This window comes from Sphaerodactylus townsendi, linkage group LG03 (assembly GCF_021028975.2).
Source record: "Sphaerodactylus townsendi isolate TG3544 linkage group LG03, MPM_Stown_v2.3, whole genome shotgun sequence".
NCBI lineage: Eukaryota > Metazoa > Chordata > Lepidosauria > Squamata > Sphaerodactylidae > Sphaerodactylus > Sphaerodactylus townsendi.
Window position 1 is genome coordinate 112,720,663 of NC_059427.1, and position 288,358 is coordinate 113,009,020.

General features: G+C 45.4%; 4 protein-coding genes and 1 long non-coding RNA gene across 7 annotated transcripts in view; 3 read left to right on the forward strand and 2 right to left on the reverse strand.

Moving 5' to 3' along the window:
• Positions 1–50,138: 50,138 nt before the first annotated feature.
• Positions 50,139–89,953, reverse strand: STX8 (syntaxin 8). 2 transcript variants are annotated; one of them, XM_048487735.1, is made up of 7 exons: positions 89,845–89,953; positions 81,426–81,525; positions 78,766–78,860; positions 78,021–78,131; positions 66,646–66,770; positions 64,567–64,659; positions 50,139–50,197 (listed from the first exon to the last, which is right to left on the reverse strand). In XM_048487735.1, the coding sequence occupies exons 1-7, from the start codon at positions 89,859–89,861 to the stop codon at positions 50,154–50,156; spliced, it is 585 nt and encodes a 194-aa protein (XP_048343692.1). In that variant the 5' UTR covers positions 89,862–89,953; the 3' UTR covers positions 50,139–50,153. The 2 variants fall into 2 exon arrangements, with proteins under 2 accessions (XP_048343692.1, XP_048343691.1); XM_048487734.1 differs by lacking the exon at positions 50,139–50,197 and adding an exon at positions 56,488–56,575.
• An 18,596-nt stretch (positions 89,954–108,549) lies between these two features.
• On the forward strand, positions 108,550–125,812 carry LOC125429337 (TBC1 domain family member 24-like). Its single transcript, XM_048490368.1, has 7 exons — positions 108,550–108,677; positions 115,072–116,107; positions 116,969–117,127; positions 119,945–120,008; positions 120,807–120,902; positions 123,148–123,409; positions 125,420–125,812. The coding sequence occupies exons 1-7, from the start codon at positions 108,635–108,637 to the stop codon at positions 125,563–125,565; spliced, it is 1,806 nt and encodes a 601-aa protein (XP_048346325.1). The 5' UTR covers positions 108,550–108,634; the 3' UTR covers positions 125,566–125,812.
• LOC125429338 lies at positions 114,978–131,338 on the reverse strand. Of its 2 annotated transcripts, XR_007243977.1 has the most exons (6): positions 131,151–131,338; positions 128,140–128,152; positions 126,940–127,038; positions 125,576–125,654; positions 119,168–119,328; positions 114,978–117,118 (listed from the first exon to the last, which is right to left on the reverse strand). It is a non-coding gene; the product is annotated as an uncharacterized LOC125429338 (long non-coding RNA). The 2 variants fall into 2 exon arrangements; XR_007243978.1 differs by lacking the exon at positions 128,140–128,152.
• Positions 131,339–131,471: 133 nt separating this feature from the next.
• Positions 131,472–180,548, forward strand: CFAP52 (cilia and flagella associated protein 52). The gene is made up of 14 exons (XM_048487313.1): positions 131,472–131,583; positions 141,114–141,313; positions 142,122–142,258; positions 143,516–143,644; positions 144,564–144,663; positions 144,934–145,050; positions 164,671–164,771; positions 165,811–165,981; positions 169,918–170,066; positions 170,569–170,714; positions 176,628–176,779; positions 178,059–178,161; positions 178,347–178,458; positions 180,043–180,548. Exons 1-14 carry the CDS (start codon positions 131,508–131,510, stop codon positions 180,216–180,218), a joined length of 1,869 nt encoding a protein of 622 aa, XP_048343270.1. The 5' UTR covers positions 131,472–131,507; the 3' UTR covers positions 180,219–180,548.
• A 32,214-nt stretch (positions 180,549–212,762) lies between these two features.
• The window catches only part of USP43 (ubiquitin specific peptidase 43), a 139,628-nt gene continuing 64,032 nt past the window's right edge, over positions 212,763–288,358 (forward strand). Inside the window, exons 1-3 of the mRNA XM_048487400.1 lie at positions 212,763–213,967; positions 239,820–239,960; positions 274,103–274,209. Coding sequence (XP_048343357.1) covers positions 213,386–213,967; positions 239,820–239,960; positions 274,103–274,209 — 830 coding nt within the window. The 5' untranslated portion in view covers positions 212,763–213,385. The remainder of the gene's footprint in view (positions 213,968–239,819; positions 239,961–274,102; positions 274,210–288,358) is intronic.

The following is a 288,358-nucleotide window of genomic DNA, read 5'->3' on the forward strand; positions in this document are numbered from 1 at the left end:
ATTTTTTCCCTTTTAAAATACAGAAAGCCCAGCCTTCACCAGTGCCTCTTCAGCCTGCTCTCATTTTGTCACTGATTTTAGACATGTCTCTGGTTTGGAAAACAGGAACAAAGGGTCTTCTTGTATGTTAGGAGCCCTCCAGAGGGTCTGCATTTCATTCCTCTCTCTCCAAGCAGTGTCTGGAGAGCTCTTTAGCCTATTTCATCTCATTAACATTTCCATGAGGGATCAAAGAATATATTAAAAAAATATCCAAGTGCAAGTCCTACTAGGGATGCAGAATACATAGATACAGTTACGAAAGTTGACCAAATTCCTTTCCCTGACCCGTTTCTTTATTGGATAATTGTCTCTTCATTTTTTCTAAAAAAAACCCCACAGCTATTATTTCAACTGAACTGCCTTCCTATAAGTCCTGTCAAAATCTCGGTAATACATTCCAATGTACATCCCCCTCCCCACCCCCCACTCAAAACCAGCAAACAATTTCTGTTTTCCAAGGTTTGCTGTGATAATGTCGCTTGCAAACAGCAACCAATTATTCCCTAGCAGTAAGTCACTAGCAGTATGAATTGCTGTAATTTTGCCCCTTTTAGCAGCTGCTCCGGGTGGGCTGAGAGGTGGCTGTGGTAATGAAGCAAGGATGAATACTAAAGAAGCACTGAGGCGTGGCCTCCTGTGGAGAAGCAGTGTTTAAGAAAAATTAAAGTACTTTCTTGCTCCAGGAAGCAAATCAATGAGATTTATGTGTCAGAATGGAAGCTTTCTACTGTATATTTGCATTCACAACCCCCAACCAGAATACGAATTTCTACGCACCTGACTAGCCTGTAAAAACTTTCACCTTATGTTTAAAAAGTTCTAACACACACACCCTCCCCCTTCCTCTCTGCAATTCTTTGCTTTCTCATTAGAAATGCCCAGCAACATCCACCAGACAAAGCCACTGCAAACAAAGTGTATGGAAAGACAGAACACAGGGGGAAAAATGAGAGAGAGAGAGATCGAGAAAAAAAGACAGACGTGCAGAGGAATTCCTTTTGCACTGATCTGTGGAATACATTAATATCCTAAAGTGTTGGCACAGACTCGAATGCTTAGACGGGTGACAATACAGGCAATGACTCTAAGTCTGGGATCTTCAAATAAACCTCCCCTGCTGTCATGGCCACCGGGAAAGAGACCGAGGGCAATATTAGCTGACCTTCATTTCGTTGTTTCACCAGACCTAACTGCTAGACCTTTGTTTGCCTGTTACTAGGAGTTCCTTGTTCAAAAATGTCAGCATTTCCTAGACAGTACAAGAGCCAGTTTATTAGGTAAATAAACTCATCCTAAAGCAAGCGCTTCTGCTTTATGCTAAGAATCCATGAGGAGCAGAGACAAGAAGCAAATCTTACCTCTAATGGAGGTCCTTCAAATGGAAAAGCTAGCAGTCCTTGGGCATATTTTAAAAGGTGTCAGTAAAAAAGACAAATGTCAAGGAACAGCAGCAGACAGGCCCCAAAAAAACTAAAACAAGGATCTTCACTGACCACTTACATCTTGGGTTATTTTCATGCAATCTGAAAACAGCAATGGGAATGAGTTCAAAGTGACATACTGATGATGAAGACCCATATTTGAGCTTTCTTCATATTGTGTATTTTTTAAAAAAATACGTAAAAGGATACTCCGCCATTATCAATTACTATGGTCCCATGGACAGACTGATATTGGACTGAAATGCTCAGAGTTGGTAATATTAATTTACTTGAAGTTGACCTTTTCCACACAGGCCAACAAACACGGGTCACCCACGGGTTTAAACTGGTGGTGGTGGCGGGGACGACTTTGCACAGTTCCCGCCTTCATCGAGTCTGACCCGCGTTATCTACTCCAACCCAGCTTAAACGAGAATCGCGTTATTTGCGATTCTTTTTAGAAAGCCTGGGTTGGAGCTGCTGCCGTGCAAACAGCTCTGCATGGAAGCCATGTTACTCAGACATGTCTCTATTGTTTACCCCCCCCCCCCGCCCCTCTCCTGCGTAGCCATGCAGGAGAGCACCAACGGGATATCAATATGGCTGGGGGTCGTCTGTGGCAGGATGCATTGCAATGCAGTGGAGAGGGTCAGGGACAGCCACAACAGATGCGCCTCTGTGCGAAAGTGAATCGCCCAGGTGCATTGGCTCCAGGGCCTCCTGCCCGGAGCTGTGCGAAGGGCCTGGGGCTGCACTGGGCTCATGTGCCCCAGCTGCACCCTGCCTTTATTGGCCCGTGCGGAAATGGCTGTTATCTTTGTCAGGCAGAGGCTGGGTGACATTTATTTCATTTTCATTTGTCCTTTCTTTCAGGATCAAAGAAGGATTCCAAGAACAACAAAACAAGATGAGTAATAAATTAGTGAAATCCACAACATGCTACCACCATAACCGTGTTGATCTAAAACATTACATCAAATGCTTTTAAAAAAATCATAGCCCCAATATTTTGAATAACAACCAAAGAACAAAGCCTAGAATATACAATCAGAGGGCAATAGGAAAACATGGAACAGAAGCAGTGTAAGCCCTCTGCCACACAAAAAGTCTCCTGAGTGAATGAGGCTGACTATGTAATTAGCTGATTCCCTCAGAGGTCTGGTTTCTACAGTTCTTCACAGGGTTTTTTTGATGGGCAGAATGATGATGATTTAATTTTGTTTAACATCACAGCTGCCAGTTCTTTAGCTGGTTGTTGCTGGCCTTTCATTACATCTTGAGCCTCACCTAGAGGCCTAGGACACTGTAATGTATCGGTGGAGTATTTGTGCGGATCCCAGAAGGGCTGCCTTCTGAATCTGACAGATGTTTTCGGAATGGTGCCCAGGCTGCCAATTACCACTGACGACCTCAACTGGTTTGTGTCATAGGTCGAATCCGCACTTGAAATTTGCACGCAGATCCAAACCTGTTCTTTGTGAAACTGTGTCCTCTTCATCGGAGTTTCTCCCTCCCCACCGCAGCGAGCACACAGCAGACACACCCGGTTGCAGAATTCTTAGCAATCCCCACTACCAGGCAAGCTTGCGTTGCCGGTCTCCCCTGATTGGCTGGTGTGCCGTGTTGGGGCGGGACCTTTTCCCCCTGCGAAAACGTGCCGTGTTGGGACGGGACCGGCAAAGGCTGCTTTTCCCAGCTCACAATGCAGTCTGAGAGGAAGCAAAAGGCTTGCTGGAACCCAGCCCGCCCTTCGCTTTCCTCCTGAACTGACCACTTGTGCTGCTGCTGCAGAGGCTGACCCAAAGGCGCACGGCACGCCTCCTTCCAGCCCACCAAAATAATCCTCTCTTGCTGCTGCTGATAGATACGTGCCCAGAGAGCCCAGGTGCCCTGGTGACTGAGGCTGTTTTTCCCAGCTCGCACTGCAGTCTGAGAGGAAGCAAAAGGCTTGCTGGAGCCCAGCCCGCCCTTTGCTTTCCTCCTGAACTCTCAACAGGTAGAGAGGGCAAACTTTGCTGACAAATCCTGCTGACTGTGCGTGCTGCAGCGAAAAGAGTGTGCTCACAAAAGCATCTCTCAGTGGACAAGATCCACTGAAAGGCAGCATCAGCGAGGTGTTTCCCCGAGGAGCAAAGGGGAGCTTAGCCCTTCCCCCTCCCCCATACCTAATATTTCGCTCCAGCTCTCTCCCTCACTTTCTACAGATCCTCCATATTAACTCCAAAGCCCAGAGAAGGATGGCTGGGGAGGCACAGCCCTCTCTGCTCTGATTCACTGGAAAGCCGTCGCGTCACTCCAACAGCGCGAAAACAAACACAGTTTCTACTCCTGTCCCTCCCCTTGCATCAGCTCAGAACTGTGCCAATGGTGTCTATTCCACTAGCAACCAGGTTCTGCCAGGACACGTGATAACGTGAAGGAGCACCAGAAACGGAAACTGACGCAGAAGCAATGGGGAGGTCGTCCAAGAAACCTGGTTAGATTGTGTTCTGAAACCTGGGTAAGAAGGTGGTGGGGATTCGACCATAGTTGCTGAATCTCAATTTTCAAATCGTAGTATTTAGTGACCTTCTCATGTTCTTTTTCAGTGACCCTACTGTCACCAGGTATTGCTATGTCGAGGATGGTCACTTTCTTGTCCTCGATCAAAGTGATGTCTGATTATTATGTGTCAACACTCTGTCTGTTTGGATTTGAAATCCCACAAGACCTTGACCATCTCATTTTCCGTGACTTTCTCTGGACAATGTTCCCACCAGTTTTTAGCTGTCCTAGGGCGATTTCGCACTCACCGTGTGAACTCAAGTTCGACCTATGTTCAACCCAAGTGCTCCCCACATCCGGTGAACTCGACATCGGTTCGTCCTGCTCTGCTCCGTTCTGCCATTAAATTTTTGACTCCACCTTTGAGATGGGGTAAACCGGCGAAGCTAGGTTGAACTCAAGCGAAGCTGACGCGAGTGGGGAATCTTCGTCGGGTCGATTCGCCTGTTCAGCCAATCACAGACTAATGTTTTGGGCATGCACAGAACAGAAGACTCCGCGAAGACTGCATTAAAAGCGTGCACTTTTTTCCCTCGCTTTGATATTAACAACACTGACGACCATGCGCTTTAGATAACGGTATAGGGGCATGATTGCACGCCATCCCTCATAGCAACGTAAACGGGCAACATTTTTCCCTTCACAGCACCATTTCGCCCAATCAATCGCACCTCATCCCTCCCTCCTTTCAGGTGGCATGTTATAAACATTTGTCATTTTGGAGGGGACGTCAATGCTATGTAGCTGTAATGTTAAAAAAATGGGAAAAAAGGGACGCACATTCGCATTCCCACCCGAACGCAGCAGCCAATCAGGCACGATGAGTGAATGACATGCCAAGGTGATCCCGCCCTCTGAACTCGGCTCCGGCAGGACAACCTTGGCTGCTGTGGGAAGTTACGATGGGATTGACATAGGTCTACTCTTTCAGCCTGATGAGTCAACCCTATGTCAATTCTCAAGTGCGAAATCACCCCTAATGTTGTAATTCTTGCCTAAATTCTAGTGGATCATTTTGGCCACTGAGTTGTGCCTCTGTTTGTATTTGATGATGATGATGATGATGATGATGATGATGATGATGATGATGATGATGATGATGATGATGATGATGATGATGATAGATTTCACAGCTGCCAGATCTTTAGCTGGTTGTTGGCATTTCATTACAATTTGAGCCTCACCCAGAGGCCTAGGAAGTTGTAATGTATCAGCATAGTATCCGTGCGGATTCCAGCAGGGCTGCCTTCTGAATTTGACAGATGTTAATTTTGCCAATTTGAAGATGTTTCAAGTGATGCCCTAGTGTTTTCAGAACAGCACCCAGAGTGCCGATTACCACTAGGTCAACCTCAGCTGGTTTGTGCCACAGACACTGAAGCTCTATTTTCAAATCGTGGTATCTAGTGACCTTCTTGTGTTCTTTTTCAATGACTCTGCTGTCACCAGGTACTGCTATGTCAATGATGGTCACTTTCTTGTCCTCGATCACAGTGATGCCTGGACACACTTTGTCCGTTTGGATTTGAACTTCCCACAGGACCATGACCTTCTCATTTTCCATTACTTTCTCTGGACAAGGTATAATCTATCAGTATCACTGCATGGGTGTAAGGCATGGTGCATTGTCATAAGCTTCCGAGTTTTTCTATCCAGTACATCCAACTCTGCCTGTGTCCAGTTGATGATTCCTGCAGTGTACCTGATGACGGGAATGGCCCAAGTGTTGATGGCCTTGATAATGTTCCTGCCGTTTAATTTAGATTTCAAAAAATTTCTGATTCTCTGGGTGTATTCTCTGCAGACCAGTCTTCACTTGCCCATGCTTGATGTTATCCAACTGTGAAATGCCCAGGTATTTATAAGCTGCCTCTTGGTTGCACTTGATGAGTTGGCCATCAGGCATTTCTATGCCATCACTCTCAGTGATCTTGCCCCTCTTTATTGCCACAGTGGCACACTTTTCCAGGCCAAACTCCAATGAAATATCTGTGCTGAATATTTGGACCATGTTCACTAGTGACTGGATTTCTGTGTCTGATTTCCCATACAGTTTCAAATCATCCATGTACAGCAAATGTGAGATTTTTCCTGAGTCTTTGCCCATTTGATATCCCAACTTTGTTTTCTTTAAAATTACTGTTAGTGAGATCATGGCAATGATAAATAGTAAAGGTGATAGTGAACCACCTTGGAAAATTCCTCGCTGAATGTTGACTGTTCCAAAGTTTTCATTTCCAGCTGTCAGTTCATTTTCCACTGTCATATCACTTTTTCAGTGAATACTCGAATATTTTTTCTGACGCCAATTGTTTCCAAGCATTTCATGATCCAACTATGGGGCAGTGAGTCAAATGCCTTCTTGTAATCAATCCAGACCATATGCAAACTCATTCTTTGATTCTTGCAGTTCTCTATTATCATTTTGTCTATCAGGAGTTAATCTTCTGTACCCCTGCTCCTTCTTTTGTTCCCTTTTTGCTCCACTGGCAAAATGCTATTTGCTTCAAAGTAGTCCATGATATTATCTGCTATTATGCTGGTGAGCAGTTTGAGCATCGTGGGTAAACATGTTATTGGCCTGTAGTTTCCAGGTGTTGTTCCTTTGGCTGGATCTTTCTGAATCTAGTATGTCTTCCCAGTTGTTAGCCATTCATCGATTTCACCATTTTGCATGGCTCCATTGAACTATCCAGTACATCCAACTCAGGGACCTATTGTCCCCCTGACCAAAGTGCAAAAGAGGATTCTGAGATGGAAAAAGAAATTAGAGAGGCCAACAAAAACAAAAATGTAGTGGTAATGGGTGATTTTAACTATCCCCATATAAACTGGAAAAATGCATGTTCAGGTCATAGTAAGGAGAGAGCATTCCTGGATACGCTAAATGACTGTGGCTTAGAGCAGATGGTTGTGGAACCAACCAGGGGAGAGGTGATCCTAGATCTAATTCTATGTGGGACCTAGGGCCTGGTGCAGGAACTCAGTGTTGTTGAGCCGATAGGGAACAGAAACCACAATACTGTCAGATTCAGTATCTCTACATGCGAACAAGTGACAACTACTAATGTAGTTACATTCGCCTTCAGAAAGGGAAATGTCTCAAAGATGAGGGGGATACTGTGCAGGAAGCTGAAAGGGAAAATCAAGAGAGTCAAAACTGTCCAAGATGCTTGGAGGTTATTTAAAAACACAGCAATAAAAGCTCAGCTGGAATGTGTTCCGCAGGTTAGGAAAGGCAGCACCCAGTCCAAAAGAAAGCCACCATGGTTAACAAGAGAGGTTAAAGAGCAAAAGAGAAGCAAGTTAGCTTTAAGGGAGGCAAAAAAAAAGATTATGAGGAACACATGGCTGCAAACATCAAGACCAGCAACAAACAGTTCTTCAAGTATATCAAAAGTAGGAAGCCAGCTAGGGAAGCGGTAGGCCCGTTAGATGACAAAGGAACAAAGGGTGTGCTAAAAGATGACAGGGAGATTGCAGAGAAGCTGAATGAATTCTTTGCATCTGTCTTCACCCAAGAGGAGGTGAGGAAAATTCCTGCACCTGAACCAAGCTTCTTAAGAGGCGAATCCGAGGAACTAGCGAAGATAGTGGTAGACAAGGAAGAAGTTCTGGCAGCCATTGATAAACTAAATGCTACCAAATCCCCTGGCCCAGATGGCATTCACCCAAGAGTTCTTAAAGAGCTCAAGCATGAAATTGCTGTTCTTCTCACTTTAATATGCAACTTATCCCTGAAATCAGGCTCTATCCCTGAAGACTGGAAGATGGCCAATGTCACACCAATCTTTAAGAAAGGATCTAGGGGGGACCCGGGAAATTACAGGCCAGTCAGTTTGACATCTGTTCTTGGTAAATTAGTAGAATCTATCATTAAAGATAAAATTATAAAATATGTAGAAAAGCAAGACCTGCTGAGAAAGAGTCAGCATGGCTTTTGCAGAGGCAAATCCTGTCTTACAAACTTACTAGAGTTCTTTGAGGGTGTAAACAGGCATGTGGATAAGGGGGAACAAGTGGACATTGTCTACTTGGATTTCCAAAAGGCTTTTGACAAAGTTCCTCACCAGAGACTATTGAGAAAACTCAGCAATCAAGGAATAAGAGGGGAAGTGCTCCTATGGATTAAAAACTGGTTGAGAAACAGGAAGCAAAGAGTGGGTGTAAATGGGAAGTTCTCACAATGGAGAGATGTAGGGAGTGGTGTCCCCCAAGGATCTGTTTTGGGACCAGTGCTCTTTAACCTATTCATAAATGACCTGGAAGTAGGGGTGGGTAGTGTGGTGGCCAAGTTTGCAGATGATACCAAATTATGTAGGGTGGTGAGAACTACAAAGGATTGCGAAGAGCTCCAAACGGACCTTGATAAATTAGGTGAGTGGGCTAAGAAATGGCAAATGCAGTTCAATGTAGCAAAATGCAAAGTGATGCACATAGGGGCAAAAAATCCAAACTTCACATACACGCTACAGGGGTCAGTGCTATCAGTCACAGACCAGGAAAGGGATTTGGGCATCTTAGTTGATAGTTCCATGGGAATGTCAACTCAATGCATGGCAGCTGTGAAAAAGGCAAACTCTATGCTGGGGATCATTAGGAAAGGAATTGATAATAAAACTGCAAAGATTGTCATGCCCTTATATAAAGCAGTGGGGCGACCGCACTTGGAGTACTGTGTCCAGTTCTGGTCGCCGCATCTCAAAAAGGATATTGAGGAGATAGAAAAAGTGCAGAGAAGGGCAACAAGGATGATTGAGGGACTGGAGCACCTTCCCTATGAGGAGAGGCTGCAGCGTTTGGGACTCTTTAGTTTGGAGAGGAGACGTCTGAGGGGGGATATGATTGAAGTCTACAAAATTATGCATGGGGTAGAAAATGTTGACAGAGAGAAATTTTTCTCTCTTTCTCACAATACTAGAACCAGGGGGCATACATTGAAAATGCTGGGGGGAAGAATTAGAACTAATAAAAGGAAACACTTCTTCACGCAGCGTGTGATTGGTGTTTGGCATATGCTGCCACAGGAGGTGGTGATGGCCACTAACCTGGATAGCTTTAAAAGGGGCTTGGACAGATTTATGGAGGAGAAGTCGATTTATGGCTACCAATCTTGATCCTCCTTGATCTGAGATTGCAAATGCCTCAACAGACCAGGTGATCGGGAGCAACAGCCGCAGAAGGCCATTGCTTTCACATCCTACATGTGAGCTCCCCAAGGCACCTGGTGGGCCACTGCGAGAAGCAGAGAGCTGGACTAGATGGACTTTGGTCTGATCCATCTGGCTTGTTCTTATGTTCTTATGTTCTAACCCTGGTACTACATTTTCCTAAAATATACTCCTAGTGGTGATGGAGATTAAGTTGGGCAGAGTGAATACAAAGAATAGCAAAACTTTATGCTATGGACACTGAGACTAACAGAGTATATAGAGTAAGTCACAAAGCTGGCTGATTAAAGTTCGTCTGTCTTAATGTCAAAAACAGATGGAAATGGGAAGAAGTGGGGTGTGATTAGCATGAGGCCTTCTGTATTTATCAAAGCAAAGCTTCTGAATCCCATCACCAGCTAGAAAATAAACAGTCCTGGCATCAAGCCAAAAGCAGAATAAAATAGAAACTTCAGTGCATATTGAAAGCATATTGTTCCCTGTACAGAAGCCAAAAAAAGGGAGTGAAGAATGGAAATTTCTGGTATGGTTTCAGAAACAAAAAACACAATGTTTGGCCCCTGTTTGCCATTTCTTGCTGAGCATGAAAGTGCCGCCTCTTCCTTCTCTTCTCTCGGAGCCTCCTCCTCCTCTTCCTCCTTTCATGATATATTTTTAAAATTCAAAATATAGAAAATGTTTCGAGCAGTGTGAAAACAAGTCTCTTGGTTTGAGCATAAATTGAAAAAATGTGACAATTCTAGGATTTCATTTGGAAGGCTGAAATCAGTGACCACATTCGGTTTTTGCGAGGAGGACTGCATTTATACTCTGTTAATGTGACGAACACTCAAAGACCAATGAACAGTATTTAACCAGCACATCCTATTTCATGGGATGATCTTGCTTTTTCAGTTGGGCTGACAGGCTGATGAGATCATTGCATAATTTGCATATTTGTTTGCTACAAAGTCTCTGAGTGTTAGTGAGGCTTTCTCCTATAGTTTTTCTGAAAGCTTATCCTTAGTCTGCTTGCTGTTGGTGCCACCGGTTTCCTCCTTCCACTGAAAGTGAAATTCTGGAAGAGAGGCCATTCTCAAGACCCTGACACAAGCAGCTGAGGGGCACTTGAATGCCCTAGTTGTCATGGGAGACAAGACTGCAACTCCTTTGGGCATTTCAAGGCCCTATACCAATATAACCCTTTTTCAGGGGTTTATTCTGAGCTATTCCCTCTGATGTCTAACTAATTACAAAGAAATGGCTGCTGTTATATTATTGCCACGGAAGATGCCCCTACTGTCAAGCCACTCCATGTATTTATGCAGTAATTTGATTCAACTGTTCTCGTGAAGTATTTGTAGACATTAACGTACTCCATTCTATAAACATGATTTTGGAATGGCTGTTGGAAAACAAGAATCATATACATAATAAGAGAAGAATGAGACTATATCATTCATCAGCAGTAAAGTTTTTGATCTTCGTTAATCTATTAAAACCAATTTTTCTCCCCCGTGGGGACCCAAACCAGCTTATGTTGTTTTCATCTCCCCCCACTTTATCCTCCCAAAAACCCTGTGAGGTAGGTTAGGCTGAGAGAGAGTGGCTGCCCCAGGGTCCCCCAGTGAGCTTCCAGGGCACAGTGGGGATTTGAACTTGGGGTTTCCCAGGTCCAAGTCCAGCAATCTAACCACTACACCACACTGGCTGGCTGTTACAAAATGTTGTGACTTAACAACGAGAAAGAAATAAGCTACCATGAGATCAGATGTGATTTTAGCGATGCCAGGAATATGACTTCTAGGAAAAAGGTTTATTTATCTAAATCTTTTACAGAAGGTGACCCAGGAAAAACTAGATGGGTCTGTGGGTTTTATCTTTTAGCCAAGTCGGCTTGTTTAAGTACATGTTTGCTGTTTTCCGTGACCAGACCTCCTCCTCAAGATTTATAACTCAGCTGTTTCAATTTGTGATGGGCTGACACTTTGGAATGCAGGTCGTCAGTCCAGATGCCAGACCTTTCTTCCTTGAAAAGAAAATGAAGGATTAGATAGTTTGCAGTGACCTTTTTTGAAGACTAAAATGCTATTTGAAGTCTTCCAGTTAATTTTAAGTTAACAGGTGACATTAAAAGGAGTGCATCCCAGTTCTAACTACTGAACTTAAAAAGAAGAGGATAAAGTTGAGAGTTGTTGTTAATACCTATATAATGCACTTTAATAATGCATTACTTGTATTATTGTGGTTGATAATAGGACAAAAGCAGCAAACATAGTGACTTCTTGCCGTTGATGTTTTGAACGTAGACGTTTTGAACATTTGAATAAAACATGCTCTAAACTTTGAATGTTGGTACCTGCAAGAGTGTTGGTACATCACAGGAAACTTGTTTTTTGAATGTGTGTGAACATTCAAAGCTGTTCTGTCAGCAGTTCCTGTATCTCCTGCTCTGAAATCTTGTGGGCCTTCAGTGGAAGCATCTTGTTAGGTATGAGTGTCTATTCTGAAAGGATGAATTTTCATGAATAAAGTCTTTACAGAATAAAGCAAGCTCGTCCTAGTTACTGCTTTGAATACGAAGATGTTTCAGTAATGCAGGATGGCTTGCCTTCAGGCACAACCAGTTGCCTAAAACAGAAAGTTATTATTGACATTCTGGATCCATGACTTTAAGCTGTATTCTCTGGAATCGATGAGGGCTAGGCAAACTAAAGTGCTTGGGATTCTGTGCTTCACTCCCATGTGGCGAGGTCTTTGTGCAACAGGATGCTGGCCTCTGAGTCTATATCAATCAGCATGTAGCTATTATAGCATCACTCAGTGCCAAGGGAGTACAGACAGAGGAGTTCACATCTGTGTCTTGCTTGACCAGCAAGTGCTTTCTAATGGTCCTTTCACTAGTGATATATTACCAGACAGGCCAGCAGCTCAGAGTCAGGGGGGAATTATTTGACTGGCTCTCTGGTCACCCACTGAAGTTTATGTATTGGCTTTGGGGCCAGCTCTTTTCACATTTCCTAAAGAGCTATTCAGCTGGCAGACAATATGATTTCATAATTGATTGATTGGCTGGCCCACTGGTTGAAAGACATCTCTGTTAACCAAGGGCTAGAATTCTACAATGAAAAATCCAAATAATGTGTTCTGAATAAAATAGGAGACTGATATTCATTTGCCTAAATTGAATTAATTATCCAAATCTGATTTGTGTGCAAAATCAGGTTTTTCAGAATGTGAATTTTGTGTGTGAGTATGCAGAGCCTTATTGTATAGTGGGGAGTAGGGCACAAAGCAAAGATAGGTTGAAGCTGTAACTATTGAACTACTGGTTCAAAACTACTGGTTTCTGACCCAGTGGCTGTGCACATGTTCATGTTTCTTCTGCCAACTTGAAGTTAAGGATTTTTTGAAAACAAGGTTTGTTATCAAATACTAGTTCATTTTTAGAATCTTGGCCCGACCCTTGATATTTACTACCTGTTGCTGCAGTTCTGCTGTTTTGCCGTTCACACCTTGGGCCAAGCATTCAAATTAATTATGTTGAATTGTTTTTTCATCAAAATGGATTTCATGTACCAGGTTTGGGGGAGTGATGCTTGAGGCAGTATAATCAAAGTTAAGGCATCCATATCCCAGTCAAGATTTAATGGGATCTGAGCGGCAGAATCCCTTTGGCTCTTTTGAATAAGCTACTCAGATTGCATTTGTTGCAGCTGCTGTATCTGTGGCAGGGTGTTTTTCTTTGCATCCAGAATGAGAGATGAATGGAGAGGAGAGCAAGCAAGCAAGAAACTAGTTACACCGAGCTGGAAAATAAATGGCTGAAGACTTATTTTGTGCCCATGACTGCTGGTCAGAGGCAGAGCTACCAGGGGGCCAGGGGGTGCGCATTGCACTGGGTGCATGTCAGGGGGTGTGGAAAATCCCCCCGTGTGGCACCCCACTCCCCCCCCCGCAGCGCCCCCTTGCCCCCACACTTACCTTACTGAATCCAGTGTCGGCTGGAGAAGCAACCTGTTTCCTTCAGGCTGAAAATGGCCTGGCGGGAACTACATATCCCAGGAGACCTTGCGAGCCCCAAGGTCTCATGGGAAGGTTAAGTCCCACCAGGCCGTTTTCAGCCTGAAGGAAACAGGCTGCATTTCCAGGCTGAAGTAAGGTGGGGGGGCAGGGGGCAGGGTGCTGCGGAGGGGGGGGGCGGAAAACACAGTGTTTGCTCGCCCAGCTATGCCTCTGCCGCTGGTTGTACTGCTTGTGCGGTTTTGGGATGCTCTTATGGGGCTGTCATATGGCCAGTTTTTCCTATTACTGCAGCATTCCCGCTCTGTGTGGTGCAGGTTTGGCATAGTTGGCAGGAGTTGGAGCATGATGGTGCCTAATTTGGCTGTTGAGGTTCCGGTTCTCAGGACAGTGAAGCTGATGCATGATGATCAACAGACACATTTACTACCATGACTTTTACCTTTGCAGGACCTATTTGTGTGCTGAGTCTTGCAAAGACTCAGTGCCTTAAGAAGGCCCTCCTCCTGTGTTTTTTTTTTGCTCATCTTACCCCATCTATTCTTGTGTCTGTGCCTCATAGATAGACTTTAGTAGTAAACAGCAATGTAGCAGGACAAGATGCATTCTGAACAGGTGGTCATCTGCCAGCTTTTTCAAATACACTTATGAGGCCTGACTTGAACTAAGCAAGTCAGTCTTACACCCTCTAATTTACCTCATTATATGCTTCATGTGTTGTCTATGCATCAAACACAGATCTCTTGAGTCTCTTTGGCGGAAGGAAATCTTCTGTATTTCTTCAGTTTAGTGACTTTAGTAGCAAAAGCTGCTCCTTTTTAGAGTTTTAACTGATGAGCTTTCTAAAATAGATGACATCTATTTAATGCCACTGACAAAGACCATCTGGAGATTTGTGCAAGGGATGCACATTGGGCAAAACTGAACTGGAAAATATCCTGAAAAAAATGGCAGATCTGCCAAAAAAAAGCAGATTTCCCAAAAATGCCACATTTTTTTTCAGCATGTTTTAGCTGCTTTGCCCCACCGCCATTTTAAAAAGATGGGAGAGCCCCTATCCCCTTCCACTTTCCCCTCTCTTACCTTCTGACCCACCTCAATCCACATGGGCTTGGAGGCGATGGTGGCACAGAGCTGAGAGCTGGGTCCAACCAAGCTGAGCCCAGTGTTGAGCCCTGCCCTGTTATTGGCCTTCCTTTGTGGGGCTGGCATGGTTTGTTTGTGGTTTTATTCAATTATTTTATCACTAAATGTTATTTTTTATTGTTCCAACGTTCTAATGTTTTTATGTTCTCTGCCTTCAAAACCTTGATCAGGTGAATAGGCAGCATATAAACATTTTAAATACACAACTACCAGTAATTAAATAATTGTAAGTAATCAAGAAGTGCAAGCTCTTTAACTGGCAAGGCAAAACAGTGATTTTTATGATGACCTGCAACATCTTCCAGTATATTATGATGTGGACTGAGCGTGTGAAGGTCTGTTATTTGTTTTTCAGTTCTAAAAATGTACAGATTAAAATATATATTAATATTTACATTGATGCAAGTGTTTTAGTGTGAAAATATTTACTTTAGTTTCTTTAGGCTATTCCTAGTGAGATCAAGAATTCGGATAAGTGGGGTCTCCTGAATCTGGTATGTTGCAAAACCCCTTTGATCAAGCAGTGTTCAGCTTAATTGAAAGACCCTTAATTCTTGCCTTCTTGAATGTACTCTCTGTGGAGAATTGCACTCCTAATTGTGCCGCTGTCTTACATCTTCATGTAAGCAGTTACATAAGAGAGAAGTTACCGGAGCATTTTCACCCTGAGTTTGGCAAAATGTGTTTTCCTAATTCTTATAAAAGCCTTTTGGATTGCTGTTGTTCCTGTTTTCATAATCCAATGCTTTGCTGTCAGACTACATCACATGTAATTTTAATCAAAGCAAACTAAAATGAATGAAGAGGATAAATTAGTGACCTTGCTTCTATATTCAAATGCTTCCAATTAAGTGAGCTGTTGTCTTATCGTAGATAACTGGCCAAGGATATTCAAAATAATACCCTGTGTAAATATAGCTATTGCCTGCATTATATCACCAAAAGTTCTCAACACATCTGGAACGAGAGCAGTTCCAGTAACATGAAAGCATCCTATTTTGGTTGGCACAGAGATGCTATGGTATATGCCAGTCAGTAATGGATTTTGGAAACAAGCTGCTCTAAAACTCTCCTGAACTATTCTCCTGGGAAATTATTCAATTAAATACAACTAAAATTAATGCTTGTGTGTTTTGTTTGAATGAAACAAAATAAGCAGCTGGAAAAGAAAATCCCTGGTGCGTGTTAGGAATAAGGGCTGCTTTTAATATTCATAGATTCTGAGCTCAATGTTGCTCCCCTTTTCTGTACAAATGATGAAGGGCAGCCCAGCCCTGATTGGGGGTGGGGGGTGCTATGGAAGCAGCGGAGGGCCTTGCCAATGCGTTTTCCCTCTCTGCTGGCAGAGGATGCAAAAACACCATCAACCCTCTGCCCCACAGATCCATGGTGGGACAAACACAGAGGTCTGGGTTGCTGTTGAGCTGTGCTGATGTCCCAAGTGGACACCACACTGGGGAGGATGGAGTGTCCTGGGGGTGGAGCTGACATTAGCCGGCTTTCACTGGTGTTCCAGCCTGGGAACAACAACCTCTGGCCCTGGAAACAGGTGCCACATGAAAGTGCAGGATAAGATTGTTTGTTCTATGGGGCAGTTTGGGAGACTGGAGGGATTTAAACTTTTTCTCCTTCCTGAACTGCCCAAAGACCCCCTGGAGTCGGCACAGTGCTGTCCCTGGCTGCCACCATATACCCCCATCTGAACTATAAGACTATCACTGGTGGCATATGGCTATTACTGTCCATTCTTTATGAATGTAGGGAAACAGAATGACTTCTGTTGCTGTGTTTAGACTATAGGGTGGTAGAACTTTGGCTCTTCCATTTGCTGAGGTGCTGGTCTTTCCATACCCAGTCATTTGTAGAATGGGATAAGGAACTTGGGTCCTGGGGTTGAGAGAAAGGAAAAAACCAAGATGATGCAACTAATTCCCTTTACCTGTCGTGTGCCCCCAGACTGTTCAATAATAAGACTCTGTATTTATATGAGTTCTTTATTATGAAACAGCATCAGCAAAAAGCATTTAAACTTCTGTTGCCAGAGCATCCTCCACTAGACCCCTCGTCATCTTCCTCCCTGTCACACAGCACCACCCTTGAACCCTGGTTCCCAGGGGAGTTGGCACCCCTCCAGTCTCACAGTCCAGAGCCAGCATGGCCTTCAGTTAAGTCAAAACAAGCCACATTTCCCAGGGCTGAACAGAGAAACAGCTACCAGGTGTCTAATGAGCTGATAAAGCACTGCCAGAATAAAATGAAACTACAGTAGACAAAAGGGAGGAGAAAAAGGGAAGTGGCCTGGCCGGGAGACATGGCAGGATCAAGCCAGAATTGGGCAGATCATGACATTGCAATTGATTCTGAAGTTAATATCAGCCGGTTTATCTCTAGTGCTGTCCTGTCTTCCCAGTAAACCATTCGAACCACCAGTGTGATGTTCACTAGCTGACCTTTCCTGCATAGTGGCATTTCTAATGGCCATTACCTCAGCTGGGAGAGTGCGAGACCTGAGGCCATTGCTTTAGCTACTCTCCTTTCATAAAATCCCACTCTGACAAGGTTGTCCTTTGCCTGAACATGGAGCACCTCCCCAAGGTGGTGGTGTTCTTCCATTTAAGTCAGGATATTGTACTCCCTATTTTTTTCCCCAGCCCTCTTCTGATGCTGAGAAATCTCTCCACTGTCTACAAGTCTGTGGTGCACTTTAGTTTTATCTAGAGAGGACTAAAGAATTTTGAGTGGACTAGGCTTTATTTATTTGTTTTGCGGGGCCATATAAGAGTCGTTCTGTTTCAGTCCAGACTCTGTTCAAGTGGATAACAAAGGCTATCTGGATGGCATACACAGTGGACAGAGTGGACTGTCCTCTCAAGTGACATGCTCCACCAGAGCACAATCCTCTGCCACTGCATTCGCTGCCCCTGTGGACATTACTGAGATTGCTGGGCAGTGACATGGTCCAGTCCATCAACATTCATCCAGCACTATGCCATTGATGTGGACTCCAGAGGCAACGCAGCTGTTGGGAGAGCAGTATTACAGAGCCTGTTTAAGGGACTTGGTAATAAACAAGTGCAGCTTGTTAATGTCCTTCAGGCCTCTGCCTTACATTCTGTGGAGTTTTCATGCAAATAATCTCACTGTGTCTTTATTAGCATGGGCTCTGTGTCAGGGACATGGTTTCTTTCACAGTCTTATTCCAGCTCCAAGGTGGTAGGTTTGGTACTCTCCCGTGTGGGAGTGCACATAAGACCATGAAGATGGAAAACAACATTGCCCTTACCTGTAACTGTTGTTCATCGAGTGGTCCTCTGTGCAGGCACACATTCCTCCCTCCTTCTCACTGTGGACTGTTCCTTCTTCACTCTCCTCTTACCTGTGAGTGTTCACTGGCCTCTCAAGCGAACTCGTTCACTGTTATGGTTGGAGAATGGAGTGGATTACTCCATCCTCTGACCTCGAGGCCATTTAGGTGGGAAAACTTCCTGTCCACTCCTCCAAGGTGGAGGGAGCATTCTGTTGCTACAGAAATGACTGAATAACAGTTTGCTAGTCTTCTACGTGGCAAGCCTGCACGTGCAGAGTCCCATGTGTGCCTTCACAGAAGACCACTTGATTTAACAATAGTTACAGGTAGCCATGGCTTCTATTTGGGGATTTTTTAAAACTCTGCTCCAGTGGTTTTTGTGTTTTAGTTTGTTCTTTATATTTTGTTTGTTCCCTCACATACTTGAGACTTTGTAGAAAGATCTCCCTTGTATGCTTATGACTCTAGCTTTTGGGTTTAAGTATCCACAGATGAAGCCATGATAAGAATTCAACATATTGATAGCATATATTTTTCTTATAGACATTTAAGAAAAACCCTAAAACACTGACTGTATCTGTGGTAATTTTATCATACCCTCAAACTGTGCATGGTGTGGTATGGATGTGGTTGTTTCAAATGTAGAAGGGATTATTTGAGAATAGATTTTTGCTCTTCTCCATGTTTGAGACTTCCCGGAATTGGATGCTATTAGCATAACTGGGGGATATAGTAAAAGCCTTGGCACTTAGTTGCTTTATTTTTCTTTTTGAGCTTTTGGATTCCAGATGGTGGACAGTCCCTAAATCCTCTCCTTACTGTACATACATTTTCTGTAATCTTTTTATCACTGGCTTGATGCGCAATGTCTGCTTTCTTCTAATAACTAAAGCATTGTGTTATTTTTGATGTGTGCAGCCTGGCACTTCGTGTGATTCATTTCCTTGGCATCCTGCTCTAGGGTGGTCTCTTGGATGGGATTGGGTTGTTTCCCAGTTTAGTTTGTCTAGTGTTAATATTGGTACAAAATAAAATGTTCTGGCCCTCGGCTTTTTAGTGTTTTTCTTAAACCTAACTCTGATGTATAGGATTATGTACTAAAAAGCCATATTTCATGACTCACTCAGTGGTATATATTATGCAGATATATATTTGATTGATTGATCTCCTTCAGGAGAAACTGGTCTTCTGCATGGTGTGCTTCTAGAATAAACTTGAGCTAGTCCTCCACTGGTGTGACCAGATGTGACAGCAGCCATAGCTAAAGTTCTTGCCTATCTAAGCACATCACACACTTCACTTATATTCAACTTATACATAAACAACATTGTTGAGAGCCTTACTGGTCGATTATTTGTTCCACCCTCTATTGGGCAGCAAAAAAATCTCAGTTATGCTATATGCAGATAACATGGCCCTAATCTTTACCCTTACTAAAATTGGTAGGTTGCTGCACCAACTAGGTGCATATTGCAAGGATGTGGCTCTTAATATTAATTATTAAATGATTAAAGTGATGGTCTTCAGGAGAAAGTCTCAAAAATGCTCTTGGAGCATTCATGGAAGTTCAGTTGGACAGTGCAGTTTCTTCAAATACTTGGGAGTCACGTTTAGAGAGGCCCCCAATTGGAATGTGCATTTGGCATCTGTAAAGTCCTCTGCATCAAGGGTAATGGGGTCTATCCTGATATTTTATTATACAAAGGGAATTTTTAAAAAATAGATCCTGTTTGAAAGATTTTTTTAAAAGTAAGGTCGTTCCTTACCTGCTATATAGGGTTGAAGTGTCGGGATGGGAGAAATGCAGCCTGTCTGAAAAAAGGGTGAAGCGCGCCTTTCGAGGGGCTACTGTGAGAGGAGAGAGAGAGAGAGAGGCTCATGGACATGGCCCTGACTGTGTCTCAGTGTGTCTCAGTGGCCCACATGCAACCCTGGACTCTGGGGGCCACCAGAGGGAAGTGGCTAATTTCCAATTTGGTGGTGGTGGGGAGACCTCCAGGAATTATAATTGACTGGCAGACTACAGAGATCTCTCCCACCCTCCAGAAAAAAATGGCTGCTTGGGAGGGTGGACTCAGTGGCCTGCCCGAACCCAGTAGTTAGGGAAGCCCCAGAATAACCCCACATCCTAGCTGAGCTCCCTCCTCCTGTCCCCAGACTTTGCCCTTCCTGGGTGCTGGGCTCAGATCTCCAGGAATGTTACAACCCTGAGTTCGCAGCCACCCAGAGGAGGGATTAACATCATGTATACGTTTCTATATGTAAAATTTTAACGTTCTGTGAACCATGGAGGAAATTACCAGCAATAGTCTTCTAGAGTCTGTTGTGGGGTGTTTTTTTTTTTCGCACAGTAGGTTTTATTGCTAGTATGTAACATAATCTTTTGGTAGACTTTGACTTGAAATGGCCCAGTAGACCCAACTATTGGCATGGTTCGCTATTCTTCCCCCAGCACGAAAGTCAAATCTGGATCCCAGATTCAACTAAGCCAGTAAAGTATCTGCGGACTTGTACATTGTGATACAATGCAAAGATGGTGAAGTGCAAAGAGTGACCATGTGAAAAGTAAACCATGCATGGCTAAGGAATCTGAGCCCTGAGGAAGGGTCAGTGTTGCCCCATGTGTCTTCAGAATTATTTTCACAGTCATTGAAGGGAGAAACAGCACCTCGTAGTGTGTTTTCCCGTTGCATAATGAGCAGAGCGCATAGATGGCTACTAAGCACAGCGTAAGCTTACCTGCACACGTGTGTGTATGAGCTTGTGAGTGAGCTTTGGCACAAAAGAAAGTCGGAGTTGTTTGTAGTTTCTAATCTAATAAAAAGAGTAGTGAACTCCATTCTGGATAGAAAGGTAGGTAGATAGGTTAAGCTATCTTGTTCTAGCTGGATGGATACGGATGCATGGAGCACCCATCCTCCCTCTAGGCATGGTGAAAGTAAGATGGAGAAGTGTGCGAGAAGAAGGGGGAAGGAAGGAAGTCCCTGAGAGTAGCAACCTAACACCAAAGAGATAGAGCCAGCATAATAAAGGTGTCAATCCCTAGGTCCCTATCTAGCCTCTGGCTAACTAGTAAAATCCCCTCTGTGGGTTGAAGCAGGAAACAGCGTAAAGTCCTTCTCTTCCAACAGTCATAAGGGCTAGCAACTAGCATTGTAAAAAGAGTGAGAGCTGACTATAAAATATTTTGCACAATTACTATACCAGCCTGGATTGTACATTAGCTATGTTCTAAGTGTCTACACTGTTTTACGAATCTAATTTTTAAAAAGTAACTTCACAGCTTCTGAATATATTGAAACTTAGAATCCGCTAAGAGGCTGAAAGTTTGGACAACTCAGATTTTTTTTACAAATGCATCCTACACTATATTATTCAATGTATGGCTTATAATTGTTCTATACCCGTGATGGCAAACCTATGACATGGGTGCCCAAGGCGGCACTCAGAGCCGTCTCTATGGGCACGCATGCCCTCAACTCCCCCTCCCCCTTCTCCCCTCGCCCAGCCAGAGGCAGCTGCCAGCAAACACGTTGGGAGTCACGCTGCACAGGCTGGCCATGCACAAGGTGCTCTGCCGGCTGGGGCTGGGCTTCAGGGAGGTCCTCTTGAGTCAATGTGATTTGCTGTAAGTACCATCTACTGCCCCACAAGTACCCCCCTCCCCCATAAAGCTTGGGTGGCTGGAGGCTGGCATGCTTTTCTTGGCGTGTAACTTTTGGGACCAAACTAAAACTTTGGGGGTAGGATTAAAAAGCAGCAGTCCGGGTGAGGGGTGAGGGGCTTCCATTGGGAGGAGTGTGTCTGCCAAGAACAGGGCAGGCGCAGTGGTGGGATTCAGGTGCTCGCCCTGATTGGAGTGAACTGTTTGTTAAGGGCCCCCCTCCCCTGGGAGAGAAAGTGATGGGGCTTTTAGGGCCTGGGAGCCCAGGGCAGGGAGGAGAGATCTTGCAAGGTCCCTAGGCTCGCGACACCAATCCCGTTCCCACAGGATCAAAGCAAAAGTACAAAAGACAAAAGGCATTTCACACCGATAAAGATTTGACTGGCAGGAAAGGGAGAGGAGCATCCTTTACCGCCCTGAGCATCCCTTCCCCACCCCCCTTGTCAGAATTAGGGCCATTCTGACAGAGGCAAATGTGGGACAGAGAGGTCCATTTCAAAATATTCTCCATGCTTTTACTTTTCTGTTCCTGTTGCATTTTGTGGGAAGTGCTGTGATGACATGTGAAGGAAAAACTGCAGATCAGATGGCTGCTCCACCAATTTAGTTTTTTCTGAAGTTATCCCACCCCTCGCACAGCATTCTTGCTTAGGATTCCCTTCCTTGACTGCTTTTTTACTTCTATTTTGTGGTGGGGGGGTTTATTGGGTTGCAAAAAGCGAAAGTTTTATTTCCCTCTCCCCCTCCCCCCCACCAGGCCCCCAGTGTGATAATAGTGTAATTATTTCAGGGAGATTATTAGCATTAAACTTCAGACCTAGTTTTGGGGAAGCAGTGTAAGTAACCCTGTTAAGCACTGTTAAACCCCACTGATTTTCATGGGAAGAAGTAAAGTGCGATCCTTTACCTGGGAGTAAGCTCGGTTGCTGGCAATGGGGCTTGCTTCTGAGTAAACACTCCTAGGGTCGTGATTCACCCATTCAAAGCGTTGCATGATTGCTTCAAAGCAAAGCCACTGACTACCACCAAGCTTACTCCCGAGTAATGCGCACCTTGGAGCCAACTGTTTTTTTAAACTAAAACCTCAGTATTCAGGTTAAATTACCGTGTTGGCACTTTGTGATAAATAAGTGCGTTTTGGGTTGCAGTTTGGGCACTCGGTCTCAAAAAGGTTCGCCATCTCTGCTCTATATATTCACAATGCAAGAATAGTAAAGCTCAAGATATTTGCCAAATCTGAATCAGGCTTTTACATAATTTAAATAAATCTGAAAATCAATTAATATGATGATGGGGGTCTCTGTAGCAGGCAGCCTGTTTTCCATCTGAACTCTGGAGGAGTTCCACCATTCTTAGGGCTCTGTGTGTGGTTCAGAAATATAACAACCTTCAGGCCTCTGGGGAGGGGGCACACAGGCAGAAACTATGATTCAGGATGGGGTGTACCAAAAAGTAAACCAAATAAATCCTCTTCCTCCTGTGGGGAGGAGAGAAGGAACACTTTACTTCCTGTAGAAAGAAAAGGTTGTTTTCTTAAACTTAAACAGTTTTCTGTTCTCATTCTTGCTCATTGCTCGTCCACAGCTCATTTCACAGAGTTTTCTTTCCCTCTCTGCCCACCTCCCCCACCTCCAAATTCTTTCCTGGTGAATTCATTTATAAAGAAGAGTGATGGAAGAGAAGGCTTGTTTATTTTCTTTTATTTCATAACATTTTGTAATGTTCCAGACTTCTGATTGGTGCTTTGCAGAGACTGCATATTTTGGGCTGAACATTAGGGACTTCCAGACTTGGCCTACCTGGAAACCTAAGTGGCACCCTGCCATGCATGAGAGCTTTCCAGAGCAAAATAGAAAGCTGCCCACCAGCATCTTTGCTTGGAGCAGAATGTAGCAGCGGCCCAGGAAATCCCCACCCCCACCCCGGCTGTAGACCACACTCCAGTGGCAAGGTCTGTACTTTTCCTATGGAACTATTGTTCTCCAAGCAGAAGTCTTGAAGCTGAAGAAAGCTTTTGAAATTCAAACATCCTAATTTTTTTCACCAGTATAATGCTAGAGGGGCAGGCAAAGTAGGTACAGCTAGGTGATAATGCCTAGGGCTTTCCACACAGTACATTTCAGGTGTTGGGTGTACTTCCATGATCTCAGTAATCTTTTCTACCCTCTTAAAAAGTGGGCTAGTATTTATTAGCCTCATATTACAAATGGCATAGCTAGAGCAGAGAGAACAGTAGCTTCCCTGTTGCTGCTTTTATGGAATATTACTGGTCTGGAAGGTTTAAAATGTGTTAGATTTGTATCTGGGCATAAAAGCAGTAATAGAAATAAAACAGTTCTTTCTAAGACAATAGCAAACCACACCTGCTTGTGTCTTGCCTTGAAAACCCTATGTAGTGGCCATAAATCAACTGTGACAGTGGCACCTTCCAACACCAAGATGACCCAGTGAATTCATGAATTTTGTTACTATGTCAGATGTAGTTGGAACAAAGTGCCTTGTGCATTTGTGTGTATGAATAAACATACATATATTCTAAAGTAGATTCTGGGCCTTGCAGTTTAACATGCACCTAAAACAATCCATGGTAAAAATACATTTCTTAAGCACTGAAGCCTCACACTTCCTATATTTTTTGTTAAATAAATGCCCAACCCTTGCTCTTGGATGGCATTGGCTTATGAGGAACCTCTTACTTGAAGAAATTGCTGATCTGTCCTACAAAGTGAGCAAATATTTTCAGATCATGGACTTCTGCCAGAATAGCAAAAGTCATGTCCCTTGCAACATGTAGTAGGAAGGTATCTCTAGAACTTAGAAGCAGAATCCACTTGGTGTTTCTGGTTCTCATTAAGCAGCAGGTTACTATGCAGAATGTTTTTTAACGAAGGCTTATTCAGTGCTGGAATATGATGAAACTGTTTTATTTCCACAGTGTCCTTGGAACTCTGTCTTTGACAACAGTGGTGTGGAATTTGGCTCACAGCCAAATGGCAAAAAAATGAAAGAACTTTGATCTGGGCAGATGATGCCATTATTCTTTATGTTCTGGCCTCCTCTTTACTCTTCAGAATGAGCTATCTAAAGGCTAATCATGCACATGGTGCTGACTGTCACTTCTCCATACATGGATGTTGTCAAGCTCATGCCTGCCTGTGTCTTTGGGCAGAGGGCTTAGCCTGAGAGGTGGAGGTGCCATTGTGATTGAAGCAGTTGCCAGATGTGCAACAGTATACCGCAGTTGCAGGACTTACAGCTGTCATGGAAACCAGATGCATATATACCCCACATACATATAATACTTGCATGCAGCCTTCACCATGGTATACAGTCAACCCTAAGTAAGGGTGGCTGGCCAACAAATAAGCTCAAGTTCTTTGTTCATGTCACTTTGCAATCAGTTTATTTTCCCCTCCCACATTCCTACCATACCAGTATTAGTTTCAAGGAACCTTATTTTCCTGTAGAAACGGCTTTGTTTACTTATTTGATGTATTTATGCTTGTCAGACAGATTGGGCTAAATGATGCATTTCTGTTGTCGCTATTAATGTTCTAGAGGGTGAGGAAGAAGTAAATAGTCACATTAGTCTACACAAAAGTCAAAAATGAAATCTATATAATACCTCTATTACATACGCAAGTGCGGTCAAATTACAACTGACCTATGGTGACCCCAGCAAGGGGCTTTCAAGGCAAGTGAGAAGCAGAGGTGGTTTGCCCACGCCTCCTCCTGCAGAGTTCTCCTTGGTGGTCTCCCATCCAATTACCAACACTTTTTAGCTTTTGAGGTCTGACAAGATCTGGCTATACCATACCATCTTCCCTCCCAATATCTCTGTTAGGACCAATCAAATCAACACAAAATGTGCAAGGTTTTGAGCTTACTAAAACTCTTCATCAGCCTAGTGGTGGCGAACCTTTGGCACTCCAGATGTTATGGACTACAATTCCCATCAGCCCCTGCCAGCATAACCAATCTAGGGGGAAAATGGCAGAGACAACCAGCCTCTCTTACCCCGATGCTTTCAGGGCTAGAAAATGGTCTGGAACTGACATTAAATGAATTAGAGGGCCACAAAACACTGTGGTGCACATTCGGCACTCCAGAACGACAACCTAGAACAAGAAACACAGAGAGAACTTGAGATGAGATTGCATGCTGGGAGAGATTTTCAGAGCGTGAACATTCTGTCTGAGGCAGTTGGGCAGTTTAACTGAAGTCTCATGCAGAGGACCACTCCCACAGGGCTGCTTCCACACGGATTGCCCAGCCTGACTGGGCTCTGAGGGTAAACCTTTGGCAAATCGTACAGGCTTGAACATTACAGGCGTCCCCCAGGCACAACAAACAAAGGTCATGTTTGACTTGGTGCCTCATTTTGTCCCACGCTGGGAGCACTTTTCAAACAATGCCTTGAGGGACAATCTGCACAGACCACCCATGAGGCTTGATTTCTTCCTAAGGGGCGGATCCCCGTGGGGGGGGTGGGGGGGGGGGGGGGTGGGGGGGGGCGGCCGGGCGGGGGGGGGGGGGGGGAGGGCGGGGGGGGGGGGGGGGGGGGGGTGGGCTGGGGGGCCGTGGGGGGGGGTGGGGGGGGGGGGGGGTGGGGGGGGGGGGGGGTGGGGGGGGGGGGGGGTGGGGGGGGGGGGGGGTGGGGGGGGGGGGGGGTGGGGGGGGGGGGGGGTGGGGGGGGGGGGGGGTGGGGGGGGGGGGGGGTGGGGGGGGGGGGGGGTGGGGGGGGGGGGGGGTGGGGGGGGGGGGGGGTGGGGGGGGGGGGGGGTGGGGGGGGGGGGGGGTGGGGGGGGGGGGGGGTGGGGGGGGGGGGGGGTGGGGGGGGGGGGGGGTGGGGGGGGGGGGGGGTGGGGGGGGGGGGGGGTGGGGGGGGGGGGGGGTGGGGGGGGGGGGGGGTGGGGGGGGGGGGGGGTGGGGGGGGGGGGGGGTGGGGGGGGGGGGGGGTGGGGGGGGGGGGGGGTGGGGGGGGGGGGGGGTGGGGGGGGGGGGGGGTGGGGGGGGGGGGGGGTGGGGGGGGGGGGGGGTGGGGGGGGGGGGGGGTGGGGGGGGGGGGGGGTGGGGGGGGGGGGGGGTGGGGGGGGGGGGGGGTGGGGGGGGGGGGGGGTGGGGGGGGGGGGGGGTGGGGGGGGGGGGGGGTGGGGGGGGGGGGGGGTGGGGGGGGGGGGGGGTGGGGGGGGGGGGGGGTGGGGGGGGGGGGGGGTGGGGGGGGGGGGGGGTGGGGGGGGGGGGGGGTGGGGGGGGGGGGGGGTGGGGGGGGGGGGGGGTGGGGGGGGGGGGGGGTGGGGGGGGGGGGGGGTGGGGGGGGGGGGGGGTGGGGGGGGGGGGGGGTGGGGGGGGGGGGGGGTGGGGGGGGGGGGGGGTGGGGGGGGGGGGGGGTGGGGGGGGGGGGGGGTGGGGGGGGGGGGGGGTGGGGGGGGGGGGGGGTGGGGGGGGGGGGGGGTGGGGGGGGGGGGGGGTGGGGGGGGGGGGGGGTGGGGGGGGGGGGGGGTGGGGGGGGGGGGGGGTGGGGGGGGGGGGGGGTGGGGGGGGGGGGGGGTGGGGGGGGGGGGGGGTGGGGGGGGGGGGGGGTGGGGGGGGGGGGGGGTGGGGGGGGGGGGGGGTGGGGGGGGGGGGGGGTGGGGGGGGGGGGGGGTGGGGGGGGGGGGGGGTGGGGGGGGGGGGGGGTGGGGGGGGGGGGGGGTGGGGGGGGGGGGGGGTGGGGGGGGGGGGGGGTGGGGGGGGGGGGGGGTGGGGGGGGGGGGGGGTGGGGGGGGGGGGGGGTGGGGGGGGGGGGGGGTGGGGGGGGGGGGGGGTGGGGGGGGGGGGGGGTGGGGGGGGGGGGGGGTGGGGGGGGGGGGGGGTGGGGGGGGGGGGGGGTGGGGGGGGGGGGGGGTGGGGGGGGGGGGGGGTGGGGGGGGGGGGGGGTGGGGGGGGGGGGGGGTGGGGGGGGGGGGGGGTGGGGGGGGGGGGGGGTGGGGGGGGGGGGGGGTGGGGGGGGGGGGGGGTGGGGGGGGGGGGGGGTGGGGGGGGGGGGGGGTGGGGGGGGGGGGGGGTGGGGGGGGGGGGGGGTGGGGGGGGGGGGGGGTGGGGGGGGGGGGGGGTGGGGGGGGGGGGGGGTGGGGGGGGGGGGGGGTGGGGGGGGGGGGGGGTGGGGGGGGGGGGGGGTGGGGGGGGGGGGGGGTGGGGGGGGGGGGGGGTGGGGGGGGGGGGGGGTGGGGGGGGGGGGGGGTGGGGGGGGGGGGGGGTGGGGGGGGGGGGGGGTGGGGGGGGGGGGGGGTGGGGGGGGGGGGGGGTGGGGGGGGGGGGGGGTGGGGGGGGGGGGGGGTGGGGGGGGGGGGGGGTGGGGGGGGGGGGGGGTGGGGGGGGGGGGGGGTGGGGGGGGGGGGGGGTGGGGGGGGGGGGGGGTGGGGGGGGGGGGGGGTGGGGGGGGGGGGGGGTGGGGGGGGGGGGGGGTGGGGGGGGGGGGGGGTGGGGGGGGGGGGGGGTGGGGGGGGGGGGGGGTGGGGGGGGGGGGGGGTGGGGGGGGGGGGGGGTGGGGGGGGGGGGGGGTGGGGGGGGGGGGGGGTGGGGGGGGGGGGGGGTGGGGGGGGGGGGGGGTGGGGGGGGGGGGGGGTGGGGGGGGGGGGGGGTGGGGGGGGGGGGGGGTGGGGGGGGGGGGGGGTGGGGGGGGGGGGGGGTGGGGGGGGGGGGGGGTGGGGGGGGGGGGGGGTGGGGGGGGGGGGGGGTGGGGGGGGGGGGGGGTGGGGGGGGGGGGGGGTGGGGGGGGGGGGGGGTGGGGGGGGGGGGGGGTGGGGGGGGGGGGGGGTGGGGGGGGGGGGGGGTGGGGGGGGGGGGGGGTGGGGGGGGGGGGGGGTGGGGGGGGGGGGGGGTGGGGGGGGGGGGGGGTGGGGGGGGGGGGGGGTGGGGGGGGGGGGGGGTGGGGGGGGGGGGGGGTGGGGGGGGGGGGGGGTGGGGGGGGGGGGGGGTGGGGGGGGGGGGGGGTGGGGGGGGGGGGGGGTGGGGGGGGGGGGGGGTGGGGGGGGGGGGGGGTGGGGGGGGGGGGGGGTGGGGGGGGGGGGGGGTGGGGGGGGGGGGGGGTGGGGGGGGGGGGGGGTGGGGGGGGGGGGGGGTGGGGGGGGGGGGGGGTGGGGGGGGGGGGGGGTGGGGGGGGGGGGGGGTGGGGGGGGGGGGGGGTGGGGGGGGGGGGGGGTGGGGGGGGGGGGGGGTGGGGGGGGGGGGGGGTGGGGGGGGGGGGGGGTGGGGGGGGGGGGGGGTGGGGGGGGGGGGGGGTGGGGGGGGGGGGGGGTGGGGGGGGGGGGGGGTGGGGGGGGGGGGGGGTGGGGGGGGGGGGGGGTGGGGGGGGGGGGGGGTGGGGGGGGGGGGGGGTGGGGGGGGGGGGGGGTGGGGGGGGGGGGGGGTGGGGGGGGGGGGGGGTGGGGGGGGGGGGGGGTGGGGGGGGGGGGGGGTGGGGGGGGGGGGGGGTGGGGGGGGGGGGGGGTGGGGGGGGGGGGGGGTGGGGGGGGGGGGGGGTGGGGGGGGGGGGGGGTGGGGGGGGGGGGGGGTGGGGGGGGGGGGGGGTGGGGGGGGGGGGGGGTGGGGGGGGGGGGGGGTGGGGGGGGGGGGGGGTGGGGGGGGGGGGGGGTGGGGGGGGGGGGGGGTGGGGGGGGGGGGGGGTGGGGGGGGGGGGGGGTGGGGGGGGGGGGGGGTGGGGGGGGGGGGGGGTGGGGGGGGGGGGGGGTGGGGGGGGGGGGGGGTGGGGGGGGGGGGGGGTGGGGGGGGGGGGGGGTGGGGGGGGGGGGGGGTGGGGGGGGGGGGGGGTGGGGGGGGGGGGGGGTGGGGGGGGGGGGGGGTGGGGGGGGGGGGGGGTGGGGGGGGGGGGGGGTGGGGGGGGGGGGGGGTGGGGGGGGGGGGGGGTGGGGGGGGGGGGGGGTGGGGGGGGGGGGGGGTGGGGGGGGGGGGGGGTGGGGGGGGGGGGGGGTGGGGGGGGGGGGGGGTGGGGGGGGGGGGGGGTGGGGGGGGGGGGGGGTGGGGGGGGGGGGGGGTGGGGGGGGGGGGGGGTGGGGGGGGGGGGGGGTGGGGGGGGGGGGGGGTGGGGGGGGGGGGGGGTGGGGGGGGGGGGGGGTGGGGGGGGGGGGGGGTGGGGGGGGGGGGGGGTGGGGGGGGGGGGGGGTGGGGGGGGGGGGGGGTGGGGGGGGGGGGGGGTGGGGGGGGGGGGGGGTGGGGGGGGGGGGGGGTGGGGGGGGGGGGGGGTGGGGGGGGGGGGGGGTGGGGGGGGGGGGGGGTGGGGGGGGGGGGGGGTGGGGGGGGGGGGGGGTGGGGGGGGGGGGGGGTGGGGGGGGGGGGGGGTGGGGGGGGGGGGGGGTGGGGGGGGGGGGGGGTGGGGGGGGGGGGGGGTGGGGGGGGGGGGGGGTGGGGGGGGGGGGGGGTGGGGGGGGGGGGGGGTGGGGGGGGGGGGGGGTGGGGGGGGGGGGGGGTGGGGGGGGGGGGGGGTGGGGGGGGGGGGGGGTGGGGGGGGGGGGGGGTGGGGGGGGGGGGGGGTGGGGGGGGGGGGGGGTGGGGGGGGGGGGGGGTGGGGGGGGGGGGGGGTGGGGGGGGGGGGGGGTGGGGGGGGGGGGGGGTGGGGGGGGGGGGGGGTGGGGGGGGGGGGGGGTGGGGGGGGGGGGGGGTGGGGGGGGGGGGGGGTGGGGGGGGGGGGGGGTGGGGGGGGGGGGGGGTGGGGGGGGGGGGGGGTGGGGGGGGGGGGGGGTGGGGGGGGGGGGGGGTGGGGGGGGGGGGGGGTGGGGGGGGGGGGGGGTGGGGGGGGGGGGGGGTGGGGGGGGGGGGGGGTGGGGGGGGGGGGGGGTGGGGGGGGGGGGGGGTGGGGGGGGGGGGGGGTGGGGGGGGGGGGGGGTGGGGGGGGGGGGGGGTGGGGGGGGGGGGGGGTGGGGGGGGGGGGGGGTGGGGGGGGGGGGGGGTGGGGGGGGGGGGGGGTGGGGGGGGGGGGGGGTGGGGGGGGGGGGGGGTGGGGGGGGGGGGGGGTGGGGGGGGGGGGGGGTGGGGGGGGGGGGGGGTGGGGGGGGGGGGGGGTGGGGGGGGGGGGGGGTGGGGGGGGGGGGGGGTGGGGGGGGGGGGGGGTGGGGGGGGGGGGGGGTGGGGGGGGGGGGGGGTGGGGGGGGGGGGGGGTGGGGGGGGGGGGGGGTGGGGGGGGGGGGGGGTGGGGGGGGGGGGGGGTGGGGGGGGGGGGGGGTGGGGGGGGGGGGGGGTGGGGGGGGGGGGGGGTGGGGGGGGGGGGGGGTGGGGGGGGGGGGGGGTGGGGGGGGGGGGGGGTGGGGGGGGGGGGGGGTGGGGGGGGGGGGGGGTGGGGGGGGGGGGGGGTGGGGGGGGGGGGGGGTGGGGGGGGGGGGGGGTGGGGGGGGGGGGGGGTGGGGGGGGGGGGGGGTGGGGGGGGGGGGGGGTGGGGGGGGGGGGGGGTGGGGGGGGGGGGGGGTGGGGGGGGGGGGGGGTGGGGGGGGGGGGGGGTGGGGGGGGGGGGGGGTGGGGGGGGGGGGGGGTGGGGGGGGGGGGGGGTGGGGGGGGGGGGGGGTGGGGGGGGGGGGGGGTGGGGGGGGGGGGGGGTGGGGGGGGGGGGGGGTGGGGGGGGGGGGGGGTGGGGGGGGGGGGGGGTGGGGGGGGGGGGGGGTGGGGGGGGGGGGGGGTGGGGGGGGGGGGGGGTGGGGGGGGGGGGGGGTGGGGGGGGGGGGGGGTGGGGGGGGGGGGGGGTGGGGGGGGGGGGGGGTGGGGGGGGGGGGGGGTGGGGGGGGGGGGGGGTGGGGGGGGGGGGGGGTGGGGGGGGGGGGGGGTGGGGGGGGGGGGGGGTGGGGGGGGGGGGGGGTGGGGGGGGGGGGGGGTGGGGGGGGGGGGGGGTGGGGGGGGGGGGGGGTGGGGGGGGGGGGGGGTGGGGGGGGGGGGGGGTGGGGGGGGGGGGGGGTGGGGGGGGGGGGGGGTGGGGGGGGGGGGGGGTGGGGGGGGGGGGGGGTGGGGGGGGGGGGGGGTGGGGGGGGGGGGGGGTGGGGGGGGGGGGGGGTGGGGGGGGGGGGGGGTGGGGGGGGGGGGGGGTGGGGGGGGGGGGGGGTGGGGGGGGGGGGGGGTGGGGGGGGGGGGGGGTGGGGGGGGGGGGGGGTGGGGGGGGGGGGGGGTGGGGGGGGGGGGGGGTGGGGGGGGGGGGGGGTGGGGGGGGGGGGGGGTGGGGGGGGGGGGGGGTGGGGGGGGGGGGGGGTGGGGGGGGGGGGGGGTGGGGGGGGGGGGGGGTGGGGGGGGGGGGGGGTGGGGGGGGGGGGGGGTGGGGGGGGGGGGGGGTGGGGGGGGGGGGGGGTGGGGGGGGGGGGGGGTGGGGGGGGGGGGGGGTGGGGGGGGGGGGGGGTGGGGGGGGGGGGGGGTGGGGGGGGGGGGGGGTGGGGGGGGGGGGGGGTGGGGGGGGGGGGGGGTGGGGGGGGGGGGGGGTGGGGGGGGGGGGGGGTGGGGGGGGGGGGGGGTGGGGGGGGGGGGGGGTGGGGGGGGGGGGGGGTGGGGGGGGGGGGGGGTGGGGGGGGGGGGGGGTGGGGGGGGGGGGGGGTGGGGGGGGGGGGGGGTGGGGGGGGGGGGGGGTGGGGGGGGGGGGGGGTGGGGGGGGGGGGGGGTGGGGGGGGGGGGGGGTGGGGGGGGGGGGGGGTGGGGGGGGGGGGGGGTGGGGGGGGGGGGGGGTGGGGGGGGGGGGGGGTGGGGGGGGGGGGGGGTGGGGGGGGGGGGGGGTGGGGGGGGGGGGGGGTGGGGGGGGGGGGGGGTGGGGGGGGGGGGGGGTGGGGGGGGGGGGGGGTGGGGGGGGGGGGGGGTGGGGGGGGGGGGGGGTGGGGGGGGGGGGGGGTGGGGGGGGGGGGGGGTGGGGGGGGGGGGGGGTGGGGGGGGGGGGGGGTGGGGGGGGGGGGGGGTGGGGGGGGGGGGGGGTGGGGGGGGGGGGGGGTGGGGGGGGGGGGGGGTGGGGGGGGGGGGGGGTGGGGGGGGGGGGGGGTGGGGGGGGGGGGGGGTGGGGGGGGGGGGGGGTGGGGGGGGGGGGGGGTGGGGGGGGGGGGGGGTGGGGGGGGGGGGGGGTGGGGGGGGGGGGGGGTGGGGGGGGGGGGGGGTGGGGGGGGGGGGGGGTGGGGGGGGGGGGGGGTGGGGGGGGGGGGGGGTGGGGGGGGGGGGGGGTGGGGGGGGGGGGGGGTGGGGGGGGGGGGGGGTGGGGGGGGGGGGGGGTGGGGGGGGGGGGGGGTGGGGGGGGGGGGGGGTGGGGGGGGGGGGGGGTGGGGGGGGGGGGGGGTGGGGGGGGGGGGGGGTGGGGGGGGGGGGGGGTGGGGGGGGGGGGGGGTGGGGGGGGGGGGGGGTGGGGGGGGGGGGGGGTGGGGGGGGGGGGGGGTGGGGGGGGGGGGGGGTGGGGGGGGGGGGGGGTGGGGGGGGGGGGGGGTGGGGGGGGGGGGGGGTGGGGGGGGGGGGGGGTGGGGGGGGGGGGGGGTGGGGGGGGGGGGGGGTGGGGGGGGGGGGGGGTGGGGGGGGGGGGGGGTGGGGGGGGGGGGGGGTGGGGGGGGGGGGGGGTGGGGGGGGGGGGGGGTGGGGGGGGGGGGGGGTGGGGGGGGGGGGGGGTGGGGGGGGGGGGGGGTGGGGGGGGGGGGGGGTGGGGGGGGGGGGGGGTGGGGGGGGGGGGGGGTGGGGGGGGGGGGGGGTGGGGGGGGGGGGGGGTGGGGGGGGGGGGGGGTGGGGGGGGGGGGGGGTGGGGGGGGGGGGGGGTGGGGGGGGGGGGGGGTGGGGGGGGGGGGGGGTGGGGGGGGGGGGGGGTGGGGGGGGGGGGGGGTGGGGGGGGGGGGGGGTGGGGGGGGGGGGGGGTGGGGGGGGGGGGGGGTGGGGGGGGGGGGGGGTGGGGGGGGGGGGGGGTGGGGGGGGGGGGGGGTGGGGGGGGGGGGGGGTGGGGGGGGGGGGGGGTGGGGGGGGGGGGGGGTGGGGGGGGGGGGGGGTGGGGGGGGGGGGGGGTGGGGGGGGGGGGGGGTGGGGGGGGGGGGGGGTGGGGGGGGGGGGGGGTGGGGGGGGGGGGGGGTGGGGGGGGGGGGGGGTGGGGGGGGGGGGGGGTGGGGGGGGGGGGGGGTGGGGGGGGGGGGGGGTGGGGGGGGGGGGGGGTGGGGGGGGGGGGGGGTGGGGGGGGGGGGGGGTGGGGGGGGGGGGGGGTGGGGGGGGGGGGGGGTGGGGGGGGGGGGGGGTGGGGGGGGGGGGGGGTGGGGGGGGGGGGGGGTGGGGGGGGGGGGGGGTGGGGGGGGGGGGGGGTGGGGGGGGGGGGGGGTGGGGGGGGGGGGGGGTGGGGGGGGGGGGGGGTGGGGGGGGGGGGGGGTGGGGGGGGGGGGGGGTGGGGGGGGGGGGGGGTGGGGGGGGGGGGGGGTGGGGGGGGGGGGGGGTGGGGGGGGGGGGGGGTGGGGGGGGGGGGGGGTGGGGGGGGGGGGGGGTGGGGGGGGGGGGGGGTGGGGGGGGGGGGGGGTGGGGGGGGGGGGGGGTGGGGGGGGGGGGGGGTGGGGGGGGGGGGGGGTGGGGGGGGGGGGGGGTGGGGGGGGGGGGGGGTGGGGGGGGGGGGGGGTGGGGGGGGGGGGGGGTGGGGGGGGGGGGGGGTGGGGGGGGGGGGGGGTGGGGGGGGGGGGGGGTGGGGGGGGGGGGGGGTGGGGGGGGGGGGGGGTGGGGGGGGGGGGGGGTGGGGGGGGGGGGGGGTGGGGGGGGGGGGGGGTGGGGGGGGGGGGGGGTGGGGGGGGGGGGGGGTGGGGGGGGGGGGGGGTGGGGGGGGGGGGGGGTGGGGGGGGGGGGGGGTGGGGGGGGGGGGGGGTGGGGGGGGGGGGGGGTGGGGGGGGGGGGGGGTGGGGGGGGGGGGGGGTGGGGGGGGGGGGGGGTGGGGGGGGGGGGGGGTGGGGGGGGGGGGGGGTGGGGGGGGGGGGGGGTGGGGGGGGGGGGGGGTGGGGGGGGGGGGGGGTGGGGGGGGGGGGGGGTGGGGGGGGGGGGGGGTGGGGGGGGGGGGGGGTGGGGGGGGGGGGGGGTGGGGGGGGGGGGGGGTGGGGGGGGGGGGGGGTGGGGGGGGGGGGGGGTGGGGGGGGGGGGGGGTGGGGGGGGGGGGGGGTGGGGGGGGGGGGGGGTGGGGGGGGGGGGGGGTGGGGGGGGGGGGGGGTGGGGGGGGGGGGGGGTGGGGGGGGGGGGGGGTGGGGGGGGGGGGGGGTGGGGGGGGGGGGGGGTGGGGGGGGGGGGGGGTGGGGGGGGGGGGGGGTGGGGGGGGGGGGGGGTGGGGGGGGGGGGGGGTGGGGGGGGGGGGGGGTGGGGGGGGGGGGGGGTGGGGGGGGGGGGGGGTGGGGGGGGGGGGGGGTGGGGGGGGGGGGGGGTGGGGGGGGGGGGGGGTGGGGGGGGGGGGGGGTGGGGGGGGGGGGGGGTGGGGGGGGGGGGGGGTGGGGGGGGGGGGGGGTGGGGGGGGGGGGGGGTGGGGGGGGGGGGGGGTGGGGGGGGGGGGGGGTGGGGGGGGGGGGGGGTGGGGGGGGGGGGGGGTGGGGGGGGGGGGGGGTGGGGGGGGGGGGGGGTGGGGGGGGGGGGGGGTGGGGGGGGGGGGGGGTGGGGGGGGGGGGGGGTGGGGGGGGGGGGGGGTGGGGGGGGGGGGGGGTGGGGGGGGGGGGGGGTGGGGGGGGGGGGGGGTGGGGGGGGGGGGGGGTGGGGGGGGGGGGGGGTGGGGGGGGGGGGGGGTGGGGGGGGGGGGGGGTGGGGGGGGGGGGGGGTGGGGGGGGGGGGGGGTGGGGGGGGGGGGGGGTGGGGGGGGGGGGGGGTGGGGGGGGGGGGGGGTGGGGGGGGGGGGGGGTGGGGGGGGGGGGGGGTGGGGGGGGGGGGGGGTGGGGGGGGGGGGGGGTGGGGGGGGGGGGGGGTGGGGGGGGGGGGGGGTGGGGGGGGGGGGGGGTGGGGGGGGGGGGGGGTGGGGGGGGGGGGGGGTGGGGGGGGGGGGGGGTGGGGGGGGGGGGGGGTGGGGGGGGGGGGGGGTGGGGGGGGGGGGGGGTGGGGGGGGGGGGGGGTGGGGGGGGGGGGGGGTGGGGGGGGGGGGGGGTGGGGGGGGGGGGGGGTGGGGGGGGGGGGGGGTGGGGGGGGGGGGGGGTGGGGGGGGGGGGGGGTGGGGGGGGGGGGGGGTGGGGGGGGGGGGGGGTGGGGGGGGGGGGGGGTGGGGGGGGGGGGGGGTGGGGGGGGGGGGGGGTGGGGGGGGGGGGGGGTGGGGGGGGGGGGGGGTGGGGGGGGGGGGGGGTGGGGGGGGGGGGGGGTGGGGGGGGGGGGGGGGGGGGGGGGGGGGGGGTGGGGGGGGGGGGGGGTGGGGGGGGGGGGGGGTGGGGGGGGGGGGGGGTGGGGTGGGGGGGGGGGGTGGGTGGGGGGGGGGGGGGTGGGGGGTGGGTGGGAGGGGGGGGGGGGTGGGGGGGGGGGGGTGGGGGGGGGGGGGGGTGGGGTGGGGGGGGGGGGGGGGGGGGGGAGGGGGGGGGGGGGGGGGGGGGTGGGGGGGCTCTGAAGATGCCAGCCACAGATGCAGGCAAAATGTCAGGATAAAATGCTACTGGAACACGGCCAGACAACCCGGAAAATCCACAACACCCTAGTGATTCCAGCCGTGAAAGCCTTTGATAACAAAATGATATACTTTTAGGATGAAAAATTCCTACCCCATCCTGTCTTGTGCAGCAGGAGCATATAATACAGACAGAATTACAGTCTTGAACCAAAGTTACAAAAATATTTTCTTCCTGGAAAATCTTAATAATCAGTTCAAACACTTAATTGATTGCTATATTTAATGCCAGTGAACACTCCTCCCAATCACAATGGTTATTATGGTTTTTTTTCACCTTGCTTTGGTTCACAGTAATAAACGTACAAAGAAGGAGAAATCTAAAATTAACAGAATAGAAGAAACTGTATAGTGTTGAGTCAAAGTGGAGTACCAGCTCTGAACATACATTCCAACAACTGTGTGTTGAGTTTCTGAATTCAACCCTCCTTGCTGTGACTTAGGTAACCAGGCTAGGCCAATATAATCAGCTCTTGAATGGGAAACCACCAAGGAAGACTTTGTGACAAAGAAGCAGGCAATGGCAAACCATCTTTGAACTTCTCATCTTGGAAATGCTATGGAGTCACCATAAATTAACTGTGACTTGATAGCATTTAAAAAGACACTCTGCCTGCCACTGTCACCTGCACCCTCCCATGTCTTTCCACACTCCTTTACAAAATACTTCACCTTTTGCAAATAAAGCAATCATAATTTGTATTGCTCTTTACTGCAGAATTTGGAGTTATGTGGAAAGGATGTTACAATTAGCCCTGGCCATAACTTCTGAGGTTAACAACAAGGAACAGAAGGGCTTGGCACCCTTGGTGTGTGTAAGCGGGGTTATTTCACCCATCAAGAATCAGGTTGTTATATCAGGGAGCCAGCACAGTGTAGTGATTAAGACTGGTGGACTCTTATCTAGACAACCAGGCTTAATTCCCCACCCCTCCACGTGAGCGGCGGACTCTTATCTGGCGAACTTATCTGGGTTTGTTTCCCTGCTCCTACACATGAAGCCTGCTGGGTGACCTTGGGCTAGTCACAGTTCTTTCAGAACTCTCTCAGCCTCATCTACCTCACAAGGTGTCTGTTGTGGGAAGAGGAAGGGAACAGGTTTGTAAGCCGTTTTGAGACTCCTTACAGAAAAGAAAAGTGGGGTTTAAATCCAAGCTCCTCCTCCTCCTCCTCTTCTTCTTCTGAGAATTCTACATTCATGTTCCACCAAGGACTGGAATAGATGCATCAGTGTGGTATGTAATGGACATACTGAAGAAGCAGCAAGATCAAAGAGCCTACACCCTTGATTCTGGCAAGTGTAAAATCAATTTCCCCATATACAGGATGCCCCTTCAATTACTTCTGTATATTTTATCTAATTAGCAAGCTTTACAATGACATCTAATTAGCAATACCATTAAAGCCTGCACAACACATTCTACAAGCAACTGAAGTGCTAACCATGAGAAAACTGGCAATTCTTGCTTCCAGAACAAGTCATACTGGGATTATTTCTCCTTCCAGTCCACACAGACCTAATTTAGTGTGGTATGAAAGATTCTTTTAAATGATCTTCTAATCGTCTTCCACATTTCACAGTACAAATCTGTTTCTAATCGTCTTCCACATTTCACAGTACAAATCACCATCAGAAAACGTATCAAAAACTTCCAGTAGAAAAACCAGGTTTATTCGAGATGAACACTGTTTTATGCGATCCAAGGCAAATCTTGTTAAATCCTTTTACAGATGCAAGTAAAAGAATGCATTTAGCAATTTTACAATGCAAGAGGCACAGGTCAACCCTCCACTTGAGAGTCCAAAGCATAATTCTTACTTGAAAATGAATGTAAAATGCTGTTTGCTGAGAAACTCACTACGTTCATATTCGGGGGGTTGGGGGTGAGGTAAAAAAGGGCAGTGGTCTTAATTCATTGAGACAGATTAATGCACCCACAACCCTATCCTCCCAATTGCATAAATGCAATTATTACTTCCCTTGATTGGCTGCCAACATGATATAAGTCTAAGAGAGGTGAACATTTTCTACTGAGACAGAACAATAAACTGGTTTCCTTGAATACAGTGGTTCAGGAATCCAGCTTCCTGACCCCAAATGTTTTACTAGTAGTGCTCCATGCAGTGGGGAACAATCCAAATGACATCTGCTGAAATGCAGGTGATTTACGATATAATTGGTTCTGCACATGTGCCAAGAGTAAAACTCCTAAACCCCACAATAATCAAGATTAATTACCGATTAACATACCAAAAGGGAACAGTGCGATACAGGTGGTACAACAAGCTCTCTCCCTTTCGCAAACTTGTGATTAAGCTAGTTCTGAGGTCATGTGGAGCCTGATGCATCTTCCAAGACACACTCCCTGGGAAAAAGGGGAAAGTGCTACTCAACCTTTTCACTGCAGATTTTAGACTTCCACAAACAAATGCTAGACGGGGTCTGGAGAAGTGGAGAGAAGAGATACATTAAAACAATAAGAACAGCACAATAGAGACTGGTCTGGACAGTGGAGACTACCAGTGTTATGCGGACACAGAATTACTGACCATTCATCCCACTTCCTGTAAAAATGAAAAAAGTGGAGTCTGCAAAGATGCTCAATTACTCCTGATTAAGTCAACCCATTTTAATTCTTCTTCCCATACAGTTGTGGTCACATTATGCAATACACAAACAGAATTTTGTAGCATCTGTAAAATCCTGGAAATGAACTTTTATCCTTCCCCCCCATATCTGTACTTATGGTTACCCTAAATGTCAAATGCCACAAATTTTGGCAAGGAAATGCTATTCCACACATTTTGCAAGAGAAAGTGTGTGAGCTTCATTTGCCTACCTATGTTCATTTTGCTAGAAATTCAATAGAAGTTCAGTGCAGAAAACAGAGTTCCCAATTTCATTACTTGTTGCATTTGTACATTTTCTAATTGGATTGAGGGAGAGTGCATAATAAAGAGAGCATTCCCTAATACAACAGAGAAGAAGGATACTGGGTTTTTCATGGACAGCGCAACGTGACCCAAGAAGTCTGTGATTAGGCTCATGGATCACATCTAGTTAGTCCCAAAAGTCAGGAGTCAGGAGGGTTCTAAAAAATTTAGAGAACTCTGTGTATACATTCCCTTTCCAGTTTCGTTTTGTGATTCTGTTTTACATATTCTTGGCTGTTCGGCTAGAAAGTTTTCCAGGGGGAGGAGCCCTCAGTGTGCCCTACCTATCCAGTGTAAGACTAGAGGCAGAGGCTTGGAAATTGCTTCCCCTTTCCCAAAAAAGCTGAAAAGCTACAGCAATGCACAGATCCCAAAGACCATCAAGGCTATTCAGACCAGATCTCTAGCCACCACAGCCTCCTGAACTTCTCTTCTGAAAGTGTTTAAGCTTCAGTACCACCTTTTAAAAAGTCACTGAGAATAGGATTTTGTTTTTACTGGTTTTGGTTTAACCATGGTCACACATTTAAGTAACATGTAAGACTTTTATTATCCTGCAGATACTCTATCTAGAATGTTTCTAGCCCCTACAAAACAATATGAACTGTTTATGTTCTTTCAATATGCCAACTAATCTCTCCTATTACTTCAGTTCAATCCCTCTCTTTCCCAGAGATAACATCACTAACAGTCAAGCACGAGAGTAAAAAGCCCAAGTTATCGCAAGCCTGCAGAGGATTTGCAATCCATCAGGAGATAAATTTGCATTAAAGCAGCAATATAGATCTTCTAGAACAGGGATACCCAACATGATGCTTGCACGACCTATGATGCCCAGTGATAATTTCTTGGTGCCCAAAGTATTTTTAGAAAGTAGGTGGGGCCAGGTGGGACTTTTACTCAGTGGAGCTTCTGATTGGCCACTGGAAATTTTATTGACTGTGTAGATTTTTTAAAATGCTGTTGAACACAGCTTCTGCCTAAAAAGTCAAAGAGTCACTATACATAACCTCACTCCCTAACATTTGTGGTCAGCTTCACCTCCTTGGGTAGCCATCATGTGTCAGAAGTCCAAAGGTGCCCACAGGTTCAAAAAAGTTGAAAACCTTTGCTCTAGAGGAAGCAATAACTGCCTTTGAAAACAATACAGTTTGGATTCTGTGCTTAATGCTGTTAGTTCCATAATTTATTCTTAAGGAACCTTCCTCCAAGTTGAAGTTACATCAGGGCTTTGTAGCTTACACAGTCCTGAAGATGTGGGCAGAAAAAGGTGTGATAAACATGAGTTTTAACAATCATCTAAACCCTATCCAACAATAGTCATCCATTTGACACTGCTTCTGTAAGATCATTCTGGCCAGGTCAATTTCAACAGAAAGCATCAGGGTCCCCTGCCTTCCAATTTCCCAGCCTTCTTTACAAGGACCTTCTAGTCTTTTTTCTTCTGAAGACATACAGAAAAATGAACAAGCAGTTTTTGTTCTGTTTGCCTGAGAAGACATGGGGGAAGAAGACCTGCAAGACAGATGCAGCAAGTTAGTTTCTCCTTATGACACAAGAAGAAGAAGGAGGAGGAGGAGGACGACGACGACGACGACGAGGAGGACGAGGAGGAGGACGAGTTTGGATTTATATCCCTCCTTTCTCTCCTGCAGGAGACTCAAAGGGGCTTACAATCTCCTTGCCCTTCCCCACTCACAACAAACACCCTGTGAGGTGGGTGGGGCTGAGAGAGCTCCAACTAGCCCAAGGTCACCCAGCTGGCATATGTGGGAGTGCACAGGCTAATCTGAATTCCCCAGATAAGCCTCCACAGCTCAAGTGGCAGAGCAGGGAATCAAATCCAGTTCCTCCAGATCAGAATGTACCTGCTCTTAACCACTACGCCACTGCTGCTCCCTTAGACAATGACACAAGACTTAATGACACATACTTGCAACTCCTTGATTTAAAGGTGGGATCCTTGATTTAAAGGTGGGATCTGGATCTGGAAAGGCTACAGATCACTAATATAAGATTATCCGGATTTGGAAACGCTACAGACCACTAACGTAAGATTATCTGGAAAGGTTGCAGATCACTAATATAAGACTATAAAAAGAGATTTGTAAATAGGGAGTCTACCTGGACATCTGGATCACCTGGACATCTGGTGACCACCTGGAAATCTGGATCTTAAAATCCGGTTACATTTTAATTTAATTGCTTCAAATAGAGTTATGATAGCTCCAAACACAACACCACCACCACCCCCAATTTCCAGACATAAGGTTTTGAGGTGTTAGTTAACCCACAGACTATGTGTGCTTGCTGCTCATGTAATGGAGATGGGAGATACCCAGCAGTAACACTTTAACTATATTTAACACTGAATATATCGTTAATATCCATTTGGTAAACACCCCACTTTTCACATTATAGCAGTCCCCTCACAAGGCTCCAAAAGCATTGCTTAGTATGACCCGGTCATCTTAACAGGTACTGGAGGAAGGTGACTGATGCAAGACCAGATAGCAAGTCTGTACCAGAAAATCCCTAACCCATAATCTATTCTATATTCACAATAAATATTCAAACCCAATACAGTGAGCACAGCAAACTGCAAAGTACTGTTAAAACAAGAAGTCAGCTAAATGCATTAGATCTAAAAGTTCCTTTCCCATGTTTTGCAAATATTATTGTTACTGTTATGAATATCTTTGATGGATTCATTCCTAACAGTACATAAAAGAGATAGGACAGATTGCAAATTTGCAACAACAAGCCTCAACCTTAATCAGTCCACGATTTGATTCCATTGTACAGACTAGGAATCAAGTTTGAGAGAGAAGTATTTATCTAAAGCCATTTATGTATGCCCTATGCGCCCTGTGGGTTTTCCCACAGTTTGTTTACACCAGTATTTTCCTGCAAAGTGTCCCTAGCCAAGCCGAGCAGCCATTTTTCCTGCCCCCGCTTCCTTGTTCTTTCCAGGCAACCTCCATTTGGGGAGGTGGTCTGCTGCTCCCCCCCCCCCACTTTAGTCTGGTGTTATTTCACTAAACCATGTCAATTTCAAAGGTCTATCACTCCAGCCCTTCTCTTTTTCCAATCCAATCCAATCCAATCCAAAAACCTTTATTAGGCATAAAACCAGAAGTACCATACATTCCAAGTACAACAACAGGATCATTGTTACACATCATGTAGAACTCAGATTAAAAATGTGGCAACTGCTTCAGAAATTTCTACATTAGGGCTGTTCAATAGCTTAGACATTTTTAGTTTGTCTGAGAAAAACATAAATTCTAGTGGTAGTAAAGTTCCCAGATCGGTTCTAATATCATTATACCTCAAACAGTAAAGCTGGATATGAGGAATTGAGTTCATAGTGTTGGGACAGTACCGACAACAATGCTCACTTTGTGGGATGTTAAGGAAACAACCTTGAAGATAGACAGAGGGGAATGAGTTGAACCTTGCTTTGGTCATGACCCATCTGCACTTATAGTTAACAAGTTGTTCTAAATATACAGCAGGGCTAGATTTCTGGGCCTTCTCTTTTTTAACATCATTTTTATTTTTACCAACTAAAGAAATACTGAAAAAAAGAATTAAGAACTGAAAGTAAGTAAACAAAACAATCATATCCATCTTCACAACTGAAAGAAGTAATTAAAATGAACGCATAAACGTATATAATAGGAGTCAAATATAATCTATATCAAAATTAAGCATAAAATGGATCTGCATTTATAATCTTATTACTAAGAACACGGTAACATTAACTGGTATGCTGGATAAAAACAACTTTAATCGTTAATCATTTAGGCAGGTTAACTCATTCCTCGCTTCTGATCATTTTGGAATGGTGGCCCAAAGAGTGGAAGAAACTGTTGTGTGAGCAGGGGGAAAGAAAACCCAAAGAAAGTTTAAAACACAGTGATCTCCTTTGTGTGACTGGGGGCGGGGAGCACTCACTATAGCAGTGATAGCGAACCTTTTCGAGACCAAGTGCCCAAATTGCAACCCAAAACCCACCTATTTATCGCAAAGTGCCAACATGGCAATTTAACCTGAACACTGAGGTTTTAGTTTAGAAAAAATGGTTGGCTCCGAGGAGTGTGTTACTCAGGAGTAAGCTTGGTGGTAGTCGGTGGCTTTGCTTTGAAGCAACAGTGCAACTCTTCAAACGGGTGAATCACGACCCTAGGAGGGTTTACTCAGAAGCATGCCTCATTGCCAGCAGCAGAGCTTACTTTCAGGTAAAAGATCGCGCTTTAGTTCTTCGCATGAAAATCAGTGGGGTTTAACAACGCTTAACAGAGTTACCTACACTGCTTCCCCAAAACTAGGTTTAATGCTAATAATCGAGCCCAGCAGCCCAGGCCAGCCTAGATGTGTGGAGGGGGGGCAACTCTGTTTGCGCATGCCCACAGAGAGGGCTCTGAGTGCCATAGGTTCGCCACCACTGCACTATAATCATCTGGAGCTTCAAAAAGCTGGAAAAATTCCTCCATGGTTGGCCTGCGTGTGCCATATGGGATTGCACAGAAACTACAAAGATGAACCCCAAGAAACCTTAACACATAATGCTCTCCTTTGCTTTCCCTGTGAAGGGAGAGAAAAAGCTGCAAGAGCGTAAATAGCCTAACACCAGGCAATTATCATCACATGGCAAGCATCCTTCAACTGATGTGTTCCTCCCCTCTCCTTTCTTCTCTTGCATGCGGAGCCAGCATAGAAGACTTCCTGGTTTGAAAGAAACTACAGTTTGTTGAGATATCCTAATTGGCCATTTTAAAAAAAATGCAACTTACAGGATTCTAAACGTTTGTAAGAAATAAATCACATGTTATAAAGGACTCCAATTCAGTTTGCCACAACAAACAGAGATTTCTTTCATGCCAGGAAGTCTTTACAAAAAAAAAAGCAAAACAAAACTGTGCTGTTATATTGTGAACCCAAAGAAAATAATAATTAGCTCCAGCTGCTCATAGATCTTTAATGGCTATTATAACAGATTTTAATAAAAATTATACACTCTTAATTTTTAATGCAGAGCAAGTTCCCTGCTACTTCATCATTTATTAGGCCTGAACAGTCCAACCCAGCATCATAGCTGCACATCTTTTAAATGACAAAAATTCACATAGATACGGTAACAAATAAGATAGCTTTACCTGGCAAATTAACATCAATTCCTAGGACCATACAAAATCACTTAAATATCATAATGGTATAACATGCTAATGATGTTTACAATATGCAGAAATAACAGGTAAGAAAGCTTGACCAACTGAATAGACAGGTACGCATTCCTGATTCTGGAACAATGTTCACTGCATGTCTAGATGCACATATAGTTCCCCGCTTCCTTAACAAAGGGGACTCTGTTGAAGATCTATATTCCTTAGTAACTTTACAGATTTAAACCACATCCTTTTAATTATGTCAATGTCACAAAACTTACTACAACAAGAATCTTTTTCTTTCTTTCATCTAAAAACATTGCTTCCATACAAAAAGAAGCAAAAGCTTTCGTAGATGAGATCATTTTATGGGACCGTTCTGCTACAACTCCCATAAGTTGTAGCAGAATGTACAGTTTAACATAATGCAGATATTTAAAACCTTTGTGCACTAGAGAATTAGAATTATACCTCACGTGCTTTGTCGCATATCTGTCCAACTTGGGGCAGTTTAAAACAAAACAGAGAGATTAAATCCATTATGCACAACAAATGTATGGATTTCATTTTATTGGGATTTTATTGATGCACAGGAGATATACAGCTATTTTAAGCACACATGAACACTTAAATTAGCCAATATAAACTACAAGATATGACAAATTATATTCCAAGCCATCAGCACAAAACCACCAGTGAAAGGCAAATAACTACTGCATTAACAGGATCTTCATTTACATTCCTAAAATTCTTCAGCACCTTCTGGAATCCAAATGGATACACAAGCCTCTAGGAGGGGATCATCTTTACTGGTTCCCTATCCTTGAACAAAGGATATACTGGTTTCTTCCAAACCTTCAGCAGATCTGACTATGACACGGGTTTTAATTTCACCCTACTAACAAGACGGCCAGAAATCAATTAGGTATAAAACACCAAACTCAGTATGTGTTCTCTATGGTGTGCCCAGCATAGCCTAGGCTAGCCTTTGGGATGCTGTAGTGTCAATGAAATCCTGAGCTGATCTGACAAGGCAGCCAAGAATGGATACCCAGCTGCCGAGAACAAATACTAAATCCAAACCCGTTTTCTGTAGGGTCAGCCTGGGCCTACCTTAGTATACCAGGTGAAGCCACAAGAGCCCTAGATCAAGGTACACTCAATAAGAACTGGCAGCCTTTAGCTTCAGGAATTCATGGAAGGAGAAACTCACAGATCAGGCCCAATATGGTCAGATTCAAACATCCTCTATTGGTCTCCAAAGTCTAATAGGTAACCTGCTTTTCCTAGCAGCCTTCAAAGGCTGGCTAGTGATGGTAAATGCTGTCTGGATATCCAAGTAAGTTAGAAGTAGATTACCTAAGTGTTAGTCCCACACCAATATTTCCATCCATCAACCACTCTCCTCTTTCTCAGTCGCAATCGAAAGGTTTTCACCAGTCAGACACAATTTCAGTTACAACCAGATTATCCAAACCTCGACAAAGGACTTGACTACTGAAATTCTGTTTTAACCTATCAGTTCTAATCATTTATGAGGGACCGCAAACATCGCACACAAAGGTAAGTGCAGCTGCATTGTGAACCCGAAAACTTACTTCAAGAGTTCTCATGTCTCTGACCTGTGGTTTGTGAATCATTTTAAGTAGGCCAACAGAATTGTGTGGAAGGACCAAAACAGTAGGGTTATAGTATTTCCACTTCTCCCAAACAGTATTTCAGCTATTCCTGAAGTGACAGGCATTAATTGGAAGCAGCTGCGTGGTGAAAATAACTACCTCTTGCAAAATGATTAATTCTTTCATAGATAATTATATATACTTAGGTGAATCATTAATTGGGGCAATTTCACATTTTTTCAAAAAAAAACTTTTGGGATGAAGCAAGTCAAGCCAGGCATTATCCAAAGAGTTGGATAAAATGCCAATCTGGTCCCGTTGTGAAGGGCAACTTTTTTTTTCAAAGGAAGGCACACTAATAATGGCAAAAAGAGACACAAAGAAAGAAATTTGATAAAAGAGAGCAGCCAGCAACTATACCGTCTATAACAGTGGTTCTCAACCTGGGGGTCGAACGACCCTTTCACAGGGGTCGCCCAAGACTCTCTGCATTAGTGTTCTCCATCTGTAAAATGGATAAATGCTAGGGTTGGGGGTCACCACAACATGAGGAACTGTATTAAAGGGTCGCGGCATTAGGAAGGTTGAGAGCCACTGGTCTAGAATTCAAATTGGTAACTATCTCCACCCAAAATTAAAATGGAAGGAAGTATTTTGAAGCATTTCAATTGTAATACTTTGAAATCCAACATTTTGCTCTTACTTCAGCACACTTTTCAAGTGCCCTGATTTTAAAAGGAGGGTGCTAACAACAATTCTCAATATGGAAGGTTTTGTTCTCACTGATGTTATTTCAGGACAGCTACACAGGAAAATGCTAAATGCTTGAACTGCTTATAGCCACTTCTGCTTGAGGTACCAAGAAGGTGCACTTTTATTTCTGTAAGGCTCAAGAGTTGTTTGTGGTTCTTTAATAAGTTCTTTAAGCTGATCTACATTTGCCTTTTCAAAACATTACAACTATATATGCTTGTTATATAAATGTACAGTACAGATGATGCTCATACAATGGAACAAAAGCCTACATTGGCTAACCTTTTCCGGAAGGCACTTATTTCTGTGGAAGAGATGCAGAATAACAGTTAGAGTGCTATGCCTGTATACTTGTTTGAGTTGGGCAACCCTAAATGTACATACTACACTCTGGTAGAACTGGCACTGTATTTTATATACAGAATATCAAAAATGCTAAAAGAATTAACTTCAAAATTGAGGGGCTTCATGACAGTGGTGTGCAGCTCCTCCTTATATGCCATGCTTGGATTCAGAAATACACTGCTTTTGTAGATGGACATGCCAAATATAAGGGGATTCTAGTTCTCCATCCACACACATCTTGAGAAGCCCTAAGAGTTTAAGCGAGCGAGTTCCTAGAAGGTTCAGTATCCTCTCCTTGCTGTGGTAAAGTCAACAGACCACTTGTAGCTCTCTTCCTCAGGTTACAAGCAGGATCCTTGGCGTATGAGTTTGGCACAGCACTTCCACAAGCCGCAATATTAATATGCTGCTTGAGATCCAGTACAAAATCAATTAATTCTTTTGTGCTGCTTTCCTGTATATGCAGCCATGTTTCCCAAACTGTAACACAAACAATTTCTAATTGACACTGGGCACTTAAGTTAAATATTTCAATTTTTCACATCCATTTTTTCCCCTTGGGAAGAAATGTTTCAGTGCTGATGACATTTTTCAAAAGGTTTACATCTCTTACTCCAGTGACTAGAACTTGAATATATGAACTAGGGAAAAGGCTCAGTCTGAGGTCTGTCATTCATATTTCACGGTCTAATAAATGAGCCCCATGCAAATGGCATGGATGGATAAACAGAATTGAAACGTCTGTTTGAAGTAATGGCACATTCTTTCCATCTTCACATGAACACACAAGAAACATCTCAATTCTAACCCCTGCTGCAGAAATGAGTCCAATTCATACCTAAACACTTGAAGTTTTGATGTCTCCTTCACAACACCTTCTACTCCCCACTTCAAATTATTTTTAGCCCCAATAACACCAATTGTTTATGTAACTGGAGAAGAGACAGGCCCTCTTCTTCCCAAGTGATTTAAAGTGCTCCAGTGCTAAAAGTAAAACAGAGAGAACAAAGACATTAAAATATTAATCATCTTGTGCAGCATCCACTGGGAGTAAGAGAAAAATGCAGTGCTTTGCAATGTGTTGGCCTCATTTCCTTGCTATTCCTTGCTATGCACAAAGAGACTCCCTTTCCTGCACATATGGAGAATACTAAAGAAAGAATTTATTTAGAGGCCATTTTTTAAATCCCCATTTATTACATTGTCCATGCCAGAGAATTGGTGCTTCTTCCAAAACTTCTGAAATGAACTTGACAAAATATATCCCTCACAGATAGTAATTTCACTACCCCACTAAAATATAACATACATGGGATGGGGTGGGGGAGAGAGAGAGAGATCACAGAAGTGACCAGGGGCATGGCCAGAGGAGGAGCCGATGCTAGGGCTTTCTGGCAGCTGGGAGGCTTGTTTGCATTTTAAGCCTTCCCACACAGTTGGAAAACCTCATTGGGAGAAGTGGGCCAGTGCAGTCATGACGCTGTGGTTGTGTGGCCAGCCTCTTGGATGGGGCTGCTCAATTACTGGATTAGAAATATATTGGTATGAAAAGCAACAGGCCCACTTGCTCAGACATCTTCACGAGGAGATAGAACCTCACAAACAAGAACAAGGTTCAAGAATATGAGATAGTAATTTTCCAAAATTACTGTCGTAGGACGCCCCCTGGAGAGCAAGGAGCCCTCAGGAAATGAGCAGAGTCCAGAAAGCTCAGAGTAGGTTGGGAACCAACAGGAGCTGAGCTCGGAGAAGCCAGGGCCCATGCAGACTCCGCAGGATGAACAACAGGCTAACCAGGTCTCACAACCCAAAGTCCCTACAGAAGCAGACCGTGAACCCATCCCTGCCCAGCTGAAGAGCCTCAGGCACATAGCAAACCTGAGACCCTGCATCAGGAGAGGCAGCAACACAGAGAGCTACTGCAGGCTAAAAGGCATCATGCTGGCTCAGAGAAGGTACCTTCTGCAGCAGGGAGAATCAGACTCCTTGCAGGAAGAAGGCTAGTTCCTGGGGAGGCCCTATATTATGGAGGATTGCAGAGTGCACCAGCCTGGACGCAACAAAGCACAAGACTGCTGTATTGCACCCTCCTCCTGTTGACTCTGTGGACTCTGATCCTTAGACCAGACCTCTTAACGCTGAACTTGCTTAACAGACTCTTGAGGTGGCTTTCTGTGACTCTTGCAAGTCAGCTCCCTGCCTCTCTCCAGACACAGCTCCATGCTGCAACCTGACACCCCGGGGCTGGAAGCCGAACTCAGGACAACTACATCCCCAACGACTAACCTACAACTCTTAGACAATGTCAGCTCCTAAAACCCAAGGAAGCTCTCAGCATCAGTTGGCACATCCATGGAAAATTAAAGACAGAGTAAGAGATCATTCAACAGCCTAAATATATATGTGATTAAGTTTCATAATGAAGAATCCACACAAAAGAGGATATAGAGAAAAAGTGGAGATCCCCAACCCCTTCAAGACCGCCTTACCCCATATGTCCCAGTTCAGCCTCTGCGTTCTGTAGAGGCAAATTTATTGGAGGTCCCCAGCCCCGCAATGATGTGGCTGGCCTCTACCCGGGCCAGGGCTCTTCCTCCAGTTGTTAGGGCCCTGCGGGACCTTGGTGTGTTCTGCAGGGCCTGTAAAACTGAGCTGTTTCACCAGGCCTTCAGGGAGGCTAGCCGCAGGTCGTCCGCCCCCTCCTGATGCCCCGTGTACCATCCGGGCATACCATCTGCAGCAATCTGCCAGTCCCCTCCCAAGGGGGTATGGAGTAGGGAGTTGGAGTTCAGGCGCCACTTTTAAAACATGGGTTTATGCGAGTTATGATGCTGCTACTGTTTTAATGGATTTTAACGCACTTTTGATTTATATTGTTACATTATGTTGCATCATAGTTTGTTGTTGGTTTTATTATTGTACACTGCCCTGAGCCCTCCGGGGGTAGGATGGTCTATTAAATTTAATAAAAAATAATAACTCCAATACACTATAATTAATCAGTCGGAAGAGGTTTTTACTTTTGTTATCACATTCCAAAAGTGAATTAATCAAGATGTCTAATACAGTAATGGCCAACCCTTTGACAAAATTTTTAAAGGAACTATTAAATTATTTTTAGGAATCACACAAGCATTATCTTTCAATATGCAGACCAGAGCGATCAAATGTCACGTGTTCTCTAGAGCCAGATGAAGTTGCATATATACATTCTTCGATTATTTACCAGTAGGTAAAAAGTTTGGCAATTATTTTCCAGAACTGATAGTTGGCCAAAGCTAGTGCTTATTATGCCAACAACCATCAAAAGTAGCTGGTAACGCTGTGTCCTGTATAACAAGGCTGACTTTTCAGATGTTTCTCAACAGTAACATTCCCCTCTTGAATCATTCCCCATGCACAGTTGGCCATGGGGCTTTTTAAGGAAATGGGAACTAGGGAGTCTTGTACTGCTGAAAATGACAGGATAATAGATTTGACAAATCAACAACTCTGGTCAATACGGCCTCCCCTCTTCCAAAGTGACCCTATAAAACAGAAGATAAATATTTTATGAGGAGTATAAAAAACAAGGAAAATGAAAAAATCTTTTTGAAAGAAAATATTTGCCACTCTCCTCCTCAAAGCATTTTATTCCAAATAACCTCCACTAATTAAGGGAAAAGATGAAGGATTATATGAGGAAGATAGGTGGTGACCAACAAATTGAGTTAGCATGAAACGGCTGTTCACTCAACACAAATATTTCTATTTCCAATAAGAATAATTAAAGGCTCTTGGATGTATACATCACCGGGAATTCTTGGTTGGACTGCAAAGACAGGACCTCTTTTCTGCTTATATTGGTTGGACGTGGACAAATTTAGCAATATTCTAGATGGCATTTCATAATAAATCATCATGAGGTTCCCCTTCAGTTTCAGCCCAAAAGTTTGACTTGCTTAATAAAAGTTAGCAATCAAATTGGTAAAATGATTTTTACTCCAGCTGATTATTAGTAACAATTAACCTAGATTCGTACACACTGACTGTGCAATGGACAATAAATAACTTGTTGGCAGAGTGCTATTACATAGTGAAGCGGCAGACTCGCTTATTAAAGGTAGTGTTAAATGTTTATATGGGAGCTACATCTCAGATAGGAAAGCTGAGAGACAGGGATAACTTTCAGCTACCTCACTAACTAGGGAAAGAAGAAGAGATGGCTTTTATACCTTACTTTTTTCTACCTTTAAGGAGTCTCAAAGCTGTCTTCCTTTTCCCTCTCCACAACAGGCACCTTGTGAGGTAGGTGGGGTTGAAAGAGTTCTGAGAGAACTGTGACTTGCCCCAGGTCACCCAGCAGACTTCATGTGGAGGAATGGAGAAACAAACCCGGTTCTCCAGATAATAAGCATTTATGCTGCACCAGAGCCGAGCTGTCTCCTCAGCACTTTCACCCCACTCTTGTGGATTGTACTGCAACATTTACACGTTTATAGTTCAGCCTTTGTATGAAACTGATCACATCTTCAGGGGTGCAAGTTGCTTATCATGCCTTCCAACTCTGATCCACCCCATGCAGTAGAGAGTTGGGTTTGTGAGAGGCATGATGACCGCATGGTGACTTGCCTGCCTGGTGCGAAGGTTGCGGATGTCACACTTCGTCTAGCTAGGCTGATAGACAGTGCTGGGGTGGAGTCAGCAGTTGTGGTCCACATTGGCACCAACGACATTGGGAAATATAGCTGGGAGGTTCTGGAAGCTAAATGTAGGCTGCTAGGTAACAGGTTGAAGTCCAGGACCTCCAAGTTGGTATTCTCAGAAATGCTACCTGTTCCACGCGCAGGGCGAGCTAGGCAAGCAGAGATCTCAATGCGTGGATGAGAAGGTGGTATAAGGCAGAGGGTTTCAGATTTGTAAGGAACTGGGGAAACCGGCCAGACCTGTACAAAAGGGACGGGCTTCATCTTAACCAAAGAGGAACCAGGCTGCTGGTGCTCAACATTAAAAAGGTGGCAGAACAGCTTTTAAACTGATCCCTGGGGGAAAGTCGACAGGAGCTGAGCTGACTTCGGTTCAGAATACAGTATCTATGGGAATGCAAACAGAGAGGGAGGTTTTTCTAAATCAACCACATACAAGTGAGGAACATAGCAATGTGCATGTGATAAGAGATAGTGTGTACAAAAGACTTGAGGGCAAAGCACATAAATCCCAGGTTAGGGACAGAGACAGGGTATACAGGTGTCTCTATGCTAATAGCAGAAGCCTTCAACCTAAAATGCGGGAGCTGGAGTACAGAATTTTGAAGGAGGACTTTGATATAGTGGGCATTACAGAGACATGGTGGAATGAGGAGAACCAGTGGGATGCTGTTCTACCAGGTTACAGGCTCTACAGGAAGGATAGGACAGGGCGCATTGGGGGTGGAGTTGCCCTTTACATAAAAGAGAGAATAGTGTCACATAAAATAGACAATGCAAGCGGAGCTGATTCCCCTACAAAACCACTGTAGATATCAATACCAGGTGTGAAGGACAGTTTAATATTAGGAATATATTATTGTCCCCCTGACCAAAGTGCAAAAGAGGATTCTGAGATGGAAAAAGAAATTAGAGAGGCCAACAAAAGCAAAAACTTAGTGGTAATGTGTGATTTTAACTATCCCCATATAAACTGGAAAAATGCATGTTCAGGTCATAGTAAGGAGAGAGCTTTCCTGGCTATGCTAAATGACTGTGGCTTAGAGCAGATGGTTGTGGAAGCAACTAGGGAAGAGGTGATCCTAGATCTAATTCTATGTGGGACCCAGGACCTGGTGCAGGAAGTCAGTGTTGTTGAGCTGATAGGAAACAGCAACCACAATGCTGTCAGATACAGATACATGCGAACAAGTGACAACTACTAATGTAGTTACATTTGCCTTCAGACAGGGAAATTTCTCAAAGATGAGGGGGATAGTGCGCAGGAAGCTGAAAGGGAAAATCAAGAGAGTCAAAACTTTTCAAGATGCTTGGAGGTTATTTAAAAACGCAGTCATAAAAGCTGAGCTGGAATGTATTCCACGGGTTAGGAAAGGCAACACCCAGCCCACAAGAAAGCCACCATGGTTAACAAGAGAGGTTGAGGAAATTATCAGAAAAAAGAAAATGTCTTTTGGAAAATGGAAGTCCAGTTTGACTGATGAAGAATATGAGAGGGAACACAAATGGTGGCAAAAGAGAAGCAAGTTAGCTGTAAGGGAGGCAAAAAAGGATTATGAGGAACGCATGGCTGCAAACATCAAGACCAGCAACAAACAGTTCTTCAAGTATATCAAAAGTAGGAAGCTAGCTAGGGAAGTGGTAGGCCCGTTAGATGACAAAGGAACAAAAGGTGTGCTAAAAGATGACAGGGAGATTGCAGAGAAGCTGAATGAATTCTTTGCATCTGTCTTCACCCAAGAGGAGGTGAGGAAAATTCCTGCACCTAAACCAAGCTTCTTAAAAGGTGAATCCGAGGAACTAGTGAAGATAGTGGTAGACAAGGAAGAAGTTCTGGCAGCCATTGATAAACTAAATGCTCAGTACTATCAGTCACAGACCAGGAAAGGGATTTGGGCGTCTTAGTTGATAGTACCATGGGAATGTCAACTCAATCCATGGCAGCTGTGAAAAAGGCAAACTTGGTGCTGGGGATAATTAGGAAAGGAATTGATAACAAAATTGAAAAGATTGTCATGCCCTTATATAAAGCAGTGGTGCGATCGCACTTGGAATACTGTGTTCAGTTCTGGTCACCACATCTCAAGAAGGATATCGAAGAGATAGAAAAAGTGCAGAGAAGGGCAACGAGGATGATTGCGGGATTGGAGCACCTTCCTTATGAGGAGAGGCTGCAGCGTTTAGGACTCTTTAGTTTGGAGAGGAGACGTCAGAGGGGGGATAAAATTATGCATGGGGTAGAAAATGTTGACGGAGAGAAAATTTTCTCTCTTTCTCACAATACTAGAACCAGGGGGCATTCGTTGAAAATGCTGGGGGAAGAATTAGGACTAATAAAAGGAAACACTTCTTCACGCAACTTGCGATTGGTGTTTGGAATATGCTGCCACAGGAGGTGGTGATGGCCACTAACCTGGATAGCTTTAAAAAGGGCTCAGACAGATTTATGGAGAAGTCGATCTTTGACTACCAATCTTGATCCTCATTGATTTGAGATTGCAAATGCCTTAGCAGACCAGGTGCTCAGGGGGAGCAGCAGGCGCAGCAGAAGGCCATAATGGCTTTAGTTCCTTGTACAGTGTTTCAAGGGAGGGAATTTTAGTTGGACCCTGTCCCTTTAAGAAATCTCACTAGAGGCAGTCTTCCTGTTATTACCCATGAAGTCAGTCAGTCAGTCTAAGGTGCCTAGGATAGTTGGAAGGCTGCAATATATGTTAGGTATAAGGTGTACAGAGATAGCATAAAGTTAAGGTGTACACAAAGTAGAATGCAGATAAAGGACACTCAAGGAACCCAGAAGAAACACAGACAAAGTGGACTTTCTTGGAAGCAGTCAAAGAAAGGACAAAAGTCTCAAGCTTCAAACTGTTCCAGTCAAACAAGTATTTTATTTTAGTCAGACCCTGGGAGGAGTTAGGGTCTCAATTCTTCTAAGCAATAAACTTTGTTTTTGAACTTGCTTGGGTGTCTCCTACTCTGTTCCACCCAAGAACAGGGAACCTTTAGATTTTTTATATGGGGGACAGAACACAAAGTATGGTTGTTCTCCAACATGTGCTATGCCAGTTTGGAGAAGCCTCAGTCTGGCTACATGAGCAAGTTCAGCAATTTTACCTCTTAATTAAATGGAGAAGGGTAAGCCCAGTGACACTCCCAATAAGATGCAATTGCCTGTGCCAAAGAAAGATAGGAAAAATACAACTAAATTGTCACTAGATGCTAATATAGTTTTATGTTCTCTGATTCTGCCAACAGTGCAAACTGAAGGGAAATATGGCAGTGGATCATCAACACTTTTAGAAATAACAGTTCTTTTTACTGGTGCAGCACTCTTCTTAAACATCCAACACGAGTAAACGTTATATCAGAAATCCCTATTGTAAGGCAGGCCAATATTATCACCTTCATATTAGAGATGAAGAAGCAGAGACTGAAAGCAGTTCATCCAAGGCCACCTAGTACATTTCTGGATGGAATGAGAACTGAAGCAGGGACCTTTCAACACGCTGCATGTATTATACTGCACTTGCTCTCATCCATAAACTTGTGTTCAATAGACCAGTGTATTAAGTTTTGTTTTGTAAAAAAAAACATTAGAATATTACAACACGTCTCCTATTAGACATTACTAAGAATTCAAAAGCAAAAGTTACTATTTACCTCAGAAAATACATTTACTACAAGCCAGCAGTTTAACCTTATGGTCCGAAACTGACAAGATTACTCAATGCAATGTAGTCCACACTACATTGCTTTTACAGTGGATTAAAATCTAAATAAAATATTCCATTAAAATTATAATTAATGCTATCTGATGTTTTTAGGCCTGACAAACATGTTCCACAAAATATCAGGGCAGCAGCTTGACAGAATCTGTTGCAAGCAAATTAATTTTCTTCCCCTTTTTTACAGTGACTTTCCTTCTGTAATTACTATTTAACAGGAACCATTCAAAAGCTTTCCTCCACTTCCAAAAACAAGTCTCTTGCTAATGTCAATAGCCACAGTTGCTATAAAAAGCATTTTGCAGGATACAGCTGAGGAATAATTATTTTTCCCTTATTGAACCTGTTTTTGGTAGGAAGAGAAGCATTCAGTACTGAGGAATTCATAGCGAAATCCAGGAGGGAGGGCTGAAGGGAGTTATGGAGGCGGTGCAGCCCTATGCTGGCAGAAATGCCCTCCCTGAGGCACTTACCCCAGCAGAGGGACAAATGTGCTGGTGGGCAGCTGCTGAGGCATCCCAGCAACACTAAGCCCCACATTAGCACCTCAGCACCCCTGTCAGCTCCACCAGCATGGCAGAAGCATTCCAGAGGCGTGGCCAGAATCATCCTGGTTTCCCCTCCAGATGTACTGCAGTCCCAGACTCCGACCTATGCCACCCTTTTGAGTGGCATGGGTCCATGGAGTCCCCTGAAGGGCTTTCTGGTGGTGGAGAGGGGTTTGGGGGTTTTTTTTTTCCTCACCGCACCACACAAAAGCCCTCTGGAGGCAGCAGTGTGGCTGGCAGCAGGGTTGCCCAATTAGAATCTTATTTTGAACTCCTATTTGCAGCTTTTATTTGAATCTGATTCAAATGTCCTTAGAATTCTTTAAAATATACTGTAAGAAATGTTTAGGTCCCCAGAAACTCAAATACAAAAGGTCGGATCCAAGCAGGTTTTTTCACTCAGGCTCACCTGATTCCCCTCTTTACATCAGCCCATCACACATGTCTTTCATCTATGCAGGTCACAGTGCACCATGTGGCCTTTCTGGTAGTCAAACAGGTCTCCTCTTCTAAATTTTCCTCCCCACCCCTCCACAACCCAAAACAGGTGGACAAACACAGGTCAGCAACATGGAAAAGTGTTCACGATTAGACTGAGCCATAAAAGACCCAGGTCCAAATCAGTCCTTGCCCTGTGTTAAGAATCACCAGATCCAAACTGTCTGATGGGCTGGATGTACTGTTGAAGAATTCCTAACAATGTGCAAGGAGGCATGAAATATTGACTCATCTCAATCTCAACGCTTATGATTGAAAATAAGATGCTGGGCAGCTTTCTTGTGAGGACCTTGAAACTGCTTCCTTCCAACTGTTTGCATGTCGCTGTTGGAGCACTTACCTAGGCAAGCACAATTGCTCTCAAGGGTAGCGTCTTCACCAAGAATCCCATCCCACTGCCAGGCCACCACCTCCAAAACCTACTCTTGTTGGCTTGCTAGCACATAACCCTGACAAAAAAAGGGCAAAATTCGAACTTTGAAATATTTCTGCTGGCATGGATGCAGCCTATCATGGCAAGTAATGTTCACACCACAAGGTCCAGTCGACCCATGGCTAAACAGACCCGGACTTTAGTCACTCTTGTCAGAACTCTCCCATTCAGAGTAGGGAGGAAGTCATTTAATAAAAAGGGGAAACCAAATGATTGCTAAAATAACAAACATTTGCAAAACAGTAATCCTGCAAACCAAGCTCAGTAGAAATTAACATATTCTAATAATATTTTAGAAGCACTGAGGCAATAGCAATAAAAACCTCTTTGGGTATAGTATTAATACTGGAAACCAATGATGTCATAAACACTGGAATATGCATTGTCCAAGTTATTTCCTATTACAGAATACATAGCACAATTTAAGAGTGTCCAACTTGAGGTTTTACTTCTTAAATATTACATGCAAACATCTTTATCGTCCTGAGTTACTGTAAGTGACAGAGTGCAACCAAATGACTCATGGCTTTTGTGGTTGCTGGATTCCAAGTACCCAAATAGTTCCAGTAATGCCTCATGGCACAAGCCTGCTCAAGGATGCAGGCTTCCCTTGTTGGCTGTGTTGCAATTGTCCAGGTTGGGGTTTGGTTACACATCCTCTTGGAAAAAGCATTAAGAGCCTTTAGAGGGGTCAAAAGCCATTTCAGTGAGATCATGAGGATGCAGCTCCCCAACTCTCCACACACAGTAAACTCTTTGCCTTTGACTTGCAAGTTATATGCAGGCACAAAAGAGGCTGACATTTGCACAATTCCTTGGGGGTAGGAGGTGGGTGGGGAGTAAACAGTTAAAACACAGAAGGCCAATTAACGAATTAATTAAGCCATACCAGATAGAAAAGAATCTCTTTCTTGCCACTTGAGACAAATCATTAGCTCCAATATGACCAGACATTTTTCCTAAGAGCTCGTGTGTATTATTAAACACCACAGACATTGTGGGAAAAATACTGTCTGCCTTTTTCTTTGATGGTCACGGTTTCATAAAAGCAGTTCAATGAACCCATCTGGCATATCCCTGGCTACCTTCAATAGCAGAAGTCTTAATTACACTAGCTACTTGTACTGGACTAGTTCTCTACTATCAGTAAGGAGTAAATATCAGAAATTGCTGCCCCAGTTGTCTCAACAACATTGTGCAACCTGGAACAAGCCTTACATGTTTCCTTGAACAATGCTGAATTTGCTTTAACAGGGAGTTAAAATCCCAAGCAAGGAAGGGGAATGAATTCCCAATAAGTGTAATCTGTTGTTTTGATGTTCACTTCCACGAGCAGAGAGAGACACAGGTAAATCAGGAAGAGGTGAAAAGAGGACACATTTGAATATTCATTCCCAGTGGGAAGGGAAAAGAGTCCGAACAGTCCAATCGCACTTAATTACAACCTAACCTGAGCCAGCACAGGTCATGCTACATAGCAACAAAGGGTGGCGTTAAAGGGGAGAAGCAGCAGACAGGATAGAGATGCTTCATCTCCATCTGTTGCTTTTGATCCTGAAACCACCACCTCACTCACTTCTCCTGGGCTCTGAAAATAAATGCAGCAAGAAGAGAAAACAGAGAGAAACAGTTTCCTGTTCTAGGTGGCAGGTAGGGAACGGTTCAACACTGTTCTCCTGCGTGCTGCTCCTCCATTTTAATGCACTCCCATCTCATCTCACCCCACTTCAAAGAGGCACAGGAATTTATTTCTCTGTTGGTCACAATAAAATCTAAGATGGTAAATAACACAGACAAGTAGAACCACCATCTTCTATCAGCCTAGAACACAAACTCAGTTGGTCAAAATTAACAAACAAGTTTGTAATGAACAGGAAAACCCAGCTGCCACTGTCAACTGGAAACATGCCCCTAGGTGAACAGGTCGTGGCTAGGAATTCTGGATTTGCACATTTTCCAGTAGCGTGAGTTTTGCCCTGTTAAATATTTGTCACCATCCCGAATATGGTCTGTTCTGCACTTAGAGAACCTTAATCAGTTATAATGTAGTTACTGTGCAGAATCAGTATTTCCAGAAGTTCTACGAACGGCTCTGTATCTTGCTTGTGTCTAATGAGAATCTTATAAATAAAAAAAGAAACAGTAAGCAGCTTATCTGCATGCTGCAAGTATGGTTCACTTTTATTTATCTCTTCCTTCATCTGAATTTGAATCATTCCCTAATTAGGTATTCCCATTTGCTGAAACTACACCCTGCATCCTTAAGAGAAGATCACTTTTGTATTGTATTTGAGAGCTGTGTAAGACCATTTATAAACTATTTGGTCAGTAGATAGAGATATCACAACCCCAATTACTTCATGTGTTCTTGACCTAAAAAGATCTAGCAAAGTTGAACTCAAATAACAGGAGTGGTAGAAGAGGAGATATATATGCTTTCCTGTAAAGCCCTGCAGTTTTGCAGTGAATAAGTGCCAATGAGACACAGCATAAAGAACTTTCCTTCCTTCCTTCCTTCCTTCCTTCCTTCCTTCCTTCCTTCCTTCCTTCCTTCCTTCCTTCCTTCCTTCCTTCCTTCCTTCCTTCCTTCCTTCCTTCCTTCCTTCCTTCCTTCCTTCCTCCTTGCTTCCTTCCTTCCTCCCTCCCTCCCTCCCCTTCCTTTCAAGGAAAGAGTATTATCATCCCAAAACAGATATGATTTTAAACTGGGATTTTGTCAGATCTAATTAACTTTTTAAAAATGTGGTTTCTAAAATTCACTTTACCAGTAAACCTTTTAAAGTGGGAGAGTAGTTTTTCTGGAGTTATCTGCAAGACTGAATACACACATCAGAAACAAAGGAACAACTGTCTTGTTTTGGGACGGAAGATTAAATCAAATCTGTACAACTGCGGGTAGGCTACAGCAACTCCAAATGAAGAAGCTGCTCAGACAAGAGGACTGTTTCAGTCCTTCTTGGTGGCAAATATAAAAGATTCTGTCTTCTTAGCAGAGATATATTCATGCAAACTTCTCCTGCAGCAGACCAGATGGACCAAATCTTTGTGCAGGTCACATAGTTGGCAGCACTTCAAAGTTCGAGTACTGGCCTACCATACAGTTAAGAAACAAAAAAATTGGAAAAGCTACAGGCTGCTCCCACAGGGTCATTTCAGCAACTGAGTAATGCAGCATGTTTTACCAACCCTATCCATCATTGTGACTCAGTTTTAAAAAAATCATTTTTTCAGAAACCTACAGACAACATTAACACAATCAAATTACAGGGCAATCCTAAATGCAGTCCAGTCCAAGGCAACTGATTTAGTTAGGCTCAGAGTAAGACTTCATAGGAGTATACCACTAGTTAAATTAAAATTAAAAGGTAAGGTAAGATATTGACAGAAGACGACTTGGGGAAGCCACATGAGAACTATCCTAAGAATAAAGCCAATTTCAACAAATAAAGTATATTTCAACAAGTACTTCTGAATTTTGGGTAGGGCATGCTTTTTGTTATCCCAAAATTTCTAGAGCCTTGCTAATATTTCAGGGTTTGGGGAGGGGGGGGGCACTGTTTTAGGTTCCAAAAATTCAAGACTGTTTTTCCCAATCACCCCTGGAGGCAGCAGAAAAGGACCAGAAGCCCCACAATTACTGAAAGTGAAAGTAGAAAATGCCAAAACAGATTGCAGCTCAGTATCGAGAAGACAACAGTAATGATTACTGAGGAATTACTCAAGTTTAAGGTTGACAATGTAGAAATTGAAACTGCTACACATTTTCTGGGTTTTTGTGTTCCATCATCAACCAAAAAGGGGACTGCAACCAAGAAATCATGAGGTGACTGGGTCTGGGCAGGGCAGCCATGAAGGAGCTAGAAAAGATCCTTAAGTGTAAGGATGCATCACTGGTTACCAAAGTCAAGATAATTTGTACCTTGGTATTCCCCATTATCATGTATCGATGTGAAAGTTGGACAGTGAAGAAAGCTGACATGAAGGAAGTTGATTCATTTGAAATGTGGGGTTGCAGGAGATTATTACAAATACCATGGACTGACAGAAAGATAAATAAGCAGGTTCTAGATCAAATCAAGTCTGAACTCTCCCTAGAAGCTACAATGATTAAACTAGGACTGTCGTACTGTCATAACATTATGGGAAGATAAGACTCACTAGAAAAGACAATAATGCTAGGAGAAGTTGAAAGCAGCAGGAAAAGAGACCCAACAGGAGACTTTCTCAAGGAAGCCACAGCCCTCAGTTTGCAAGACCTGTTAACAATAGGATGTTTTAGATGTCATTGATCCATACAGTCAGTGTAAGCCAGAAATGATTTGATGGCACTTTAATACATAGAAACCCCATCTAATGGATGATTGTCAGGTGGACAGAGGACAGGTCTACCTGCCTTTGGAAAAAATGGGAAGTAATATTCTGAGTCAATACAGCCATAGGAAATTATACCAGCATTATTTGTAATGGCAGTCAGCCTGGGCTTCCTTACACCTATCAGCTGTTAAGACGCCCTTTAGAAAATCCTATTAGAGTCCCTGTTTGGCAGGCTACCTTCCTCTTTCTGCCCTCTACCCCCCTAACCCTACATAAATTCCAAGAGGTAAGGTTTTAATTACTCCCAGAATTTCAGGAGTGTTTGGGGTCATTTTGGATATCCACAAACTGATCCAAAATGGCTAATTTTAGCTTGCGTATATCCAAGTGCACAACCATAATTGCAATGCTAAGGGGAAGGCACTGAGAAGCCAGTCACATAATAGGGACAGGTGAAGAAAAATGGAAACTGTAAAAAAATGACTTTAGGCAATGTGTGCAGGGGATGAGAAATCAGAAGGTGTTGCCAGGGTCTCCCTACTCCATGATGAAAGAAAGGGCTTCCTGATGCTTAGCCAGAAAGACAGCTAAGAATTCTTTGCTGTCCTCTGCTGCCACCTTGTGGAACACCAGAGCTGAACTTGTACTTACTAAGCAGGTGTATTTATTTACCTTGTTGGGGTCTTCTGCAAGTGACACCATGCAAACTGGCAAGATCAACAACTCTCTGTACACGTGCATGCCCTGCTGTGGTCCCCACTCTGTGGAATGGCCTGCCTGGTGAAATCAGGAAGGTTTCTGCTCTCCTACTCTGCTCTTTCTACTCTAGAGCTGTGGCTATTAACCCGCCAAGCCTTGCTATTGATGTATTTAATGTAGGGATGGGTGGAGGAAGGGGCAGTGAGGATGATGTATGAGTCTGAAATTGTGTGCATCGAGGAATGCTGCTGTAAATTTCGTTGTGCGTGCACAATGACAATAAAATGCTTATGCTTATGCTTATCCTAGAGTTTTGACAACTATGGGTAACAAAACACTTCTGGAGAGCCTTTTTACATAGGTTGTTGGGCTGTATTGTAACAAAATAGTTCCAAAAGATGTTCTGAAAAAACATAGGGACTAAGGACTCCACTACAGTATGCAGCATGTACTGCTGTGGCTGTAAGCAAGATCTTACTGTATAATTTCGGCATTGCTGAACATATGTTAATATTTCTGCTTTGTTTCATCTGTGTTTCAGATTTCCGCAATGCAAATCCTATTCTACTGTTTGTTAGACGTCCCACCCTGTTGACAATATTGACTTGTACTGTGTAAAGTGCTTTAAGTCTCTGTGACAAAGGAGACTATCAATAAGATAAACAAATAATTAAAAATTCCCCTAGAAATACATATGTAGTTTGCCCAGTAAGGCAACACAAAAACTGACATAATAAATAAAATCGCACATAATAAATATAAATAGGATTTGTCATTTCTTTTTGGCTTAAATTCAGCATAGCTGTATTTCTTCTTTCACCAACCTACAGGTTTACCAAGAAATAATGGAACAATTAACAACAATAATTGCTTAAGAATCCTCCTTTTCTCCACGAAGCCAATATGGACATCTACCTGCTCCCTTGCCTCACGCATAATGGAGTAGAACTTAGGCAGCTTTCCCCTATTTTCATGCACTCCAAAGACAGTAGCATCCAAATTGTGTTGGCTGCATGAACACGACTGACCACTGGCAGCAGGGCTACAAGCATAACAATGGCCGATTATGCACAAGGGATCCACTGCGAGATGGGGGTGAATGTCTGTCGTGGCAAGATTTCTTGTACAAACATATTTCCTCAAGCCTCGCTTTAACTTTTCATTCTCTGTGCAGCAAAAGAGAGTACGTCTAACACAATTTTAATTTGTTTCACCACCAGAACAGGACATATTTGCCAGTGAGCACAGCTTTGCCCCAGACATTTTCGCTTTGCTCACAGCCAGACTTCCCACTCCCTCAAACTGCCATCCAGCCTTCACCCTCACCTCCACCCCCACCCCACTCACACAAAAGAAACTTACTTATACGGGCTTAGCTAAAACACACCGACCTTTAAATGTTCATATCAATATATCAAGATAATAATAACAGAGTGCTTGGAAATAACAAGTGCTTGGAAAGAACAAGACTCTCTGTCCTCTGGAGATGGTGGCAGCAGCAGCAGAAGCAGTAGCAGGGTGTGTGTGTGTGTGTGTGTGAGAGAGAGAGAGAGAGAGAGAGAGAGAGTGAGTGTGTGTATGGGAGAGACTATCAGTTCTAGGACTGTCCCCTTCTTTAGCAGCCTGTGGTCCAGGGAATTGCTTTGCCTCTTTCATTTGCATGCACGGGTGTGTGTGTGGGGGATATTATTTTTGGAACAGTAATAACGATGTAAGTGTACTTTAAAGGGCTAAACCAGCAATCTTGGCAACCGGGTATAATGAAAACTATGCTATTAATGAGTGCTTGATCGGCGGAGTTAAGGGAAACATGCCCAGCAGAGTTCTCTGCAGAAAATCTCCATGGAAGGAGCGAGTGCCTGTTCACGTGATGCTGGCAGGGGATGATGGGACCTGTAGTCCATAACATCTGGAGGGCCGCGAGTTTGACACCTATGCTCTAGGATATGCCTTATGACCTGGCTAATTCCTGATCTTTGAACTAAGATTTGGGGTCAGTCATTTGTGCATGGGTAAAGGCAACTACAAGAATACACTGAAGTGCTAAACAAGTAGAGTAGAGTTGAGGATTCGAGGGCTTCACAATCACAACTGGGTGCCTAGAGGTAGCCATCATCTCTATGGAAATGCACACAGTGACAGCTGAAGAAGCCTATCTCTCATCTTCAAGAGAGTCTGCCAAATCTAAAAGGAAGAGGGGAAAGCTATGCTAAGGCAAGAGTATGTTAAAACCAGGACATCCTGTGGGATACCTCCCCTCCCCAGTAAAAATACTTCTCTGGGCCAATAATGGGAGCTGTTGAAGAACTCAAGCCCCAATGGGTGAGGGAGGATTTCTCTTCTTATTTGGGCAAGCTGTGAGATACTTCTTATTAATTTTTCCCCCTTGGGCTACCAGGGGTAGGGAACCTGCGGCTCTCCAGATGTTCAGGAACTACAATTCCCATCAGCCTCTGTCAGCATGGCCAATTGGCCATGCTGACAGAGGCTGATGGGAGTGGTCCCTGGTATCTGGAGAGTCTAGACTACCCTGGGCTATACCAAAAACATGCAACTTGTGCTATTTTTTATTCTATACCATGGTCCATGCTAGCCTAATCTCATCAGACCTCAGTATTTAGATGGAAGACCTTCAAGGAATTTCCTTGAATCCACAAGAATGAATTCTGCTAGGACAAGAACAAATTCCACTAGGTTTAAACTGGAATCGCCAACTTATTGATTTCTTGATTTAGGGAGGCTAGCTCTAACAAACTCTACATTGGAGTGCTTTATTTTTCTGCATTTTATAGTCTTTTCTGCATTTTATAGTCTTTCTCAAGAAGATTCAAGTTATCCAGTAAACACATTTCAACTGAAAAAGAACTTTTTTAAAAATAAAAAGCACTTTATTCACACATCAAACTTGATCTTTTGTAAATAACTGTGGTATGCTTCTCTTTTTGCAATGAAGTCAACATATAACATAAGATTACTTATTCCTGCGGTCCTTACCGTTCTGTTCCTCCAGTTCATTCCCAATTTCCTGCCCCATCTGTTTTTGTCGAGACAAGATTGAAGAGAGAGCATCAAGACCAGCGTCCTGCTCTGTACAGAAACACAAAGTATCAATCAATAAAAATCCCATCCTTAATACTATCCCACACAGTCTCCTGCATAGCAATAGGGCAGAAAGAATAAGCTGCATAAACTGAGCGGAAGTATGAAGGCTACATTCAAAGTGGTAAACTGTATTGATCCCAAAGATAATGGATTCCATACAGTGACAGTTTAAGAAGCTAGGGTAAATGCAGACAGTGCAGGGTAGTTTCTTTCTGAGAAACTTTAGTTAAGTCCCAAACCCTTCAGGAGCTGAAAGTACAGCTGATCCTCAGCCCTAAAAGCACTGGATTTTCTGGCCCACTCAGACATCCATAATTAAGCCTTTTGATTTTTCTAAGGAAGGTTTTACATGACTAAGAGACAAATAGGTGATGCAAGCACCAAGGAATCCAAAGAGTTTTTCAAGCTGAGTGCAAATGTAGCATTCATGGGAGAGATAATCCAACTCTTGGCAGAGGCAGCTACAAGTAAACATAGTCACAATAATTAAAAAACCCTCTTTCCTATGTCTACAAAATACCCTCTACTGAGATCTGGAGCATATGGCAATACCACACCTTTAGTCTCTCAAAAATCTCTGAAATACACTTCAGCTGCATACAGCTCTCTTTTGTACTTAGCCATTCTTGGCCACGAATGTAGGGCTGTTGCATTTTTATCCCCCAATGGTATTAGAACCACTACTTCGGATTGCATTTGCGAATGGGTAAAAATTCTTCAAAGGTACAGGAAGAAAGGGGTATGTGCTGATTGCTGTTGAAGCAAACAAAGCGACAAATTAATGACTGACTGACAGCTAAACGAAGTGTTTCACACTTGAGCCAAGCTTTCTAGAACACACATAGCCAGACAATGGCAAACCACCTCTGAATGTCTTTTGCTCTGAAAACCCTATGAGGTTGCCATGTCAGCTGCCATTTGACAACCAAAAAATGTCTCTGTAAGGTTTCTAAAGTCTGAAATAGCATAAAACATTCAAAGTGAAAGTCAGATTGTGACTTTAAGCATCATTTCAGATACAAAATGGAAAAACAAATGCTTGCAGATTATTTAGTTCCTTTGTACTTTCTACCTTTAGCAGGTTTGTTACAATCAGCAGGAAGGAAATAATGTTTGTTTCAACAAAAGGACTCCATAATCACCAGCATAAAATTAAGAGCAAGGAAAATGTGGAGCTTGGGAGATATCTGGGAGTACAGGAACAGCAGTACAGTAAGAAGAAGAAAGAAAGTGGGAAGAAAATGCACGCTGCAACAGGCCTGATCCTGCGACAGGTGCGTAGCTGTAGTGTCCTCTCACATGGACTGAATCCTGGTTCAGCCTGGTGGGCCATAAATTGTGCAAACCCACTCTGAGCTAGTAAAGATGCAGCCATCAGGACCAGGTACTTGGATAAGAAAGACTATGGTTGTTCTGAGTTAGAATGGACTACAAGACTACTAAGAATTGCACAAGGCTGTATTAGAATAACATTCCCTTGTCTGAACGCTAACATAGGCTACCCTGATTAATTCCAACAAAACATTCTGCCAGTGATCCGAAGATGCAGAAGACTGATGCTTTCAAGGGGACCTAGAGGAGTCAGACACTAAAATGCCAGTGGTACTCAGGCAGAGCTCTGTGCCTAATTACTTCAGGCTATTAAGGAATTCCACCTTGACAAGTTATTCCCCAGCTGCTGACAAACGGACCTGCAAATACCAACTGTATGAACTTAAACATGGAAACAAACATCAAGAGCTCAAACATTTTGGATAATCAGGGACAAACTATGTTGAATACAGGGAATTGATACCTCCAAGCTTTATAAATGAAGCATCACTGAATAAACAAACCCTATGATGGAAAATTTTGTTATCCAACTTGCTTTCACAGGAACATGTTATCCACTGACCAACTGTATCAGTAGGGAATTCCATGAAACCAGTGGGAGAAGACTGAAAAACCCCCAAAAAGAAACGGAGGTTTCACCTTCAATGATTCTCTGTTGCTGCTGCTGGATATCAGCGAAGCCAAGGCCCCTGGTTTCCTCAGGTTCTTCCACAAGCCATGGGTTTGTTGTGCCATGCTTGACCCTTCCTGTCATTAGGCTGGACCTAAATACATTTCAAAAGGAGGGAAACTTTTATTGTAAGAAATACATTTAAAGTGTTAAAAGTTTAGCTCACATGCGGTTTTTCACAGCATTGTGTGACACCATGCAAATGCACAGCACACCCCATGTACTTCCATGTAAAGTCTGAAGTCAGTAACACACAAGAAATTCTGAAGAGCTATCTAAAACTTCTTAACTGTCAGTGACAATCTGTATCTCTCAGAATCAGTGGCACACCTTGAAAATTGTTTTAATATTCTAGGAAGGAAGGAAGGAAGGAAGGAAGGAAGGAAGGAAGGAATGAAGGAAGGAAGGAAGGAAGGAAGGAAGGAAGGAAGGAAGGAAGGAAGGAAGGAAGGAAGGAAGGAAGGAAGGAAGGAAGGAAGGAAGGAAGGAAGGAAGGAAGGAAGGAAAGGAAGGAAGGAAGGAAGGAAGGAAGGAAGGAAGGAAGGAAGGAAGGAAGGAAGGAAGGAAGGAAGGAAGGAAGGAAGGAAGGAAGGAAGGAAGGAAGGAAATACCAAGGCGATCCAGCAGCTAAGCTGTGGAAAAACACATCCTTACAGCACTCACAAGACAAAACTGAAATAAAATAGTTCTTTTTCATCTGTGCTGGGGGCTCCGGGGGGTAGAATATAAATTTGCATATCTGAAGGAAGGTTTGTAGCATTCAGAAGGCATTTGAATATAATTACGTGTGACATTTTAGCACCAGTATACACTGAGAGCACTTTTAGGCACCAGATTCCTCAACAAATCCATAAGCTACAAAGGAAATACCACAGAAGAAGCACTTTTGTTGTTGTTGTTGTTGTTGTTGTTGTTGTTGTTGTTGTTGTTGTTGTTGTTGTTGTTGTTGTAGATTTCACAGCTGCCAGATCTTTAGCTGGTTGTTGGCCTTCATTACAATTTGAGCCTCACACAGAAGCCTAGGAAGTTGTAATGTATCGGCATCGTATTCATGCAGATCCCAGCAGGGCTGCCTTCTGAATTTGACAGATGTTAATTTTGTCAATTCGAAGATGCTTCAAGTGCTGCCCTAGTGTTTTTTATTGTTGTTGTTGTTGTTGTTGTTGTTGTTGTTGTTGTAATACAAAAACAACAAACACATTGTATCACAAACGCCAGATCACTGGTTGGTGTTGGCCTTCTATCCGCTTCGAGTTCCACCCTGGAACTTAGGAAGACGTGATATATCGGCATAAAATGTTTGCAGATCTTTCAGATACTACCAGGTTCAAATTCTGTTCTACTGTATTACTACAGACTAACATGGATATGTCACAAGTCTTCCTTGTCTTTTGAACTGACAGTGGCTATTCTGAAATGTAAACTATTTTGGGGCCCATTGCAAATAAAATGAACAATATCATCTACAGGTAATCACCAGGCATCTAAAAGGTAGACCACACCAAGCAGGTATTGTTAAAGTTCCCCATTCAGTTGATCAGCTTTCAAAAACAATATGTTGCATGACCGGCTGAAGGGAATTCCCTTTGAACATAGGTTATGTCTGTGTATTAATAATGATATGGAAACTGTGTTACACATTTTGCTTAAATGTCACTAGTATAATCTGCCTCGTGAGAAATTGATACTGCCTTGAATAAACAAAAGATCTTTATGTTCTGAACGGCTTTTGGTAAAATATCTCTTGGAGGATATAGTATTTTAATTTAACCTTAGCTGTGGCTATGGAGATATGAATTTACAGTTTTAGCTTATTTATGTAACATTTTATATTGCTCCCTTCAATTTTATACTGTATGGAAACAATTTTAGATTTTTGTTAATCAATTTTATTTCTGTTTAACTCTTTTCTAAATGAGTCTTTGTTGTTGTTGTTGACAGATGTCAAGATGTTGGTAAGATGACAGCTGGAAAACAGCAGTTGGGAGTTAGCAGCTGGAGAATTGAGAAGGAAAAGAAAATGTCTGATGGAGCAAAACTGTTTTCCAGAGTTGCTTAGAGCTCACTGAAAATAGCCAGTTCATAATCAAAGCATCCCAACTGCAGGAACAGGACCACAGTCCAAAAGTTCTACAGAAGTGAAACGTAACTTCTACCTTACTTTCTTCAGCGTTATCGTATATCATAAATGAAAGTTAATTTCATGTTTTGTTTAACCTCTCAGGGAAGCACACACACAAGATAATATCTTAATTTATACATGTATTGTACAGTAGAAAAGAGCAGGAGTCCAGTAGCACCTTAAAGACTAACAAAATTTCTGGCAGGGTACGAGCTATTTTGAGTCGCATTTTATACATATTATAGGATTTGAACAAATGGCAGCAGCGTGTGAATGGAACAAGCTGGTTTCATTTCATTTCATTTTTTCGATTTATACCCCGCCCTCCCCTGAAGGGTTCAGGGCAGCTTACCAACAGACAAATCAAACAGCATTGATCATAACATATCAAAACAACATTTCAAGACATAATAGCAAAATATCAATAACATCTTAACAACAAGAAGCAGTATAGTAAACATCTCAAGCCTGACAATTTGCTAAACCAATAACAGCAGCACTAAGAACAAATCCACACCTATCCATACTAAATCCATACAATAGTAATAAATCAACAATAGGGTGCTGTGTGGTTTCTGGGCTGTATGGCCGTGTTCTAGCAGCATTCTCTCCTGACATTTCACCTGCAACTGTGGCTGGCATCTTCAGAGCCCGGAAACCACACAGCACCCCAGTGATTCCGGCCATGAAAGCCTTCGACAATACAAAATCAACAATACATTAACAGAACATAAACATATCAAAATGGGCAATATCAAAACATTAACAATAAATCAGTATCAGCCCCAACCCCAACAACTCTGTGTGAATGAAGGTCAGTTATTAAAGGGAGTGGGCTATTTTGTCTGTTGATGCCCCTGGGTGAGAGAGAGGACCCAAGAGGGGAAATGGTCAAGGCTCTTTACATATTCTAAAAGAGACTAGAAAGATAGCAATGTGTGGTAACTGACCCACTTATGACCCAGCACCTAACAGAGAGAGAGAGAGAAATTGCTAAGGGTGGTAGGCATCCCGTATAAGTGGAGAAACTCATACAGGGCTTTTCAAAAGAAATCTTTCTAGCCTTAACCCTCTACTCTAGAATATGTAGTTGCAGCTCTCTAAACTTTCCAAGAAATAAAATATCATAATCTTACAGGAAACAACAGCTTAGTCACTTTCAAAAATGTGTTGTGGCACAAGTTCTCCCAACTAACCAATTATAAGCTTCTAACAATGGTTGTGACAAGTGACCTACTGATACCAATAATCTTTCTGACATGTCTGGTAGCTCCCTTCTCACCCAACAGAGCCTCCAGCTCCCCTCTTTCCTCCAGTCTTCCTCTGTTCCAGTTTGGTGGTGTGAAGATTAAAGCTTATCCAATTAGCCACTCGCTGCATTCTCACTTAAATCTTTGAAATCACCACAGCACAGTGGAATGTGCAGATAGCTTTTGATTACAGGAGCAGATTTAACTAATTAAAAGGCTAAGCAACGTGCCCAAACATAAAAGATGTTGGGGGGTTATAATCAAGGGTTGTGCCACTGCTTGACAAATAGCAGCTTATCTTCCCAAATGCATTGTTTCCCTGGAAATCCTTATAAAACTTCCCAACTCAGATTAGTCAACCAGATCTTACCATAAACTATGACCACACAGGCCTTTCAAACTTTCAAGCCATCAGCAGCATCAGCTATTTTTAAACAAAACCCAGGTCACCCTATACTGGGCTGTGTGATTAATCACATTTCCCCCCGAATAGATACCAACAACAGTAACGATATTTGACGTGTTTTGAGCACCTCTATTTAAATTGGCAAATATATATATATTATTAAATGAGACTAAGTTTTCCCAAAAGTGATGGTGCAAGCATTTATACACATTTATGCACAGCATTTATACACATGTATACACATTTATGCACAGCAAAAACTGCCTTGCCCATTTTCAAGTCCAGGCTATGCTGCTATGTTCACACAACAGAGTGCATTCATATTATGAAAAGTTGTGGAATGCCAGGTCTCAGAAACCAGGGGTAAAGGTTTTAAACATTCAGTGCTCTCACACTTGCAGCACAAACATTACACACCAAAAATGCCTATATACACCCACACAAAGAAAATTTGAAATAGACGAATATGAGAACTTAACGGTGCAATCTGAGAAGGACAAGAGGCTGGGCTGTCCTACCCCTGAAGGGAAAACTAGCCACTCTGATGAGCCCACAGGAGTGCTGCTCCAGCATCCTATTGCCTTCAAGATGTTGGAGGGAACACAGGAGAAGGAGGAGTGGAGTTCTGTCTCAGGGAGAGAGCAGTGACAGCTCAGGTCTGGCTCAGCGAAAAGAGAAGGCAGGTTGAAGGGTGGCTGTGCCTGGTAGTGGGGCAGATTTGTTTAGCTTTACCTCTGGGAGAAAACAAGAGTACCCAGTTGTTAGGCCTCTCTCTGGTGACAAGCAGACCTTTTACAAATTACTCTTGACTCTGGGGCAACAGCAGGCTACTGTGGGTAGAATCCTGTATGTGTGAGAGGATCCAACCTACTGGCTAGTCAACAAAAGTCTGTGCCTGAAAGCACGGTAGAAAAATCTAACTACTCTCTGAAGTCATAAGCAGCTCAATTTTTTGCCTTAGCCAGGTTTCAACTTTGTCTCCCTATAGACCTGTGCTGTTGGTTTGTTTCTTTAAATCAACCTGTAAACAAATAAAGCTTAGTTGTTTATATATAAATCCAGCCTCAGTGATCTCCATAATCTCCTCGTACAACACAAAACTTACCTCACAGCGGCAAAGCCAAAGCCTATACACTCACTACCTGTAGAATACCTGGAAACTGAGCGGGAGGTTTACATTTCAAAACAAATCCAGAGCCCAGAAATCTTAGGAGGCTGTGTGCATCCCCTCAATCGGGAAAAAAGGATTTTCGCACAATTCTACACACAGTTCCCACAGTCTAAGTCAGTGGTGGCGAACCTATGGCACGGGTGCCAGAGGTGGCACTCAGAGCCCTCTCTGTGGGCACGCGCAAACAGAGTCGCCCCCACCCCAACATCTAGGCTGGCCTGGGCCGCTGGGCTCGATTATTACCATTAAACCTAAGACCTAGTTTGGGGGAAGTAGGTAACCCTGTTAAGCGCTGTTAAACCCCACTGATTTTCATGCAAAGAATTAAAGCGCGATTCTTTACCTGGGAGTAAAGTAAAGTATTACCAACGGGTGCCTCGGTTGCTGGCAATGGGGCTTGCTTCTGAGGGTCATGATTCACCCATTGGAAGAGTTGCATGGCTGCTTCAAAGCAAAGCCACTGACTACCACCAAGCTTATTCCCAAGCAATGCACGCATCAGAGCCAACCGTTTTTTCCATACAAAAACCTCAGTATTCAGGTTAAATTGCCATGTTGGCACTTTGCGATAAATAAGTGGGTTTTAGGTTGCAATTTGGGCACTCGGTCTTGAAAAGGCCGTCACTGGTCTAAGTTCATTAAAACCAATACTTCTACAACCAGCTGAGTGCCTCACATCAACATTCAGCTGAGGACAAGCTCTGAGGCTTCAGTGGAAGATTGTTCCATAAATGTCCTGCTCACCTGGCGGGAGGGAAGTCCTGGGACACAACAGCTCTGTCAGCAAATGCTCTAGGGCTCCTGCCCAAAGTCTAAGGCCCAGTAGCACAATCCAGAATCAAAGTCCAAAAGCAGTCCAAGGTCAGACAACAAAGTTCAAAGAGACAAGCAAGTGAGGAAACTTGTAGGATTCTAAGCAGGGTTGCAGCCAAAGCTGCCTGCAAACTTATACAGGGTGTTTCCCTATAGAGGCCTCACAAGGTGAGTCAGTTTCTCTTCTCATGAGCAGTTCTGGAGCCCAGCTCTTGCAGTAATTTATCAATCTCTCCTAGCATTTTTTTTAGCAGAAGGGAGGTCACAGGTCACCAGACGTGGTACTCCTGCACCTGGTCCATGCCTCAGCCCTAGCCCTCTGCTCCTCGGGTGCTTTGGGAGACTATGGCAGGTCTCATCATGGGGGGGGGGGGTCCATGTTGGGGACTCAAGGCCTGAAATCAGTGCCACTGCTGTCTCAGGATCCCTTTGGAGAGGCACTGGAGATTCTGCCTCACTGGGAGAATCTGCCAAGGGGGAACTTGGAAACATCTGTCATCCTCCTCATCCTCCTCCAAGGACTTCTCTTCCCATGCTAACCCAGAGTGGCCTATGGCAATAAAGCATGGTGCAAACATCATAAACACACTGGTAACTCTGATCATATTTGGAAACACTGCTTCAAGAACTTCTGCCAGCTGGAGCTAGATGGGTGGTAACCCAAGAAAGAATCTTCTTGGCCATTCCATTAAAACTCAGGAACTTCCTCCCCAGGGGAATTCATCTCTCTGGCTCTGCCATTCTCTTCCAACAGTGGGTAAAGACATTGTCATCTGGCATTCTCCCAGTAATTGTTATTAAGCCTTCTTCCTGTTTCTGTGTTTATAGGTTTTGTTGAGTTGTTTAAATATTTTATATACACTTATATTTTAAATGCTGTCTTGATGTTTTAATGTTGAAATGCTTTATAGTTCACTGCCTTGGGGGCCCTATTAGGGTAAATACACAGCACGAAAATATTTTTTATATATACCCTTAGTTTCTACCAAGCATTCTGGTCTTCTGCTAGCATACAAGATTAGAGGTGAGAATTGGAGAATGGCATTTCTTAAACGCATTGAACTCAAGCCTAAATCTAATTATCCACACCCCTTTAAAACAGATAAACACAAAGCAAACTCAGGGCATCAACCAGAATATGGATCTGGGTTGGTGGTACTACCTGGTGGATCTGTGAACAAGGGACATTTTCTGGCAGACTGAAATAGCATCGACTGACTTATGTGAATCAGGAAAATAACCAGTTTCTACAAGTGACATATTATTATCAGTGATTTCCCACTTTAACTTTCCATATAACAAAAGGCCAGGTCAAATCTTTCTCATGCAAAGGAAATAATGTACCACCTCACTGCCATTACCACTAAAATCTCGCCTCAGTAACTCTTGAACTCCAGAGTAGAATAAGAAAGATTCACAAGCGAAAAGAGGCCTCAGTGTCTCAAAAACACCTATGTTTATCCGATCAGATTAAGACGCAGCAAAGGAATTACAGAAACGAAGAAGAGTTATTTTGTATACCTGTCTTTTTTCTAACTTTAAGGAGTCTCAGAATGGTTTATCATTACCTTCCCTTCCCCTCCTCCACAACAGACACCTGCTGAGGTAAGTCGGATTGAGAGAGTTTGAAGAGAACTGTGACTAGCTCAGGGTCACCCAGCAGCATCATGTGGAGCAGCGGGGAACAAACCTGGTCCCACCAAATCAGAGCCCACCACTACACCACACTGGCTGTTCAAGTAAGGCAGCAAGTAAGAAATTTCTCCATTCTTCATAGATAGTGATATCTAAGAACATAAGAACATAAGAAAGAGACTGCTGGATCAGACCAGAGTCCATCTAGTCCAGCACTCTGCTACTCACAGTGGCCCGCCAGATACCTTTGGGAGCTCACATGCAGGATGGCCTTCTGCTGCTGATGCTGATGCTCCCAAGCACCTGGTTTGCTAAGGCATTTGCAATCTCAGATCAAGGAGGATCAAGATTGGTAGCCATAGATCAGTGGTGGCGAACCTATGGCCCTCCAGATGTTCATGGACTGAAATTCCCATCAGACCCTGCCAGCATGGCCAATTGACCATGCTGGCAGGATCTGGTGGGAATTGTAGTCCTTGAACATCTGGAGGTCCATATGTTCACTATCACGGCCATAGATCGACTTCTCCTCCATAAATCTGTCCAAGCCCCTTTTAAAGCTATCCAGGTTTATTCCGATTGCTGCTTCAGGTAGCTCAGTACAGTAACATATAAAAGCATCATAAAAGCCCAACTATTCAACAGCCTTCTTACATTTAGGAAGTTTGAATGATTTTTTTACAAAGGCAGGTTGCAAGCATTTTTCTTGTTTTAACATAACCTGCCCTGACGAACTTATACGACTGATGGTTTATCAACAATACTAGCGTCAAAATCTGTACCCTAATTAAGGCTGACAATACCAGAGTGTGAACTACTTTGGTGCCACTTAAAACAATGCCCTCATCTGCATCCTAGCTCAAGTTGTCACTAAAATAAGGATTAGAAATACTAAGGCCACTGTACCACACCAAGAGAACTTACATTAAAGCACATTTCAAAGGACATCAATTTAGCCAATGGTGACCAAACATAAACAGAGATTAATTTTGAGAATGCCTTCACAATTTCTTCACACCGTGTGGACAATAAGACATGTGATCACTGATGCAAGAAGGTTAATGAAGGGGATGGCAATAGGGAACGGTTTGAAAGACTTGTGAGACTGAGGGATGCAAGTTCACAATAGATTAGTGAAGAAAAATGACATTGAAAGAAAGGAAGAGAGACAGGAATTGTCTGTCTGTTCAAATATTAAAAATAAATCAACACAAATACACTGTCACCATACACACAAACAAACATTAGGCCCACAAGCTTCATATTTCAAGGACGAAATTATCAAATTCTGCAAAGCCATAATTGGATTTAGATGAACAAGGTTTAATTTATCTTCCAGAGCATGTAATAATAACAAAGTTCAGAGTCTGAAATGTCTTTTAAAAATACAGAGAAGTATTTTTAATTAATTACAGTGAGAAGGAAAAGGAATACGACATAGATACCAATACACAAGCTGGAATAGCTGCATACGGTAGATGCACTTTGAAATAAAAGAATTACAGCATTGATATTCTTTAGTTGGCCTGAAAGAAGCCACAGATGCCATCCTTTCAATAGAGATTGCCAGCACCTTGCATCCTCCAGCCTTGCATCTGGCTTAGTGTATAGTTTTCTTTTGGTTGTAGAGAGCAAACAGAGAAGGGCAGTTTTAAGACCTTCCAATTTAAGGAATCTTGTTTCAGGTGTAGCATTTCATGTGTGTCTTCAGCCACAGAGGTATATACCTGACCACATTTGTGCCCTCTGGCGGCAAAACGTCACAATTTCCCAAACAGGAGAAGCTTCCCAAAGAAACATTTCAGTCTGGTGCATGCATGAAACAATCCCTCTGCTAAGATAATTCATCGACATGGAAGCCATTGCCTGACTGATTTTCCACGCTCAGTTAAACCAGCTGAATGCAAAACCCACCACACCGGAGCGATAGAAGGATTTGCAAGGCTCGCTAAGGGATTACAAGGCCATAAAACAATTAATGGATTAGATGCTCTTCTGCAGTTCTGCTCCTAGAAACATATTTTCTTTTCTTAAAATATCTAAGTTACATATTCTTGGTTTAACTACTTCTATCTTCTACGTAGGCAGCTAAAGAGACATCAGCAAAATCCAAAGTGACATCATATTAAAATCTCTGTTGCTTCAAATTCTTTTAGCTCAGGGCAATGTTAAAATGTAGATGACATTATTTAGCATAAATAATCATATATTGCTACAACACACAACAGTTATGTAAACATACGCACCAATTTGCCTGCCCACTGCTACACCTGCCCACTACTTCTCCCAAGATTCTATTCTGTTAGTTCTTCAACAGGGGTGGACTCAGAGCCCCTGCAAAGTGGCATCACTGTGGACCCCCTGCTTTTGCACCTTATCATCTCGCCTGCTGGAGTCCTGCTGGAGCCAAGGCAGAAGGGGCTCCCAGTTGGTCTGGGGAAGGCCATCACTCCCATTTGAAGCAGAAGAAGAGCTGGAAGAAGGCCCTCCATTTGACAATTATTATCCAGGCAACTGCCTGAGACACGACTGGTCAAAGCAGACCCAGGCTTGCTTGAAGACCAGAAAGTGCTTCTGCTCCCTCAGAAGCACTTCAGCCCCAGCAATAGAAGATGTTGCCAGGCCAACACACAGGAAGATGGCATCTTCTCCTCCATCCTACCCTGCCCCAGTTAATCAAGAACTCCCCTTGCCCTGGCTTCACTAGGGACAGTCAGGAATGGAAATCTCTAAAGCCAGTCAGCCAGCCATGCGTCTGCCCCAACCCCACTGCAGCTAGGTAGTGACACTGAAGCAAAGGGCTGCAGTTGCTGTTTTGACCAGCTGAACTGCCTATCCCCTACTGCTCTGGCAGCTGCAACTCATCATCCCTGGCCAGTGCAGCATGCCCAAAGCTGCCTCAGCTCACTAGCAATGATGGCTACTGGAAGCAGGCAGCACGGCAGGTTGAAGCAGAATGTGCAGCGCCAAGTTATGGTGCACAAGCTGGGAAGAGCTACCACCGAGCATTCCATAGAGGCAGGAAACATGAGGCTAAAGGAGCCTCTGGGGGGATTTGGAGAGATGCAGCCCTTTAGGGCAGAAGAGCACAAGGAATTTCCTTGTAGTTTTAATGGCCAGTCCATCCAGTCCTCTGATGACACAGTTTTCTTGTATTTAGACAGCTAAAAAACTCCATGTAACAAAAGTACCACCGCAGAACAGCTTCTATACTGATTCCCCTTAGTTCCTTCTGATTTCTGTTTCCATCCTTCTCATGTCCTAACAGAAGGCTGAAGAAATACAAACCCTATATATTACCCAGACCCAACAATATGTACCTGTTCCTAATTTTTTTTAATACTCACACTTCTCCTTCTACTTATCTACTTTGTTGCTTCAGAGATGGTTCTTGTGCTCATCTCTGACCCAGCTTCGCTAACTTCTTCTTCAACCAAATTATCCCGCAGGGTAGGTTAGGTTGACACAGTGTTATCCAGCTTCAAGGCTGAATGAGGATTTGGGTCTTGCTAGTTTTAGTCTTACACTCTAAACACTATATTACACTGCCTCTGAAAATGCAAACAGTAGTTACTTTTAGGCCTGTCATCATGATTGGGTTTAATGTAGCCCTTTGAGTTTTTCCCTACTGTCCGTGTACTCAACCTGGCAGGCCTGCAGTGTAAGAAGAAGTCCCAGTGACTGTACAGCTACAATAATGTATAGCATAATACGTTATAAACCCATAATACGTTATAAATCCTAGAATTCTCAGCAGTAGCCAACACTAACTAGCCCACATGCTTACAGAAACATGAAAATGACAGTCATGATGAACAGTGAAATTGGTTACATTAAGAACACTGTACATTCAAAAAGAGGGATGCTATGCACAGAAGTGCTTCAGAGATGTTTTGATGACACAACTATGCTCCCACACTGCTTATTTAAAAGCATCAATACCATACCTTATCACTTCTGGTTCCGTGTCATCATTTCTGAAAGATGCCTGAAGTCGTCCATGTCGTGTGAGAAGATCATCCAGTAAATTCTGCCGTCTATCTCCTTCGTGTTGTGTTCTACAAGAAGTAGGTTAAGGTTGATTCTCAGAAATAAACAGGAAAATATCTATAATTTACATTTTCAGCATTAAAATAAGTAATCAAGTCAGTTACAAGTGCTATAATCAGGAAGAACCCCACACACATTCACCTTTCAGCACAGCAGAGATTATGCCGAATTTAAGAGACATGAGCAAAAATACACACAATTTCTACCTCACTTTAAATATATATGTATAAACCTACCCTAACACAAATTATAGAACAAACAGCATAGTGGCAAAATGCATAGATACCCTTCAGTTCTTAGATGAGACCTGCTCTATACATGCCTGCACAAAACAATCACCTGGGCACAACTTCTAAGCTGATACCCACTTCAGGGCCTTTATGTGCAAAACTAGACCTAGTTGGATTTGCACTACCCCATTTGTACCCAACAGCTGCACCAGCCCATTTAGTTAAGCATGCTTCAGTATAGTGCTTGCATGTACAAACCTAGCACATGAAAAAGTTAAAATTACAAGTACTTTAACATTCACTGGAAATCTTAGAAGAAATAAAAAGGGACCAGTTGCTTTCTTAATATAGAACATTACAGTCAATCTTGCAACACCAGGAAGGCCAGTGAGAAAATAATTTGCAAGGATACATCTGACGTGTTGATACAGAGCGAAACAGCAGTTCCTTCAGATGATCAGTCTTTTCTTTGAGACTTGGCAGCAGTGACCGGATGACAGCATTGAGCTAAGGGAGACCATGAAGAAGAGAAATAAGTGAGAAGTTTATCAGAATTACAATAAGACCAGCCAAAAAGGAGGTAGACAGTATCTTTTCTCACAGGAAATGCTTGGTCTATACACTGGTAATTGCCTCCTGATTTCTAATACAGTTCCTGCTATTCTGTGTGGCAATACAGTGTCCTAAACATTTTTTTTTAAATGTTGGAAAAGGTGTAACCCAGGGGTCTGGAAAATCCCACTCGGATAACATTTCCCATTTCAAATAGAAAAACAAACCTAATCAAGTCTAATCAAATACCTGTAATAATATTGCAGCAACTATGCAGGCCCCAAATAGCCAGGCGGCACGCCCCAGCATGTAAAGCAGTTTGTCTTGGAATCTTTAAGCTTGTGGGGTATCTGGTGCTAAATGTACAGATCTTCTGGTTTGGGGTAAAATTTTCACACATAGCAAAGCCAAAGACCAGAAACTGTGCAAAAGATGCAAAAAAAAATCCCAATGATAGTTAGCCCTGTTCATGAGAGCTCTAAGATAATGAAGTAATGCTATCGACCCACAAGATTTTTCCCAGGCTACAATTCCTTCTGAACTAATTTCTCCTGTGTCTGCTCTATATTCTGTAACTCAGCAATATAAATGAGAAGTCTGAGTTATTGAAAGGAATGAGGATCAACAGATTACACTGAACCCCAGAGTCCCAAATGGAAAGAAAATCAGCCCCTTTTCTTGTCATATAAACATCCAAGTGCACAAAAATGGCATTAATACCTTGCAAACAAGATACTGCTCACATTGCCCCTACTTGGCCCAACAGAGGAAGCACATTTTTGCCATTAAAACTCTTCCCAGTCCCTGACAACATAACATAACTGCTTTTTTTTAACATCAGTCCATAACATGAGTTGTTATGGCAATAAATACTGCCATTGTTGGAAGCCTGTTTACACTGGATTCAAATGCTCACTTCCCACTTGCGCAGTGAGCAAATGCCTTCAAGTGCACTAGCATGAAAACATGGAAAATTTTTCTTCATAAGATCATTCATCAACTGAGCAATGTGTTTCATAACACACAACCACAATCTGTGCAGTACAGGGAAAGTGTGGGGGAGTATAAGGTGCTTCTGATACATGACTGCAATAGTTCCAGATTCCCTTTTTACATAATCAAACACTCAAAATGCTGGACACTCTTGGGGAGTGGCAGAGAGGCAAGAAGACACTTGAGAAATCATTAATCTATTCAGGAACAGTACAAGGGCAAAATAACTGAGATACAACCAACAAAGCAGTGGATGTGAAGCCAACAATCCCAATTCCTGATACCTGAGCCAGGAAGGAGCCTTACATGTCACAGAATCAGGATGCCTGCTGCTCACCGGTGTTTCCTGCAGCAAGTTGTAAATGGTAGACATTTATACTTGTTTGCATACATGCCTCAGGAAGCACCGCCCCAAGTAGATATCTCAAGGTATGTGAGGACAGATGATGAAGGACATCCATCAATCATTCACTCTGTGTGTATCTGCTAGGGTATCCACCCCATACTTAACTGCAGGGAAAATGTGAAGCAATACAAAGTCAGGAGGGCTTCTTACCTTGCCTTCTCAATTTCCCTGACAATGAGGGAAGTGAAAGTATACGTGGTTCTACAGTCTAAAACATGAACAAGGCTGCAATTAAACAGAACTGCAGCAAACAGTTTCTTCCAGCAACACTGCTTCTAAAAGTGTTGTGTCCACAGTCTTGGACAGAAGTCACTGCCTAACATCAAGAGCCACTTCTTTCCAATTATAAGCTAGGACACAGTCCACTAATAAAGTTCAAGCAGAGCTCAAAAATCCCAACTACTGCCAGCTCTGGAAACAAACAAACCTGGCTTGGGGAGACTGGGAAGTTAATTTAAAACAGAACAAAAACAAACAAAAAAAACCCCCAGCAACTTGGTATATCTTAAACGTCTACAGTATTTTTCTCAATTCTGGTTTCAAGTATAACTACTTGGACTTCAAATACACCTACCACATATCCATGAAAACAGATTTTAGAAAGAGAGTAATAGCTTTTAAGTCAGAACCTGCGGCTCTCCAGATGTTTATGGACTACAATTCCCATCAGCCCCTGCCAGACCCCTGGTAGCATATTGCCTCTCTATCAAGAAAACAATGGGTGTCAAAAAGAAAATGAACTCTTTATCCCAGAACAATTGCTCTCAAACCATCACTATTTTCTAAAATATTCTCAATTTTACTCCCCTCCATCAACACGAAGCAAAACAAAATTTTCAGCTTTTGTTATTTAGCACCATAAAATAACCAAATCACTTAAAAGGGTGAAAATCATTTATTCCCACACAATTCTAAAAACTAAAACCTCAGTATGTTGAACCACTTCAAAAATACTCAGCTTTTGGTCATCTCCAAAATGCTGGAGTCTCGTAGTTGCTACACCTGAAGCCTCTTCTGCAACCTGCAAATCTAGAAACCAAATGATACAGGCCAAGGGGATGCTCTGGCCTAATATTAAAGGTGACAGAACGTAAGGAAAGGGCAAAGATATGATTAAGTACCTTAGTTGTACTTTCACCATTCCTCTGACATCTGTTGCGTTCTTGAATTTTTTCAGCAATTTCTTGAGCAATAAGATAAGTAGAATCATACATCGACAACCTAAAACAGGCATACAAATATTTATGAATAAGATATTTTAATGCCTAATAAAGGTCTTTGAACTTTGAACTTGAATAAGATATTAATACATATACTTCTCATGTATGTTTTCAACCCAGCTAATGACAAAAACATAATTCAATCTCAATTTTTGCTACTGGTCCATAGCCACATATACAAGGCAGTATCTTTGCAGTTTTGGTGCGTAGCTCATTAGGTCATCACAGTATACAATCCTTTAAAAAATCCAAAACTTCAGTTGCCCTATAGCATAGACATTACAGCATGCAACACTGAAACTCTTCTACCTATTTCAAGATTTCTAGGATTCCACCATAACTGGTAAGCATCAAGCAGTGGGAAGGAGAAATAATATTGTCAAATATGCAGAAACACAAGAAACAAGCAACAACTTAATGTGGCTCCTATGTATGTTGTGTGTAGAAACATGTATCATCACTTCACAATGTACATGTTCCCCTCAGGGAACACCAACACCAAGTGTGATCAGCCACTCTGTAAACACAAGAAACAAGCAACAACTTAATGTGGCTCCTATGTATGTTGTGTGTAGAAACATGTATCATCACTTCACAATGTACATGTTCCCCTCAGGGAACACCAACACCAAGTGTGATCAGCCACTCTGTCCCTGAGACCAGGAATGCTAGAAACCACTGTTCCTGATCACAAGTTGAGTGCTTACCTCTGCAGTTTGTACCTGTGCCAGTGTCATATTCAAATTCTAGAGAATGCATGTATACTGAGGCCAGCATGGACGCTCTTGCTCCCTCTCTATGAGAAGTATGTTATCAGTAGTTGTGCAATCTGTAGGGGGCAATTTGTTTCTGTTAAGAGCCCAAAGGATTATCCCCCCCCCCCCTTCCATGATATGTCTGAAACAATGTGCCCATGTACAGATTGCTCACACATTTTTACTATTCAGGATGCCTCTAAGTTCTTACATGACAGAAAAATCTGACACTTTGAAAGAAAAGTGGTACAGAACATTTTCACAGGCATCCATGTTGTGCTTTCCAAATTATGTTTTGTCTGCACCACAGAAAGGGGAAAGGTGAGGAGAGAGAAGTTTTCAGTTAAAGGTACAATTGTAAGCCAGCCATCATTATATCCAATATTAAACTGGCTGTCCTTTATAGGATAATGAAAACTGTACACTTCCAGTTGCAGGCACAGAGATCTCTTCATACTTGAGAAATTCCCCAGACATGCAAAAAAAAAAAACACTTTAAAAGCCTGATGAAGACTACTTATGCTCTAGATATGTGTGAATGTTGAAAGTACCTAAGCATCAGTTGAACGGGAAAAGCTTAATAAATCTTGTAAGGGAAAACTGTTCCTGTTCCCACAGTCTCCACCCAAGCTTGTCTCTCTATCTAAGTAGCTGGCCCATGGATTATGAAAGTGAAAAGCCAAGTTATCCACACAGTCTACCGCTAATCCAGAGTAGAAATATTTCCATAGCTTTATTTTTCCACAGAAAGTTTTCAACTTCTGAAAAATATTAGAAAGTTGTATGCACAAAATGCTGGATGATGAACAGATAATGAAACAATATCAGGCAAATCAGGTGGTTCAATGTCATAAACAGTATTTTTCATGGATTATCCCTATGAAGTGAAACAGAGTGTGAGACACCTACAGCCTTATTGATGTGGAAAAAGGGAGTGGAGGCATGAAACACACAGAACTCAAATACAAAAATCAATTTACACATTAACTCGGTTGGCTGTGCAAGTCAATGGTAGACTGGGCTGCTGAAATAGCCTAGGCCAGAGGCTGTGAGTACCTTTGGAAGTCTGACAAGGGGTGATGGATGCAACCACAAAATGGCTGCTGCAAAAGGCACAGCCAACCACAAAACGTCAGGGAGTGAGGTTACATGTAACTCTAATAGTAAGTAACTCTTCAACATTATTGGGCAGAAGCCTTAACAGGATAACTTTTAAAATGAACATATTGTTTAAAAATATGTTTTGCATTACCTCCAGTCACAAAGTGAAGATCAATGTGATGTAGTGGCAGCTACTGCCAAAGTAATGTTCTTCAAAATCTGTACAGCCATTCTGATCTCCAATGACCAGTAAGAAGTCCTGTTGGGCAAGAGCCTTGCCCGCTTTCTAAAATTACTTGGACGACACCACAAAAGGTATGAGCAGGCATCATGGCACCCACAGGCACCATATTGGAGACCTCTGGTCCAGGAGGCCCAACCAACAATGGACAATAGCCAGGACCAACAGGGGCATGACAGGGAGTGCTTGGGTTGAACCTGGCCAGCAGCAGTACTAAAGCCATGCTGCCCACCAGAATCTTTTTAAATGAAAGAGCCAATCCATCCATGGTGCCACTCAAATCAAATCAAATCAAATCAAATGCAGCCAAACATATTTACAGCTACAAAATGGCAAAAATGTTTTACCAGATATTTTACCGATTTTTCTCTAGTTAATTGAATAAGATACATAATTTGGTTTCATGTCTGCTCTGGGAGTTGTTAACAGCGCCTGTTCCTAGCGTATTCTGAAATTAAATCTCCGCTGATCTGAGTAGGACTGATATGTGAGACTGCTCAAATAACCATGCTACAAGTCCACGTGTTGCTATGTATATGAGTCCCTTGTAATGTGGGAACAGTGTTGAAGCACAGCAATAGAAATTGGCATAATCATGAACCTGCAGGGCTTCAGAAGTAGTACAGCCCACCACTCATTAAAAGACAGTAGGAAACATCCACATCGCTACTGTCATTAATTGAACTTGTGTCCAAGCTTTGACGTGAACATGCTCTGACAAGTACACCAGACTAAAATAGGTAGGCTGCCTCAGGTAGCCAACATGGGGCAAAGACAATATGGAATGATGACAGATGCTTGTTTGCTTGTTCAAGTGTAAGAGATATTACTTCACTCACCTGCCCAGCCCAAGATCTCTGGTGGGCACTAGGGAAAGCAGAGTGTTGAATGCAAGCCTATCCACCTTTGCAGCCACCTCTGCAGCCTATCCACCTTGTCAGCCACTAGTCTCCTGCTGCCAATCTCCATAATAACAAACAAGACAAAAATGACCTATGGTAGTAGACAGCATTGGCAGGAGCATACAGCTTGTTGGGTCAAACTGTTGGTGGTGATGACTGTCTCAGGTTGCACATTTGCAGGCATTATGAGACAGTTGGAGGGCTCCCACTGCAGATCTCCCGCACGAGAATCTCAATTCACATCTCATTTGTTCCAAAGGTACTCCAGTAATCCGGGCCCCACTGTCACATTCTCCAACTGGAACAAATTCCTCAGTTGCAAAGAGCTCACACACAATTGTATGTAGATCCTAAAGTCCAATAAAATCTATGCATACTTAAAACATTGGACACTGTAATAAGCATTTCACCCACCTGAGATGAAGCATAAAATCAGCATGTTGTGAAACACTTAATATGCCATACCAAAGTAATTACAATATGTTTATTTACTACTGTTATCTACAATGTGTGCAAGTCTGGCTAGTAATAATTCCTGGATGATACTGGTCATAAACAGCTTATTACAACCACCAGAATTTTTATAAACAAGTGGAAACCCACAAGGACTTGCAGACTTCTCATTTCCCACTCCCCCATTATTTCTTCTTTCCCTTTCCTGAAAATCCCCATAGCCTCTTGCCTTTTCCCCTCTCTTCTTCTACAGTTGCCAACTTCCAGGTGGGGCCTGGAGATCTCATAGAATCACAACAGATCTCGCAACTACAGAGATCGGCTTCCTCTTAAGGCTGCTGCTCCTTGTTGAGAAATTCCTGGAGATTTAGGTGGAGCCTTGGGAGGGTGAAGTTTGGAAAGGGAAGTGACCTTAGCAGGGTATAATGCTGCAGAGTTGACCCTCCAAGCCACCATTTTCTCCAGAGGAACTTATCTCTGTCATCTGGAGAACATTTGTTATTCTGGGTGATCTCCAGCCCTCACCTGGGGGTTGGTAACCCTAATTCCAGCGAAGGAAATGGCTACTCTGGCTGGTGGATAATTAGGAAAGAAATTGATAATAAAACTGCAAAGATTGTCATGCCCAAGCAGTGGTGCGACCACACTTGTATTCAGTTCTGGTCGCCACATCTCAAAAAGGATATCAAAGAGATAGAAAAAGTGCAGAGAAGGGCAACAAGGATGATTGAAGGATTGGAGCACCTTCCTTATGAGGAGAGGCTGCAGCGTTTGGGATTCTTTAGTTTGGAGAGGAGATGTCTGAGGGGAGATATGATTGAAGTCTATAAAATTATGCATGGGGTAGAAAATATTGACAGAAATTTTCCCTCTTTCTCACATTGAAAATGCTGGGGGGAAGAATTAGGACTAATAAAAGCAAACATTCCTTCACGCAATGCGTGATTGGTGTTTGGAATATGCTGCCACAGGAGGTGGTGATGGCCACTAACCTGGATAGCTTTAAAAGGGGCTTGGATAAATTTATGGAGAAGTAGATGTATGGCTACCAATCTTGATCCTCCTTGATCTGAGATTGCAAATATCTTAGCAGACCAGGTGCTCAGGAGCAGCAGCAGCAGCCCATTGCTTTCACATCCTGCATGTGAGCTCCCAAAGGCATCTGTGAGTAGCAGAGTGCTGGACTAGATGGACTCTGGTCTGATCCAGCAGGCTTGTTCTTATGTGGAGTCTGTGGCACTATAACCCTGTGAGATCCCTGCCCTCCTGAATCTCAATCCTCTCCAGGAAAGACCCCACAAATCTCCAGGAATTTCCTAACCTGGAGTTGGCAAATCTATCTCCTCCCAACCCAACAGTCAACCTATCTTTATCTGCTACACTGTCTTTAAGATTTCCCTCTTGCTCCTCACCCCAGAAGCCACTGCCTCAGAAAACTGTGGCCCAGTTGTCACTGAGCTAGGTCCACTTTCCTAGTAAGCAACTCTCAATGAATGTGAGGGGGAGGCACTGCACTTCATGCTGCATCCCCTTCCCCACACTACTTCCTCTTTCCATCTCCCTGGCAATCCCCATACCCTCTCTCCTGTCCCTACCTCATTTTTGCCTTCTCAGACATTCACCAATCTAAGAACATAAGAACATAAGAACAAGCCAGCTGGAACAGACCAGAGTCCATCTAGTCCAGCTCTCTGCTACTCACAGTGGCCCACCAGGTGCCCTTGGGAGCTCACATGCAGGATGTGAAAGCAATGGCCATTTGCGGCTGTTGCTCCCGAGCACCTGGTCTGTTAAGGCATTTGCAATCTCAGATCAAAGAGGATCAAGATTGGTAGCCATAAATCGACTTCTCCTCCATAAATCTGTCCAAGCCCCTTTTAAAGCTATCCAGGGTAGTGGCCATCACCACCTCCTGTGGCATCATATTCCAAACACCAATCACACGTTGCGTGAAGAAGTGTTTCCTTTTATTAGTCCTAATTCTTCCCCCAGCATTTTCAACGAATGCCCCCTGGTTCTAGTATTGTGAGAAAGAGTGAAAAATTTCTCTCTGTCAACATTTTCTACCCCATGCATAATTTTATAGACTTCAATCATATCCCCGCTCAGCCGTCTCCTCTCCAAACTAAAGAGTCCCAAACGCTGCAGCCTCTCCTCATAGGGAAGGTGCTCCAGTCCCTCAATCATCCTCGTTGCCCTTCTCTGCACTTTTTCTATCTCCTCAATATCCTTTTTGAGATGCAGCAACCAGAACTGGACACAGTACTCGCACCACTGCTTTATATAAGGGCATGACAATCTTTGCTGTTTTATTATCAATTCCTTTCCTAATGATCCCCAGCATAGAGTTTGCAAAGATTGTCATGTCCTTGCTGGCACCGGCGGAAGACACCGCAAAAGTGAGGGGGACTGGTAACTGTGCCACGGTACCCCCGGGAACTGCTCAAGGCACCCCAGGGTACCACCCCAGGGTACCACGGAACCCTGGTTGAGAATCACTGCTCTGGTATTTAGGTAAAACTCTATGGTACAAAAAAAAATACTTCTGCCACCGAATTTTCACCTACATGCCAAGTGTCCCCATGTCACTTGTAATGTGATGATACAATTTCTGGTCTACACCAGAAGTATCATTGCTGAATTGTCAGTGATGCTGGCCTAGGGCTCCTACATGGCACATACCAATGAATTTCCTGGTATCAATTTGCTTCTTCCACAATCTACTTTTTATCTGCCTTCCATCTTTAGTTATATGGCTACCAATCTTGATCCCCCTTGATCTGAGATTGCAAATGCCTTAACAGACCACTTGCTCAGGGGCAACAGCCGCAGAAGGCAATTGATCCCAAAGGCACCTGGTGGGCCACTGCGAGTAGCAGAGAGCTGGACTAGATGGACTCTGGTCTGATCCAGCTGGCTTGTTCTTATGTTCTTATTTATTATTTATTTACTTTATTTAGACCTAACCTTTCTCCACATTGAAGACCAAAGCAGCTTACCCTGCGGGATAGAAAGTATGTGATTGGTCCAAAATTATCCAGTGAATTCCACAAGAAAATGGAACCTGGGTTTCACAGACCTTAATGTGAAGCTGTAACTGCTACACCACACTGGCTTTCATAGTGTGGCTGCTTTTGATCAGTAACTAGAAGTCAGGCGTATCTGAGTCATGGAAGCTGGATGGTATCAGCTCACTCAGAGGTTGCTGTCAGATCTAGATTGCCTACCTTCAGGAGATCCCCCCCCCCCCCAAATTACAAGTGACCTCCAGACAGCAGAGATCTGTTCCCCTGAAGAAAATGAGAGCAGGGAGGACTCTATGGCATTATATTCGACTGAAGCCTGCTCCCTCTCCAAACTTTGCCCTACTCAGGTTCCACTACAAAATCCCCAGGTATTTCTCACTCTGGAGCTGGCAACCCTAGTCAGGCCTGGCCCCAAAGAGCTTTCCCTCAAAGGTCAAAATAGTCCTTTCCCTTGCTTTTACTGACAGAACCAAGCCCTGAAATGCTGTAGTTGCCTAGCAATAGCCACTGAGGGAATCTATTGCTTAAACCTACATTTGCTCCTTTTATCATTTTGAGGATTTTAACACACACACCCCCAACGAATTGTTTTGTCTATTCCCAGTTCCAGTCACCAGATTTAAGTATCCAAAGATTTGGCTGACTTTTAGAATTTAACGTGGTACACCAACTGCCCATCATTTCACAGAAAGTCCCCAAACAAAGCCTGACTTTATTGAGCCAAATTGGTGTAGTAGTTAGAGCAGCGGATTCAGATCTTGAAGATCCAGATTTGAGCTCCACATAGAAGACCTTGGGCCAGACAGTAACTTCCAGCCAAAAGTATTCACACTTCTGTGCAGATAAAAAGAGATGATAATGTTGCACACCAATCTGGGTTTCCACATGGGGAGCAAAGTGAAGTATAAAAATTTAAATAAAACAGCCAAAGGCCAGTGGTTATTTGCAAGAACCTACTGCAAGTCTACAAATGTGAGGTGAACAGTATAATGCAAAATTACTCCTTATGATAAAGAACTTAGAAGATTTGTATTGTCGAACTTAGAAGATTGTTTTGCCAAAAATACAGTGCAATTCAGCCTGACAAGAAACGATGAGTGAACATTTGCGGGATGTGGCGATAATTTATTGAATCATTATGGACAACATAAAACTCATACTCGACTGTTCAACAGGGCATTCACAGTGCACATCCCTTTTTATTTTCAGGGTTTTAAAAAAAATTCACTTTATCCAAATGACCCAGAGTAGGATATGTGCTTAAGTAGACCCCTGTCTTCAGAAAGGCACAGTCCAATAATTTCGATACATTAACACAATCTAGTGGAAACACAACTTGTCTTTTATGCCACGAGTCTCTTGTTGTTTTCCTCTGTGCAAAGTAATATGGGGACTTTTATCCATACTCGCTGCAACAGAGAAGAAACATGGGCAGGTCCAGCTTGTACTGCAAGGTCTACACAACCATTAGATAGGATAAGAGACCGGCCTTCCTTTATACCTGATCGTGATTTACGCGGTTTTTTCTAACGGGATGAAGCCGATTATCCACCCACACTATAATGAATTCGTCTTAGGCGATTTGTGGAAAGAGTTAATTGTGGAAGGAGACGCAGGGCAGGAAAACACTCCCACCCACCCCATCACAACGAATAGCAAATATATACAGGGATGAAGAGAGGGGTGTGTGGAGCTACAGACTTAAGGCGGTCCTTTCCTTGCTCAGGCCAGCTTCCCTGCGCTCGTACTAAGATCAAAGATCACAGCCTGAGAAAGAAATACTCAGCGACCCGCCCGCGGACCTCTGGCCGGATCAGCGCAGCCCCAGCCCCACTCACTCACCAGGGGTCTGGAGCCATGGCCGCACCCGGCAACAGTTCCGGTTCAGATCACCTGACTACGGTATCCGCCGAGGCTCACACAACTGAGCGCGAACAGAAAAGACTTGAACGGTTGAAGTCAGTCCACAGTGGGGCGCGACGTCTACCTGAAGCGCGCCGGATCAGGTGAACGAGAAATGTGCATTTGCATTGCATATTCTCGCCCAGTAATCGAAAGTCCACGTGCGCGGGCTGAACAAGAAACAATTAGGGTCAAGTTTGGTGGGAGCGCGAAAACCCTCTAGTGTCCGGTTCATCTCTATCTGGGTGCAGTTTCATGGATGTGCCCGAAACAAAGATACCCACTTGTTTGTACCCAGTCCAAGGCATTGTCTTCTCTATGGCTCATTCCGCACAGTATATTTATAACGAGTTGCAATCGTTATAAATGAACTCGTTTTCCCTTTTGAGACTATGAGTATTCTTCGATGGAGAGTTCTGTGCAATAGAAAGCATGTATATATTGGCTTCACTACTACTACTATTACACCAGCTGATAGAACAGTTGCCAACCCCCTGCCAAACTGAGTTGTACCTGTAGCACTTTACATGCATTTCTGTTTAACGGCTTTTTCTAGTTGCTGCCTCTCTTGTTACGCTCATACAAGCAAGTTCTCTACCAGCATTCTATCACAACTTTGCAATTTCAAACTAACATGCTCCAGCAATAGCTAGCTTGTCTGCTGCCCCTTCTCATTACCACACTTCAAGTAGCAAGATCAAACAAGTGTGTTGTTTTTCCAGAGATTGGAAATTGATTTTTCAAAACATAAGTTAATACATGACTAAAACAAATATATAAGTCATGTTCAAGCATTTCAGGCTTATCAAGGAAACCAAGAAGAGATGAAAACATACAGTCCCCTCTCACTACACTTGGAATATATCCTAAACTTTGTATTGTCGAAGGTTTTCACGGCTGAGTTCAGCTGGTTTTGGTGGGTTTTCCGGGCTGTTTGGCCGTGGTCTGGTAGATCTTGTTCCTAACATTTCGCATGCATCTGCATCAGTAATCATAATATCAATCAACAACAACAATAAACAATATTTGAAATATCAAAACTTCATAACCAAACAGCCTAATAACAACATAGCAGCAAACAACATGATAACAAATTATAACATAAACCTAATAATATAACATCAAACAGCAAGAAATAACAATAGATTTAACATCGTAATTAACATGCATAAATTCAGATGGTGACTTTCTATTATGTTGTCAAATTACAAAATACGACCTAGGACTAAACTTCTATGTAATTAATTGCAGTGTCCGTATAGTAAGCCAAAACTAATAATTAATCTAAAACAGGACCTCATAACTCCTATACCTAACACTACCTGCAAACGACCAACAATATAACAAATTCACTATCTAATATACTAAACATTACCTAAAACAATCTAAATGCTGACATCATAACAAGAGAAAAAGCAATACAATCAAACTAAAAATTCCATGCTAACCTCCCATTATAACAACCCTAAGAACTAACTAAAGAACAATGTCCACCAACTCTGTGAATGGTCAGTTTCAGCGTTTCATCAGGGAGCTGCCGCCGCCATCGCCACCACCATACTTCTGCTGGGTACACCCAGCCTTGGCTGCCGAGTGGGGCTGCCTGGTGGAGACTTCTCCTCATTGTCCCTTGCCAACTGGGCAAGATGGATTCTCTTAGGCCCCTTCCGCACATGCAAAATAATGCATTTTCAAACCACTTTCACAACTGTTTGCAAGTGGATTTTGCCATTCCTTACAGCTTCAAAGAGCATTGAAAGCAGTTTGAAAGTGCATTATTCTGCATGTGCGGAATGAGCCTAAGTTTATGTAGTCTATGATGGCTTGTGCTAGGAGTGTAAGGAGAGTTCCTTCCACGATTCCTGAGTTTAAATGTTGCCCCCACCCCAAAGGAAGAGTTTTCTAGTTTTCCTGGCTTTATGGTTCTAGGTGTGACTTAGTTCATAGGCTTTAAGTGTGACTATTAGTAGCAAAATGTAGAGTGGTAAACCATTGTCCTGCTTCAGCTAGGGATGTTAGCATAACTGAGAACTTGAATGCTCTGTGCTTGGAGCCTGGTGGCTTTTTCCTTCGACCTTTCCCTTTCTACCAGCTATGATTTTTCAGCTGGGTTCCTGAAAAAAAGACTGTAGATTAGGGGGATGGATTCTTGGACAGAGGTTATTTCTCCACACATGGCCTTCCACACAAACTCCTTTATCTTCACACTGACACTGTAAATCAGATTAGACTGAGAATGCCTGACCAAAGGTCACCAAATGGAATTGTTGATTGATGGCTGGGCAGCGTCTCCTGTGCAAGAATAGTTGCTTTAGCTAAGGTGTGAATGGGCTTGCTACTACATGACTTGGTTTTTAAAAAGAATTCTTACTGCTGCTACATGGGATGATTCTTAGTAATTCTTAGCAGGAACTTCAACCGACGTATCTGTGTATTCGCTTCATGCATCTAAGATGGGCTTGGGTTACCAGGCTCCAGGTAGGGCCTGGAGTTCTCCTGAAATTATCTCCAGGCCACGGAGATCAGCTCCCCTGAGGAAATGGCAGCTTTACAGTACAGACTATCTCAGCATATCCCCGTTGAGCTCTCTCCCTTCCCCATAATCTGCCCTCCCCAGACCTACACCCAGATCTCTTGGAATTTCCTATGTCAGGCTTGGCAACCTAGCTCAATGAAAGCCAAGGCTCAGTAAATTCATTAGTCTATAAGTTATCTCAAGACTTGTTATCAGTATTTCCTGTCTTTGGGATGTCACAGTCCTAATCCAGATGCCACCTTGGAGGAGAGTGAAAACTCAGCAGTTTTTGCATGGACGCTCCTGAAATAATGCCATGTTTGGAACCCAAACATTTGCAAGTAAACAATCAGTTAAATTGGTTCTGGTGGGTTTTCCGGGCTGTGTGGCTGTGGTCTGGTGGATTTTGTTCCTAACGTTTCGCCTGCCTCTGTGGCTGGCATCTTCAGAGATGTATCACAGAAAAAAGTCTGTTTCACACAAAAATCTGTTTAATCAGTTAAATGATTATCTTCTCTTTACTTTTGATTTTACATAATTATTACATCCTAACAAATTTGGCAGTCATGTGCTCAGAGCCGTCGTAACGTATTCACATACTGGGCAGTTCCCCGGGGGGGGGGGGGGCATCAGCATAGGGGGCCCATGCTAATCTATGTATTTTATGACTTGCTGTCAATAAAGAAATACAGTACTATACAAAACTATAAATATTTGTCATTGGAAAATGCATATTTAGCATGTGTTTTACTAAAGATAATGAACAATATTAATGTTAATTTTTATAACAAGTATACATTGGCATTCACCTCTGATTTTATCATGGTCACCTCTGCAACCACATGTGCATGGAAGTGTACATATCTCATGTACTGCTTTGCTCAGGCACCTATAATGCTGTTAAGATGACCCTGCATGTACAAATCCTTATTCCCAGGTTATGAGACAAGGATGTTGCTTTCTTACTCAGCAGGAGTAAGAAAATAATTATTTTGCAAGTTCTGTTGTTGGGCTCAGAACCATGAAACTGGGACCAACTGATAGAGTTACCTGGTCTTTTTCTTGTCCTTTTTACAGTAGAAAATTAACAGGTGGGGCTCTTGACATGGAGATCAAGTGATGGCAGAAGGTGATGTTCTGCTAAACAAAAGGGACACTATGCAGATTGCATCAAAATTATGGAGGCTTTGAGCTGTGCTACAGTAATAATTATGAACTGAAAACTGTAACAGCAATTGTTCTGTCATTGTGAAAATGTGTGTGCGGTAAAAATCAACCTGTCAAAGGAACTGTTGTATTAATATCACTGATGCTAACCCACTCTATATGTAGATATGTTTTTTGTTTTTGAAAAAATATTCTTGATGTTATTTATTTGGCATACATATGAAGCAGCTTGTGGCACCTTGGTCAGATGCATGAAGTAAATTCTCTGTCAGAAAGATCTGTATATACAAAAAGAAGAAAGTAAATGTGAACAGGAAAACTCATAAGGAAACAAGTACAGTGATGAGTCACAACTGTTGCAAAGAAATGTCACAAAGTAGAGTTTTTAATATATTGCTTGTATTTTTTCCTTCCTCTTTCTGTGTATAACATTTTTTCTGATTTAAAGTTCATGAATCTGACTGCGAAAGCTAAAAAAAACCTTATGCTACATTAATTTCCAAGGTACCACGAGGCTCTTCTTTTGTCCTGTGTAAGGGAATGAGAAATGGCCATGGCAAAAAGCAAGAACTGATCAGTCTTCACTCAAGGAGTAGCTGAAAGGAGTTGGTTAACTTGTACCAGGTAATATCAAACAATTTGATGGGTAAGAAAAGAAGAAAGAAGAGGTGGAATTGAACTGGTAGGTGCAGAGGACAAAAAAGGCTAACCACTAGTTTGCCAACTTTTAAGCTTCTCCCTTGGACTGTCCTTTTAATATCTGGCCGTTTCCGCATGGCCACGGTGGGAGTTGGGTCGGCGTACATGACGGCGACCCAAGAAACTACTGGGACGACGGTGCCGCGCTGCGTCGTCGCCCGGTCGACCTACCTTCTCTGCAACCGTCCGGCGCATCGCCGAGGCCAGGGGACATGCCCCCCTGCCCTGCTTGACCACTCCGGCATCACAGGGCGGGGGGGCGTGTCCCCAGGCCTCGGCGACGCGCCGGACGGTCGCAGAGAAGGTAGGTCAACCAGGCACAGGGGGGAGGGATGGCGCCTTCCAGCCGCTGCCATTCGCACGGCAGTGGCTGGAAGCCGCCGTTTTCCGTAAACCTCGCTTGGGAAGTAAGGTAGGAAAACGGCGGCTTCGCACCACTCGGGAGGCGCGAGGGCAGCACGGCTGCGAAGCAGCTGCGCCCCCCATGCGAACAGCTCCCTGGGGACGGTGTTTTTTGCCGTCCCCAGGGCACTGTATTAGGCCCGTGCGGAAATGGCCTGTTTGAGCTGCCAGCAGTTCAGGTGATGCTTTTTAACTTTATACCATAAAAAGTTTCAACTGACCACTTCCACTAATTAAATTGCTGTTAAAGAGGCAGAATAAAACAAAAATCCAGTAGCACATTAAAGACTAACAATAGTTATGAGTTTCTGAGAGTCGCAGCTCACTTCTTCTGATTTGTGAAGGGAAAAGAACATTTTTCCTATCCAACTGGCAGCTTTAATTGCCACTTAAAAATTATCCCTCTCCTGTGATTGTAACAATACCCTGACTTGGAGAAATTTAGCACATAAATCTATTCTGGTTATTTTAGCGGCCAGAGATGCTACACACCTGGTGTTAAAGGGTTAACTGTTTAAGTGGACAAAGCTATAGAGAACCAAAGTGCTTAAAATGAATATTTCCGTGGCATAAGCTAAAAGGAATGACACAGATATATCTTTTTCAAGCATCACCAAAATGTCATAAAAGTATATTGTTTACAGTGCCTGACATCTTACAGAGTACCAAACAAGAAAAGATTCACACAACCACATGTTATGCATGATGACAACCATTAGCACCTTCTGGTCTGGTCAGTTAAAGTATCAGTCCTATCTTGGCTACCTTTAGCACAGAGTTTTCAACTCAGGTAAAGAACAGGCATCAAGTTGGAGAAATATAGTAGATGTAGCATACTGTGACACCGCTGAGCATTGTGATCAATAAGCATCAATGCAGGTCCATTAGCCATGGTCTCCACATAGTCTTTGTCCTTGGCACTCTCCCTCCAGAGCATCAACAAGCCTGCCTCGCCTTGATTGTATCAGACAGGCCACGTGACAATCTGTTTGAGTACAATTATTCTCCAGACTGATAACAAAACGTTAGTTATTATTAATAGGGTTTTTGGCTTCTGTCCAGCGATTGAAAGCAGTGGGTCAACCATTGAACAGTTGAAGCCCTTGCAGAAAGGGACTTTATCATCAATGTCATCTTCTGTACCTTTCAGAGGGTCCCTTCCTCCTCATGCTCACCACATACATTCACAAATGTCTCATATATATTTGATATTCATTATCATTTCTAAGGTACTCTGGGGTGTATGAAATACTTTAAACATTCTTTGCTTTATCCTCACATTTCCTGTGAGACTGAGCAGCAACCTGAGAAAAGGTTATTTGGATAGGGATCTCCCATTCACGCAGTCCAGGCGATCCACAATGACAACCCAAGCTATTTATCCACTTCTCCCGGCTTGTCCACTGGGCATACTGCTTTTCCTGAATCACAGATATATTCTTATACGTATTCATAAACAGCCTTTATTTTGAGAGACATTCGAAAGGTTGTTACGAGATACTACATGCAAGATTATTGTCCTTCTGCAAGTTTTCAGAAAAACTCTTTTCTATTTTTGGACTGTGTGTTGTTTTCATTGACTACTCAACTCATATTTTTCCTTGGCACTCACACCCTAGGATTGCAAAATAGGTGAAGATTTGCTTTTATAGTCACTGCACAATAATTCTGATTCTTTCTTGTAAAAGGTAGAGGAAGGGGTGGCTGTGTATCATTTGTTTTCCCCAGACGTTTTGCTGTTGTTGGATTGTTTGGCTGTTACTGGGGGTTTTCCCCTTTTCCTCCACCCTCCCTGACACCATTCATCTCTGGAGAAGTACTGATTACTCTGTTTTATTTGTTTAATTGCTGTGCAGTTTTTCCACATATTGCTAGGTGTTCTGTTTCTAAATTTTGTGTTTTTTTCTGATGTTTTATAGAATAATGCTTATAAAAGACAAAGAGAAAGTTAAAGAAAAGGGGCAAACAAAGGTAAAGATGTGCATACATGATGACAAATGGCTGCAATAATAAAGTGAATTTATTCCTTTTGGACTCTGGATCTTTTCCCCATGTTTGCAATAATGAAAAATATTTTATTGAATTGAAGGACAGTGAAGAAGAGAAACTTTTGCAAGATGATAGTAAACCACTGAAAGTACCTTACATACTTGAGTATAAACCAACTTTTCCAGCATATTTTTATGCTGAAAACCCCCCTCGGCTTATACTCAAGTATATGCAGTAATTCCAAGATGGCGGCCGGAACTGGGGCTGCTGTGGGTATCCGGTAAGCATGTTGCTGCTTTTTTTCTAACTCACCAGAGAGCCGTAAAAACAAACTGTAAGGACAGCCTGCATAGCATTACAAGTAGGGTGTGTGTGTGTGTGTGTGAGAAAGAGAGAGAGAGAGCGAAGAAACCAAGGCATTTCTCTCCTAGGGGTTATTGGTTATTTCCCCTGCCAGTGGGGAAAAAAGGTAGAAATTCTTTTGGTGCTGTATCAACATATTACTTCACTGCTCAGTCTCTCTTGTAGGTAGCTTAGGAAACCAGACCTTCGTAAGATCCTGGCTCACCAACTCTAGTGCAGTTCATTAGCTCAAGAATGCAAGAGAAATGTACACTGTATTTGCAGACTTTTTTAAAAAAATTATTCCTGTGCCTTTAAGCAACAGCTTGCTCTGAAGCCATTATTACATAGTCATGCTTCTCTTCTTGCCATAAAAATTTTACTGGCTAATATCTGAAAAAAAAAGTGCTGTTAAAGGCACAGAAGCATGCAAGAGTCCTTTTCTGGTTAGTTTGCAGCAGTACGTCCTGGTGAAATCTGTTTCCTCAGCATGGTAATGATGGTAGCTGAAGTATTATGTCAAGTTTCCCCTTCATCATCAGGAGTGCATCCCACCCGGTGTTCTTCTCTTCCTAGCACTATCAAGTTCAGGACATTATGGAGTGGCCAACACTCAGTGATTAACTGAGGCTAGCCACTGCAGCTGCTGTGTTCTGTCCAGTTAATGGACAGGCCTCCCCAGACTGTGCTTCCCAGGGTCCTGTTCTTGCTTTACTTTTCTGAACCCTTGCACAAATGGGGTTAAGAAGATGATGGGCTTCACAGCTCTCTTTGTACATTTGTCACGAGCAGATCATGAAACATTCATTACACTCATCTGTGTTGCTCATCTGGAGGGAATGGGGCCTCTGCATATTTCATTTCTTCCCCCATTAAAATCTCATGAAAGAGTGATCCCTTTCTTACAATTCCTTAATTATTCCTTTTATCCACCTCCATTTGGCTTGCTTTGATTCATCTGGAGAAGCAGGAGGAAACTCTTCTCCATATTGCGGCATGTCAGGAATGTGCAAGAAGGGACACTTGGAAATCCTGTTTGGCCCATTTGGTTACTGGCACTTACTTCTGAGTATATTTGCATAGACTCAATCTGCACATGTCCTGATGGTACAAAATTAGAAGAAGGTTGCAGCCACTGTGAAAGTCGAGAACAGAAATTATTTAGAGCATTTGGGGGTATAGTTTGGCAAGCAATGCCTGCCAGATAGCATTTTGATTACACACACTCCATCTAATAGCAGTTTGATCTGCAGATATTGGCAGGTTAACATTTAGCTCTGTAACGTGAAATATATCACCTTTCTAAGGACTAATAAATTGAAATTAAATTAAGAAGACATCAGAGTTGGCTGCTGAGAAGCTGATATTTGGCCTGTGTTCGGCATGGTTGTGCTTCCCTACAGACCAAGCATATGGATTGGGATCCTAGATCAGGGGTAGGGAACCTTTTACGCTCAAAGAGCCATTTGGACCCATTTTCCACGGAAAAGAAAACACATAGAGCCGCAAATACTTTTTGACATTTAAAATGAAGATAACACTGTGTATTTTGGTTATTTACCTTTACTCTTTGTATATAAAACAATTATAGTGTGTTGCTTATGAAATCCACGAAGTGCTACAGAGAAAAATATTTTTTATTTATGTAAAGAACACATTTTTAACATTTTTAACTTTTAAAAGAAAATAACTAAAAATTAACAAAAAAACACGCGACCCCCTCCCCTCCCAAACGGCGGACGGACACCCCCACACACACGGATCCCAGCCAAGAAGGCTGCCTTGCACCTGCCCTGTCCCCTGGGTGCTCTGGGGGTAAGCTTGTTTGGCTCGATGGTAACGGTGGCTTCTTGCAGTTCTTCCCCTCCATGGCGGAGCTGAGAGTTCCCCAGCTCTGCCATGGCGGGAAAAATGCTGCAGAAGCCGCCGCTGCCCATTGGGCGGGCCAAACGCCCGCCAGAGCAGCCCGGGACAGGGCAGGGAGACCAGCACTCAGGCCACCCCCTCCCTCCCTCCCAAACGGCGGATGAACACCACCACCCCCCCACGCACGATCGCAGCCATGAAGGCTGCCTTGCACCTGCCCTGCCCCCAGCTGCTCTGGGGGGCGTTTGGCCTACTCCACGGCAGCGGCGGCTTCTGCAGCCCGCCTTCCCTCCATGGCAGAGCTGAGAGTTCCCCAGCTCTGCCATGGCGGGAAAGAGCCTGCAGAAGCCGCCGCTGCCCCTCGGGTGGGCCAAACGCCCCCCAGAGCAGCCGGGGACAGGGCAGGGAGACCGGCGCCCAGGCCACCCCCTCCCTCCCTCCCTCCCTCCCAGGTCGCCCCCCCCTGCGAATGATCGCAGCCATGAAGGCTGCTTTGTACCTGCCCTGCCCCAGGCTGCTCTGGAGGGCGTTTGGCCTGCTCGACGGCGGCTTCTGCAGCCTCTTTCCCACCATGGCATGGAGGGAAGGCGGGCTGCAGAAGCCGCCGCCACCGCCATCGAGCAGGCCAAACGCCCTCCAGAGCAGCCGGGGACAGGGCAGGGAGACCGGCGCCCAGGCCACCCCCTCCCTTTCTCCCAAAGGACGGACGGACACCCGCCGGCCGCCGCTTTTTTCTCCCCCTCTTTGCAAAGGTGGGGGATTCCCCACTCTCCCCAGGAAGGGGCCGGGAGCCGCACCACAAGCTCGAAAGAGCCATTTGCGGCTCGTGAGCCGCGGGTTCCTGACCCCTGTCCTAGATGATCTTCAGTCTTCACAATGGAAATCCCTTAGCCAGGTTACCAGATGACTTGTAGAAAATGCCCAGTGCTTTTATTAAAGATTGAACTAGATCCGTGGTGGCGAACCTTTGGCACTCCAGATGTTATGGACTACAATTCCCATCAGGCCCTTCCAGCATAGCCAATTGGGAATTGTAGTCCATAACATCTGGAGTGCCAAAGGTTCGCCACCATTGAACTAGATGCTATAAGCTTCAACAGCCTATTTCCATAGCTTCTGTTAAAGAGACAAAACATGATCTGGAATTCAACTGGTAACAAGTGGCATATCACTTGTTAAGTGCTCCCTCACTGCTGTTCCAGTGAAGAGCCTCACTGCCACATTTTGGATCAGTTTTAATTTCCGGATCAGTCTCAAGGGAAGGCCAGCATAGAGTGAGCTGCAGTAATCTAGCCTGGAGGTGACTGTTGCATGGATCACTGTGGCTAGATCTGAGTGAGATAGGTAGAGGGCCAACTGCCTGGCCCGCTGGGGATGGGAAAAGGCTACCCTTGCTATGTGTGTGACCTGGACCTCCATAGACAAGGAAGACTCCAGATTCACACCCAGGCTTTTACAGATGCTGTTGGAAGAAAGGGACTTTACGCTGTTTCCTGCCTCTACCTATAGAGGGTTTTTTTTTACTAGATAGCCAGTGACTAGAAAGGGACCTAGGAATTTGTCACCTTTACTCTATCATGCTGGTCCTATCCTTTGATGTAGACTGATACTCTTAGGGACTTCCTCCCTTGCTTCCACCTCCTTCTCCATCTTACTTTCACCATGCCTAGGGAGAGGATGTGTCTCCTGCGCATCCGTCTCCATCCAGCTAGAATAGGATAGTTAGTGAACCTATCTCTCCACCTTTCTATCCAGAATGGAGTTCACTAATAAATACTTTTTTAATAGATTAGAAACTACAAACGACTGTGACTTTCTTTTGTGCCTAAGTTCGCTCTCTCTCCCAAGCTCGTCCACGTGGTTGTCCTGGTAAGCTCCGCTGTGTTTCAGCCTCTGAGCACTCTGCTCTATGTGCAAAAGGAAAACACACACCAGGTGTTGTTTCTCCCAACAGATGCAACAGGTTGTAATGCCACACAGCAAATCGTGGCAGTTGAAAATCTCCCCCTCCAACCCAACCCCAGGACCTCTGCCTTCAATGGATTCAACCTCAGCCTACTCTTTCTCAACCATCCAGATACAGCCTCCAGACACTGCCAGAGCATCTGGGGTGGCAGGAGGCTGGTTCTCCATCAACAGAAAAAGATGAGTATCATCTGCTTATTGGTGACAACTCAGCCCAGAGCTCCAACTAGGTGTGCCAGGGGCAGCATGTAGATGTTAAACAATGGTTGAATCCCCACTACCGTCTTAGCCAGGGTTCAGAACACAAACTAACCAGGTTTGAGGTTGTTTGTGTTCTGAAACCTGGCTAAGACGGTAGTGGGGATTCGACCGGGGAGGTCGTCCCTCAAACCTGGTTAGTTTGTGTTCTGAAACCTGGCTAAGACGGTAGTGGGGATTCAACCAATGCTGGGGAGAGGATAGCCCCTTGTGGCACTCTACAACCAAGTGGATGCCTCTGGGACATCCCCCCCCCCCACAATGTCACTTACTGCCACAGTCCTATCTCAGATTCAAGAAATGTAACAATCCCTAGTACCATGTGATTGGCTTGGCGGGTCTCTCCTGATTGGCTGTCATGCCGTGTTGGGGCGGGACCTTGATGAATCCTTGTTTGTCGATCAGGCAATGGGGAGTTCTTCCTGAATCCTTGATATTTTGCATGAGTATCACACGATTAATTGACCGTGTGGAATCAGCCTTAATTTTTTCTTCATCAACTGTAGTTTCTCAGTGCACCAAAAAGCCGGGTTGATGTGGGAACAAAGAGGGCATCAGGGAGCAATTGTCTCGATTGCTTCAGAGAGCCAGACATTCCAGTCCTCTACCACTTTTCTCCACTTGGGAACTTTGATATCCATAGCACAAAGTGCTTCTTACCAGTTAAAGCTGCTATGTCCCTTGTTTGAAGGAACTGACCACACCACAGTTGTCCAGGTTTCATCTGTGTCCAAATTGGCAAACTTGTGTGGTTTAGTGGTTAGAGTGTCATGCTAGGTAATGGTCAAATCGCCATTCTGCCACAAGACTTGCTTGGTGATCCTCAGCCAGTGATATACTTTCAGTTTAACATATTTCAAAGGATTGTAGGAAGGATAAAATGGATAAAAGGGGATGAATGTGTGGGGTTTTTTATTTCCTCAGAAGGAGGGTAGCATATGATCAATACTATGTGGGCCTGCTTTTGATGACTATTTAGAAACTTTAGCTGGTTCAGAATATGACAGTCAGGCTATTAATGGAAATTTTACATAATGAAGGTATCTTGATCTGGGATGCATTGAGGCATCAGCGGACAAACAGATCTCCTTCTTTGCCCCTTCTAAAGTGAAAGCAGCTAGAAGAATAATCTGTGAGGAAAGAAAAATCTTTCCTGCCCGTCAGCTACAAATCTATTTCATTGTTATAGAAAATTATGACACCAAGACTAAAATAAATCTCACTGCTCCCAGGGCTGCAGCACGCCAAATGTTTTGCTGTTGTTTCTCACAGTTGTTCAAATTCAGCTCTGAAGAAATGCTGATGCAATATTTAGCAACTGGGATTAAGAGAGATGTTGTGATCGTTTTACAAGGTTATGTGCTCCTGGGAGAACATGAGATTTAAAAAAGAAAGTGGTGTGGAGAAGGACAGTCAGCCCAACAACGGAGTAGAAATAGAAATATGGGCTTCCCTGCTCAAAGTACAATACTCTAACCACTACCCAACACTGTTTCAGAGAGATGCAGGTATGTTACAGTTTCAAAAATGGGAAGAAGCTTGATGCTTGGTGGAACACAAATGCATGTTTGATCAGTGTCCACGGTCTACTCTGTGCCAGCTCTTTCAAAGCAGGCTTATGACAGGCGTACTGGAGGGACCACTCTCTAGCCATACGCCTTGTTGTTTATGTAATGAGCTGCCATCAATCCAGTTGCCAATTTGTCTCAGGTTTGAGTATTCCCCAAATGCATGAAGTCCTTCGCTCCCTTTCCTGTGGACAGCTGAAGAGCAGCCTAGCAAAAGTGTCAAGGAGGTGTATGCGAACTGTTTTAAATACATCTCACCTCTGAATCCTATTAGATGGCATGCCTGCAGTTGTAGTGGTTGTTGACAGCACTCACTGTCTGCTTTCCCTCCACCTGAAGGGAACTCATGAGCAGCCAGAAAAGTAAGCCACAGAAGCTCTTGAGCCTGAGGAGGGGCCCCAGACGGTAAGAAGCCTAGGACATCTACCTTCTATGCCCATGTGATAAAATGCCCTGTGCTTTCCGTTGAAAGCCTTTAGTTGGTTTCCTTGACAGTCTAGGCTCAGATATCTGAAGGTCTTCTTACTTCTGAAAAAACTTCCCAGTGCCCATTCACTTGAACTAACATGAAGCTGCCTTATACTGAATCAGACCATCAAGGCCAGCCTTATCTACTCTGCGAGGTCTCAGGCAGAGGCCTTTCACATCACCTACTGACCAAATCTTTTATCTGGAGGTGCTGGGGACAGAACATGGGACCTTCTGCATGCAAAGCAGAGGGTTCTCCAATGAGCCGCAGCCTTTCTCCAAAGCGGGCCCCTCCTTAAGAGTATCAGTAGTTTTCATTTTTGTAAGCCTAACATCAAATAGAAAGAAGGATACAAATTTTCAAAATACAGTTTGAAAAATCACTAATGGGCCTATTACTCCGGGTACTCCACCCTCCCGCATCTGGCAGCTGATGAGTGGCCCATTGCTGCATTTTTGGGATACCTTCTCCAGAGATATTTCCTTGGTTCCTGCATTTAAGCACCAGTTTTGACTTTTGCTTGTGCCCATCTATTGCTGTGATTCTGCTCCCTTCCCTACACTTTTAATATTGCTTTGCAATATTATGGCAAGCAGTAGAAAAGCAGAACATAAGTGTTTATTTATTAAAACCTTTATATTGAACATCTCACAGTGACTCAAGGTGGCTTACACAACCCAAAATCAAAACAGTAAGCAAAAAATACCCACACATCAAGGCAGCAAAACAATTTAATTTAAATACCTCATAGCAATTTCAATCAGCTACACTGCAGGACAAGCAGCCCGCATGGTGTAGTTGTTAAGAGCAGTGGACTCTAATCTGGAGAGCCAAGTTTGATTCCCAACTCCCCCACATGAGTGGTGGACTCTTTCCTGGCAAACTGGATTTGTTTCCCTGCTCCTTCACATGAAGCCTGCTGGGTGACCTTGGCCTAGTCATGCCCCACCTACCTCACAAGGTGTCTGCTGTGGGGAGGGGAAGGGAAAGGAGTTTGTAAACTGCCTTGAGACTCATCGTGGTTGGGAAAGGCAGGATATAAATCCAAACGCTTTTTCATCTTCTAGAGCCACAATCAGTAGTTACTTTTAGTCGAATGGCATGTAATTAGATAGAACAGTTTTGAACACCCACCAGAAAGACAATTAAAACATCTCAGAGTCAAGGCATTCTGTTCCTGAAAGCAAGGGCCAGCTTGAGACTGCACCGTTACAGAGGCTGGTCACAGCTGCAGAAGAAATGTATTATCCATTCCAATTGGTAAGAGAAGATATATAAGGAAAGAAGATTCGTTGGCCCAAGACAGTGACTAAATATCAGGGTTGCCAGGTTGCCCCCTCCCCAACTACAGGTGAGGGTTCAGGGGTAGAAGAAGAAGGAGGAGTTTGGATTTATATTCCCCCTTTCTCTCCTGTAGGAGATTCAGATGGGCTTACAAGCTCCTTTCCCTTCCTCTCCCCACAACAAACACCCTGTGAGGTGAGCTCAGAAGAACTGTGACGAGCCCAAGGTCACCCAGCTGGCGTGTGTGGGAGTGCACAGGCTAATCAGAATTCCCCAGATAAGCCTCCACAGCTCAAGCACAGAGCAGGGAATCAAACCCGGTTCCTCCAGATTAGAATGCACCTGCTCTTAACCACTACACCACTGCTGCTCCTGGTAGGGTTGTCAGATCCGGATTCGGAAACTCCAAGTTATTTGGGGATGGAGTCTGAGAAGGCAGGGACCTCAGTGGGGTACAATGCCCCAGAACCCACACTGGAAAGCATTCATTTTCTCCTTTTTCTGTAGTCTGGTGAAAAGTGGAATTTCAGGGGATCCCCTAGTTCCACCTGGAGGCTGACACTTTACTACACAATTGAACAGAAAAGCTCAATTGATGAACCAGAAAAATCAAATGACTCTGGAGGATGTTGTCCAAAGAGTGCCATTCCTCAGGTACAGAGGGACGAACAGAACTACAACTCTCAGACTCCTCCTCAATCAGCCAGTAACATTTCCTAAAGCTCTGGGTCCGCACAGGGCTGTAATTTTCTTTGCCTGAGCCAACTCTTGAGTAAATCGGCATTGAGCCTGGCACGGGCACCAGCAGCCATAACTGAACAGACCATCCTGCCCCAGGTTGTTTGGGGGAGAGAATCCAGCTGAGGTGATGAGAGCAGGGCTGTGAAGGGAGAGGCCTCACCATGACCACCCAGAGCACTCCAGGCAAACTACCAATAATTGGCAGGAGAGAAAGAGAGAGCTAGGTGAGGCAGCCAGAAAGAGAGAATGAAAGAAACATAAAGATGAGAGAGTTGGAGTAAGAAAAGAGAAAGAGAGAGCTGGGGTCGGATGACAGAAAAAGAGTTGGGGTAGCAGGGCAGAAACAGAGAAGAGTAAGAGAACGGGTGGCAGGTTGGAGAGTGAGAGGCAGAGAAGAAGGGGGAGTACAGAGGAAAAAAGATCTAGCTTTAAATATTTAAAAATATAGAGAGAGTGATTATGGATTAATATCTAGCTTTAAATATTTGGTTTCATTGTTGTTTAACTTCTAAACTCTCAATTATTGAGAAAATACCACACCAAGTAAGGATTGTTTATTACAATAGTTTAACTATCAACTATTAAATATTAAGGAGAGACAAAGAATAATTTTCATTATTAGGTAAAGGAATACGTTATGTTAACGATAAATTTGTTATACAGGAACCAAAACACAAACTGGATGAACTGAAATCCAAAGAAACAGCTAGAGACATTGCTATATAGAACTATAATAGACAATTGAGACTGAAGGAGAAGTCCTTTCTTTCTTTTTAAGATTAATATATTGAAATTTAGACTAATGATGATATCAATCTGAACAATGAAATAACCCTCTGTTTTGTTTTTTTATATATATTTTGTAACTTCACCATCTATACTTTCTTCCTTTTCTAATCTTTCTTCTTTTAATTTTCTAACTACTTATTAGTATGGTATGTAAATGATTATGTCTATGCGGATGTTTGAACCTTGTCTTTTTGTTTTAATCAATAAAGATACATTATTTAAAAAAAGAAGAAAAAAGATGGGGTAATGGCCTCTTGAGTACTTACTTGCAGGTTCCCACTTACAAGAGTCCATTGTATTTTTTCACACAATGGGCTCCCCCCATCTGCAAAGGCACCTTGCTGGCTCTACCCCCTTTGCAAAACCATGATCTAGCTCTGCAAAGGGGATGTGTGAATATGGAGATAGTAAGGACTCTCCCCATCTTCACAGGTGCCCTGCTGCCCCTTCTTGGCAAATCTGGGATGCGTGGGTGGGGGGACAATTTCAGTATTTGTACCAGGTGCCATTTCCTGTAGATATGCCCTGTCCATATTTCTTGCCCTGAAAGGATTAGTTTTCAAGAGAGCCTGTTGTATGGGCTTTATTGCCAGCCTCTAATAAACACATATTTGCAGCTTGAGCAGCTAAAGCTGAACATTTTCTGGTCCTGCTGCTAGCCCTTTGAAGTTGGGTGTAAATTTCAATGAAATAAATGTTTTAAAGATTATCTGTAGTACCAAAGATCACTTCTGGATTGGTACAGTTTCACAAACAGGCATTTTGAATGTGCATGCTGCTAGGATTTGGTATATTTTAAATATATATATAACCCTTGACACACTTACACTACACTGTCATCCCTGCCCTAGGCCTGGAATACAAATTATACTTGCCTGGAAAGGTCACTGAAAATAACACACAGAGCCCCCATGATAATATCTAAAACTACACATTATGTGTATTGCCAACATCATGTTGTGTCTCCACATGCAAGCAAAGCACCAATAGAACAAGCCAGCAGGATGCAACAGCACGGCTTTCCCCAAAGATGTTAATGCCTGTTTTTAAAGATTCCCCTACAGAAGATTTACAAAACATGTTGGGCAGTTAAATATTTTATTGCACGTTGTTAGTGTAAGATGCTATCGCTCATGAATTTGCTGAGGGGCTTTCTAGGTAAACAGTGAATAATTTTATTCAGAACAAACAGAATGAAACAAAGAAAAGAAAAAGAAGTTGAACAAAGTCCTTCATAGCACTTGTCTTATGGGCAAACCTGCACAAAGAGCCATAAGTAAAATTTGCCTTGGAACTACCATGCTCCATATTCTGATGCCTTGGAATTATAATAAAATATGAAGTATCCTAATGAATGTTAAAAATTGCTTTTTCTGGCTTTTGGTGCCCTAGCCCTCCTATCACATCTCTGTGCACCTGCCAGTAAATTAGAAACATGGAGCAGGTATGTGGGAAAACTACAGCAATCCAATCATAAGTGGTTTTATATATTGTAGAAGAGACCGGATCCTTTTAGATAAAATGTAAGCTTTCAGATCACATAAAACATGAGATGCCATGGTTTTTAAATCTTCGTGTTTTTAATTAGGTGCATTTAAAAATTCTATGGGCTTTCTAATCTGTAATATATTAATTTTAAAAAATCTGTGTGGTTTTTAATTTGCGCATTTTTTTATTTTGTTAATTTGACTTTTATGTTTTGTGTCGTTGCTGCAGCCTAGTGTGGTACTGATAGTCACCCTAAGTTTGAGGAGGTAAGACAGGACGGAAATGTTTGAAATGAATAAATAGATAATAAATGCAGTGAATTAGAGCAACATAAAGCTCAGTTTATATTCCCAGCTCCAAGCACAATGCAATGAAATCCTTTCTGTACCTGCTTTCCTGGGTTAAACAGACTTCAAGTGATAACAGCCCGCTCAGTTCCAAAGCGGTTGCCTTGCATGAGGACATCTCATCCTGATTCTTAAGCACATGACCTGCTAACTAAGAGAACTTTTACAGCCCAAACCTACTATAGTTTATAGCAGCTTCCTGTTGTTTTCACACACATTAAATTGCATAGCTTTATCTGTTAAACCCTCGGCATTCACTGTTCACATGACTCTATTTCTGTCTTCAAGTAGAAACAAAGGATCCAGTAGGAAGCAGTTTGAGAGCCAATCTCTGTGTTTATGTTCATCAGTTCAAGGGCATGTAATTATCAGAAGGACAGAAATCAAGCTTCCCTTCCCCCAAACACTGGCACCTCCCTCTTCTACACATCTGTTTGTCTTTCTAGTACACATGGGATTCATTCTCTACTTGCAAGAGGGTATAGGTAAATAAAGTTTACCCTTGGAAAAATAAATGATCCTTTTTAATGGGCCCTGTTGATGTTTTGATCATTATCTTGCTTATTTACATCCCGCTTGTCAAAGAGGCATATGGCAGGCATGGGTGAGTGAGTAGGTGGAAGGAATGTTTTACCACTGTTTACCCAAAATAAATATCTCCTTTGGGGAGGTGCTGGCCACAAAAAAGCTTTCAGGCCCAATAAATTAGACACAGGAGCACAGCTTTGGTCAGGTCATTCAAGCAAGGACAAGGGATGCTAAAGGTTGGGCTGAATTATATCAGCCCTGCTTGGGCACAGTCGATTTGGACAAAACAGTGACACAAAGAAGAGCAAGTTCTATGATGGATGATCTAGATGCAGACATCCGAGAAGCCACACAAGGTAAGACATCTTCCAAGAGGCCACATCTACAGGGAGAAACAACTAAATAACCTAAATAACTAAAACGCCTGGCACATGAAGAGGAAAAAAGCGTACTATCATTTAAGATTTTTGTTGCTTGCAATTCCAGCAGATAACTACTGTTGCTTGCGTGCTAAGCTGGGATGCTACTTGCTTGGAATGAATGGTTACTTTAATTATAGTGGTTTGTTAGGTGATGCAGTAGATAGAAGTCTGAATTTGGCTGCAGGAGACCAAGGATCCAATCTCTTCTTGTAAGGGCTGAGAGTCATATGTTGTCAGGCAGCATATATTTGCCGCTGTATGGGAGCTACACCACGCACATTCACTCTTCCACCCACCTCATGCCTGTGCTATAAATTCCAAAAGACTATCCATGGTCAAATATCATGTATGCTTACATAGAATGTTCTGCTATAGAATAAAATCTGAATAAAATAGATGATGGGTTGCAGGTGAAAGGAGAGGAGAGGAGTAGTATCGATAAATGAACCAAAAGATCATATTGACTGGCAATTTTAATTGTCTATACCTTATTGTATCCTGTCAAAGAAAGAAACACAACACTAAAGGCTCATTCACACTCATTTCTGGCCATAAGCTAGCCCATTATAATGTTTGATGGAATAACAAGGAAGAGTTCCTCTACAGTCAGTCTAGATTTGGAAAAAAATATTCCCAGTCCTTCCTTGCAGTTGTATCACTTTCCTGTCTTATATGAAGCATGGGTGTGTTTTTTGGGGGGAGGGGGGGGTCCCATTTCTGCTTCTGTATCTGATGGCCCCTGCCACTGAGTCTACTCTCATCACCTTTTCCTGAACATAACTTCAGGGGAACACCCTGCTTGTTGCACAACTGGGGCATGTTGCCCCTGGCCTTCCAGCCAGAATGATCCCACGAATGTGCAGCTAGAAAAAGAACTCTGCAGGTCTAACTGTCCTGCACAATCTTTTCTGAAGGCGGGCAAAGACAGTAAAGGCACAACAAACAAGGGGCAAGTTATGGTGCAGCTCCCTATCCAAGTATGGTTTGGAAAAGCAAATCTAGAAGTGCACGTGCCATAGAATGTAATGGTTTGGTGAAAGTCTAAATACTCTAATCCTTAAATACAGCAGATGCTATACTATAGCCTTGGTGGTTCGGTTCCGATGAGAACAGAAAGGCGTAACACTTCTGAAGAAGTGCTCGGGAGCAGCAGCAGCAGCAGCAGGCCATTGCTCTCACATCCTGCATGTGAGCTCCCAAAGGCACCTGGTGGGCCACTGCGAGTAAGCAGAGTGCTGGACTAGATGGACTATGGTCTGATCCAGCAGGCTCTTTCTTATGTTGTGTTCTTAAGAAATAATAATTACCGATCCCAGGAATTTTTTTTAGCAATAGCACACAATTTCCTCCAGAGGGCGCGCGAATTCAACTGCTACAGTAGTTTGGAGAAACCGGCTACACGCTATTTGGCGTTTTTATTTCTTGACTTTGGAAAATGCAATCCGTCCCCTTCCCCACACTTCACAGGGGAAAAAACAGCATTAACAAGAACAGCCCCTTTAATGGGTCGACGGAAGGCGGGTGGGTTGAATGTCGCAGAGCAGGGGAACGGTGGCCTTTTTAAAATGCGACGTTCACAGGTGCCCCATGGGCAGATTTCCGCTAGAGCTTACACAGGGCTGTAAAGCTGTCAAAGACACGCAAACACACAGCGAACTACAGAGCGGTTTGGCTGTCCCTGACCCAATTTAGCCTCCCTGGATTTATGGGAAGGACTTCCTAGCTAGCCCGTCTTGCATCCCCGCGTGCCTATGCTTTGAGGATTGTTTTGATCCCGTGGGGCAGAACTACACACTGCAGTACTCTAGGTCTCCCCAGCCCCAGCCCTCTGCCTTCTTGCATTTCCATGCATCAGTTATGTCAGTCTCTAAAAACAAAAGACACGTAACACTTTTTATGAAGGCCATGTCACTAAAGCGACACACAACAGCACGTTGGCTATCAAGTTCTCCAGCACTCTTCATCCGCTTGGATGCTTAAACTAGGGTGGGAGGGTGGAGGAGGAGATAGCTCCAGCTATGATCTTAAAGCCTTGCCTTGTAAGCATTTTCTATGAAGTCCTGAGCAAATAGGTGGTTTTAAAATAGTGCTGATGCCAGGTTGTACCCTTGGCTTTCTGGGAAGAAGGGGGGGATTATGTAATTAAAAGGAGCAAAAAAAGCTTTTGGTTTTGAAGTGTGTGTGTGTGTGTGTTTTCAGTGAAATGCTTCCATTGCATGTGTCTTCTTCCCCAAAGACCAAGTGGTTGCTCTTTTGGTTGTTCTTAATAAAAGATATTACATGACTTCTGAAAAAAATGATTTGGACTTATGTAGTTACCTGCAACTTCAGTGATATCTCAGTTCACTGGTTTCCAAATTTTTGTATGATCTTGTTTTCCAAGAATTTCCAGGAACAATGTTGTTCATCTTAGTTTCTTTTAGATAAGGAAGCACATATCCTGTGGATTATGGGTTGTTCTTTTTTAAAGTAATATTTGCTCAACTGCCTGTCTCGGAAGCTAAGCAGATGCTATGACTGACATCTGCTTAGCTTCTGAGGTTTGACAAGGTTGGGCTATACAATGTACCGGTAGGCAAAATGTTAGAAAGCAAAAACTACCAGACCACAGCCACAAAGCCCCAAAAATCAACAACAGACAGTTGATTCCAACCATGAATGCCCCTGACAATACAATATTTGCTCAATTTACAAAGACATATTCTAAATTCAAAACTACTGATTTTTTCCAGATTCTTCCTATACTCCCCCTCACTTTCTGGATACCGGTACTTGTATTTTTTTTCCAGACTCCAGTGCATATTACATTTGAAGACTGGGATCAGATTCCCTGCTTTCGATTAATATTGTTAATAAAACATCCCTGATGCAGATGTTTTAAAATCACATGGAGTGGAACAAGATCATGCCCATTGGTCTTATCCGCATTGTCCATGTGTGTGTGTGAAATGCTGTCAAGTCACAGCTGACTTATGACATCCCCAGGAAGTGGCTTTCAAGGCAAATAAGAAGCAGAGGCATTTTGCCATTCCCTTCTTCTGCAGAGCCTTACTTGGTGATCTCCCTTCCAAGTACTCGCCCTGCTTAGCTTCCAGGATCAGATAAGGCTGAGCTATACCATGCTTCCCTCCTTCCCCAGTGTCCATGCATCCCATAAAACATCAATGTCAAGAGGATGTGCGTGGAAGTTCTTCACAATTGGGAATGTTGCAAAAAAGCAGGGTCCTGGTCACGTGAAAGGTTCACTGCAGATGATCAGCTGATCACTTGGAAGTCAAACTCAGAGTCACAGGATATGATCCCACAACTGTCTATGCACCTACATCAGGATGTGCTTTTAAACATCTGCACAGCTGTAGTGTTAGATCTATTCACAGTAAACACAGTAAACACAGTAAACAAGACCACCAGATTCACAACACTATCTTCAATACGGAGCAAAGCAACAACTTCCAGATGGTTTTTGCTCTTTATTTTCAGCACTGAGCCATTGCAACTGACACCCATAGATGTGCTCTGATATTTCTATTTCTGTAACATCTCTGCAGTACAAATTAATAATATAACAATGCTATAAATTGTGGGGCGACAGGTGCTAACTGAATGCTAAGTGTTAGCACAATGTAACTTGCTGCTGCTCTGTGGGATTCTGGGAAAATAGCTCAGAATTCTTATCTGCTCCAAACTTACAACAGCAAACTTGTGCTGAGCTGTTATTTCTCCCACCTGCAGCACAATGCAAAAACTGCAGTAGCATCTGATTGTCACACCCATTGTATGACAGCCTCATCCTTAACTATTCAGCCTCTATTGTACTTCAGTAATTACTTCTTTGCTATAGTGTTTTCTAAATATTCTGCAGAGAAAAATAAGACTCAGTTTCTGGTAGCCAGAATCTTTTTCTCAGAATGTGCTTTGCAATGCAGATTTGCTGTTTGGGGGGATAAAAAACTTGTCCATTCTTCTTGCTTGCAACACATAACTTGTAGAGTTAAAGTGTCGTTAAACATTCTTGGAATCCTAAACTATTTTATTCTATTACTTTTTGTTGTGGGTTTTTAAAATTATGTCATAAAGTACGTTTTACTCCCTTCCTTTCCCTACCTTTCCCAAACCAATCTTGCCACTGTGATCTATGCAACAGTGACTTCCGGATTACACCACTGAAATTCGATCTACATAGCACTACCCCTAGTCCTTTTTCTGGAAGTTCCAACTGGTCCAGAATGCAGCAGCAAGGGTTCTTATGGGGACCCCGTGGTGGGCAGACATCCAACCAGCATTCTGCTGGCTGCCCTGGCTCCAGGTGGAGTACTGGAACAGATTCAAGTTTCTTGTACCAATGTACAAAGCCCTAAATGGTCTGGGACCATGTATCTTCAAGATGTACCTTCAAGGTGCTCCAAAGATTGCTTCAAACAGTAATTTCCTGGTGGTCCCTGACCCAAAGGAAGTTCAGCTAGCGGCTAGCCTCATGGCCTTTTCGGCCCTGGCCCCAGTCTGGTAGAATGCTCTGTCCAATGATACTAAGACCCTGTGGGATCTTATGCAATTATGGAGGTCCTGTAAGACAGATTTTCCACCAGGCATACAGATGAGGCAGCTACGGTGTCTGTGTTGGGGTGCTGCTCGCTGGCTGAGTTGTTCGCCACAGCAGCAGGCCAGCTCCAGCTAGCCCACCCACAGGGAGGCCAGGGAGGGCAGGAGCTGACCTACCACCACAGCCCCTGCCCAAGCCACCCACCTGGGCCACTCACCACCTGGGCCACTCGCTAATAGAACAAATGATAGACAAATGAGAAAAAATAGACAAATAAACCAATGAGAAAGAAAAAAATCTTCTTTACTTATGTCATAACAGTTATTGGGACATTAAAAGAGACACTATGAATACTGAATATGGTCACTATGAATTCTAAGGTGTGGCAAAATTACAATGCGGTCTAAAACCATATAAGTTAATGAGTCTAGAAGGCTGTAATTCTACTTAGGACTACACTGCTGCCTTATGCTCTGTATCTGTCCCACAGAGCCAGGTATCCCTAGTAAGTAATAGTATATGTGTGTTTATTTTCCTACATGTGGCTGGCACTTAAACACTCAACCACCTTGTTATTATGAAAATAAGCTGCTTGCCTGGTTGGTTAAATGTATCATTCATGTCTTTTCACAAACCTGCCTCTGAGACACTGATAGCTTCATGCCATCAGGGAGCAAGACTTGAATTTAGTAGCTACCTTACAGATCAACCAGATTTTCGGGGTATCAGCTTTGACTCTCAGAAGCTTTTTAAAAAAACAGTCAAGTCGTAGCTGACTTAAGCAACTCTGTGGGGTTTTCAAGGCAAGAGACATTCAAAAGGGCATTGCCTATCTCTGCTTAATGACCCTGGACTTCTTTGTTGGTCTCCCAACCAATACCTAGCTACCATGACCAACCCTTGTTAGCTTCTGAGATCCTATCCAGGTCAGGGCCTCAAAAGCGTATACTCTGAAATTGTTGATGGTCTTTAAGGTGGTACTCTAGTTGAATGTCACTGTTCTACTGCAGACCAACCTTCTGACACCAGAAAGACACCCTTCCTATTCTTGCCATTAATTCTGACACCCTTCCTATTCTTGCCATTATTAATTATTCAGTGGTAAGGCTTTAACACTCTTCAAATTCTGATTTTAGAGTAGGCTGGTGTTCCCTGTTGGGGACCACGGCTCCAGGGTGATTTTTTGGGTCTGTTCTCTTACAGAACATGCACTTTGGCATAACAAGGTCCCATGGTCACAGTTTTGGGTCCTGGATACTACTTTGAATAAAGTCAAGTTTTAACTTTTAGAATTCTGCAACTATGCAAATATGTGTTTGCTTCTCATGCCTTATTAAAGGATATAAAATACTGCAATCCCACAGGAATATGCTGAGGGTCTTCTTATGTAAACAAAGTGCAACTTTATTCAGAATAAACAAAGGAACACAAAGCCACCCAGAATTCATCATAGCAACTTGCCTAGCCACTTTCCCAGAGCCAATAGTCAAACCTGGTATGGGTCTACTCCCGATTCTGATGCCCTAGACTCGCATAGGTGTCAAACTCACGGTCCTCCAGATGTTATGGACTACAGTTCCCATCATTACCCTGCCAGCATGATGATGGCAGGGGATGATGGGAACTGTAGTCCATAACATCTGGAGGGCTGTGAGTTTGACACCTGTGCCTAGAGCTATAATAAAACATGCAAGGAACTTTTAAACATTATAACATTATAAAGGATTATAGCATTATAAAGGATCAACAGAAAAATAAATCACTGAATAATATGCCTTTGTTCTATAGAAACTACCAACCCATCTATAGTCTCTTTGGAAATCCCCTCCAAGGCTGAGATGTGGGTCAACGAGTCAATCTCCTACCTGGGCACTAGTGAATTTGTAGACCACAGCAAGATTCCCAAGTTGGATGAGCTGAAAGATACTCATCAACAGTTAATTGGCAAGTCTGGTAAAGAACTAAAGAAGTTGGCAAGAGAAGGGCATTGGGCTAGAAGTCATGTCTTAAGGGCACAAGCTTACCAGCATGTTATCAAGCACATACCATGTCGGCTTATGACTCCTGATGCCTCAGTCTACAGCGATGTATCTGGCAAGCTGTTTGAACACCAAAGTGACAACTTTTACCCCTTGCCTGATTTCCTAGTAAGTAGCATCATGCCTGAATATTGCCTCACTACAGAGGGGACTACTGCTATGAAAAAGGTGCTCATCTGCATTGCCAACATGTCCCCAGAAATCACCTACTGTCCTCTGCTTCCAGCTGTGGTTGCTCTGCTGCTTCATTACAACCAAGAAGAAGCCCAATGCTTTGAGAATACCTGCCGACTCCTCTATTGCAATGCTTCCCATACCTCCTACATAGATTGCTCCTTCCTCAGTCATAAGGCCTCGTGCATGACATTTGGAGACCTAGCCAACAAGCACTGCCCAGCTGCTCACCGACTCATAGCCAGCTCAACAGACAACATTTTTGAGGTGTATTCTGAGTGGCTGGTATGGCTGTTTGACGACCTGCCATTTGATTATGTCATCCGCATATTTGATGTGTATCTTCTGGAGGGGCAGAAAGTCCTCTACCGAATTGCCCTGGCCCTGCTGAAGCAGTACCAGATCTCAGTAAGCTCTAAAGGACTGGATGTGACTGATGTCAAGGGGAGCTTGCAGGCTTTTATGTGGGACATCCATGAGCACATGACTGCGGAAAAGCTTTTAGAGAAGGCATTTGCCATCCGACTGTTCTCTCGCAAAGAAATCTGGCTCCTTCAGATGGCCAACAGGAAAGCCCTAATGGAGAAAGGAGTAACCATGGTACAGCACAGGTACCGCAGCCTAATTATCTCCTCTTTAGACATGCTACATTCCCTGCTGACAAACATTATTTCAGATAACATTCTGTCAACAGATTATGCTTCCAGTTAATACAATCAGGAAGACGGGCCTTAATATCAGTTTGCTGGTATCTGGAATCTGAATCCCGTCCTTTACCCTGAAGCCCAAGGGCATGTATGTGCCGTTGCAATAACTCAGTTTGGTTTGGTGCAGCATCAGCTCACCTGTCATAAAAGTGAGAAATCTACACACTAAATAAATGACCTGCCATAAAACAGAGGTAGCACTGGAATGATGAGTTGTCCATGGCCACAGATTATGGCTTCTCTTTTGCCTTTATCATACAAATCTGTTTCAGAAAAATAGAACAGCTAATTATTTCCTAATAGATTGTTCCAGCTATATTTGTGCCTAGTTCAAAAGCATATATGAAGCCAAGATTGCCTCATCACTTCTTGTATCTGAAGAAGTGAGTGCTAATCTTAAAAAAGTATCCAAGAATAACATTTTGTTAGTATTTAAGGTGCTGCTAGACTCCTGTTTAAGACTGCTCCTGTAATTACACAATTTAAAAATGAACAAAGGCATATGATTGTAAGGAGATAACATTGTTGTGGTTGTTTTGGTTGACAAGTTTCTTTGATTAATGGATTACAAGGTTATGCAGAATATTGCTTTATTTTGTATCTCTGTACCTAAGGATGTAAAAATTAAGGCATATAACTTTCCAAGAGTTGGTTGTTCATTCGGTTGCTAGTATGTCTTGCTCTTTGTCCCAAAAATCAGGAACTATAGAATCTTTTGCAATAATTGGAGTCTTCACCTTTGTCTTCCTTTCCTCTGTTGCACAGGCAATCATTTCACCTTACTGTGAACACCCATAATTTCACTTCTGCTATTGTCACTGCTCAGATGATGCGCATTGTGTGGTCCTGGATTCCTGAACGATTCTCTTTGTTCTCACCTGTTCTCTTATTCTCAACTTCTAAAGATGGATACAGCTTGAAAAGGTAAGGCAGTATTTGAAGAATCAGTGTCAGTCATGGCTTCATTCAGAATAGGGCTATACTGGTTTAAGTCAACTAAAGAACTGTCCCAATGTTACACAAATGAAGAGAAATTCTGAGGTTACTGTTAATAGAACTGGCCATTTGAAGAAGTTCCCAATAAATTTAGCTTCCCATATTTATAGGTTTTAAAAATCATCTCCTAACAATAGCTGGCTATCCCACATGATAAGAGTGCACATGTTTGGCTGCTTAATTACCTTATAACTTCAAATGCCACACAAAATTACCTATACTTGAAATACATAAGAAATCTTAATTCATTCTTACTCCTAAGTATCCTAACAAAGTCTATAGTGATTGCAAATTTGTCACATATATAAATATCTGCTGACCCTCAACTAATACACCCTGACTTTGACCAATTTCATTTTTTGAAGTTGGACGTTCTAACCATTCTCAGATACTTTTGCACCTTGGCCTCAACATATAATATTGATATGGGTTAGATGGCTTATAAACTACAAAAAGTAATATAATTTCTTGCTCTTTCCCACACCTATTCTCTAAACTTCTTTTAGGCATGTTTAGCTGAGAGGTCACAACACCCACCATGGTCTTTTTGGTCAAGTTCCCCCACATTCCTGCCATATCCGAGACATTCTGTTTGCCCTGCAGATGTATGTGAAATACTGTGGGATCATTGTGGATGATGGACATCCAACTTTCTATTTTTTCCCAAGGGTAATCCCGATGTTTCCACTAGTGTGCACACAGGCAGACTACTGTTTAGACATGGAGTCAGGCAGGCTTACCAATTATTCATATTACTACACTCTGGGAAAGGGTCTGTAGAAAGTGGCCAGTAACATACTACCCCACCCCTTCTTTCTCAGTGCTGCTAATCATCAGATACAGCCACAGAAGGCAGGGCAAGGAAGGGCAATGGAGAATATGGAGGTGCAGAGTCAGAAGTGTAAAACCTGCACGTGGATTCATGTCTTTAAAAGGTCTTCCACATTGCATCTGCAGTTCATATATCTTATGCTTAGAATCATAGAGTTGGAAGAGACTACAAGGGCCATCAAGTACAACCCCCTGCAATGCAGGAACACACAATCAAAGCACTCCCGACATATGCTGATCCAGCCTTTGTTTAAAAACCTCCAAAGAAGGAGACTCCACCACTCTCCGAGGCAGTGAATTTTGAGGCAGTGAATAGGCTTGCACCTGCCTACTTTGCCACTGGAAGAGATGACTCTAGTTACCTTCTGATCCATTTGTTATGTATGTGTGTATAAATTGCTGTCACATCATGGCTGATTTTTGGGACCCCAGCAAGAGGCTTTTAAGGCAAGTGATAAGTGGAGATGATTTGCTGTTGTTTTCCTCTGCAGAGTCTTCCTTGGTGGTCTTCCTTCCAAGGAGCAGCCCTGCTTAGTTTCTGAGATCTGATGAGAGTGGGCTGTACTTTTCTGCCTTCCCTCCCCCAATTCCCTATGTACTTTTTCAATTAAAAAAATAAAATAAATACCATGTGCATTGCTGACATCATTATAATAATCAAAAATAGCAGCAGCAAATAATAGTGAAAAATAATTATAATCATCAAATAATAGTGAAAACACTTCTGAGAGTGGCAGCTTGTGGCAGAAATATGAACCTCTATCCTAACCTTTCAGAAGATGCGTATTAGAATCTTGCCTATACAGCCATTGCAATATAAACACTTGGTGGTATCTAATATTTAAGAGATTCCCACATCCAGCCAAACACATCTTCACAATTACAATAATGCTGTAAGATTCTAGACCGGGGAGTCTCTGCCAAGATCCTGCATGTGCTGTTGAGATTATGCTATGTCAAGGTTTGATAGCACGATTACTTCATTCACTGAGCAAAAACTGTGGCTTCCCAAACTGATATAGCACATCTGCCTTGAACAATGAACAATGCTGGAAAGAAATGAAGTATTTTTGTGCTTTTTATAGGTTTGAATAGGCAGCATGTTCAGCATAACAATAGTTTCTATGAGAAAGTTACCGTTTGCTGTTCCTCCGTGTCTTCTAAATCCTTAAAAAGAGATAATCAGGTTGATTTTTCTGTGATGCAAGATAGCCCAAAGTGTAGAAGTATCACCAGAGTTTTCCAGAAGCCTTGTTGGCATTGCAGTATTGTTACTGTAAATGGGAGCCATCTTCTTCCTGTAATATATTTATGACTTTCAGGAGCAAGACATTTCATTTTGAAAGCCCTTCCCAAAACCCAGGCAGAACGATGCAGATCAAAGTATCACAAGACCTAGCCCAAAATCAGAAGAGCATGGGGAAAGAGAAGAGAAATGTCATCTAAAACTGAAAGAATGGACATGAGGAAAAGAAAAGAGGCACACCAAATTCTGAAGATGAGCATGAACTTATGGGCGGGTCATTATGTAGAATAATAAGCTTATTTTATGAATATCAGAAATAGCCTTTGTAGTTAGAAATATAATTTTACTTTAACTCAAAGACTGGTGTCCCAAGGAAGCAAAGTGGAGCTCGGAGTCAATAGCATGGAGATTCCTCCAGTTACATTCAACAGTCCAGAGATTCCAGAGCAAAAAATCCAAAATTAAGTTGAATAAGAGGCCATAGTATTACACTGAGATGAAACAATTCAGAAAGTCTACTGGAGACCTGGGAAGTCAGAGGAGTGAACCTCAGATGATATGGGATTCTGTCAGATTTGCGTCTTCTTGCCCCACCCCAAATTTCTTAGTATCATACTCCAATCCTCACTCCCACTCAACTCATCACATTTCTTCTTTGTTTCCTGCAGGTTTTATTACTGCTGTGAAGGTTACGAACCAACAGTACTGCTGTTAAAAACCACATTGGGGGAAGTAAGTGTTTTCTAAGTATCCCAGAGAAATATGGGTGAGGCACCACTTCTGAGATTCCAAGATGAAAAGATATCTGGAGGATGCCTCAGGCAGAGTTGCCTGTACTAAGAACAAATTCTAAACCATGAGCTCTTAGACGCTCACTCACACAGAAACCAAACACATTCATTTACTCTGATATAAACAGTCAATATTTACATACAAAACTAGCTTTGATGCATATATGGTGATGTTTACCAAATCAGAAAAGTCCATTATTAATTAACCAAGATAGAGATCCAGGAAAAAAGAAATAAAAATTATGTTGTTGTTACAAAAGAGTGGGTAGATTAATTTGCCATAAGAGAAGTGCTACTTCAGATGCCAGTTTACATTTAGAGAGCACTGGGAAAAAACCCAAAATGAACTAGAGGTTAAGGTTGTTGTGGTGGCTGTACTCAACAAGGGCTGTAGCCAGGCCCAGTTCTTAGCAAGTATACCTGAAAAATAAATTTCTGTTTGTGTTCCATCTATTGAGTAGTTTAAAGAGATCATATAAAGAACAGATTTTGCACTGTTGATTAAAATGTTTTTACATCCTTATCCTAATTATTTGTTCCAGTTCATCACATGATTATATCATGAGGTACTTTGTGACATAGTGTTGGTTTATCTTATGGAATATAGCCCCACCATCCTATTAAAGATGGGGTTTATCAAGCCTTTGTGAAATTACATTTTCTTGGCACTGTAGCTCTTTCTGATATCTACTAACCATAAATTATGAATGCTCGTATTTTCTCTCTCCCTCATATGCAGGTGTGTGGAGCATTTCTCTCCTCAGATTGGAGTGAAAGGAAAAAAAGCGGGGCAGCATCAAGGTTCTTTGGTACAGGAGAGTGTTTTGTTTTCACAGTGAGTCGAAAATTACTTAGCACCAACGAGAATCATTTGCTTTTGTATTTATCTATTTTAATCCATTTATCTGCCAAACATATGGCTATTTTTAGGGATGTGCAAATGGGGAAAAAAGCACATTCTGATTGGATCCTCTTGTTGTTTTATGAACTTGAGTTGAGTTCTTCAGTAAAGGAATTAGGGCTAGCCATATCAGGAATTCAATCCAGCACAGTCATTCCTATTGGTTTTAATGAGTGATATATTTCTACCTGTAATCACAAAGTGCACAGTCAGGAAAGCATCCCTCATTCAAAACATACTCCCTCCAAATTTCAGACAGGTAGGAAAAAGCACAGGCATTTCAGTAGTTCCATAGGCAACTGAGAAAGCAACCCTAACCAAGTCTGTACTTATAATTGCACTGTAAAATCCTCACAGGCTAATCAGGCAACAGTGGTATGAATAGCATGTGATAGCTGTTCTTTTAGGTCCCAGGATCCTCATAGAAGAAGAAGAAGAAGAAGAGTTTGGATTTATATCCCCCCTTTCTCTCTTGCAGGAGACTCAAGGGGGCTTACAATCTCCTTGCCCTTCCCCCCTCACAACAAACACCCTGTGAGGTAGGTGGGGCTGAGAGAGCTCCGAGAAGCTGTGACTAGCCCAAGGTCACCCAGCTGGCGTGTGTGGGAGTGTACAGGCTAATTTGAATTCCCCAGATAAGCCTCCACAGCTCAGGCAGCAGAGCTGGGAATCAAACCCGGTTCCTCCAGATTAGATACACGAGCTCTTAACCTCCTACGCCACTGCTGCTCCTAGGTGAGGCAAAAGATGGGAGTATGCAAGTGAAGAGTGCTAAACCCTGTTCTACCTCAAGGGTCTTGCTACACTTCTTTAGCACCTCCTTTTTTCACCCTTTTTCTTCCAGAGTGGCTGACTTTCTGTGATAGAACATGGCCAGGAGAAAAATAGGCCTCAGTGGAGAGCAGCAAAGCAAAGGGAGATGGGTAGGATTGCCAGCAGCCTGGAGAAAAACGTCTGGCCCTTTAACAGAGGCTTACTATGTGGAAATGGGCAGTTGAAGCTTGACAGGGTATGGAGGTAAATAACATGAGCTGATAAATAACATCCTATTAAACCTCTACTAAAAGGACTAGTCATTTTTTTCCCTCCAGGCAGATGGCAATTCTAGGAGATAGGGAAGTTAGCTGTATTCACACATGCATTCCATTTCTAGAGACTCTTTGGGTGGGGTTGGACAATGTCATGTGACGGGACTTGGTAGTGTCACACTGAATAGCAATGTTAATAGTAGAACTTCATATCATTAAGTAGGTATCAGATGATATTTCTGTGTAGTTATAATCACATGGCTTTTGAACAGAGGGTATTTACCTGACAAAAAGAAATTTAAAAAAAACATGGAACATACTGCTTTTGACTCAAATTTATTTCTCCCAGATACCTTTTCTAAAAATAGCGAGAGGTGGTAGGACTTGTCTGCCTGAATAATGACTGTACATTTCAACAAAGTGGTTCGCAACTAATGACTAAAACCAGCACCAGGCTGAATAAAACTGGGAATTCATTTTTCTGCTTCTGTTCCCTCCCATGGTTCTACCTACTCCTGAGCCAAATTTCCCTCAGCAAAGAAATGAGACCATTCCCAAAGCAGTGTAAATTCCTCTCCACATTCCTTTTAGCAATATGTATGTGTGTTTGTGCTCTTTTATATTTAATAAGCAACCAGATCTTTCCCCGCCCAGTCTCCACTGCTACCTGCCAGCATGGGCAAACAGACATTTTGTTTTTTTACCTGCTGGTCATTGGCTTCCTTTTCAGCAGGACAGAGCAGAGAATATAGCCTGATACGGAGCCTCTGTTTCTGTCCCCTCTGCCCTGCCTTACATTATGTGCAAGCAATGTCTTTGTCCTTGCCTAGTATGAGAAGGAGCCACCCCAGATAATGAAATTACTAATACAAACTACACCTATGTAGAATCCTTCCCAAAGTCAATAAGACAATATAAAGATGGACAGAAAGTAGAAAACACTGTGCAGAGAACTCATAATTTGGATGATCTTGTTTAGTGGAAAGAGGGCCTGAATATTATGATTGGAGGACCTCTCAAGACACACAGCTGCTGACTCATTCTCAGCCATCACAATCCCTCCTGCTTTCTACTGCCTGCAAAATTCAGTGCAGACAGGATGGATGCATTGGTAAAGAGTACACCTGACATATGTTGTCTTTATTTGAAAGGTGCACCCTGAAACGGAGCGATATGAGTGGGTGTTCATCAAAAAACCAGAACAGGCCAAAGCCATTCCTCGTTCCCCACGCCAGCGTTCTCCATCTCCCTTCTCTCCTGAAGATCGCACAACCAGCTCGAACTACCTCACCGTGCCAAAGTTAGACATGATAAAATACCGCCTCTCTCCCTTCCTGGCAGTTAGACACTTCAAGTTGCCTTCCAAAACAGCTTCGATGTTCATGTCTGGGACACAGGAAGGAATTGTCATTGGTAATTATTCTGCTGTAACGTTATATCTGCCACAGAGATGACAGTGGTACACACACTTCTGATACCCCAAACCCTATTAAGCTTAACTTCCAAGCCCGCTATTTAAGCGGCAACAAATCTCTCATTTCAATAGTATTGCCGTTACCTTTGAGGGAACTGCAACAGTGTGTGCCTTGAACCATTAGATTTGAGTCCAGTAGCACTTTTGAAGCCAACAAGAGTTTCAGGGTAAAAAGCTTTCAAGAGTCAAAGCTCCCTTCATCAGACAACTTGAGCCAGATATCCTTTGCAGTACATAGGAATACTACATATCCAACAATAATGAAACACAGATAAAGTTTATAAACAGTAGGGAAGATCAATTTAGTAAAGCATTAAGGAACAAAATTGCAAGGCAAACAAACCACAAGCACAGTTTAAACTTGTATTTTTAATTGGATGCTGCAGTTACTTTCCAGTATGATCAACCTGTGGTAGGATGGGGGTCTTTTTTCATATTAAGGTATCTATGGAAGTATTTTATCCTCTCTTTTTTTGCTATCAAGTCACAGCTGACTTCTGGTGACCCCACTGGGTTTTCAAACCAAGAGACTTTAAGACGTGGTTTGCCACTGCCTGGTATTCCACAGGCCTGGTATTCCTTGGAGGTTCCTCTTCCAATTATTAGCCAGGGTTGAGGGTGAGAGTGTGTAACTGGTCCAAGGTCACCCAGCAAACTTCCATGGGGTAAGTGGGAATATGAACCTGGGTTTCCCAGATCCTAGCCTGACACCTTAACCACTACACCATGTTGGCTCTCTTATCCCAGTTAAATATCTACAAATCTTCCACCTTTATAATAAATAAGCCCTCCTTTATAATAAATAAGCCCTCTTATCTCTTTTATGGTTTGGCCTCAAGTTACATGGAGGTACCATGCCAAGGCCAACTCTGTCCTGCCAACATTAACTTGCCTTATGAAAGCTGGACCATGACCTTCATAGACATGCCTCTTTCCCCTTCCCCTGAAAGAAACCTTCTCATGAAGAAAGGTTATGCTTATACAGAGACAGCTCAGATGGACTGAATCCTTTACCTATAAATTTTTTGTGGTGATGATAAGCCCAGTGTGTAACAAATGATAACAATACAAAGATGCCCTCTTCAAGGTCTTGGAGAAATGTCTGAAATGGAAGGGGAATGGCCCGACATTTTTATGAAGGCACTGAGTGGCAAGAATCTCTGTCTTGATAGCAGCCACTAAGCATCAAGAAAATTACCCAGACAAAGTGGTGGAATAACAGGCCTCTGACTGCTTTCATATAGCAATGTACCAACTGGCTATATTATATGCATGCAGAATGAGGAACTGGTCTAAACTAGGGTCTGGGATTGCTAGGTTCATATATAATTCAGTGGAGTTGCTCTACTGATGAGTTTTCTTAAGGTACATGCAGCCATACAGTCATATTGATGACAACAACCACAAGGAGGCAGCAGTAAATGTTAACATAAAAAAGATATAAAAGAAAAGTAAAATTCCAAATGCTTTTGTGCATGAAACTGACCTTCTCCATTTAAAAAGCTTATTCAAGATTTTCTGTTTCTCGCAAGCAACATTGAAATTTAGATCAGTGTTAGTTTTTCTCAGTGCAAGATGGTTCTTTCACCAATTCAATTATTTTAGACGAAACCATTTGGACAGTAGTTACTACTGTTGGGTGTGGTCAATTGGTTTTCTCACAAAGTAAATGTGTAGGTGATATACCAAAGATGATATATCAAAGGTGTAGGTGATATACCAAAGGTGTAGGTGATATATACCAAAGAAAATACCAAAGATGACCAAACAATTCCCCCCTCCCCCTCCGCTCTCTCCTTGTTGGATTGTGTTCAACTGCACTCAGAACTGGAGACTATGTCAGATATATAACTGTTAGAAAAAGAGATCATACAACAGTATCCAGCCATGTGTGCTATGACTAGTCTGGTGAGCAAGAATCCTTGGTAATCTATGCTGCTGTTTTCCAGGTGGTGGAGGAGGCCAGGCTCTGTTTATTGATGCTGATCTGCACCATGGGAGAACAGAGCACTGTGAAACATTCGATAACCCTCCTCTCTGCCAAGAGAACTTTCAGATACAGCTGTTAGAAGTCTGGGGGTTTCAAAATTCCTGATGATACTCACTGTGCCATGAGAAGAGATGAAATATTTTGGATCCTTATGAAGAGATACACTTCAGACTGAATGACCTCTCTGCCACTTCCTAATGAAATAAAAGACATCAGATGAAATGCTTGACCTTGAATGATAACCCCAAAAGAGGACATCTGTGGGTTTCATTTGATGCTATTATGTCCTACAGGAAATCTCTCCGGTTTGCATTCGTGCTATTATGTACATTGTCTAAATAATAAGGCAGGAATAGACGCTCCTTACAAGTTAAATAAAAAATGTTTCTTACAGCTGCTTTTTAATTTTATTTCAGTATTTTTTCTTTTCACAAACTTTGCTGGATACTCACACTAGCTCAGTGATGGTGAACCATTTTAGGCTCAGCATACAAAAAATTAGGAAAACTCCTAACTTGACTGTGCTGGGGTGTCACACCCCTCCCCCTCCCAAGCAAAAGAAAAACAATTCTTTACATATTCATTCCTTTTAAAAAATACAGTCCAATCATGTTTGGGGCTGTGTACTATATAAAAAATAAAATAATTACAAAAATGACTCAAACAGGGAGAATAGCTGTAGTCGGGTGTTGGTGAATGCTAGTGTGCACCCAAAATGTCACGGTGTGTTACCTTTGACATGCATGCCATAGGTTTGCCATCACTGCCCTAGCTGAAGCCAGTCCTTGTAAATAACATTTATTGTGGTAATTGAAAGTTTACAGTATATATCTCTTTTCCCAAACCTCCAAGGTTATGATACTCAGTGACAGAATCACCAGCATCTTTAAAATCGTCATATGCTATTAGCTCACATGCAGGATGTGAAAGCAATGGCCTTCTGCTGCTGTTGCTCCCAAGCACCTGGTCTGCTAAGGCATTGATCTGAGATTGCAAATGCCTTAGCAGACCAGGTGCTCAGGAGCAGCAGCAGCAGAAGGCCATTGCTTTCATATCCTGCAATGTGAGCTCCCAAAAGCATCTGGTGGGCCACTGAAAGTAGCAGAGTGCTGGACTAAATGGACTCTGGTCTGATCCAGCAGGCTTGCTCTTATGTTCTTAAAATAGCACATGTTCATCTTCATATAATATCTAAGTGGCTTTGAAGCATGCCTCCTTTTGCCAACAGAAAAAAAAGTTGTTAGAGTGCACAGCAGTATCATTTCCTGGGCCATGTATTTTTGTACCATTTAAAAGGAGCTGCAGTGGAAAATAAAATGTTGCATGTATAGAGTTCCTATTTTATCCACCAATACTGTTCTGCCTTCAATAGCATACCTGTACAGTTCTGCATCTGTGCTAGACACTCAGGCAGACAAGCAGGTAGTCTGTCCCTATGGTCAAAACAAAACTTTAGAATACCCTTGAGCCCCTGCTGACCTTCTCGAGAAAAAGGCAGGAGACATCTGCTGACTGGAGTTCTCTCTAGACTACATGTTTTTACCAGTTGTACAGATCCCCCAGGCACCTTATTCTTTTCTGTAAAATAAAATTAAGAAATGTCAGTAAAAGATTTGCCATTAAAAATAACATTCCTCTCCAGGGATTGTTTTTAGACCAGGGATGGGAACTGAAAAGCCAGGCTTCCCATAAAGATTATAGAAAATTGTCTTCAGTATGCAGAATTGTCAATTATTACTCTACATGCCAGTATCATTCTAGCCTGCACCAATGAATAAAAATGCTGTCTGGTATTCACTTTATCACTAGGGATGTAGTATGAATGTCACCACATGCTAGGAAGCATCATTTATATTCAAAGCAGCATGTTCATAGCTATTAAACTTAAAGCACCGAGTCTATGTAAGTTTAATAGTGTTAAGATACATGGCTCCTAATGTGTTCTGGATTTTTTTGTATTAGAACAGTGCTTCCTGAGGTAAACATAACTTTTTCACGATTGTAGCAGTTTTTCCTGTAGTTCTTTTCTCCATCTGTTGAACACAGGACACAAAACTCATCAATACATCCCAAGGTGGCATTGTCACAGATGCCATGGCAATACATAACAAAAGCTATATAGAGCAGACAACTGCAGTGATTGTGGTTAGGAGGCAGAAATATGGTGTAGACTAGCTAGAATAAAGTTCCAGTGCCATGATTAACTAGTATGAAAGGAGCAGATCTTGAAATCTAAGTGTGAGGCAATGATTTTTTGCAGATATATACCAAAATAAAGAATTGGTAAGAATAAAAAGTTTGTAACAGATGCGGCAAAACAGAGTAATGAAGTGTGACATAACTGTTGTGTTTACAGTAGTCAGAACTTAAAGCTGTAAAGAGATTTTGTTACCCATTAATCGACTAGTGCCCTATTAGGATAATTTATTGGATCCTAATGAAAACAGTGTCTAAATGGCCATATTCACTGGCTCTTCATCAGATCTGATGAAGAGAACTTGATTTCAAAAGCTTACACCTCAAAATCTTGTTGGTTTCTAAGGTACTGTTGGACTCATATTTACTTTTTCTACTGTGGACCACTTTGAAACTATCTAAATGGTTTTGTGCAGCCTTTGAATGCTTGGGACATAACTATTTCCCACACAGATATTCCCAAGTGCACAATTTCATACGCACCTATAAGATGTGACTGCCCCAGCATGTTCCAAAAATAAAGAAAAAGAAACAAATCATGAATTACAAGGAATTCATCAGGAGTAAAGTTTATAAAGATGTTTAGTTAATGCCTAGAAGTTTGCAAGTTCCAGTTCATGCTCAGGAGGACAGATGAATTATATTAGGAATAGACTAGCTGCACAATTGGCATTCCCCGACCCTTTTACTAGATTCCCCCAAGCAAAAGACACAAAAGGCAACAAAAGATCCACCTGCCCTGTGTGTACTTAGTATTATTTCGTCAAGCAGTGGGTTAATAAACATGCTGTGCTCCCCACACACACACACACAATATGTTCATTTTCAAGACAATCAAGTATCTACTTTGCCCTGGTATTAACCTAAGGGTTATTGCAGTCCATTTCTTCCATTACTCTTTCATGTAGGTCAGTAAGGAACTTTAAATGTACATGCACACTTTTGCAATCACTTCAGGGTGTGTCTGTTTACCAGCCTGTGCTACTCTGCTTTGGTAGTTAATACAGCACTGACACAGAAAGTCCCTTGGAAAGGACAGGCACCTTTTCTCCCAGGACACCCCACCCACATCATGAATATGATTTTGCACACTCCATTTGTGCATTTTGTAGTCATCTCCATCGGCCACAACGTTAATATAGCTGAAAAAATTAGCACCTGTGGTGTCCAGGGATTAGATGTGCTGAATAAATCCAGCCATTCACCTAAATCAGTCATAGCAATGTATTTAGCTTAAGGGCTAGACTGCATAGGATTAGGTAGAGGTGGGTTTCATATACAAAGCCTAAAAAGTGGGACAAATAATCCCTAAAAGGAAACGCCTGATCAGAAAAACACTTGAAAAGCATTTAAGATTGTACAAAGACAATCAACGTAGACAGAATAAAATGGAAGCAAGTTCAAATGGTGGCTGGTTTGGAAAGCTGCTCTTCCAGAGATATGCTTAAAGAGATCCCATGTTCTAGGGAGCACCAGTAGGATATGGTTGCTTAGTGGTTTGGATGCAGGTTCAAACTCCTGCTCAGTTATTAATATAAATTCAAACCTTTACTTAATCCCAAGCAAGTCACCTCAGGCTACATTGGAACATACAAAGCTCTTGAGTTTTTTTAGAGAACCACATGAAAATGTTGTATTCTGTGTATAATGTGAGCTTTTTTGGTCTCCCAGACAATAGAGAAAAGGAGTCAAATTAATCCTGTGCTTTCTCTCAAGTGCTCAGAATTGCCTTCATGGGATGGTGTGTGCACCCAAAAAATGTGCAGGCTCAAGAGCCTACAGCCATGTTTCCCTGCCTGCTGCAGTTACAAACAGAAAATAGCATCCTACCATCATTGTCTTTGTAAAATCCTAGCTGCTTACATTTCTGTTGCATCATGAGCCTGATGTGACACAATAAAATGATGCAAAACCCTGTGTGCTCATGGGTGGATAGGGAGAGTTTAGATTGCCCTAAAAGCCTTCTACTCAGAGAATGCAAAATAACAGCACCACACTGATGCTTCCTAGCAATACAGTCCTGAGCAATAACACTGTTCCTAGTACATTTACTTCCTCTGCAGCCTATAGTCTGGTTGCAATTATGATTGCTCAGTATCTTTTGTTTTTCATAAAATCTGCCAACTCCGACAAACAAAATACGGACAAAACTAACAATCTTCCACCATGTTATGGATATAAGCAATGCAAAACCATATTCTCTACAGTAAAGTTCATTTTCCCTGTCTTGCATATATGAAAGCAGAAGCAGAGAAACAGAGGCTTGCCCATTCTCAGGCACTAACACTCTAACCCATTAGCAAGCTTTAAAATGCCCGGGGCGGGATGCGGGGGTACAAACGCTGTTCAACCTCCACAAAACATATAGAGATTCTTGATGAGAAAATGTTTCTTTCATGGAAACAGGTACGCATGCCTAAAGTAGGGCATACACACCAGCATTTGCCAAAGATAGCATTATTGGCTGCCTGTCCTGCCTTCAAAAAGCAAATGCGGCAGCTTGCCTAAAAGTAGGGCAGCCCCTATCAAAAGCAGGATTCTCACCCCACTGTAGTTGGAAGGAAGACAGGTCAGCTGGAAAAAGAGAGAGAGAAGGAAAGACAGGGTAATTCTAGACATGTTAATTCATTAAAATGACTGCTTTGGTCCATGTGAAAGGAGAAGAGCCCAAAATATACTCTTGACAGTGAACCACTGAATTCAGCTAAGAGCTCTACCAAGCTCCAAGCTCCCTTTAAGTGACACTTTGGGTGAATTTGTTAGCAGTTTTTCTATAAATATTTGATCCTGACATTACTTTCAACAGAATTATTTAAAAATGACAAAAGAAGCAGTCTGAATATGATCCCCCCCCCCCCACATTTGCCCATTTGCAGCTTCAATGGTATGGCAAGATCAAAGAAGTGGCAATGGTCCCAAAAACCTGCTATGGCCCAGCGGCACTGATATTCTCTCCAGTGGCATTACACTTTCTAACCTGGTGGTTTAATCCTGCAACTTGCCTCATTAGGCACCAAAATTAAGAGCTCAGAGTCTCACATATGACAGTCCCCTTTCTTGCCAGGATGCAGTCCCTCTGGTTTTAGCTTCATATTGTCTATGTAGTGCTCACCTACCTGCTTTCTGAACTCTTCTTCTTTTTGTTACCATTAGTGTTATCACTATAGTGGAGAGCATACATACATTTTCTAGGAAGTACACACAAAGGAATCTGTGGTACCTATAGAGATTAAAACCTGATGCATCTTCAAGATGACATTTTGGATGTCTCTTATCCTACATTCTCTAATGATAATATGGAAGCCAACCACTCCTGGACTCTGTGACTTGGGAGATCTTTGCAAGCAACTTCTCTGCTAAATGTCTTACTCCATCTCAGAGCTAAGCAGCAGACAGTGTTAACTGTAACCAAGAGCTGACGTCATCATTGGTACCCAACTCCCCTTTCCCACAGAGAGGCTGACACATGAGGCTGGGTGGGACTGGGGTATTACCTTCTATCACGAAACCTCCGAACAGATAAGGCCGCTTTAGCCGTCTATTTTGTGATCTAACGCGAGGCAATCAACGCTCCTCGCTCCCTGCCCACGGCAACGTTAAGGGGGCTACCATTTTCATACAGCAATTGCTTGCTATATCCCTTCCCAAGGATGACTCTCAAGCGAATGGGCGCGCCGAGCATTTCACCACACCCCTTTCCCCCCCAGCAACGAATACGGATACTCAAGCCACGCCCCCCCTCTCTCTTCGTACGCACGCGTCGCAGTCCCTGGCCAATGGAACTCCGGAGCGGTTTCCATAGCGACCAACATACACAGCCGCGAAGTGGGGGATTAAGAGAGGAAGACGCCATGGCGACTGGAGATTCTGAATCCCCCGAGGACAACCTTAGTGGACTCCAGCTGGAGGCGATCATCGGCTTCAATGGTATCGGGCCCGTAGGCTAGGAGAAGGGCAGGAGGTGGCCGGGTTCAAATCTCCACTCAGTCAGGGAATTAACATGTGGACTGGTCAGCCTAACCTTCCTCACAGAGTTGTAAAGATGGTGATGGGAAAGGGCTGAAACCGAGATGATACTCTGAGTTCCCTAGAGAAAGAGGGAAATGTAATTGATGAATTCGGGAGGGTGTGTGTGCGCGCGCACCTGGACTTCCTGGGAAGCCTCTAAGGCTGACAGTTGTCTCTGAATGCTTGGTGTGTAAAAGCCACACTCTGCACATGCCCAATAACACACTCGTTATTATTGATAGACTATCAGTGCATTAGGTTCTGGCATCTAACCTTTCTGAGGCTTGCTTAAAGTCTAGTGGGATTTGAAATTTTGGGGTTGCTAGGATGCAAGGGTTTAGTGATGGAGGGTTAAGAAATTTCTGAGTTCTTCATAAAGGCCTCTCAAAGTGTCACTGAACCCATTCTTCTTAAGTCTATAATTTCTATTAAAGTGGGACTCAGGTTCTGTTCAGGCCTTCTTCTTCCTCTGTTGGGACTTGCAGAGCTTTGTGGAAGGTATTGGAGTCATCATCATGGAAGGCAGACCATGGAAAATGAATATCTAGGACTGGATGTTTCTATAGTGAAGTAGATGGTGACATTCTAAAGAGGAAAATGAACAAACAAATAGTTTACAAAAGTCAAATGGGTTTATGTGTTTTGACGTAAAGCATATGTGGGGACAGAGGAAAAGGTTTGAGTGTCTACACTACAGGAGAAAAGGGGGGGGGATATAAATCCAAACTCTTCTTCTTGTACACAAAGTTATTCAGTAGTTCCATTGTGAGTCAGCATTCTTCCCAAAGCCACGGTTGTTTTATTGTCAAAGAGGGTTCTGGCTAAATACATCAGAACAAATTCCTTCTGTCTCTTGCAAACCTTGAACAGAGTGGTCAGGAAATCAATATGTATATGTCAAAAAGGATCTGAGCACTGAACACTGGTCTAAGACTACAGACTAGATCAAATCCAAAATTCATTTGCCATATTTATTAAATTGCTTATGCCCCCCCTTATATCCTATAGTCCACAGGTGTCAAACTCGTGGCCCTCCAGATGTTATGGACTACAGTTCCCATCATCCCCTGCTGGCAGGGGATGATGGGAACTGTAGTCCATAACATCTGGAGGGCCATGAGTTTGACACCTATGCCTCCATAATGGCTCACAATTCTAAATTAAAATCATCCATAATATAATAAAGCTCTGTTAACACTCCCCCCTGCCCCATAATACTTGCAGCTCAAAACCCATTAAAACTCCTAGTAAATAAACAGGCATACTGTGCTTCCTAGGTACAATGCCCAGCTCACTTCCACGGGGAGCTTGTTGCACAAGATGGAAGTAACTGTTGAAATGCAATGGGTTCAAATAGATACCAAGTGAGCAATCTTCAGTGGGGGAACAACCAGAAGGTGACAACTAGAAAGCTGTAATTAGCATATAGAGACATATGGACAGTCCTAGGTTATGAAGGACTTTGAAGGTTGCAGTTAGCATCCTGAACTGAATTAAAAAACCACCTGGCAGCCAATGAAAGTCTTTTAAAATAGGCATACATGTTCCTATTGACTAGCTGCTGGCAATATTTGGGCTGCCACATTCTGAACCAGTTTACTGTTAAAATTGTATTTATTCTATTTATACCCCACCCTACACCAAAGTCCCAGGGCGGCTTACATGATGAGGTTAAAAGCCCTGTTAAAACATAAAACATTAAAAACCACCACAAAACATCCCTTAAAATAGTCAATAAAAGCATCAAAAATTCCTGCCCCTCCCACCCCCGATCCTTCAGTTGGCATCGATACAGGGGAACTCTGGAGGGTCACACATTGAAGGCCTGGGTAAAGACGAAGGTTTTAACCAGGTGCTGAGATCCATAAAGTGTCAGCGCCTGGTGAATTTTTGCAGGGAGGCTGTGGAACAGCCTGGAGCCTGCCACAGAAAAAGCCCTCCTGCGTGCCCCCTCTTGCCGGACCTCAGCAGCATAAGGGATCACCAGGAGGGCTTCCCCACTTAAGAACATAAGAACATAAGAACAAGCCAGCTGGATCAGACCAGAGTCCATCTAGTCCAGCTCTCTGCTACTCGCAGTGGCCCACCAGGTGCCTTTGGGAGCTCACCTGCAGGAGGTGAAAGCAATGGCCTTCTGCGGCTGTTGCTCCCGAGCACCTGGTCTGTTAAGACATTTGCAATCTCAGATCAAAGAGGATAAAGATTGGTAGCCATAAATCGACTTGTCCTCCATAAATCTGTCCAAGCCCCTTCTAAAGCTATCCAGGTTAGTGGCCATCACCACCTCCTGTGGCAGCATATTCCAAACACCAATCACACGTTGCGTGAAGAAGTGTTTCCTTTTATTAGTCCTAATTCTTCCCCCCAGCATTTTGAATGAATGCCCCTGGTTCTAGTATTGTGAGAAAGAGAGAAAAATTTCTCTCTGTCAACATTTTCTACCCCATGCATAATTTTATAGACTTCAATCATATCCCCCCTCAGACCTCTCCTCTCCAAACTAAAGAGTCCCAAACGCTGCAGCCTCTCCTCATAGGGAAGGTGCTCCAGTCCCTCAATTATTCTTGTTGCCCTTCTCTGCACTTTTTCTATCTCCTCAATATCCTTTTTGAGATGCGGCGACCAGAACTGGACACAGTACTCCCAAGTCGCGTGTCGGCACTCCACTTAAGCTTTATATATAAGGGCATGACAATCTTTGCAGTTTTGTATTCTCAATTCCTTTTCCTAATTATCCCCAGCATAGAGTTTGCCTTTTTTCTACAGCTGCACATGCATTGAGTTGACATTCCCATGGAACTATCAACTAAGATGCCCAAATCCCTTTCCTGGTCTGTGACTGATAGCACTGGACCCCTTTGTGAAGCCTTGTATGTGAAGTTTGGATTTTTTGCCCCTATGTGCATCAATACTTTGCATTTTGCTACCATTGAACTGCATTTGCCATTTCAGTTAGTACCCACTTCACCTAATTTATCACAGGTCCGCTTGGAGCTCTTTCAACTCCTTTGTGTTTCTCACCACCCTACCATAATTCTGGTATCATCTGCAAACTTGGCCACCACGCTTACTCCACCCCTACTTCAGGTCATTTATGAATAGGTTAAAGAGCACTGGTCCCAAAACGGATCCTTGGGGGACAATTCACTCCTACATCTCTCCATTGTGAGAACTTCCCCATTTACATACCCATTCTCTTTGCTTCCTGTTTCTCAACCAGTTTTTAATCCATAGGAGGACTTCCCCTCTTATTCCTTCTTTGGATTGCTGAATTTTTTTTCTCAATAGTCTCTTGGTGAGGAACTTTGTCAAAAGCCTTTTTTGGAAACTAAGTAGACAATGTCCACTGGTTCCCCCTTATCCACATGCCTGTTTACATTAACTCTCAAAGAACTCTAGTAAGTTTGTAAGAGACAGGATTTTGCCTCTGCAAAAAAAGCTTTCATGGTGACTCTTTCTCACCAGGTCTCTTGCTTTTGTAACATGTTTCTTTATAATTTTATCTTTAATGATAGATTCTACTAATTTTACCAGGAACAGATGTCAAACTTCGACTTCCTCGGCCTGTAATTTCCTCGGTCCCCCTCTAGATCCTTTCTTAAAGATTGGTGTGACATTGGCCATCTTCCAGTCTTCAGGGATGGAGCCTGATTTCAGGGATAAGTTGCATATTAAAGTGAGAAGATCAGCAATTTCATGCTTGAGCTCTTTAAGAACTCTTGGATGAATGCAATCTGGGCCAGGGGATTTGGTAGCATTTAGTTTATCAATGGCTGCCAGAACTTCTTCCTTGTCTACCACTATCTTTGCTAGTTCCTCGGATTCGCCTCCCAAGAAGCATGGTTCAGGTGCAGGAATTTTCCTCACCTTGACCTCACTGCACGGCTCATATGGACGTAGGTGCTCCTTTAGGTAGGTGGGACCCAAGCCATTTAGGGCTTTAAATATGATTGTCAATACCTTGAATTGGGCTCGATAGCGAATAGGGAGCCAGTGAAGTTCTTTCAAGGCAGGGGTTATAGTAACCAGCCATGTTGACCCATCAGCAGCCTAGCTGCTGCATTTTGTACCAGCTCCAGTGTTCAGACCATCTTCAAGGGAAACCCCATGTAAAGTGCATTGCAGTGATCAAGACAGGAGGCTACCAGAGCATGCAGTACTATGGCCAGGTCCCTTCTGTCCAGATAAGAGTGAAGCTGGCAAACCAGCTGGAGCGGCTAATAGGCACTCCTGGTCACCGCTGCCACCTGTAATTCCAGGGACAGTACAGAATCCAAGAGCACCCCCAGATTTCGCAACCAGTCCTTCAGAGGCAACACCGCTCCATCCAGCACCAGGTACCCTCTGATTTCCTGGACTTGGGGATCCACTAACCATAGCTCCTCCACCTTATCTGGATTCAGCCTCAGTTTGTTATTGGCTGGCCAAAAGGCCGTAATAATAATATCTATCTAGCCTCAGTTTGTTGGTCCTCATCCAGTTCAACACTGCTCCAAGGCAAGTATTCAGCACCTGGAGGGCCTCACCTGACTCAGCTGGAATTGGGTGTCAACCGCATACTGATGGCACCCAATTCCAAACCCCCTGATGACCTCTCCCAGCAGCTTCATATAGATATTAAAAAGCAGAGGGGATAGCACCGAGCCTTGGGGAACCCCACAATGAAGCTCCCAGGGCTGGGAGCAGGAACTCTCTGGAGTCTGCCCCAAAGGAAGGATGAGAACCACTGAAGAACAGTGCCCCCCAAACCCAACCCACGGAGCCGCTCCAGGAGGATACCATGGTCAATTATATCGAAAGCGGCTGAGAGGTCCAGAAGAATTAACAGGGAGGAATTCCCCCTGTTCTTCTTCCGGTAAAGGTCATCCATCAGGGCAACCAAGGCCATTTCTGTGCTGAAACCCTGCCTGAAATGGATCTAGGTAGTCAACTTCCTGCAGGCATGTCCACTATTGAGTAGCCACCACTGTCTCCAGGACCTTCCTTAAAAACTGGAAACTGGATGGTAATTGTCCAGAACTGTAGGATGCAGGGAGTGCCTCTTCAGAAGAGGGCAAACAACTGCCTCCTTAAGAGTCAACGGCATGACCCCCTCCCTTAATGAGGTGTTGGCAACACCCTGGATCCACTCAGCCAATCACCCTTGGCTTGATCGAATCAGTCAAGATGGGCACGAGTCCAGGAGGCAAGCGGTAGGCTACATCCCTGCGAGCATCCTGTCCACATCCTCAGACCACAACTGAAACTGATCCATCACAACATGACCAGGTGGCCCTCTGGACACCCCCACTGAAAACTGCTCAATGGTGGCATCCAATCCCCTGCGAATCTGGGCAACTTTGTCCCGAAAGTGCCCAGCAAAAGTGTCACAACAGATCTCCGGGGGTATCCTGGCCCCTACCCCCTGATTGGAAGATAGCAAGCCATTCACCACTTGGAACAGTTCTGTTGATTGACTACTTAAGGATGCGATGATGGAGGAAAAGAAGACTCTCTTTGCCTTCCTCACTGCCACCTGATAGCCCCAAAAATGATAGACCCAGTGTTTCGTCAGATCAACAGTGGGATTTCAACCACCTTCACTCTAGTTGTTGCCCCTCCTGTTTCATTACCTGCAAATCCCCATTGAACCAAAGTGCTAAGAAGGCTCTACAGGCTGGACAGGGATGCCCGGGAGCAAGGATGTAGGTAAGGGGGGGTTTCTCATGTTCAGACCCCCCCCCCCGAAGCTCTGCCCCCCCCCCCGTTTGTGGGTTTTTGTATTTTTAAAGTGTTTTTTCGGTTTTTGGCCTGCAGGGGGCGCAGTGTTTAGGATACCGGCACCAAAATTTCAGGCTATCGTCAGGTGACACTCCTGATGATACCAGCCAAGTTTGGTGAAGTTTGGTTCAGGGGGTCCAAAGTTATGGACCCCCAAAAGGGGTGCCCCATCCCCCATTGTTTCCAATGAGAGCTAAAAGTAGATGGGTCTACCCATTTGAGGGTCCATATCTTTGGACCCCCTGAATCAAACTTCACTAAACCTAGGTGGTATCATCAGGATAGTCTGCTGCTGATACCACCCCGGTTTGGTGAAGGTTGGTCCAGGGGGTACACAGTTATGGACTCCCAAAGCGGGAGAATCTGAGGTCCCCAGTTTAAACATTGAAAGTGATGTTGTTTCAGGGTGGGGGATAATTCACCCCAAAACAGCATCACTTTCAATATTGTTTTATCTGGGGACCTCAGATTCTCCCTTTAAGGTGGATTTAAAAGGAGACTCTGGGCTCCCTAATTTAAACACCATTGAAAGTAATGCTGTTTGGGGGTGGATTCCAGCATCACCTTGTTGAGCAGTCGCCCATGGTGCGCGCAAACCTCTGGCATTTTGCACTGAGCTCCATTTTCCATAGCTACCCCTCTGCCTGGAGGGGAGAGAGAAGGGACTGCCAGCTGCCAGCTGGGAGCTCAGCTGGTGGGGGAGGCAGGACGGGTGGGTCACGGGAGGCTGCCATCCCTTGCCTTGGAGAGCTGCTTTTATAAGCACTTAGACTGGGGGTGGGGCTTGGGGAGGCATGGTCACGCCCCCAGAGGCAGGTGCGGGCGTGGCCTAGCCCCCGAACCCCCCCCATAAAAAATCTATACTTACGTCACTGCCCAGGAGTAATCGTGTCGATGGCCTTCTTAGTTTTGCCATAGAGCCCTTCGGGGATGGGGCGGTATATTAAATAAATAAATAAAAATAGTAAAACCAGGGCCTCGACAGGAGTACCAGCCATGTTGCCTGGAAACTCCCTATGAGCTCTCAGCAATCCATCAGACTCCAATCTTCTCCAGGGGCAGGTCATTGTAATAGGACCCTCATCCCTGCGGTGGGAAGGAGCAGCCAACAGTCCAAACTTCACTAGGTAATGATCCATCCATGACAATGGGTGAGTAACCAACCCTACAATCAACAGATCAACCCCCACTTCCCCTGTTGCAAGCACCAGATCGAGAGTATGCCCTGCTATATGGGTTGGTCCAGACCCAAACTGAGATAACCCCATGGTTGCCATGGTGGCTATGAGGTCCTGAGCTCGTCTATCAGACATCCTCGGTGTAGTTGAAGTCCCCAAGAACAACAGTCCTAGGGGAGTCTATCACCTCCTCTGATGATAGACTCCACCACCCAGTTCAGGTAGGGGGGCTGCTGGGCAGCAGAGTGAACAGTACACCAGCAACAATCCCAACTTATCACCCTCGCCAAATACCAAATACAAACTCTCAACTCTGGACACAGGACGAGAGGGGCGTCTGGTGAATGTGTATGACTCCTTGTGGACTATGGCTACCCCCACTCCTAGTCTGGGCTGGTGCTGCATCTGATAGCCTTGGGGGCAAAGCTGGGTCAGTTCTAACTCCCATCCCAAGCTCCCCCACTTAGGTCTCTGTTATACAAGCCAGGTCAGCCCCCTCATCCAGAATCAAATCCTGAATGAGGGCTGACTTGTTCAGGGCCAACCTAGCATTCAAAAGCAGCAGCACAAGGCCAGTGGGCAGGACAACTGACTACCTCCCTTTGGATGCGGAGCAGAGCAGAAGAAGCAATGGCCTGAAGACATCCAGTGCGCCTTCTAAAAACCATTCCCCTCCGACCGCCAGTGCTGTAACCCCCCCTGACCATAAGCACTGGGATGGCCCCAGTCTTCCTGCCCTTTCCCTCCTCCAGGCACATCCCCCCAGATGGTCTTGCCCCCTATTAATCTTCTAGGTCCCTTACCATGCTCTTGGGAGTGGACCCTCCGCCTCTCACTCAGAGGGAGACCGATGTAAAGACCCCGTGAATGGACTCTTGCTCCAAATTGGGGGCTTCTGACCAGGATGTCCTCCCACCACACCCCAGGAGCTCTATTCCACTCCCAAGCAGGAAGATAAATATCAATAGCAGGCCCGTGAAGACAGTCCTCCTCTCAGCCAAATGCCAGCTAACCCGCAAATCCCAAAGCTAAAAAAATTAAATAACAGTATAAACCCACTAAGTCTGCCAAGCCCAGCCACATGCCCATAAATCCCACTAAATCCACATGCCCAGCTCACATGAGAAGAAGGGGCCTGCTGTCAGAATGTGCCCTCTTCTGCCATCAAAGTGCTGACCGAGGTGCAAGGACTCACACCTGACTGTGGGGAGGGGGAAGCTGTCTTCACCTTCTGATCTGTTAATGGATTTTTCTCCTTTTGCTTTCCTTTGATGCTAGCAACTGGAGCTAACTAGAAGCCACCCTGGCGCCTTCCCCAGCGGGAGGGGGTGGCAGGTGTCTGAGAACTATCACTGCACTGGCCTTGAGATGCTCAACTCCCAAACATCTTTCCATTGTATTCTTCTCACATTCCATGGGAATCAGGGAGGGGGGTTCTGGCGGGAAACTCTGAGGGAATAAAGGCAACTGTATTTTCATAGTCGGGCAGAACTGGCTTTTTGAAAGCCAGGTACTAGCTGTTATCAATAAAGACTTCTGATCCAGCATCCAGAGTCTGTTTATTGACTTCAGACTCAAGACCTGACACCTGCCCCCCAAACAGTCCCCAAATGGGCCTTATACCATCACCCTTCAGCCGCTCACCAATGCCACTGCCTTGGGCTGCTGCTGCTGCTACTGTTGAAGTAGCTGCCAGGCCCCATCCCTCTACAGGTGTTCCCACTAGGGTGGAATTCAGGAGCTGCAGGCCACAGATCACCCGGCCAGGCTTGCAGTTCTTCCAGTGACCAGTGCAGACTTCTCTGGCTGGCTGGCAGGCAGTATTGCAGGCAGGGCTGACAGGCTGGCTCTGACAGTTGCAATTTCTGGGTTGTCTTCAAGGTCAGTTGTGTGCAGAGCATGTTAGAGTGGTCCCAACTACAAGGTTATAGAAGCATAGATTAGCATGGCCAGGTTGGCTGGCTCTTGAGAACAAGGAGCGTTGATGAATCAGAGGCTGCTGATAGAAACACTCTTGAGCACCTTGCCAGTCTTCTTTTCAAACCACAAAGCTGAGTCCGTGAGCAGTCCCAAGCTGTTAACTTGCTCTACAAATGCCACCTCCATTCCATTCAAAGCAGGTGAGTCTAGTCCCTTCAAAGCATCAGCCTTCCTTACCAGCATGGCCTTTGCCATTCAACTTGTTCTGCCTGAAGGCCGCATAATGAGTAAAAAGAGAGCTTGGGAGAGAACTCAATGGGGAGGAATCATTGTGGAATGGAGATCAAAGAAAGAAGTACAAAAACTGGTATGTTTTTATGGAAGTGAGTTAATGTGGGGCAGCATGGGAGGACTCTGTGTTAAGGGGCTCTGCTCATCAGCTGACTTTATATACTGCAGATGGGCAACCAGTAAAAAATGCATTAAAAGAACTTTTGAATCCTCACAAGTATGCATGTAACTAAAGTCCAGAGCAGTTCACATTCTTTCCTCAGCAACATGATATTCTTTCCTGCCCCGTTTACTTTTCAGGGCATGTTCCATCTGGTCTCATCTGCCACCCGGATCGGGAATACCTCATCTATCCACTGGGATGTACCATTATCATCCAAGGCATAAACAATCACACTCAAAATTTCTTACATGGTCACACCAACAATGTCTCCTGTGTCACAGTTTCTTCAAGTGGATCTTATGTGGCTTCTGGTCAGATCACATTCATGGGCTTCAAGGTACACGAGGGATCCTTTTTAAAACTTTACATGCTCCTGAGTGTAACTAGGAGGACCTGAGGAAGTTTTCATCCCTGGTCTTATTGGTATAAGCTGTAAATGGTGTATCTTGAATCCATTTAGATCTTATATCTTTATACCTCTAAGCTACAATAGTAGAAAGAGCCAACAGTAGAAAGAGCCTTCTGTGGTTGGACTAATGGAAAGAACTAGGTGTTAGTTGTTTTCTCTGGTGGAAATTTTGTTTAAGCAAAAATATAAACATTCCCCTTTCAGGGTGAGATGGAAAGATAACGTAATGACAATAGATGTTTTTAAAAGTCACATAAGGGAGGCATCAGTTCTGGGTTGTTGAATTGCCTCATGGTATACAACAGGTATGTGATTCTGAGCAAATCACTTAGCACGTCTTGAGTTACTTTCATAGCAACTAACGGTACTTCTTGTACTGTGCACCAGAAGCCTGGAAGCTCTTCTAGACTTTAAAATGTGGATAACACCTAATCATTTACTTTCTTAGTTCCTCTGCCCCATCTTGGTCTATTTTTGATGCTACCATTTGTCTATGAAATGGAATGCACCTGTCAGACTAGTGAGATCTTCTGTTCAGGGAAGTGACACAATCAGCCTATTCTGTCTCAGTGAAGCTTTATATGATACAAAGGGTGGCCATACTAATAGATGGTTTTAAAAAGTATGTTTATAGCTTTTCAAATTTATTATTTTTTGGCTCTAAATATCTTTTACCTCCCAAACTTCAGTGCTGTCCTAAATTTCATTGTCATTCTGACCTTTTTTTCTGCCCCAGGCAGACATCATTTTATGGGACTACACAAAAAGAGAAATGTTGGCTCGGTTGTGTCTTCACAAAGGCAAAATTGAAAATCTTGCATTCTCTCCAAATGACCTGTACCTTGTGTCCCTGGGAGGTCAGGATGATGGAAGGTAACAGTCATTAAATTAGTGACTTCCCCTCTCCTTTCACGCCCAATGCGGAAACTGCCATTGCCCAGTTGGGTCCTGAGAGAATGAGCCGTCAGCCTTCTATTGACGTTGAGTCTTTCCAATATTAGTTGTCCTTACTTGTGTGGCTTTGATACTGGAATGATTGTATAGAAGTCTGACCCATACAGCTGAGAAAGCATTCAAAGCTAGTGGGGTGAGATAATTAATAGGATAGGAAAGATAAGGACTACATTCCAACAACACTGTGAAAGGAGGCCTGTGCAACTTATGTTCCATTGAGCTGAATTCATCTCCCACTGTGTATTGTGGCTTGCCAGATGCTTGCCAGTCTTGCTGTATGCCTGGGACTGAAAAGATGGAGATTGTCCTTTTCTTTACCTGTCCTTTAATGGTACAGCTTTATTGGCCAAAGCTTTAAGCTTAACTGGAGATTGTTAGACACTTAATAGGCCACAGTATGGATTGTATGCTGCATTCCTTCATTTATTAAAGAATGCATACCCTGCTTTGTACCTTGGAGGGACACAAAATGTCTTACAATAGACTAGAATCCAATAGTTATCAAAGGTGGTAAACATCTGGTAAGATATTATTTCTAATTTTTCCCTCCCTGAAGGGACTTAGAGGGTCACAAGTTTTGACTGAAGTGCACCCTTTGAAAAGTAGTTATGCAGTACCATAGCATGCAAAGCATATTCCCGCAAGATGCTGCATGCAGGCCTGAGTCAGCAAAGTGAATTTAAGAAAGTGAATTTAATAGGACCAGTCTTTTGCTTACAAATGAGAGAGAGAGAAAAAGATTAGCCATAAATGTGTCTGTTGGCTTGACTTTTATTAGTAGAAGCATGTAACTTCATAGTGGGACCAGTATATCCACTTGATACACCTTAATATATTTGTGCCGTTCATTTTTCCGACATGACACAGCTTCTGTCCATAACTTCTATTGTTAGCTGGCATAGATAGTCTTAGAACTGGGGTGTAGTTTGATTATAACAATTGTATTTCCATATGACATGTCAAGAGATTAATTATTTGAAATTTATTCACACCCTATCATTTTATGATATTAAGCTTTATCTTGGGAAGAACATTGTGCTGTTTCATCATGCATGTATTGTACTTCTCAGCTCATAAATGTATGTGAGCTTGAATTCAGCAAGATTTGCCTCTGAAAAAAACATACATAGATGAAAATTAAATCAGTCAATCCATGTTCTCTCCCTTTTCTGGCAGCATGGTGGTGTGGAGTGTCCTCAAGAAAGAAGCCATTTGTGGCAGTCCTGCTTCTGCTCGAAGTGCTGGGAATCCGACCACACTGGTGTATTCAAACTGCAGGGATGAGATGTTTGTTAGTGCTGGAAAGTATGACTTTTTTCTTCTGGGAAAATTCCCCATTCTGTTTTGAAAATAAACTCTTAACAGTGCAATCCTAAGGAGAGTTACTCCAGTCTAAGCCTGTTCATTTCAGTGGGCTTAGACAAGAGTAACTTTGCATAGAATTTCACTGTGAATGTCTTTTTCATTGTACACATTCTATTTATTTGAGTAGCAAAGACACTGAGTTGTTTCTCTGGCAGTGTTTCTGGGATTGTAGTGGAATAGTTTCTGATTGTCCAGCAACATTCTTTATTGGCATTTCCACACCTTTTACACCTAACAGTATGTTTAGAAAGCAGTGCATAAGAGCTGAATCCTTAAATTCTATGATTAACAAGGGGAGTTATGTACCAGGTTTCTCCTATAAAATGTACAGTGTTTACATCCAAAGGTCTGCAAAAGGCAGGGCACTGTAAGTTTGGTCTGTACTGAGCCTTTTAATAATGGAAGAAATATATTTTGTTGCAATGGTTAGTTTGTGCCTTCCTTTCATCACAATCATCAGCCTTTATGGAGAGTGAGGCAATGAATCAGACACCTATACTTTGCTTGGGACTTGTACTATCTTGAATGATTGCTACTTACATTTAGCAAATTGCAGGTGGCTTTGATGGAAAATAAGGTGGTTTTAGCATGTTTGGTGCTGAGACAGGACACATATCTGAATCTTGCTTGAATTGATCTGAAATTCCAACCAGCCTACCCCCAAACTTCTTAATGATGGGTGATGGTTAGGTTTCTAATCCACTACAGTGAATGTGTAGGAAATTGCTATATACTTCTTTTGCTATTGGTAGGCTGGAAAGAAAATAGTGAATGCTTCTTTGAATACAGTGCTATTGAAAAGATTTATTTGACATTGATCTCATTGGAAGTGATTTTGAAATATGTTGTTTGGCTACAGTGGAACTATTCGTGTATGGGAACTGGATTTACCCAACAGAAAAATCCGACCTACTGAGTGTCAAACAGGGCAGCTGAAAAGAATAGGTAATTGTGCTATGGTAAGTTGTCAACTGACCTGTCATTTACAAAATAAAGCAAGTTAAGCTCCAGGCCAAAAAGAGCAATTTGTAGCAGTGCTAGCTTTCCCAGAAAGCATAAGATTTTCATACTTGTGGTTCTTTTATATGAGATGGCATTCAGTCTTTACCCGTATCACTCAAAAGAAAAACTGCAATGAATTTCTGATGTGCTGGTTCAAAGCTATTCACTCATCACAGTGAAGGGTGTGATATATGCTCTTAACCTTTTCCCTCTTCATTTTTCCTCAGATGACAGAGGATGACAGTTACTTCTATATAGGCACATCCACTGGTGATGTCCTAAAACTCAATACAAAAAGCACACTGATGAGTGATTATGGCCCAATAAAAGAGAAGTTCAGCCTGGTAAGTGAATGCTCTATTCTGCCTCTTCTAGCAGAAGAAGTGTAATCAAGAAAATTGCACACTGATACAAAAGGCCATGGAGGATCTGGCAGTGGGATCCAGGCACCTGTCTCTTGCCAGGTGGAGCTGCCTGTCAGCTTTCTGCCACGTTGCAGTGACACCATTGAGGATGGCCTGTGTGTGATCCTGCAGTAATAGCTTAGCAAGGGTCAGATGATTCATGGGGCCAGTAGGATTCCATTTGGTCTTTAAAGCTTCTGATTCTGGTCTGATCAATGTGTTCCATGAGTGCAGGTTGAGCTGTTCTCTGTTAGATAACTGCTGCTTACCTGTCTGATTGGTTCTGTATTCAGTACAATTTTGTCCCGACTTCCCTCTGAGGAGCTCACTCTGAGATACTTCTCTCTCTTCTCCATTTTAACTTTAAAACAAGTCTGTGAGGTCAGCTAGGCTGAAGGTTTGCCTGCCAAAGGTCACACAGCAAGCTTCATTGCAGAGTGAGAATTTGAATCTGGGTCTCTCAAAACCATCCTACACTCTAACCACAGTTCTGCACTGTCAGCTAGCTGGGAATCTTCTTGGTGCCTTCTTTAATCCCATTTGCCAATCCTAATAGAAGAGCATTCACTTAGGAGATCTGTGAGTATAGGCCTGTAAACTATGATATGTCTAAGTATTTTTGGACAAAATATTGTACCTTATATGATTACTCTAAGATATGATTATTAGTAACTAGCATTATACAATGGTTTAAATTATTAAGAACTGGAAGGTGTTTTGTACTAATCTTTACCTCAGAAATTCTCCACCATTCTTTCCTACTGCTGTTTTCTTTCCCTTCTTTCATGCTAATTATGTACAGTTACAAAATCTGCTATTAGCCTTCTATTATTTCATCCTTATGTTTATGCTTTTTGCCATCTTGGTCCTTATTCCTGGGAATGGCTTCTCTGTTTCTTCCCAGGTCTAGCTTATTTAGCAAAACCAGATTCACCTTTTTGCTTCCTTACTCACTACAATGTGAACTGTGGGTTCATTTAGTAGATTATAAACCCTCTAAAATGTTCCTGTACAGCACCCATGCAGCATCTCTTCTCAGACTTGTTTGATTCTAAAACCAATGTGTGTTCCTCTCACTCCAGATGAGAAGTCTGTACAGACAGTTTAAATCTCACTCCTGTCTCCCACTCTGAGGCAGATTCTGCATGGGCCAAAAACAGTGGTGTGAAAATAGTGTAAACCCTGTTGCACCATTTTAAACCATTTTATACCGTTTTCACACAGCTGTTTTTGGCCCATGCGGAATCCGCCTGAGAACTGCTGTCCCCTAACTGTCAGCTCTCAACTGTCATCATCATCAGCATTCAATTCAAACTCCCTGACCATCAAGGGGGTTCTATGACTGGGACAACTCCTTAGAATGCAGCTGTCCATCATATTCCCCTTTATCTAGCACAGCTATGCATACTACATCAAATCCATTCCAGTATGTCTTGTAGCTCCTTATACGTTTTCAAGGTTATTACTGCATGAGCTTCACGATCTCACCTCTACCTTTGATGCTGACAGGTGAAACTGTGGCTGCTGGGGATATGTGTCAGGAATACAGAGAAAATTAACCTGTCTACTTGGGTGGCAACTTCATATATCTGGCAAAATGGCCACTGCCTACCAAATGCTTATGCCACAATAGATTGGATCCATTGATCAAACATCAGAAGATGCTGACAGTCATGAATCTGTCCCACCTTCCCCCAGAAGCTATTTCCAGTCCCAGGAAAGTAGACTCCCAGAGTTGTTGGACCTACATGGAATCATAGTCACACATTTTGTTGGGCTGTAATGAAGAAGGGGGAAGAGGACAAAATTGCCCTTCCTCTATCTTTCAGGAAGAGATCTCAACAGATGGAAGAAGCAGGACCAAACAATTTTCCTTCCTTCCACTCACTGTAGCCCACTGATGTAAAAGACTCAGTGCAGGTTTTGCAGTTCTGGAAAGTCATATTTTGCCTGTCCTGAAGAGAAGAATCTTGTTTGGTTAGATTTCTAGACAAGGGAGGCTGGTATGGGAATAAAGCTTGGTACTAGGAAGGCTTGCTGAGATGATAGCAGTGGAACATCACCAATTACTATGATTTCCGCAGTGGCATAGTTTTGGGACCAAAACTTACTCCAACAATTGAGAGTTTAGTATGTCTTTTTAATGTATTTGGTGTAGCCTAGGGTTTGATGTATTGGAGTTGCTAATGACTAAATATAACCCCACATAATCTTTATTCAAACTGAGAATTACTGTGCTGTATTTATTAATATGCTGTAATACAACTATCTCATATTTTATCTGCCCACTAAATGATGTTGTCTCAGAAGATGTGCAATTTGGATGTGATTGAAAGTATATAAATTAATCCTTATGCTAGTTTCTTACAAACCTTTTATAACAAAAACCTACTCTGGGCTTGAAAATTCATAATTATTAAGCCCTGTACTAGTTCTCTCCCTGGGAAACTAATAACAAAAGAAGGAAGTTGGAGATTTTATGAAGGTCTAGCCAATCAGTCTCTGACATGTTGGCTTAATTCCAGGCTAATGTTTCTGCTAAATGCAAGGATTTCCATCTGCCAAATGTGACTTTTTTTGCATCTTCTCTCCTGCAGCAGTCCATACTGCCTCCTGGAATCCTGTTCTTGGTTAGGGGAACTCAGGGGGTATTCTGCGCTGCTCCAGGATCAAGAGTAAGCACACTGCTTGGGTGAAAATCATTGTTCCTGTGAAAACACTAGTCTGGATCCAAGCCAATGTCTCAGTAATCTTGGACATTTGATCTTCTAATGTAGTGGTTCTCAATGCCGCGACTCTTTAATACAGTTCCTCATGTTGTGGTGACCCCCAACCCTAACATTTATCCATTTTACAGATGGAGAACACTGATGCAGAGAGAGTTCCTTAGGTGACTCTTCTCGTAAAAGGGTCGTTTCAAATTTCCAAAGGGGTCAGCGGGAATTCACAGTAATTGAGAACTCATTGTTCTAATGTACAACATAAATGCAGCAGAACATATGCTCTGTACCCATTCACGTTCATGTGGCTGATTTAACATCATACAACAGTAGAAATTTAAAGTTAGAAGGCAAGAGAATGAACATCCTAATCTAGCCGCCGGTAATGAAACTAGACATACATATTCCAAAGATTCCTTGCAGAATACTCGGACATTTCTTGCCCGCTGTTCTCTAGACTATTGACTCCAAGGCAACTGGCCCACACTAACCAGATTGTGGCATTCCAGAAACAGAAGGCAGGAGGAGTTCGGAGTTGCTGGCATGTCAGGGAATTAATTTTTTAAAGGCAGAAACAGCCCAACTTTGTGACAACATGTTTTCAGTGTCATTCTTTCCACAAAAATAGTAAATGTCACACAGGGAGAGCCATATGTTGACTTCTGGAGCTCAGTGCTTTATCAAGTGTTTGTCTCATTAGCACTGCAGCTGAATGATTTTAAAAAATAACAGAGTGCAGCTCAGCTGTTGAAAGAGTATAAATAAAACCCACAGCAGAAAAGTAAACATAAAATAATAAAAGCAAATCATCCACAAATAACAGTTTTTAAAATCTCTTCAGATTGTTGAGCCTTAATATTCATCCCATTTCTAGACACTGAGTCCAATCCAGCATCACAGATTTGTTTAATTGAGATTAATGAGAAGTATGCTACATCCTGTCTTTTTAAGACCAGGCAACTGAGATCAGCTCCACTGAGATATCATTATCATATGTGTCAGGAAGTGGCACTTGTTTCAAGTATTTTCTCCATGTCAGTTGATTGATAATAATGTGCAAAAGTCAAAGTAAAAGAGACATTTCTTTATATAGACGTTGCTGTCTCAGATGCCAAGTAAAAAGAAAGGATTGTACTTTAAAATATTAGGGTGTTTACATTTTCAGCAATCTGTAAACCACTTGAGTAAAAGCAATTAGAATAGGATGAAGAACATCATATCACTTTAGTGGGAAAAAATTAGCTTCATTTGCCTTGGGAATTTACAAAAGATAACAGAACAGGAGTGTGCATTCAGATATGCTCAACAGAAAAAAAAGCCAAAACAAAAACAAAAAGCTATTTCAGCTTCTTTGGCCAAAAACAAAGATACCATTTCAATGGAGTCAAGAAAGCAAATCTGGAAAAGCTTTTTTTTCTGGATCCCCCCCCCCCCCCCGGATTTTTCAGGTTCATCTTACCCTAGGGGGATCTTTGTGGGGCTCTGGGGAGGCTGTATTTTGAGATGGTGGTACTGTTTCACTGTTGATTCAGGTGAATCTCCTGAGAAGAACCACCAGGTTTGGTGAAGATTGGGTTGGAGGTCCAATTTTATGAGGGTACCCCCATCCATTCTCCAATGTTTGCAATGGAGAAAACATGGGGTCCCATAAGATTTTGTAGGGGAAGTCTACAACAAGATTTTAGATAGTAAGGGGTGGGCGGGAGGGAAGGGAATAATCAAATTGTTTAATTATGTATAATTAGACATTATCTCTCTTTACTTTATTTCAGGTGGCTGGGAATATAATAGATTATCTCCTGTCTTGTCAATTTCATTATATTTTATATGATATAAAATTAAGAATAATAATGTTAAGGTAAAAATGGAAACCTGTTTAACAGCTCAGAGATTAGTAGGTTTAAAATGTATTTTTTTTACTACATAACCATATGGCAATGAGATAAGTGTTGAAATATTGTATTTCTTTTCTGTAAACATTTATATTCATCTAATAAAAATATAAAAAATAAAATAAAATTGGACCCATCTTCACCAAACTTGCGGGGGGGGGGGGGTTCTTGTAAGGAGAGTCACTAGCAGCTATGTGGCAAATTTGGTGCCTCAGTTTCAAAAAACAAGCAAACACCCCCCCCCCCCAAGTTCCACAAATATTTCCCAATAATTTTCTTATGCTGAGAAAATGTTCTGTGATTTCCAGTTCTGACATAACTCAATGTTTTGTCAATGGGATCTCTGTAGGGCTTTAAGAGGCTGTTTTTTCAAGACAGAGGCACCAAATTTGCAGCATAGTTGCTGGTGATTCTCCTTACACAAACCCCCAATAGCATGGATCCAAAAAATGCTTAAAAAGGGCTGCACGCCACTAGTTAAGATTCATCAGAACTGTGATTTCTTTGAGAGGTAAGTAAATAATAAACGTCTTAAACCCTCTAGTATCCTGTCTGTTTTGCTCACAAGGGAAATAGTAAGGAGTAAAGGAGAGTAACTGCCTCATTAATATGAGCGGCTCAGTGTCATCAGTGACAAGTATGGATTGTAAATCTGTCACAGTGATTCAAAGAACAACCTTGGCAGAAAAGAAATGGGGTTGAAATTCATCTGTTCTTGGTATAAACTGTGACTCTTAAAAGGTGTTGCTGGGTTTAGCTATTAGAGGTATTTGATTTGATTTAGGCTGATTAAGGCTGAGTCTTAACTGTAATATTCCACTGCAATCAATTAAATTTACTTCAAAGTAAGCATGTTTAACATTGGAAGAATTAATCTATACTGGAAAATTATGCCTTTGTCAAAAAGAGTGCATTAATGTTCCAAATATGGAACTGGGTAATCAGAAGCTGCCACCCCGTAACTTGTTAGAAGTAGGAGCATTTATTTGTAATCTTGCCACCTGCCAAATATCTAAACCCAAGAGATGTTTTGAATCAGGTACTCTTATTGGAAGTACCATTCAGCAGTAAAGGTAAAAGACAGTGCTGATGGGTATTTGTTAGCTAGGGACTTGCACATTGCTGTTGATGCCCCCTAGAAAGCTTTGTGTTTAGAAATAATCCTGCATCTGAATATTAGTTTCCTGGGAGGAGCAGTACCTATAATTTTGCTAATTATATCTGCATGAAAAGAAGCTGCCATGTTAATGTTTATTCCACCCAAATCAGTCATTAAACCCCATTTGCCTTTCCACATTTGCTTGCATTACTAATGGTTCTGTTAATTACAGCCCAATTCATACTTTGTGGAGGGCACTAAAAACATAATTGTATATACGGAGTTCAGAGGCGTAGGAAGGGGAACCAGAGCCTGGGGCAAAATGGCACCCAGCCAGAGGGAGAGAGAGAGCTTACTTCAAATCCTGAGGGACAGCAGTCCAGTGCAAGCCGTGCAAGCCAATTAAGGGCAGGTCAGTCAATCTGGTCTGGGTCCACAAAACCGAGAGCAGGCACTGCAGAAACTATCAGGCTTGATCCCAAAGTTGGTCCTGCAACTCTTGCTGTTCACAGCTCCCTCTAATTAGCCTGAATTCCTGCTCAGTCTGAATCCTGAGCTGACTCACAACTGTCCCTTCGGTGTCTCTGGGCCTCCAAATGGGTGCTGCGTCTTTTGGCATGGAGTGCCTGATAGCCAGGATGTCTGAGCTGCCTCACAGAAACAGATGCGTCAAGAGGACTGTCTGTCCTGTCCTCCTGCTCTTGGCTTGGGCCAGCACTGTCTTCCACCTGTATGACTTCTGGCTGCTCATGGGACTCAGCCAACTGTGGCTCTGGAGATTCAGCCAGCTGAGACTCTGAAGAAGCTGGGTCGTCATGCCAGTATTCCTCATCTGAGGAAGCCTGGCTGGCTGCATGGGAGCTCTCAACAGATATTCTCCAGTTATCCAAAGCTGAAAACAATACATCTTGATTGTGGACAAACTCCACTGTTTGATTTATGAAAACCAACTCACCACTTGTGCTGACTAGACCCATGAACAAGACTACAGATTTAGTTTTCTTTTTTAATTGGGAGAAAATTGTCTACTGTAATTGACAGCTCAGCCCTGCTGAGAATAAAGGAAGGAGCATTGTTTCATCAAATTGAGAAGGGAAATTTGCGTGCGACCAATCGTTTGTGCATTTAACTGAGCTCCTTTAAAAGTGAAAGTATCATTTATAAATAAGTTGTACAGAAAAAGACCTCAAACACATTCTTGCTTTACCTCTTTACAGGGATGCTGTTTGTTAAGCAGCCTGTGAGAGCTGAATGAATCAATAACTCTTCCCAGAATATGCATTTTACTTACTCTAAGCAATGTACAATCCAGATTAGTTCTGTAGAGTTTTCCTCATCATGGTTCTCTTGAGCTTCACAAATGCAGGGGCATAGCTACAAAAAATAGTATCTGGGGGAAGCACTGAAATTGTGCCTCCCCCAAACATCTGTTTCCCATCTGGTCAGGAAAGGGTGAGTTAAAAATCTAAATGACAACAACAACAACACACACAGAATAGTCCTATTGCTCAATACACTAATGGAATGACTCACAGAAGATGGAAAGTCTTTTCCTAAAAGCAACATCTGGAGCATCTTCTTGCTTCAGGAAAGTCGCATCATATAAGTTCCATTTAAATGTCTCTGTAAACCATGAGGTTTCAAGGATGATTCATTTTTAATCGCATGGCAGACTAAGGAAAGATAAGAGCTGGAAAGAATGTGAATTTCAGTTGTACAGCCGTGCTACCTCTACCCAGTATAGATCAGAAGCAGTCTGCACAAGTGTTTGAAGCAGAAACTTTAGACAGCCCAAGGTTCCTTCAGCCCATTTAGGAGGAAAAGAGGGATATAAATACTTTATGAATTGATTTAAATTAAGGGAATGAAAAGACACACTAGATAAGGCAATTCTCGCCATGTTATATAATGATAGGAGAAAAGCCCTTGCTATTCAACAGGCATCCAGAGCTTGTAAAATACTTCAACTGGCTGTGTTATTCCCCAGTAGTCATTACTTTTATCTTCTTGGTGTTCAGATGTAATCCTGCTCCGGCACTTTCTCCTTTCACCTTCCTCAGTAGCCATTTCAAGTCTTCGCTAGTTTCTGCTAGTAACGTTGTGTCATCTGCATATTTCAAATCATTAATATTCCTTCTACTAGTTTTCACTCCACCTTTGTTGAAACCTAATCCAGCTTTCCTTGTGATATGTTCTGCATACAGATTGAAGAGATAGGGAGATAATATACATCTTTGCCAGATGGAGCTATTACATTTCTCCATATTTTGGCCTAACAGCCTCTTGTTCAGAGTACAGGTTGCCCAGCAAAACAATCAAATGTTGCAGCACGCCCACTTCTTTTAAAACCAAGCACAGTTTTTCACTCAGTCAAATGCTGTGCTGTAATCTATGAAACACAAGTTGATTTCCTTCTGAAAATACTGAATTGTACTATCCTAGGCTTCTGCTAAACTTGTCAAGCCAGCTCTTGAGCTAAGCTCTTGTGTGCCCAGGTTTAAAGTAATAGCAATTGTTATCATTTCTGTAATTCTGTTCTTCAGGGCCTCGAGTCCTTCACAGACATTATCTCAGCAATTCTCACAGCCAGAGGATAAAATAATTAACATAATTATTCTTACAGTATATATAGGAAGGGTGGGGAACATTCTATGGCAAATTTCATGACTGAATAGACATCCAAAGCAATCTGAAGTTTCTTATCAGTAGATTACAGTTGGCATGTATTGGTATATAAAGTCACTCTTTAACAACCTGAAAGCTATAGATTTGTTTAGACCATGTTTTTACCTGCTCAGCACAAGGTCTACTAACATGATGTGCTGCTGACATTGTGATGAACAAACTGAAATTTTCCAGAAATGCTACTAAATGTTGTAGCCCCACTATTTCAACTCAAATACCATTTCAGATTTATTTCTCTCTTTTACAAATCTAACCCATCAGTACTGGTTTTCCATTTCATATTTACTTCCACCAAATGTTTCCCATTACAGCAATGTATTTTTGACATAATTTTGTATCAAGTGTGTACAAATAACATAAATGAAACAAATTAATTGGGGATACCAACAACATAAATGAGTGACTCCTGGCCTGCATTCTATGCAGGATTAGTGTAAAGTAGTTAGACTAATAAGACCGTCCACCTAAAATCTTGTAAAATAAGCCCAGGGGAGAAGTGGGGGCAGAAACCCAAGTGGATGTGGGAGGGCTGTGGTGGCAGCAGCAGAGGTGGCCTGGTGCCTGGCACTGGGAGGGAGCCCACAGATCGAAACAAGATGGGAAATCTGCAGGGTGGGACTTGAGGTTAGGACTTAATTTCCCTTACTGTGTGAAGTCAAAGGGGGAAAGGGGAGGGGAAACACAGATCTGGTAAAAAAGAGAGGAGGAGAAAAAGAGTTTGTATTGCATGGTGAAAGAGAACAACAAATTCTGGCCCCAGAGATGAGACAACAATCCTGCACTGTGTGAGAGTTTCTCAGACTATGGGGCGTGACATTTCCCTTTCAGCAACATCCAAGTAAAAGGACAGATGGCACTGGCAGAAGCTAGTATGAGAGAGGGAGAGAGAGAAGGGGAAGACAGATAAAAGGAGAAGAAGAGCAGAGTAGATCCCTTGCTCAAAGGAGTGGAGAGTGTCGCCAAGCTGGAACCAGTTCACACCAGCCCATCTCTGTAGTAAGCAGAGTGGCTGGTAGTAATGTCCTTGAGCATGACGTGCCTGATGCCTGCACTCCCACCACCTGAGCTGAAGGGCCACCCATGCTGGGCATCATGGTCCCATTGCTGCCAGCCTCAAGTACCACCACAGTGTACACACACACTGCCAGTAGCATGGCTTCTGCCTTTCTGCCCACTGGGTGTGTTCTTGTGCACGTTCTGGCCCAACAGAAGCCTCACAAGCCTGGGGAAGAGGCATACAATGCTGCATGGGTATCAACTCACTTCAGAGGGGAGGGATGAGGCGGCTGGCCAAATGCATCCCCCACATGACCCACTTAAGTTGCACCAGGGACTTCCACCTTCTCCGTTCCCCCAGTTATGCATCTACACAAGCAACATAAGATCAAATCCCCATCTTTTTCGTGTTGACATATTTATGGGTATGAGCTAACGCAGAACAGTTATCCATGATAGCATGGCCAGTTTTAAAATGCTACTTGTTCATGAATAAATGAACAGTCCAGTCTTCCAACTTACACAACTTACACAACTTACACAAGGCCCAGTCTTCCAACTTACACAACATATACTTGGCATGTAGTTTTAACATGGTAACAAACACAATGGAGCAGACGCTGCACTTGGTTCTCTGGCACACGTCCACAGCACAATTGGAGGTTATATGTCTTCCATTCACACTTCTAATTTGCAACAAATACTCATGAACATTGGTGTCACTGCTATGTAAAGTGGGAAGTGATTCTCATTTTATCTATCATTTACGTGTGTGGATACTTTTCCTTTAGTGTGTCCCACCATATACACAGGTGCATATCAAGGGAGAATATCAGCCAGAAGCTTCTTAATAGCATACCCCGCCAAGTGGTCCCTTAGCTACTTTTCATTGGCACTGACTTAAAAATAGCATAATCCTCTCTGTTGTGAAACAGAAAACAATATGAAAAAACACCCTAGGGCAAATTAAATGTTATTTGCACTGAACTAGTCAGGAACCTGAAATAATGACAGTTGAATTCCTTGTAAACATAAGATTTGTGACTAAATATGAGAAAAAAACTACAATTTACTGGCTTGTGGATTTATTGGCTTTAGATAATGCCTCTTATTCTGCTGTATGATAGTACTGAGCAATTTTTGTTAATATTTTGCAACAAAATATGAACACCTCCCCCCCAAACAGAAAGAGTAAAGCTGTCTTCAAAGGACACAAGACTTGAAACAGAGAGATCCCATCAGAACATGCAATCAGTGACATGGATTTGTGAAATTGTTTTTTAAATTTTCTGTCGTTACAAAAGGTACCGTAATTCCTTCCCCAATTTGGCATAAGAGCACAATACAGACTGTTCATTACACATCCACATTTTACAATTTCTGGATCGTCGTGTCTGGTTAATTTGCTGTACTACTAAACCTCAATGTATGTTTATGCATACCTTCCATCATTATTTCTGCTTTGTTCATCAAATAAAGAACAGTGTTGCTTATGGTAGCTTATATATTTCATTAGAGACTGTTTTTAAGGTGCCGTAGACTAATATGGCTGAAACAGTCTAGTGGCACTACTATCTTGGAGCTAAGTGTTATTCCTGTATACAATGAGGATGAACTTGAGTACCGGTTGTGCATGGGTGCGAAGTAATGTAATTTTATTAGTGATAGTAGTGAGTTGGTGTGAGGACTCTGCTTGCTGTAGCTCTCTAAGGGCTCTTTCTTTTTGTAGATAATTTTCACACTGCAGGCTGATAATGTTGTCTCCTTCTGCTTGGTTTGAAAGCAGAATATTTTATTTATTTATTTATTTATTTCCTTAAGCTTTTATACCGCCCCATCCCCGAGGGGCTCTGGGCGGTGTACAACATAGGAATAACAATGTAGGATAATTAAAACATTTTAAAAGCAGCGATAAAACCATAAAACTATTTCTAATAGATATACCATAAACCCAATAAGGTAGATGGTGTTCAACAGTCTATTTTAAAAGCTCCCTCCCCTCCCGTAAAGGGGAGGGGTGGCATCCAGCATTCTGATTATAAGTTCCCTCCCCGCCCAAAAGGGAGGAATGGCGAGTCTCATTAGATGGCAGTTGGCCCAGATGTCAAGGGCCAAAGAAGGGGGGCACCATCAGCGGCTGGATCCTCCGAAGGCCCGGTGGAACAGCTCTGTCTTACAGGCCCTGCGGAACTTCATTAAGTTGTCTCCGGCGAGGGTCTGGATACAGTTGGAGGAAAGAAGCGTTCCACCATTGTGGCCGGGCCAGAGCCGGTGAAGGCCTCTGGCTCCGATGTGGAGGCCAGCCAAGCATCAAGCCGAAAGGGAGCCAGTGGACCACCAGTAAATTGGCCTCCCAACTGATCGAAGAGGCCGTGGTAGGGACGGTGATGGGGTGATGCGGTCCCGAAGATACGATGGTCCCAGGTCAGCTGTGAAGCGGCTTAAAGGTCAACACTCCAGCACCTTTGAAGATGATTTGAACTCTCCTGGGAGCCAGTGCAGCTGACGCTTACATATGGGCTGGATATGTGCCCAGGTAGGCTTACCTGCAAGCAAACGCAGCCGCTGCATGCTGAACCAGTTTTAGTCTCCGGATCAAAGCGCAAGGGAAAAGGCCCAGCGATAGAAAGTTACAATAGTCTAGTGTGGAGATGACCGTTGCATGGATCACAGTGGCTAGGTCCGCTTGGGAGAGGAAGGGAGCCAGCCGCCGGGCCTGGCGGAGATGGAAAAAAGCAACCCGGGTTATATGGGCCACCTGGGTCTCCATCAAAAGAGACAAATCCAGGTGGACCCCCAGGCTGCGGACAGAGGGGGTTGGTGCCAATGTGACCCCCTCCCACACCGGCGGCTGGAAGGTCCCACCCCCCCCCACGGCCGAGCCAGAGGATCTCCGTCTTCGATGGATTCAGTTTTAACCTGCTCTGATGCAACCTGAACCAGCCACATCGCTTCCAAACAGTGCTGTAGAGCCACAGGGGCGGCGGTTGCTCCCTCCATCCATCAACAGAATCGAGCTGTGTGTCATTCCTGCGTACTGGATGACAGATCAGCCCAAAACTCCGTACCAGCTGAGCAAGGGGTCGCATATAGATATTAAATAGCAGCGGGGATACACCACATTGAAGCGGGCACTTCCGGGAGGCTTGATCCCCGCACCTCACTTGCTGACTCCAGCCCCTGAGAAACGAGACAATCCATTGAAGGACAGTGCCCCGGACTCCGGAGGTGGCCAGGCGGTGGGTCAAAAGGTCATGGTCGACCACATCAAACGCTGCGGAGAGATCTAACAACACCAGCAGCGCCGATCCTCCTCGGTCAAGCTGAATACGGAGTGTGTCTGTGATAGCGACGAGAACAGTCTCCGTCCCATGCCCAGCACGGAAGCCGGACGGGAAGGGGTCGAAAGCCGATGCGTCATCCAGAAAACCTTGAAGCTGCTCCAACACCACTCTCTCAATTACCTTCCCCAGAAACGAAAGATTCGAGACGGGGCGGTAATTGGCCAGATCTCTCGGATCTAATGATGGTCTTTTTAAGAGTGGGTGGACCACTGCCTCCTTCAACCCATCCGGGAAGGCTCCTTGCTCAAGGGAGCCATTGATTATACTCAACAGATGGGGTCGTAGCTCCGCCCGGCAAGTTTTCACAAGCCAGGACGGGCACGGATCCAGAGGACAGGTAGTAGGTCTAACAGCAGCTAAGGCTCTGTCGACAGCGGCTTCAGAGAGCAGGGAAAACTGGGCCAAACAAGGGCCCGAAGACGGCAAGGGAGTCTCCAGTTCACTAATTGTAGCTAATGTGGATGGAAGATCGTGGCGGAGCGATGTGATCTTATCCTCAAAAAAGCTCATGAATGCCTCACAGCTAATACCCAATTGAGGATTTGAAGATCTCTCCGATAAGGAGGTCAACAACCGAATAATGCGGAACAATTGTGCTGGGTGAGAGCTAGCGGATGCGAGGGAGGAGGAGAAGAAAACCCTCTTCGCTTCCTTCGTCGCCATCTCATAGGCTTTCATAAGCGTCCTATAAGATGTTCGCGCGGCTTTGTCACGAGATTTTCTCCATACTCGCTCTAGACGTCTAAGCCCGTTTCATACGGCGCAGCTCCTCCGTATACCAGGGAGCGCATCGAGAGCGGGGGCGAAGAGGACGCCGGGGAGCAACAGCGTCGATGGCATCGGAGAGCTGGGAATTCCAGTCCTCCACCTGCTCATCAAGCGTGCCGGCAGGTTCAAGGTCCCGTGGGGCATTCAGGAAACCAAGTGGATCCATGAGTCTCCGCGGGCGGGCGTAAATCGGCCCGTCGCCTAGACAGGGGTGATGTGGCAGGTCCACCTGGACCTTCAGGGCATAATGGTCGGACCATGGCACTCAATCGATAGAGGATACGACCAAATTTATCCCCGACCCGAAGACCAAGTCCAGCGTGTGCCCAGCCTCATGAGTGGGGCCAGAGTTTATTAAGGAGAGGCCTAGCGTCGCCATGGATGACACTAGGTCCACAGCTGCCATACATGGGGCGGCATCGACATGGACGTTGAAGTCACCCAGAACAACAAGTCTGGGGAACCGCAACGCCCAGTCCAATACCACCTCCAGCAGCCGTGGCAGGCTGCTTCCCGGTGCACTAGGCGACCGGTACACCAGGAGAACAGCCAACCTCTCCGAGGCCAACCACTCTAGGCCGACACATTCTATGCCGGTGACCTCCGGAACGGGGACTGCCCTAAAGGGAATAGACTCACGGATGAACAGTGCCACCCCGCCACCCCGGCCCTGTGTTCGTGATTGGTGAAGGCACGCGAAACCCGGGGGCGCGACCTCGCGCAAGGCGACGGTCTCACCTTCGCGCACCCAGGTTTCGGTGACACATGCCAGGTCCACCTGCTGGGCTCCAAGAAAATCTCGGAGCACCATGGTCTTATTATTGATGGACCTGGCATTAATTAGCACCAAGGACGAAGCAGAGTGTCCCTGATCCCGGCCACCATCGTTTCTCGGGATAGGTCGGAGGCCAGAAGGCAAACGAGCATGATTATATCTCATAAGAACATAAGAACATAAGAGCTAGCCTGCTGGATCAGACCAGAGTCCATCTAGTCCAGCATTCTGCTACTCGCAGTGGCCCACCAGGTGCCTTCGGGAGCTCACGTGCAGGATGTGAAACCAATGGCCTTCTGCTGCTGCTGCTCCTCCTGAGCACCTGGTCTGCTAAAGCATTTGCAATCTGAGATCAAGGAGGATCAAGATTGGTAGCCATAGATTGACTTCTCCTCCATAAATCTGTCCAAGCCCTTTTTAAAGCTATCCAGGTTAGTGGCCATCACCACCTCCTGTGGCAGCATATTCCAAACACCAATCACACGTTGCGTGAAGAAGTGTTTCCTTTTATTAGTCCTAATTCTTCCCCCCAGCATTTTCAATGAATGCCCCCTGGTTCTAATATTGTGAGAAAGAGAGAAAAATTTCTCTCTGTCAACATTTTCTACCCCATGCATAATTTTATAGACTTCAATCATATCCCCCCTCAGACGTCTCCTCTCCAAACTAAAGAGTCCCAAACGCTGCAGCCTCACCTCATAAGGAAGGTGCTCCAATCCTTCAATCATCCTCGTTGCCCTTCTCTGCACTTTTTCTATCTCTTCGATATCCTTTTTGAGATGTGGCAACCAGAACTGGACACAGTACTCCAAGTGCGGTCGCACCACTGCTTTATATAAGGGCATGACAATCCTTGCAGTTTTATTATCAACTCCTTTCCTAATGATCCCCAGCATAGAGTTTGCCTTTTTCACAGCTGCCATGCATTGAGTTGACATTCCCATGGAACTATCAACTAAGACGCCCAAATCCCTTTCCTGGTCTGTGACTGATAGCACTGACCCCTGTAGCGTGTATGTGAAGTTTGGATTTTTTGCCCCTATGTGCATCACTTTGCATTTAGCTACATTGAACTGCATTTGCCATTTCTTAGCCCACTCACCTAATTTATCAAGGTCCACTTGGAGCTCTTCGCAATCCTTTGTGTTTCTCACCACCCTACATAATTTGGTATCATCTGCAAACTTGGCCACCACGCTACCCACCCCTACTTCCAGGTCATTTATGAATAAGTTAAAGAGCACTGGTCCCAAAACGGATCCTTGGGGGACACCACTCCTTACATCTCTCCATTGTGAGAACTTCCCATTTATACCCACCCTTTGTTTCCTGTTCCTCAACCAGTTTTTAATCCATAGGAGGACTTCCCCTCTTATTCCTTCATTGCTCAGTTTTCTCAACAGTCTCTGGTGAGGAACTTTGTCAAAAGCCTTTTGGAAATCCAAGTAGACAATGTCCACTGGTTCCCTCTTATCCACATGTCTGTTTACACCCTCAAAGAACTCTAGTAAGTTTGTAAGACAGGACTTGCCTCTACAAAAGCCATGCTGACTCTTCCTCAGCAGGTCTTGCTTTTCTACATGTTTAATAATTTTATCTTTAATGATAGATTCTACTAATTTACCAGGAACAGATGTCAAACTGACTGGCCTGTAATTTCCCGGGTCCCCCCTACACCCTTTCTTAAAGATTGGTGTGACATTGGCCATCTTCCAGTCTTCAGGGATGGAGCCTGATTTCAGGGATAAGTTGCATATTAATGTGAGAACATCAGCAATTTCATGCTTGAGCTCTTTAAGAACTCTTGGATGAATGCAATCTGGGCCAGGGGATTTGGTAGCATTTAGTTTATCAATGGCTGCCAGAACTTCTTCCTTGTCTACCACTATCTTCGCTAGTTCATTGGATTCACCTCCTAAGAAGCTTGGTTCAGGTGCAGGAATTTTCCTCACCTCCTCTTGGGTGAAGACAGATGCAAAGAATTCATTCAGCTTCTCTGCAATCTCCCTGTCATCTTTTAGCACACCTTTTGTTCCTTCATCATCTAACGGGCCTACCGCTTCCCTAGCTGGCTTCCTGCTTTTGATGTACTTGAAGAACTGTTTGTTGCTAGTCTTGATGTTCGCAGCCATGCGTTCCTCATAATCCTTTTTTGTCTCCCTTACAGCTAACTTGCTTCTCTTTTGCCACCATTTGTGTTCTCTCTGGTATTCTTCATCAGTTAAGTTGGACTTCCATTTTCTAAAAGACATCTTTTTTTTCCTAATAATTTCCTCAACCTCCCTTGTTAACCATGGTGGCTTTCTTTTGGACTGGGTGCTGCCTTTCCTAACCTGCGGAACACATTCCAGCTGAGCTTTTAAGTGTGTTTTTAAATAACCTCCAAGCACCTTGGACATTTTTGACTCTCTTGATTTTCCCTTTCAGCTTCCTGCGCACTATCCCCCTCATCTTTGAGAAATTTCCCTTTCTGAAGGCGAATGTAACTACATTAGTAGTTGTCACTTGTTCGCATGCAGAGATACTGAATCTGACAGCATTGTTGGTCCAGTGGCTGTTCCCTATCGGCTCAACAACAACACTTTGACTTCCTCTGCACCAGGTCCCTGGGTCCCACATATAGAATTAGATCTAGGATCACCTCTCCCCTGGTTGGTTCTACAACCATCTGCCTCTAAGCCACAGTCATTTAGCATATCCAGGAATGTTCTCTCCTTACTATGACCTGAACATGCATTTTTCCAGTTTATATGGGGATAATTAAAATCGCCCATTACCACGACATTTTTGCTTTTGCTGGCCTCTCTAATTTCTTTTTCCATCTCAGAATCCTCTTGTGCATTTTGGTCAGGGGGACGATAAAATATTCCTAATGTTAAACTGTGCTTCACCCCTGGTATTGATATCCACAGTGCTTCAGTAGAGGAATCAGCTCCCCCTGCATTGCCTATTTTATGGCTGACACACTATGCTCTCTTTGATGTAGAGGGCCACCCCCACCCCCAATACGCCCTGTCCTATCCTTCCTGTAGAGCCTGTAACCTGGGATAACAGCATCCCACTGGTTCTCCTCATTCCACCATGTCTCCTGTGATACCCACTCACTATATCAATGCGTCCCTCCTTCAAAACTCATGTACTCCAGCTCCCCATTTTTTTGGGCTTCGAATGCTTCTACTAATTAGCATAGAGACACTTTGTATACTCTGTCTCTTGTGCCCTAACCTGGGATTTATGTGATTTGGCTCCTCTAGCCTTTTGTAGACACTTTTTATCACTTATCATCATTGCTATGCTCCTCGCTTGTATGTGGTTGATTTAGAAAAAAACTCTCCCTCTCTGTCTTCTGCATCCTCATGGACTCCTGTATTCCGAACCGAAGTCACCACCTCCAGCTCCTGTCGGCTTTCCCCTCAAGGATCAGATTTAAAAGCTGTTCTGCCACCTTTCTAACGTTGGAGAGCCAGCAGCCTGGTTCACCATCTTAGGGATTAAGATGAAGCCCGTCCCACTTTTGGTACAGGCCTGCCTTATGTCCCAAAAGGTTCCCTCAGTTCCACTGACAAAGCTGAAACCCTCTGCCTTACACACCACCTTCACTCATCCACGCATTGAGGACCCTGTATCTCCGCTTGCCTAGCTCGCCCTCTTGGCGATGGAACAGAGTAGCATTTCGGAGAATGCCACCTTAGAGGGGGGTCCTGGATTTTTAACCTTTTTCCTATAGCAGCCTAAATTTAGCTTCCAGAACCTCCCGGCTACATTTCCCAATGTCATTGGTACCAATGTGGACCCTCACAACTGCTGACTCCACCCCAGCACTGTCTAACTAGCCTCATCTAGAAGCGAATGCGTGACATTCCAAGAAACCTTCGGCGACCAGGCAGGCAAGTCACCATGCGGTCATCACGCCTCTCACAAACCCAACTCTCTATATTCCTAATGATCGAATCACCCACTACAAGGAGCCCCCACACTCCTCGTAGGGGTATCCTCAGTGCCAGAAGGGATATCTGACCACCAGCTCAGGAAGGCGTCCCATCTAAGGTACCATCTTCCACCCCCTCCGACTGGCACCCTCCGTCACCCCGCCTCTCATTCTCCATTACATCTGAAGACATCTCACCTTGGGAAGTGGGACCCGGCTGCTAGGTCCCCTGAAAGCCTCGTTTGTTGCCCTCTCTGCCTCTCTCAGCTGGCCAGGTTCACCGCCACCTTGGCTTCCAAGAGAGAGCAGCACATGTTCGCCTTTTGAGTGCCAGGAGCTCTATTGGAGCGAGGGGCACACTCCATGTGACTTCTGGCCCTAGTGGCAGATGATAGTCAAGGTTACATGAGCACACTCAGTGCAAAACACTGGAAAGCCCCCATCCCCCCCCTGCTGGCTTCCTGCCTTCATATCTAATTTTGTTTAGATATTCAAATATTGATTTTAATTAGTGCCTCCCTGTTAAGGTTTCTATACCTTCTACTATCCCTTAAAATATGTTCTTATTTAGTAAAACACCGGCGCGCGCCGCTGGTTCCAGAGACTAACTGAAAAGATTTAAAAATGTGAGAAGCCCCACCCCTTCAGCACTAACTGAAAAGATTTACAAATGTGAGAAGCCCCACCCCTTCAAAGCAAGCCTCTCCCAACTCAGCAGCCCTAGGACCAAGGAGAAAAAAAAGAGAAACCCCCTGTTTAAAATACACTGTTTAAAAGATGTGGCTTTGAGAAAAGCCCTCTGTAAAGAAAAATCAGAGCTCCTCAGCCCTTTCTGGCCCACTTCTCAGCCCTTTCTGGCCCACTGCTGTTCTCCACTGCTCCTCTTCTCTGCTGGTTCCAGAGACTGTGTGTCTTCTATCTCGTGTGTCTTCTATCATATGGCCACCGCCTACCGCAATATCTACCCCGTCCCATCAATACAGGGATCCCCAGCCCCAAATTTGGTGCCCCCATGACTCTGCCAACCTCCCTCTTGCCTAAAAAGCCTGACAAATACCCTGCTAAATAATACCCAACTCAATTAGTTAAACTAGTCCTACCCTATCAGACAATCTGAGAAACAGACCGGGCTAAGCTAACTATAAATACAAATTCAGTTCTAATAGGCTACCCACAATTTATACTAACAATACAGGCTATAACAATCAATTAATACTGATAAAGTAGTAATCTTAATTGTGGGCACACCCACTCAGGAAGCAAGACAAATACTCTGTTGAACTATTCAGTCAACCTGCCCAAATGCAATGATTTGGCTAAAACTTAAATGTCTTAATGCTGTTTATTTCCTAGGGAGTCACAGCTTTGCTTTTGCTGAAGACGGGCGACTTAGTCATTGGCACTGGAGCTGGAATTGTAGCTCACTGTTCAGGAGCCAACTATAAAACAATCAAGTGAGTTCCTGAGGATTCATAAGGACATTGTTGCTCAGTGAATATGCAGACAACAAAACTATGAAAAGTAATATATAACAAAATGATACTGACTAGATTTTTCTATATGTGTATCATTATACTCTGGTACACTTTAGATAACTGATCTGATTTTTCTAATACAGGTACTTTTTAAGTCTCAAAAAGAATCCTGTGTATATTAACTTGGAAGTAGATCCCACTGAGTTGAATGGGACTTATTCCCATGGCACTGTACATGTTCATATTTAGGGGTTAATGCCCTCTGCCTCTTACACTGAACAAGACAGGTCTAGGTCAAGAAAGTGGTGCTTTCCTTGTGGTGTAACTTTGCAAGCAGAGCAGCCAAGTTGTAGTCTTTTGGCTAGTCAAAAGATATTTTCATTGGCAAATGTAACCAGAGATCCATTTTTGTCAAGGAAATATCAGTCCTATATTGCCCAAAGGTTGTGAGTGCTACCGCATACTCCCAGACAGATTCCCTCTGCCCCCCCAACCCATTTAGGTGACCCCAGTTAAATATTATATTCATATGAATCATATAACCTTTCCAGCTTCATTAGCCTCAGGGTGACCAGGAGCCTCTTAGTATTTTGACCCCTTCTAGTCCTCCTCTGACTTTACTCAATGTGAATTTTCACACAAAAACTGATAATTTGATTTTATATATTTTCATACACAAGATTCAGCCTTATAGATTTATCAAAAGCTGATGATTCAACAGCAGTTTTCAGAATTTCCAAATGAGATCATTGTCAGTTAACAGATTAAGGGCAAAATGCCATCGTTTTTATTTGGGTACATTTTGTTAATGTTTCTTTATATTCATGAAACTACTTTTTTTAAAAAAAATCAACCTTTAGGCCTTCATTTTCCCCCCAGTTACTAAAGCCAGATTCTGCTGTAAAGTGTGGTTGGAAGGAAGGATAAAGTAGCAATCAGCCAAAAAGCAAGAAGTAAGAGGGAGGGGTGGTCAGATAAAATTTAATCTTTAATACAACACTTTCCTTTGACTTTACAGAAAAGTTCAGCTGCAAGGTGCTATCACATCCATCACGCCACGAGGGCAGGGCCACCAGTTCTTTGTGGGCACCAATGAGGCACAAATTTACCGCTTCTCATATTCAGAATTCAAGGATGAACTCATAGCCACCTGCCACAGCGAGGCCATCCATGATATCATTTTCCCATAGTAAGTGTGACCCCAAGGAGTCTTTTCAAACTGGGAGCACTTTATTTTACTAACCATTATCCACTGATTTACAAAGCAAGCATTTACTGGTAGCATCATCAGCTAGTAAACTGCATCTATTTCTGTGCTTCTGTTTGTGAGAAATCAAGGCTGAAGTCCTGGCATTATTTGAATTCAGCAGGACTTATCTGTGAGTAAGCCTGTTTAGGATTACCCTATAAAACAGACCAGGCAAGCAGTGACATTTTATTTTACTGCCCGGATTTTTTAGTGGGCTCTCTTTTGCCCTACCATAACAGCAATTTTTTCCCCTTCATGAATATACATATTATGCTTTGGAATATTTGGTAGGATGTTCAGTGCAGAACTGATGCAGAAATTTACTTTAGCACTTCTGATACTGTTATTAAAGACATCAGCATACAGCATACTAAAACCTTAAGATGCACATGAAATTTTTTAAGAAAAAGCGAAGTACATACCTGTTCCCCAAGAAGATATGAGACATTATAAGGGCAATTCTGGGAGCAGACTTCAGGGAAAATGGTTCTGTTTCTCCTTCATTTCTGGCTAAGACCCCTTTACACATTGTGCCAAGCAGAGTTGGAACCATTTCCCCTTGAGGGGATCCCATGTGTCTGGGGACTGCATCTCAATGATCCAATGAAATGGATGGGAAAATTACAGCCCTATGAGAAATGAGCCACAGGATCAGTCCCAACCATATGGATGAGTCAGATGTAGCCCACAGTTATGTAGAATCTGTTCACAGAAAAATGACTTCCCCACAGCTGAAAGTGTATTGAAAGAATACCATAATCAAGTTGTGTTGTACCTGCAAATGACACTGTTTCCTTGTCTAAAGCCATGAGCCTCGTTTAATCCATGCCTGATATTACCTTCATAAGTGACCTTCCATATAACTGGTGGTGTTGTGTATGACAAGATTTGTTGCCCCACATCTGGGTAAGCCCTTTGCAATGCTGTATGTGCTGGTCCATCATCTGTTTATATTCAGCTAATGAACAAGCAGGTGAATCCCATTTGCTGCCAGTACTGAGATCTGACATTTTTAAAAGATGATGGCTCAGTTTCTGTCTTCTGAAAATGAAACTCGGCAGCTTGAGATGGAAGAACATGGTGGGCTTTGTAGGCTACAGCTGTCTCCCCTGCCCTACCTTTCATGCAGTATCAAATATTTTGCTGAATTACATCAAAATGAATGTCAGAAACAATTGCAGGTCACCCTTGTCATCAAGCACCAGCAGACATATTTCCTGTTTAATGAGAAGTCTTATATGATCCAATGCCTGTGTGTAAGAAGTGCTCAGCTGAGTCTGATGGCAGAGCTAGTCACTTAGATCGGCAGAATGCAGTACAACCTTTGAACCCTTCTGTGTTCTTCGTTGTCTTGACATTCCGAAATACTTCAAAGTGCTGGTGTTATTCTGTTGTGTACAACCAGTTGGACGAGTGACTCAAAAGGAAAACCACTTTGATGAGTCTATTTTCTTCCTCTTGGTTGTTCCTCCTGGGCTGTATTGAATACAAAATGACACCATTCTTTACTACTCAGTTATTGGATTATTTTCAGTTGTCATTCTCATAGCACCCTGTTGGCTAAGAAATTAGTGTTTCAGCACTTTTGGAAATCCCAGGCTTCCTGTCCACAACCATGGTTCATTATCATGGCTTCTGTGCAATCCCAAATTGGGACTGTGCATGTGCAGAGCTGGCAATGGAAAAAATCTCAAACTTCTCAGCCGGAGGAAGTCTTCTGTGCAAGCACACAGTCCCTGCCTCCTGCCCAACTTGAGTTCTCACTGTGGATATGGTGGCAGCTCAGGTGGAACAGAAGGGAGGGCATTCTGCCATTGTGCGTGTGACTGTTAGGAGAGACAATTGCAAGGGACACCCAACAGCAAGAGTGCCCTCTGGTTGAGAAGCTCAAGACTTTTTGTGTCACTGGCTCTGAGCATGCACAGTCCCAGGGTGTGCTTGCACAGAAGACTACTCCATGAGCAGCAGTTACAGGTAACTGCAACCCCATTTTGCATTTTAAAGCCTTTTCTCTGTGTATTGGAGCTCACCAATCTAGGTACCCAGTCCCAAACATCAGAACTGTCAAAGAGTCCAGAGGCAAATCTGTCTTCTGCAACTGCTTTCATGCTTTTGGATGCAGTCGAATCTGAAATGGGACCATTTGACAGTCATAGTACAACTTAGTAACCATTCCTTTCTTTTCTGCCCCCGTACTTTCTCATGGTTCTTTTTTTTCTTGAGTAAACCAAGCTGCTTGTGTTCAGTGATGTTCAGCAGAAAAGGGCCAGCTTTTTTACCAGTTATTTACAATGATGGGTGAAAGGTCACTTAGGAGTGACTAGCCACTCTCCCAGCAATAAAAAGTAACGCTCTGTCCCTCCTTCATTGCTGCTGTCTTAAGTTTCCTTTAAAACTGTTGCAGTAGCTTCTCTTCTGTTTTGTGTGAAGGAGAAGGGGGAGGCATTCACACACTGATAGAACCTGGGTGCAAAACCTGATGGAAGGTTTGTTTAGCAGAGTTGAATGATACACGCAGCAGAGTTGTTAAGAAAGTTACTTCTTTTTATTTAGAGTTTTAAAAGATAAAGCAGGCTTCAAAACATATATACAAAAGAAAGCAGTAAAAACTTGAGTAAAAACTTGAGTTTACCTTAGGAGCCAAGCTGCCCTTTTGAACTCCAATTTGTTCCAAAATCAGCTGAATCTGGTAACATACAAGCTTTATGGTCTTGGCATCTACCTGGGGATGCTGCCAGACAGGACAGTGAGTAACAGACCTATGCATTAAACACAAAAAAAGGTGTCTTGTGGCCTCTTAAAGACAAACAAATGTGTTGTGTCAGAAGCTTCCATGGGCTGGGGCTCACATCTTCACATCTTGAACTCAGACCTCAGCTGAAGAAATACTCGCATGTGGTAAAGGAGAAAATTGTAAAACAATGGGGTCAAAAGGCCCCAAAGTGCAAGACAGATAGTATGTGGCATTTCTTGGCAAAGCCCTGTTGTGTGTAAAATGAGCACAGTGAAAAGTCACTTCTTGAGTAACTGGTGATAATGTCATCTTTCTATGTATTCTAAGCTAATTTAATAGCTACTTGGCTTACTGGGGTAGTAAAATAATAGGAATCCATAGTGGAATGAAATAACAATTATGGAATGAAACAACATCAAGCTTCCCAATCAATTCTGTTTCAGAGGTTCCCCTGTTTTAAAATTATTTTGCTGGAAAAGATGACTTTCAGGTCAGCAACTGAATAAGCTGGTAGACTGAAATGTTCTCCCACTGCTTTCTGAGAGGTGTAATTTTCAATATCAGATTGATGTCCATTTATTATTTTGCTTAGGGGCTAACCGATTCGCCCTACATAGACAGCCAAAGGGCATTGTTGACAGATTATTGCATGCGTCACCTTGGAGGATGAGCAAGTAAATGAGCCCCTGATGGTATTGCTGATATTAGTTCCTCTAATAGTGTTTCCTGAGTGGATATGCAATGGTTCCTGGTGCACTTCGTGATACACATTTGCTTTCCTTTCTCCCTGGGCAAATCTCCAGATCTGCGACACTAGAACTTTCATCTGTTTTTCTGAGTTGTCTGCAAAGCTGGTTTTGGCCCAGAGATGCACTTAGAGTGGATGTCCATTTCCTGGTATTGGTTATTTAATGATCACTGTGGGGCTTTGCTTTGAACTTGTTTCTAACATTTGCTTGTGAGCTGAAGCCAAGCTTGGCAAAGGGAGGACTTAATGGGAAATTCTGAATGTGAAACAGACCGGGGGTGTGTGTGTGTGTGTGTGTGTGTGTGTGGTATGAGTTAGCCCTAACAGCTAAACCATAGGAGGAGATCTGTTTATTGTCTGGACAGTCCCAAGACTGATTCTCTGCCTTCCACAGTGGTACGTCTGATTTATTTGCCACTTGCTCCAAGAGTGACATCCGAGTGTGGTATACACCCGAAAACAGGGAGCTGCTACGAATAACAATTCCTAATATGACCTGCCATGCGATAGACTTCATGAGAGATGGCAAGAGCATTGTTTCAGGCAAGTACTTGCCAATTGGCCATTCTGGCAGGGGCTGATGGGAATTGTAGTCCACGAACATCTGGAGAGCCACAGGTTGCAGACCCCTGCACTACATTCTGCCCAATGCTTGTAAAGGTTTTGGCCACTTTAGAAATGTACTGTTGCATTATGGGAAAGTAAAGTTACAGGACTTGGGTGGACTTTCAGAGGAAATATTGATTTCATTTTCTGCAGTTTTAAGTCCTGGCAGATATATAGGCTGAGCTGAGAAATCTACGTGGGTTTAAACTCTGCAGCTGTCATAACCACTGGTGTCTGCATGCTGAAGTGATGTGCTGTATGGTTCATCTATCATCTTCTTGACATTTTTTTTAGTACATGATCAAAACTACACATTTTAGGTACTGGCAAATTCTGTAATATGGTCGTGGCAACTAACTATGCTGACCGTAAAGTGGCAAAAACATGAATGGGTTGGAAAGATACTTTGACTTAACAAACTGTTTCTAATTGGCATTAGCTTGGAATGATGGGAAAATCCGTGCTTTCACCCCGGAGACTGGACGGCTGATGTATGTGATTGAACATGCTCACAGCATGGGTGTGACAGCAGTGGCTACCACAAGTGACTGCAAAAGAATCATCAGTGGAGGAGGCGAAGGCCAGGTAATGTAAAGCTGATCAAGAGATATAATACATCCTTTTCTAACACCTTTGCCAGCTGGAAGCCATTCTGTTTCTCCATATTCTGCCCTACTAGTAACTTCTTGTTCAGAGTACAAGTTGCACATCAAAACAATCAAATGCTGTGGCACACCCATTTGTTTTAAAATCAGCCATAGCTTTTCATGATTCACATAGTCAAAAGCTTTGCTGTAATCTATGAAACACAAGCTGATTTTCCTCTGAAATTCTTTCATATGCTCCATATATCAATTTGCAGTATGGTTTCTGGTGCCTCTTCCTTTTCTGAATCCAGCTTGTACATCAGGCATTACTCATTCCATGTACGGTAGCAGTCTATAAGATTTTGAGCATCACTTCACTTGCATGAGATATTAATGCGATGATCTGACAGTTACTGCAGTAAGTTAAATGTCTCCATTTTTTGGAATGGGAATATAAATTGACCATTTCCAGTCTGTGGACCATTGTTTTGTTTGATTTGGATGGGCTCCATTTCTGTGACTTGGAATAGCTCTATTAATATCCCATCATCCTGAATACAGATTTGAAAAACAACAACAACCCAGCAGCACTGCCAGCCATGAGAGCAAACAGCATCAGATGTGGATGCAAAGGTGCAGAAATCCATACCTTCCACGGTTTCTCCAAATCTGCTCTGGACGTGTTGTTTTAGGAAAAATCATATCAAAGCAGGTTGAGAAAAAGTCCCAGCAAAGCCAGAGAAAACCTGGAAGGGAAATCTCCAGACAATGATGCAGGAGCGTAGCTACAGAAAATGGTGCCTGGGGCCAGCATTGAAATTGCACCCCACCCCAACCCCCGCACTCCACTCCCCAGCACAGCCTCTACAGAGGGGCAGCAGAGCCCAGAGGGTGCTGAGCACCCCTTGTTGGGTTAAAGACAGACATTGTGGAAAGAAAGGAAAAAAAGAAAATGAGGGAGGGAGGGAGGGAGGGAGGGAACAGCAGACAGACAATATGGAAATAAATAAATAAATAAATAAATAAATAAATAAATAAATAAATAAATAAATAAATGTGAAAAGGAAGGAAGGAAAGAAACTGTGGAAAGAAAGGAAGGAAGCAAGCAAGCAGCAGAGTCACATGAGTGAGCATTAGCAGAAATACCCTCCCTGGCCTTTCCTGGCTGGCTGCCCCTGCAAAGGCAGAGTGTTCAGAGGCTGTTTGGGTTTGGGTTTGTGAGCCATGCAGCTGGTTGGGGGAGGCAGGCTGAGTGCCAGGCCGTGGGTGCTAATGATGGGTGCAGGGGTGGCCGAGCTGGGTTTGGCACGCCACTGCCTCCTCTTATCAGGCTGCTGCTGCTTCACCAACTTGCACCTCTTGGAGGCCTTGGGCAGAACAGAGGGACTCGTCTGCTTAGCCAAGCCAAGTAAGGCTTAGAGCAGTTTTGCAGGTGCCACTAGCAGGTCCAGGAGGTAGGCTCTCAGGAACAGGAGGAGCTCCCAGCCTTGGTCATGGCTGCCTTGGGCAAAAGTCCAGGATGCCCTGGCAAGGCAGTGGCCCAAAGTGGGAAGCAGCGGCTTTCCCAGAGGCACAAGTAGCAGCCTGCCCCACCCCCTCCCCAGATGGAATCTCTGCCTTGGGGACCAAAAGACCCAGAGTGGGGAAAACCTTCCCAGAGAGAGGAGGGAAGGAAGGCCAGGGCCAGGGCCATTGCTGCAGGTGATCCTGGCCTTGCCACACCCTCTGTCCATGCCACCCATGAGGCTCTCTCTCCTCTACATTTATCCTAAAACAGCCTTTGCAAAGGGGCCAGTTGCTCAGGAGTGCTTTGCCACTTCCATCCCCTGGCCAGGGTGAGCCTCGGCCTAGCAGCAGCAGCCCCCCCTCCTCACCTTGCCCCTGGCGGGGAATGAGGTGGGTGGCTGAATGCGCCCCCCACGTGGCTCAGACCCCCCAGCTCCCCTCACAATGCCTGTGCAGGGATGTCACGGAAAAGTCTCCAAAAGAACCACTGAAATTTGACAGGCTGTATAGCACAAGAGTCCTTTGTAGAAGTAACCTTGGACCAGAAGGAAAAAAAGAGTGGAAAAAATAGAGCTCAATGAAACAAGAGTATGGGATCACAAAGCTTAGTTCCTCTTTTATATAAACACCGTGTCCTCTTGTCCCCCACTTTTGTTAACAGTAAAGACAGCTGTCTTTTCCCATAATTTCTAATAACAGCACAGCGGAGAGTTGTCCTCAGGGAAAATGCACCTCATTTTAAAATAAGACTGAAGACATCAAGAGATCTCATCCATCAGCAGTACTGATCTTTTGCATCTTGTCTGGTTAAGCCTCTTCATGGTACTGATTGCAGTGTACCCCTTTCCCCTCTAAAAAGACTGTTTGCCCTTTCTATCTATATGTCAGCTAGCATATGCCAGCAAAATGCACTCTCTTATGTCTGGCAGATGCAGCTCAAATACAGACAGGGAAAGCTAACAAGCAGGAGCATTGGTGCTTTTATAGCCTTCAGCATCAAGGAAACACAAGTATAAAATGTGCAGCATTCGGGGGGGAAAGAAAAAAATTGCCCCAGGGATGGCTGAAGGCTGAATGTCACATGTATAAACTCATCCATTCTTCTCCTTCAGTGGCCATGTCTGATTGGTAGAGCAGCTGTTGGGCATGCATTAGGCACCAGGTTTAACCCCCAGCATCTCTAGTTAAAAGGATCAGGAAGTTGGTGATGTAGTAGGCTCACTGGGGTAGGGCAGGATATAAATTTGAAATAAAGTTAAAAGACCTCTGCCTGGAGAGCTGCTGCCAGCCAGTATAGACAGGACTGATCTTGATAGTCCTGTGGCGTGAGGGAGCTTTGATTCTTGAAAGCTTACAACCTTGAGAATCTCTGAGGTGCTACTGGACTCAGATCTACTGCAGACCAACATGGCTACCCTCTGAAACAGTCATTCCAAATAAGGCTGTTTAAATCCTTGCTGTGCTGTTCGGTGTTGTTGTGTGAATACCACCAGAGATTAATAACTGCAGGCAGACTTTTCATATGACTTGGTATCTGCTGAAACCCAATTCTGTTCAATGGGTGACAGTTCGTGCATTCAGCTGCACATCGCCAAATGCTGAAGAATCAAGAGATCGGAAATTAAGTTGTGTACATTAATTTGAGAAGCATCCCACTGAGCATATGGATTGTATGCCCCTGGTTCAAATAGAATAGAATAGAATAGAATCTTTATTGGCCAAGTGTGATTGGACACACAAGGAATTTGTCTCCGGTGCATATGCTCTCAGTGTACATAAAAGAAAATACATTTGTCAAGAATCATAAGGTACAGCACTTAATGATTGTCATATAGGTCTAGTAAGCAATCAGGAAACAATCAATAGTAATAAAAACATAAAATGTAAAATCATAAAATAAAATGAAATGTCAGCACAGGCTATAGTCATACAGTCATAATTGGGAGGAGATGGGTAATAGGAATGATGAAAAAAGTAGTGCAGTAATTATATAATAAATATATAATAAATAGTTTGACATTATCGAGGAATTATTGTTGTTTTAACTTAGAATGATGGCATTCGGGAAAAAACTGTTATTCTTATGTCTTCAGTTGTCTTGGTGTGCAGTGCTCTGTTTAGCGGCGTTTAGAGGGTAAAGAGTTGGAAACAGTTTATGTCCAGGATGCGAGGGGTCAGTAGAAAAATATTTTCATTACAGCCCTTTTTTTGACCCGTGCAGTATACAGGTCCTCAATGGAGAGAGCAGGTTAGCAGCAATTGTTTTTCTGCAGTTCTTGATTATTCTCTGAAGTCTGTGTCGATCTTGTTGGGTTGCAGAACCAAACCACACAGTTATAGAGGTGCAGATAACAGACTCAATGATTCCTCTGTGAGAACTGTATCAGCAGCTCCTTGGGCAGTTTGAGGCTTCCTGAGTTGGCGCTTAAGAAAGAACATTCTTTGTTATTGCTTTTGATGACATTTTTTGATATTAGGTGACCATTTTAGGTCATGAGATATGATGGAGCCTAGAAATTTAAAGGTCTCTACTGTTGATACTGTGTTGTCTAGTATTGTGAGAGGAGGTAGGATGGGAGGGTTTCTCCTGAAATCTACCACCATTTCTACGGTTTTAAGTGTGTTCAGTTCTAGATTGTTCCAGTGGCACCACGAGGCTAGTTGTTCAACCTCCCGTCTGTATGCGGTTTCATCGTTGTCTCGAATGAGACCAATCACTGTTGTATCATCTGCAATGTTGTATCATCTGCAATGGTGGAATGCTCTCAAATTCAGTCTCAGCTATCAATATTTTGAGTGGCTTTCAACTAGCTACTATAATGAGAGATTCCACTTACACATTCAATGAGAGAATCTGAACTGAACCATCTCAGAAGGCTTTGCCTACGCAAACTGTTTGGCAGCCAAATTCTCCAGGATTTACCTGTGTGTCAAACTCGCGGCCCTCCAGATGTTATGGACTACAGTTCCCATCATCCCCTGCCAGCATGATGCTGGCAGGGGATGATAGGAACTGTAGTCTATAACAACTGGAGGGCTGGGAGTTTGACACCTATGTGTTAAAGGATGATTATCAATCTTGAAACCTGATCGTTGAAATGAGTAAGGGAAATGTTTGCTTTTTTTCAGCTATGAGACAGCAGGAAATATAGGCATATAAAAATTAACTTTCCAATTACTGTGAAAGTAGCTGCTAAAATGATCAAAGTCCCCAGCATTGCTGAATTATATTATAGCGAGTAATAGTTTTAGAAAGCAAATCAGGTTTTAGATTTTTGTCTCACTGTTTTTAGGTATTAGTATCAAGCCCAAATTACACAATCAAAAATCTCACCTTGTCTTTTGTCTGAGATATCCATACAGAGCAGTTTGCTCTGTTTGCCCCGCTAGTGCATATTTATAGAGAAACATCAATCTTATCTTTTGCTAAATCTGTTCCATCACAATCATGTGATTATTATATAGGTAAGTGATAGACTCTTAACTAAATATGAGATAATCAACCCAAGTGCAAATAAGCCAGTCAGCAAGTGCATAATGACTCATATCTGATCTAGCCATTCTCAACCTCTGTTAAAGAGCAGTTAACCTAACTTTTCTGTAACTGTTTCAGCTAACTGTCCAAGAGGGAACTAACTTGAGCAAAAGAGTTCACTGACAGTTGAAAAGTGCTTGGATTTTTGGATAGCTTGCAAACTCAGCAGGAACAAGCTAGTGATGTTCTGTCGAACCCGTGTTCTGTCGAACTACACTACTAAACCTTAGCTAATATGGGGATAGCAGTGATACTGGTTGTCGTAACAAAAATAAAGGTGAGCCTGATGGCACTTTAAAGATTAACAACAGTCTGTTCTGGTGTACACTTTTGGGTACCAGAGCGCACTTGTTTAGATGCAATGAGTGGATCCTTATATTGCAGTCATTTTATAGGGGAGTATGAAGAACAAAACCAGCAAGAGGGTCAAGGAGACATGACATTCAGTAAATATGGAGTATAATGTAATTATGCAAAAAGAAAAATCTGTAGTCACAAAAAAAATATGATGACCATAAGCAAAGCATCTGTAATGAAGAGTTGGTAGTAAGATAGTCCCTGTAAAGAATGCGTCATCCCAAGTCTTTGATCAGATGGGGTAGTATGAAACTTCTTGATGACTCTCACTTCAACAGGTTCATGTTGCAGCCCGTCTTTGAAGCTTTTTTTTTGTTGAAGAATAGTCACTTTCAGTTCAGAAACAGAGGATCTGGGGAGACTCACATGCTCTCCAATTGGTATCTGAATATTGTGATTTTTAATGCCAGGTTTGTGCCCATTAATATTTTGCACTGGGAAAACGATAGGTGGCACAACCATTGCTATTTTGGCAAGTGAAATGTTTCTGTTCCTTCTGCTCTTGGATTGCAGGTGAGAGTGTGGGAGATCAGCAAGAGCACACGCAAACTAGAAGAGGTCATGAAAGAGCACATCTCTTCTATTTCGTGCATCAAGATCAAGAAGAATAACCGGGAATGTATCACTGCCAGCATCGATGGAACATGCATTATCTGGGATCTTGTGTATGGTCTCTTTCAAACAAGCTGCAGCACTGCTCTCTATCCTTCCTCTGTACAGCCTGTTTCACACAGGGGTTTTTCTCTGCTTTAGCATCCAAATGGGAATGATTTTTTTTTTGGAGCAGCCTCAGAACATCATGCTCCAATCTTTTCCCTGCCCTCCATATAATATTTCCCAAACCTACAATCTTGTGGGGGAAAGTGCTGTCAACTCGTTACCATATCATCTGGACGGGAAGGTGTGCATTTCCAAAGGTCCTACTCATATTGGCACCATTTTACTTCCATCAAGCCTTTAAGGCTGCTGGTTTCCTCATGGCACCACCAAAAAACTTTAAAAGTGTGACAGTTGCTATAGCATTATAGAGCCCATTTTAAGAGACAATAAAATGGGCTCTAGATGGGGGGTGGGATGGAGGAAAAGCACTAGCCAAGTTCTCTGCCCAGTTCACCAGTTACCACTTCAGATGGGTAGGTTTGCTATTGGCGTGGGTACCTGGGACTGGGGGAGGGTGTGTGGGGGAATGGGAAGGGCTTTTGCTGGGCCAAGTGAGAGAGTGGCTTGCTGCTGCTAACCTGCCAGCCCAGCTAGGTTTTTGGGTGGGAGAGAGAATGAGGAGGGCTGCTGGCAGGTCCGGGGGGGGGGGTCAGCAGCTTGGGGGTAGTGGGAGGGGGGAACCAGGCAGGTGTCGGCAGACCCAGCGAAGTAGCAGGCACCAAGGCACAGCTGCCCTGCCAGCTGGGTTGGGCTTGTGGGGTGGAACAGGGAGGGTGTTGGCGGGTCCGGCAGAACAGCGAGCACTAAGGCGCTGCTGCTCTGCTGAGCCACCTTGGGTTTTTTTGGGGGGGGGGGACTGGGAGGCTGTTGGCAGGGCTAGTGGAGTGCAGCTTGCTCCTGGGTCGGGGGGGGGGGAGGGGAAGCAGGAAATGGAGTGGATGGAATGTTGGGCACCAATGGGTGAGCAGACTGGTGGGAGCTTCATCGTTGCGACTTTTGATCCCTTAGTGAATTATGTGTTAGAATTACTCTACAAAGCTATATCATAAAGCTATACATATCTTCTTTTTAAAAAAAAACACCCTCCAGCATTGTGGCAGGGAACAATGCAAGGTAAATGGTGACTGGCAGAGGAAACGTATGCAAAAAGACTCCTGTGTGGCAGCTCCATTGCTAGTACACGTGTCTACACACCCACAGTGGTGATGAATTTAAGACGGGGGAATCCTCACTGTGTGGATGCAGCCTACCTGACTTCTGAAGCTTGGATTTTTTTTTCTCTAGTCGTTTCATGAGACGTCAGATGATCCTGGCTAACACCTTATTCAAGTGTGTTTGTTATCATCCAGACGAGCACCAGCTTATCACAAGTGGCACAGACAGGAAGGTGAGTATCTATATGGAAGCAAAGAGAAGCACTTCGAGATTGGTCTGACCAGGCTGACCACTGCCTCAGATCCAACCAATACAGAGCAAAAGCTTGTGAAACAAGGTCATCATTGCTTGGGTGGGGGGGACGAGGAGGATCCTCAGACACCTTTTCTGTATCTAAAAATTTCCTCTGGCTTCTAGATTGGTTACTGGGAAGTGTTTGATGGCTCCTCAATCAGAGACTTAGAAGGCTCCCTGTCTGGGTCCATTAATGGAATGGATATCACAGCTGATGGAACTTTCTTTGTTACTGGTGAGTTGAATGAATAAACAAGTAGTCCTGGGATTCCCATATGTCAGAGATATTCTGCTTTCTCTCTGCATGTGTGCTCCGTTCCTCTTTCACTCTTGTAAGCTGGCAAGATTTACTGTTATGAATCTTAAATTTGAGACTAATGCTGAAACTATGCAGTCCTGGGAGACCCAAGCTCTATCTCTCAACTTTTTAAAAATTTACATTTTTATTATTCCATTGTGTCTGCATGTGTGAAATGCGAGCTGGGAATATGATCACAGAAATGGCAAGTGAGAGGGGCACTTAGCCATTTCTCTGAGGGCCATTTTTGAAGTCAAAATTGCTCCCTCACTGCTTTTCAAACAATATGGAAGAGGGAATATAGATCTCCATGCATATTTTTGCAGGTGGAAAAAGGCAGCTGAAAGAAGGGATTTTGCATGCAAAAGCAGCCCAATAGGATATCGTTAAGCAACCTCACTCCTAGCACACTGATGCAACCAGATTTTCTGCCTCTCCCCTTCAAGCTTATAGTTCACAAATGAATAAAAATCAAGTCAGGAAAGTGATAACACATCTTCTTGCACAGGATTCTTCCAGTCAGACCTCCTCTGAACACAGAATGGAGGAGAGAATGTGATTTTGCTTACAGCAGGGGTAGGGAACCTGCGGCTCTCCAGATGTTCAGGAACTACAATTCCCATCAGCCTCTGTCAGCATGGCCTAGTTCCTGAACATCTGGAGAGCCGCAGGTTCCCTACCCCTGGCTTACAGGAATGCAAAAGAATAGCAGTATGGGAAAGGGAAAGAATAAGCATAGTGTTTGAAAATACAGAATTTGAAATATGACTAAGTGGCTGCTTTTGGAGGTCCCAGTTGAAACCATTTAGCAGTTTGGGTGACCACTCCCCACAACACACCTGCCTGTCCTTCGGTCATGCCTCCCAAACCTGTTCCCATCCACGTTCATTTAAGATTGTTGAGATAAGTGCTCCTGGTAGTTGGAGATTATCCCTATTTGTAGTTAGCAGAGCGGCACGGGTGGCTAGAACACAGCAGAAACCTTACCTCGTGTGCATGCGTGTGATGGATCCCAATATGCGGCAGGCTTACACAAAAGAAAGTCGGAGTCAGTTGTAGTTTCTAATCTAATAAAAAGAGTATTTATTAGTGAACTCCATTCTGGAGAGAAAGGTAGGTAGATAGGTTCACTATGCTATTCTAATCTATCTGGATGGGGTTGGATGCGCAGGAGGCACATCCTCTCCTTAGGCATGGTAGGAATAAGATGGAGAGGGGTCGAGGAAGGAGCCAGAAGGAAGGAAGTTCCTGGGAGTATCAGTCTAACATCAAAGGGATAGCGCCAGCATGATAGAGTAAAGGTGTCAATTCCTCGGTCCCTATCTAGCCACTGGCTATCTCTAGTAAAACCTCTCTGTAGAATGAGGCAGGAAACAGCGTAACAGCATAAAGTCCTTCTCTTTCAACAAAGATAACCACCATTTCCATTTCAGTTCTCAAAACTCCTCTTCGTTTGTTCCTTGAACAGAAAACTGGCAGTCTTTCACCGCACCTAACCGTTTTCCCTCATTTCTGCCGCAGGAGGCGACGACCACCTGGTGAAAGTATGGGATTATAATGAGGGTGAAGTGACTTACGTTGGAGTCGGCCACAGTGGCAGCATCACCCGCCTGAAAATCTGCCCTAACCACAAATACATTGTGAGTGTCAGTGCCGATGGTGCCATCCTTCGCTGGAAGTACCCCCATGCCGACTGATACCTCAGAACACAGCAATCGCTGCTGAACTTTTTTAAAAATCCTGGTTTGAAATTTTCTTTTCAAGTTGACATTGTTTGTAAAACTTAGCAACCCTTGGTATTCCTAGGGGAGATACTGGTTTGTTTTGTAAAAAGAGAGATTCTGAAATAGCCAGACCTTCCCTGATCCTATTCTGCATAGTTCCAAGTGGTTGCGGTTCATACTGGTTTCAGTTGATGTCCAGTCCCTTGGCACTGTGAACCCTAGTCTTGCAAATATGTGTTTATGTTTGTGATTTATTCTGTTTGAAATTTCAGTAAAGGTTCTTTGTCATGTCATGCTCCCTCACCACGAATCCTGTGTTGTGCATATCTAGTCTTTTAATTTTCAAGCTAAAAAGACAAAAGGGTTGGAATACAATTAGTAATTCTGCATTTTGGAAGGGCTCTCACCAGTTAGCCTGTACTATGATGCAGTCAGCAACGATGCAGGAATGGTAACCCCCCAGCTGTGTCTGACAAGTGACTTATCCAGCTTCCTTTCCAAAACCTCCGCAGAACACAAGTCCTAATGTTCTTTCTAAACCCTGTTTCGTGTGCTAGTTATTATGAAGTAGAGAAATTGAGCCCCATGGTGCAGAGTGGTAAGTTTCAGTTCCCTCCCATGCTATATATATACATATTAGCTCAAAAGTTTGTTCACCTTGTGAGTTCAATCTTAATGGAAGTCAATAAATAACAACAATACACACACAATAATAATAACAATAACAACAACACACAACACACAAACACACAACACACACAATGGGCAACAACAAAAATGTCATCAAAATAATGTAGCTTCAGGTATCCGGTTCAAGGTTAACTCAGACTTCCATCCTTCCAAGGTTGATAAAATGAATACCCTGCTTGCTGGGAATAAAGTGTAGATAGCTGGGGAGGGCAATGGCAAACCACCCTGTAAGTTGTCAAGCCCTGGATCTGAGACCAAGCAAGACTTCGAAACCAATGGTTCAAAAAGCTTTATGTGGAAAGCATCAGTAGCCAGCAGATGAAAAGCCAGTTCAGAATTGTCTTTTAACAAACCCCAGGATATCACCCCAGTGCTCATCCCTCCTCTCACATATTCCCGCGACTACAAAGCAAAGCTGTGAAATAGAGAGACAGAACTTCAGGGCCAGAGGATGAGATAAGCAGACATCTGGCCTGGCCACCCCTACTTGCTTCAGTTATGCAGAAGAGAAAGCAACTTTCCATCCAGACTCCTTGCTTCCCTCTCCCAATTGCATACAGGCCTCCCTGCATAGGCATAGCTAGGGAAAATGGAGCCCAGTGCAAAATCTGAGGTGCCCCCCAATGTTCGTTTGTTTTTTGTACTTTTTAGTGTTTTTTTCAGTTTTTGGCTTGCAGAGGGCACAGTATTTAGGCTAGCAGCACCAAAAATTCAGGGAATCTTTAGAAGACTCTCCTGATGATACCACCCAGGTTTGGTGAGGTTTGGGTCAGGGGTCCAAACTTATGTACCCTCAAAGGTGAAGCCCCCCATCTTCTATTAGCGCCCATTGGAAACAATGGGGGATGGGGCACCTTCTTTGGGAGTCCATAACTTTGGATCCCCTGAACCAAACCTCACCAAACCTGGGTGGTATCATCAGGAGAGTATCCCGAAAAATCCACAAAATTCTGGTGCTGCTAGCCTAAAACTTGCACCCCCTGCAGGCAAAAACTGAAAAAAAAACACTAAAAATACGAAAAACACAAACCTGAATTTTTTAAGCCCCAGCTGCAAGCACCTGGTGCGATGCATCCACCCCAGTCCCCTTGTAGCTTTGCCTCTGCCTCCCTAATGCCAGGCTCCTGCTTGACATAAGTAAACTCCATCTAGTGAATGTTGGGGTATGATGAAGAAGAAGAGTTGGATTTATATCCTCCCTTTCTCTCCGGTACGGAGACTCAAAGGGGCTTACAAACTCCTTTCCCTTCCCCCCTCACAACAAACACCCTGTGAGGTAGGTGGGGCTGAGAGAGCTCAGAATAACCGTGACTAGCCCAAGGTCATCCAGCTGGCATGTGTTGGAATGCACAGGCTAATCTGAATTCCCCAGACAAGCCTCCACAGCTCAAGCGGCAGAGCGGGGAATCAAACCCAGTTCCTCCAGATTAGAGTACACCTGCTCTTAACCACTACACCACATGATGCTACCCCCTGGGTCATTAATGACTTGTGGTTTGCACAGGAGATTACCTTTACCATTTTATAGAAATTGTAAATTGTAATACTACTAATTCTCCCCAGGAAAAAATTCGGAAACCAGGTAAGCTGCTGGTGAATGGGGCCAAATGCAGCATGTCCTTATTTTAACTAGAAAGGGCATTAGAAATTCTTTCTCATCAAGAGACAGGTATCCTCTGTAAGATGCAAGAAGCAATGACTGATCCACTTGCATCCCTTTTGCTGTATCTGTGGTACATGTTTTGGTATGATTGGTGCCTGGGAAGGGCAACTAGGCACCTTTATGGCTATTTCAAGGATATTTCATCTACCTATCAGCCTCCTCACTGACATGAATGGTATCTGTGAAAGTAATCTTTCTTGTTGCGCATTTCCTGACTTGCTGTCTGGTTGAGAATAGCAAGTGAACAGCTTTGACCCAGTTAGGGAGATAGAATGAACCTCTCTCCTTTAGCTCCCAATAAAAGCAATTTAAGAAGATGTCACATAGGTATTCTTCTGAATAACATAGGATGCTGTCTGCTTTTGGCAGGATTCTACGAGACAGTGACATATGTATAGATTTTTTATGGGGTGCATTCGGGGGGCAGGGCCCCGCCCTCCCTCACCCCTGGGGGCATGGCCACACTTCCCCAAGCCCCACCCCAGCCTCAGTGCTTATAAAAGCAGCTCTCCAAGGCCAGGGACAGCAGACTCCCCTCCCCCGCCCACCCCCCTACTGGCTGGATTCCCAGCCAGCAGCTGGCAGTCCCTTCTGCCCTCCCGTCCGGGCAGAGGCATAGCTAGGGAAAATGGAGCCTGGTGCAAAATCTGAGCCCCCCCTGATGCTGCTGTGATGCTGGAATCCACCCCCCCCAGCTGTGATGCAGCTGCTGTGATGCTGGAATCCACCCCCAAACAGCATCACTTTCAATTATGTTTAAACTAGGGAGCCCAGATTCTCTTTTTAAATTCACCTTAAAGGGAGAATCTGGGGTCCCCAGTTAAAACAACATTGAAAGTGATACTGTTTTGGGGTGGATTCTCCCCCACCCTAAAACAGCATCACTTTCAATGTTTAAACTGGGAACCTCAGATTCTCCCTTTAAAACCATGCCGAAGGGGGTGGATTTAAAAGGAGAATCTGGGGAAATTTGGGGGGGTGCCTGCTGTCAGAGGTGCAATTGTTAAGCTAGCAGCACCAAACTTTCAGGGTATCTTTAGGAGACTCTCCTGATGATACCATCCAGGTTTGGTGAAGTTTGGTTCAGGGGGTCCAATGTTATGGACCTTCAAAAGTGTAGGCCCCATCTTTTATTAGCTCCCATTGGAAACATTAGCTCCCCTTTGGGAGTCTATAACTTTGGACCCCCTGAACCAAACCTCACCAAACCTGGGTGGTATCATCAGGATAGACTCCCAAAAAATCCCTGAAATTCTGTTGCTGCTAGCCTAAAAACTGCGCCCCCTGCAGGCCAAAAACTGAAAACCCCCCACAAAAATACAAAAAGCTCACAAACAGGGTGTGGAGCTTCTGACATGTAATGGGGGAGGTTTGAACCCGGGAACCCCCCCTTACCTATGTCCTTGCTACGAGATATCAGTTGTATCTTCTTTGCTTTTTTTGTCCACTTGTGCCAGCTCCAGCTGTATCTTCACTAATCTCTCCTTGAGAGTGTATGGCACTCACAGCTGGATTAGTTCTACAGTTGGTTACTACTATTCTATATCTTTCCACAAAGCAGGAAGAATGAGCATTACCACAGCAAGCTGGCAAACTAGTAAACAAACCAAACAAATGGTGTAACAGAGTTACATGACAATCAAACACAAGAAGCCTACAACACTAATATAATAAATAGGCATACATAGAACAAACCATCACAATCTCTTAAACATTACACATAACTCAGAACAAACAAAAACGGAACAGCTGGATTAACCTTCAGGAACACACGACAGCAAATGTGAGGCTGAGCCAGATTAAACAGAAAAGAGTGGGGTGTTTTCCACTTGTGTGTTCCCACCATGGAATAAGTCTTCTGACAAAGCAATTTCCCGTGAAACGGGGAGCTTGTTTCTGTCCTTTTACATGTTCCATTTCTGTTTATCCTGCGTTATGTGCGTATTTATTGTGATAAATTGTTCTATGTATGCCTATTTAGTATATTAGTGTTGTTTGCACGGTTTACACTGTTTCAACCCAGTTCACCTTGTACTTCCACGCGAATCTTGTTTTTGTCCCACAGCCGAAGTGTTTGATTGCCAAACTAGTGAGCCATATGAGAACATAAGCTTAGTAGTCATAAACAACGGCAAAGATGGTAAATCTGCACCTGGAGTGTACTGCTTATCCCTACAGGAGACTTTCACTGCTTGTCCACCCACAGAGAAGTCCAGAAAGAGACAGTACAGACAGGCCAGTTTTTTATGTGCAGCAATGTTTTTATCTCCTTCTCTTTAAAATATTTATGAGAAATAGGATATAACTGATCAGGGACTTCGCCCAGCAACAGATTGCTGGATAACATGGCCCAAATCAGGGCACCATCAAATGATGACATGCATGCATGACACAATCATAACTTTTATATCGTCTCACATCAACTCAAAGGCTAGATTTCAGCAGAGAAACTTCAGTGGAGAGAGCAACTGATATTCCTGCATGTGTGATTGTGTTTACTGTCTACCCAGAATTACCTTCAAAGGAACCCTTTCCTAGTCCATCTTAGCATATCCAGCAAATGGAATCGAGTTCCTTGATCTGCAGTTCTGACACCTAAGGGCATAAAATAATATTTTCCAATGTTTTTCATTCTACACTCAAGGTTTATTTCCAACTCTGATTTTAAGCACAATTGTGGTTCAATTGAAGGCAGTGGTTAAAATCTCCCATTCATTTCAAGAAGACCCATGGCCTTTGTTACTATTTCTACAGAAAGTTAAATTTGATTAAAGATGCAACGAATTCTATTTTGTAGTAGAAAAATAGGGTAAAAATCTTCTGAATAAAAAGGGGCAATTTGATCATATGGTACAACATGAAATGTAGTTTCTTACCACCTATTACAGCTCAGCTTTTTTATTATTTTATCAGCAAATTGACTTCATAAATATTACTGAAATGTTTTTCTGTGAACTCATTGAACCCTTTATGAATGAAAGGTATTGCTGTTTATTGCACTAGCTAATCTATCCACAAGGGGGCAGGCACATGCTTCTCTACTCTGGGGCGGGAAACTTGATTGGAATTTTATGATTTTAAACCATTTACTCTGCAAAATTATTTTTATATGGGAGACCCCTGGAAACTTTATTATTTGTAATAGAAGCTACACAGCCAAAAAAATCCCTTCAGATGGATACTCTTCAGAAGGATGGGGATTGATTTTTGTTGTTGTTATTGTTATGAATCCTTAGCATTTGTAATCTGAAAAGTTCCTTACAATCTCTATTTTATCAACCACACTCCTCTAGCTTCGGACATTATCATTTCCATTTTACAGAGGAAAAACCTGAATCTGCAAGCTAATGGTATATTCAAATCTTGAGGTCTGGTGTGAGCTTTAAGTACTATTTCCATTGTATAATGCCCAAGTGAGCTCTCATTCACAAAAGCTAATGGTTCATTGTCTCACTTGCTTGCTTGGCATGCTACATACAGTGCAGGCCAGTGAAGCAATGAATCAGTGAATCTTTGTAGGGCTTTTGTTTCCTTTGGGTGGGAGTCATGTTGAAATTTCAAGAAAAGTCCTTCTTGCTTCCCCCCGTTGATTTGTTTTACCCTCTGCATCAGATAAGTGTGAATCCCCGGCTAATTATGTTTGTATGGACTTTAAACCAATCCAGAGTATAGCAACCCAATGTCAAGGGGAATACAGCATGTGCACTGTGTAGAAGAAAGAAGACTGGGAAGAACATTTGCTATGCAAGGGTTAAGAACATCTTCGTCTTCTGAAATTCCTAGCACAGTAGTAATACGGACAGGAGCCTTGTTGTGCTGTGCAACTGACCTGCTTTGTCCAGTATCACCCAATTTTAGTTTGACACAGAAAATGAATTGCATAGGCAATTGCTGAAAAAGGCCTCTGGCAACAACTGTTTTGTTGTTGGTATTGTTTTTAATGCTAGTTTCACTGCATGACTGCTTTAGAGCTTGTATTGTCCAGACTGATCCCACCAGCAGCATAAACCGTTATGTAAAAAGCAAAGGCCGGCGTGGAATGAAATAAGTTGAAAATATGGCTATAGAATTGGCTGCGCAATGGACACAGACCATCCATTGCGCTTCAAAGCCATGGTAAAGATGCAGGCTTGTAGAGTAAGTCACACTGGTGGGGGGTGGGGGCTGCAATGAGTTCCTGCTTCAAATAAACATTCCCTTCATTCCCTTTCTTGCCTCTTCCTCCCCCCTTCCCCACCAGTGGATCATACTCCATCACCTCATACATGGATCCTGGCTTCCAAGTTCTGAAAGAATGAGCACAGTGCTAGGCTGGGAAATGCATGCTCTGCAGAGCTGAACAGCTGGGCCCCATTCATATTCATCACAGGCAGAATAAAATCACAGCAAACAGTGCATAAGTTACCTCAGCAGAGGAGTAACTGAGCTAGCAGCTGACCTTTCGTGTTGGAAATCAATGGAGCCTGTCTAGGGTTCTTCTTCGGTTGATGAGCGCTCCCAAAGAAAGCAGCACTCACCTGCCTCTCTGCCACTCAGACTTGCACCCATCCATCATTTAATACAATTGCTAACTAGTCTGCCTTTTATCTATAATTTAGCCTCGACTGAAAGCTTTAAGAGAAAGGAAAGCGACTTAACTGTGCTGCAAAGTGTTAACAAAAAGGAAAGAAATCTTGCTTTTAATTTCAAGTGTTTCTTCCCCATTGGGAGATGTGATGGGATTAATAGCAGGTTGGAGCAAGCCATGCCTTTGGGCCAACAAGTCTCTTAAGAATGCACTGAATATAGAAAGTCTTAGCATTCCATTTACACATACAAGCAACATAGACCATGACACTTGCAGAGCTGTTTGAGACATTAACTGATCTACTGTGTTCCTTTCCATCGCCATTCCTGGCCTGAACAAAGACTCAGAGATTAATCCCATTAGGGATGCACACTTTCAGAGATGAAATTCTTTGCTGACCTGCACACAAGCTGGAAATCAAACTGGAGGGCACTAAAACACTTGGAAGATTTGGGATTTGAAAGTGAATTATCAAAGGCTGGCAGGCACAACCATTGTAAGAACACTGTTAATGGAACTCAAAGGGTACTATCTGTGTGTGAGCCGAGGGGTCAGTTTGCAGTTCTGGGAAAGAAAGACAGACTATTCTTTGTAGCATTCCCAGATGCTGCCTTATCATGCCATGTTTGCTGTGAAAAATAAATGTCTACAAAATTATGGGAGGTAGTTTCTAATATATGTTTTGTTTAAATTTTAATGGTCCAAGGAATATTTTTAAGATGGCCGTAATAAAGGGTTATATCTTGGTAAACATATGAAACCGGTTTAGATTGAGTCAGACCACTGAACCAATGCTTTCTATTCAGACAACAGCCACTCTCCAAAATCTGACGGAGGAGGCATTTCCTAATCAGGCTACCTGAAGTCTTTTAACTAGTGATGCTGGCGATTTAACCTGAGACATTTTTCAGATAATTCATGCTCTACCACAGAGCATGTGACTGCCCTTCCTCACTTTGGCTCTGTTCCTCGGGTGAGCAATAGACACAACCGAGTAGGGAATTTCATCTACAAAGTCATGAGAGACCCAGAGAATTTGAGTTTGGGAGACCAAAGATTATTAAACAATACATTTGCAAGTAAGATTTAGCCAGTTATGACTTTTAGATAGCGAATTTAGTCCTGCATGTTACATTTGAAACAACCCAGAGTTAATCAAGTGAACTGGAATATTTACTGTACAAACAATATATTATGTATTATATTTTTATCTGACTCTTCCTCCCAAGGACCAGGGTCTCCATATTGTTAGGCTAAAAGAGAGACTGGCCCAAGATTATCTCTTGAGCTTCATGAGTTACCTGAGGTTTTAACACAAGTCTCTGCAGACAGCATTTGTATTACTACTCCACAGTGGCAGTCTAATCAGTGTACCAGGTGTACTCTACTTTTCTGATCCCATGGACAACCACAAAGTGGCCATAGGGAGAAGTTGCCAAGTCCAGATATATGACAGTCTGAGTCTGGCCAAAATGAAGGAGCAAGGCTGTGGCCCTCGCACCCAGGATGAGCTCAGCATTTGCTAGTCAATCAACGGTTAGGGAGCCAACACAATCTGTTCAATCAAGAAAGACCTTATGGATTTGATCCCCAAGAATCATCAGCAAGCAGGCACCATGAAACACATTGGCAGGTGCCATAGGGGCAGCAGCCCCAAGCTTTGAAAACATTTAAGAAAAATCTTAGGATATTGTATGAAAAAATGGACACAAATCCACTTTTGATATTCTCTTGCACATCACATTTTATTTGAAATCTCAAGTTTTAAACATCTGAATTTTATTTTAATTTGTTAATGTTCAAGAATACAAAGTGATTGTAAAGACTGTTGATGAAAATCTTTTAAGAGATTTTTAAATGCTCATACAGATGCCCCACTTGGGCATCACTATTTGGAACAACATCATACATCATACAGCATCATACATATCAGGATATGTGATTCTGTATATTGTATAAATATAATAAGAGACCATGTGACAGGCACGGCAACTGGCCCCGTATCCCTCCCGTCCTGACCACTGTGATCCATGCCACGGTCACCTCTAGATTACTGTAACTTGCTCTACACGGGCTTACCTTTAGCCATGATCCGGAAACTGAAACTCGTGCAAAATGCAGCAGCCAGGCTCCTTTCGGGGACAACATGTAGGGACCGGATTACGCCGGTCATATATCAGCTACACTGGCTGCCAATCAAGTACCGGATCATGTTTAAAGTTTTGGTTCTGACCATTAAAGCCATCCACGCCTCGGACCTGCATATCTGATGGACCGTCTCTCCCCATATCGCCCTTCTCGGCCCCTCTGCTCATCGGAGGTGGATCTGCTGGTGATCCATGGCCCCAAGGCGATCCGGCTGGCCTCTACAAGGGCCAGGGCTTTTACAGCCCTGGCCCCTACCTGGTGGAACAGGCTCCCAGGTGAGATCAGGAAGGCCCTGTGGGACTTACAGAGTTTCCGCAGGGCCTGCAAAACGAACCTGTTCCGCCATTTGGCCAGCCGGGATAATATCGACAACTTGCCATATAATATACAACTGGCTTCCCGTGGGTACAAGTAAGGGAGAGAGGTGGGAGTTTTAAAGCCGTCTGTAATGTTTTCATGGTTCTTATTTATTGAGTATTGATTGTTAGTTGTTTTTAATTTTTATAACTTATGTTGGACACCACCCTGAGCCCTTTGGGGGAGGGTGGTATACAAATTAAGTAAATAAATAATAAATAAATAATATTCAAGAGTAGACATTTTTAAAAAGAGTAGATATTCAAGAGCAGACATTAAATGAAGAACTCAGGTCAATACATAGATGAAGATGTCAAGGAAGCTGGGGTTTGAATGACACCAATTGTTCTTGTTTTATGTAAACTGAACTCATTTATGAATTTATTTCTAACAAAGAAAATAATATGTTAGTTGAGAGCAACGTCTGATGCTTACTGGGGAGTATACGCTGTAAATGATTACACCTGGTCTTAATTACCACAGGGAGATCTATGAAGCTACTTTGTTATCACAGGAAGCTTTCATTCATGCAGCCACTTAGGGGAACGTATAGGACAGTGATGGCGAACCTATGGCACGGGTGCCAGAGGTGGCACTCGAAGCCCTCTCTGTGGGCACACGCACACAGAGTTCATCTTGTGGGGGATGGAAAATCACCCCCCCCCCAACACACATCTAGAGTGGCCTGTGCCACTGAGCACGACGTGTGTGCACCACAGTGAGAAGGGAGGACTCGGCTGGCGGGCCTGGTGCCTGTGCTCTGGGTGGCTGCTGCCTGGGGGTGGGTAACACAGAGGAGGCAGAAATGCTAGAGAGGCACAGAGTGTTGTGCGTGGGACTTGCTGGAGGCTAGAGCAGGCTGGCCCCTGCTTGAGCGGGTGGGGCAGAGGAAGCGGGATCCAACCAATTTTTTCTAAACTAAAACTCAGCATTCAGGTTAAATTGCTGGGTTGGCACTTTGTGATAAATAACTGGGGTTTGGGTTGCAATTTGGGCACTCGGTCTCAAAAAGGTTCACCATCACTGGTATAGGATAAACATGCATATAGTTGTAAGTAATGGATTTTTATATTTCTCCCCGTATTAACTATTGTGGGGGATTTAAATGATAGTGAGGAAGGGATACTTTCCGAAAATGTCAGAACACTGCAGGAAGCATTCTAGATATTCCGGGTCATTTCTACTCATTCAGATATGAGAACTCCACTCACGGAACTGACAAGGACCAACAAGAATTGTCCTTATATTTCAATGGATGCTTAATCACTTTTTTTTTTGCAAATACTAATCAGTGCCAAACAGGATGGGGGTATACACTGGAGCTGTGTACACAGACCATTGGAATGGCTTTCTCCCTAACCAGATTCTTTTGACTGTAGCCATAAGATTATAATATGCTTGTGTATGTCTGGTTGTTCTCATGTTTTTGTATGTATGTATGTGGTGTTTGTATGTAACTATTTATTGGTATTTATCAAGCACATTCTCACTTTATTAAATAGCACATTGCACTTGTAGGTATATATGGTTTCCTGCTTTTAATGTGAGTCATGGGGGTATAGAGATTTATTTGGATAACAATTAATTACCCACTTTACCCTACCTGTTGTATTTTTCTGGGGCTATCCAGGTCAGGGTGTGCCTACAGGGAGTCTAAAATATGTCATGAAAAGGGTAGTACTCTCAATTATACATTTCCAGAATGTGATATTAATAACTTCCCTTTAGCTATCTTAGGCAATGGCCATTAGTAGACTAGACATATCTTCTACAAGGTTTTGGAATCCTTCAGCTAAGTTTGGGCCACTGGTCATCTAGTGGTAATGAGTTCTACAGATAATGTGAAAGAGTTCTACAGATATGTGAAAGAGTACTTATTTTTAGTCTAGATCAATTTAATATCAATTAGAACATTTAGACTTTACTTCTGCTTTTTAATTATCTATGGAGAATTATGAAGTAGCTTTGGCATGGATTGAAAAGTAATTATTAAAGTTAGATTTTAGAAGAACAAATCTGCAAGCAAGAAGAATGTGTTCTTTTTCCTATAATGGATTAGAACCTCCTGTAACCTTCCTGGCATATTACAAGTCTTACTATTCCCAGATACTGTACATTTTTTGACTGCCTGATTAAATGCCATTCCAGTGCCTAAAATAAAAGGCTGATTTGGTGGTGTTCCTTTTTCACAACATTGGAGATTTTGTAATACAGGGAAGATAGGTACCTTGACTCACTTCGCCTTTGAATACCCTTTATGGCAGTGAAGATAGAGAGAGATGGATAACGCCATTGTTAGAGAAGGATGAGTTCATGAGCAGTGATCAATGTTTTTCCCTTCTTCTGCAGGATAAGAATGCAAATATTATTAAGTCATTGGCCTCTTATCTTTTATTAATTCATAACAAGATAAGCATTTTTAAACTTTAATAATTAGTGTGGGTTTAGAAGGGAAAAGGGAGATTATAAAAATTATTTATGTGGCTACTGGACTATGGCCAATAAAGCCATACCACTGAAAGAAGGAATTTCATTAGGAAACCCCCACACTGAAGAATTAGGGGAGAGAAAAGTCTTTATTCACTCTCTCCATTCCATTTGTACCAGTATCAATTCTGTCCTATCCCACCCCCATTATCATTTTAAAAAGAAGATTCATCTTCATGGTTTTTGGACAATAGCTATAAAACTGATAGAACCACTGTCTCCCAGAATTAGCCATCTCACACCACTAGACTTTTCCAGATTTTTTAAATCAGCAATTGAACATTATTATAATAGTAAAGCAATCTGTGTCAGGTTCTTTGAATGACCAGCTTTCAACTGAAAATAAAAAGAAGACCCCAGCTACTTTCAATATAGAAATATAAGGGAAAAGACATCTCTCTCAGCAAAAGGGCTAGATTAGGGTTGCCAGCTTCCAGGTGGTACCTGGAGTTCTCCTTGACTTATAACTAATCTCGAAACTATTGTCCAAAACCCATAATCAGCTATGGTCCAAAAACCATAGATCAGTTCGTCTGATGTGTACAACAACTTCAGAGGGCAGGGACGGGTCTATAGCATGACATCCTTATGGAGGTCTCCTCATTAACCTCTGCCCTCTCCAGGCCCTGCCCCAAGTCTCCAAGCATTTCTCAAGCTGGAGTTGGCAAACAAAAATTGGATACTTATTGAATTGTGGGTTTTAAAAAAATACTCAGTTGGCAAAGGGAGAATGACTGCCACAGGGACAAGGTCAAGATAGATGGTTGTGTAAGGAGCAGGAAATACTGAACCTTCTCACCCAGCCATTTAGACTTTGCTGCCATCTTTCCCAAAACTTCAGAGCAAAGCAGCTTTGAAAATGACTGGAGCAGCAGTGGCGTAGGAGGTTAAGAGCTCGTGTATCTAATCTGGAGGAACTGGGTTTGATTCCCAGCTCTTCCACCTGCGCTGTGGAGGCTTATCTGGGGAATTCAGATTAGCCTGTATACTCCCACACATGCCAGCTGGGTGACCTTGGGCTAGTCACAGCTTCTCGGAGCTCTCTCAGCCCCACCTACCTCACAGGGTGAAGGGCAAGGAGATTGTAAGCCCCTTTGAGTCTCCTGCAGGAGAGAAATGGGGGGCATAAATCCAAACTCTTCTTCTCTTCTTCTTCTAAAAGCCAGGGAAAGCCCATGATGCGCCATGATGCTATGGGGAAGCAGGAAAAAACCCCAGCCTAACAACATCACACCTGGGGTAAATAAGCTAGGCTAAAAGTGACTTAACACTGTGAATGCATATCGATATATATGTGCTTTATTGGCAGCTACTTTGGCATGGCTCATCCTCTTCATTTAAACTAGCAGTTACATGAATGACAAAGGTATATTCGTGTCCTCGTAGCCTAAGCCTTCAAAAATTGAGGAAAGGAAGAAGTTCCAAGAAGTTGCATATGTGTTCTAGTGGAGAATTCCAGGTTGAAAGCCAGTGTAGGATGGATGGGACAATTATGTTTTTATTGTCAAAAGAAATGGCTTCAGGAGAACAACTGAAATCTTCATGCCTAATGAAAACTTTCATATACCTATGATAGTTGCCACGACCCAACACTTTCTGACACACTGAGGAATCCTTTTACTCCAAAAGACAATCAGTCCGTCCCTCAGGAACTGAATAGCTTTGCTTCATGAGCGTAGCATATAGGTATACAAATCTTGTCCTGCCCTTTAATTAAAATATATTTATTCAATAAATCAGGCTCCCCCCACCCCCATTCTCAAGGACCTTACCAGAAAACTGTAGAATATAACTTTATTTCCACACTCTATTCCTTGTCAGAAATGATTTGGCACTAGAGGCGTTTGAACAGTTAAAAAAGAAAGAAACTAGAAAAATGGATTAAAACTAAGTTGTTTGGTGTTGTCACAAAAACAAGAAAGCTTCAGTATCAGGCAGTTGTTTACAGAATGTTTCTGTTTCAGTTTCAACACTGTTACAAGATTTGGAAATGTTTTTTAGTCCCTGGCAAAATGGCAAAATTTTACAAGTGATTTAATATACTGGAAGCTTTTACCCAGCCAGGTTAACTAGTAGCTCCCTGTAACATCTAGGCCTCCCATGGGTATAAAAAGGGGGGAGGATAAACATCACCATCTGTGCCAAAATTGTGAAAATGTACAACGTTTTTATACTGTATTATTGTGATTTTATAGTTTTATTGTTGTTGTTCACTGCCCTGAGCCCTTCAGGGGAGGGTGTCTAAAAATTTGATAAATAAATAAATAAATGCTGGCAGGGTTTTTTTTAGGACTTTATAATCCTACCAGCAGGGCCCGGCCACGCGTTGCTGTGGCAATTGTCCTTCTCATCACAGTCCGTAACCCACACAGATGTCCATGCAGGTCCAATAATCCACAGCATAGCCTTTTGGGGTGGTCAAATGGAATCCCTCTTTCCCTTTTCAATTCACATTGTTATATGGTGGTGTCTTGTTTTTTTAGTATAATGTAACCCTTTCCACTCCACAACAGAACTGTCCAGAGTGCGAATCCTGCTGTCCATGAGGCTGGTTGACACGCACAGTCCTGACTTGGGTAAGGCAGAACTGGGGCAAGGAGGCTATCCCAGTCAGGAAGCAGAGGCAGGGTGGTGAGGCGCTCAGATCGAGGTCAGCTCTCTAGGTTCTTAAAGGGCCACGTGCAAAAGAAGCGGAGCCAGTAGTGTTGGTTCGCCCCCACCCTGTGGATTTTCTTAGAAGGAAAAGGCAAACTCCAGCTCGCTTTTAGTAAAAGAGAGCTGTGGTGAATATGGGTGAGGAAGTGGGTAAGTGGTGGTTGGATGTGAGGGAGGGCAGAGTGAGGTGTGTGAGAATTCCAGGTTGGAGAATTCCAGGTTGGATGTGTGTTGTGTGGCAGCAGTGGGTGAGGCACAGAGAGTGAAAGTTACCTGCATGTGTGTGTAGGGGGGAACCCCACCTGACGTCTCACACGGCAAAGTGTGTATGTGTTTCACTTCCACTCGTATTACCTACCAGTATTACCTATTTACTGTTTTCAATGCTCATCTCTGGCCATCTGCATGAATTTTCTAAGGGCATACCAACCCCTCAGGCCACAGATATGCTGCACGAACATTCTAAGGGTGACAGTTAAACACAGCCAGCTTCATGGCCTGGTGCGCCAAGAAAAAGACGTTTTACCTGGCTCAGGTATGGACTTTTGGCGATTTGAAGGTCCGATTACCTGCCCAGAACAGGGAGGGACATCATGTGAAAATTTGGCGGCGATCCGTCCAGCTGTTTCGGTGTTAGGGCGTGACTAACAAAACCACTGTTAGCTTTTTATATATATAGATTTAGGTCTATGCGCCTCCAGATGCCAGAGTTATCAGAACTCAGTCACCTACAGATAGCTTGAGTGAATACTTTACTCTGAGGTAAAATCTCTAATGGTTTGACCGAACACCAGACTAAGGATAGTATACCAAAAGATTATTCCCTATTAACACAGATTATGATCAGAATTTTCCCTTCTGACACTAAGAAGAATCCTGTCTGTCTTTGGGTACTGACTGAATTAGAAGCCTCACAGCCTCTTCCTTTCAGCATATCTTCCCAAAGAAAAACAATATCCCTGTGAGTGAGAGAGTGTTAAACTGCTACCAGCAAACACAGATTAGACTAGCCACGTCTGTCTGACAATCCCCTCGGAAAACAAACCTTTGCCTCTCCAGAACCCTCTTCCAACTGACTTTTCTGATCAAAATAACCACCCACTGATTAACTGGCACTCTCTCCTCCAGCCAACTGGAAGGGATATCTCTCTCTTTCTGTCATGCTTTTATAGTTAACTCTTTATATTCAGGTTGGCTATGCTTAGTTACACAATAGCAAAGTCTTGGAATCCATCAAATAGCATTTCCTGGTATTCCATATGAATTCATTTCTTTCTAGAAGGCATTCTCAGTAGTTTTATACAGCCTTTCATATAGCTGTAAATAAAGTAAACACACACGCAATTCGTTTATTCTCTTTAATAAACAAAGTGGTACTAGGAGTTAACACTGTGAGGTAAGCACATCTGAAGGAATATATCGAGTGTTGCCTTTACAGCTTTGTCATCTGCTGACTGAATATCGGCCAGTCCCCTCCCAGGGGGTTAATGCCAGACATCATCTACTTATTTGAATTGTGGAAGATCACTGCTGCTAGTGTTTTAATGTTTAATTTATTTATTTATTTAATTGAAACTATTTGATGTATTTAAATGTTGATTGTTTTGTGAACCGCCCCGAGCCCTTCGGGGGTAAGGTGGTCTATTAAATTGAATAATAATAATAATAATAATAATAATAATAATAATAATAATAATAATAATAATAATAATAATAATAATAATATAGAAAAAGTTTGTCCATTCTAATTTCTGAGGGTCAATCCACGCATTACATTCTGCTACCTTTTCTCGTTATTTGCTTTTATGCAGGTGGGTTCTGTTCCAAAAACTGCAAGTAAAAACAATAAGTGGTGTCATGTTCATATAGCTTTAGTTGTACTGGTAAGTAAAAACCTATAGTTTTATGATGCTTGAAGGCTGAGAGAACAAACATTTGTATAAATGAATCGGAGTAAGGGTGGAGGGGCTAGGGAACACATTATAGTGACTATTAAACCCAAAGGAGTTGTCATTGCTCAGATTACAATTTGCCAACATCTCAGAGAAAAAATAGGAAATGTTTAACCTCCTTGTCGAGTATAGATTAGAGGGGGAAATGCTGTAAAGCTTGTTCTAAAACAAAACTCATGTTTACCTTTGTACCTCTCCGCTCCCTGGCATTGATGTGAAGGACTGTAGTGGTTTTCTTTTAACTTAACTTTAACAAAGAGCCCTTTTAGTCATCAAATTCCAGTCATGACTGGGCTTTCAGTAGCTTCACCATTCAACTTCCTTCTCTGGTTTCCAGGTCTCCTTGATTATGACCGTGTTGGAACTCCAGTGTTTCAAAAGCCAATTGAGAAGGAAAGGGAATTCTACCTGCTTTTGCTGAAATATACTGGTCTGAGAACATGTTTCTCTTCCTTTCACTGCTTCTGTTTAATCTGCTGTACTTAAGCATCTGGGAAACATCTATCTCCCTAATCACTTAGTGGATGGTTATCTTATTTACTGCTCTTAAGAAACACAGAGCTTTTGCTTTATCTTTTTTTAGTGTGATCCCAGTATCATACTTCTGCTATTCAGAAAAGAAAATAGAAATTATCTTAGTTACCAGCATTGACACAGAATTTGCAAATTTGTAATTTTAAAGGCATTAATTTGCAGACTACATTATCCAGGCCCATAGAATGATGAGGTTTCTATCTAGGAAGATGTGGGCCCATATCCCCATTCAGCCTTGAAATTCAGGAGGATCCCTTCTACAATAAGCATTTATTGTACACTAATATGAAGTATGGATATCATATTTGAATGTGCATAAATAATTAAAGATGTGTCTGGTAACTCTGATTAGGCAAGAGCCCCCAGATAGCCGCTTGTGGGTATTTATTTAAAACATCATACATTAAGTGAGTGATGCCCAAATGTTATGTTATTCTGTGGAAACCTCTGGTTAACCCATGAACAGCTGTGAGTTTTTTGACAGAAGGGTAAGATAAAATGATGCAGAGAGATGGGTTGAATTCAGATGTTGCAGTGAACTGCTTTTTATCAGGCCCATGATTCCTTCTCTTCTTTCTTCCCTTCTTTTTTACATGGAAAATTCTAGTGAGGAATAAAGTCCAGGTATCTGTCATTTACAAATGCAGGAACATGCATTAATGGTTACAATTATCTTCAGTTAACCAACACACTTATAACTGTAGATTGGCGGGTTCCTAAGCATTATTCTTTCATTATATCACCTGCAAGAAGAGACACATGCACAGAAGCCCAGGATTAAGAGGTGTTCATACATACTGGGTAAATGTGATATCTGAATGCTGCCATAGATACTGCCATAGAGTTAGAAACAGCCCTGAAAGGAGATGGAAATGTTGCTTGAAAAACTATTAAAATGTTTTTGCTAAACTTCAAAACGTTACTTAGGAATAGTCTCAGATACAGGGAAGGGATAGATCCCACAAATCATCTTATACCATTTTGGATCTCAATAACAGACTCCACACCCCAAAAAACACTGACTTTGTTGTTTAAATATTTACAGACTTATTTATCCTTATGGTTCAGTAATCACTTAATAATTTACATGCCTAATCATGAACAACAAAAGGGCAGGACAGCCATGCTATACAAGTCAGGGCAGGATAACCATGTGTGTCTTTTAGAAGTGTAACTGATCGATTTAAATGGCCACTTATTATGGTTTCAAAGCTGTTCTGGCAGCACTCTGCCTGTTTAGGAATTTGAACTGATTCCTTTCATTGTTGTATCAATCCCACAAAAATGACCCAAACAATTCAATTTTTATTTTGAAATGAAATTAACTCAGTAAAATCCAGAAAGGTCAGAGAATAGGGGGTAAATAGGAAAGGCATTAAAAAAATTAAACATCTTTATTGGGCTCAACGATACCCTGCCCTGATCTGACTGAATTGGGTACACAAGTCTGCTGTAAAAATATATTTCAACGATTATCATTGTTTTCTGCCTTGCAGATGCAGAGGGGGAAATGCCAGTGCTCATTTGCATATGATAATCCCATTTATGTAGGATTTTTTATGGTTTACCAATAAACTCATGCAATAATAAACAAAAGCCCAAAGTCCCTTTCAAGGTAGTCAGAAAGACTTGCTGAATTTACTGGTAAGCCATGCAGTACAACAGCATCTGTGAATGCCAACACATTGTGCGAGGAACTGGCAGACAGCAGCTTACCCGATCTCCACAGTGATACACAATGAGGCATGGCAGAACACAAGTGAATAGACAGACTAGCACAGCTAAGAGGAGAACCCACCCTTCCAAGCACATTCTGAAATACCAGGTGTCAAGAAACTGAGTCCCTCAATGCAGTTTCTTTTTCTGTCACATTGGTTCAGGCTTCAGACCTACAATAACTATGCTGGTTGTGGTGGGTTTTCCCGGCTGTGTGCTGTTGCTTAAGATTCAGCAGAGCTGTGACTTTTTGCAACTGAGATAAGGACCCAGGTGTGGGGTAAAGGTAATCTCTATCCTGTCTTCCCTCTAAGTCTCTAAGGTTGAGAACAGTGGAGCCATATTTAATTAACAGATGAACCTAGGAGCCTTGTCATCTGTGAGAAATGGAAGGGCTTAGACAGCAGATAAGTCATACCACTTTATCTTGTGCTGACCCTTAGGGTTATCTGGATAGCAACAGGGTTGTGATTAATTGACCTAATCAGCCACATATTTGATTGATCAAGGGGTCCGTGACAGCTCAGATCTCTTACCATACATTTTAGGATTTTCAGCCTAATGTTGTTCTTGGTGCTATAGTCATGGCTCATTTATCCACCTTTGGACCATGTGATTTTGTACTTGTTTTATAGGCTAGAAATGATGTCTGCCCATGCTGAGTCTCAGAAAGAATGGACTTTGACTGCTGGAGGATTTCAGCTGGATGAATACCATCTGGTAATTTGAATCAATGCTATTACTTTAAGTTTGGTCTTCATTATTTTAATCCTTGTTCTTTTAAAAAAAACATTCTTGCACAATTTTTAATAAATTACTTCAATATATTCTGTGATTTTGACTTCAGGTGACTTCAATCTAATTCCAGTGCCCAGGCCTACCTACTAAGTCAATTGATTTGCAAAACTCATGTGGCAACTGTTCTACCTTGCAGGGATGGATACCTTGCATGGATCCTATGAAGGTTGGAAGCTTGCCCCTTGGCTTCTGGCTTTTTGGTTAGGAAAAAGGGGTGGGTGGCAGCTACCAAGACTGAGGTGTGATGAATCATACCTCAGGGATTTGTAATTTTGTGTTTCACTGGCCCATCACAAGAATCCCTTGGACAAGGGGTTCTCGATACCAGGCTGAATGTCTTTGCTTCTTGTCTTTCTTTCAGGCATCTCCTGGCAGCTGCAATCACCACTTGTAATAAATCTCTTTGCTGAAAGCACCAAGGACAATAAACTGCTGCCCTGATTTAAATTTTCACGGCTAGAGGGTAGCTTGTGCTGCAAGGGAAGACAGGACATTCTCAGAATGTATGCTATTTAGAAGGCTGGACAAAGTTCTGTTGGACACAACCCCGCCCACTTCTGGCCAAGAGAATCATCTCCAATAGTCTGAATGAAACCACCCACTCCAGTTAAATTCAAATCTAAACAGTGGATGAGAAATTAAAACTCCTTTTCTATGTCATCCCAAGGAGAGTTATACCCTTCACAGTCCATCAAAGTTCAATGAGGTTAGAAGGGTGAAACTAAGTTTAGAACTGCACTGCTAGTGTAAGAATTAAACATGTTCAGCAATAGCTATGAAAAGTCACTGGCCCAAATAAAGGTCACACACTTAGAAAGACCAGGCAAGGCTTCTTTTGAGAAAGCCAGGCAGTCACCACCCCCTCTCCCAAGGACTCTGACCCAAATCATGAAGCTGCACATTACAAACATTTCTCTAATGACTGATGGGGATCGTGGAATGATTTTTCAAGCACACTGCATTGCTGGGCAAAAATACCACCCCTGTTGCTTTGCCCCATTCTATCCATTGCAATTAGGTGTTGTGGCATCTAAGGCAAGGAAAGTACAACCTCACTTTCATAGGTTCTTTCCTTTAAAGAGCTTTTTGCCAAGAAATGTAACTGTCACTATTGTTTTTGTTATTATTAGTTTATTACAAGCAGAGAATACACAAGGACTTGTGGGGTTATTTCATTTCCCCCTGTATCCCCTCCACTACTATTTCCTCCTTCCCAGGCAGCCTCCATAGCCTGTCCTTTTTTCCTGCTTCCTTCACTCCTTCCCACCCCCCCACCCCACCCCACCCCACCCCCCACCAACCTACCTACTTTTATCTGACCATCTTTGGCTCTCCCTCCTTCTCTCCGGTCAAATTGCATGGTAGCCACCACCGCCAGGCTGGGCCTACTTTATAGTAGCTACCCCTGGGCCAGACCTATTTGTTTGGTGGTTGCCAGTGAGCTGGGCCAGGTCTAACTGTGTGATGGCTGCTCTTGGGCCAGGCTGAGTTGCACAGTGGCCACCACCGCTGAACAGGGTCCAGTTGCTCAGTTCCATGGTGGCTTCTGGTGGGTCAGGAACAGTTACATGGTGGCCGCCATCAGGTCAGGCCCAGTTATGTGGTGACTGCCACCAGACTGTAATTGGACCATTTGTAGGGTACCACCACCACCACAGGGCCAGTCTTAGTTGCATGGTGGCTGCCACTGCTGGATCAAGCCCTGCTGAGTGGTACCCATTGCCACCAACCAACCCCAATTGCAGGGCGGCTGTCACTGCCAAGCTAGCGTCAGTTGTGAGCTTGCCACTACTACTGGGCCAAGCCTAGTTGTTTGGGTGGTGAATCTCTAGTGGCTGCTGCAGGATCTGTCCCCCAGAAAACTTTCTCTATCAAGTGATGTGACAGAAGAGGGGACAGGACTTTTCAATACTGATTTGGCCTCCAAGGTACAAATACCTGGGTTAGGAAGGCTCAGCTATATTGTTGTAGTTGCCCAGTAACCTCCAAAATGGCCACTGAGAGCTCAGAGGCCTACTTTTCTTAAAGTTACAGCCTTTTTAAAAAAAATTTTTTAATCCCCAATGTATTGGGGGGAGGAGATTTAAGGTGTTTCTGAGAACCAAGGACTACAGTTTGAAGAGAATTCCCCACCACCACCACCACCACCACCACCACCACCCCTCAGCTGCCCCTAGCTCCATTTTGTGAATTGATTCTCTATAGCCTGGTTTGGAATTAGGTTGATGATAATATTGATAGTTGTTAACTTCATTCGTAACTTCACTTTCTCATTGAGATGCAAGGTGAACTATAAAATATTTTAAAAAATCAAGTCAGCAAAGCCCCCCAGTCAGCAATGCAGTAGGACTAGGATTATAGAACTGGTAAAAAATACAACCCTCCCCACAGAACCCCCCCCCCCCCCCCCCACACACACACACACTCCCTTGTCTAAGGCATGACGTACCATAATGACAAAAGGGGATTGCAAAGGTAGAAAATATTGTATTGGAAAGGGAGGAGATACATATAATAAACATTGCAATAAACTATGATATTATGATTATCTCTTATAGAGGCAGTTTCCTGAGCTGTTCTATTATGGTGTTGGAATATGGAAATCTAATCTCTTTATAAAAATACCCTCCGGAATATTTCAGTTTTGAACATTCTGAATGATGACAGGAGTATCGAACCCTTCCTGACCACCTGGAGCAGGCCGCTCCTCCTCTCTTCTCTACTTTGAGAATATCAGGTATTCTCACTCAGCCCAAACCAAAGATGTAACTGCAGTTTCGAGGCAGTCTTGCCTGGAGGCCCTGGGAATTCTTAGGAGTGGTTAATCTGACAATGACAGCTTCCCTCCTTCGTCACAATAGAAGCTTGTTTCTTTTCAGCTGAAATGCTCTATTATCAAATTCCTAATTGAATTCCATTTTTCTTCAGAATTCAGCTTAACAAAGATCAAATGGGGAAAAAACTAATTATCTAAGAAAAATACATTTTTGAGATAGTACAATTTGGATTTTTGAAGCTAAAAAAATCAGAATACTAAATGAGAGAGCTATTTTAATGTACTCGATAGATATGTCACTATTCTGCAATAATTTCCGTGCATGTTTTCTACCTTGGGATAATTAGTTTGTGCTCATTTATGTATATTTTTAGCCTATCCAATATTGAGGCTCAAGTCTAGACAGACCTTATAAAACCAGTCTAATTAAAATGAACAAAACAGATTATACGGAATGTTGAAATCATAGTATATTACTTCTATCAATCATCAGTCCGTATAACTCAGCACAGAAAATGGCACAGTCTCTCCAGGGTCTTCAGGCTGGGAAAGATGTTTCTTCAGATGGAGCAAAACACTGGGCCTCTGAGAACTTTTCCCACTACCTGTGATCCTTTAATTGAAAATATCACAAAAATTTTAAAATCTGACAATTTATTTCTTTACAGGATAACTGCGGCAAGATTGGTGATAGCCAAATTATGGAAGAAGAAAGAAGTTCCTACGACGGAGAACTGGGAGCTGAAAGACAAACCAGAGAAGTTTGAGGAAATATGGAAACCTTATTTAAAATAATAATCGTTGGAATAGGTATTAGTGTAAAATACAGCTCGATATCTCTGTTGCTATGGAATTTATATACATCTCAAAATTTTAGATGACTCAGGATTAACTATGCTTCTCTTTCTTCCCTTAGCAGTACCTTTGAGATCCTTTTACAAGACCAATTAGGCAAGACTTTATACATTACAAATTCAAACATGTAGTCTAATTTAGAAATCTTTCTTTTTTCACTCTCTAATTGTCTATAATTGTATTAGGAGTATGCTCTTTTTCAGGTTCTGTCTTTACTCTAATTCATTTAACTTTATACTGAAATGTAATTCAGCAACAGAGTAAATGGTAGATGTAGAGAATGTATGAAGATACATAGAAATCACATTCTCTAAATTTTTAAAATTGTTCTTGTTTCTTCTTGACAAGATGGAAATGTTATGATTGATTCATGCTTAAAGTATGTAACTTTTTAATTTATCTTTCTTGTATTGTATAATTTTTCTTTCTTTCTTATTTTGTGTAATTTTTTGAAGCTATTCAATAAACTTTAATTTTTTAACAATTGAAGATGTCTAGAAATGAGACTAGGACTTTCTTTTTCTTGTATGGAAAACATGTGATTTACCATGAAGCCCCTCCATAAAGCTAGGATTGTCAAGATTTAAATTAGTTACCAACTATTTCCCAGTATGATACAGTGCCTTAACAGTTGTGTAAGAAGCAGTGATTCTGCAAATGAAACCTTACTCTGTATGAACATCTATCCCTACCAGGCAGCTATTGTCACAGGAATCCTGCCAGAGAAACGTAGTTAGTGTTCTGCCCCCCAAGTGAATCTGTTTTGGGTACCCTGTACTTGGCTAGGACAGAGTGGGGGAGACCCAAGCCAGGTTCAACAATGCAAACAATAGGTTTATTACTTAGGAGAATTAAGACTATGCCCCATTTGGAAAGAGCAGAAGATACCATATTGGATCAATCTTACTTCTCAAGTTCAAGAGTAATTGGAAGCTTTCAGTCTGGAGATATTTTGATGTCTCATCTGGCTTCATTTTCCAAGAAACAGTAGTTGCTTGGGCAGTGAAGGGGCATTGTAAATCAGCACCAACAAGTATATGCATGAAGAATTTCCATTAACAAACAGGATAATTCTGATTGGTCAGATTAATAGCTAAATCTATAACACAAATTACAATAATAAAAATAGGGAAATGACAGAGCTGTATAAAATTATTCATGAGGTAGTCGGAACATTTTTTCTCTCTTCCATAATGCTAAAATTAATGGGGCACCCACTGAAATTGATGTACAATAGATTCCAGACAGAAAAGGAAGTATTTCCCTCAAAGAATAATGAACTTGTGGAATTTACTCCCCCAAGATGTCACCATGACCAGTAGTTTAGCAGGAGATAATCCTGGAGCATGGGTCATTGGTGGCTCTTAGCCACAATGTCTAAAATGGAATTTCTTGGTTCAGAGGCAATAATCTTCTAAATACCAGTGCCAAGGGCAACAATGGGAGAAAACTTTGATGTCCAAGTCCTGCTTGTAAGGCTTTTCTGAAGACATCTGGTTGGTCCTTGCATGAAATAAAATGTTAGACTAGTGGTTTAATGCAGCTCCTCTTTTGTACTTTGCAAACAATCTCCTAGGCTAAAGAACATTATCCAAGAAAGTTACATAACCTGTACAATAGATTCACTTTCAGATTCTAAAGAATATTAAGCTTGTCATATCACCTGGCTACTCCATATTATGAAAGTGTTGCTTTGTATCAGGAGAGAATTATCTTAAAAATGACTTACTCTAACAGTGTCAAAATGGCACATAGTCTCATCCAGTCTGACTGCCTCAGGGATATGTTGCAACCTCCAAGACCTCTCTTTGGCATGCAGGTGACTCCGGAGAATAGATAAACTTAACTGCGGATAGATTGTATGTAAGCCTGTGGACCATCAAATGATCTCTCCAGCCCAGCACTCTTAAAGCTGCTAAACTGCATGGCTGAGCTTGAAACTCATTTAAACCATGACTAAATGGCAAGGCAGTCCCATGACACAGTGAAAACAGCCTACGGTTATACCCTCAGAATAGCAAAATGAGTATTTCTAGTCCCAGAGAAATTAAGCCAGATACTGACAAGCCACCCCTGCCATACTCTCTTGGGCTGATCCCCTCTTGCAGCCATGGCTAGGTCAAGTAGCACAACAGGAGAGTCAACTGAAATAATATTGACCCAGATCAGCTATTCCCAATGGATTAGTGTAATCATCATTGTCAGATCTCTACTATGTTCTAATAACTTTCAATTTCTCCAGGAAGGCAGAAACATTTTGGGAAGATTTAACTGGTAAGGCTTGCTCCAGGCCCCAGAAAAGGAAAAACGGAGGCCTCTTTTCACACACATCCGGGATTGAAATCCTCACCTGTGAATTCATAAAGGAAAAAGGAAAGGCTTTTTAAGGAGAGAGGTACCATCTTACCTGTATACATATAGGTCCCCCTAGTTATGTAACAGCATGATTAGAAAAGCAATTGGAGCCGGTGTACCACATCTGTAGGCAGAAATCATTTCACCCACAGAAACATCTTCCCTCCCTCCCCCTCCCCCTCCCTTTCTCTCTCACTCTTTCTCTCTCATGCCACTAAGAATTTGGAAGCTGTTTATGTCTTATTTACTCGGTAAAGGGCTCAACATTCATGCTTGCAGAAATCGATTTTGAATGCCCAGAAATAGTTCTCCTTGAACCTCAGCACTTCAGCTGACATCTGCTTCTCCAGTTATGACCAGGCAGCCAATTTTGCTTTTTACAAGACTATTTGTTGACACCACAAGTTGTCTCAACATGTGTCTCCCTAACCGTTCAATGTAGCGTAATTGCCCTTTCATGCACACACATTCTCACACTTCCCATAGAGTTTTAGTCCCCCTCCCACCGGGCTGCACCATTGCTCTACTTGGTAGGTAAGTCTTTAAACAGACAGTTAAATCAATCACACATAATATAAAGCAGTCATAACTGTGTTTTTTTTTTAAATTTACCCTTTGGTGTTTGTCTAAGTAGCCCTAAAGATGTTAATGGCTGCCTGTCTGTTTAGATTGGTATTGTTTTCGTAAATACATTCTTTTGCAAAAAAAAATGCTAAACTGTTCAGCAAGTGTTTAATGCCATACTGAACAAACATAGTGCTCAGTTTCATGTCTGATACCTACATCAACTGTCAAACACCTTTGCTGCAAATAAATTCAGTAGCTCTACCTGACTACAATCTAGGTGAGTAATGTAGCCACTCCCCTGCTGGGATTCCAAAGGCATTCAGCCATGGCAGATATTTTACAGCCACTACCACACCAGCCGCCTTCCCCAGAATGTCTGCCAAGCCTGGAGGTGGGTGACAAGCAAGGTGGACAAACAGAGTCAAGCCATGAGCAGATGATCAGAGAAAGGCAACAGTCCATACACATGGTAGATGCACAGTCAAAAGTCAGGCCAGAAGAAAGGGATCCATACAGCTATTCATGGTAGAAATGAGGCAAAGCACCAAGTCAAACCAGATCAGAACCAGGATCAGCAGAACTAACGCAGTTTTCGCAGTAGGGATATGTTGTTCAAACTGGAGGGACCAGAGTGATCTTAGCTGAAGAGCATCTGGGGCAGCTGTCCCATGCTCTGAGCTGGATTGTGTGCTGTCTCACCCCATGCTGGGAGCTCCCACTGTTCTGCAGCCAACTGCCGCAGCCACTACCCTGAATCCTCCACTCCCACAGAGTTGCTAGTTCTGTCCCACCTGAGACTCAGACAGTGAGGTGGGTGATCAGCTGTAGGGGGCCATCCCCAAACCTCCCAGTTCTTTGTCAGACATGGGAAGGGTGGAGGGCAATCAGTTGTACATTGTTTGGGAGGTCACTGCTATACAGATTACCTTTCCCCTTGCCTGAGTGATTCTGAAACCCCATTCTTGAGTCTTGCCCAGGGCTTTAGAATCACTAAGACTGTCCGTGGAAGGGCCTGGTCTGAGAATAGCCACATTATACCCCCAGGTTCAGTCTGACTGGATCCTGAAATAATATGTTTGTTGCATCTCCCATTAGGCTCCTGCAGACAGGGTGTGCTTTCTCTGATGGCTGTTTCTAAAAGGATGGTATAGTGTGTAGACTCGGCCTGCAGCTCTCCCTGAAAGCTTTTCTGGAGCTTAGGATCCAGGTTTCAGCCTCACAGAATCTGACAGCACCTTCTTTGTAAATTAAGGAGCAGTCTTGGGTATAGACTGACTTTTCTTATGCCATTCTTTCACTAGAAGGTAAGAACTTGATCTGGTTGCAAGGAGACTGCAACTTTAGGCACGATTCCCAATTATTATTGAAGAGATGGGTTGGAGACCCAGTTATGCCCAGAATGCATTGCTCCTTCTTAGAAAATGGCTTCAGGTAGGATTACACATTTGTTTGGGAGAGGAGGGTCTTTTCTACCTTTCTTGACTCTATTACCTGACTCAAAACAGCCTATTGTAAAGCTATGAGGAATATCAGACATCTGACAGAATCAGCATTCCCCTAAACTATATTCAGACTGTCATGCTCCTGCTCTGGTTCTCACCTGTCAGTCACTTCGCATCAGATTCAGCAGCAAAGAATTCTGACTCTGCCTGGCAGGCAGATAATAGCATCTCCGTTGGGGCCCAATCTTATGGTTCAAAAAGTGAGGCAGTTGCCTGAGTCTCAGGCCAAACAAATACCAAGTTATGGTGGACACAGGAGATAACTGCTATGACCATTTCATCCCTTTAGCTCACCAGGAATTCCAGCTATAAAGGCAGAAGTGTGAAGAAAGCAGATTTTAATGCTAATATTGATAAAGACTGATAAATGTGGCATAGCAAGGTTACTTCAAATTATGCGCTAACTGTTCTCCAGCAGGTGAATTTGCATATACTTTCTTGATTTGCAAGCCAAGTGCAGAATTTCAGTTTTTGAAAATTTGGACTTCCTTCCTTCCTTCCCCAGCAAAAGGTTGAAAAGAAACTGGGAGGTTGTCAGTTCTATCACAACTTGTCGTTTTAATGTGAAAAGAAGATTGCAATCACTGCATGACTGTTTGTTCACCTGTTTCTTCACCCATCTTCCTCTTGCGTCACCTGTGATAGAAATAGGAAGGCAGGATGCCGTGCCTTTTTTGCCATCTGATTTTATTCTTGGCACTAACGCTGATACTCTAACCCAGGCACGTAATGAGGGTGGGGCCAGCCAAGGCTCCTGCCCCAGTCCCATTTCAGTGGGGGTGCACTGGCTGCCCCTTTGTATTGCAAGAGTCCTGGCTACCCACTGCCGCCACCACCTGCCTGCCTCTCCCCCGAACTTGGAAGTCAGCTGTGTACCTCCAAAAGCCAACTGTGGGGGGTGGGGTGGGGGTGGAGCCAGGAGCAGGTGAGGGCTCACCCCATGCCTGCTCATCCCAGGGAGGTGCAGTTGCAGCAGAAGGGCCCAGCAACTCCAATCCAACCTGCACTCAGGCTGCTGCCACTACCACGCACTCGCTTCTCCCCTGGGGTCAGAGGCACCCTGCCTGAGAGAGCTGTGCACCTCCAAAAGCTGAAAGTGGGGGGAGGAGCAAGTGCAGAGCTGTGAGCAGGCAGCACCTTCAGTCATGGTGGAGCTTGGGCTGTTGCCACTGCTGTCCACCTGCCTGTCCCCAGGCTCAGAGACACCTCCATGTGCCTCCAAAAGTGGATGGCAGGGGACAAGAAGTATGTGGAGTTACGAGCAAATGGGAGCCACCCATACCCACCAAGCTGTGGCAGCAGCAGTAGCAGGGTGCAGCAGCTCTAGCCCGGGCAGGTAAAGTACTCCTTCCTTTTGGGGGAAAAGCTGCAAAATATGCCTGCAGCCTCTTTGAGCCAAACCGCTGGGGAGCCATCCAAACCACCCCATTTCACCCGTCCTTTGCTTCCCTCCTTTGCCTTCTCCCCTGCCTCCAGTTATTTATTAGGTTCTCCCTTCTCTCCCCATCTTTCTTCACTCATCTGACCCCTGCTCAGTTTGAATTTATTTCTTGCTTTGGTTATCCTCCTCCCTATCCTCTCCCCCCACCCACCAGTTTTCTCCTGCAACCATTTATTATTTTGCACTCTCCTTTCTCCCCCCTTTTTGGCACGATTCGTTTAATGTCTTATTCCACTTCCTCCCTCCCCCCTTTCCTCCTGTTTCTTTTTCTTCCCCTACTCTCTCCTGTACCTTCTTCTGACCTCCCCCCCACACAATTTTCTTGCAACATTTCTCACTCCACCTTTAAGTCACTGGTTAAGGGGATCACACATGAGTATGTTAGCAGGATAGTCCTCATTTTGCATCAAATAATTGGGCAGCTTAATAAAAGAGCTAGTGGGAGGAGAGAGAGAGAGAGAGAGAGAGAGAGAGAGAGAGAGAGAGAGAGAGAGAGAGAGAGCGAGAGAGAGAGAGAGAGAGCATCTCCACGTGTCCTGAGCAGGGTCCGGAGAGACTTAGGATTTGAGGGGGTTATTCGAGGAGAGGAATAGGTGTCTTAAACTCTACAGTTGGATAGAGTCTAGGAGCAACCAATTCAGGGTTTGCACTTTTGAGTGTCAAAACTCCTTTAGACACTCATAACAATACTTTCAGAGGGTAGCCATGTTGGTCTGCAGTAGGAAAGCCAGAATCAAGTCCCATAGTGCCTTATCCACATACCATGTCATGCAAGTCTACTGGGTTTGAAGGTTGTGCTGACCAGGAGGGCAGGGGCATAGTATCAGTGCTTGCCTCAAGTTCCATTTTTTGTAAATATGCCCCTGCCTTAACCATTACACCTGGCTGGCTTTGCAAAGCAGAGCTGTTCTGGAGAGATTTCTGCTCATTGTATTGGATCTAAGCTTTGCGGGACTGTGGCTTTGAATTTTAAATGAATTTGTGTCATATTGTTTTGTATTATTGCTGGGAACCACTTAGAGCTGTGAAAGAAAGGTGGAAAAACATACGTCAATACATAAAACACATTAAAAAATACTCTTCCTTTTGCCTTTGTAGACAGTGTAGTCATGTCTTTTCTCCTCTGGCCTGTTTTTTTTTAATTAAGCAGTGGAATTGTCCACTGCAGAGACAACATACTAAGATTCAGCAACATGTGAAGGAAACTCCAAAGGACATTTTCCAAGTCTAGGAGGCAAAGGCAAGTCCACAGGAGAAGGAAGCTGGCAGCTTTTTCACTGCCTGGTCCATCCTAGCTACAACCTTCAATTGTGTCTGACAAATACTTCCTCAAGGCCAATAGGTATCCAGTCCACTTAGCTACGATCTTCCAGATAAAAGCACAAAGGATCCCTTGTGTAGTTTTCACACTTTTTGGTGAGTGAGCAAGTAGTACACTGAGTGAACAGTGTCCAAGGTACTTACAGACAGATGTGATACGGTAACAGTGTCTCTCAAATACTTGACCGCATGCTGAACCACACAAATCAAAAACAAAATCAAAACTGGAAACACATACCACATCCATACCCTAAGCCAGGGGTGGCCAACCTATGGCACCCCAGATGTTCATGGACTACAGTTCCCATCAGCCCCTGCCAGCAAGGCCAATTGGCCATGCTGACTGGAACTGATGGGAACTGTAGTTCATGAACATCTGGAGTGCCATAGGTTGGTCACTCCTGCCCTAAGCCCAGAGGAATGACTCATGCAGAGATGGAGCACGTGACTTCCTCGGGGTGGGGTGGAGTCGCTGCACCAGGTGTGTCAGAACCATTCCCAGAACAGAGACAGTGTTAAATTACTTGACATCTGAGGAGGCTGGCGGGAAATGGCCACAGCCTCTCAGGAGCCTTTAATTAGCATTTATCTTTTGGCAAATTAATGGTTTCCTCAATGATGAGATGATTGAACACGCAATTTAGGAATGACTGTACTATAACTTTTCTGTGGCCCTACCCTTTGCAGGAATAATCTCCCATAATTTCTCTCCTGGTTTCCCTCCAAACAAGTTCAAGTAATGCTGAACTAAGTCCTACGTGTACTGCTGTGCCTATAAAGGAATAAAAGAGATTTTTATTTTGTTGCCCAAGGAAAGCTGAAATCATCAGGAAAGATCCTCAAGGCAAATTTTCCAGTTTCAAAGTGGCCTTTTTTGGTCAGTTTCTGATGGAGATCTCTGTGCATTCCAGTCTCACTAACAAGAGTTCTTCAAAAGCTTCAGATGTTCAGAAATCAAGAGTTTCAAGCAGTTGGCTTAAGATCTGAACAGTATATATGATATAGCAGATGGGCACAGCCTATTCAAGCAATTGCCAGGCCCCACTGCATGTGAGTTTGTCACACAGACAATTTGTATGACTAGACTATGGCAACTGGCAAAATGGTCAAGTGACTACTACATTACATGCTCAGCTTGCAGCCCTCTCAGCTTGTGTTTATTGTGCTGTTAATGTTGATCAAGCAGTAGCAGAGCTGAACTGAACACTGGAGCCATCAGTCACGAAATGACTTCAACCTGTGCTGAACTAATAATTATCTCCATTGATACAGAACTTCCTGAGCATTTAAAGCATTGCACATACTCACTACACTGCATTAATTACAACAGTCTTGTAAGGCAGGTCACTGTTGTTTCATGAAGGGGCAGTGATTGACAGACTGCAAAGTCTTACCTAAAGCCACTCAGCAAAGTCACAGGTACAGTGAAATCTGAATCAAACTATACACAGATTCACTGACTCTGCATTTGTGGTGTGCCCTTATGGGGCATAAATGCTCAAATCTAATGACCAAGATCTGTATGGATGCAGTCAGGGGTCCATGTGTGATTTCATTTTCTTGGGGGCTGTCCTTATTCACATAGTGAGCTGGGCTTTTTTGCAAGCTGTTACAACCCACCTAAGTGCTTCTTCTGAAGACCATTCCCTCTGGTCACTCACTCATCATCACACTCCACTTGTGAAGTGGGAATCTGAGGGAATCAGGTAATTTCCTACTTCGGGGGGAGCGCTGCCATTGCAGCTGACTATGGGGCTGGATCCCCCTCACTATCCCGACCAGGTCTAAAGGTTTCTGAAGCAGCAGCCGGAGGGACCCTCAGTTCAGTGGCAACCGCTCTGCTCCTGTAGCGAACTGGTCCCAATTGTGGTTTTGCGGTGATAGGGCCCTAGACAGAGTTGATGGCTGAAATGACAGCAGTACAAATCTGGGGCATCATGTTCCCGGTGGAAAGAAGCACCTTTTCAACCTCGAGGGATGCCCGACTCCAGCAGGCACAGGCTACGCGAAGGTGGCCGGGGCTACTTTGTACGAAATTTTGCAGCCCTCCGGAAAGAGATCGTGTAACGCGATCCGCGTGCTTAAGCCAAGCAGGAACGGCCGGCGATCTGCAGGTAGCGCGGAGACAGAGAGGCCGGGGCCGCCGCCTTCCTTAGCGGCACCTGTCCGTGGCCGCGTTACCTCTCTTCCCCGCCCCACCTGGGCGAGTCGATCTGGCTCCCCGCGCTTCTCAAGCTCCAGCAGGTGCCACTTCTGAGCAGCAGCAGCAGCAACGCCTGGTCGCGCCGCGCCTCCAAAAACGCAACCTCCCCCCTCCGCTCGCACCCCCGGGCCGCAAAACCGGGCGGGCGGGCGGGCGAGGGAGGGAGGCGCCTGGCGCCGCACCTCCAAACTCCGCCACGAGCGCCATCGGCTGCCGCCCTACCCGCAGGACTGTCCGGCTGAGTTCCCGCGGCTGCCTCGCTCCGATGGAGAACTGAGGAGGAGGCGGGAAAAACAACGTGCCCTTCCTTCCCGGTGGCGGCGGCGGCAGCAGGATGCCCGGCGCCTGCCCCTCGCCATGAGCCCGGCCCGCTTCCCTCCGCCTCTCTGCCCAGCCCAGCCCTGCCCAGCCGGCAGTCGCGGGGGGCGGGCGGAGAGGCTCGGAGCGCCCAGGGAGGCGGCGGCGGCGGGCTCAGGTAGCCGAGGAGGAGGAGGAGGAACAGGCTGGCGGCGGCAGTCGGCGGAGGACGCGGTCGTCGCAGCAGCCGGGCCCCGATGGGCGAGCTGGAGGCAGGGGAGGAGGCGCTCGGGCCCGGCACGCAGTGCCCCCCGGACGACGCCCGCAGCTGCCAGCCCCACCACCCCCACGCCGGGTCCGGGCGGCGGCGCAGAGCGGTGCGAGCCCTGAGCAAGCTCGCCCGGCGCGTCCTGCAAACTTTGCGGGGGGCGCGGCAGAGGCGGCGGGAAAGCGCCGAGCCGGAGGACGACGAGGAGGGCGGCTTCAGGCGGCCTCCCGGGCCCGAGCGTGAGCGCGGCCAAGCGGGGGGCGGCGGGGGAGCGCGGCTCTCGGGCCCGCAGCCGGCGGCGGGCTCCGGGGACCCTCGCCCGCTCACGCCCGGCGCGCAGGGGCTCAAGAACCACGGCAACACGTGCTTCCTCAACGCCGTGGTGCAGTGCCTGAGCCACACCGAGCTGCTCGCCGCCTTCCTGCTGCTCGCCTTGCCCGACCAGCAAGGGCCACCACCACCACCCGGACCTGGATCCGGCACCGCCGGCGAGGTCACCCGGCACTTGGCGGCGCTGGTGCGAGCGCTGTGGACCCTCGAGTACACGCCGCAGGTCTCCGCCGATTTCAAGGTAGGGGCGGGAAGGCGGCAGCGAGGCGGCGGGCGGGGGGGGGGGGGAGGGAGGCCGAGGAATGGCCCGGCTCCCGCTGGCGCCACGCGGGGGACAGGACGGGTCTGGCGAGAAGGCGCAAGTCGGAAACGCTTCCCAGCCACCTGCAGCCGACCCCTGAAGTCGCCTGCAGGGTTGACCCGGAGCTTCGGCTGCCCCGTCAAGAACTGAGCCCTCTGGCCGGCAGTTAACTCCGCCAGACCCGACACAGAAACATGCCCAACGGCTCCGTGCCGACTCTAAGGTCAAGTCCTTCGCTGTCCTGGAGCCCAATAGCCGGCGTTAAGGGCACAACCCCATAGCCTTCTCCCCAGTCCCACCCTACTCTCTCCCCACTGCTTCCTATGCTTGTGCAGCAGCCTCGAGCTAGGAGGGGCACCGTGGGCTAGTTTGTTGTGATGAAGAAAGTAGGTGCTGCTGACAGCCGGCCTCATGGGGGCAAAACCAGAGTGGCTGAGCCGAAAAGTTCGGGGCCGAGTTGAAAAATATTACCAAAGTTGGGGGGAGGGGGGTTTGTTTTATATGACATCCAGTTCAGCTTGGAGGGTGGATCTGGGTTGATCCTAGGCACAGCATCCTGACCTACTTCATAGAAGTTACCCTGAGCAGTGTCTCATGTTAACTAAGACAGCTGGTCCTGTCATTGCATGTAGAGTTGCAAAGGGAAAAAAATAGCATATTGTGTCTTCAGGAAGTTGTGTTTTGTTTTGTTCTGGGGGAATAATAGAGAGGTATTTGCATGGAAGGGCCAAGGAGGGGATGGGTTCTAAGGGCATCCTGCCAGCTGCTTCACTCAATTCACCTCTCCCTTCTGACAAATGCCACGAAAGGGGGTGCACTGGAGAGGGAACTAGCAAGTTACATTTGTCTGGGAAGCCCTGCTGAACTCCGTGGCGCTCGACATTTGTACTGTGATTTGAAGCTGGGAATGAAATATTTATTGTTGAATAATTGTGGTGGAACGTCTTCCTGTCCCGAAAACTTCCTTTGCTAGTGTGACGGTCATGGAACTGAACATACCAGCAGGAGGGGAACAGAGATCAGAGGCTCTGGCTTGCCTTCTCTGACTCCTGCAGAGCTCTGTGCCAGCCTTGTTCTAGGGCAGTGGTGGCGAACCTTTGGCACTCCAGATGTTATGGACTACAATTCCCATCAGCCCCTGCCAGCATGGCCAATTGGCCATGCTGGCAGGGGCTGATGGGAATTGTAGTCCATAACATCTGGAGTGCCAAAGGTTCGCCATCACGGCGCTAGGGGGAAACACGATGCTTCTCATCAAGGGCTGTAGCCCAGGCAGAAGTGAAACACTTGCAGAGAACCTTCTCCCTGCTAAATTTTTTCCCACGTGTTGAGATAGGATCACAGCGCCACTGGGTCAGCCAGATGCAACATTCTATTTATGTAGTCCGTTGTTACTGCTGTTAGATAGATGCCTACTCCATAGGAGGGAAGAAAAATGTGGAGGAAAACTGAGATCTTACTTAGACTGAGTCTACGGCTGCTGTATGGAAAGAGTGTCAAGAGGGGAGGCCTTTCTCCTCAAGGGCATGATCACACATGTCCAGAATGACCAGAGGGGGAAAAAAGCATCGAGGGTGGGGGATCTGGGCACTGCTTTATCCTCCCTCTAGCTCACAACCAAAGTCAGGATATTTGGTAAGGTATGGAGGAGGGGCTGTACAGGGACCACTAGTAGGCCGAGTCTGGAGCATTGTTTTGCTGTGGCTTGCTAGAGTGTCTTGTTTACATTTCTGGAGCTAGTTGTCCTGAAGCAAAGGATGAGTGAGTGTGCATTGTAGACTTGAATATCAATGTTTGAAGTATAGGCCTCTCTTCCAAGAAGGCAGGGCTGTGACTATAACACTCAATTTCCGCTCTTTGGGGATTTACCAAAGAGTGTATTTCCTACAAAAGAGGAACTGTGGAAATCTAGGACATCTTCTAGACCAAGGGTTTCCACTTTCTTCTAATGTTTGAAGCTTTTAGCTGGTCCCTTTTGTTGATAGACAGGATTTTCTCAGTGGTGACACCTTTCCACTGCTGATCTTCCTATGCTGTCTTTCTGAGACTGTTTGAAGCACATGGCTTTGACAAATCTCATTTTACTAATTCAGTTTTGCTAGTGCCAAGACTGGAGGAGGGGGAATGGGGTAGAAAGGCTGTGACCTTGTAAATGCTGCATCTGCTGTCAAAGGTTAAATTGTTTCAGCTTTACCTGGATTTTTTTTTACCAGGTGAGAATGCCAGGTGGGTAGAAGATAATGAATTAGAGTCTGAAATTTTGCAGTATTTCATTTTGTGGCTTTTTCTGGGATCATAGACTTCGGGTTCTGCAAAGAAGAAATCTTCAAAGCAGAATATGAGGCAAATTAGAGCATCCGTGTCCTCATGTGGGTTCACGAGGCGGTAAATTTGCACGTCACAAAAATGTCACATTTTATGGGTAGCAGTTCTGTTTCAAAATACACGATGCAAACTTGGGGTCACTATCCACTCACCATAAGCCGCGGGGTCACCTCTTTAAAAGCCACGGGGGGTCCTGACGCCTCTACATCTCCGCGCTTACCGCGCCGGGCTGCCAGGGATTTAATTCTCCCAAATTCTTTGGCTGCCAAAATTAGGCTCCCGCCTAAACGGAAGAGCAACTTTTGAAAAACCTCGCGGGTGCCGCTGGGTTGTGAAATTCCGGCTGTTCGCGCTGGCGGCTGATTCGGCTGTGACGCCAGCTCACGGTAATCAGGGAACAGGAAAGCGCCATCTTGTTACGTGGGCGTGTCCCCGTCTAACAGTGCGCGTAGTGCTGACGTAGACACGTGGCGACATCCAGTCGAAGTCATGCCTTCACGTCTCAACTTGTTCAACGCCCGTGCCGAGCACATGGCAAATGTCGGCGCCGAGCGAATGAGGAAGTACAAGAGGCGTGCGTGCGAGCTGGCTTCTGCTTTCACTTCCAAACACTGCTGATGACGTGTCTCCACAGAAAGCGCAGCCAACGATTTACTGCTGACGTCAGCATGTGCCGACGTCTTAATAGAGGGCTGTTAGCGCCTCTTTGATGACGTTCGCACTCACGCTTGTGCAAACCTATCATAAACAACCTCTTCCCAGCCAATCACACTGGAGACCCGCCCTTGGCTGGCCGCCACTTTCTCGTAACTCATGACGCACACGTTCGACGGCCAATCGGAGCGCTCCATTCCCCTCATTGCAACGGAACTCCCGCTCTTTGCTGCCCGCGTTATTTCAAGAATTGCAAACGTGTGGGGAACAAATGTCTCCGTGGTCAGAAGCCACGGAGGCTTTTCATTGCGGGGTCGCAGCGGCATTGCAGTTTAGTGAGGTAAGTGGGTAGTGGCCCTTGCTTAAACTAATATAAACCAGGCACTTTTTCAGCCACTGGAGATTTTTGACAAGGAATATGGATATTGTAGAGAATTTGAAAGGCAGTGTTTGTGATAGCTGCTGGTGAAAAGACGCTGCAATATCAAGTGGTAACTTACAGGCATAAATGGCCACCCCAGATCTAACACTACAGAACTAAAAGAAATAACTGATATGTCATCCAGTAGCCACAAGTGCAGCTTTCAAAACATTTACTTATTCTGTCAAAGGCTTTCACGGCCGGATTCAACTGGTTGTGGTGGGTTTTCCGGGCTGTGTGGCCGTGTGGGCACAGCCTCTGATGTGGGATTTGGGAAGGGAGGGGTTGTGGGTCAGTAGTGGAGCATCTGCTCACCTGTGTGGCTGTGGTCTGGTGGATCCACCAGACCACGGCCACACAGCTCGGAAAACCACAACCAATTTACCTGTTCGTTTGTGGGTCATTAAATATTGAGTAACTGAGCAAGTGGACCAAGTCTGCTGGATTACTTTTTTTTTTTTGCTCATATCACAAGGACTAGAAACAAGCACAGTTCTGCATGTAGTTTTTCAGAACATTTCTGCAATCTTTCATTGGGCTGTTTTAAACTCCACTGTGACCTTAATGGGCTGCAGCAGGAAGACGGGTTTTTGTTTGTGTGTCCTGTTTGGGACATGGTTCGTGATGACCTGCTCAGTGAGTAGGATGCTAGCTCTTTGTGGTAGCTCCTTCTTGCCTCCTTACCTTTGCCACTTTGCTAGCTCCAGGTGAGGCAGCTGTAACAGAACTGCATCCTGCTACCTCTCTCCGTAGGTGAACAACTGCAGGGTGAAGTTGTCTTTGAGCCTTATGTTTATGCATTCACACTTATGGAGGATCTTTTGGAAAGTGTTGACCTTAGACACAGGACAGCCTGTGTTGATGAATCTGAAACATTTGGCATCATTCAGACCTCATCTTCGTCATAAGCTTTCCGTGTGGGCTTGTTTATCAGTCTCTGTCCCCTATCTACAGGGTGCAGATAAGACTGACCTTTCTTGCAGGGCTGTTGTTAAATCAAACTAAAATAATGTATATGAAGTACTTAGAACATTTTTATACATTTTGTGAATGGTAAGTAGATTTCTGTTCATTACGATCACAACCTCTCGCTGCTTCTCTTGAGAGAAACTATCTTGGAGCTGTCCCAGGACCACTAAGAACTACAGGAAGCCCCTGTTTCAGCATCTCCTGTGGATATGGAATGGTGAAATCAGTGACTGATGTATGCCATTGACCAAGCATGTCTGATCTAAGCTGGAATTCTGTATATAATTCTTAGTCATTCCCATTGAGAATCATGGGGTTTCTTTCCAAATAAATATGGAGAAAGGCATGCAGCAAGCACTGCTGTGCTGCCCACTGACAAATGTTACTTGTATTCATAAGCCGACCCACTGTCCTCCTTGGGCGCTCACCAGTATCTCATCGTATTTACTGGGGTGTGGGCATAGCCTCTGATATGGGATTTGGGAAGGAAGGGGTTGTGAGTCAGTGGTGGAGCGTCTGCGTGGCATGCAGAAGGTCCCAGGATTGATCCTTCACCTCTCCAGTTAAAAGTAACAGGTAACAGGTGATGAGAAAGACCTCAACCTGAGACTTTGGAGGGCCATTGCCAGCTTGAGTGGACGGTACTGACACGGATGGAGCAACAGTCTGATTCAGTAGAAGGCAGTTTCATGCATTCATATGAGAATTGTCAGGAAAGGATTTCATAAGGAACCAAATGTGAATATAAAACTTAGTAATTCCGTGCAACACTAGGAATTTTCCCAGTGCTGGAATTCTGGTTCAGGCTGGCCAATATCTCTGCCAAGCAACAAGCATATGGGGCACATTTTGTGTGAGTCTTTCAGATTTTCCCCCAGCTCCCTCCTCTAAAACCTCTCCATGCTTCATGGTTTAAGCTGCTGGGTGGGAGATCCCTTTGGTGCTCACACATTCTCAGTTTATTTATTGTGATGTTGCGTGGTGCTGTGTGCGATGAGGCTGTGTTTCTAGGAAACAGCGCAGCAAAAGACTCGGGGAGGGAGGCTGTGCAGAAAAGAGAGAAAGTGGATAAAATGTCTGTGGATAAAATGTCTGCGTCGGTGCCATCGCAGGCTATTTCACATTCCTATGGAACAGCATCTGCCTCCTTCAAGGACTATTTCAGTTTCTCTCATACAGTCCTGGGTTACAAAGAGTTTGGGAGCAAAACAACCACATTAAGTCACACACAGACCCACTGTTGTGTAGTCACTTGGGAACGGAATGCCTCAGGAACTGTGTTCGGTAACTGTATCCTGAGAACTGGCCTGGAAACACGAAGATCTCTTTTTCTGTTCTTTTTTCCCCATTCAACTTAGTCTCATTCTTGACTGGCAGGTAAAAAAGGGGTTTTCTGACTGCTGGCAGGGAAGGGGAGCACTGGCTGCTTAGCTAGTCTGTGCAGTGTGGACTCCCCTGGATTGTTTTTGCAACAGCCTTTTAATGCCTTAAAAGTACGGAGCTGGGTCTGATGTGTCACTTAAGAGTTCAGGACTCTTGCTGTGCAGCAAGATTTTAAAAACCATGGTATGGTAGGCATAAGAAGGCTAATGTCCTTCAGCTTTGCCAGTCTTGAGCTACATTCTCTGAGCCACACTGTACTCCTGAAATACTTGTTTCATTCAGTCCCTACAACATTGGTATGTGTTTTGGGAGTGGTAGCCTTGGAACAGGATGGGGACGGAGGCATATCTAGGGAAAATGGAGCACGGGACAAAATTAAGTTTTCTGCCCCTTTGCTCCATTTTCTCTAGATTTTCCACCCTCCCTGCTGCTACGCAAGCCTTGCCCCCCGCTCCCTTTGTGGGCCCTGGGGGGAGTCCCCACCCCTGCAGCAGGTTGCCAGCCCCCTGGGGGTGCCTGGAGATCTCTCTCCTGGGAAGGCTGCCACGGCTGGCAGCGGAAGGAGCTGGAAAGCCCATATGAAGGCCAGACCAACAAGATGCAGCTGACTGGCCCTCCTTACCTGGAGCCTTCATTTGGCCTGCATGGGGCTTCCTGCCCCTCTTCCCGATCTTCCCCTGCCCGAGCAGCAGCAATAGCACCAACCATGGTTCCTGGATCCACTCTCAGCCTGACCACATCCAACCCTGGCTTCGAGGGTAGGATACAGCCACGGCAGGGCAGGGAGCGGCCCTGAAGATGAGGCCAGGCCTGCTGAGCCGCTGGAGTCCCATCAGTGCCTCTGCCCCGGCGGTGGCAGTGTTTCAACCTGAGGCTCCTGCAGGACCTGCCTGCACTCTGTACATGCTTGAGGGAGCCCTGGATGTGGGGCTGCAGTGGGGGTGGGGACACGTCTGGTTCACCAGAAGAGTGCGTTGGCGCAGAAGAAGCTGCCCAAGCTGTGCAGCCGCCACTTCTGATCCGCTGCCGCCTCCAGCTCACTGCCACCTCCATCTTCCCTGCGTCGTCCTCTCACTCTGCTCCTCTTTTCCCCTCTCGCACTGGCGGCAGTGGCAGCGACCCTTCCTCCTCCTCCTCCTCTAACTGCTGCTGCTGCTTGGGGGCTGCCCACCCGGCCCCACACGGGGGCTGAGGTCTGGAGGGAGAGTGCTAAGTGGGGTGCCTCTCTGCTGGAGGGGTTATTTTGCGCCCCCCCATGTTTAAAAAGTGGCGCCTGGGGACATGTGACCCCACATGTCCCTCTGGCAGGTACACATCTGGGAGGGGATAGCTGTTATGGGCATGGAGTGTAGTTTTCATAATGTAGGGCTAGAGAGACCTGAGTTCAAATCTCTACTCTGTAATGAACGTTACTGGGTGACCTTGGGCCAGAGAGAGGAGGATATAGTGATTTGGGGTCATACTCTGTCTGTCATGAAGCACACAGGGTGATCTTGGACCAGATACCCTTTCTCAATGAAGCCTACCTCACAGAGTTGTGAGGATAAAATGGGGAGAAGAGAATCATAAAATAAATGGAAATCTTGAGTTGTGTGTGTGAATGAAATATATACAATACATAAGTTCCTACTTATTTTTTTCTACTTCTGATTACATTAAATGCATAATTTATTCCTTAGCATGTAAAATTGTACTATTTGACATATTCATGGTTTTTAAAATATTTACTCAAATATAGGGCATTTTGCCCCTGCAAAATACCCAATACTTGAGAGGGAGGAACGGACTGGTGCAACTGATGCTATTTTTGTTTTGGATTTTGTTTTGTTTTTTGCTGTCAGGTCACATGTGGCTTATGGTGACCCCTGGTGGGGTTTTCAAGGCAAGAGTCATTCAGAGGTGCTTTGGCATTGCTGGCCTCCACGTCACAGATGTGGTATTCCTTGGTGGTCTCCCATCCAGATACTTTCCAAAGCTGATGCTGCTTAGCTTCTGAGATCTGATTAGATCAGGCTAGCCTGAGGCTATCCAGGTCAGGGTATTTTACTTTAAGTACGTTATTCTGCAATTTTAGTATTCTGCATGATGTATTCTGGTTGTATTACCCACGGGTAATGGAGGAAAGTTCTGCAGATTACAGAAGTCCTAACCCCAACCCTTGGAAATAATTATTTATCGAAATATTTACAGTTTTCTTTTGTCACCATTGAGGACCCACATTGTCTTTATAACACTGATCTCCTCTGTTTCATCCTCTCAACAACTCTGTTAGGTAGATTAGGCTGAGAAAAAGGGACAGGGTCACCTTGTGAGTTTTCATGACAAAGTAGAGACTACTTTCAAACTTGGGTCTTCCAGGTCCAAACTAGACAGGGTAGTATCTGTGGGTTTAACACACAGCCGCTGCCATTTAACAATGCTGTAAGATAGGGCTTTCAGGGCAATCAGCTGAGGGGCTCTTGCTCCTCCCCTGAGGCTGAATGCAGCCATTTTGGCACTTGAAAAGGTGTGTTTGGTGGGGGGGAAACTAGAGTGCCGTAACCCATCATGCAGCAGCTCTGGTAGCATTTTAAAATCCCTTTAAAATGGTGTCATCCATGGGTCCAACCTACACACACTGTTGCTTCTAGCTTGGCTCCCAAATTCTAATTAGACACTATGTCCAGTATGCTACGCTTGGCTCTTACATGTTTACTTCACTACCTTCAAAGATTTTAGCTAGGATTTCACACATTTCTTCTTCAAAAAATTTCTTCTCAGCCATCAAGTGAGAAGAACTTCATTTGTCATTTGCTGGGTGTACAATCTATGTGTGTAAAGTGTTGCCAAGTCGCAGCCAACTTGTAGCAACCCCTGTTGGTGATTCAGCAAGTGATTCAGGAGGGGTATTTTGCTAGTGCCTTCCTCTGCAGAGTCTTCCTGTCAAGCACGAATGGGCTATACTATACTATTCCACGTCTCATGTTTGTTGGGCTCCTGAAGAATTGTGCCTTTCATAAAGCTCTGTTACCTATTTGTGGCATACAGTCCTGATATCCTTTCTTAAAGTTGTACTTCTGTTGGTGACGACTTGCTTCCCTATATCCCAGTATGTTTTCTCTTTGGTCCCTTCCACACATGCAGAATAATTCACTTTAAATCCACTTTCACAATTGTTTGCAAGTAAATTTTGCTATTACGCACAATAAAATCCAGCTGCAAAGTGTATTGAAAGTGGATTGAAATTGCATTATTCTGCATGTGTGGAAGGGGCCTTTGTGAAAATGCATTTCTTTCCCTAAATGGAACATTCATAGCTATTGTGACTGTTGTATGAATAGAAGTTATAATGTCATGGTCATGTATTCATTGTTACCTATAGTGTCCTTATTAAAAAGGGACGGAATTCTCAGTACATACCCATACATTTGTGTGAACATATTTATTGAAAAATAATCACAATGTCTGTAATGGCTATGGTTCCCGTCCATTATATATCCCCAGTGTCATCCTCTACAATATTTCGCCTTTTAAATTTTAATAATAAGAAGGTTATCCTATCCTGTGTATACTATTTAGTTCCAGGAATTTACATTAAAATATCACCTTGTTCTGAAAAGTTAGCTGTGCAAAACCAGTCCTTTCTCAAATGCACAACACCCCGTGGCATCTTTTTGGAAGGGAAGGAATTCACAAAAGAAAAACAGGGATCAGAAAGGGTTAGACCAGAGAGCTACACAGAGAGGAGTAGCAGCAGAAGAGACTTGGCCAGGAAGAGCAGAGTGACCTGCTGGTGTTCGTTTTGGAGGGCTTTTCTCAAAGCCACAGCTTTTAAAACAGTGTTATTTTAACAGGGGTTATCTCTTTTTCTCCTTGTAAGGCTGCTGAATCTGGAAGGTGGGGCTTAACAGGGGTTAACAGAGTTCATCTCTTGTTCCTCTTTGTCCTAAGAGGTGGGGCTTTTGTCCTGAGAGGTGGGGCTTTAATTCAGTCTCTGGAACCAGCGGAGAGGAGTAGCAGCAGTGGGAAGAAGACTTGGCCAGGAAGAGCAGAGTGACCTGCTGGTGTTCATTTTGGAGGGCTTTCCTGGCAGCGTGCGCAATTTTAATTTAACTTTTTTTTTTCTAAATTAATAAGGACATATTTGACAGATAGTACGTGCAGATAGCTCCAGGGGGGCAGTGACTAAAAGCTTAATATCTAAATATCTAAACAAATCAGATATGAAGGCAGAAAGCCAGCAGGGAGATGGGGGCTTTCCAGTGTTTTGCTCTGAGTGTCACATGTATGATTATCTGCCACTAGGACAGAAGTCGTGGGTGTGCCCTCGCTGCAATGAGCTCCTGGCACTCAAGGAACGTGTGCGTTCTCTTGAAGCCAAGGTGGCAAACCTGGAGAAGCTGAAAGAGGGAGAGAGGGTGACAGACGAGGCTTTCAGGGACCTAACAGCCGGGTCCCACTCCCAAGGTGACATCTCTTCAGATGTCATGGAGAATGAAGGCCTTGGGGATGGAGGGTGCCAGTCTGAGGTGGGGGAAGATGCTCCCTTAGATGGGATCCCTTCCTTAACTGGTGATCAGCTATCCTCTCGCACTGAGGATACCCCTCGGGGAGGTGGGGGGCTCCTTGTAGTGGGTGATTCGATCATTAGAAATGTAGAGAGTTGGGTTTGTGAGAGGCTGATGACCGCGATGGTGACTTGCCTGCCTGGTGCCGGTAAGGTTGCGGATGTCACGCCTTCGTCTAGATAGGCTTTTAGACAGTGCTGGGGTGGAGTCAGCAATTGTGGTCCACATTGGCACCAACGACATTGGGAAATGTAGCCGGGAGGTTCTGGAAGCTAAATTTAAGCTGCTAGGAAACAGGTTGAAGTCCAGGACCTCCAAGGTGGCATTCTCAGAAATGCTACACGTTCCACGCGCAGGGCGAGCCAGGGTAAAGCGGAGATACAGGGTCTCAAATGCGTGGATGAGAAGGGGGTGTGAGGCGGAGGGTTTCAGGTTTGTCAGGAACTGGGGAACCTTTTGGGACAAGGTAGGCCTGTACAAACGGACGGACTTCATCTTAACCAAAGAGGAACCAGGCTGCTGGCGCCAACATTAAAAAAAGGTGGCAGAACAGCTTTTAAACTGATCCCTGGGGAAAGCCGACAGGAGCTGAGGTGACTTCGGTTCGGAATACAGTATCTATGGGGATGCAGACAGAGAGGGAGGTTTTTCTAAATCAACCACATACAAGCGAGGAACATAGCAATGTGCATGTGACAAGGGATAGTGTCTACAAAAGACTTGAGGGTAAAGCACATAAATCCCAGGTTAAGGACAGAGACAGGGTATACAGGTGTCTCTATGCTAATAGTAGAAGCATTCGGACCTAAAATGGGGGAGCTAGAGTACAGAGTTTTGAAGGAGGACTTTGATATAGTGGGCATTACAGAGACATGGTGGAATGAGGAGAACCAGTGGGATGCTGTTATACCAGGCTACAGGCTCTATAGGAAGGATAGGACAGGGCGCATTGGGGTGGAGTTGCCCTTTACATCAAAGAGAGCATAGCATCACATAAAATAGACAATGCAAGGGGAGCTGGTTCCCCTACAGAATCACTGTGGATATCAATACCAGGTGTGAAGGACAGTTTAATATTAGGAATATATTATCGCCCCCCTGACCAAAGTGCACAAGAGGATTCTGAGATGGAAAAAGAAATTAGAGAGGCCAACAAAACAAAAATGTAGTGGTAATGGGTGATTTTAACTATCCCCATATAAACTGGAAAAATGCATGTTCAGGTCATAGTAAGGAGAGAGCATTCCTGGATATGCTAAATGACTGTGGCTTAGAGCAGATGGTTGTGGAACCAACCAGGGGAGAGGTGATCCTAGATCTAATTCTATGTGGGACCCAGGACCTGGTGCAGGAAGTCAGTGTTGTTGAGCCGATAGGGAACAGCGACCACAATGCTGTCAGATTCAGTATCTCAGCATGCGAACAAGTGGCAACTACTAATGTAGTTACATTCGCCTTCAGAAAGGGAAATTTCTCAAAGATGAGGGGGGGATAGTGCGCAGGAAGCTGAAAGGGAAAATCAAGAGAGTCAAAACTGTCCAGGATGCTTGGAGGTTATTTAAAAACACAGTAATAAAAGCTCAGCTGGAATGTGTTCCACAGGTTAGAAAAGGCAGCACCCAGTCCAAAAGAAAGCCACCATGGTTAACAAGAGAGGTTGAGGAAATTATCAGAAAAAAGAAAATGTCTTTTAGAAAATGGAAGTCCAGTTTGGCTGATGAAGAATATGAGAGGGAACACAAATGGTGGCAAAAGAGAAGCAAGTTAGCTGTAAGGGAGGCAAAAAAGGATTATGAGGAACGCATGGCTATGAACATCAAGACCAGCAACAAACAGTTCTTCAAGTACATCAAAAGCAGGAAGCCAGCTAGGGAAGCGGTAGGCCCGTTAGATGACAAAGGAACAAAGGGTGTGCTAAAAGATGGCAGGGAGATTGCAGAGAAGCTGAATGAATTCTTTGCATCTGTCTTCACCCAAGAGGAGGTGAGGAACATTCCTGCACCTGAACCAAGCTTCTTAGGAGGCGAATCCGAGGAACTAGCGAAGATAGTGGTAGACAAGGAAGAAGTTCTGGCAGCCATTGATAAACTAAATGTTACCAAATCCCCTGGCCCAGATTGCATTCACCCAAGAGTTCTTAAAGAGCTCAAGCATGAAATTGCTGATCTTCTCACTTTAATATGCAACTTATCCCTGAAATCAGGCTCCATCCCTGAAGACTGGAAGATGGCCAATGTCACACCAATCTTTAAGAAAGGATCTAGGGTGGACCCGGGAAATTACAGGCCAGTCAGTTTGACATCTGTTCCTGGTAAATTAGTAGAATCTATCATTAAAGATAAAATTATAAGACATGTAGAAAAGCAAGACCTGCTGAGAAAGAGTCAGCATGGCTTTTGCAGAGGCAAATCCTGTCTTACAAACTTACTAGAGTTCTTTGAGGGTGTAAACAGGCATGTGGACAGGGGTGAACCGGTGGACATTGTCTACTTGGATTTCCAAAAGGCTTTTGACAAAGTTCCTCACCAGAGACTGTTGAGAAAACTCAGCAATGAAGGAATAAGAGGGGAAGTCCTCCTATGGATTAAAACTGGTTGAGAAACAGGAAACAAAGAGTGGGTGTAAATGGGAAGTTCTCACAATGGAGAGATGTCGGGAGTGGTGTCCCCAAGGATCCGCTTTTGGGACCAGTGCTCTTTAACCTATTCATAAAATGACCTTGGAAGTAGAGTTGGGTAGCGTGGTGGCCAAGTTTGCAGATGATACCAAATTATGTAGGGTGGTGGAGAACCTACAAAGGATTGCTAAAGAGCTCCAAGCTGACCTTGGATAAATTAGATGAGTGGGGCCTCAGAAATGGCAAAATGCAGTTCAATGTTCGCAGCTCAAAATGTAAAGTGATGCACATAGGGGCAAAAAAATCCAAACTTCTACATACATCGCTTACAGGGGTCAAGTGCTATCAGTCAGCAGACCAGGAAAGGGATTTAGGCTGCCTCTAGTTGATAGTTCCATGGGAATGTCAACTCAATGCATGGCAGCTGTGAAAAAGGCAAAACTCCTATGCTGTGGAGATCATTAGGAAAAGGAATCTGAGAAATAAAACTGCAAAGATTGTCATGCCCTTATATAAAGCAGTGAATGCGACCGCACTTGGAGTACTGTGTCCAGTTCATGTCGCCAGCCAGATCTCAAAAAAAAGGATATTGAAGAGATAGAAAAAGTGCAGAGAAGTGGGCAAATAAGGGATGATTGAGGGACTGGAGCACCTTCTCTATGAGGGAGAGGCTGCAGCTGTTTGGGACTCTTTTTTAGTTTGGAGAGGAGGCGGCTGAGGGGGGGATATGGATTGGGAAGTCTACAAAATTATGCATGGGGTAGAAAATGTTGACAGAGAGACATTTTTCTCTCTTTCTCACAATACTAGAACCAGGGGACATTCATTGAAAATTCTGGGGGGAAGAATTAGGACTAATAAAAGGAAACACTTCTTCACGCAACGTGTGATTGGTGTTTGGAATATGCTGCCAAGCTGTGGGAGGTGCAGTGATGGCCACTAACCTGGATAGCTTTAAAAGGGGCTTGGACAGATTTATGGAGGAGAAGTTGATTTATGGCTACCAATCTTGATCCTCCTTGATCTGAGATTGCAAATGCCTTAACAGACCAGGTGATCGGGAGCAACAGCCGTGATGAAGAGCCATTGCATCTTCCACATCCTACATGTGAGCTCCCAAAGGCACCTGGTGGGCCACTGCGAGTAGCAGAGAGCTGGACTAGATGGACTTTGGTCTGATCCAGCTGGCTTGTTCTTATGTTCTTATGGGATCCAGCAGGTTCTCACAGGTTCCCAAGAGTAGGTTACTAATTATTCGTGTGTGCCGAGAGGGGGTTACTAATTGGTGATTTTGCCACGTGATTTTTGCCTTAGTTACGCCTCTCCTCTCAGCAGTAGTGCGCAGAACTTGAAGCAGTCTAGCAGGAGGTGCACCAGCGTGCGTGGCAGCCTGCACCTGCATGCATCCTTGCCACAACCCCGCCCAGGAATGCCCCGCCCCCGGAATGCCCGGCCATACCCCCATCATGCCCCGCCCAGTCCCATTGGTGCTACGCCACAGTTTGAATCCCACCACCATGGGAATCTGTTACTAAAATTTTTGGATCCCACCACTGGGTTAGACACTCCATCCCCCATGTTATTTCTCTGTGCTAAAATACCCTCTCATTTGCAAAATTGGTCTTAGGAGTTTTGTATACAGACATGTGCTCTTGAGGCCCAATGTATGTGGGGCTTGATCTTGGACAAATCTGGAAAATAGAGTTTTGTGCCATAGGAGTCTTTCCTCTAATGTCTGAAGCATCTGTTTTCTATTCACTGATGGGTGTTGGGAAGTTCTGTTCTCTTTCCGGGACATTGTGGTAACAGGGAAAATACAAATGGTTATACCCAGGGATAGGGGAGGTGCTGACTGTCTGGATCCATTCTTTTTCTTTCAGTTGCCACTGTGAGTGGCAGGCAGATCTTCTCTGGTCCATTTTGACTATGCTTTGTAGAGTCCTACAATTGCTATTGAGCCGATCAGGGTTAGATGCCTGGACGGTTCTTCTTCAATCAGTCCAAAGGGCCTGTTGATTTGATCTGAGATTGTTCAGCTCATGTTTATTTATTGCCCACATTTCTGCGGTGCTCATTCCAGTAATATTACATTCCTACCTTGCTGCTGCCTCCACTGCCTCTGACCTTTCTTTTCATTCTCCTGACAGATCCTTGATCAGCAATAAATGAAGGGAGGGGGATAAGAAATAAAGCCCACAGCAAGCATTCAGATTCTAGATGAAGGAAACAGACATTTCAACTCAATCCCAGAACTGATTACCTGAAAGTATCTAAACCTTAGATCAGTTATTTTCACGGATCAACATCACTAAATTGGCTTAAACCCTCATTCTTTGGTTTAGTCACCAGGCAGAATAAGAACTTAAGGCAAAAGTCCATCTACGTTGTCATTCAGTGTTTCCTCTGCAATTATACCCCTGCAATGGAGATATGTAGTTTTTAATTCATTTCTGCCTCTCCCTTCCATCCTACGCAAGATCCCCATAGTAGTTTACAACAGCCAAAAACTGCAGATAAAACCAGCAAAAAACAAAACAAAAACACACAAGTCAGTAGAATCAAAGACAGAGAAAAACATTTAGTTCATTTCATCCTGTCTTTCCCTCAAGGAATTCATGACAGCATATGCCTTACCGCCTCCATTTTATCCTCCCAACAATACTTTGAGGTATGTTAGCCTGAAGGAGAGAGTGGTTGACCCAAAGCCGCACAGCAAGCTTCCATGCAGAGCAGAAATTCGAATTTGTCCCTCCCCCAGTCTGACATGGGGAGGGGTTGTATCTCATTGAGGGATCAACTACTTTTATGTACAAGGCCTCACATTAAATCTCCAGTACCTTTATTTTTAAAGAAATGATCACATAGTAGATGACATGAAATATGTCTGTCTGAGACCTTAGAGAGCTGCTGCCTGTCAGAGCAGACAATAGTGACCATTATGGAATTAGTATAGTGGTTTTTTTTAAGTATAATTCACTCTGATCACTTCACCATGTTGACTGGCTGCTGAGGACAAGGCATAATTTGAACTGAGCAACAGGCACAGTGGGTCAGATAGTCATCCACCAGTCATCCTAGCCATTACAGTGTACTTCTTTTCAAAGAGACTGCGTTGAGTCCCTGAGCCCTAGTGCTGCCTGGCGTGCTCCACAGCAGGGTCTAGAGAGCCCTTCTTTCAGCCTCAGACAGGGCTTCTGGGCATTGCTCTGATTTTCCAGTCCTTTTCCCATGGCTAGCAGGTTTTGAGATGGGCCACAGGTATGTGGGTACATCCTCCCTGACTGTCCAGGCCCTCACCCTTTTTATTTCCTTCCCCCACTCTGGGTTCCATCCCCAGCCCTTCCCCCTGGTACTTCCTTCAAGCCTTTAGGGGCCCTCAATGAGCCAAACTGCCCTTTGCCTTCCTTCCTGGCCAGGCTGGGCCCTGCCTCCTCCCTGTTACTTCTCCAGGTGGGTGGAGGTCTCAGCAGGGCTTCTGCTGTGGCAGGGTTACTGGTGTGGTGTCGGGTTCAGCCTGGATGCTGCTTAGCCCATCTCTCTAGCTAGTGGGGTTGGGCAGCCTGCTGTGTGGTCCGGTGATGTCTGCCAGCCACTGAGGGGTCCAGGGCTGTCTGCTGGGCCTGGTCAGCCACCCAGGGCTCTCCTGCCACGGCGTGGTCTTTGCAGTGCTGGCAGTCACTGGCCCTGGGAGGGCTTCTTCCTCTGGGCTGTGCTGTTGGGCCTGTTCACTGCTATCACCCACAGCCCCTTGCACCTCTGTGAATGGGGTAAGTCTTCCTCCTGAGGCTTCTCCTTGGCCATCTGGGCCTTCTCCCGGCATGGTCAGGTGTCCAAGGGCTTTGCTCCCATCCAGACTTTCTGAAATCAATAAAGTCCCTAACAAAGAGAGGGCCAGGCAGAGCTGCTCTGTCAGGGCATTTCCAAATTGTAGTACTGCTGTAGGAAAAGCCCTCTAGTGATTACCCATCATCTGTCTGGCAGATGATAGAGAGCTTCTTAAGATCATAGTGAAGGGTTTCTCAAGATCATGCTTCAGTGCCCGAACAGATCAGTGTGGGATCTTGCAGTCCTTCAAATACTCTGGAACCAGGTGCTTTAGGGCTTGAAAGGCAAAAAAACAAAACAAAAAACCCCAGCACTTGGGATTGGGCTAAGAAACTAATTGACAGCAAGTACAGATGAAACAAGATAGGAGATGTTGATGCTGGCAGCTTGCCCCTACCAACAATCTGACAGTTACATTTTGGACCAGCTACAGTTTCCATTCAATCTTCAAAGGCAGTGCCACATAGATCATGTTAAATTAGCCTGTTTTGTAAGCTGGCAAAGCAAAAACACCAGTTTGAACCTGGTAAACAAGCCACCACCACAACCCAGTCGATCTACAAACAGCTATGAATCCATTGGCAATCCCAAGGTGTAGACCTGAGTTTTCAGGGTTAATGCTATTCTGTATATTAATGTTGGTATTCTAGTGGCCCAAGCATGGCCATTTTAAACACTTGTCAGGTCTGCTAGAGCCAGACATTAAGCCATGAACCTGTTAGATCTGATAATCTATGTATATTTTATACAGATTTCACATCTATCCATTTTAACTGTTAGGCAGATATTATTTCCAGAAACTTAACTTCTACAGGGAAAGTGACTTTCCATCAACGATTCAATTATAAATCTCCAATCAACTTGAAATATAGCCAAAACCCATTTGCTATAATTCAGATCCCTCTGACTCCAAAGGTTACCTCTATACATTATACCTGGAACTTTTCTGTTGGGTGAAACCAATGAATGGGATGTTCCTTTCAGTGTCCTGCGCTTCAGTGTTCATCTGTGGAGACACAATACCAAAAGAAAAAGAACAGAAAAATGCTGCCCACTCTATACCATAACATGCCAACAGTCAGTTGGTAAGTGACAGTTATTCAAGATTTCCAGAGCTTTGCCTCTGGAGAAACAGGTTTTTTTCCTCCTATTTCTTATTTCACATTTAAATACTTTCAACAGAACTTCTTTTGGTCAAATCCTGACTGAGATGGTAGATGGCTGGCATTGGCCAAACGTTTACATTTCATACATCTGATTCTACACAAGTGAAGCTTTTCCTACTATTTTTTTTTCATGCCAGGAAAAGCTTAACTTTTATGGCTGAACTATTTATATATTTTATTCAACTTATACCCTACCTTTCTGGGGGCTTGAAGCATAATAAAATAATCAATCAATAGATATACACTTAAAAACCACACAGTTAAAGCAATATCCCACTCTAATACATTGCAGTGCATGATGGTGCCCTAAACTACATCCTATTCCATGAAGAGGAGTGTCACCAATATGGTGATGACAGACAGAAGAGACCACCAGTCAAACAAGATTTAATCAATCCAGAGGATGGAAACAGAAAAATGGGGGGGGGGGAATGCTTCACAATTGCTAAAAGAGCAGGAGCAGGGCCATTAAGAAAAAAAATTGGTGATTCTAGATTAATTACATACACCCCTCTGCAATTTTTTAAAAGATGGGGAATATCAGGTTGAAATTTTTTAGAAACACAGAAAATAATTTTAGTAGGGATCGTTTTTCCATCACTGAAATTAAACCTGTCTTTGCACAGAGTTTGTAGTCTCTGTTCTAGTGTGAAGCAGATTAATTATCCACCCCATCTTTCTTTGGAATTATGCACAGTGGCGATTTCTGAGGATTGCTGCTCACTCCTTTCTGATACATGGAGTTGGCCAGAGTGGCTGCTAAGAATGCCACTTTATTAGGGTAACATTCCTAAGCAATCCCATATTTAATTTGTGTTTAATAATATCGTTATTATGTAGCCATAAGCCATAAGGCTTCAATGATGAGCTACCTGCTGAGGTTTTACTACATATTACTGATCAGTACCTGGAGGGAAGATCTGTTAATCCACAGCATGCTATGAAGAACTGTTACTAATCAAGTTCTTGTTAACGTTTAATTGCTCTTCGACATCGAACGAACATGGACAAAGACCTTTGCTTGAAGCAGGAGCAGGTGTGCCTTCCACTGCCCTTCTTATATGGCCTGGGCCTGGGAATTTGGCAGCAGGATATGACTGGGGTTGAGTGGAGACATGACATCCAAGTCTACATGAACGAAGGACCCTCAGATGTTTCTTTCTATTGTGCCAAGGGATCTCTCAGGAGAAAAGCCCATCTGGTGTGGCTGCTTCCATTTTGCCAGTTGTGATAACATTGCCACAGTGTAGATCCTGTCTGAGATTTTTGCTTCTTGAGATGAAAAATCTCAATCGGTTCCTCTTCCTTCTCCCTGGAACTGGTGGTCCATACATACTGCAGAGTGACAAGATCAAATATTGAGTAGATGCCGCTCCTCCCCCACTTTACTTAAAGGCAGTGCAGACTCACTCCGATTACACTCAACTTTCTCCTGGAAAGTCATCACAGAGCCAAACAAAATGCCAATCAGTTAGCACCCAAGAAACCCAATGCATGCTGACATTTCTATCACCACCAACACCTTAAACCCCTGAGCTTGAGTCTTTCTTTCTGCAGCTTGCTTCTTTTGACTTGTAAACAGATTGTAGCAGGAGGGATCGTTTGCTGTTCTTTAAAAGGTTCCAGAGTCTGTCACATGAGGAGAGTCTTCATTTGGCTCAGTTTGCAAGGCTGAGAAAAGCAATATTTGTGCAATTCTGTCTCCTACCCAAGTATTAAGGGGGCAGAAACCCTGTTCATTATTGCATGTGGCCAGCCAATCTGAATCCTAGTCTAAAACTGTGGTAAGGTCCTAGTCTAAAACTCCCCTTTTCTCAACTTGCATGCCACCCCTCACTTCCTCCCTTTCCCTTGCATGCCACCCCACCCTCCCCTCTCCCTCCCTCCGCTAGGGTGGGTGGGCCAGGTCCAGATGCCGGGCCCCCTCCCCTTTTCTCAACTTGCATGCCACCCCTCACTTCCTCCCTTTCCCTTGCATGCCACCCCACCCCACCCCACCCTCCCCTATCCCTCCCTCCGCTAGGGTGGGTGGACCAGGTCCAGATGCTGGGCCCCCTCCCCTTTCCTCCACTTGCATGCCACCCCTCACTCCCTCCCTTTCCCTTGCATGCCACCCCTCCCTCCCCTCTCCCTCCCTCTGCTAGGGTGGGTGGGCCAGGTCCAGATGCCGGGCCCCCTCCCCTTTCCTCCAAACCTACGCTGCAGTAGGGGTGTCCAACTCTGGTCCTCCAAATGCTCATGGGCCAAACACCTTAGCTCCATACCACGGATGATACCCCCCCCCCCCCGGCAGCTGCAGCAAATGAATGCTGCATTTGGGGTATGCCTTGTGCTGGCTTTTAAAAATATCTTTGCATTCATTCATTCATTCTGATGTTACTGGAGATCAGATAGATCTGAAAATGTCTCGTTCTGCTGCACTAGAATTGTTCTGATCCTGCTGTTGATGTCTGATGAGAATTTTCCATCCTCTGCTGTCAAATCAGGTCTTGGAGCAGGAAATCAGTTTGCTGGTTTGGTGGTATCTGGGATTGCTGGTAATTGCACTGCATGGATGGCAAAGTCATTGCCATTCAAAGATACAAATATAATCAGAAGGGTGAGTGGAAGAGCAGAGCTGCAGCTGTTCTGGACTTTCCAAACAAGAGAATGGTAAATCTAAAGATTATTTGCTGTCCTTCTGTCGCCTGCACTTCCTCTGCAGGTGTAGCTGTATGTGGCACAGCTCTTCACTGTCCTGGAGTTCTGGGTCATTGGCTGGCTACCCAATCCTATTCTTCCAACTATGGAAATGTGATTGTTTGGCCTCTGAGCCACCTGATGGCATGTCATAGTTTAAGGCTTGGCCCTGAACAATAATGCGTAAGAGTCTGTTGCAGCAATTAATCTGTTTAACTACCCCTGTGCCCCCCCCCCCCCCCCCCCCCAGTGCTTTAGGGAGGAGTCAAAGCCACAGTCTTTCCTGGAAAGATGCTGTCATCTGTCTGTCTTCTTTCTCTGTTGTTGTCTGCGAGGGAATGAGGAGCCTGCCAAGATGAAGGGACCTAAGTAGATCTGAGAAGGCTGCAAGTCAGCTGTGAGGAGACAGGGATGAAACTGGGAACTGAAAAGACAAGAGGACATGAGTGATATGTGTCTCCCACCTTGTGTTTCTCCAGCCCTTCCTCCCTACAACACAATGTTGATGTTGGGTTGATTTGACACAGCTGTGAGGTAGTCAGAGCCACAGCAAGCTGCTGTTGCCCTTTTCCCTCAGTCAGTTGTTGTGTGATTTCTCATAAAGATGTTCAAAAATTATCTAAAGCTAAAAGCTGATCTGAAACAGTGGTCATGACTTCTAGGAGTCAGGAGAAACCATTCTGTATCTCACACCCACCAATCTGACCTTACCCCCTTGTAGATCTTAGCTGTAGTCATTGTGGGAAGGAAATTAACAGAGTACTGAACTTAGAACTACTTAGAACTACTAAGGAGCAGCAGTGGCATAGTTGGTTAAGAGCAGGTGCATTCTAATCTGGAGGAACCGGGTTTGATTCCCAGCTCTGCCGCCTGAGCTGTGGAGGCTTATCTGGGGAATTCAGATTAGCCTGTGCACTCCCACACATGCCAGCTGGGTGACCTTGGGCTAGTCACAGCTTTTCGGAGCTCTTTCAGCCCCACCTACCTCACAGGGTGTTTGTTGTGAGGGGGGAAGGGCAAGGAGATTGCAAGACCCTTTGAGTCTCCTACAGGAGAGGAAGGGGGGATATAAATCCAAACTCCTCCTCCTCCTCCTCCCTCCTCCTCCTCCTCCTCCTCCAGGGCTTTGTCCCATGAAGCTTACTGGTGACCTAGGGCCAGTGACTTTCTCACAGGCTAACCAATTCAGCAGGGCTGTTGTGAGGCTACTAAGAAATGGAAGAGGAAACCACATGAGATGGGAGAGGAAACCAAAGAGATGGAAGAGGAAACCACATTCAATGCCTTCTGTTCCTCAGAGAAAGTTCGAGATACACACCCAGTAAAAACAGAAGCACAGAAGTGGGCATCCTGACACAGGAGAGATTGTATTTTGCAGAATGGCAGTTTCTCCTTTATACCCTTCCCCCACATGCACTCTGCTGTTAAAAAGCTGCCCCCTTATTGCTGCTCTGGGGTAGCTCAAAAATCCTGTGAGTATCAAGGAGCAGCCTGATTTTCACTCAGTAAATACTCCACTGGTTCCATGTGTCTGATTTCACTTCTGTGAAGCTGTTGTGGTTATGTGGCACTTCCATATCTGGTTCCTTGCCAGTATACCTGCATTCCAACACAGCTGGCTGTGTGCCCTGTCTGGCACAATCTCTCCCCCACGCCCCTCCCCCACCGCCACACTTGGCATAGATTCTGTTTTCTTTTTCGTGCACGCCTTTGCTGCCTATTGCCAGGCACTTCGCATTCCCATCTCAACATTCTGATCACCTGACTTACAGAAGCATAGCAGCTATAGTTAGGGACTGACTTGTCCCGGAGATGGAGCTTGTAGGAGAGGATAGCACAGAGGGATGAAAAATAGTGGGCGTGTACCTTTTGGGGAGAGATACATAAGGAACAGAAGTGCTTCAAATTTAACCACGGGGCTGGAAAAAGGCAGTATACCTCTGATTACCAGCTGCTGGAACCAAGCATTGAGGGATGCCCATTAATTTCATAATGTCATATCCTGTTGGTAAGTTTCCCAGAGGCAACTGGCTAGTATCTGTGGGGAAAAGAAGAATGCTGGACTAGAGATCCCTTTTGTCTGATTCAGCAAGGTGATCTCTCTCTCTCACTATCTCTTTTAGAAAGGTGATTCCAGTCTATGATTAGGGCACTGCACTTTGTAGATTTAGTTGGTCACAACTATGTCATGTACATTTGAGGTTAGCTGCGCGTGGGTGTGTCTCAGGTTCCCATCTGCAGAGGAAAAATCTGCAGACTGGAATTTGGGGAGAGAGAGAAGCAGGGTGAGGGTGGGGAGGACTGGAATATCCCTGGTTGTCAGGCACGCAGGCAGCTCTGCCTTAGAAGAGCAGCTCTGCCTTAGAAGAGCAGTCAACAAATACTCAGCTGGTTGCTGCTTCCCTCCCACCTCAGACAACCTCTGAGTCTTTAAGCACTGCACACTAAGACAAAATCTCTAAAGTGCAGCCTTTCCTTGCATTAAGGTTGCCAACCTCCAGGTGGTGGCTGGAGGCTTTCACTATTTCAACTAATCTCCAGGTGACAGAGATCAGTTCACCTATAGAAAATTACTGCTTTGGGAGGTAAACTATGTGGCATTATAACCCCATTGTCCTCCACTCCCTATACCCTGCTCTTCTCAGACTCCACTCCTAAAATCTCCAGGTATTTCCCGGTCTGGAGCTGCCAATCCTACACTGCATACAGATGCAGACATGGGGAAGGTTTCACCTGTTGGATTTCTGCTTGCCATATAGTTGTTAAAGACACAAGGGCCTTGCTAGGAAAAAATAGGGATGGCTTCACCTGTTGCTGGGGGAAGCTCCTGGATAAGATTCTGGACCTGAATGGTTTTAGGGATGTTAAAGATGCCTGACTAAAACAAGCTTTCTCTGTTGGGCTGGCTAAATCAGACGCCTTATTAAAGCGTCGTCTGTTGGATCTTTCAGAACATCCAGTTTATTGGCAAGACACAGCTTTGGTTTGTGAATCAGGCAACTGGTTTGTTTTCCTGAAGTCTGTGGGGGCAAGTTCCGAAATGCAGCAGTGGGAGAAAAGAGCAAAGCATCCTTGACCCTCCAAGACAAGAGAGAGGCCCTGAGCTCCGGCCTTCCTCTTGTGGCCTCAGCAGTGTAGCTCTGGTTGCCATAGCAACAGTTTGGCAACTCTGTGGCAAGCAGAGCCTCCCTTTGTCTCCCAGAGAGCAGCACCAGGTATCCATGGGGGTTGCAAAGCAGAGACAAACCATGTGCTCCTCTTGGGTGGGTGTGTGTGTGTGTGTGTGTGTGTGTGTGTGTGTGTGTTTCAAGCTGCAGACTGTCAAAGCTCAGTAAATCCTGCTATTTAAGGACTGGATAGGACCCTCAGGTTTTTTTTTTTTAAATGCACAAAGTACGTGATTCTAATTTTGGTAAGTAAAATGAAGATCTTTGTGTAAAATATTCTGGAAATCTCTGATGAAAACAGTGCCACACAATTGTGGCGTATACTTTTCGAGGGCAGAGTTCAATAGCTCCTGAAGCCTTCAGACCTAACATCTGAATTGAAAACAGAACAGGATTTAAATTTGAATGGTTCCGGATAAAAATTTAAAAACTGGTGCAGTGCTATAGTTACTTTAAAAAGTGGTGCAGAGCTATAGTTACATATAGAGATGTAAATTATGTTTAATAAGTATGGCATTGCTCTTTGTTTTCTATTTATTGGAGCATTTTAGGCCACTTTTGTCTGTGGAGGAACCCAATGCCACTTACAAAATGAAAAAAAAATCAAATTATAGCAAGCTATAAACAAAACCCACCTTCAAACAAACCAACAACAAACCTGGTTGGTCAAGATCTGGCAAGCTGATTTTCACAGGTTCCAGGTCTTGAACCCTGGGCCAAGGGCCAGGAAAACCTTTGACTAATGTCCAGGAGTTCGCATCTTTGGCCCCAGTTTAAATGGACCTGCTACCTTGTTGCAGCAAGCCAACAGGATCTTCCAGTGCCAGTAACCAGATTTTCCCCTTGGAAATACTCATATAGCCTTTAGGACAGGTTAACAACCTGTTTCATAACCCATTTATTTAGATTAAGAAATGGAGGAAATGACAAACTAAACCATCCTGTTTTTCTGCTCTGCATTTTCTCTGAGCTGACCAATTTAATATCTACCTAAGCAGTGGTGGGATTCAGCAGGTTCGCACCACTTCGGCAGAACCGGTTGTTAAAATGATGCTTGTAAACAACCAGTTGTTAAATTATTTGAATCCCACCACCAGAACCGGTTGTTAAATTATTTGAATCCCACCACTGTACCTAAGCCTTCTGTGCCCAGAAACTCCCTCTTGTATGGTCCAACCGTGCTAATTTTTCTATGCTTTTTCCAGGGCTAGGCAGGAAGGAGTTACTGTAAATATGGCCAGATCCCAGGACTCATGATTGTGCTAAGCATCTTGTAGCTATCTAGTATAAGTTGAGTTGCCAACCTCCAAGTGGGCGAGGAATTACAACTGATCTACAGTCTGTGGAGATCCGTTCCCCCAGAAACATGTGGCTCCTTTGGAAGGATGGACGCTGGCATTATATCCCACTGGGGTACCTCCCACTCCCCAAATCCTGCCCCTCCCCTCAGGTGACACCTCCAAATCTCTAGGAATCTGCCAACCCTAAGGGTGGTGGATAGAGTGCTGGATTAGGATGTGGGAGACGCCGGCCATGCAAATGTGCTCTGCATAATTCAGGCCTACTTCTCACTGGAATGAGTATCCCATATATGAGCTGTGCCACTTCAGACTTCCAGAAGACCCCTTATGACAAAATGTTTCTTTATACAAAACATTTCCCTCCATATAGAAAGCTACAATTCAGGAGAAAAGATTTGCCTCTACATTAAAGCAATGCCAGTTTTCAACATAGAGAGATTTTGGGAGGGGGGAGCATGCAGTCATGTGAGTGCCCACCTGTGGTCCAAAATACTACTGCCCAGGTTGTTTCTAAGCAAGGCCTTATGGTTGTAGCATTTCAGATGACCATGCCATAGAATTTGGATCCAGATTATTCCAAACTCTGTCTCTTATCAAAGAAGGATAGGGCTGTTTGGAGTGAAGAAATGAGTGAGGTTTAAGGAGTATGAATTCTTTTTGCCTGCAATTTGTCTGCAATCTCTTTTCCCCATTTCATATTTTAAAAGTGCTAATTGCTTTCACTTCTTTTAACCACAGAATGTTGTCTCTAAATATGGTGCTCAGTTTCGTGGAAACTCACAACATGATGCCCTGGAGTTCCTCCTCTGGCTGCTGGACCGCATGCATGAGGACCTGTGTTCTGCGTCTCTGAATCAGAGAGGTAAAGCATCTGGAAAGGTGAGTGTCTGATGGGGAAAATCTGTGGTTTTACCTTGAAAGCTCTCTCACCTTTATGTTGATTGTAAATTATTAGCAAGGTAGACACCTAGTCGTGGAAGTGTGAATGAAGTTGCTGTGCTGGGTTGTTCTGTATATTTCTGCTTATTTCTGATTCTGCTTTCAGATGGCCTGTTAAGGATGTCAGCCTTTGCCTTTTTCTTTAATATAAAGTGTGCTTTAGTAGGAAACCTGCTCATGATCCTCCTACACTGCATGCAATCACAGTTCCTATAAATGGAATTGTGCCCACATTTGGGTGAATGTATGAAGAAGGGAATAGAGACCAGTGTATTCTGTCACAGTTGGGGAGGGTACTGGTCTTGGCATTGATGTCTCCATGATCATTGTTTTGGCTGCAAAGATGTCATACATACATACATAGCTGATGTTCCATTCTCTTCCTGCTCAGATGACAGAGGCTACCTTCCCTCCTACACTTTCAGAATAGTTCAGGAAAAGGAGGCTGATACAGTTAAATCAGCAACCTTCTTTTTGCCCATCCTCTGGGGCAGCGGAAGTGTAGGTGGTGCAAGAAGTTCCATCGGGTAAATTATCAGGTGTGGGTATTTAAAACCTGTAATTGAGTTGGAAAGGCCTAGAGCTACCGCTGAAGGGTGAAGGTGCAACAAGTGTCAGTGGTCTAGGGTTTCTCATGACAGTGTTATTGGGTTAGACGTGTGGTGATGCCAGAATGTCCCAAAGTTGCCTCTGTTCTTTTTACTTTTCCAAGTCATGACTGTGACTAAGGCTGCAGGATCAAGCACATTTAGTTGGAAGTAAGCTTTAACCCAGTGGGACATTTATAAGGGAACTTCTGTGGGATTGTATCCCCTAAATCTGCTAGCTAGTGCAACCATTGTTTTTTCTGAGGGAAAGGTGAAATGGAGGGAAGGAAAACTGCACCCTGGAGCAAAGGCGTAGGGGGAGGAAATGGAGCCCAGGTCAAAATGCGGCACCCTGCTCCCAACGAGGCAGCCCCCCCCCCTCGACTTACCTTTGTTCAGCCTGCAAAGAGCAGTTAGCTAAAAAAGCAATCTGGCTGGGCGAGGCCCCCTGCCCACTTACCGTAGTTCAGCTGGCTGCTGAGCACCCTGCAAAGAGCAGCTGGCTGAAAAAGTCAAACTGGTCTTCAGAAATCCGGTTGGGAGGGAGGAACAGAGAAAGAGAAGGAATTCCACAGAGTGCAAACTTCCTTTCTCTAGATTCTGCAGCTCAGAGCAGCCTTGTTTATTCATAAGAGAGCCAGGATTTTTTAAATTGCTGACAAAAATGAATCCTGTCATCCTGTCGATTTTCAGAGAGGTAATAATGCTTTCCATCTGATGTTTTGCCAACATCAATAATATGCCAAATATTAAAACCACATTTGTCATCTCATATTTAAAAATAAATGTAACCTATATGCATATCTGTACCTATAAAGCAGAGAAGTGAAGAAAGATGGATATTTAATTTATAATTCATTAAAAAAAACCATAGCAAAGGCATAATCAATTTGGTTTTAATGATGCTTTCCAAGCATGGATATACCCTAAAAGCCTGGAATGGATAGGTTTTCTGTCACTATGACTGCAAATCCTTTTTTCTCAAAAAAACAAGATTTTCTTAAATGTTTCCTTTCTGTGTTAAATTTCATATCTTTCCCCAGTAAATCTCAAAACACGCATTCAGAAATGCTACTGAACTGTCAGATATGCCTTTTAATTAGCTCCAACATCACATTTTAAAGAAATTTATTTTCTTCCTGTCAGCTTTCTTCATTGTCCAACTTTCACCCTCATACATACTATGGCATCTATGGCTGCCATTCCCTGCACCAGCCTCCTCCTGATTTCTTGATTGCTTCATCTTGATGATGAAGCCAAGGAATAGAAAATTTTGAACAATTCCAGTTTCTTCATTGTTAACCTTAATGTTGAGTATTTCCCCAGCTATAACCCTGCTTTGGCACTTTCTGCTTTAATTTTTGCCAATAGTCATTCTGTTTTAACAGTAGCCTTTTGTCCAGATTACAGGTTGCACATCAAAACAATCGGATGTCATGGCTTACTCATTTCCTTTAAAACCTGCAATAGCTTCTCATGATCCACGCAATCAAAAGCTTTGCTGTAATCCATGAAACACAACCTGATTTTCTTCTGAAATTATTTCATATGTTCCCATAACCAGCATAAAACTGCAATATGATTCTAGTACCTCTTTCCTTTCTGAATCCAGCTTGAAATCAGGCATTTCTCATTCCTTATGTGGAAACACTTGTTGTAAGATGTTGAGTATCACTTTTGTGTGAGAAGTCAATGGTATGATCCAATAGTTGCTGCAGTCTTTGATGTCTCCTTGTCTCCAAAACCATGGGCCATGTTTCATTTTCCATATTTTTGGCATATTCTTATCAAGATTTTGATTGATGTTTCTGTGTCTTGAAATAGCTCTACCAATTTCCTGTCTGCTCCTGATGATTTGATTCTTCCAGTTTCTCCCAGTGTGGCTTTCACTTCACGAAAACCGTAGGTTCTTTGTTAAAAAATTCTTCTTGGAAGGAATCTGTCTTCCTTTCAGGGTGTCTTTTTTGTTCTTCAGTGTATGGATCCGATCTTCTCTTTATTTTGTCCTGTTCCATTAATATATTTCCATGTTGATCTTTCAGCATGTCCAACCATGCTTTAAATTTTCCTTAGATTTCTTGGATCTTGTGGAAGAGATCTCTTGTTCTTCCTTTTTTGTTGTTTTCTTCTATTTGTTCTTTTTATTATAATAGCTCTCTTTGTCTCTACATGCGAATTACTGGAACACTGCATTTAGACTTTTGATTCTGTTTCTGTCACCTTTTACTTTTGCTTCTCATCTATCTTTAACAATGTTACAAATTTCTTCAGTCGTCCATTCAGGTTTTTCATTTATTTTGATGACAGGAATAGTCTTTGCACATTGTTCTTTCATAATATCTCTAGTTTCAACCTGTAGTTCTTGTGGTTCACATTCACTTAAACTTAGTAATTCAAATCTTTTTTTACATAGTCTTTGAACTGTTCAGCAATGTTGCTTAGTATTTTGACACTCCAAGAGTTCTAAGGTTTTTTTCAGCTTTATTCTGATTTTCAATATTAACAATTCATGGTCTATACACCAGTTAGTTCCTAGTCTTACTTTATCAGAAAGAATAGAGCTTTTCCATCTTCAGCTTCCAACTGTGTAATCTATTTGATTTCTGTATTGGATGTTAGGTGATGTCTGCATATGCTATCATCTATTTGGTTGCCTGAAGCATGTGTTTGCAATGAAGAAATTTTTGTCTTCATAGCGTTCTATAAATTGCTCTATTGCTTTGTTTCATGCTCCTAGTTCAGATCTGTCAACAATATTTGATTCTGCTTTGTTTCCTACTTTTCATTCTAGTCAGTTGTGATTATCAGCATATCTGATTTATATATGTGATCATTTTCTTCCTGGACACTTGCATAAAAGCTTCAATTTCTTCCTTATTCACATCTGTAGTTGGGGTATAAACTTGAAGTATGGTTATGTTGACAGGCTTTCCCTAAAGTCTGGTTGATATCATTTGGTCAGACTTTGCATCACAGCCCCTGACTGTCTACTTCATCTCATGTCACTGTTAAAGCAATCCATTTTCTTCTGTGATTGTCATTCCTTGAGGTAAACAGTTCTAATTTTCTGACTAAAAATGTCCTAATCCAGCTCACCTGAGTTCACTCACTCCCATAATTGTCATCTTTAAATGTCCCATTTCTTGTTTTTCAATTTTGAGTTGATCTTGGCACAAATCTCCTAAAACATTTGTAAAATGCTTATAAAATGTTACCAGTCCCCCTTTTGTTTGCACTCACCCCATTTCAAGGGATGATTTCTGGCTGTTGTTTTTTTGCTTTTCCTTGTGTGTGGTCAAATTAGTGTTTCATGCTTCACAGCCTCATGCTATGGTTCCCTGAGTCTTCTGTAGTCAATGCTGTGAAGATAACCTCCTCACCCCCCAAATCTCAGAAACACTGAAATGTTCCAGAAACAGGGCAAACGGGGCTTCTGCAGGCAAGGAGTGAACTCACAAAATGGTGTCTTAAAAGGATAGCACACAAATGAAGCCTTTTAAAAAAAACATTTCAGCCAAAAGAATTGCTAGAAAAGAGGATGCATTAATAACATTTTGAGGCTGCAGATAAAACATTTTGGGGAGAGCTCCTGGGAGAAAAAGTTTTATTTTCTGCCGCAAAACATTTTAAAGTGTCTGTGTGGAAAGGGCCCTTGAATCATACCTCTCATATTCCAGGTTCCTATTACCAATGTTGAAAAGCTCTGAACTTTCCTTTTGCATCCATTCATATCAACAGCTGAATGTCGGCTGTAGTTTAGTTGTATCATTAAGAATAGCACTAATCGTAGTTGTCCTCCTCTCTTCCTCAGTAGCCGATTGAATGCCATATGACCTGGGGGTTCCATGTTCCAGCACTATATCTTTTTTCATTTTGGATTGTCTCATCATAAGATTTCTGAGGTAAAAGATTATCAGAAGTGATTTACCATTCCTTCTCTATAATACTAACCAGAGTTAGCTAAAGTGGTACTTCCATTAAAGGCGCGCGCGCGCGCGCACGCATGCGCACGCGCACACACACACCCTGGCATCACTTATGGATGCCTGTTATCTTCTGCTGATGTGACTGTTGATCCCTGATAGGACTGCATGTATTTTAATCTGGTTTCTTAGTTGTAACAGTTTTGCCTTGAGCAACTCTACTAGGAGTTTAGCCTCTTGACGAAGTGTAGGCCCCTACGGTAGGCCCCACATGTCCAACTCCTCTTACTACAGTCAGGTGTGCATCAAGTTGGATGCACTAGGTGCGTGCCCAAGATAAGAATACTCATTATAAATTTCTTATTTTTGCTTTTTACTCACAGATATAAATCAACTGGAAACTGTGGCCCTTCCTAAAACATATAAGTCCCAACCTATTGGTAAGAGAGCTAGCTGGTTGATGTTTTGGCATTTGTCAACTCACTCTCTTGCTAACAGCTAAATTTCTGCTCCCAAGGAGGCAAAGCTGCAGCTCCTGGGCAGCTGCTGGAAAACAGAGGCTGGCCAATGTGGAGATGAAGGATACGGCACCTGTCATCACCACTGCACAAGGCCTGCATCTCTGGGATAGCTGCCAGCTGCAAGCTTCATGCAGCACAGACGATGGTTGCCAGATGACAGGACTAAAACAAGAGGGGGTGGCATGGGCTGGAGCAGGGAGTGGTGTTTACCCACCCTCCTGATTCACTGGCGGCTGCTGTTACTTCAGTCAGGGAAAGTCCTGTTACATGAATGAAGGCAGGAATCAGCACTCACTCTCCAGACCTGCCAGACGGCAACTCCACTCACTTTCTTGGTCAACACAGTGGGCACCTGGGGAAGTACTGGTGGATGACATGGTGTTTGCAGGTGCTGTGTTGGGAGTACTTCTGAATTTCACTAATTGGTGAGGTCCATGAGAATTAGCAAGAATGAATTTTAACTGGAGGGACTAAAAGTTAAGGACATGCTTGTTTAATTTTTAAGGCTGTTTTGATTCTGCTACATTTATTAAAAAGATAGCAAAAAGTGAAATATTAGTGCTTTTTTCTTCTAACCATGAGTAGCTTTTGTTTTTTTTTAGATTGTAAGCTAACTACTGCTTCTGAGTGAAATGTATATTTAACTGATAAATTGGTTAAAGAAAACCAATCAACTGAAAACACATCCATTGTTCCTGAAATAGCAAGTATAGAGACCTCAGACTCCAGGATTCATAACTCACTGTGGTCGACTTTCTGATCAATTTTCAGTGTGGTTCAGGATAGCGCCCCTGACCTGAATGGCCCAGGCTAGCCTTATCTCATTCGGTCTCAGTTAGTATTTGGATGGGAGACCACTAAGGAGCACCAGCAAGCAAGCAATGGCAAACAACCTCTGATCATCTCCTGCCTTGAAAACTCTGTGGGGTAGCCATAAGTTGATGGCAACTTGAGGGCAAAAAAAAAGCAGCACAGGTTTGTTGCATTCTGAGGAGGATTGCTTTCAGAGGGCAAAGTTCTGAGGATTTGCAGCACTGAGCTCAAGGGAAAGACCTAATGGCTCCACAGAGCACTCAACTATTTCCTTGGCAATTCGAGATAGATTGGCCCCAAGTGTGTCAGATGGGCCATATGCCTAAGGAGATGGGGGCAGTCTCCTTTTACTTGTTGTGGTGGGTTTTCCGGGCTGTGTGGCCGTGGTCCGGTGGGTCTTGTTCCTGACGTTTCACCTGGATCTGTGGCTGGCATCTTCAGAGGTGTATCGCAGAGGGAAGTCCACCACAATGAGTTGAATCCGGCCGCGAAAGCCTTCGACAATAAAATCTCCTTTTAGCTTACCAGCACCAACCCATGTTGGTGTACCACTAGTAATCTGCAACCAAGGATGCTGACAGGCATCTTTCTGGAATGGACTGGCGGCTGTTTTGTTGCTGTCTGAAACTGTAATTAAGAAAAGCAGACAAGGCCCTGATGAGTCAGAATGAGTGTGGCTCATGTATTTTGAGCCAGAGGAGCAGCCATAAGCAGGTCTCAGACAGGATCACTAGCAGATAGTGCCTACCTGCCATGTCTGAGTGTGGAATTTACTATTCCAGGGCTTTCTTTGTGGCAATACTGACTGACACTAAGTACTAGCAGCTTTGCTGGGAAGGAGATCTCCCAAATCCAGAGGAGGGGAAGTGGTAGAAATCAGTGAACCTTATGTTTGAGTACTGGCATCTTTGAAAAACAAAAAACAAAAATGTACTTCTGTTTTCATTCAGGCTCCCCCAAACTACGTCCATTTGGAAGCCTGCTAAGGTTTAGAAAATGTCTGCATGTGCAAATCTTGGTGCAAACAGAAGTATGAAGAACTTTGTACTGGCCCTTTACACTAACTTAAATATAGCAGTATCCCAAACTGCTTTCCCCCTTGCACAAGATGTTAGCAAGCAATTTCTGGTACAACACAATAAAGAGAGAGGAAAGTGCTAGGTATCACACAAGATCTTGCACAGGGAGAACTGCGCTGGAATCTGTCTATGTTTCTGCTTGTGCATCAGAGGATGCAATCCCAAGATGACAAGTTTGCTGTTTCATTTTGTATGTATGAGGAATTTCTCATAGTGACGGGATTGGAATGGTTGTCTTGGGCTGGTGGATTCTAATTAGATAACACTCGCCAGTGGAGATGGCTCCCAGATCTGCAAAATGAGGACAATACGGTTGACCTGCCTCATGGGGTTATTATAAAGATCTGGATTACTGCAGCAATATTTGTGAAATGCCTGGAACACTCAGAATGTTCCAAATATAACTGTTAGATGGTTGTATGTTAAGATTCTAAGAATTCCAAAATGCAACCAAGTACACGCAGTCTCCTGTCAAGCCTATTTACATGCAAATGGTTGCCTGTATTCTGATAAATTTGTGGTAAACTGGTGACTTAGTTCGGTGTTGCAGTCTACCAGAGGCAAAAACAAAATAGTTTATCTTGCCTGAGGATATTTTTGCATCTGTAACCCTGGGAGGAAAGAGTGTGTGCCCGTGGGGGAGGAATCAGGTCTGCCTTGCTTCAGAGTGTAAAGGAGGAAAAAAAGGAACATACAAAGTCCAAGGCTATCTCCCATGAATGGAATGGAATGCAGTGGTTCAGAAAGCCTGGAAACAAAGAGCTGATACTTTTACAAATAATATTTAAACCAGTATTTGCATTTTTCCTAACAGCAAACTGAAACAATTTTATTTTCCAAAAGATGTGTGCATTCATGCATGTGCCCCTTCCCCCAAAGGTAAAAAATGTTCCTCTTTTACTTTTTTGTAATAACATTATGGCTTCTCCATGAGATCAAAGTCCAGGGCTCCCAAGTTCCTGCAGGGGACAGGGATCTCCCACCCAGAGGTGAAGGAAGGGGAAATTGTGCCTGGGGCAAGGCCTGCCCAAGCATGCCCCCCGCCCCTCATCCTGCTCCCCACCCCCCACCCCACCTCAGCCAGCTGGAGCAGCTGGGCTGGGAGTCTGCCACCCCTGGAGGCTGGGCCCCTTCCCAAGATGGTGCCCACCCTTCCCTCCCAGAGCAGGCAGATCTGTCCCTTCTGCTGTTGCGTGCTTGGGTGCTTGACGAGGCCGAGGGGGCACGGACCTGGGACATGCATGCGCCCGTGACCCCTCAGCGTTGTAAAGTGCCCAAGCATGCTGCAGCAGCCCTGGAGAGCCCCTGGCACTCAACGTTGGCCAGCCTGTCCGGGTGCAGCAGGCGAGCAGCAGCAATGGCAGCTGGCTGGAGGGGTCAGCTTGCAAGAGCCTGTGGACTGCTGCAGCTGCGCAGGTAAAAACTTTTAGGACGTTGGGAGAGAGGAAAGGGGCAACACTGGGGGGAGGTATAGCCCTTCTTGCAATCTGAGAGGATGGAGGGACTTTGCACGGGTGGTGTGGGGATGCCCACCGCTCCCCCTGCGCTCAAGCCCTAGGAGGGGGCATTCTGCTCACCCTGTGCTTCCCTGCCTGGGTCCAGCACTCACTGGCCCGCTCCCCACTCACCATAAGCCGCGGGGTCACCTCTTGATAAAACACGGGGACCCTGGACGTTCCCCACATCACCAGGCGACCCACTTGCCAGCTGCCCAGGGCTACCCGCTCTCCCACACTCCTTGGCGCGCATCAAGTGGGTCCTGTAAAAGAACAACATTTTCCAAAACCCCTTGATTTGCCTTGGTGGTGTACCTTGGCTGTTTATGCATGGTTGATTCGCTGTGACACACAGCTTTCCGGCCAATCAGGAAAAAGGATCCTCCATTTTGTTTAGGGAGGGTTTCCCCGTCAGAGAGTGGGTGACAGGAAGCTTCGTGATGGCGTAGAGCCGCAGTGACATCCTCTTTTACAATGCATGCAGCTGCATTAGAGTGGGGCGTTTGCACAGCGGCGACGTGCCAACATTGCTCCCTTTGCTTTCGAGCTTTACGGCTTCTGCGGCAACGCAGCGGCCATTCCGCGGCTGGGGTGCTGCTGAAGCGCTTACCCGAGGTTGTCGGCGGTGGAAACCGAAACTGATTTTCACTTTCGTTTTTCTGCCCAATCAATTCGCTGTGGATAGGTGCGTGCGCGTTGTGAGCCTATCAAAAACAACTTCTCGTGTCAGCCAATCAAAATGGAGGCCCGCCTTCGGCTGGCTGCCATTTCCACGTGTCCATGACACACTTGCGTGCCAGCCAATCAGAACGCTCGATTGCCACGGAACTCCTCCTCTTGCTCCCCCGTGTTATTTCCTGAATGGCAAATGAGTGGGGAACAAATGTCTCCGTGGTCAAAAGCCGCGGAGGCTTTTCTACGCGGGGTCGCTGCGGCGTTGCACTTAGAAGAGGAGTCAGGAGTGGCCCACTCTCTCAGCCCGGCGGCCAGCATCTGCTCAGGCAAGCAGGAGTCAAGACCCAGCTTAAGCTCAGCCAGCTCCGGCGGGCAGAGGGCCTCGTTCACAGCCAGCCTGTGCAGCGCCTCCAAATGCAGCTATGCTGCGCTGCTTCCTTCCCACTCGTTCGGCCTCTGCGCCTGCACACAAGTGCACTCCCTCTGCCTTGGGTCTCGTCCAGCAGACAGCATGCCCACCAGCATGCCCACCAGGCTTTGCAGCTGCCTGAGAGGAAAGCCAGCCCAGCCAGCCCAGCCCAGGCTAGAAGCGTGGGGGGCAATTCCCCCCCCCTCGTGACTGAACAGCGGCCACCTGGGGCATTTGTCCCCAGTCCGCCCTGTGGAAGCTCCGCCTCTGCTCCCACTTCAGCTTCTGTTCTCACCACTGCTCCTATAGTTGGTGGGAGAAAAATTATGGTTTTTTTTAAAGCTGTTAGTGATGGTGTGATGTTACCTTTGAAAAAAATCCAGAAGTGGTGACAGTCTGCTTTACGAAGGGTGGGAAGTCCTGTGGTTTTACTATAGAGTTTCTGGCAATTCCTGTAGAGGCATGGTGTGGTTTGTGCCTTTTCCCTGAATGTGATATCATGTCATTGCCTGACAATACCTTGTTTTGCCCCTATCCGATCCAATACCATGGAATACGTTCCCAGCTCTGGTGGGCCCACCTGCTCTGACCATTGCCCAGGGTTTACCTGAGTTCGTGGAATTTGTTCCTTTCTGGTAGGGGAATTAGCAGAACAGACCTAGCAATGCAAGGGGCCAGGCTTTGGGATCTCCATCAGTTTATACAGGGGTTTTTCCCTTCAGAAATCCACAGGAAACCAGAATTTAAGTGAAGTTTGATCATTTTATTAAATAACAAAAATAATAAAAGTTACACATGCAGCTTGGCAAAACACACACACACACAGTTTCAAGTTGCTCAGGATTTAGATAGTGATTAAAAGATAGGTTTGGAATAGTAGAGGTCATTGCAGGGAGGGCAGTGTTTACCAGTTCTAGGAGAATAAGGTGGAGACCGGTGCTGGCATTAGATGCAGAGAGAGGAATTACATTGGGCACAGTGGAATCAAACCAAAAGCAGCTCAGGGTCCAAAGGGCAAAAGGCCTTCATTTGGGAAGACTAGATATAGGAAGGTTTGACCCTATGGTGATGCTAAGGGAGGCAATTTTCCTGGACAAAGCAGGGTTCCATTCTCAGGAGAAAACAATACTGTGGAAAATGGCTCAAATTAGTCAGGGCCAGGGAGAGTCTAGTTCTTGGCAGAATTGATGAATTTACAACTCAGGGCATTCCCATTCAAAGTAAGGTTTGATGATTCTCCAGTAGTAGGAAAGGAAAAACTATAATTAGATTGACTAGGGAAGGAAGGAATCAGGACAGCTAATTGTATTGAGGCTGAGTAGTGATTGCAGCCCTTCCTGAGCTGGAGCACAAGTGTGGCCTTTCCAAAACTGTTGCTTTGGTTATCCAGATTGTGTTGTTCACTGCTATGCATAAATGATTAGGGAGTAGAGTGGAGAGGAATGTGGCAAACAGAGCCCCCACCTCTTTAAGTACCAAAGTCCCAAATTAAGATTTGTCATTCATCTTAGTCTGAACTGTCTATGACACTAATAGAGAACTGAGTGGTAGGGCGCATCTCAGAAACAGTCCCCATGTCTTGCCATGGGCTTGCATGCCAGCAGTTTCCAGGTGTTGTCCAGGATGTACCTGGCACCAGATAAGGTCTGTTTAATTTTGAGGCTGTTGGCTCTGTGACTATGATCAGCCAAGGGCTACGTAGCCAGTGGTTGTGGGCCTCTTTGAGAATAATGGTTCCATTTCTAGATATCCCAGAGCTTCTGTGATGTGGTGAAAGTCTGGAGACCACCAAAGCTTCCTGCCCATCTGCCTTGGTTATTAATTCCATTTTGTTTAAGTTATACTTATCATGGAAGCAAGGCAGAGTTGGCAGGTATCCATGATCAGGTTTTCTATATTATTTCAATTATGGCTCTCTCACCCTAATATATCATTAGTTGTGGCTATCTGTTATGCTACAGAAGAAAAGAAGCTTCAGATCATTCAGTCCCAGTCATAAATATATTGTTGCATTTTTGTTTTAATGCTAATCAGGTGTTTTTGTCTGAAAGGTTGTCTGTGTTCCTGGCAGCTGTCAAAATCTGATTGGCAGCTACCCTTAGGCAAGGGTGACAAGCCACCAAATGCACTGACTTGTTTTTCCTTCCCTTTTGGGCAGATGCCTTAGCACCTGTACCCCATTTAGTTGATGATCCCTTTGGTGTCCTCTAAGAATAGCAACAGAAAGATTTTGGTATGGCTATTATTGTGTTTTTAAATAGCAGCACGCATTTTGGCAAACCTAGACAAGCAAATTAATAAACCTGCTGTACAAACCTCTAACTCTAAACCAAAATCCATCTGAGAGAGATTCAGCTGTAAACTGATCATTAACAGTGGATTCTTCTCCATTGTGTTTTGCTGCATGCCATGTATATGACAATGATTTCCTAGAAAGGCTGCATTTGAATAATGGAGCAAGATGTACTCATATGGTCTTGGGATACTATGGAGGTATATTTTTCACTTGTCATTCACCAGCTCCATCTGTGATCTGCCCTAATACTTTGGATGGGAGTCTTAGGAGAGAAGAATACCAAGCTGCCAGAGAGGACACAGTCTCATAGCTTGCATACAGCTCTTGACTGACTCTTCTTGCACTGGAAGCAGAGGTCTCAAACTGGCCACCCTATTTACCCTTCCCACTGGCATAGGTGCTACTTATGCCGGTGGGGTGGGCAAATGCATCGTTGCATGCCAGTGCTGCCTCTGTGCTCCAGCGCCTCCATCCCCGGATGGGCTGTTAATCTCAAAAGGGATACAATTCTTGGGCTGTTTTTCTCAAAAGGGATACAATTCTTTGCTTTTCCTGTTAAAGGAACTCATCTACTAGGACTAGGACAAAACCCCAGCCTAAGACCCCTAATTAGCTACTAGCTGTCTGACTAGTACTGTTTTGAACAGGCAACTGACTAGGCCTTGTTTGGCAAATCAGAAGTATACTGATCTTAGATATACAAACGGTTGCTGGTAAGATTTGAAAAATGGTATATAACCATTTAAATGTATTAAAAATATTTTCTGACATTTTGCTGGCTAAAGCTGATCATACTGCCTGCTGGCTAAATTTTCATCCTATTCTTGTTGTATAGGCATTTGTCTACATGTTTTAAAAGAGTGGTTTGGCAAATTATAAGGATAAGATATTTGCTGCATCATTGTAAGAACACTTTCCTGGGAGTAAATCCCATTGAACAGAGTAGGTTTCTGTGTACCGGTAGATTTTGCCTGGAATTACTCCTTACAATGGAATCCTAAGTGGAGTTCCAAGCTTCTAAGCCTATTGACTTTAATGCACTTACAGGGATGGAACTCTACTTAGGGTTGTTCTGCTATTTTGAGAAAAGAGTTGGTACTTGAAGAAATTGATATCATACCAGTTTCACATTGTAGCAGTTTCAGAGAGAGAGAGAGAGAGAGAGAGAGAGAGAGAGAGAGAGAGAATGTGTGGGTTGGCAAATTACTTCTGTGCTCATTGCTACAATAGTTCATTGGTACTTCAGGGAAGGAAATAGGATCTGTGAATATTCACCAAACCTCATATAAGAGGCCTGTGAACCCACCTTTAAGAACAAAGACCTCTTTTGCAGTTTGTTATGTCTGCACAGCTATCGTATATGATCTGTGCATGGTAACGTGGCTTTCATGCACTTTCTTAAACACGTGCACAAACACAACAGAAGAGGCAGCGATCTGGCTTGGGAAGTAAACTAGAAGTGAGAGGAAAGATAACCTTTTCTAACAAGTTCTGATCATGTAACCTGATTGGATTTTGGCAGTTCATTTACATCTTGTACAAGATCCTATATCTATGTGCTTTGCTTTCTCTAGCAATGTCAGGCTGGGCACATTGTGCCTGCGGAGACTGAATTCACTGTAATCCCACATGCTGAGATAAGTGTTTGATTGTGCAGCCTTATCTGTTGCTCTGCCTCTGGCTGTGATTTGCTCTGGTGGTTCCCTGGAGAAGATGGATTGTGTGATTCCTGGCATGCACTGAGCCTGGCAATATTTTAGTCTCTCCAAACCCCCCTCCCAACAGTAGTGTTGCCTTTCCCTCTTTAGGTGGGGTGGTTTTTCAATTGCAGCCTCCTGAGCTGAGGCACGGCAGAAATCTTCCTGCTGAGGTGCAGCGAGCTGATTCTTGCTTCTGAGCATTGGAAAGTGCCGCACCATTTTTTCTCTGACATGGCCTCTACTTAAGGGTCAGTTAGGCAGCTGTGATATCTAGCAGCTTCTTTGAGTTCTCTTTTCCTTGGGCTTATTTTTAATGTCGGGATGAAAGCTTAGCACCACACTCTGTAGATACCTATCATCCATTATGCTTCCCCCCGCCTCAAAGACCTAAAAAAGGACACATTTTTGAGACTAAAAAATGTAGGTTTTGACCATTGCCAGAGTTTTGCACTTGCTCATTAATTAACTCCCTGTCAGGTACTACTTCTAAAAAAAAACTTTTTATCAACTTATAAAGAAGATTCAAAATGCAGGCACTGGAGAGATCGATAGATCAAGCTTAGAAATCAGAACACAACTCTCTGCCAAGAATACTGACACACCACTTATGTCAGGCGCATTCCAACGCTTAGCCTCTACTCTCTCCCACATTCTGTGCCTGTTTTTCACACATCTACGCACATCTTTTTCCTGCACGTATGTACATCTCTTTCCCTGAGTCCTCACCACACACACGCAAACTGGCTGTGCCTTCCTTGTGCGTGCGTGCACATAAAAAAGCCCTACAAAAAGGAAATCTTCTGCTTTTGTAGAAGATACATGAGACTGCTGAGCAGTTGAAGTGAGAATTAATTGGCATTTATCTCAGTTTGAAAATGTGCCATTTGTGAGGGCACGCGGTGAGCACTGTACTCTTCTTGCACAAAGAGCCGCATTTCTCTTGTCTGATAAAGCCAGCAGCCTCAGAAGAAGACAACCTTGGAACCTGGATTTAGCACAAGTGGGAAAATTTGTGTGTGTGGGGGGGGGAGGGGGGGCGGCGCGAGGAAGCTGGTGGGTAGGAAATTGTGAGGTTAGTTGAAAGAACCTTTGAAGAAGTTGGCAAAATGCAAGTTATCTCACTAGCGCAAGGGACACAGCATCTTTTTCAGGGCATTGTTCAGAGTCTGCTGGCTCAGACATAATGGGGTTATGAGCTCTGATGCATACATATGTCTGTCAAAATCACCATTCAGTCCCCCTGCATAGCAAACAAGACTGCTTGGCTGGAATCACTCACACGTGTCTTTGGTCTTGGGTGTCCCATTGGCTTGCAGAAAGAAGGTACGATGGAACATATGGAATATAAGGATAGTGGCATTTTCTGGCATTTCTGGCATAAGGATAGTGTCAAGACTTGCCTGAGGAAAACTCCTTGGAATAGGAGGAGGAGCTCATCACAGAACCCAGGAAAGCTTTGTATCTCTGTTTATCATGGTAGTTATAGAAGTACTGCTGGAGAGGACACTCTTGATTCAAGTGCACTGCTTGCACCATGCTTGGGGTTTTCCCCATGTGATAAGACTAAAATCCCTCCTAGCCATGTGTGCTCAGCATCCTCTTATGTTTCCCCAGCAGGGCCCCCCCACAGATCTCAGGGCTGGGAGAGTAAGGGGGTTGTTTTTCCTGATTCCTTCTCCTTTTGGTCAGTATCTCTGGCAACCTTAAGAAATGTGACCTGCTTCCTCCCTGGCTTGGGTGTTGGCTCCTTTTATCCTTGCCTCCTCCAGAGCCCCCTGCCCAGTGTGATACCCTAGGGTGTGGGCCGCCCCTCACACTTCTGGGACTTAGCCTCTTCCTCCCTCTTCCTTCCCACTCCCTCATTGCCTTGTCAATGGCTCTTCTGCCACTGTGTTCTTCCTCTGTGCTTCCAGCTTCTCTGTGGGTTATACCCTTGTTCCCCATCCTGACAACAGCCGGCTGGTGGCTGCATGGAAGCCCTGTTGCCCATCTGCCAGCCACTCAAGAGTCTCTGCTGCACCCACTCCATTACCTGGGTTAGCCAGAATAGTCAGTCCTTTCCATTAGCTGCTGGAGCAGGCCAGAGTGGACTAGACATTCATAAGGTGGGGTGTGATCCATGCATGGCCAGTGCCTCCAGGACCAGCTTGGAACCTGGTGTAGATGGCAGTGGCAGGAATATCCAAATCCAGTGTGTCTGGATCAGACCAAGGCACAGTGTAATTGCCCCCTGCCCCCCTACCCTGCCTTAAGATTGGCAATGACAGAGAATCTGTATGGGGACCACTGCTAGATGGTAGAATATTTGCCAGAGCTCTGCTCTAGAATATGGGTGCCCAACCTACATTCTTACAGGATCAGTGCGGTTGCTGTCTTGTCCAGCTCCTTTGCTTGCAGTTACTTCATGGACAGCTCCTCTTCTGTTCCAAGAGCTGAGTCTTTCCCCTAGCCCTTTGGATACCATCTGCTGGATGGTTCCCATGTTCTTTAACTTACCTCGAGCTTCCTTTGTTGGACACATGACCATAATAGGTCTTTTCTAGACTTAATAATGAGCATAATAAATGAGGAATACATTGACCGCATATGAGGTAGACAGGATGTGTTTTTGGCACTTTCTGTTTCTGGTGCACAAGGTCTGGGAAAACCTTGTGCTTTCCATGGCAACAGGCCATAGTTCTCTGAGGAGGCCCACCCTCACCCTTTCAGAGTACTGGAACTTGTCACATGCTTGGCTTGAAATGATGAGCCACACTGAAAGCAGCTTCGTGTGTGTGTGTGTTTCAAAGGCTCAACAACCATAGCTGTCTCAGCTGCCTCCCCAGAAAATGCCATCATTCCTACACATTCCAATAACTGTATCTGTGCTGGGCAGATGGTGGAATTCATTAGCCCTCACTGATCCTTCCGTTGGCCTGATTGTGTTGGTGCTCTGAAGAAATATATGATGGATTACAGGACTCTTAAGATCAAAGTGTAACCAACAAGAGTCAACAGGGCTGGAAAGGGTTAACTATAGAAGGAAACAAAAATTCCTGATTGACTGGAGGAGAAAGTTAATCAGCTGTTGGTGTTGAGAGAAAACAAAATGGTTGGGGAGTTTTGCTTTGGAGACAGAGGTGGAGAGAGCATCTCTGTACTCTGAGGGGAGTGCTGATGTGGGGGAAGGTGTCAGACGGACAAGTTGCTGCTCGTCTTAGACTACTGCTCCCTTGTAATGGTCAAACCACTGACACATGTGGGGATTTCTTTGTGGGGAGAGGGGAAAACTTTGAAGTGGAGAAGCAGAGCTCAAAGAGGGAAGGATTATTCTTCTCAGAGTCAGAAGTGGGAATCCTAAAAATATTCTGTGTGAACTGTGACTAGGTATTAATCTCCAGGGAGAATTCCTTTAGTCTGGTGAAAGGGTGAACTGCTATGATTTTTACCTCAGGGTAAATGTCCTATTTCTGATTATCAAGTGGAGAAGGAGGTCTGATAATTTAATGTCAGGAGGCTCACAAAGCCAGCGAGTTTTGTAACTTTCTAGGGAGAAATTGACAACTTTGAAACAATTTCATTATCTGAATTTCCTTGTAGCCTGTGTTCAGGGACTGAGAGATGTATCAAACTCCTGTAACAGTTTCTAAACACAAGTAGCGATTGGATTCTGTCTGTCTGATTTTTAAACTTACTTGATTTACTATGTGGCAATGCCTTAAAAGTTGTGTATTTAATAAATTATTTCATTTACTTTTATCTGTTAAGAAGCCTCTAGCGCCAAGTAACTTATGACAGGGAAAATGATGAAGAACCGCACTTTCTGTAGCTTTTGGGGAAGGTCCTAGGATTGAGTGGAAAAGCCCAATGAATCTGTTTTCTCAGAATACATGTATTTTAGCTAGGGGTGAGACAAAGTTTTTTCAACAGTATTTCCTTTTCACATGCCCCTGTACTGAACAAAACCATACAGTAAGGGCTGCTCAGTTCCTGAGGGAATCATTTTAGATTCTTGTGAGGAAAAAGCTACCACAACGAGTTACAGACCCAGAAGGATGGATTGGGATGGGGTGGGGGGTGGGGGAGTAGCTATTTGGTCTTTTAAATGATAAAGTGTGAGGTTTATCTCTCTGTAGCTGCTTGGCAAGGACTTGCGGTGGGCCCTGAGAAGCTTTGGATGAAGATTCCAGTGAAGGTTCAACATTAAGAATTTTTATCCTTTGGAAATGAAGAAGTGTGTGTGTGTGTGTGTGTGTGTGTGTGTGTGTGTGTTGACCTTGAGACAAAAGAGTTTAGATAGTAAAATCACAAATGTTTTTGTCTATGATTATTCTTCATTCACACAAATGATCATCATTCAAAAAAGTCCTTCAACTTTAGTAAGCTTCACTTTCTCAGCTGCCACCTTAGTTGCGTATCTAGATCTGTAACTAGGCTTGTTGATTTGGTAAGGAAAATCAGCAAGATGACTTTTTTCAAGTTTTATTCGTGGCCAAATACAATAGGCAGGCAAAAGAATCTGAGATGAATATTTAAAAATAGATATTTGGGTTATTGGGTTTTGGCTACTTAAAGTTAAAATGGCCTGTTTGCACAGTGTATAGCCCCCAGAAAACCCTTAAAAAACTTTAAAAGGTTTTTTTAACAAATCAGAAAATCTCTTTCAATTTTGCCCTCCTAACTTTCTTTGGCTGGGTCTCTCTGGTGCTTACTGGTGGGCTTGTGCGGGGTTTGTTTTAGGCCCTCTGCATTCCTGAAGGGTTTAATTGGGCAAAGTGTAACTGGCATTCATTATCTAGTCATTTATTTATGTTCTAGGATCAGATTGATCGTTCTACTTATTTACTGACCACCAGTTCTCTACCAGGCAATGTATCTGATATGGCAGAGGTAATTACAAGCTTCATGCTAGAGATACCTAGATTTATAGTTCCAGTGATTTCAGTATTCATGTTGATGACACCTTGTCTGGGCTGGCTGAGGATTTTGATGCCTCTTGACTATTAAAGGTCTCTCTCAGGCCATTATGGGCCCATGCCAAAGGACATACCTTAAAACTTCATTAAAAAAATCAAGGTTCTGGTCATTACCTACAAAATCCTGAATGACCTTCTACCTATATAACTGTGGGACTGCCTCTTCTGTGATACTGCGCTATGACAGCTTGGCTAATCTGAGAAAAGCTTTCTAATACCACCCTGCAAACGGGTAAAGTTGGCACTTGTCTATTCATGTGCTTTCTCGATGATGGCTCCCACCTTGTGGAATGGCAAGCTGGAGGAAGTCAGGAAGGCTCCCTGTAACGAAGTCGGCACTTATATAAGTTCTGCTTTCTGCGCTGCCACCAATAATATATTCTCCTCTATAGCCCACTCAATACTGATTTTCCACAAGGTCACCACCCTGACTGGGGAACACACACAGACACGGACAGACAAATAATAATAACTGGAGCGGTTTATAAAGTTGAACAAAACTTAGAACTTTTATTGCTGGCTTTCACAAAGGCTTCTCAGGTAAACTGGAGAGGTTTAACACTTGTTGGTTTTAGAGAGAGTTTGCTTAAGAAGTTACTTCAGATTCATATGCACACCAACACACGCAGGTGTCTCTTAAGGGAAGATTTAGCTTTGAACTAATAAATTCCCTTATGCACACAGACACTATTCCTCACTGCTCCAATACCCACTGATCACACCCAAACACACAGTCCAAGCCCAGGAGATTCTGGCACACTTGGCCTCCCTCTCTCCCACTAGTCCTAATATGGCTTCACTGCCTCTGGACTGGCTTCTCCCAGACTGGTGATTCTGGTGATACACACAGGGGCAAGGCAGACTAGATAGGTCTGGGCAGTTTTAAAACCGCCAGGCTCCTGAAGGGCACTTCAATCTGCACCCAGTCAGGACCTCCCTCTCTCTCTGTCAAATATACACGGCTTAGACAGGGACTGGACTTCTGTCCAGCCAACTCTGCTGAGACAGAATCCTTTTCTTCAGGAAGCTGACAGACTCCTCTCTGCCAGACTCTGCTCTCTCTCTCTCTCTCTGACCCGTGACTCCTATCAGCACTCCACTCTCCTCTCCCAGTGCTGTAAAGCCCACCTGGCTCCCCTAGCTCAGGAATTTAGGGAACCTGCTTGGCTCTCCAGATGTTCAGGAACTACAGATTCCCATCAGCCCCCCCCACCAGCATGGCCAATTGAAGCGCATGCTGACAAAGCTGATGGGAATTACCTGGACCTGGAGAAGCCTCAGCCTACCCCTGCCCTAGCTCTTGCCAAACGTTACTGGACCTTTTTCAGCCAATCAGGTCGGTTCTCTCCTTGTGGAGCCTTTTTTTTTTTTCTGGCTGTTGCTAAGGCCTTCTCCCTTTGGCCTGCTGTACACCAGCCCTTCAGGGTGGGGCAAGTTCGTTACACTCCCCCTCTTCTACTAGTCTGCAAACTGTACAAAACAGAAAAGTCCAGGAGGGCATTTTTATAAAGGAATTACAACTGTTGTAGAATGTACAGTCCATGAAGGCACCTTTATAACGGAATGAGGTTTCAGTGCTCTGCAGTGATTGTTATAGATTGTTGTAGACTTTTGCTACATTCTTCACCATGTAATCCACTTTCTGTATTGTTTACAGTAAATGTTGCTTTCGATAGCCTGTTGCTCTTCCATAGTCCTATTGCATTGTTCATTGGTTGCCTTATGCTGTCTGATCACACTGTTTAATTTGCCTTGAGTTCTCAGTGAGAAAGGCAGACTATAAATAAAATAAAAATAAGTAATTACAGCCAAATCCAGAGTGGACTGGTGGATGGGGATGGAACTGCTCCAGCATCACCCTGCCCTCTGCAATGGGATTTCCTGCAGTGTGGAAACCACACACACACAAAAACACACACCAAAGACTGGCTTCAAGAATCCCCCATGGGGATAGTGGAGATATCTCTGAGGCCAGCTCCACCAGCACATGGGATCTGGGTGGACAGTGGAAGCCAACTGAGGTTGGCTCCACCCCCTAATCCACCCCCAGAATGCTGGTACAGCTTTCTGCACTGGCGGGCCTAGGCAAGGATGGTGGCTTCTGGGCAGCCTGCCCACCATGATGGTGCATTTGCCCCTTGGGCTTTATCTTTATTTTTATTAACCTTTAATAGGCATATGGGCTAATGGGATGGGCACCCATGCTGGTACAGGGCTGTGCCTGCTCTAGTGGTGGGTCTGCCTCCCTTGGATTGGGCTGCCCATTATATAGGTCATAACTAGTAGGGTTTTTTTGCCATAATTAACTGCATCATTTATGATAAAAAATGGTAAAGATACCACATGGCATCAGTTCTGGAAACTGGAGATGACTTGACAAAACTGGCAATTTATTGGAAAAGTCACTCTGAGCTACTTCCAGCAATCAGACTGTCTCAATATGTTCAGTACAACAACATGGCACCTTTATATAGCCCATGGTGTGCATATTCCATTCTCTCTGGAACTGACATACTGTTTCTGACATACGAGGGAAGCAAGTTTCTGCATTTTCCTGGCAGAAAAAGATATATGCAAGTAAGTCACTGAAGCAACTCATGTGAATTTATCCACTGGCATTGCAACTCTATGCAGAGTTTCTCCAGTCAAAGTCTACTGATTTAAATGGGCGTAGACTGGAGTAACTCTGCATTGAATTGCACAGCCAGTCTGCTTTTATGATATGAAATCTTGCACTGGAAAATTATTCTTTGCACTCCTCTCTGCAGGAGTTTCCACTCTTTCAATAAATTCTGACTCTGTTGAACCACGAAGTTCACTCTTGAAGGTTCTTTATCTGTTAGCTGTTTCTGTTAGACCTGAAATCCTGTGAGGTTGTCTAGTAACCTGAATCCTCTTGGAGATTGTGCCTGTAGACTCCAATAGCAGAGGAGGAGCCAGAGGATATTTTGTGAGGTTTTCTGCCTGAAGTTAGTGATGGCAGAGTGTGCTGCCTCTTAGTGTGAAATAACTTTGTTTCCCCAAATGCTGTCAATTTTGCACAGTGGCCTTTCTGATCCCGCTGGGCCTGACAAGGGCTGTGTGTCAAGGGAGCTTCTCTCAATGGCTTCACTTGCTCCACTGACCTTTGTTTGCTAGTGCTCAGCTATCAGTTTGGTATGTGTCCAGTAATATTTTCAGCCCCAACATTTTATTTTGTTGCCATCCGGAGGCTTGATAAGTATGTGAAGATGTCCCAGAAGCTTAATCTAATTCAAATTGCAACGGACAGGCCTTTTCAGGAACTAGTTGGCTGGATCATATAAATGATGTACTTCAGCATATGCATTGGTTTCCTGTTGGCTTCCTGTTGGCTTCCAGCTCAATTTAACGTTCCGATCCTTACCCATAAATCTGTTCATAGCCTGGGACTCTCATAATACACTCCCTTGTGCCAATTCATTCCTCTCATGACAACCTCCTTGCTTTCACCTCTCTTGGGTTTATCTGCTGCTCAGTTCAGGCAAGAGCTTTTTCATCTGTACATCTTGGATTATGGAATGGCCTACTTTGGAGGGGTGTAGACATTATCACTTCCTGTTCTCTTTGGCGTGAAAGATGCCCTTTTAGAGGTGGATGGAGCATTAGATTTTTGTGGTGCATGCTCTAATGGGCTTTTTCATGCTTTTGTTGTCTGTATTGATATAATTTTATGTATTGTCAAAGGCTTTCACGGCTGTAATCACTGGGGTGCTGTGTGGTTTCCGGGCTGTATGGCCGTGTTCTAGCAGCATTCTCTCCTGACGTTTCGCCTGCATCTGTGGCTGGCATCTTCAGAGGATCCTCTAAAGATGCTAGCCACAGATCTGGCTAAATGCGTCGGGAGGAGAATGCTAACTAGAATAAACCCATACGGCCAAAACTCCACAACACAATATTATCTTCCATATGTTTTTAAAATAATTATTGTAACCTAATGTTGCCTTTTAAAGCTGTCTGGCATATTTTTTAAGTGTGCTAAAACATTTATGTTAATACAATTAATGTGTTAAAGAGTACCCTCCTGGCCACATGATGGAAATGGCTTGACTTTCATAGAAGCATATCAGTATCTTTTGTGTATTTACACCTAGGAAAAGCAGGGCTTCATAGTAACATGTAGAGGGAGCTATTTCAGAGAGTAGGAAGGTGTAGGAGTAGGAAGGAAGGTGACCAAAGAACCTCAGAATGTCCAGACTGTGGTCATAGAATCAGCAAGAAATGTCTGAATGATTAGTAATCAGATAGAAATATCAACTCTCATTGTATTCCCTGCCCGGAGAGTTTTGCCCATTTTTTTGCACGTGTTTTTTCCATGTGTTTTCCTCTCTCCTGCTGCCTCCTTTGTCATAGTCCTCCTTATAGGCATTCATTCTGGAATGTACACATTAGTGTGTGTAAGTAGAATTAAAAGGGAGGAAACCTAACTGGAACTGAAAGAGATATCATGCATATCAGGCATTCCCTTCTCTGCTTCTGCCTTTTATCTTGCCATCCTTTGGAAAAGTACAGGGTAGTACACAAGGTTCTCCCCCTGCATTTTTATCCTGACCCCATCAAGGAGAAGATGGATTAGGCAGAGGTGTCGGTGGTGGTGACTTGCCCTAGGTTGCCTGTGAGCTTTGCAGGAGCATGATTTAAACCTGGGTCTTTTCAGTAGCAATATAATGCTCTAACCATGTTACCACACATGTGTAATATTGTGTGTAGTAGTATACTTACATAACACACAGCCATGAATTAATGATCGAATCAGCCTTTATTATGATCATAGACCATAATAAGGTAAGTAAGATACAATTAAAAGGATAAAATATATTAAGTGGCAGAAGAAAATCTAGGGGGCAGAAGAAAATGCGTAACACGAGGTCGTGCTTATACTGACCACTTAGTAACATAATGACATCCTGCAATATAACTCAGTCACCCCTGCAGATGTCAGATATCAATTCCCTTACCTGCTCCCCATTTATTTGGGTGTGTATATATGCACAAGTGCACACACATACACCAAGAGCAAATAGGTGAGGGAGTATTTGTGTTTGGCTGCAGTGTGCCCAAATTACTACCTGCTGCATAATAATTAGCTGCCATAACTGGTATTACCAACCTGGTTGTTAGAATGCAGATAGCTTGTAATTTGGGGAGCTGACTAAGGCATCTTGATGGCTATTGCTGCTGGTGTGCTCCGTTCTTACTATTTCATGCTCTGCTTAGCTATAACCTCACTGCAGGGATTCCTTTTCATTTGGGACTGGAGAAATTCTGAACTACGTATGGGAATGAGATCAAGATTAATAGCTGCCAGAGGCTGAACTGTTTAGAATGATGAGAGGTAAACAACAGGGAAAATGGAAATGGAAGAAAACCAAGGAACAGAATAGTATCTAGAAGGTAAGGGAATAAAGAGAGCATGTTTCCTTTCCCTAAGGAAAGGGGCTACTTCCTGTGCGGAGAAAAAGGGGTCTCATATCTAAGTTCCCATTACTGGTGTTGACTATGATGCAAACCAGCACACAACCAGCCCATAATGAGCAAACTTGCAGGAAACCACTTCATGCCTTTCTCTTGGGCCGTTTCCGCACGAAGGCGGAAGCGGCCGGGTCGGCGTTCGGCCGCCCAGCCCGACCTGGCGGCAACGCTGGGACCGTCCCTTACGCAGACGGTCCACAAACTGCCGGGCAGCCGGCGCCGCAGAGCGCCGGCGCCCGGCCAAGCTGGCATGTCCCTGGGCCTCCGGCGCGTTGTCGAGGCCTGGGGACACGCCCCCTGGCCCTGCGTGCCTGCTCCAGCGGCGCAGGGCAGGGGGGCGTGATCCCCGGAAACACCGGCAATCACGCTTGAAGGATCAGAGACAAAGGTAGAAAGATCACCCGAGGTGGCAGTGGCCCGAGGTGGCGTTTCCCCAAAAAGCGCGCTTCCAAGCGCTCTGGGAAACGCATACCGGCTTCGTCGACGAAGCCCGGCGGTGTGAGCGGCGGCGGCGGACTGCGTACGGCTCTGCATGCCCTGTCTGAGAATGGCAGCCTGGAGACGGCGTTTTTACCGTCTCCAGGCCACCATTCATTGCCCGTGCGGATACGGCCTTGGAGTGTTATGACCATTTGAGGCAACTATATAGGGTACTCTAATAGTTGTATGTTTCTCCACTTCCCCTATGCCGTCTGTTTTATCATTATAACAGGTAACATAGAGTGTAATGTCACAGATGGGAACCTGATCTAAGCAGACGAACTACAATGCTCCTAATGGAGATTGTGGGGAAAATAAATGCATGAGAGAGTTTCATGTAAGTGGGTCTATTGTTTTCCTGCACATCTATCTAGTTAACAACCACAAAAAAGGGGGGCAGCTTTGAAAATATATATATATATATGTGTGTGTGTGTGTGTTTCTAGTATGAAAAGACTAAGCAGATCTAATGCAGTTATTTTGCCTTTTCCAATCTATTCCCATTAATTTTTGGATCAAAACAGTGCAGCAAATTAATGGTTAAAGTTCAGAAAATGGGACCAGAACCTTTATATTCCCAGACAAAATAAAGGGCCACTCCCCACTCACCATAAGCCACGGGGTCACCTCTTTAAAAGACACGAGGCGGATGGACGTTCCCCACGTCTCCAGCGCCCACTGCGCAGCTGCCCTTAATTTGCCGCTCTCCCACCTCCTTGTCGTGCGTCAAATTAGGTCCTCTGCAAAGAGCAACATTTTCAAAAAACCCGTGGGTGCCGCGAGGGGGTGGGGAACCTCGGCTGTTTATGCGCGGCTGATTCGCTCTGACTCGCAGCTTCCGGCCAATCAGGAAACAGGAACCGCCATTTTGTTTAGGGAGGGTGTCCCCGTCAGAAAGTGCTCGGAAATTGAGACGTGTGCACAACAAGACGTGCCAACATTGCTCTTTTTTGCTTGAGCTCCACGGTTTTGCAGCTTGGCAAAGTGTCACTGAGCACAGGGTTGTCGGCGGTGTAAACTGAAACCGATTTTTACTTTCATTTTTCTGCCCAAGCAATTTGCAGCGGGTAGTGACATCAGCATGTGCAGACGTCTCAAAACAATGCGTTCAGCTTATCCAAACCAACTTTTTGGGTCAGCCTATCAAAATGGAGCCCCGCCTTCGGCTGGCTGCAACTCCCACGTGTAAAATATGGCCTGCTTTCTGGCGTTACTCAGCCAATCAAAAGCGGCTTCGATTGCCTGCTTTGGCGAGGTCTTGATGTGGAACCCCGCGCTATTTCCTGAATGGAAAATGAGTGGGGAACAAATGTCTCTGTGGTCAAAAGCCACGGAGGCTTTTCTACGAGGGGTCGCTGCGGGGTTGCACTCAGACGAGGTAAGTGGGGAGTGGCCCAAAGAGTAGTTCATCCAAGGTTATTTGATTGGGAGTAGAATTACAAAAGTGTAAAATGGAAATAAGTAATCATAAAATGCAACAGGTAGCTTGCATTGCCTTTAATTAATGTTGTATGAAGTTTGAAGAAGGTAGGACTTAGTGGATTCTTAAGTGGAGTTATACCCCTTTCATGCCATTGACGTCAATAAATTTAGAAGGGTGTAACATGGCTTAGGGCAGTGCTGTGGGTCTTTTTTTTCCAGGAGCAGTTATTATGGCCCTTTCAGATAGGGAGCAAGACACCTGGGTTACACATGTGCCCCTGATTAGTGTTGGTTCTTGGCTGTGAGCCAGTACAAGAGGACCATGCATGAAGCTGTCTCTTCCAAGCACACCTCCTATTTGGAAATAGGTGGTCCTACAGAGTACCTGCAGGTTCTCTGGACAATTCCCTATTTCCTTACAGAGATATAACCCTTTTGTACTCCTTCATATTCCACTGACTTTAGTAGCCTAAGAGAACTGGGAAGCAATCATTCTCTCCTGTCTTTTTCCAGAAATGACATTGAAAGGGCCTCTGGGGTAGTCTTTCTTTTGCTACTGGAAATATTGGAGGGGGAGGATCCTTGACTTTTAAACATTCCTTTTTGACTTACTGACATGGAGGTGCTAAAAGGATCATGAGAGGATCATGCTGGGTGCATTTCATAGCTGCAGCGGGGCAGAGGGAGATGGGATCCATTATTGGAGAAGGGATCTGCAGAGGATGCACCCTGTGCCCAAAGGCCTGTAAAAACCCTTCAGCGCTGCTACTTTCCTGTAAAAGCATAATTTTTTTCAATACACAAGTGTCAGTCATAGAATATGCCACCATAGCTTTTAAACCCAAAAGTGAATTTAATTGCTCAAATTAAACAAGACATGAAAGTAGCTTTTCTGTCAGTTATAGTGATTAGAATGTCAGACAGTTTGGGAAACCCAAGTCTGAATTCCCCCTTTGCCATGGAAAATCACTGGTTGACTTGGTGCCAGTCACACAACTCCAGCCTAAATCACCTGACATGATTGTGGTGAGGTTAAGATAGAGATGAGGAGAACAATGTAAACCACTTTGAGTCTCCATTAGGGGAAAAAGGCAGCGGATAAGCAAGTAAATGAGTAAGTATGGGGCTTGAATGTTGAATGTCATTCCTTGGACATGAAGCAGTATTGGAAGGTGTGAGGATCCTCTGCAGATTTATAGCCACGTCGAGATGTTGCAAAGTGCCAGATTCAGCCATCCCGATAGATATTCAAACCCACCTTGCATCCACTGTGTTAATTCTTTTTAATCAAGCACTTTCAACCCCATCTTACAAGTTTGCAAGACTTTCATGAAAACAGTTGCTCTAATCTGATTCTACCTACTTCTGTCTTTTGTTTGCCCTCATAATGAACAGCTGGGCCCCAATCTACATATTAAATAAGTGTTCATTCTGAAAGGAAATGATTTGGTTGATTTCCAAACATACAAAAACTTCCATTACATTATTCATTTATTTTCTTTCTGATTTTGCAAATGGTAAATAGATAGCATGGGAACCGCAATTTGGGCAACACCTGCTTGGGGAATTCTATCATATCCAGGGCTTTATTTTTCATTTTGCTGCTGAGGACTCAGAATCTAGTCTTTAATGAATTGTTTTGATGCATTTATTTATGTTATTTATAGTCTACCTTTCTTTCTCTCAAGACGGATTACCTATAGTGAGTCAGTAGAGTCAACAAAATGAGGCCTTCAGTAACTAATACATTTGGGTATTAGAAGGATAAAACCACCGGAAAGAAACAGAAGCATATCATAAGTATTAACATGACACATGAAGTGGCACAGAAATTACATAATATGATCCTATTGACAGTGCACCATATACAGCAGTAAAGACCACAAATCCCAATCTTTCATCCAAGTTTGTGAAACCATTTTGTACTGTGCAACCTTATTTGCTGCACAGAAAAGCTCTCTTGAATAGTTTGTTAAAATTTTATGTGCACTTGTATTGTCCAGTATTGCTATCCAGTCTGTACCATCTAAGCTAGGATAGGCTATTAGCATTTATGTTTATTTCTATTTATGCCTGACATTACCCTTTTCTTATTTTTTAAAAAAAGAACATTTAGGAATTTTGCTGATTGACATGACATAAACCCAGTGCCAGTTATCTCGGGTACAGACAGCACCCCGAGGATTTTCATTTACACTATTGGTTTCCCTGCTTTATATGAGAGTCCCCAAATGTGATGCCAGTGGGTGTCATGGCATCTGCCAACACCTTTTCTGGCTTGATTGACTATTACAGATTTTTTCAGTGTTGTTTTGGCCACCACAGCCCGAGAATCCACACTGAGTTAATGAAGTATTTTATTGTCTACCTCCTGTGGCAGCCTGCCTGCCTGCCTGCCTGCCTGCCTGCCTGCCTGCCTGCCTGCCTGCCTGCCTGCCTTTAGACTTTTATACCGCCCTGTCCCCGAGGGGCTCTGGGCGGTGTACAACATATAGCGTGGTACAATCGTAAGATAACTAAAACCTTTAAAAGCAGCGATAAGAACAATAAAACTAAGTGTACTAATATAATAAATGAAAATTTAAAGATAAGTGGCGTCCAGCAACTCAATTTTCAAAGTCCTCTCCCCTAGGGGGAGGAGCGGCGAGTCCCATTAGATGACAAACAGCCCGGATGTAAGGGCCTAAAAGGGGGGGGGCACTATCAGCGGCTGGTCCCTCCAAAGGCCTGGCGGAACAGCTCCGTCTTACAGGCCCTGCGGAACTCACCAAGGTCCTGCAGGGCCCGGACAGCTGGAGGGAGAGCGTTCCACCAGGCCGGGACCAGAGCCGTAAAGGCCTCATCGAGGGGCCAGGGACCTCCAGTAAATTGGCCTCTACCGATCGAAGAGGCCGTATAGCAGCCACTTTGTTTCTGCATGTACCATACCATGTCAGGATTCCAACTGTACCTACAGGTTCAAATAGGGGTCCACTGGTCCAGAGACTGACTTTCTTTTGAAAATGAAAACTGAAAATTTTGAGGACCACTAGACAGATATTACACTGCTATAGTAATCTGTAAATTACATATGGGAAAAAAAGTGTCATGGGAGGCATAGCCACTGGGGCAAGGAAAATGACACTGATGTGGATGGGACTAGGAAATATCTTGACTATCCTGTCTATATGGCAGCAACCACAACTTTGCTGAGATTTTGCCTGAGGATCAAAGTAGAGCAGGAAAGTTGGAAGGTTAGAAAACAGAGCTGGAAAGCAAAAAATAAAAAATGAAGACTTTTTACCCAATGAGGAAACAACTCACTTTCTTGGACATTTTAGAGGCAGTTGTTTTGGCAGTGACCTTTTCTCTGAGCTGCTCCTGACAGGCGTCCAATTCAGTATCACCTAGTTTTGGAACAGTTGTGTGCTGGGTCCTGGATGGATTTCTTTTGCACTTTTCTACAGAACAGATGATTTTGCTCTGAACACTAACACCAGACTGCCATCCTGGGAATAATCAGGACAGCAGTGTTTCCACTGCATAACAAGGCCAAATTGGATGCTGCATACAGACTATCCCTGAGCTTTCTTGGGAAAAAAAATTAAGATCAGCCTTGGGAGGCTGCCAGGGGGCACAGAGGAATGGTGGCTTGTGGTGCTTAAATTTTTCCCTGCTGTCTGTTTTTCAAATCACCCTCCAGATACTCTTCCCTCTGAGAGAATAAAGATATGAACACTGTCTCTTTCCCTTCCCAGGGGAACAGCGACTTGGAGAGGATGGTCTTAAGTGGAAAAATAGTCCATAGGGAAAGACACAGGCACTCTGTCTCTCTCACTCACACAAACAGCTGCTCCTCTAATTAAATTCCCCTTCTCCTGAGGCTGCTTTCATTTTTGTAAAAACAAAGTAAAGAGAATGTTGCATATATTGTTATGCAATGTGTAGCACGGGCCAGGGTCACTCATGCAAGCAAGAGGTGAACCCAAATCACCTGCAGAATGGAGATTCTCTTCCTGAGGGTTCTGACAATATGGGGTACCGATTGCTTCTTTCACAAGATATCTACAGAGCTCCTGAAGTCCTTAACCCCAAGTTAATTTTGATAATGCGAAAGTACACTGTGTCAGTACACCAGTGACTTCCCCTGAAGCAACAGCAGCAGTGATATCTGTAGCAAAAGACCAGAGCACTTTGCTGCTTAAATACTTTCCATTGATGTTAACATTCAAGTTCTTGTTGCTTTCAATAACCAGGCAGCACATTTATTTTCATGCCATTTTAGACTGCCATGAATAGAAAGGGCCATTCTCAGCATTGCAATCATTGATCTTACCAAGGTCCTCATAGTGATCTGATAGTGATCCTGGCCTAGAAGAGCATGGGATTTTAGGTATTTTGGGTTCGTTAGTTTGTATACCAGCAAGTCAGGTTGAAATTATATGTGGCACATGGGCCTGTGTTATGTTTCTGCATTTTCTTTAAAGCAGAAAGGCTGATCTCTTGAATGGAAGACCAGCAAAGGGGGACCCTTATCTTTCCCTTGCAGGTTGAAAAACAGCTTGAATGGGGGTGGGTGGGGTGGGTGGGAAGCAGCATAATTTGGAGTGGGAAAAGATCCCGAAAGGAAAGGATTATGACACCTCCCCCTTCCATCTTCTGCTCAAAAATGCAACCAAGGCTGCTTTTGAATTTTTAAAAAGTGAGGAAAAAAAGCTTTCATTTTTTTGCCTTGGTGCATTACTTTGCACAAAGAGGTCGGGCACCCTTTGAAGTAGCAGGAGTTATATTTATAGGAGCCGTATAAGTCAGCTGTTGCTTGTAAAGAGCAGGAACTGACTGGAATAAAGCAAACGCTCTCCTGGTCATGTTTATTTACCTGATTCCCTCCCCTACCTGTGCCTGGTTGCCACAACCATTGCTGACAAACTTCCTGTAAGAACTGTGTGTGTCAGGAGGATGGAATCATTTTTGTTCTGCTTCTCCTCTGAGCTGCTTCCCTGGCCTTTTCTCTGGCCGTTTCCGCACGGGCAATTCATGGCGGCCTGGAGACGGTAAAAACACCGTCTCCAGACGCCAGTCTACCGAGCGCAGCTGCAACGCAACGCGTACACCGCCGACGACCTGAAGCGGCGTTCCCCAGAGGCGCTTCCCGAAGCGCTCTTTTGAAACTTGCCGACGTAAACTTTACCGGCTGACGACAGCGGCTTCATCGCCACCAGCACTCACCTTGTCAGACCTCCAGCTGGCGTCGCGGGAGCCGGGGACCGCACTACCCTAAGCGCTGGAGCGAAGCGGCGCGACCAGGGGCGTCTAAACTCCGGCCGGTAGCGCGGAGCCGAGGACAACTTGGTCGGCTTCGAGCGCTGGCGGCTCAGCGCCCGGCTGCTTCTTCAAGAACCCGTCAATAGCGGTGATCCCAGCGTCTTCAGTGCGGCGCACAATGTGCCGACCTGTCCTTCGCCGCCGTCGCGGCGGCCTCTACTCTGGTTTAGGTAACAGCTCCTTCTTCCACACAGCCCTATGCTGGCTGTTGCCCTGATGCTAAAGCTCTTCCATAGTACTCACAGAGCTTCCATTGTCTGATGCAAACTAATTAACTGCCTTGTTCCTTCTCCGGTTCTGTCACACTCTTCCAAAAGAACATGTACATGAATGCCGGGTATATGCTTTCTTTGTATAAAAAACACAGACTGCATTCTGACACGCAAAGAGACACCCTGCTCACGCAGAGCCTTATCTGCTTGGCTTGTAAAGTAACTTCTGTCAAATAAACACAGAAAACCGCTTTATGCTGTGGTAGGTCAGTGGTCCTTTTTGTTCAATGTTTTTGTGCTTTGACAGGCTTCCTGCCACTGGAGATCCTTTTTAATTGGAGATGCTGCTTGTGTGTGGATGTGCAAGGCTGTGATTAACTTTGTTCTTTTTGATGAAGATATAATTTGGGTTAGAGCTTAAGAACTTTCTTAAGAGTTGTCTTCTGCATGAGTGCAGAGTTCGTATGTAGAATTGCACAAACACTGTCACACACCATCCCCGAAAGATTTTTCTAGTCCAAAGCCCTCAAAGTTCTTTTCCCTGAAGGCTCCCACACACCATATCTATCTCATATCAGTTTTATACAAACACTTCCTACTAAGTAGACAAAGGAAAGGAGCTGCAAGCGACTTTGAGACTCCTTGTGGTAGAGAAAAGCATGGTATAAACCTAAGTGGTATTCTTCAAATTATAAATGGTCATTTAACGTGCTAGTGGTTCAATCACTGTGGCTGGTGACTGTTGGCATGCCAATATTATATTTTCCTGCATGTGAGCATTTTAATGACAATGCCATGTGGAATGTGTCTACAGGAAAGTAATTGACCATGCCCCCTATAATACTGCATCTGAATGTATAACCTGTGTCTATATAAGAGTGGAGGCCAAAAAAAAAGCCCTTAACTTCTGAATAAAGACTTAACAATTACTTTTCCCCGAATGGAATTACACTGGCATAGGATAAGAAGTTCATTCTGTTTTACAAAGAGGTTTTGCACAGAGTTTTGTGAACATTTGAACTAATTTATGAACCACTGTGCAGCTATGTTCAGAAGTAATCTCCGTTTAAGTCTGGAAAAAACCTGCTTGCTTGGTAGTCAGCGAGTCATTGCTTTTTTAATCCATTGTTCTTCCTTGCATATCAGGAGGTATCCACTCCTTTGCTTTGATAAAGAGAAAACCGCTTTTCTAGACAGGGCAAATGGTTTGATTAATGATGCCCCAAATCTTTTTTTCCCATCCATCCTGCTATTTTAGCAAAATCCATTAAAAGTCTAATATTGTTGGTCTTAAAGGAGGAAGCATGGCCAGTATACCCCCTGATCTGTGAGGCTGCTGTGGCCCCAATTCAAATGTCATTGTTACAGCATTGCACAGAAGTCACTGCTGGAGAAAGCTCTGCAATGCTGTAGTGATGTGATGTTTGCTAAGGGCCCCTGCATGGATTGTGTAGTTGCTTCCCCTCAACAGTTCCACGGAGATGCCACTTTTATTCAGTATTGCTAAAATGGGTAACTTTCAATCTACTGCCATGGGAGGAAGATTGAGAACATCTTTGTACAGTAGAAAGGGATCTGGGTTGGGCTCCAGTTCCTTCTCTGTTGCAGTGATTTGTTGTGTGCATGGCCAGAGGCATTAGCATTTATTGTGTGCCATGGGGGCATTTTGTCACTGAGTTTGAGCCATAGTTTGAAGCCTGTCAGCTTGAGTGGCCTGGTTCATTGGATCTAGAACCTGATCAGATGCTGGGCTTCATATATACATAGCAGGAAATATATGTATAGCTTCATATATATATATATAGCAGGAAAATAGCAGGCTAGAAATACCAAAATAAATACTTACAGAAGCAGTTTGGGGGGTGGGGTGGTAACTGCATAGTGGTGTTCACATGAATGAGTCCTGGATGCAAGTGGTCAAGGTTGATTCCATTTCAGTTTATGTGATTGATTCTCCATCTGATAAAAGGACTGGCCCGGTCCTTTCTTCTTGCTCTCTAGAGAGAATAATTTGTCTGCTTTATTTGATACTTTTTGTTCCTTTGCTGCTCTACTGTGTACAGAGAGTTGCTTTTGGTTTTTGACCACCCTGATGGTCACTGCCCCTGTTTTCTGATTTTAAAAGGTACTCCTAAACTTAGGGTTGCCAATCTCCAGTTGATAACTGGAGAACTCCTGTGCTAGCAACTGATCTCCCGGCAACAGTGATCAGCTGGAGACAGTGGCCACTTTGGGAGGTGGAATCTGTGGCATTACGTCACATTTAAATCCCTCTTTTCACTGCCTTCTTCAGGCTCCACCCAAAGTCTACAGGTATTTTGCAGGCCAGAGCTGGCAATCCTACTTGAACTGGCAGGTCAGCTTTGTACAGGCTTCTCTCACCCTAGCGACTGCATAAAATAGGACACATTTGTGAAAACTGCAGCGAAAAAAAAAATCTCCAGAATTCTAATTTCCAAAGTGTCAGTTTGCAACCCGGTCAGCTACTCAACACTGTGCTCCCTCTTTTAGCAACTGTTTTGGTACTGAGAGCCAGTGGGAAGTGTGAAGAGTGAGGGAAATGGTGGTGGGCAGGGGAGGTGAGGCAACAGTCAAAATTTTGAAATGGGGCCCATGACAGAATTATGATGAGTAAACTTGGCTAGGTGCCCTCAGCTCAGTTTGTATTGAGAGACATCTCAGCTGCTACAACTCAGCCTCTGCCTCTGTTTCCTCCTCAGCCTCCACCTGGACAGGAAGACAGTAGTAGCAGTGGGAGTACCCAGCCAGCCATCCAGCCTCTCAAGGGCCAGAGTTTCGTGCAGAATCACTTCCAAGCACAATACAGGTAAGCAGTGTGAGCCGGGGGGGGGGGGGTACATGTAACATTCACAGACTATAGCAGCGTTGAAGGAGAGCCATGGCCTCTATGTCCTGTTTGTTTGGAACCTCCAGGGCAACTGCTTGGCCGCTGTGTGAAATAGTACCCTGGGCTAGATGGACCAGTTCTGTGATCTTGCTGGCTGTGCTTATGTTCTTAGGTTCTTATGTATCTTTACACTACTGCAGTGCTGCCAAAATATTGCATTTCATCCTAGGCAGCTAAGGCACAAAACTCACCTTTCTCTTGGGTAGAGAAGAGGTGGGGGGTTGCAGGCAGGACTGGAGGACATGGGCTGAGATGAGTGAGTGTTTAATCTGCTGGCACCAGCGTCCAGTTCAAACCACAGGAAGAAGTTTTAGGTGGATGAAAAACCATCATTCAAGATTGCTCACACCAGAAATGACTCATCTATTGGATTGTCATGCTGTGAGATCTAGCCAGGTGCCTGAAGGTGATATATTTCACCAGTGATGATGGCCATGTCCCCAAACATTGCAGTACATTTTCCTGCATTGCCTTAGTTTGCCTTCATTCTTTGGTATATGTAGTTCTCTAGGCTGCCAAAGCTACAGGGATGCATCAGTCACACTTCTTCCCCATCTGCAGTTGCATGGTAGGTGTCTGTTGGGTTTCTTGTAGACAACTGTCAGTTACTGTACTATAGGTCATATTTGGGCTTATCTCACTTTGGGAAAAGAGACCCTCTTTCCTTACATAGCCAAGTACAGTGGGAAAGGAACAAGTCTGGCTGTTCAAGTGGGGGAAACAAAATGACATGGAACGCATCAGTTCTGCTTTTGTAGTCAGGGAACAGGACTATCATGCAGTCAAAGTCATTCATGGTTCCTCATTGTACTGCACCAGACGCATACAAGAGGAAAGGAAAAACATCACAGCCTCAGTTTTGATGATGCATGAAGCCCTTTCTTGACATACATGTGCGCGCACGCGCACACACATATACATTGTGCCAACTGCTGCTTTGTGTCTCTGGCAGAGAGGAAAGAGCTGGGAATAAAGTTTGAAGCACTTGGCAGTGAGGCTGCTCTCTGAGATGAGTCTTTAATAGCTGATGCCTGCCAGAACTTTCCGTTGTTCTTAATGGACACACAGTGGGTACCCAATAAGGTTATCCCTTGCTCCAGTGGAGCATGGAGGTGGCAGGCAGGGAGCAAGCAAGGCCGTCAAATTCCCAGTCATCAGAAGGGAATCAGTCATCAGAAGGGAATGGACCCAAGTGCTGAATAATCCCACATTTCCCAATATCTGAAGGGCAATGAAATGTCTTACCACTTGTGCTGTGCTTTTAATTGAAGGGGGCAGCATAGTAGTACCCTCACTGATGTGAGATTTTGCAGAGCTCTAGCTTAACCCAGACAACTAAATTCTCATGGGCCACTAAAAGTGTTTTTCAGTCATCCTTTCACAATTGGGAGTACCTGAGTGAGAAATGGGCAGTTTTAAATTCACTTCTGCCAGCTTTCAAAATTGATTAATGACAAGGCAAGAAAGCTGAGTTGCAGTTGAATCCCTGCCTTTATGCCTGTGATTTTGATCACAGACTGCATTTCTTATTTGGATACTGCTGAAGCCATGGTGGGTTACTAAACTGCAAAGCTTTCAGAACAGCACGTATGTACATGTAGGTGCTAGGTCTATTCCAAATGTATCTTGCCTTCTTCAGTCAATTGCTGGTGTTATGATGGCTCCTGTCCCTGGACAGATCAGAGGCCCCTCCCCACATTCAGATTGCATAAAGGTTGAATGATCCTTTGTGTAATTTGTGGGCAATTTTTTTCTGGATTTCCTTTGAGCTTTTTCCTCTCAATCTGCAAATATGCATCTTTCCCCTTTGAGAAATGCAGTAATTCATGTTCTCCCTAATGAGTATGTTGTCTACCTTCTGAGAAATTAACTGCAGAAAATCTGGAGTGTGAGTAGAGTTGAGTAAAAAGAAGAGTAATTGAGTTTTGGATTGCCTGTGAGAGGTCATTGGCTCACATGCAATTTTCACGCTGAAGGGCAGCGCAACCCCTTGAATTTTAGCTTGCTCAGTTTTACATTATGGTCTTGGTTTAATTTACATCAGGTACTCGGACTAAAATTGAATGAGACGTTTCCTTCCCACTGCTGCAGCCCAGATGCACTGTCAGATTCACTGTCAAAAAAAGGGTTCACATCAGCAAGCTGTATCACTAAGAATTTGCTAAACACCCAAGAGCAGATTATGAATTTCTGAATATGGATTTACGAGTGCTGATGTGACAGACTTTGTGATATGACTAGAATGGGATTACTGCAAATTTTTCATGTTTGCATCTAACAAATGATACTTGCCATGTCTGACAAAGGAATCTAGGGCTCCAGCTGCATGCAGGACCATTCAGAGAACAGAGGTGGGGCAGTCAGAAGGAGGCATGGCTTGTTGGTTGCTTCTAGGCCTGTATTCTACTGAGAGGAGCTTTTGGACCATCCTGCCATTTCTATTTCATCCTCTTCCCTCCCATGTCTGTCTTGTTCATTGAGCTTGTTTGCTGAGTGGGGCATTGGGAGAGGAAAAGGCAGGCACAAATACCAGCATCTAAGCCACCAATGAAACTAGCCAAATCTGTCACGGTATTGCCACAGGTACTGTCATCTAAGACCACAAGTCTGTGCTAGCTTGTCCCCTTGGACATCCTACAGGATCTTGTTTGAGAAGAAGGCAAGCTGTCTAGGTTTGGTTCTGATGCATAAAACTTTGAAGAACAGTAGCAAGGATTTTTGTATTCATGGAAAAAGAGTTTGGTGACCCTTTTCCCCAGTTGCATTTTCTATTACATTGTTAAAGAGATATTTTTCATGAAATATCCATTTAAATCCATTCCTCAGAGACATATGGCAGGTGAAAAAGAGTCATTTTGCTGCTACAGGACATGGCTGTCAATAGGGAATTGGATGGCATATGCTGTATGTTTATCTGCAGAGGTATACAAGGAAGAGAGAAGTCACAAAATACCCAGGATGCTTTCTCCACATTCTTAATGCAAATGAATTTGCTTAATATGGACATGAGAGAAGCATTCCACTGTGGGTGTATGTGCATAAAGGAACAAGAATACAGCAAATGGATCTTGGAAGAGTAAACAGACTTTTCACCTGATAATTGTTCTGCCTGCCAGTTGGCTGAACCAGTGACACCTGAGGAGCCAGAATGAAATTGACAGAAGTTAACCAAAAAGGTTCTGGTCTTAAAGGCTTTGGTAGAGTAAATAGCTTTACAGGCAATGTTAAATTTATTTGCATGTCAGCCATTGTGGTTTGTACCTGGAAGACTGAACACTTTACACAGGCAGAGAACTGAGCTGAGCAAGCTTGCGAGGTGATATCATTGGTCAATACAGGAACCATGACCTCAAGTAAACTCTGCTGCGGATGCCAGAAATGTCGGCATTCTTTGGCCCCTTCGAAGTAGCTGATCCTTTTTGCTAATGGAAGTCAAGTGAAGTCATCCATTCCATCTGTCTATTTATCACTGTTGGTTGTTCTGCCAGTGTTTTCCTTGGCTTATATCACTCATTAAGCAAACTGTCTATAACAGAGACTGCACAGTGCCTGTACTAGTTGGGGCACAGATTTGGCTCTGCAACATTTGTTTCCCCCATTTTAAAGGAAGCATAATGGTTGACTCAAATTTTGGCAATGGATGACCAATAATATTCCACTTTCAGTGACCTCAGGAGGAATGAAATGAGTGCAGCTGCTGCTCCATTACACGTCTAGACTGCTCTTCAGCCTGCAATGTGGCCTATGCAGTCCTAAGCAGAGCTTAGTAGGGTTAGTAGAGTGTAGCTTAGCCTAGGACTGCTCTGATAAGTAACTGTTTTGCTATAAGGCCAGCTGTAATGGGTGTTATGTGCTGTATTCTCACTAACTGATTGGCCCTTGAGTGATTTGAAGACAACCTACTGAGTTTTGGCCTAGTTCTCACTGAGGTGGTAAGCCCTGTATTTGGCTGCTTCACTTCAGAATACAGGCGGGACTATTTAGAATAAATGTTCTTTCATACAAAAAATATCCCCTCCTTTTGCAAAGCTAGATGTCAGAAAGAAGTTTCTGGCCTGGCCCCTCACTACCATACCAATATTCTAAGTTTAGTGATTTTTCTTCCCTTTCAGGAGCAGCTAAGCAGGGGTAGGGAACCTGCGGCTCTCCAGATGTTCAGGAACTACAATTCCCATCAGCCTCTGTCAGCATGGCCAATTGGCCATGCTGGTAGGGGCTGATGGGAATTGTAGTTCCTGAATATCTGGAGAGCCGCAGGTTCCCTACCCTAGTGATTTGGGCCAGACCTTATAGTATGAAGTGGTACAACTCAAACACAAGTTCACTTCTTCAGTGAGAACGGGGTCTAAGGGTCAAATAAGAGCTTCATGAGTAGACTCTTGTGCTTAAAAAAAACTAAAAAAACCAGTTGTGCCTGTCTTTTTTCTCTGTGGTACTAATTTCTGTTTTGAAAAGTGTGATACACATCAGGATATGCAAGAGAAGGGGTGAACACCTTCCTCCTCAGCTTCACAGCTCTGATTTTTAGAGTAACCATGTTGGGCTTCTCATCAGTAAACAAAACAAACAGTGATTAGCAGAAGCTGTCAGACATGAATCATCCTAATCACATCTACTTTGACCCTAAAGTTACACTTTGAGGGCAAACTCAGCTTGTTTCAGGGCTCATGTACAAGCCTTGTTCTCCCCTCTCCCCCAATTCTTCCAATCAGTGCAATGAAGGAACTGTGGTTAAAAACAGACTCCAGCTGATCATACCCTGTGAATATAGGGTATTGACCAGAATTATCCCCACCTGCCCTACTGAGAATTCTAAGCATAGATTAAACTCTGGCTTAGAATCTTGATTAAAGGGGAAAAACAAACTTTGATTGACCCAGGTACATGCATTTCTGCACTGGGGATAACTGGAGAAGCTTCTGACTAGCATTCCTTCATTGTGTTCTGTGCAAGATGGGAAAGGGGGGGAAAGCATACTCATGAGCCCAGCAACAAGCTGTACTTATGCATATCTTAAGTTTGCCATAATGTGAAATAACACAGGGATAGTTTTCTCTTGCCTCAAGGAACGGACTTTTCACCTTCAGTGTTGTGCAGCAGGACCATGGTTCAGTCCTTGGCACATCTAGTTAAAAGGATGACAGGTAGCAGATGTTAGAGAAGATCCTTAGACCCTGCATTAGACCCTGGAGGAGCCACTGTCAATCACAGAGTAGACAATGCTGAGCTGGATGAGTCACCATTCTAACTGACTAAAATAGCTTCATGTGTTCAGATAGCTTCATGTGTTCAGATAATTACTTATCTAAAAGCCTTCTCTAATATCCCTTCACACTCTAGATTGGGCTAGGTTGTGAAGACAGGGTCTGAAGGTAGCAGGGGACCTTGATCAGGTTCAGCTAGTGTTCCTGAGTGCAGCATTTTACATTCATGGATTCATGACTCATACATTTCACTCATTTGCAGTCTGTTGCCTGATGACACTACAGCTAGCACTATGTGCATGACTCCTCTACATATTGGGAAATGGAGAGCAGGCATTAGTGTGCTGGCCTCCAGGGTAGTTTGGCCATTAAGGACATAAGGAAAAGTCTCACTTGGGTGATGTCCTAGGGAGCCACCCAGTCCCATTTAGGCACTCCTCACCCTTCTTATGTCATGCACCATACTACTGCATGATTGCTGGCTTGCTCAAACTATGTATGGAGAATAGGTTTGTACAATTTGAGTTATGGGGCACCCACTTTGCCTGCCTGGACAGGGGACTCACGTGACTTCACCTGTTTGCAGAACTGCTGTATGACTTACCCAGGCTAGGCATGCTGGTGGATCAGACTATTCCCATAATCCAAAGTGGCAGTTATAAGGGCAATAATACCTCTCTACAAGGGTGTGTGTAGTACCCCACAGCAACATCAGAGAGAAATAGAGTTCAGGCAAAAGATACCTAGCAGCTAAGGAGGGCTGACATAAAACACTAACCCCATCACCCCTGCCCACATCTTTAATGGTATACATTGCTAAATATCCTATGAGTCTCCTATTACACTCCACCAATCTCATCAATATTGATGATAGGCCTTTCCTATGACATATTTTCCCATAAATAGCATTACTAATACCCCCTAATAAATACTTATTTTTTAATACAGAAGGCCATCAGCAGTTTTTTCTTGGGGGGGGGGGGGTTGTCTTTTTTCACACTTTAAAATCCTTTCCCAGGAAAGGATCTTCCTCAGCTGCACAATGTGTCTTTTTATCAAGGCCAAAGACACTGGCCAGCATTTCCTAAGAACAAAGAACAATTGACAGAGCATATTGTTTTCATGAAGACACTCAGCTATTGTACTCATGAGAACTAAGCATCATCGGTTTAGCATCATTACTTTAGATATATATTTTTTCCTATAACGTTGGAAACTTGCACCTGTATGTGATCTGGCTCTCTCTCACCTAGGCCCGCTCCCCACTCACCATAAGCTGCGGGGTCACCTCTTGATAAGACACGGGGATCCTGGACTTTCCCCACATCACCAGCGGCCACTGCGCAGCTGCCCAGAATTTGCTGCTCTCCCACCTCCTTGGCGCGTCAAATTAGGCCCTCTTCAAAGAGCAACATTTTCAAAAACCCCACGGTTGCCGTGGGGTGGTGGGGAACCTCGGCTGTTGACGCGTGGTTGATTCGCTGTGACGCACAGCTTTCCGGCCAGTCAGGAAAAAGGATCCTCCATTTTGTTTAGGGAGGTGTCCCCGTCAGAAAGTGGTGACATGGAAGCGCTACTTGCAGTGATGACTTTAAGACACGAACCGTGCAACATCCTCTTTTACAATGGCAATCACGCTTCGTGGAAGTTGAGATGATACTGTGCACAGCAGGCCGACCGCGCCAACATTGCTCCCTTTGCTTTCGAAGCTTTTCACGGCTGCGGCATGGCAGCTTCATTCCGCCTGACAAAGAAGTGCCGCTGAGCGCTATGAGGTTGTGGAGCGGTGGAAACCGAAACTGATTTTCACTTTCGCTTTTTTTTTCTGCCCAATCAAATGCAGCGCGGATGAAGGGCGCATACGCGTTGCGTAGCCTATCAAAAAACAACTTCTCAGGTGGTCAATGGCCAGTAATCAAAATGGAGAGCTGCGCCTTTGGGCTGGCCGCCACTTCCGATGTCCATGGCGCACATGCGCCGGTGCCAGCCAATCAAGAATGCTTTCGCATTGCCATGGAACTCCTCCTCTTGCTCCCAGCTGTTATTTCCCTGGAATGGCAAAGCGTGAGTGGGGAACAAATCGCTCTCTGTGGTCAAAAAAGCCGCTGGAGGCTTTTCTCTGTAGCTGGGATTAAGCTGTAGTGGCGTTGCACTTAGAAGAGGTAAGTGGGGAGTGGCCCTTAGTCTCTGCCCTTCAGGTTTAAGTGCACTGCTCATGCTTAGCTCTTTTGCTTAGTGAATCTTCTGGACTGGTAATATATGACCCTGATAGTACCCCTATACCTTTTACAATCCCCATTTAATACTTTTTTCCTTGACTCTGTATGAATGAATCACTCTCAGATAATTGTAATAATCTTTATTATTTTTCTGGAACTCAAAAAAAGTCTCTATTGTCAAAATGGTCTCATGTCAAAGGTTGAAACTCCCATAGAAGGATCTTGGTATACATTGGTGGAGAGATCTCGCTGTTACTCACTTCTTGCTTAAAATAAAAGTCCTCACAATAATGCACTTGGTTGCAGACCACTAATTTGGGTAACAGGCAGGTGATGTGGGTACCGCTGCTTGATTCTCTTGACAGCGCTGCAGCCAAGCTGGGTACCATGTCAGCTTACATAGCCTCCCTCTGTGAGGGTGTAGGGCCCTTTATGGGGCCATTTTGGCCTCCTAGCTGCCCCCACATATCCCAGTATTTACAGATTTTGCCATTCATGGTGGTCACAGAAATGCATGGCAAGGGGTCTCCTGTACTTTGCATTCCTATTGGGAAAGTAAAGCACTACGTTGGGGACACTGTTGCTGTGATGGCAAAACTTTCACTCCAACCTCAATTGCATTTATTGAAAGAAATCCTGCAGGGGGTTTAGATTACTCGCCCAGAGGTTCTTACCAGCGTGTAAATCATTTTTTCCTTCTGTCACTCACTACCTACCATAATGATGGACATTTAGCTAATGATTAACAATAGTCTGTTCATCATGAAACTGGCCCAATTGAGGTGCTTCCAGAGCATGCTGCGATGGGATCTGCTGTACTGCATCAATTGCTTCCTGTGGTGTAGAGAAATTACATTAACCCCACACCCTCTCTGAGGGGAGCAGATACCGGAGATGAGCGCTCCCAATCCCTGACTTTTATTCCCAAGCCGCACACACACATTTGCACTGCCTTCCTTTGCTGTGACATTGCAGCCATCTCCATGGCAACCCATTGTACTGTTTTGGAGAGTGGCTGGCTCGGTGGTAACTAGGCAAACACTGTAGGAACACATCCGTGAGCATTTGCTTAAGCAGACTCTGAAAATTCACTTCTTCGTCTTCCTACTTTCTCTTCTTCAAGCAGCCTCGCCTGGAGAGCAAGCAGCTCATGCAGAAAGCTTCCCTTGGCACTGCTCTGTGTCACAAGATATCGGCCACCTCACAGTCTGCAGGTGGAATGGCCCTGACAGGAAATTGAAGTACCTCCTCTGTGACAAATGTTGTGTGAAGAGTGTGGTTTGTCTTTTTTCTGTGTTATTGAATCAGACTGAGCCAAATGTCCCATATCTGAATCTCTGTTTCCTGTCATGACAGCCAGAGCCGCACAAGAACAGACAGGTTTGCCAGTGTCATGTATTTTAAAATAAGCCCATTTCAAGCCCTTATGATAGCAAACCTGAGGCCAGTGGCTGATCAAAAGTCTGTCTGTGGGGGTGAGAAAATCAGTGCTGTGGGGTGAGCAGTAGGCAGAGTTGGTTGTGGGGCAGGGCTGCATATCTCCTCATCCTTTCCTATAACTAGCATAACTGAACAGAACAACAGAAGCAGCATTCAGATGTTTTCAATTTTCAGAATAAGCATCCAGATGTTTTCAGTTTTTATAAGTACACACCAATTGGGTGTCTGTTCTTTGAAACCGTGTTCCCTGAGCCTACCTTCATGAATTTGTGGCAGTTGCTGTTTGCCTCAGATCTGAGGCAGCATTAATATTCTGTCCACCTTCTACAGTCGAAGCTAAATAAGGATTTGGGGCCTGTCTCTGCCAAGCCAGCCTCCCCCACACCCGCCAACCTGATGTGCCCCCTCAAGGCCCCTTTTCCCTTTGTGCCGGCTGAGTCAGACATGTCAGGCATGAAAAAATCATTTCGCTTTCCAATTAATTCCTTTCCTATTAATTCTTATTACAAATGGCCGCTTTCATTTTCAGGCTGCCAACCTCAGATCTGTGCATCAAAGCCTTTCTATATGCAAACGATTGATTAACACAGAACACTGCTTTACTCTGAGTTTGCTGGCTCTGATACATGTGAAGAAAAAAAAACGGAACTTAGAGTTTGGTTTGATTTCAATGGGGATCTGAACAAAAGCAAATGGCTGTTTCCATTAAATACTGATCAATATTGATGTATCTTTGATAGGAGACTTCTTCAGACTTGGCTTTTGGGAAGGAGAGGTGGGTTGTGGGAGACTGACAGAGGTCCTCCTTTTTTGGAGTTTGCACGTGGGGGAGAATCACCATGAATCCTCTGCTAATCTTTATGCTACATTCTGTCTCTGTGATCCGAGAAGTACAGCCACTTTGGACTGAAGTTAAGGCATCTTCAGGGATGTGTTTCTTGAAAGTCGCAGTTCCTTGCAGGATGTCAGGCAGGGACCTGTTTGAACACTTTGTTATCCAGGGCTTGGTTATCCAAAATGCTCAGTTAGCTGACTTTGCCCAGAGGGCAAGGCTCTCTCCCTCAGCCACCATATCCCTTCATCTTTGAACATGCATGTGATTTATTGCCAGCCAGCCAGCCAGCCCTTGCTTGTGCTGGGCTTCTTACCAGACATGGATTAACCATTAAGCAAAATAAGCATGTGCTTAGGGCCTGAAGTAAAGAGGGCCCCGGAGAGTTTTTTCCCTCCTTATCTCTGCTAAGCATTGAAACAGATTTGTTATGTCAGATTAATTTTAAAGTTTTGATCAAAGACTTTGTGATTAAAAATGAGGGAGAAAACTTTTTATAGTCTAAATAAACTTATAAGTAAGCAACAGTAAACATTATTTAGCATCTTTGTGTCAGTTGAAATGCTGTGTATCGTCGCGGCAAGAAAGCAACGGAATGATAGGTGTTTTATTTCATACAAATAATGATATTTATTTGGGTGCTGTGTGGTTTCCGGGCTGTATGGCTGTGTTCTGGCAGCATTCTCTCCTAGAACACGGCCATACAGCCCGGAAACCACACAGCACCCAAGTGATTCCGGCTGTCAAAGCCTTCGACAATACAATGATATTTATTCATTAGAATGTATATATTTTACAGTTTACCATTGTTTTTATTTTGAATTACATATACAGTCTATGGGGGTACCATAGTGTTTCCAGTGCTTAGGGCCTCTAAAGATCTCAATCCAGCCCTTCTCCTTACAGCCAGTTTTGCCAGCTGATGTGATCCTGGGGTAGATCCCACCCCTTCAGCCTGCTTCAAGCCGTCAGGAGTGAACTCTGTCAAAGGGCTCCTGGGCAGCCAACCCTCTGTGTCTGCCACTCAGTGTCTCATGGAAAGTGGGAAAGGTCCTGCAAGTTGTGGGGGTTATCTTCATGGTGTTCCCAGTGAGTTGACATGTGGTTGCAGTGGATTCCTGTAGGTAGGGGCAGACAAATGCTTGAGCATCTGTCATATTTGATTCCATGGCAAACACACACCTATTCCCCATGAGTGCCAGATAACAAAGCTTATACTGTATATCCCTGAAAAAATTACACATCACACTTTTGCGCCTCAAAAGCCTCTCCTCAAAGAAAATCGCCACGAAGACCACTTTTCTGTAAGTGGAAAGAAAAGGAACGTTGAGAAACATAAAAGTCCACAACCTCTGTGCTGTGTATCAAATTCTAAATGTCAGAAAGCACAGTTTTATATCAAGAGATATGGATGTTTATTTTCTTCTCAATCCTTGTGGAGAGAATGACAACCTGACCCTTTGGATAATTTCACTCCTAGTAATGGGAGATTGTTTGTGTACACTTCATGAGTGCATACAAGTGAAAGCAAAAAAAGTGAAGAAGATAAAAATAGGGCTCAGTAATTTAAAAAAATATTTAAAGAGTTGATTCAGGGACAGAGGCAAACACTGGAAAAAGAGCTATTTCCCCAGGAAAGTTGTAGCTTATTTGTGAAGTGTGCTTGATATATAATGATTGATTTCTAAAATGCAGAGTGCTGTAGTTCAAGCCTATTTCAAGCTGTTCCCTCTGACCCAGAAATCCTGCCCCTTAATTGCAAGTTCATAGATGTTGGCTGGTGTTTCCCATCTGTGACAGCTTGACAGTCTACACACTTTCAGAAACCTTTTCCTTTTGCTTTGTGTCATGTGTATGTTACTAAGTTGAATCCAGATTCCAATTTAATCCTCCTGATGAGGGGCTGTTTTGTACTAATAGATCTTGATCCAGTGCAACAGATTGGTGTAATTGCACATGATGCAGTTATGGTGGGTGGATTTGAGCATTTGTATACCATGCCAGATTCTATTATTCTGGTATGCATAGTGACCACTGCAGACAGATACATGCCCAAAGAGGTCATTTCAGGTCAATTCAAGGTAATATGCTTAGCAAAATGACACTGCAGAAAAAAGCTTTGCAGAGCTGTTTTTTTGATACTACAATATGATGTATGAATGAACCGGTTCTATACATTTGTGTAGGGATGCATCATTTATGGAAATAAATGGTCTTTGCATCTGAATCTACCTTAGATTTTTTTAGATATTTTTCAGTTCAAATGAAGTGAAGTCTCCTTCTTTGGAGGCTTTTAAAGAGAGGCTGGATTGCCATCTGTCAGGAGTTCTTTGATTGTGTGCTCCGGCATTGGTGGGGGGTTGGGCTTGATGGCCCTTGGGGACTCTTCCAACTCTTTGATTCTAAGTTATAGTTAAATTTAGGTTTTTATAGGTTTAAATGTTAGAATCATAGTGACCTCTGGGGTTTTGTAGTCCAACACTCTGCACAATACAGGAAATTCACAACTACCTCCCACCTACACAGTGACCCCTGCTCCACACCCAGAAGATGGTAAAAAATGTTCCTCCAAGATCCCTGGACAATCTAGCCAGGAGGAAAATTGCTTCTTGACCTCAAAGTGGTGATAGGCATTTCCCTGGGCATGCAAGAAAGGGCCATGTGTGCCAGGCACTGATGCAACCCTTCGTGCCCTCTCAAGTTTTGCCAAAGTTCACAGAATCAGCACTGCTGATGGCCATCTAGCCTCTGCTTAAAAACCTCCAAAGAAGGAGAATCCATAGCCTCTGAGGAAGTTTGTTCCACAGAGGATCTGCTCCATCAGGAAGTTCTTCCTGATATTTTGATTTAATCTTAACCCGTTGGATCTGGTGTGATCTTTTGGGGCAACAGAAAACAACACATTATCCTCTACAAGGGCCAGGGCTTTTACAGGCCTGGCCCCCACCTGATAGAACAGGCTTACATGGGAGATCAGGGCCCTGCGGGGCCTGCAGAGTTTCCGCAGGGCCTGTAAGATGGACCTGTTCTGCCAGGCATTTGGCCAGCCTGGTTAGTCCATCACTCCCACTCCATCTGGCCTCCCATGGGCGCAAGGGTGGGGGGGGGGAGGGTGACGCCCTGTGTTGCTATATGGTTCTTGTTTTTACTGAACGTTACTGTGCTGTTTTAGATTGTTTTAAAGTTTATAGTTGTATTTATATTATGGTTGTCCACCGCCCTGAGCCCCTCAGGGAGAGGCCGGTTCATAAATCCAATCAATCAATCCATCCATCCATCAATCAATCAATCAAATATATGACAACCCCTGAACAGAGGCTATGTGGCAGAACACATTCTTTACTTTGCATGCATAAGATCTCAGTTGAAGGATCAGGTGATAAATGATGTGGAAGACCTTTACTTTACTAAACAATTCTGGGCTGGAGAGATCAATAGTCTGACTCAGTAGCCCTCTGCACATGACCCATCTGTGCAGTGAATTAATGCATCAGCCCTCCCCTCAATATGCTATCTGCCTAGCTTGTGAGCTCAGAACTCTCTTGCTTGTGAGCATAGAACTGGATAGCCAACTGTTGCCTTTCCTGGGCAGAAAAGATTTGGCCATTGTGGTGTTATGCCGTGGTTATGCCAAGACTAGATCACTACAAAGTGTGTTACAAGGGGCTCCCCTTGAGAAATGTTCAGAATCTTCCACTAGTGCAGAATGCTGCAGCCAAGATCTTGACTGGAGTGGGTTGTAGGAACCATATCACCCTAGTCTTGGACCAACTACACTGGCCCCCAGTTTGTTTCTGTGCACAATTCAAGGTGCTGGTTTCGACCTTTAGACCTCTGTATGTTTGGATTGAACGCATCTGAAGGACCATTTACTCCCATGGTAGTGAACCTTTGGCACTCCAGATGTTATGGACTACAATTCCCATCAGCTCCTGCCAGCAGGCCAATTGGGAATTGTAGTCCATAACATCTGGAATGCCAAAGGTTCACCACCACTGATCTACTCCCTTATGAACCTGCCCGATCACTGTTCTCATCTGCAGAAGCTCTGCTTTAGGTGCCTCTTGAAATTAGGTGAGTGTAACCTGGGAGACGGGTGTGTGGAATGGTGTAGTATAGCCACACACACACACACACACACACTGTTGTGGGGAGGACTTTGCACCGCTGCTGGAGCAAAGCAGCAGCGGCCTGTTTCCCCCACAATGGCATTTTTCTTTCCAAAAATGGCGGTGTTCCACCGGTGCGGAGCGAATGGCACTGGGTAGAAGGCACCGTTTTCCCCTGCACCGCTATTTTCCTCTCTCACCTCCTATTGCCTGTGTCACTCTGCAGAGCCGAGGGAAGATGCCTCCTGGCCTCTGACACGTGAG

Bases quoted from the DNA above. Each gene is read 5' to 3' on its own strand.
- LOC125429337 (XM_048490368.1), top strand. From the start codon at position 108,635: ATGATGGATGATCTAGATGCAGACATCCGAGAAGCCACACAAG. The intron at 108,678-115,071 runs GTAAGACATCTT...TTTGTTCTATAG, and splicing joins CATCCGAGAAGCCACACAAG to AAACTACCAACCCATCTATA. The intron at 120,903-123,147 runs GTGAGTCGAAAA...TTTATTTGAAAG, and splicing joins GAGAGTGTTTTGTTTTCACA to GTGCACCCTGAAACGGAGCG.
- CFAP52 (XM_048487313.1), top strand. From the start codon at position 131,508: ATGGCGACTGGAGATTCTGAATCCCCCGAGGACAACCTTAGTGGACTC. The intron at 141,314-142,121 runs GTACACGAGGGA...TTTCTGCCCCAG, and splicing joins TCACATTCATGGGCTTCAAG to GCAGACATCATTTTATGGGA. The intron at 170,715-176,627 runs GTAATGTAAAGC...CTTGGATTGCAG, and splicing joins GTGGAGGAGGCGAAGGCCAG to GTGAGAGTGTGGGAGATCAG.
- STX8 (XM_048487734.1), bottom strand. The intron at 78,861-81,425 runs GTACTTAATCAT...GGTCTCCCTTAG, and splicing joins ATGGTGAAAGTACAACTAAG to CTCAATGCTGTCATCCGGTC. The intron at 64,660-66,645 runs GTGAAACCTCCG...GTTTCTGTACAG, and splicing joins GCAACAGAGAATCATTGAAG to AGCAGGACGCTGGTCTTGAT.